The 237,678-nt window shown below is 61.4% G+C and overlaps 5 protein-coding genes across 8 annotated transcripts; 3 read left to right on the forward strand and 2 right to left on the reverse strand.

Annotated features, from left to right (window-relative positions):
- Positions 1-7,363: 7,363 nt before the first annotated feature.
- TTF1 (transcription termination factor 1) lies at positions 7,364-30,341 on the reverse strand. Of its 3 annotated transcripts, none has more exons than XM_045846296.1 (11): positions 30,276-30,341; positions 25,212-26,213; positions 23,383-23,627; positions 22,453-22,638; positions 21,528-21,606; positions 18,439-18,569; positions 16,674-16,908; positions 14,559-14,648; positions 13,477-13,542; positions 10,128-10,213; positions 7,364-9,277 (listed from the first exon to the last, which is right to left on the reverse strand). In XM_045846296.1, exons 2-11 carry the CDS (start codon positions 26,204-26,206, stop codon positions 9,096-9,098), a joined length of 2,295 nt encoding a protein of 764 aa, XP_045702252.1. In that variant the 5' UTR covers positions 26,207-26,213; positions 30,276-30,341; the 3' UTR covers positions 7,364-9,095. The 3 variants fall into 3 exon arrangements, 2 of the variants coding, with proteins under 2 accessions (XP_045702252.1, XP_045702253.1); XM_045846297.1 differs by lacking the exon at positions 30,276-30,341 and adding an exon at positions 28,985-29,060; XR_006786536.1 differs by lacking the exons at positions 7,364-9,277; positions 10,128-10,213 and having other exon boundaries at positions 16,681-16,908.
- Positions 30,342-33,624: 3,283 nt separating this feature from the next.
- CFAP77 (cilia and flagella associated protein 77) lies at positions 33,625-132,028 on the forward strand. Its single transcript, XM_045846298.1, has 6 exons — positions 33,625-33,819; positions 89,730-89,829; positions 90,354-90,582; positions 106,963-107,068; positions 109,519-109,620; positions 131,906-132,028. Exons 1-6 carry the CDS (start codon positions 33,625-33,627, stop codon positions 132,026-132,028), a joined length of 855 nt encoding a protein of 284 aa, XP_045702254.1.
- A 9,697-nt stretch (positions 132,029-141,725) lies between these two features.
- On the forward strand, positions 141,726-148,241 carry BARHL1 (BarH like homeobox 1). Its single transcript, XM_045846497.1, has 3 exons — positions 141,726-142,191; positions 145,962-146,184; positions 147,947-148,241. Exons 1-3 carry the CDS (start codon positions 141,726-141,728, stop codon positions 148,239-148,241), a joined length of 984 nt encoding a protein of 327 aa, XP_045702453.1.
- A 3,340-nt stretch (positions 148,242-151,581) lies between these two features.
- DDX31 (DEAD-box helicase 31) lies at positions 151,582-214,883 on the reverse strand. Of its 2 annotated transcripts, none has more exons than XM_045846536.1 (20): positions 214,664-214,883; positions 209,349-209,605; positions 209,146-209,221; positions 208,237-208,280; positions 207,208-207,278; positions 206,298-206,362; positions 200,654-200,698; positions 199,435-199,476; positions 198,624-198,688; positions 197,068-197,205; positions 196,834-196,940; positions 195,497-195,732; positions 194,606-194,782; positions 191,261-191,320; positions 183,107-183,157; positions 181,395-181,534; positions 176,839-176,920; positions 171,144-171,255; positions 165,239-165,407; positions 151,582-153,381 (listed from the first exon to the last, which is right to left on the reverse strand). In XM_045846536.1, exons 1-20 carry the CDS (start codon positions 214,745-214,747, stop codon positions 153,213-153,215), a joined length of 2,190 nt encoding a protein of 729 aa, XP_045702492.1. In that variant the 5' UTR covers positions 214,748-214,883; the 3' UTR covers positions 151,582-153,212. The 2 variants fall into 2 exon arrangements, with proteins under 2 accessions (XP_045702492.1, XP_045702493.1); XM_045846537.1 differs by having other exon boundaries at positions 197,068-197,187; positions 214,664-214,882.
- Positions 214,884-215,327: 444 nt separating this feature from the next.
- On the forward strand, positions 215,328-232,590 carry GTF3C4 (general transcription factor IIIC subunit 4). Its single transcript, XM_045846535.1, has 5 exons — positions 215,328-215,823; positions 223,265-225,091; positions 228,043-228,173; positions 230,031-230,119; positions 231,516-232,590. Exons 1-5 carry the CDS (start codon positions 215,479-215,481, stop codon positions 231,578-231,580), a joined length of 2,457 nt encoding a protein of 818 aa, XP_045702491.1. The 5' UTR covers positions 215,328-215,478; the 3' UTR covers positions 231,581-232,590.
- The last annotated feature ends 5,088 nt before the right edge of the window (positions 232,591-237,678 follow it).

Below are 237,678 nucleotides of genomic sequence, written 5' to 3' on the forward strand. Positions count from 1 at the left end.
GGTGGTACGGATTGCGAAGGAGTTTTTTTCCTTTTTAGATTCCCCTTTAAAGACCCCACACACATGTAATGAACACGGGATAGAGGGACAGACAGACTCGCATTCCAGAAGAGGGATACATTAAGTACTGACACTCGGGAGAACACACAACACTCTGCAAGCCGGGAAAACCACGGAGGCACCAAGTCCCATAGAGAGGAACCATACAGGCCGTCCCGGGAAAACCACCGCCGGAGAGCCTACCCCCCTTTTCTTAACACGTACTTGGAGGACGCGCCGCGGCCACCACCAGCTTTTACTCGGACAGACAGAAAAGGCGGAAAAACCAAACGGCTGCGAACGCCGACCACCGCCGTCCAGGGAGCAGGAGGCCGAGCCAGGCCCGACCCTGCGATCCGCCCGGTCGGCGACGGTCCCTCCGCGCACAGCCTTCGCGGGAGAATGAGGGGCGGCGAGCGCAGAACGCGGAGGGCGCTGGGGACCGAAGGTTCCAGCGAGGGGGCGTGGCCCCCGAGACCCCGGATGTGGCCGTTATGGTAATGAGCCGCCAACGTGGCCGTTGAAGCTGGAGCACGTGACCGGAACCGTTCCTTCTCCTGGCTTCTCGGGTTTTCTGCCGTGAAACAGTGTGGCCGCCTTCAGTTGACGCGTTCGAACGAGCAAGTTACGGAGCCGCCCCAGACCATGCCGCACTGTCGGTTGCACATGCATTCCTTTTTAAGGAACATTCCCGGGGGATGCTTTTGAACATGCGGACCCGGATGCCTATCGAAAATAAACTGGACAAGAAAGAGAGGCGGTGGCGAAAGTCACCTGGACGTCTACTTCTCCGAGATAACTGTTTCCATGCCTGTCTTGGCAGAATTCATTACATACGTTATTGAAGTGGACACGGGGAGGAGGGGCGCAAGGGGAACAGATGGTAATGAATGAAGACAATAAGAATACATTTTAAAATGTATACAGTAGATGTGAAAGAATGTTGTAAAATACTACGCCCCTCGCCACGGGGTGAGAGACCATCTCATCCCGAACACCGCGCGGAGGAGCTCCGCTAGACACTGTAGCTGGGGCTGGGGACACAAAAATCAGAAAAAAAAAAATAAAATTTTAGTTTGGAAATGTTTTAATAGTCCACCACGTATTTGTGTTTATAACAACATGGTCATAAACCACGTCCTGCGATATGTTTAAGGAGGAGCGTGCCCATGAAGGCAGAAAGGCGCTGAGGTCCCACTGAAGTCGTCATTGGATCTTGCCTCTGAGCCCTCCGTGGTCCTTACCATTTTACCGTATTTATTTTTAACCCGTAAGCAATATATTAAGTTTTGCATGCTTTTTAACCTTATCAAATAATACTGAGTGCATTTTTCTGCAAACTGCTTTTTACTCTCAACAGTATGTCCTAAGGTTGACCCGAGGTACAGCCGGGAGCTGTAAAGCCCAAAACTTCAACAACGTGAGGGTGTTCTTTAAAATACTGCAATAAGATTGACGATTGCTGAGTTGGGAATAAAATTAATATTCCTTTGGAATGAATGGCACGAATTACAATTTTAAAGGGAAAAAAATCTGCAAATATAAAAAAATCTAGAAAAAATATAAATGGCAAACACAATTCTAGAAAGTTACATATTTTGGCTTCATAAACTTTACCTGGACAATAAGGTTGAAGATCATTTTCCACAGAGAGCACAAAGATAACACAGGCCTTTCTCCAGCAAGGTTGATGACGTTTTATTAAGGATTTGTAAATGTTTCTTTCAAATTGATGATTTGGTTTGCTCATGTCATGTACATTTTTACATACAAGCTATAAAATTTTAGAGCACATAACACTTCTGGGGTTGTCACCGAGCCCAAACAGTCAGAACTGATGACACCTTATTAGCTGATGTTGCCCTTTGCAGACCCATGTTGTGAGTTTTATATGCTGGTATTTTATGTCGAAATGTTAGTACTTTTTCCAGCTCGATCCCTCCTCATCATCATTTGGATTATTGACAACCCAAAAGCCTATTACTCATTATCTCTCTTTGAAATGGATCTCTTCTAATGAATTATTGAATTTTTTTGTTGTATTTCCTCTTGATGACATCATCATTCACCCTCACTTTTGTTTCATATTCCATTGATTTTTGTCAACATTATATATTTATCTCAAGTACATACCATAAAATATACAGATTTTAAGTGTATAGTTTGAGGGGTTTTAACAACTTCATAATGTTGTGCAATCATCTTCAGTCAAGATGATGAAACCTTTTCTTCACCCCAGAACACGCCCTGAGGCCACCTTGCAGTAAACCACCTTCTCCACACTCGCCTGACGGGACTGCTGGTCTGACTTGTCACCACAGGTTCATGGAACTGGTACAGGACTTTCGATCAATGGAATTATACACCGTGTACTCTGTTGTCTTTTGTTCAGCGTGAAATGCATGAGGTTCACAGATGTTGCCTCTGTCAGTGATGCATTTTTTTAAGATTTTATTTATTTATTTTTTTAGAGAGGGAAGGGAGGGAGAAAGAGAGAGAGAGAGACATCAATGTGTGGTTGCTGGGGGCCATGGCCTGCAACCCAGGCATGTGCCCTGACTGGGAATCGAACCTGCAATGCTTTGGTTCGCAGCCCGCGCTCAATCCACTGAGCTACGACAGCCAGGGCAGCAATGCATATTTATCGCGGAGGAAGAGGTCACTACAATCGGCATACTGCAGTTTGTGTTTCTCACTCATCAGGTCGATTTTGGGTGGTTTCAGGTTTTCTGCCATCATGAAGAAAGCTGTTCTGAACATGACTGTACAAGTCTTTTAATGGATGCATGTTTTCATTGAACTTGGATAGAGATCCAGGGGTGGAATTTCTGGATTCCAGTAGGGGTGGATTTAACAATCCATTAGGAGGATTTACGATCCATTTTCCAAGGGGGATTTTTGCCATCTTATATTTCTATAAGCAACATACAAGACTTGCGTTTGCTGCACTACCTTGTCAACAATTTCCATTGTGAATCTTTGAAATTTCAGTCATCCCAGTGGGTTAAATTGGAGCTCTCTGTTGTCCTTGATAGCCAGCGCTGTAGAACATCTGGTCACGTACTTATTGGGAATTGGTATGTCTTCTTTAGGAATTGTCTGCACGAGTCCTTTGGCCGTTGTTTTTAAAAAAGGACTTTACAGGACTCCCGACCTACAGGACTGGCAGATAATAATTTTGTGTGGTTTTTAGGCCACTAAATTTGTGGCAATTCATTATATTGGCATAGAAATTGAATACAGATTTAGTTAAAATTTCAAATTTTCTGTTTGCCACCGAGATAGACGTGGAATTGATTTTTATATATTGATCTTGCCTCTAGCAACTCAACAGACATATTTACTCTAACACCTTCTCTGTAAGTTTTTTTTTTTTTTTATTTCCTACATTCACAATCAAATCACCTGAGGGGAAAGGGCAGTTTTAGAGCTTCATTTTAGTTCACGTGGGTTTCACTTCCTTCTCTTGCTTGACTGGGTTGGCTGGTTCTCGGCGGAAGTGTTCAGAGTAGGCACGCTTTCTCCGATCTCAAAGGGAAAAATTTCAACGTTTCACTTTTTGAAATAACGTTTGCTGAGGTTGTTGCAGATACCTTTGGAGAAAGTTGCCCTCTATTTTGATTGGATGGATTTGAAATTCATCAAATGCAAATCGTTTTTATTCTTTAGTACCATGGGGGACTGTACTGATGGGTTTTTTTCCCCCATTTTGGGAAGGAGGTATTGAAACAGACGCAGACACAGAGCGGGAGCTGGTGGTTGCTGGGGGTGGGGGTTGGAGGGACTGGGCGAAAAGGGTGAAGGGACTGAGAAGCGCAGCTTGGCAGTCACAGAGCAGTCCCAGGGAAGTAAGTAAAGCATAGAAAGCACAGTCAGTGACATTTGATGACCAGGTGGGGCCAGGTGGGCACAGGGATATCAGGGAGCATGGTCTGAAGTGTCTGACGGTCTGACTGCCGTGCTGTCCACCCGAAACCAACACAAAATAGACTGAAAGAAAATTTTTGTGTAGTGTGAGGGAAACAGGGGCCTCCGATAGGGTTGGAAAGATGAGCGATGGAAGGTTGTAATATTTGTGGACACTATGATGCAGAGTGAGTGCCGCCCCACAGTGCACCGGGAAACCATTTCAGGGGGTCTCAACAGGTGGGGAACGCAAGCAGTTCCGCAGCTGCGGGGAGTGCGGGTTGGAGAAGGGCCGGTGCAGACGGCGTCAGCCAGACCAGTGGCGTCCGGAGAGGACGGCGTCTGAGGTCCTGGGAGGGGATAGGGGAGCAGAGTCCAGGCGGGGGCGTGGGGGCAGAATGGGTGGGGGGCGGCTAACAGACTGGACGTGGCAGGACCAGGGGAGAGGACAGCAGCAAAGCTGGGTGACCCTAGGGGTTTCCGACTCAGCGAAGTGAAAGTGCCACCACTGGCAGAGGCGAGAAAGCCTGGGGGCAGGTGACAGGTTTTCAGTTGTGTGGGCGACTAAAATGTTCTTTGTAACATCTTAAATTTGACACATAGGACCCCTCAGTGGAGATGGCAAGTAGCAGATGGAGCTTTTAGCCTGGAGTTCAGGGGAGAATCTGACCCATAACCACATGTCAGGGAGCCGTCGGCAGACACGGTTATTTCCGAACACTGGGAGCGCCTGAAGAGCCCCAAATATCCCCGAGGAACAAGGACACTTAGAGGTTGGGAGGAGTGGGGCAGAAAGTGCTACCTAATTCTGTACGACTAGACACACTGAAGGGTGGGCAGCACTAGAGTTTGTTCACATGGTGGGAACGGTCCAGAACAGGAGAGACAGGCAATCCAGGGGGTCAAAGTCTCCACCATGACCTCGGGGGACAGGCACAGGGCTCAGGGGCAGGGGTCAGCGTGTAGCAGGGGGAGTGAGTGTCCCTGGAGGCCAGTTTGTCTGGCCGGGGGAGGAAGCAGGGTATCGGTGTCCACTGGCTTCACCTCTCTCGGTGACCCGTGCAAAGGGCAGAAAAGGGCGTGGAGAGGCTGGGTGTTCCAAGCAGCCGGCGTGGGAAACGGAAAAGCAAGCCTGGAGGAGAGATCAAAGCCGGCTTCTTCGGAGATGCGGTGTGTCCACTTGAGGGTTACAGTCACGGAAGTGAAACCAGCCAGCTGAGCAGGGAGACGCGGGTTGCGGAACATTCAGCTCTCCGGGTGCGGGGAGCAGGTGATGGGAGGAGGTGATGGGAGGAGGTGATGGGAGGGCTCCCGCAGATCCGGGGCCTCAAACAGAGAAGTACCACAAAGGGAGAGAGTGAATTGCCGTGGGTGTCCCAAGGCCGGGACCATAACAATGGACTCTGGCACCTTGGGCAGGCCGGGAGCGGGCCGTCGGCTTGTCGAATGCGGTCGAGGAACCGGGACGGTGGTGTGGATTTCAGGAAACGAGCTGGAAATGGCGTCCAGAAAGTGTCAGGTTGTATGCGGGCCAAATCTGCGCTGTCTGCTGCTGCGTCCTCAGCTCAGACCACATGTGGCTGATCCGGTGCGGCGGGCGCTTGCGGAACTGAAAGCATCGTGGTCAGAATCCAGGCCCTGGTCTGATGATGAGACTCTTTCTTCTTCTTTTTATTTTTACTTTGAGAGTACATTTATTTATTTATTTATTTTTAAAAAGACTTCATTTATTTATTTTTAGAGAGGGAAGGGAGGGAGAAAGAGAGAGAGAAACATCAATGTGCGGTTGCTGGGGGTCATGGCCTGCAACCCAGGCATGTGCCCTGACTGAGAATCGAACCTGCGATGCTTTGGTTCGCAGCCCGCGCTCAATCCACTGAGCTACGCCAGCCAGGGGAGAGTACATTTATTAAAGTCAGGGACAGTGAACAAGGAAGGGCTTAGGATGGAAGAAGCCACAGGAGAGAGCCCAGGCGGGGCTGCTGGGGCTCTCCAGAAACGTTGTTACAGGAAGGGAAAGAGCCGAGACGGGGCTGCTGTGAGCTCCCTGGAGGTCAGAGAGAAGGGGGCCCTGGAGACCGACTGGTTCAGGGGTTGGCCCGGAACGAGCTGCCGCTGCCCACTGCTCCCCTGGTGCATGTCTCGTGGGGACCCTTAGAGTTTAGGAGACGGGTGACTGTGGAGGGAGGAAGGGGGGAGGGGAAGGTGTGGTCAGGCCCCTGGGAGGGACGGCACACTTTAAGACCTCCGCTCTGCCACAGTGTCCTGGGCCCCTTTGTTGCGTAATTAAGTCCGTAAGTGAAAATAAACAGCTGAAAACATGCTTATTGAAAAGTGTAAAATAGGGGGAGGGGAGTGGGATGTGTTAGAGGGTATGGGGGGTGGATGGTAATTAAAAAAACACAATGAAAAAGAACAGTGTAAAATGACCAAGAACTGGGCCAAGAACTCCAGCAGGGCACCGTCAAGTCTGCTGGCAAACACCTGGGCTCGTCCTTGGTCTTGTTTCTTGAGACAGGCGTTCTCTCTCTCTGTCCTTGTTCACTTCCTGAGCCTCCGCTTCCTCCTCCTCCCGGGTGCCCCCTCTGCCCTTCCTGCTCCAGCTGGGACCCAGGGCTGTCCGTCCCCCGGCGCCACGCCCCTCCTCACGGAGCGAACCAATCGGTCTCTTCTGTCCGTCCTCTTCGAAGCACAGACTGGGGATGCACCTCGCAGTCTGCACGTCCCAACCCCCACCCACAGTTCCCTTCCCGCCCTCCCCCACAGGCATTCCACGTGCCAGCCCGCCCTTCCGAGTTCCTGCGTTTGTGTGCTGTACATCTCCCCACCCCCGGGGGCAGGCACACGGGAGAGAGAGGAGAAAGTGATACAAATCCAACTTCTACAAAGCGCGCACGTTTACTGGGTGAAGTTCACAGCATGGGTACATGCAGATGACTCACTGTCGTCCTCTACATTTGCGGTGTGCACGGGACCCCGATTTCCTCCCCGGGGAACGGACCCTCTCAGCCATTCGGGGGATGCTGGGCTACATCCTGGCTCCAGGCGCACGCCCAGTGTGGCTGCAGCCAGCCCTGTCTTCCTGGCTACAGTGAGAGGTCAGAGTTGGGCACAAGCTTCAATCTGGGCATGAGGAGCCAAACCCGGAGCTTAAGTCAGAACAACAGGAAGAGACCCTTTCCTTCCTCTGGGTGGGTATCGGGGCTGCAGAGACTGGGGCTGTGTGAAGGGGGCCCTGTGTGGCCCGGAGAGGAGGTGGGGTCCGGAGAAGGCCCTCCCCCGGGATGTTCAGTCGTGACCTTGCGGGCCCCTCAGATGTCGGTTGGAGTTTTTGGCCTTTGTAACGCACACACGCGCTCTAACCTGTAAACGCATAAGCCCACCGCCCAGAGAAATAAAACATCACCAACATCTCGGGTTCGATGCTTCCCACATATTTTAATATACCGATATACACACATTTCATTTTCTTATTTTACAAAATTGAGAAAATATATAAACTCTTCTGAAATATCTCAGTTGACAATACTGTTCACCTCTTTTTGTGTTAACCAAATCTGTCAGCATTTAACATTATTGCATAATATTCCATTCTAGGAATATACTGTTACTTAACAAGTTTCCTATTAAGAAACATTTACATTTTTTGTCTGTTTTTCACATGGTAAAGGTGCCATTCTCATATACTGGTTCTAGTACTTCATTAGGTTCTGGAGGTGAAACTCCTGGATCACAGAATACGTACATTCTCAAAGGTCCGCGGCATCTCACCAGACTGTTTGCCAAAGGAACACACAATTCACATCCCCATGCGCACGGAGGCTGGCGTGTTTGAGAGAGGAGTGACAGAAGGCAAAACGCTTTCTAAAAAGAAAACACTTTTGCTCACTGAGTATTTATTGAGTGCCTGCATTTGCACAGTGCTGTTTGGGGTTCTGGGGAGAGTCTGGGGACCCGGGACCCTGAGGCTGGTTTGTCTGTGTTCTCCCTTCCTCAGCCATGGCCGGTTTGGGAAAATGTCTAGCTTTGTAGAGAGTTAACCAACGTCACAGTGTGATGTAACTCAAGTGATGATGGGGAGAACACTTGGGGGACATTGGGGCTGCACCCTGGCGCAGACAGGGGCGTCACTGTGCACGGGACGTGGCTTACCCCCACTGTCCCTCCTGTACACTCGCTGCCTCGTGCCGCTGCGGCGAGGAGCCTGGAACGCGGCTTCCCTGCCCAGCTGGGTCCTGCTCAGGGGCTGCCCATGGGAGACACATGTTCTGGCTGAGGCGGCGTGGCGGAGAAGGACCGAGAAGGGACAGAGCGGCATGAACTCCAGGCAGCCCAGAGTTCCCGGGGGAGCACCCGCCGGCGCCCGGACCCCACAGGAGTCCCTCCCTGCCTGCAGCACCTGAAGTGTGTTGCTTTCCTGACCGACAGGGGAGCCCTTGCGACTCCCGGGGGCCCGAGGGTGCACGAGACCCGCACCGCAGCTTCCCCGTCTAAGAGCCAGTTTCTCTGGAAGAATGGAAGACGGTGCGGGCTTCTCCCCCGCGGGCGGCCTCCAGGCGGGTTCCAAGACTGGCTCGGAGAGGGCGTCCTGTGAGAAGAGCTCACCCACTTGCCCACCGGGAGGCTGCCCGGGCAGACGAGCTGCACGGGCGCCACTCGGGCAGGAACTGAAAGCAGCCGAGGAAACGCCGCGCCCACCACTTCCCGCTGACGCTCACCTACACGTGGTCGCCGAGAGCCAGAGCGCGGCCTCAGCAGCGGGGCGGGGCCGGAAGCGCAACGGGCGAGCCCCCGGAGCTGGGGCGCTCTCACCGTGCTGGGACGCGCACAGCGGCCCCCTGGCAAGGAAGTGTTTACAGGACGCGGCCACCCTCCGTTGCTAGGGGACTTGGGGTTCTGTGGTTCCAGAAGCAGCGTCAGCTGCCGTCGTTGTCAACGTGACCGGAGTGTGAAATCAACGCCCGTGCTCCTCTTCCTTTCCAGGCAAACTTGAACCTGGTGACGTCCGTTCCCAAAGCTCCACAACCCCCGCTGTCGCGTCTGCGCCCTCTGTGTCTTCTCAAACTGCCCACACTGGGAACAGCTTCGCTGGCACACGTAAGCAAACACGACCAAGCGCAGAGAGAGGGCGAGAAGCGCCCGGCACCCCCTTAGCTCCCCCCAGCTCCATCCTCCCCGTCGCTGTCCTCGTCACAGCGGAAGATGTCTTGGAACAGGAAGACCTGCTTCGGTGCCGCGGGGGTCTGCAGCTCCCGGCCTCTCTCCTCCATCTTCTTCTCCAGCTTCTCCTTGAGCAGGGGCAGGCTCGTCTCATACAGGTAGTCTATGATCTCTGAAGGAAAGAGTTAACTCTGAAGCGATTTGCACAAAGCCTCGCCCCAAGGTCAAGGGGCAGCGGGCAGGACGGATGGCCCTGCCCGGGGCTGGGAATTCACATGCAGGCCCTTGTTCTCACCGGCCGGCTTACAGCTGCTCACTGCGTCCGCTCCGGGGTCCTCTGAGGCAGGCACTGCAGCTCACCCACTTTCCAGAAGGGGAACCCGAGGCCCCCCGACACACTATGACACGCGCCCAAGTTACGGAGTGGTGGGGCAAGGCCGGGATTCACAGCCGGGCAGGGGTGTCTGCGGCACGCCGGCGGTGCTTGATCGCGCACCATGGGGCCGGGGGCCCGCACACTGGTGCTGGGCAGACACCGGAGACGCTCCCGCGAGCCCGTGAGAGGGAGCCGAGCCCCCGCAGCCGGCCTGCAGACGAGCACTGAGCGTCGGGCAGGAGGCCCGCTATGTATATTTTTAGCAGCTTCCCCACGTGGCTCGGGTGACCCGAGCTTGGGAGTCACCTATCTAAACCACCACACGTGGCCACAGAGAAGGAACCGGGCACCTGTTTTCCCTGGAAGTGTGTGTGCACATGCGCACAGGATGGCAACCTAGAAGCACTCGCGGTCGGACACGAGTGCCTGCTGTGCCCAAGCACCCGGCGACCAACTTTCACACGCACGTGACCTGGTGTGCTGCCTTGGGACGTCCTGTCGGGCAGGGACGACCATGTGCCAGCTGTCACGGTTTTACAACGGGGGAAGGGAGGCGCTCAGGAGGGAGGCCACTCGCCCAAGGCCACCACCAGCTCGGGGCACCACGCACTGTGCTCTAAACGTCTCAGACGCTGAGGATACTGACCTGGGAAGGTCTTCTTCTGCCAGAGGGGAACACAGGTGGCCTTCAGCTTGTAAAACTTACTTTGCACGTAAGACGGAGGAACGTCCCTTCAGGAAGGAAAAGGTGGAAACGGTGTCAGTTCCACGCCCGATCAGTACGGCACTGACAGGGACACTGATGACTGAGTGAGGTCTGCGGACCCAAGTAGCTTTCCTCACCCTGACCCGTGGCATTGCCACGGCCACAAGTGCAAAGAAATAACACACACACGGCAGCTGTTGGCCATGCAGCTAAAACACACAGGAGGAGGGGGAAGGCAGCACAACGAGGCGGGCGGGCGGGCTCCGCTCCCACAGGAGGGACCCAACCAGAGGCGAGGAAGAGGACGCCTAACACGGCCCACACGGCCCACACAGCCCGTGCGCGCTCCCACGCTCGTCCAGGGCGTGGCCCTGCCCGAAGCCCCTCCCGGGCGGCAGCAAAGTTGCCGCACGACCACTCTACCAGGGTCACTGTTCTTCGCCCCCACTGTAGAGATGGGGACACTGAGGCAGAGAGAAGTCGTCCCAGACCTCACAGCTAACGAGGGGCACAGCTGGGACAACAGGGCAATTCGGATCCAAATTCCACCCTCGTCCCCATCACACCCAGGACACACATGTCTTTGTTGCCATTCAGAGGCAGGTGTCCCCGATGTTTTATTTTGCAAAATCAAAAAGAAAAAAGCAGATGCTGATGATGTTTTGGTGACTCAAACACATTTTCACTTCACAGTAACTAAGACTGAAACAACCAATTCTTATCTTTTTTTAAAGTGAAAATCCCTAACTCCACTTCCTGGACACTTCTCAGTCACAGTCACAGTGACTGTTTGTCTCAGCGGTTAACTGGCAGCCAGAGGGACTAGTGCAGACGATTCTGTCTGTGACGTACGCGCAGAGGCAAACGGTGGCTGGGGCCCTTAGCCCCTGTGTCCCCACCGGCCTGCGTCACCTCCCCAGGTCCTCACTCGGTCCTAGTGAGCCATCGCGTGGGTGAGGAAACCGAGACAAGTTGGGGGACAGCCTGGCCGAGGGCAGCTACACAACGAGGGCCGGGACCCGGCACCAGGTCGCCTGACTGCACAGCCCAAGTTCCAGGCCACCGCGCCGCCCCACCTGCCGGGCGTGACGTTCTGCAGACCCAGGCCAGGCTTTGAGAAGTGACAATAACTGGTCTGCACATTGTTAAACCGAGTAGCTATCACCTCTCATTAGGCCAAGATGCCACCTTTAAACCCCACCTAACTAAGTCACAAGGGAGGTCTGAAGCAGCCGAAGACATGGGACTTTTAGTTTAATTACTTCTCCCTGTTTTGACTCATTATTAAAGCTTTGAGATTGTGCTGTTTCAAACAGTATTTGACTAGATGCCATAATCTCCATTTTACAGCTTCGAGATTTATAAGTCTCAAGTAAACCAATCCATTTTTAAAATATATGTACACCTCTTGCTTAAAATCATAAAAAATGCAATGTAAGGAATCACGTGATCAGAAGCAGTGTGACAAAATATACAGAAACTCACTGGAGAAATCAGAGTTTACACGGTGGTTTGTTAAGATAGAGGGAGGGCTCTGTGGACACCGCCCTCAGTCGGGAGCTGGCGGGGTGCGGAGCGGGCTCCCCTTCCTTCTGCGCACCCGACACCAGCACCTCTCAGGGACCCACCCGCGGGGAACGAGCAAAGGGCAGGGCCTGGAACGGCAGGCGCGTGTCTGTGACCCCCTGCAGGGCCTGTCCTGGACAGATTCCAGTTCTCCCAGTTAAATTAAAAAGACTCTCTCCTGGCCACACCCCAAGGTTAGGCCGCTGCCCCCCGAACTGGTCGCTCCCTTCCTGCGGGATCAGTGACAAGTTCACCCAGGGCCACGCTCCTGCAGGTCAGCCAGGCGGCTCCTGTCCACCTCCCAAACCCGAGGCCAAACACCCCTCCACACCCCCACCTCCCAAACCCAGCTGCACCCGCACCCCGCAATTTTCAACAGTCTGCCCTGCTCAGAGGGACTGTGCCTTGCAGGCCAGCCGTCCTTCTCGGGCCCAGCCGGCCAGCCCGACGGGGAGAGGGGCGGCCGCTGTCCTGGTCGCAGGACTGGCTGGAAACGCGGGGGCTGCAGCCGAGAAGGCGCCCCTCGAGGGCAAACGGAGAGGCTCCTAAGCACAGGGAGGCCCCTCACGCCCGAGACGCCTCGGACGCGATGCAAGGACTACCTGCCGAGGGGAGCGGGCCGCGCAGAGCCACAGGGCCCGCCTGTGCTCTCAAAACAGCCCCCCGCGGCCCTCTCGCCACCCGGAGGGAACTCACTGAGAGCAGCTGCGCAGAGGACACAGGTGCCAGCAGAGCCTGGGGCCAGAATCAGCGCCTCCCGGGGGGACGGGACGAGCGGCGGGCACCCGCCGTGTCCCTGCTGCAAGCACAAAGCCCCGCTTGAGTCGGGAGCAGCCCTGGAACACTCCACCCGCCCTGGGGGGGGCGGGCGGCGCCCGAGGGGGCTGTGCCACGGCACAGGCCGCCTGTGCTCCTCCAGCGCCCCCGTGCCAGCAGACACCACAGCGCACTCCGCAGACTGCAGGGCACGAGGAAAGGGCACCACGCCACGCGTGACCCTGGACTGCACCTCAGGTCAGGGGAAGTACTGTAAAGGGCATCCTGGGGACACTCGGCGACATCCCAGTGTGGGCTGGGCTTACAGAGTTGTGTCAGAACCGTCAAACTTCCTCAGGACGGCAACCGGGGAGTGACACCCTCGTTCAGGGCCGCCATGCACCGCCGGCTGTCAGACGGTGAAGGGGACACTTCCCTCCGGGGGGGGGGGGGGGGCGGGAGAGGGGCGGGGCGGGAACGTGGCGGCGTGGGCTTCTCCGTGCGAGTCTCATAACCCAGTAGCTCTCTGAGGCTCCCAGGGGCTTCGTGCACATTCCACTCCCTCCTGCTGGTGTCCGGGTGGGGGTCCCGCACACACACACACACACACACACACACACAGACACTCGCTCCTGCTGGTGTCCGCGGTGGGGTCCCGCACACACACACACGCACAGACACTCGCTCCTGCTGGTGTCCGGGGTGGGGGTCCCGCACACACACACACAGACATTCGCTCCTGCTGGTGTCCGGGGTGGGGTCCTGCACACACACACACACACACACACACACAGACACCCCCTCCTGCTGGTGTCCGCGGTGGGGTCCTGCACACACACAGACAGACACGAACGTGATTTCCAGACAAGGTCCGTGGGCAGCGAGGGCCCTCGAAACCTGAGAGGCAGTCGTTTCTTAACAGTCCTGTTACTTTTCCAGCAGCTTCACCACAAACAAATGGTCTTACCCGATGGCGCTGGCAAGATCTTCCCAGTCTATTTCATTAGCGTCTTCCACGTTTATTTCATACAGTCTACGAGAAAACATGAAAATTATGTCTTCCAGCAAAAGTCAGCACGCTGGACACCTTCAGGGACTTAGACAATTCAGAGCCAAAGGCACCACTGGGTCGCTGGTGCCAGCCCCCCGGTACACGGGCCCAGTGGCCAGGGTCACTGAGTCAGTGGGCTACAAGCCAAAAGGCCCCCCTCCCCGAGCCCTCCGCACCCCCGCCAAACCACGCTGCTGTCTCACGGTGAAAACACGACTTCACCACTCAGTGCAGACACGCGGGAACAGTGTGTGTGCTCAGCACCACGTCAGAGACGAGTGTTGTGGCCTTGACGTTCACTCACTCACTGACACCGCCCCGAGGAGGTCGGGGACTGTCCCCACTCCATAGATGAGGCGGCAGGGCTGGGGGCCCCCCGAGTCACTTGGGGAACGTTTTGTGACCAGCAGGTGGTGACGACCCTGGACTGGAGAGGCCCTGCCCAGCCCCACGTGTCCCTGCCGCCTCTCTGGGGGGGCAACGGGAGGCGCCCCAACACCATCAGGGCCGAGTTCAGGACAGAGCAAGGAGAAGGCGGGGTGGCCAGGCCCAGAGCACCCCCCGCTCTTTGCAGCCTCCCCTTTGCCGTGAGCCCAGGCCCCCCGGACCCATGGGCTTCCTGAACCAGACCCACGCCGCCCCCTCCTTCAGGACAGGGCCCCCAGGCGGACCCAGAGGCCACGCCCCAGCGGCCCCAATGAGCCGGAGCCGGCCGGGGAGCAGCGGGCTTGCCCGGACCGTCGCGGCGCGGTGCACTGTGCACATATCACTGCGTGCCCTCCCCGCAAACTCCACGAGGCAGCTGCTGTCACCGTCACGCTCGTCCCAGATGGACACACCAAGACCCAGAGAGGCAGCGACACGTCCAGGGTCACACGTGGAGAGGGTGCTGGAACAGGGGTCCGAACCGGGGCGACCCCGCCGCACGCTGTGCTGTGCGAGCCGCCGCGTGGCCCGAGGGAGACCCAGGGCAGCGGCGCCGCGCGGCGCGTCCGCACCTCTCGATCAGGTTGACCTTGGCCTGCAGCGCGTTGACTCCCCGGTAGACGTCCCGACCGTTGGTCATCCTCTTGGTCAGGATCTCCGTCCTGCGTGGGGACGAGGAAAGGCACAGCTGGAGTTCAGGGCCCACGTGCCCGGTGTCTTCCCTGTCTGCACCGCCCTCTCTCTCGGAACCGCTCTCTAGCGCCTGCGACTCAGCGCCGCTGGCGTTCCCCACCGCCCACCACGCCCCTCTTCCCAAATCCAGTGGGAACAACGGACAAGTGAAACGACAGAGAGGGTGTTGCCGAAACTGGGCGACGCGCACGAGGGCCCTCACGTGTGTGTCACAGAATCTCTGCAACGAGCCGTTTTAAAAAGGGGGGAGCAGCCGCCGCAGCCCGCGAGCAGGTGCTGAAGGAGGCTGTAAGCTCAGTTTAGTTCTCCCTGTTTGTAAGACACAGGGCCCTGGCTGGGGCGGCTCACTCGGCTGGAGTGTCATCCTGCGAACCAAAGGGTCGAGGGTTCGATGCCCAGACAGGGCACGTGCCTGGGTTGTGGGCTCAGCCCCCAGTTGGGGCGTGTACTTGGGGCTACTGATCGATGTTTCTCTCTCACATCGATGTGTTTCCCTATCTTCCTTCCTTCTCCTCTATAAAAAACCCCAAAAACCCTGAAACAAACGAAACAGACTGACGTTGCTCTTACTGCCGCGACCAGCTGCCGCAACACTGAGCCCGACAAATTCAGCAAAGCGACCTCTAAGCGGTTTGCTGGGTCCTCCAGCGCCCACCGCTACGGGCTGGAGGAAGGGGGGTGACTGAGTCTCCTGATGAGAGCAGCAGCCCCATGTAAAATAGTCCACAAGTCCTTGTCTGGCCCTGGCTGGCCAGGCTCCGTGGACTGAGCGCCAGTCTGTGAACTGAAAGGTCACAGGTTCCATTCGATTCCCAGTCAGGGCACACGCCTGGGCTGCGGGCCAGGTTCCCAGTAGGGGCGCTCGAGAGGCAACCCCACACTGATGTTTCTCTCCCTCCCTTCCCCTCTCTCTGAAAATATAACCCCTTAAAAAAAAGTCCTTGTCTTCACAGCAAAGCCTGCCACGACGTGACGAATGGGTCACTAGCCGACACAGCTTCCTCCTTTCCCGACAAGGGAGAGCCGTGACGCTCACGGGGCCCTGGCATTGCCGGTCTCGCCAACCGACAGCCGTCCATGCTCACTGGTTGGACACGCGTCACGTGAGGTCACTGCAATGTGACATGAAGTAAACACAGTGTTCTACCTTTCCTTCACAAGTGTCCTCCTTTTCTCTTCGAGTAAAAAGCAAGCCTTGAACCTTATTTAGTTACGTGGACTCTGAAGGTGACCTCCCCCCCTTAATGCTCCTTCCTTCAGTCTGAACTGCAGCGGTGGGCGGGGCCCTGGTTCCTCTGCCTCACACCCTCCCCCCAACCACTGTCTGCTCCCCGGAGTTCACTTCCCCGACCGAAGTCTTGGTGAAAACAAACGACTCTACGAAGGAATGCAAGGCACGTAAACAGCAAACAGTGTCATCCGGGGGTTCGCCCTCTGCGTGACACACGCCAACTCGGGACGTCATTCGCATGGATGGTCAAGGGGCCGGGCTTCCTGTGCGTGAGGCGGCCCCAAGCTGCAGGGCCCCCGCGTCCAGGACCAGCTCGTCCAGGAGCAGCCCGGAGACCCCCGGGCCGGGCGAGGCCGCGCGAGGCACAGGCCGCGCAGCGAGGCCGGCGGACAACACTGCCGGGTGGCGGGCGCACCTGCAGAGGGTCAGGGAGGATGTGTGGGGCCCTCACTGGGAAGGCCCCGGGGGCGGGGAGGCGGGCCTGGCACTGACCCTGCCTCTGTGACTTCTCTCCCGCACCCGGGCCTGTGGGGGGCCCTGCAGGCGTCGGCGCGGTCAGGGGCTGACTCCACTCAGGCACTGACACCGAGGGGGCTGAGGCGGCACGGAGGAAATGGCAGTCCTCGCCCGGACGTGGCCGGCTTCCCATGCCGCAGCCCCCGGACGTCACCAGCAACCTCACCCACCCGCACTCTGTGGAAACTGTGCAGAGGGAGGGGACAACAGCCCGTCAAAAATTTGCATAAGAAGCCTTAAAACTTACCACTTACTTTTACACTGCATCCAATTCCTGGTCTCTACTTTCGCCTCGACTTCCACCCAAGATATGCCCTTGTAGAGTTTCTCCCGGACAATCGACAGGCAGCCTTCGGGGTTTTCCTGCAGCTTAGAATCTACCTCTTTTAGGTCCTGGGGAGACATTTTCTTCAGAATCACTTCCTCCACAGCCTTGATTAGCTTCTGGGTTTCCGTCTTACTCCAGGCGCCGTGGTTCCTTTCTGTGGGTGTGAAAGGGCAGTCTCAGGGCTGCTAGTCTGTTCTCTTTCCAACACAATGCTGGAAAGGAAGTGATGATGACAGGTACACGCCATCACACATCTGCCCAAACCCACAGAGTGCACGCCACCAAGGTGACCCCGGTGGCCGCTGTGGGGTGGGGGGAGGGGGGCACATATCTGTGAAGCCTCACGGACTGTAACAGACATGCCCCCTGGGGGGCCAACAGCGGGGGCGGGCGGCTGCGCAAGGCACATGGGAAATCTTGGTACCTTCCTCTCAAGTACACAGTGAACCCACAACGGCTCTGAAAACAAGAAGTCTGAAAAAGGAAGAAAATCTGACCCTTTTCAGAGACAGCGGCAGCGGCCTGACACACAGACCGCGAAAGCACTCGGGGCTGCAGGTCCCCTTGAGAGCCAGCGCCAGGAGAGCCTGCTTAGCGCAGGGAGGGTCTTTTGTGTGATGCCAGAAAAGCTGCTCTTCCCGTGTCTGCGAGTAACGTCTCCTGCACGGGCTCTGAGGTTCCCCACGTTTAACGGGACAACTGTAACCAGATGAGTGTCCGTCACGTGCCGACCTCTCCCCGGGAGCCCCAGGGCCAGACGGATGGCTGGGGTGGCAACAGCACAAAGGCCCCCGAGAGCCTCCGGGGCCCGTCGCCCGGGCGGGGAGTCCAGCGGCCCTGCTCGCCGCCGTGTCCAGATATCGGTCACGCTGGGGAGGAGGCCGAGACCCGCCGCCCACAGACACCTTTGGTTCAGCCCACCAGTGCTGTTGTTACTTCTCCCTGATGGTAATCTGGATGGATATTTAAAAGTCCAGAGAGTTCCAAGGGGAAAAAAGACGCCTAGGTTTCACACGATATAAAAAACCCAGACTTTTACTTTACTTCTTGGAAACGAGACTGGGGCACACGGAGTCTCCTCCTGGCATCTGTGGCTGCATTCGGTGGCGCAAAAGGCCTGGTCCCCAGCTCAGGTCAGGGCTGACCACGCACTGGCCACACGGACGCCCGGGGCTCCACCTGCCCGTGTGGCGGGCGCATGGCAGCCCTCGCTTCCAGTGACCCTGACTGAAGTCTTCTTAAAGCAGCTGGGGGTTTTTTCACAAGCAGAATACGACCAAGGACGCTTTTGCCGAAGGCCGGGGAAGAGACAGGAGGCGACGACCACTGGTCCTGAGGACAACCCCTGCCCAGCAGGCCCGAACAGCCCCCCAACCCCCTTTGCCCCCTCAGGACGGGACCTCTCCCCGCCCAGCCTCCCCTGCCTGCCAGCTCCCTCGGAACCAGCCCGCGTGGTGGGTGCAGCTGCACTGAAAGCTGCCAAAGGGAGCAGCGGGAGCCATCCGTGAAGAAGGGGCGGGGCTCCGCGAACGCACGGAACGGAGCGCCACTGGAGGCCGGCTCACAGGCAACGGCCGCAACGAGTCCGCGCGCTGGGTCACAGCGGCCAACGGCCTGCCGGGCTCGCCCCTTCGCCCCTTCGCCCATGGGCTCCCCCAGGCAGGCGCTGGAGACCACCACTCACCGCTGCTGATCTGGGAGTACTTCAGGGCGACAGAGAGGCTGCTTCGGGACACCAGGTCCCCGATCTTCTTCCAGTCGTTGCCGTGCAGGGAGTGGTATATCTTTAGCTTCTTGGTGTCCTCTTTGCTGTACCTGCGAGGAAGGGAACCCGCGACAGTTTGTTTTCAGTTTTAATTTCTCTTGCAGTTAGGGAAAATTCACAGAACGCAGGTGGCCAGGTTTAAAGCGCACGACTCGGTGGCATTTAGCGCGCTCACGACGTTGTGCGACAGACACCTCCACCTGGTTCTTCAGCTTTGTTTCTTTTAAAGATTTTACTATTTGCAGAGAGAAGGAAAGGGAGAAAGAGGGAAACATCAGCTGGCTGCCTCTCACATCCCTCCAACCGGGGACCTGGCCCACAACCCAGGCACATGCCCTGACTGGGAATCGAACCAGCGACCATTTGGTTTGCAGGCCGGTGCTCAGCCCACTGAGCCACACCAGCCAGGGCAAGTTCTTAAGCTTCTTAATCACTGCCCCCCCATTACCAACGGGACATCTTGTTCTCATTAAGCAATCCTTCCCAATTAATGATCAGTTGTTAAAGGAGAAAAAATACCCTGACTGTGGCCTGCGAAGACACCCGCGGCCTGCCACAACGTGGAACGGACTACGAGATCAAACACCGCTGTCCCTGCAGAGTCCACTGCGGTCCTGGGAAGGCTGGGTGGGGCGGGCTGACCAACCGCCAGAGCTCGGGTCGCTTCCTGCCCTGGCATCTTGACTGTGGTCAGCCCGGAAACCAGGCCCCGCTGTACCAGGCCAGAGGCCCAGCTGGTGCACAGCACCCAAACACTGGGACCAGGGTATTCCCCATCCAAACCCTACAGGCCCCCCATTTCACACACCACACAACACAAACTTCTCGATGTGCCCCCAGAGCCCGCTGCTCCCTGCTGCTCAGCCCTGGGCCCCGCGAGGCCGCCCTCATCTGCCAGGGTGGCTCCCATGGAGTCTGATACAGAAACTCTCTGACCCCCTGACCCCCTGAGCCCGAGGCCCCGGCATCCTCCTCAGAGAGCCCGGCCTCTCCCTGCACCGGCCATGACCGGCGGCTCCGCACTGAGGGGCTCCCTGCTCACCCGCCTCTTCTCCAGGCCTCTGCTGGCTGACAGAGACCTGATGTGAGCTGTGTACGTTTAAAATTTCCTAACGGTCGTACAGAAATGAATTGTATCTCGTCTTAATGAATTATTTTTTAACTCAACCCAACATGTTAAAACCGCAGGCTTTCCAACATGCCATCGGCACCCACGAGGACTGAGCTGGTTCACACGCTCTTCCTCACCCCGAGCCTCCCACCCCCGGGTGCTCCTGCTCTCCCAGCACGTCCCCGCCCGGAGCAAGGACACCCCCGTGCTCCGCGGCTACGTGAGGCTGGTGGTCCCCGGGATGCTCCGCTCGCTCTGGAGGGCAAGGCCCACAGGGGCAGGAGCCCTGCGCCAGTTCCGCACGCAGACACGCTACTAAAGGAAGGGACAAAAACCAGTCCCCGTGGAAGAAGTGAAGGAGAAGCCTGGTTCTGACTGCTGCGGCCAGGGCCGGGGCCGGGTCTGTGTCATTACTACGGGTGCTCAGGAGAGGCCCTGGGAAAACCCTCGCCACCTCTGGTGACGGAGAGCAGCCAGCCTTCGGGCCAGAGGGCTCAGCACGCTCGGAAACCCCCCTCCCCTTGCAGAGGGCAGGGAGTGGAGGCCCGGGACCCTGCGCCTTTAAGAGCTGCGCTTTCCAGCAGTTTCCTTCTGGAGGCCAGCAGGGCGTCCCTGAGGCTGACCAGCTGAAAGGCACCCTGGCAGCAGCAGGAAAGGACGGCAGAGAGACACGAGGGCGCAGAAAGGAGGGGACAGAAAGGAGGGGACGGGGTGCTGCCTCCCGAGGCCCCGCAGAGCCTTCAAATAATCCTCGGATTCCGGACTTCCTGCCTTTTTCCCGTTAAGAATTCCTGAAGCTGGAAAAGTATTCTAAGAATGAATGGTGAACGCAACACACATACTACGGCACAAGCAAGCGAATGAACTTCGTTGTCAGAACGACAGCCTTTCACTCCCCCGAAAACCTCACTCCCACGCTGCTGCCGCCACAGGCGGAGAGACGTCCCCTCAGCTGCCACCGCTCACGCCCCAAAAGCGTGCGTCTGAGCCCCGTTCCCACTGTGCCCTCACAGTGGCTGCCCACAAGTCCGTCCTCACCCGCCTCCAACGGGGCTTGGGAGGACGGGTCGGGCAGGCACCGGTCTGCGTGGGCAGCCTTCCCTCCCCTGAAGATTTATTTCTTTTCGGTAAAAGCTTAATAAAAGAAACCAACGTCATGCCCACGTTGGAAGCTCTGCGGCTGCGCGTGCCCCGGTGCAGAGTCACGGGGCTGGGGGAACTCCTCGGTCCTGCGGGGACGGGTCCCTCGGCTGCCCAGAGACAGTCCCATTGCCGTGTGCTGGCCGCTGCTCTCCGGCTCGTCCCTTCATCCCCGAGCAGAGGGGGCACCCACAGCCCACTCCCCACCTGTGCCCGTTTTATTCGGAACGTTGGAAGCAAACTCCAGTTGGGTATTTGATTTGGGGAAAAAGCGCAGGAGAGAACGGGCATCAGCACCTAAGCGCTCAGGGGCACTGAACCGACCGCTGACTCCCACAGAAGGGACCCCGGCTGCCCCGCGCCTCCGCCTGCGCGGTCACGGAGAGCCAGGGAGCCGGCCCCAGGCCCCATGCAGCGTCACTGGGCGGGGACGTCCGGGCTCACAGGGAGTGCACAGGCTCAGTGAGGTGCACACTCGCCGAGCACAGTGACGGGGGCAGAGCGCACTGAGAGCTGAAAGGACAGTGTAAGGAAACAGCTGAGGACTGGGGGGGGGGGGGGCACAAAGGTCGGAGAGGAGGCACCAAAAGGGGCCTAGAAGACAGCGCCTGGTGACAGGCACGCCCCCGGCTCCACACACACACCGCTGCCACGGCCCTTTCACCCCCCATCCGTGTGGGCGACGCTCTGGTTCATGGGGTCCACGGGGCCCAACACGCAACGCAACGCCTGCCGAGCTGCGGGACGGAGTTCTCACCTGCCCTTGTAATTGTTGACGTCGAACATCTTCTTCGCCCGGTAGTACACGAGTTTCCAGGGCCGCGCGATGCCCTTACCTGCCGGAGGAAGGGGGGCGGTCAGCAGGGCGCACAGCGTGGCAGGGAGCGGCCGCCGCTGCGAAGGGGCCCAGCAGGGCCCTTTCCGCGACGCCACCCACCCCGGCCCCGGGCTCCTTGGAGGCCTGGGAGAACTGGGCGCTTTGTACGCAGAGGCCCCAGCTTCCGGTCGCCTCAGGTCACAGAGAAGACCCTTCCAAAGGCAGCGCATGCAGAGGAAGGACAGCTGAAGTGAGGGACCACGCAACAGCCCGCCGTGAGAGAAACCACCTTCCCAAACGGACAGGCTGGCCTCGCAACCCCCACCCCGCAGGCGACACACGCCCTCCGCAGGGCTGGTGCTGCCTTTCCTGGGTGCGTCCCCGGGAAAGCCTCTCGGATGAACTGCTGTTCATTCAAGAACGCTTTTCCCGGTCCAGTCCTGGGTTGCTTCGCACCCCTCACTTTCCGAGCGTCACCTCTAGGAGGGGCCCCAGCCGCCCGGCACGCACTGGGCCGCGCCTGAAACTCCCAGGAGCCCCTGCTGCACGGGAGGGCGTGCTTCGGGCAGCAAAGGGAAGACAGCCGCCCCGGGGAGCAGGGAGAGCGGCCTAAACCTCAGTTACTACCGAGGAGGAGAGCTGGGAGCTGGGGCCTCGTTCTTCCTGAAGTCGGTCAAGCACCACAGCTGGGAGGCACGAACACACGCCTAACCGTCCAACACAGGCTGCCGCCGAGAACCCTGTTCCCACGGCGTCATTAACACGCGCTGCCCGGGCCAGGCGCCGCGCCACACAGGCACCACGGGCGGTCATCCGTGGGGGAGGACAGTCGTGGTGGGTCGAAGAGGGGCGGTTGTGCACTCACCGATGTGCAGGCGGAAGGCGTGTTTTCTCTTCAAGTCGGTGATCACGGCTTTCTCCTCCGGGTACCTGTCCGTGTACAGCAGCTTGTCCGCACTCTCAATTCCCGACAGGGCCAGAAACTCCTGCACGTTTTTCTCTAACTGCTTGTTTTCCTTCACAGAAAACTTGCCGAACCTAATGGCGACACCTAGGAGTTGGGGCGGGAGGAAGAGGGTGTCGTCAGGAACGAGTAAGAGCCAGCCTGGCTGGTGTGTGTCAGCAGCGGCAGGCAGTGCAGGGCCCAGCTTGCGTCCACCTGGGAGCTGCCCGCCCGTGCGCTGGCCGCTCAGCGCCCCGTCCCCATCCCGCAGGAGGGCTCGGCTTCCCCTCCGAGTCCGAGCCTCGCTCCTCTCCCCAGCTCTTCCCTGCCCATCCCGTTCCACCAAGCGACCTTTCCTGGCTCACTCACCTGCCTTTAAAACAGTCCCGAGGCACACCGGCCAGGGCTAACCTGTCTATTTTTCAAAGGAAATCTCTTCGACATGATGAAGTCCCCAAGGCAAAAGCCTCCTTTTCCCTCCCGGTGATTGGTGATTGTGCGTATCCTTCCCAGGCCTCCGCCCACTAACCTCCCCCTCCCCCACGAGGCCCACCTGGCCCCTGTGGCCCCGGGCCGCCCGCCTCCACACCAGAGGCTGGGCAAAGAACAGGACACCAGCTCGGAGAGTAACTCTGGAGGGGTGATTATTACAGAAGTCTGCCCTTGGCACCTATGAAATTTGATTTACCAAGGTAACCCCAATAAATTCAATTAAGAGCCCCAATTCTGGCTGGAGGGAGAGCCGAAAGCAGTGAAAGGACAGATCGCGTGAGCCTGTAAATCCGAGCCGTTCACAAAAGAACGTCGGGCCTCCAGCAACGCCCCGCAGACCCCGCGGTCCCTCCGGCTCACCCTGCGCCTTGAACTCCTTAAACCGCCCCAGGTCGTCGCGGTACATGCGCTTAATCGTGGTGGCGGCCCTGTCCCCGATGCGGGGGATGAACTCGCGGAGCTGCCGCACGGCGGCGTCCAGGTCCACGTCCACGTCCACGTCCACGTCAGCTGCGTCCGAGTCTCTCGAGTCTTCAGACAAACACGGCGCCTCGGAGTCTTTCGCCGATGATTCCAAGCCGCTGTCTTTATCGGCAGGTCCTGACCTGGGGAGGGGGGGCGGGCGGGGAGCGGACCGATCAGCCCCGAGGGAACACGGCCCTCACAGCTGTGAATGTCTTCTCCCGGCACGACTCACTCCGGGGGGGTGGGGGGGGGGACGACACACGACCCAGGCTCGAGAGGGAACTGCTGCCCTGGGCACCCCTCCAGGGCCGCCCGCAGGGAGACCGGCAGCCCAGGCCCTGTCTCTTATTTGACCGTTTCTCAGCTGTCCCTGTTTCGGATGCGGACTTCCTGGTCGGCCACGCCCTCCTCTGCCTCCGCGGCGCCCCAGACACCTCGCCTGACCCTGCCAGCGAGGCAGGCCTTATAACGATCGCTAATCAGTTCAATCAGTATCCAGGGCTTCCGTGGTTACTGTTATTTTTTTAATAACAAGTAATTTTTTAATAACAAGTAAAAACTTACTTTTTTAATAAATAAGTAAGTAAAAGAGTTCACTTACTTATTTTTAGAGAGAGGGGAAGAGAGGGAGAAAAAGAGGAGACAAACATTGATGTCGGTGGCCTCTTGCACGCCCCCAACCGGGGACCTGGCCTGTAACCCGGGCACGTGCCCTGACTGGGAACTGAACCAGCGACCCCTGGGTTGGTCTGCGGTACGATGCCCATCCCACTGAGCCACATCAGTCACGGATGGTTACGGTTATTTTTGCTGTGGTCAGTAGTGGCCACATTTCCCCTTTGCCTGGTTGTCTGTGTATCTATCACCAACACACCCCCAACTCTCTGCCAGATGTTCACATCTCTCCATACGTTCACCTGTGTCAACGAACTGCTCAGACAGGAAACTGGGAAAAAAAAAAGAACTGTGTGCACCTGTCCAAGCAAAGGGTCCGTGGTTTTCAGAGCGCCCGCAGCGCAGTGTGAGTCAAGCGCCCCAGGCCTAGGGCATTCCCGCCTCACAGTCCGCGTTCTGGGGCCGCCCAGGCGGGACTGCAGGGAGGACGCCGTGGGCGGGGCCACCGTTACCACGGAGGCGGGGCGGGCGGGGCCCTCTCTCATTCAACTGCTAGACCGAGCTGTGTTAAGCCAGGACAATCTAACACAGGCGAGAAAGCCACTGAGTAAAAATGGGGGGGGATCTGTCTCAAGTCCCAGGAACTAAGAAAAAACAAACAAATAAAAAACCCTACCTCCCTGCATTTATGCAGCAGATGCTACACTTACATAATAATTACATATAAAATGCTGAAATTTCTTTCCTTAGTGAGAACCCCCATGCGAGCTTTGCCCTGGTGGGTAGCATTCTCAGGTGCCCACCCCTTTCTTCCACCCAGACGCACACGGACAGACAGGGTAATGCTGGGGGCACGGGGGGGTCTCAAAAAGCCTGCTGGATTTCGCCACAGAGCCCCAGGGCTGGGAGAGCGCTCCCGGCACACCTGAGGGGCTGCCCACGCGTGCACAGGGGAAGGACCCTGCCTGCCGAGGGCGGGCTTAAACGCGCACACTGCCCTGGCCTCCCTCCAGGGCCTCTGCCATCTGCTGCAGACGCGCCGATCAGAGGCCCGGGCACAACCCCCACAGAGGACGGACACCTCAGAGGGCAGGACGGTCCCGCGTTACCTCTGCGCCTCCCCCGAGCGCGCCTGCGTCTGCTCCTCTGGCGGCCGGGCTGCCGCGCCGTCCTCAGCCAAGGAGCCGCGACCTTCCGGTGGATCGGGGGGCACGTCCGGGCGCTCACAGCTCACGGGGCGGCCCGAACAACCGCCGCCCGGCGAGGGGGCACTGTCGCCAGCAGACCTTCGCCTCCTTTTCCTGGCCCTTTTCTTTAACTTTCGGGGTTCCCCCCTGCCTTCCGAAGCGCCTGCGTCGTGGGCCGCTTGCCGGCCCTCGGAGCCCCCGGTCTCAGGACGCTCGGACTCCTGGCTGTGGGAAGTCTCCCTCTTTCTTTTCTTGGACTTCCTTTCTCGGGCGGCCCCCAGCGGTGGCGCGCCCGGGCCTTCGCTGGGCACGGGAAGCAGGGGACGGGGCTGCGGCTGCGGCTGAGGCAGGCCGGCGCTGGCGCCACGGCCCCCTTGCCCAGCATCATCATCATCATCGCAGGACGCAGCTTCCTTCCGGCGCTTCTTTTCCTTCCTGACCTCATGATGTGCTTCTTCCGGCTCGTTTCCACGTCGCTTGGCAACTGCGTGCCGTGGCCGGGCTCCGGGCTCCTTGGCCGATGCCCGCTCCTTGCTCACGTCAATGTAGACGATGTCGACGTCCTTCCTAACACCCTTCGGCGTGTCCTCAATGTTTTCTTTATCCACCATGACGTACACGATGCCCGCGTCGCCCTGCGCCCCCGATGACCTCCCCTTTTTCCTCTTTTTGGCTGTGGGAGAGGCCTTTTCAGTCCCATCACTGGGTTCCGATTGTTCTCGAGGAGAAGCGGGAAACTGGCGATCTTTTCTCTTGTGCTTACTCTTCGTTCTGTGAGGCTGTTCACTCTCCAAGGCGGGGTCTCTGAAGTTCTCATGGACACGCATCCGACGTCTTTCCTTCTCCACAGAATACGTTTCCGTTTTCTTGTCAAAAACTGGAGTGCGGACTTCCAGTCTGCTCAACGTGCCTTCCATTTTATTCCTAGAGGGAAACCCGACAACAGTGGTTAATTTTGCAAAGCATTTTAAACATCAGCCTCCGGAGAAAAACAAATCACGGGAAACGAAACTGTATGACAAACGGCCAGCAGGAGTCACGAGTGTACAACTCACACCATTCTAAGTGTGCGGGGGGCTCCCGGTAACTGCTCTGCCCACTCCCACTGCCTGTCCGATGGAGAGACGGCGAGGACACAGGGAACCCCAGGGCCAGCTCGGCCAGCCCCCGCCCCCACAGCCTCTCCTTCACCTCTCCTCCCAACTCGGGGCTCCAGCCACACGTCCCCTTTTCTGGTCCCCTAGACGTGCCACAACCCTTTCCTTGGCTCAGGGTCTGACAGCATCCGACTCCCTGCGCCCAGGACACTCCCGGCCGCCTCCCGCCTCCCTGCCTCCATCCATCCTTCAGAGTGTGGCTGGAATGTCACTGCCTCAAGAAAGCTTCCCCTGGTTAAAAGAATGTATCCATTATGACACCGTGTATGTATTAAGTGTAAAGTCTGCAAACACTTTTATGGGTCTTTTCTCAGTGGATACATACCAGGAAAACTATGAACATGGGGATTATAACTGGCAAACTCAGGGATTAGGGACGCGTCTAGAGCCCGTTTCTTTCACATCTGTAATCTTTTATTTCTTAATCGGGACAACAAGGACAGGGGTGTTCTGTTTTTATCTACACTCATTTGAATACCCAAAATAAAAAGTGAGGGGCAGAACAAGGGTATAGATTGCTTTCATTTATGTTTAAAAACCAGTGATTCAAGGCTATAACTACCTAAGTATCTACCAAAAAAAAAAAAAAAGCAAAGGAAAGAAAGACTCCCCTGATTCCTTGGGCTTGGCCCATTCCCTAAACGCTTTGCTGATTTCATAGCAAACTGTACTTTACTTTTGTAGCACTTAGTCCAACTGTACCTTAAAAAATAGTTATTTCATTAGCCATTTAATGCTCCTCTGCTAAAAAAAAAAAAAAAGGAAATTCCAAGGAGGAGGGTGGTTTGCCCGTGTCTCCACCACCAAGAAGCCACGCCCCAAAACCCCGTCTCACGTCGGAGTGCGAGGACCTGCCAGCGCCTTCACAGAGGGGACGTCAGGGACTCGCTGACCTCAGTCCGAAGGTCACCTCTGCGAGACAGGGACTGGGCGGGCCCTGTTCGTGTCCAACAGAGAGTCAAAGCTCTGCAGTGAGTTGGGATGAAATTTAACAAGGCACCAATGTCAACACTCATGGAGAGCACGTGCATTTTGGAGTTGACGTACACTAACAGAAACGAACTTGACAAAAGAGATGGTTAATGGTATGCTTTTACAAACATGTCTCATAACTCTCCTTTCTCTGCGTTCCTTCTGTGTTTCAGCTTTTAGGATTCTATGTCTCTTTCGACTAGTTAATGCATTTATGTAGCTCAAACACCATCCCCTGGCCCTACCTCTCCCTTGCTCACACAGAAGGCAGCACTGACACATTCTGGTCTGCATCCCACTATTTTTCATGTAACCGTGGGTCCTGGAGATGCACCCCCACTCCTTCAAGTCCAAATGGCCAGCCCATTCTCCACAGAGGCACCTAACTTCTCCTGGGTAGTGAAGACGCCATGTGGCAGAGGGAGGGGGACCGTGCACCGACATGTGGACTTGCACCACCAGCCCAGACCCCCAGCCTCAGGGTCTCCCCCTCATGGAGACACCCAGAGCGCTGGGTGAGGCCTTCCTCCCTGCTGCCACACAGAGACGACGGAAACCCGCCTCTCTGAGGTCCCAGCTCGCGGCAGGGTGAGCGTCGCAGGCTGACTCCCTGCTCGGAGAGAGGGTTTACCTGCCTCACCCAGGGACAGGCAAAGGGAGCTTACAGTTGTGAGTCCGAGGGACACTTTATAACTCCCGTAGCATTATTCTCCGTATGAACAACTGTAACCCTGCTTTGGCCCGCCCTTCTAAGCTTCCATAGCCCAGCACCTAGCAGAGTGCCTGGCTCATAGCAGGAGCTCAAAAAATACCTATTTTGGAATGAATGAATGCTCCTCGTTTGGGTGCCCTGGAGAAAACTCACAACTGGGCAGACGGGCGCCATCTATCTGGGACCTGCACACTGCCCAGCCGTCCAACTGTGTCCGTCTGGATCCACGCTGCACGGATTCCGTGCAGGCTCGGGGCACCACTGGCCCCGAGAGGCTGCCGAGCACCGGAAGTGTGGCTGGGCCACACTGCGCTCGAAGTGTCACACACACGCCAGACCCCAAGACTTAGAACGAAGACACTAAAATGTCTCAGTCGTAATTCTTGCATGTTACTTTCCTGTTGAAATAGCAATTTGAATATTGTTTGTTAAAACATTCCTAACTCCACTTTTTCATGTTTTTCTTATTATTGCTACTAGTCATAACATTAAATTATGTACATAGCTTGCATGCTATTTTGGGGGGCAGCCCTGCTCGAGACAGCTCACTTGCCCACTCTTTTTGAAATAATTATTTAAAATCTCCTTGACTCTCAACAGACTTCTAAATTCCAGTCTTCCCTCCCACTTCCAGCCAACTGACTTGCCCATGACCTCCCTCACATGCACACACACGAGACAGGGAATTTCCCTCCAAGTGCAACATGCCTGCGTGCACCCATCCCCTCCTTTCTTTCCCTCTTGCTGCAACAAAGGAGGGGACTCTCCTCCTGCCAAAGGCCACTCCTGCCCATGCGTGCTGGAGACCAGCTTCCTCCTGCCTCTCAGAGACCCCGACCCATCAGGTGACCCACCTCTCTTTCGGGTCTCTAGCCTCTTCCTCTGCACAGGCTCCCTGCTAGCAGCACCCCCTCGACCTCTAGACTCTTCTGAATGAAACAAAACAAAACAAATAACAAGGATGCAGCCATCCTCAAACTCTAAAGTCCCATCCAGCTTTTCTTTCCTTCCCCGACACAGCAAACTTCCTTGAGAGAAACCGCCCTCTCCAGTCCATCCACTTCTCAGCCCGCAGGCAGCTTCCGCCCTCATTACTGCCCCGAGCCTGCTCCAGGTGCTCTGCTCCAGGTGCGGTGCCTGCGACCATCGGCACTTCATTCCCTTTCCCCGCCCACTTTTCAGGACCTCTTTGTAACATTTAACAGATGATCCCATCAAACATCTTACTTTCCATCTGTTTCTTTCTTTTTTTTAAATACCTAAGCTTCTCCTTCCGGTTTCTTGAGTTCGACACAAACTTTTAAATATGTGGTCACTTCCTACTATAAACATTTTACGGTTTCTCCATTACTCTCAAGATAACGTGTCCCCAAAACTGTGCAATTACCATGCCCTTCACGACCGGTCTGGTCCACGCCTGCCTCTGCAGGTCTCCTTTCCCTCCGGGTTCCAGACACCCTGCCTTCAGGTCCTAGAACACACCATGACCCTTTTCATCCTCAGGGGCTTTGCAAAAGCCGCTCACTCTCGCAGCAATGCGTTTCCTCCGTGCTACCTTTCTGAGCTGAGACTGGTCTAAGTTTGAAAGTCAAGTCAAGAAAGCCTCTCTGATCGCCTCCCTGGGTCCCTGCGGCGTTTCCCAACAATCCAGCTGCTTCCCTATTGCACGTGGCTCAGCTGTGCCACGATCGGTCCCCTGAGGGCTGAGATTTAGTCTGGCTCCCAGATAGCTCGATGCCTCTGGAATGAATGAATATGCATTTATCTCCACTTCTGAGGAACACGCCGCTTCCCGCCCGGCACGACCGCGCCAAGCCAGGCCCTGGACTCTGCACCACTTGCGGGGCGCCAAAGAGGCCCTGTGGCGCTCCGGGGTGGGCGTTCCGGGGCCGGCGTTCCGGGGCCGGGAGGGGAGGAACTACCCCGAGGGCCGCCTCTCCGTCCCCTTCCGCCCGTAGACCCGACCTCGGTCCCGGTGCGGAGGGGACTGGAGCGGCGGCCCAGCAAACGGCGCCACCCCCATCCCTGGAGACCTCAGGCCAGAGGCGCGTCTTCCGGAGAAAGAAGACCACAATTACCACCGCTCCATTTATATAAGCGCATCTAAAAAACACCCGGAACAACAAACCGGCGCTTTCGACCTACCGTCCGAAGGAGTCACTACCTTTCCTACACTTCGGAAGTCCTGCCGCGGCGGAAAGCGGAAGTAGCCATGCGTCACTTCTGGTCCGCCCTCAGCATTCCGCTGCCATGGTAACATGGCTGCAGCTGGGACTGGGACAGCTGCGTGAATTCCGCCCGTTTTGTTCCTGGGGTGGTTGCGGGTGGAGGGAGTTAGAGCGGAATCCTAATACTAAGAAAGTGGGACCGGATTCCACGGACTTGCTAATTCGTGCATGCACCCCATTTCTTCAACAGCTTCTGCTGAGCCCCATTCTTAGTCCAGGAGTAAGGGCCCTAACCTGAGGAAGACCGGCAAACAAATCCACCAAGACCTCGTCGGATTACGCTATAAGGAAAATGAAACAGAGTGACGTGGCGGACAGTGAGCGCTACTTGAGACGCAAGGGAAGGCTGGGTTCTAAACGGAAAGAGTGCGCCCACATCTGGACGGAAGAGTGTTCCAGGCTGGAAGTAAATACAAGCGCCCCGCCCTCGGCTGCTGCTGGAGCTGCGAGAAGGCCAGGGCAGCTGGGACACACAGAATCGAGGGCAGCGCGGCAGGCGATGACGTCAGCGGCAGGCGGGGAATAGCCCGCGCAGGGTCCGCAGGGTCCGATACGCAGGCAGCCGAGATGAGGCGGAAAGAGCCTCTGAGATCTTTCCAGTCCTCCCATTTAGACCTAGTCCTGAAGAAACTTAGCTGCGATTAAAAGTAAAACTTTAACCAGGCCTTCCTGTTGGGGAGGGGGGACCAAAACCCTGGAATTTTATTTATAAAAAATTGCATATTTATTCTTGCATGTTTAAACTTAAGTCACCTTCAAAGTACTCCCCATCTGACACGCCACAGCTGTTGAGATGTTTTTCCCACTGCTCAAAACAGCCTTTTAGTGCTTCTGCTGTTTTTTGTTTCACCTCTTTCACATCAGCAAAATGTTTCCCTTTGAGAACTTTTTCATCTAGGAAACAAAAAGAGTCATCCAGGAGGGTGGGGCACCAGGGTCATGCCGTTTTTGGTCAAAAACTGCTGACACTCAGTGCGGAGGTGTGGGCAGGTGCACTGGTAAATCACTCATGGAATGGGCAAACACATTGAGTCTTCAAAAAAATTCACTGAAGCCGAATGCAGCCTCTCACAACAACGCCAGCTGGTAATATACTGATACAGTTTGGGTTCCTAGAACACTCACCTCAAGCGGGGGAAGCTTGTACCACGAGGGGCTTAATGTGACTTGTCCGAGGGGAGTTACGTGGCCCAGCCAGGAGTCACTCCTGAGTGCCACGATTCCACTCGCCTGCCTATCACTGCACCACCTGACTTCCCATGGGAGCTGCCACGCAGCTTTGATTGAAAAGTGCACAACTTTCCTGGCTGGTGTGGCTCTGGGGATTGAGCACCGGCCTGAGAACCAATGGGTCTCAGGTTCGATTCCCAGTCAGAGCACATTCCTGGGTTGCAGGTCAGGTCCCCAGTAGGGGGTGTGCAAGAAGCAACCACATATTGATATTTCTTTCCCTCTCTTTCGCCCCCCTTCCCCTCTGTCTAAATAAATAAATACATACATAAATAAAAAGAAAAGTGCACAACCTGAGTTTCTGTGGAAGTTTGACAGCAGGCTGGAGAAACCATAAGCACACACTATACACACCCACTTGCCTTTGCCAGGGGCTCACTCAGGCCTTGGAGGGGCGGGTGGAAGTCTGCCTGGCCCACTCTGGAGCTGGTGCTGCTGGTGCTGTCCGCCGTCGGTAGGTAAGGCTGTGAAGTGCAGGTTTGTCCCCGGTGCGGCTTGCTCCGTGGTGAACTCCTTAGCCTGAGCCTTGGGGATGGGTATCTGAGCATTGAGTGATGACAACGGTGGATAAATAAGCCCATGGGAGGTTAGAACCAGAAGGCACACTGGAGATCCCTGAGGCCCGTGGCTCCAGAAACACCGCACCACTCACCTGGGACGAGTGACAAAGTGTGGATCCCCAAGTTTGTATGTGGACTGCGTATCAGGTACCATTACAGTGCCACGTTAAAAACCCACGGGCGTGACGATGGCACTATAGCTGTGTATGAGACTCCTTGCTCTCGGCAGATACCTACTGAAGCGTTTTGGGTCAAATGCGACACTGTCTGCAGACATTTTCAAAGTGATTCTCTGATGCACAGAAACTCGTGTGGTGAATACGGAGGACTAGCGAAGCCGGGTAAAACCTACACGGGTTTTCACCACACTTCTTTCAGCTTTTCTGCAGCTTTGAACGTTTTTCAAATAAGCTCCGCAGGGAGGGAAGAGATATTTTAAAATGCAGATCCCCAGATCCTGTTTCCAGATATTCTGACGCAGTGAATCCGTGCTTTTGAGCTTCCCCTCATCCTGCTGCTCGAAGTTGGGCACCATTGACCTCATTTAGCTCTAGACTTTCCTCCCTGCCTGTTTCATAGAGGAAAAAAACTGAGGATCCAAGAGGGTGAGTAATTTGAGACCAACCAGTGGATTGCAGGGAACATCAGGTCTAAAGGGGGGATTCTGCCTAGGCTGTTGTGGCTCAGTGGATTGAGTACGGGCCTGCGTACCAAAAGGTTGCCGGTTCGATCCTCAGCCAGGGTACATGCCTGGGTTGCAGGCCAGGTCCCCCAGTAGTGGGGAGTAAGAGAGGCAACCAACTGATGTTTCACTCTCCCTCTTTCTCTGTCCCTTCCCCTGTCTAAAAACCTTTTTTAAAAATAAATAAATAAAAACACAATAGAGGAGTCCTGGTTCATTGTGAAACATTTAGTGCTCTGTGCCGTGTGAATTCCGCGAGGATAAATGGGTAGGGGCGGGGAGTGGAGTGGGGGTGGCTGCTGGGACGGTACTTTTGACTTGGAAGTCTAAACGGCCCTCTAGGGCCCCGTAACTTTTTAACACAAATGATGATCCTCAGGTTTTCTCACATCTATTTAAGAAAACTCTGAACTCCTCCACTTCAGTGGCCGCCAGGAGTTTCCTCAAACAAACAAGGTCCACCTAGCACCGTTGGCGTCCCGTCGCCATGGAGACAGACCGTTCCATTTTTCCTCAAGGGGTGGTCTTAGTTTTCTCTCCTTTCCCCATCCGCATCATGGTGCCCAGAAGATGCTCGGAGCGAATGGAGGGACTTATATGGACCGATAACGTTTCCTGAAACAAGGGCGCGCCAGAGGTTGGCGCACCCCGTTCCCGAGCGAGACCGGGGTCTTGTGCCCACCCCGGGGTCCAAGTAGTGGGGTCCAAATAGTCGGCTCAGAGCTCGACTTGAGCCCCGCAGCCGGGAAGCGCGCTGCATCCAGACCCCAGGTCGACTCTCTGCGACCTCCAAGATGCCAGAAGCCAAGGGCTCCCGCCAGGACCTCACGTCATGCAAGAAGAAGCAGCAGCCGGTGCACCGTACAGTCAGTCAGATCTGCCCGCCCCCACGACGGCCGCTGACCGTGGCAGACATCCGGCCGGGCATGGAGAACGAGAGGTTGGGGGTCGTGCGCGATTCCATGTTTCAGAACCCGCTCATCCTCAAGGTGAGCCGCCCGCACGCCGCCACCCTTTCGCGCTCGCCCCCTCACTGACCACCCATACGGCCCGGGGTGTCCACGCATCCAGCCCTGGCCCACGGCTGGGTCCCAGCGCCACGCTGGCAGCTCCAGCTCTGGTCCAGAGAGACCTGCACCCCCATGCGGTCACCGGCAGGTGGCATCCTCTCTGAACCTCAGCTTTCTCACCCGCCGAGAGGGATGATAAAAACACTCATTAGAGGGAGTGATTGGGAAGATTGGTTGGGGTGGTCCCTGCGGGACCCCTGGGACGGCACCTGACACCCAGGGAGCCCGCAGTGTTGGCTGCCGCGGTTTCCGGGAGCCTGACGATGCGCCCACAGGGTGACAGGTCACACGCACCCGACTATATCCTCACCCACCCCCCGCCGGCCCTCCCAGGGCGCAGGCCGCCTCCCCCCTTCCCCCTGCATGCTGGGCTGCTACCACGCAGTGAGTGCACTCTCTCCTGGAAGTACAACTTTTCCGTTCGATCAAACCTCACCCAGAGGTGCCACAGGAAGGCACAAGGGCGAATCTGGGCCCTGGGAGGTCCGGCAGGTGCGACTGAGGGAGCCGAGGTTTCCAGCCAGATCGCGTCTCTGTTTACTGCACGTTCCCTCGTTTAATCTCGTTTCCGGAGCGGTGGTCACCCAGCATCCAACACTTTCCCAGGCCCCGGGAAAAGTCAAAAGTCAAACTGAGACTTGGCTGCTGGGGAGCGTGTCACGCCGCAATTTTGTCTCGCGCCACTGGAGGGCAGCGTGCTGTTAGAAATGCGCGCAGTCCCCAGCGGTCTGCGGTGCAGGACGCAGGCGGCCACCTGGACTCAGTACGCAAGGCGCCGGTTGGAGCCTACGGGTGTTTGTCTGTGGTTTGGTTTGGGGGGTACAGGGAACCTGGGTTTTCTTAACATCGTGCTAGAATTAGCTGAGTTACTGAGAGTCCTGTGAAAACATGGGCTCTTCCCTCTTGCCTTCCCCAAACCACGCCCCGGGGCCTGCGTCTGGGGAAGCGTCCTTCTCCCCCAGGGGGAACAAGGTCCTGCACTTATTTCCAGGTGAGAGGAGCCACTCCCCGCGGACAGATGGGACAGACAGATGGGGTTCACCGTTCTGGGGTCCCGGGGAGATCCGAGTCCCCCCTCTGATCAGCTGCTCTAGCGTCAAGTTGCTGCTTTCACTGAGACAGTCACCAGGGGGCCCCTTCTTTCTCCAGCAGAAACGAGGCCATTCCGGAGTCACTGTTCGCCAGGGCCAATTAATGGTGCGCAATGCCCACCTCAGGCTATGTCGTGTGCTCGCATACAACACATTAAGTATGTGCATATGCATGAATGTTAGACATACACATACATTTACATATATGGGTACACATTATATACACAGAAGGCCTGTCCCCCATAAGTCCAGCCATTGTTACCGTCATGAGAACGGTTGGCGTGACATCGATGTCGCCTGGAGCTGAGGCGTGTGGGCTGGAATGCACATACGTGAACGATGACAACCTCACTGTACTGGCCAGTGGGGGCGGTCGACGCCGTTGCGTGAACATGTGTGCCGTGTGGCCGTCACATTCCAAGTGACTGAGCGAGTGGAGCTTCACATCTGCATCGAATTTCGTGTTGAGCTTGAACATTCCTCCATGGAAACTACCCGGGTGACTCAGGGGGCTTCAGGGACCGTGCAGTGAGTGCAGCGCAAATGACAGTGCGGCCCCACCCTTCAAAGGTGGTGGAGAACCTGTGGGGAGTGAGCCACGGTCTGGGAGGCCTGCGACAAGCAGACACCCGAGGATGGTGAACGTGTACGGGCTGCAATCGGCAGAGATCGGCAACTGACAGGCAAGAACCGGAAGCTGATCCGGGGATTCCAAAAACTACTGGGTCCGAGATTTTGACTCGGGATCTTGGCATGAAATGCGTTGTGGTAAAATAACTTTCGCAGCTCCTGCTACCAGAGCAGAAGGGACATCGCGCTGCGGTTGCTAGTGGCCTGGTTCAAACCACTACCAGGGAACCAGAGCTCCCCGAGAAGCTCGTAACTGAAGTGGACGGAGTCATCACTGTCCTGTGTACAACGTTTCTTGTATCCTCTTCAGTAAGTGTCTTTGTTTCTCACAGCCCATGGCTGGATGCTGTCTGGACAGGCCTCGTGCATGTGTACATGTGTACGTGTGTACATGTGTACTGTACGTAGATACAATTTCTGGGTTTTAAGTAAAGTAAAATATGTAAGTAGAATTGCCATTTTCTCCTCTTGCTTCCCTGCTCCATTTCAAGGACAACATTTGGCCTCTGGATGGCACTAGCTGAACAGCTTCCAGGACAAATTCAGTCCCCGGTGTGTGGGCCTGAATTGAGGTTCGGAAAAGGTGCCGCTCTCTGACTGATGATGAGGGGTTTGTCCTCAGGGCAGGACACCAGCCCTGGTGTGGACGCCTGCGTGGCAGGGGCTGCATCCAGGCGCTTGCTGCAGCAGCCCCCGGCTCGTCCCCACGGGGCACCCAGGGGCCAGGGGCTCTTTCCTTCTCCCTCCCTCCCCCCAGTTCTTATGGGCCCTACGCACTTCCCGTAGCAGCTACAGTTGTGCCCACGTTTCCACAGTCACAGCTGCCACGGTACTTCCTACCAGAACCTGGCCTACGTGCAAGCTGCAGGGACACTGACAGGGGGAAGGACCTTCGACCGTCACACCTCCCAGACCCCCATTTCCAAACGGGCTCCCTGAGGCTACCTGCAGCGGGCTCTTTGCTCAGGTCCTGGCAGAGCAAACCCTGGCTAGAAGCGATAGTCCCTGCCCCCGCTCAGCATGATTTTTACCATTTCAGACAGCTTCCTATATTAAAAAAAATTTTTTTTAATTGTAAAGAAACTTCAGGCTTTTCAGTTTTTAAGAAAAGGGGAAGAACCCTGGCAGTTAGCTCAGTGGGTTAGAGCATCATCCAGATACGCCAAGGTTGAGAGTTTGATCCCCAATCAGGGCACATACCAGAATCGACCAATGAATGCACACATAAGTGGAACAACAAATCAATTTCTCTCTCTCTCTCTCTCAAATCACTAAGTAAAAATTTTTTAAAAGGAGAAGATTGAAAATATTCAAGATTGTGGAAGCTTTTTAAAAAAATCTTTAAAAAATTAATTTCACAGAGTGAGAGAGAGACATACAACTTGTTCTTCCACTTATTTGCACACTCATTGGTTGATTCTTATGTGTGCCCTGACCGGGGATCGGGCCCGCAACCTTGGGGTATCTGGACAATGCTCTAACCAACTGAGCTACCCGGCCAGGGCTAAAACATCTTTTAAAAAATAATGGGTTTCTTAAATTGTTTTGTGGCATGGCTTGTGGGTTTCTTCATTGTGCCACATCAGTTTTGAGTGTGTTTTGGTTCGGGCTAAGTCTGAACTTGAAGGTTGCATTTCTGTTGGAAGAATAAAACCCCTTAGGAAGTGGTCCTTCGTTCCACCATGCCGGGGGCTGCTGCCCGGGCTGCTCCCTCCGGCGAGCAGGACCAGGGTTTTTTTTCCCCATTTGCAATGCAGGCATGCTGCCTGAACAAACCCAGCACCGCTATTTCACAGCCGCGGGGTTTACCCGGACAAACACACGCCAGTTACTCAGGAACAGGTCTGCAAGATGCTACAGTAACCAGGCGAAAAGTGGAAAACTCGGACATGCAAGTGGGTGTTTCATCAGCAGATGCTCCACAAACATCCGCCTCGTTTAAACCCAAGCCAGCCGGTTATCAGTGAGACTCATCAAATCTGGTGGGTGTTTGTGCGGTCACAGAGAGATGGAAATGCGTTCCGTTAGAAAGAGCTTCTACCCGATTATATAAAGCGATGGGCTGTTAGCCCGTATTCCTTCAAATGTGACTCTCTGGGAAGAGTGAAATTAAGCAGAAAAAGAACCAAGCTTCCCCCGCCGGATGCTCAGTTCCCGGAATGCTGGGACTTGCCACAGGACCCCGCAGCCTGCCGGGTGCGCCCTGCTGCCAGCGCCGCTACAGGGACAGGCTGCGGGGTTTGCTGCACTGACGGCCTTGGATCCACCGCTGCCTGAGAGGCGGGCAGGCAGGCGTGTACCGGGGTGGAGTCGAGCCCCCCTGAGAAAGCAGAAACGACCGTGGCACCCGACTTTTTTATAATTTATTAATGATTTTGTTTTACCGTGGGGCTTGTGCCGCAAAGAAGAGGTGTGTGCATTTGGAAAACAGAGTCATAGCATCGCGTCACGGAGGGAGGGCTGCAGACACCTAGTCCAAGTCTTTCCCGAGGAGAGTGAGGCCCCGAGGGGTGGAGACTCATCCAAGGAGCCGCTGGGAACGGGTTGAAGAAGTGGGATGACCTTCGTGTCCCCCGACCTCCAGCCCCGTGCTTTCGGCCACGGTGAACTCACGCAGCCCGGAGGGGGCACGTGCACACAGCAGGCTGGCGACCGTGCTGACCGCAGAGTCTGACTCCCGGGTCCCCTCACTCAGCCTCCCTCCCTGAGCGTGCTCCCCTAATTTCTCAGGAACTTGTTGGCAGCTAAGAAATATGTATCGAGTGTTTACTAAGCGCCCTGCACCATCCTAAGCTTCCTTGGGGGCACAGAAACACGTCCAGAACTCAGCCTTTCCCCACAGGGGGTAACTATTTAGCTGGGGGTGGGGTGGGCAGAGTATGTATATGTCATACTGCGTGCACATGTATATTGCACATATATGTCGCTTATACCCTAAAGCAAGCTCTCAGAAAGGTTGTCTGATTTTTTTGTCTGATTTTTTTTAGAAAGGCTAGAAATGCCTTTTAGACATTCAAGTGGAAATGTGAACTTTTTAAAAAGATTTTATTTATTTATTTTTAGAGAGGGAAGGGAGGGAGAAAGAGAGAGAAACATCAATGTGCAGTTGCTGGGGGCCGTGGCCTGCAACCCAGGCATGTGCCGTGACTGGGAATCGAACCTGCGACACTTTGGTTCACAGCCCGCGCTCAATCCATTGAGCTGCGCCAGCCAGGGCAGGTTGTCTGATTTTTGTGTGCACACATGAGGCAGAGGAGCCGCACGACCCAGAAGGGCTGAGATCTTGGGGAGGACGCCCCCAGCAGGACATGGAGGCTCTGCCAGGACACGGGCCTGGGGCTGGACCTTGAAGGGCGAAGCGAGAGCAGCAGATGAGCGGGGGACTGAAGGAACCTCAGCCCTCTGGGCCACGTGGGTGCCGGTTCCTAGATCCCGGGTGCTCACAGGCGTCCACCCACGCCCGTTCGGTTCGTGAGACGCGGCACTGGGGTGGTTATGGTCGCCAACGCCGGGGAGCACTTACAGCCAGTGGGCCCCACCTGCGTGCGCTGCCAAATTAGGAACCGCACCACGCCGGCTAACAGCTGGACGTGTCTTGTGGACACCGTTGCCAGGCAGCATCGACACCGAGAGACACGCGCAAAGACGGCGGGCAGACGAACACGCAGTTGTGCAAGGAGCCTAGCATAGCTCAGGGTTTTTATTACGTTTGAGTGAACTGTGAAAATGTTACATTCAGCTTTCTCCACGGAAGAGCAGACACCGCGGACCGCGCGCCTCCTGCCACACCGAGTGGTGACGTCCCAGGAGGGCCGGAACGTTAGGGAGGGGGCGTAACCTCAAGTCGGGCCCCGCCCTGCGGCCCCCCACCCCCCACCCCCCACCCCCCGGCGCCCGGCCTGCGGGTCGGCTTCGCGTTTCCAGAGAACAGCCGTGGGTTCGTCTATCCTCGCAACCTTCTCTCTCGGCCCTCGTTTTCTTTTCCAGTCGAAGCCCCCCCTTTCCAGCGCCCATTCGTCCACACAGGCCGGTTCCGAAGGCCGGCCTGCGCCCTCCCTGGCCTTTCACCGCCTTCCTCTGCGTCTCTCTGGAAAGGGAGGCTTTACCCTGGCTGGGGTGGCTCAGTGGATTGGAACGGGTGGGGCGGGGGCTCTGCCAGTGACGATGAGGCTTGGGGGTCGGGCTTCCTCCCCTGGAACTCAGCCCCCCTCTGACTCGGGGGCTCTCAGGCCACAGCGGGGGCTGCGAAGGCCATTCCCTCGGGAAGAATTCTGAGTCTGGGGTGAACAAGTCAGCAGTCGCTTCCAGCACTTTCCAGAATCTTCCAGGCTCAATTATTGTTCACATCCGGCCGCTTTTCCTTTCCGTGAAAGAGACTTTGCAGGATTCGCACCTGGCCCCGCGGGTGAAATCCTCCGCCGGCTTTCCCTTGCAGTGGTTTTTGGCGGCTCCGGCCCCCCAGAAGCACCGGTGTTCTCCTGAAGTGTCTGCTGCTTGTTGCTCTTTAAGAATGTGCATCTCTAACTGCTTCAAAAGTGCAGCAAAAAGGGAACTCAACTCATTGCGTCCTAGAGAAAACGGTAGCACGGGGGACCCCGAGTCGTTGGCTATTATTTGGGTTGACTCGTTTTAGGGTGTTCGTTCTGTTTTTGCACGAAAACCACGGTGAAGGTGTCACCAGCAGGGAGGACTGTGACCAAGTGTGGGTCTCTCTGGACCTTCAGGCTGGGCGAGTCCCTTCGTGCAGGACAGTGTGTGTGGGCGGGCGCCCTGCTGCCTGCGGCCCTGGCCACCGGCTCCGTGAATCCTCAGCCCCAACTGCGGGCCCGGGGCTCCTGTTCCCGGACCCTCCAACTGATTGGGCAAAAACGAGCAAAGGCACAGAAGGTCACAACTGTGCCACGATCTGGTTGGTTTTAGTGTCTATTGCAAATGTGGGTGCTTCTTGCCAGACCTCTGTATTGTCGGGGGAAAGCAAGCTTTTGATGACCCTTGGGAGTCAGTGAAAACCCTCCCGGACTCTCCTCTCTAGCTCCTGAATCATGTAAATGAGGACCATTTGAGCGTGTGCAGGCCAGAGCTGTTGATTTCATACAACCACAAAAAACATAGCAATGAGCCCTGGCTGGTGTGGCTCAGTGGACTGAGTGCCGGCCTGTGAACTGAAAGGTTGCTGGTTCGATTCCCAGTCAGGGCACATGCCTGGGTTGTAGCAGGCCAGGTCCCCGGTGGGGGAGGCGCAAGAGGCAACCAGCTAATGTTTCTCTTGCATGTCGATCTTTTTCTCCCTCTCTTTGTCTCTCCCCTCTCCTCTCTCTAAAAAATAAATAAATTCTTTACAAAAATAATACATAGCAATGAGTTGGTGGCCCAGGCACATACAAAACTGCAGCCACCTGCCCGAGAGAGAGGCCAGCACAGCAGCACAGCGGTGCAGCTGGCAGGCTTTGGAGCCGCCGGGTCTCGGCCTCGCTGGGCTGCCTGTGAGGCTGCTTCCTTCGAAGCCTCCGTCCCGGCTCTGTAAAATGGGCCAATAGCAGCTGGCCCCTGGCCGTGGTGAGCCGTGAGGAGCCAATGAGACGGCAGGGCCGGGAGGGCCCTTCGCAGTGGGCGGGGTTGTCCTTTTCCATCGCCAGGACCCCGTTGTTCCTTTCTCGCTACTGACTCTGAGTACATGTTACCGGTCTGAACTTGTAACATAGGTTCCTGGTGAGACACACCCAGCCGGGTGCTCACTTTTCTCCCCTTCGTGTTCCCGTTGAAGAACGCCGTCACCCACCCAGCTCACGTTTCCCGCGACCGCGTGGCCCGGAGCAGAGGGGCGCACCCTGGCTCGGGCGGGGGCTGGGATGGCCCGCTCCCTGGCTCTCCTGGGGGTTCCTGCCTCCCCCAGAAGGATGTGACAGCGGCTGACTTAAACGAGGCACTAACGCTGGGCGGAGATTACGACAGAATCGTCACAGATAAAAGTAGGGTACATTATGCTAGAATTAGACCAGTGGTTTTTAGTCGAGGGGGTCATTTTGCTCCCCAGGGGGCATCTGGCCATGTCGGGAGATATTTATCACAACTCAGGACGGAGTGCCCCTGGCATCCAGTGGGTAGAAGCTGGGGATGCCGGTCAATGTCGTACAGTGCCCAGGGTGCCCCCCCAACCAGGGAGTCATCTGACCCCGAGTGTCCGTAGTGCCGAGTGGAGAAACCCGGACCCGGAAAACACAAACACGAGGAGAACTCACTTAGTTCACCCTGCTCCCGGGGCGCTGAAAACCTCATACAAGGATTGCAGAGATGGGCTGTTTCCTTTTTAATCGCTTCTGTATCTTCCTCCCCCAAACATTGCACTGCTATTTTACACCTACCCCCTTTCTGAATCCATTTCCTTCCCCTCAGCCGTAGCTTCCATAAGACTTCTGGCTTTGGTCTGGGGCTTGTCTGTCTCCAGCCTCACCCACCTTATAGTTTAAAAAGACAGAAAGCACCTCCAGCAATCCGCAGTGTGGCTCACGAATTCACCAGATACCAGTTAGCACGGGGCTGGCGTGTTGAATAACCTGACCGCCGTACAAGCTGGGTCTCCCCGGTCCGCCACCTTCCAAGGGCTGAGTATGGTTTCGTTTTCTTTTCCTCAGCATGACTTCGTCGGTGCCGGAAAGGGAAAGGGTTCGGTGCAGGAGGAGTTAAACTCACGGGGGGGGGGCCAGTGCCCCACCGCAGCCCTGACCCGGGGCACTGACCACAGCGTGTCAGGGAAGCGAGCGAGCGCCCTTCCTAAAGAAAACAGCCGTGTCTTTCCACCCAGTAATGTCAAGGCGCAACAGTGTCAAGGCACTTGGGTCAAGAAGCTGACCGCCACGGGTCAGCAAGCAGAAAGGGCGACATGGCCGCCCGCAGTGGGGAGCAGGGCCCGCCAAAGGCGTTGCAGGGAACCCAGGAGCCCCAAACAGGCGTTTCTGGCCTTTTGTAGAAACCAAACAACACACATTTGGAAGACGGATGAACCCAGAAGCCAAGGAGACAAACTTCTCTCTGTAGCTCAGAATCTTTTGTGTTTGTCCCGAACGGTGAAAGTGGAGACTCAGAAGCGCTTTGATTCCAAGGTCGGGCGTCATGGAAGGCTGCCCGCCCGCTCGCTGCCATTTGTAGCCAGTAGCATAGTGTCCAAGTGTCATCGTCGAGGTACCAGAGGAAGAGCCCCAGGCGCCGCAGCCTCCCTCGAAGACGGGGCGCCCGGCCCCACCGAGAGAGGGGGGCTCGTGGCCGTGACACTGCACTGGAGAGACCTAGAAAGTTTCCTGGCAGCTCTGTCGGTCAGTTGCACCGAACCGGAGTGTTTTTGGCCGCAAGGCCACGTTAGAATGCCGTCTTAATGATCCCATTACATAGAATTGCATCCACTCTTCGCTCTGTCTCCCAAGACGCTGTTAAGGACAGAGAAGCTGGCTATTTGTGTACTTATTTTCGGTACGCTTTGTGGACGGTTGGTGAGCCCGTCAGCCCGTGAACACGGATTAACTGGATACTTACAATGTGACACAAGGCACTGGTGGGGACATGAGAGGTTTCAGATTTTGTTTCTGAGGAGTCTGTGGGCCGGTCCAGGGAGAACCAGGCTGTGCACATGAAACCCAATAATAAAAGCGACTGCAGGCGGAAGGAGAGGGGATGAGAGGCAAGTGCCACGTTTAGGAGCGAAGGTGGGAGCTGGGCTGGGGCAGCTGGGCTGGGCTGCGGGAGGGCTGACCCCAGAGGGTGGACAGGGGAGGGGGGGATGCCCGGGAGAGGGGCTGGCCTGGGCAAAGGCGCAGCGGCCCACGTGGGTGAGAGGTTTCCAGCAGGAACGGACAGCGCTAGGATTCTGTGAGCCCCACGAAGGAGGGAGCGGGGCGTGCATCCGCGCTCTCCCCGCTGGAATTCACAGGCACCTCTGAGCGCCTGCTGTGTACCAGGCACCAAGAATACGGGGGATCAACATGGATGTAGGCCCCCAAGGCAAGGCGGGACCTGGGACTTTGGGGGTTGCAAGGATGCTTCAGGGAAGGCAAGTGTGGAGAAGAGGCAGGTCCGGGAGTGAGGCCGCCCCTGGTGGGGCCCCCGGTCCCCCGGAGAGAGACCTGCAGGGTCTGGGGCAAGGGGACTACACAAGGCCAAGAACAAAGGGCTGAGTGACCCCCGACATCAAGAGCAGGCGCACAGGGCCAGCGCCTCCCTCCCTGCACTGATGGGGACAGCGGGCCGAGGGGGACACGTGCCCGGTGCCCGACGGCAGGACGCTGCAGCGTGGTGGCCTTCTCTACTGGACGGGCTGCGTCAGACGCATCCTGGTTTCCTCCCGGGCAGCAAGTTCGAGTGCCAATTGGTGGGACACCTGTGACGGTTTAGGGTGAGTGGCTGTGATTTCTTTGCTCTTGGCAAGCAAAACGAGCCCCCGATCTGTCACACTCCGAATTCTCACCAAGTCCTTCATGTGGGAACCTGCTGGCATGCTTCCCGGGGGTCCCTCGGCCTCCCGAGCTCTGTGAGCTGGCACTGAAGACTGGTTGCTCTGCAGGCACCCAGTGGGCACACACTCGGAGGGTTAAGCCAGTCTTTCAAAAATTCCCCTTCCAAAAGCAAAGCGTGTGCCTGGCGTTTCGGGAGGCTCCGTCTTTTCTCAGGCAGCGGCTTGCTCTCTGGAGGCGGACCCTCCCGGGACCACCTGCATGGTGCTCCCCGGCCTGACTTCCGGGTGGGAGGAGGAGGCTGGGGCTGGACTCTGGGCTTTCGGGGAGCTCCTGGCTGAGCACCCCCGTCCCTGTGCCAGCGGACAGCCGCAGCCCTCCAGGAGCGCCTGTGTACCAGGCACTGTGCTGGCCCTCCTTCGTCACCAGGCCCCTTAAGTCTTTGCAACAGTCCTAGGAGACTGCCATTCCCATTTCACAGATGGGGAAGCTGAGGCTTATTAGAAGTTACCCAAGTGGCCCAGAGTCAGCTGGCTAATGTGCGAAGAGCCAGGCTTCTAGCCAGTTCTCCAGAGCCCGAGGTCACAGCCACTACACATGTCCAAAGATTCAAGCTCAGAAAGACTCAGTCACATGCTCAAAAAGTCACACAGGGGTTGGATGCAGAGTGCGGGGCCTGTGCGCACCCACAGGTTGCTGTGGTCCTAACATTTGTGCCACACTGTCCGTCACCCCAGAGACTGCTTGGTCCTGATGGGAGAGAGGGATCCAGGGCAGCTCCATCCCCTAAAGGCCCCACTGCACCAGAGGTGCACCCTCTGCTCCCACGGAGCCCGCAGTCCAGCCGGGCGCATGGGCTGCAGCATGCACACGCGCCTGGACGTCGGCCGCACAAGGCCGAGATGACAGGGCCGGGGCTGTGGGCCAGGCCTGCCGGAGCTCTGCAGGCTCAGGGGATGGCCGGTGGTCCGGGGGAGGGGTCAGGAAAAGCCCCAGTGGGGTTGCTGAGAGGCCTAGCAGGACTCAGCTAGGTGGAGAGGAGAGGGAAGGTCATTTTAGACAGAGAACCGGCCAGACGAGGCGAGACACCGGGCGCCGTGAGCTTGGGTGTGTCGGGAGGACCGGTCTGGAGGGAGCCTGGCGGGAAGAAGGCATCACGTGGGGCGGCTTATGGAGCCTGCACTTCAGTTTCAAGAAGAGACAAGACCCAAAGAGCGAGGGAGGGGGCACGGATGCTTGCTTTCCCACGGCCGCCCGGCGCTGAGGTTATTCAAGACGTGCGTGTCTGCATCCTGGCACCCAGGGTGGCTGGGGGCGAATGCTGGGGTGGGAGGGGGCGGGGGGGTGGGGGCTGTCCAGAATGGCCTCGCCCCTTCAAAGGGAAAGGGTCCCCCCCCTCCCCACCCCCCTAATCAGCAAGAGCAAATTGTTATCAGATTAGCGGCAGCAAAGAAAAGCACAGTCCGCACCCTCGCAGTTCGTTAGCATTTAGATAGCCTGGGATGGGGGCCCACACAACAGGCATCAAAGCCGGGCTCGGCGGCCGCGGGGATTAATTCCTTTAACCAACAGGCCCGATCTGGCCTCGCACATTACCCGGCCCCGCCGGCGTGGGTGTGGGAGGCGATTGAAGATTACGCCATTTAGGCCTTGCCCTGTTTTCCACCCAAGGCAGGGCTGTGGAGTTGCAAGGAGCCCCGTCAATACTCTGCGGCCTGAGGTTCTAATTCTGCTTCATTTAAACTTCATCAACTTTTCCAATCAAGTGGAAGGATTCGAAATAGGCTCTGTGAGCCGAAAGGCCCGCTTCCCTTTGTCAGATAATTTATTCTGTTTTCTCCCCCCCCCCCCACCCCGTGCTTTCTCTCTCCAGCCTCGCTCCGGAGCCCCCCCCCCACCCCGCCCCCTCCGCATCCCAGTGCCGAAAATGAGATTACAGTATTTAAATGACTATGATAATCAACCTGGGGACCGGGAGCTGGGATTGAGGTTAATTTTTCTTAGCAGAACAAAGGAGCGGGATGCCCTTGGGGACGGGAAGGTGCAGTCTGGGTTCCTTGCTTGTGTTTTCCTCCCCCTGAAACTGCAGTTTTAGGAGTCTTTTCTTGTTACTCACTAGGCGCCGGGTGTGTGATTTTTAACGGCGGCGGCCCCTAAGAGGGCAGAAATGTAATTTTGCACCGAATCAGCCAACGGCCTTCAATCAACAATTTTAATGGGGAAAAAATAAAAGCCGCGTATATGATAGGAGTACAGATCTAATGAAAGGGCGATCATTTACCTTATTTATTTTTAAACACACCGGGAGTCATGTCCCACTGTGTGCGAACGAGTAATTACAGCCACTCGGTGGCCCGTGCGCTTCCGAAGGAAGGGGCCTTGTCACGGAGCCGGCCTCCTCCCTGGCAGCTCTGCCGCCATAACAGTCGAGATTTTGTCATGTTCCGGCTAATTGGAAACAGGGTCATTATACCGCCGAACACTGACATGAAAGCAACTTGTTCGACTGGTACCTGTAGCCCGCGCCGGCGCGTCCCCGCCGGCCCCCTCCCACCCGCCCCCCCAGCCCCGCCTGGAAAACAGAGGGAATCAAAATACGTCTGTTTCTTTGTCTCCCCTCGCTATCTTGTCAGGGCTGTTTTACACGCCGCCACCCAAGGTCGTCTTTTATTTGTGTCGGGAGAGAGGATTTGACAAGTTCTGCGCATGGCGCTCATTGGGCAAGGCGGATTTCTCCTCCCGATTTGGAGCAGGGAGCGAAACCCCCCTTCGGCAGAGCCAGCCTCCTCATTTTTGGGCAGACTCGTTAGGAGAGAGGGGGTTGCAGGACTCTGCTTCCTCCCTCGAGCCTGCAAAGGGTAACGCTTTTTTTTTTTTTAATTTAAAAAAAAAGTAGGATTGGGTTTCCAGCCACAGCCTCGGTGGCAGGGAATGAGAGACACCCGAAGGCCTTCCAGCGAGGACGCCTCCTATCCTGCTCCCCGCCCTGCCCGCGCCGCCCGCCCCCAGTTATTAATAGGCTGGAATAAATTGTTCCTCTGCTATATTATAATGACTCTGTTTCCGACCCGCTTTAAACTGTGGGAGAGTCTCTGACAGTTATCTGCATTTGCAACGCAAAATATTTAATAACCGGCGTCTGAAGGAGCAGCAACACCCACGAGCAACCTTATTTGTGAAGCGCGAAGCCCTCCCCCCACGCCCCCCATCCACTTCCCATCACTGTTCTCCTGGAAAAGAAGACTCCGTCGCCCTCTGTGCCACCAAAATTCATTGGGGGCGTTGGTTTATGGTGACATTTTTCTTTCTTAAAGCAAATATTGACTCACCGTGGGGAAATTAAAACTCCATTAGGCATCGCTACATTGTACAGCAGGCCGCAGTACAAAGCGTCAAGCTACTATTAATTGGCTTCTTCCTCAGGAATAATGCGGGGAGGGCAGAGGGGAAGGGGAAGGAGACGACGGATTTAAACTCTGATTTCCTCAGACGACACCGGCTACCCCAGCCAAGGTGATCGTTACAGGGTGAGTCAGCGAAACATAAAGAGGAGGCTGCCTAACCACGGAAGGGATTTATCAATTACATGAAGCCCTCGGTGAGTCACTTCCAGGCTGGGGACCGTGTGTCCGGAGACGCGCCGGCCAGCCTTGACCTGAGCGCCGCCGTGGCAACTCAGGGCGGGCTCCTCCCTGGGGGCGAGGCGCTTTCTCCCCCGAGATGAGAGGAGGCGTCCCTTCCACCTGCTCCCTGCGCCCTGCCCACCTCCCAGGCTCTGCCTTCCCGCCTGCCGTTACCTCTGCCCCCAGCTCTGCCCTTGGTGCCCTGAGCCCCACCCGCTGCCCTGGGGCCGCTCTGGTCATTCTCAGGCCTAGCAGCTTTGCCTTTTGCTTCCTCGGCGAGGACTGCGGAAACGTGTGGCCGTGGCCTGGGTGGCCGGAGATGGAGGTGTCGGCGGGGCTGGCTTCTTCCAAGGCTGTGAGGGTGGGTCTGTTACAGAACAAACAAAGGGGGCCTGGGATGATATACTATTATTGAAAGAAGCCCCCAGGTCCGTTATGTCCGCCGCCCGAGGAAAGACGTCTCTCAATGCCAGAGATTTGTGAAAAGGAAAGGAAAACGTTTATTTAATGCTACACAAACTTAAAGTAGTGACCTAATGTCTTCTCCAAAAATCCTAACGTCCCTTAAAGCACCCACAAACAGACACAGTCCTTCCTTCCTTCGCCCTTTGCCCAGTCCAGAGTACTGTATCTCCTAAAGCTGCGGGGGTCCCCACTCTGGCAAAGGCACGTGGTCCTCTCTCCCCGGACCACAGGAGTCCCCACTCTGCCAGAGCCGTGTGGTTCTCTCCCTCAGGGTCGCGAGGGTCTCCACTCTGCTAAAGCTGTGTGGCTCTCTCTTGCAGGGCTGCGCATGATTCTCCCCCCTCCATGGCTGCCACGACTCGGTTTAAATCCCAGCGCCAATCTTCCTCTGCAGCCCCGTTTCCGGCTCCTCTCACAATCGGCCACAGCTGCCACGTTCTGGGCAGGTGTGGCCCTGTGGTGTGGAGCCAATTATCTCCAGGCTCTTCTGGATCTTATTACAGATCCCTGTTTGAGGCTCCCCTCTTGGCTGCGCCCTGTTACAGGTCTATTACAGGCCCGTCTCTTCGGCTTCAAGGCAGTTGCCTCTGTATTCGCATGGCGCTCTTCCTACGTATGTGTCTGTGTCCAAATGTCCCCTTTTTGTGAGGACATCTGTCGTACGGGATGAGGGGCCCACTCTATGATGACCTCATCCTAACAAACCACCATTGCCTTATGGCCAAACCAGCTCACATTCTGAGGTCCTTGGGGTTAGACTTCAATGTGTGACTGCTTGGGGCGCGGGTCATGGTCTGTGGCCCATGAGGTGAGGTGAGGATGACAGGCAGTCACCGGAGTGGCATCCAGCCCGTTGACCTTGAGGCCGCCATCTTGATGGGGACTGTGGACATGGCAAGCACTTAGAGCTCTGTGGCGTCCTCTCCAGCGTGGTGTGGCCCACCCACGGGTCAGCAGTCATACACAGCCCTGTGTTCTCTATGGGACTCTCGTCTTGTCATTGGTATTGAACCCTAACCCTTACCTGAGCAGCTTCACTAGCCGTCGTAAGGTGCTTCTGAGGGCAGACCTTACACGTCATACTTCTTTTTCTGTCCTACGGAGTTATTTATCCCTCCTCCCTTCCCTCCTTCCTTTCACCCATCCATCCTTCCGTCCCCCCACCCTCCCATCCCTCCTCTCATCCATCCACCCTTTAATCCATCCATCCTTCCTTCCATCCACCGTCCACCCATCCATTCATCCATCCATCCATCCAACCATCCAACCATCCATCCATCCATCCATCCATCCTTCCAAACAACCATCTATCCTTCCATCCATCCATCCATCCTTCCATCCACCGTCCACCCATCCATCCATCCATCCATCCTTCCTTCCATCCATCCTTCCAACCACCCCTCCATCCATCCTTCCTTCCACCCATCCCTCCAACCATTCTTCTACCCACCCACCCACCCATCCAACCATCCATCCACCCACCTACCCACCCATCCATCAATCCATCCAACCATCCAACCATCCATCCATCCATCCATCCTTCCAAACAACCATCTATCCTTCCATCCATCCATCCTTCCTTCCATCCACCATCCACCCATCCATCCATCCATCCATTCTTCCTTCCATCCATCCCTCCAACCACCCCTCCATCCATCCACCCATCCATCCATCCTTCCTTCCATCCATCCCTCCAACCATTCTTCTACCCACCCACCCACCCATCCAACCATCCACCCACCTACCCACCCATCCATCCATCCATCCACCCACCCATCCATCCATCCATCCATCCATCCATTCTTCCTTCCATCCATCCCTCCAACCACCCCTCCATCCATCCTTCCTTCCATCCACCCATCCATCCATCCTTCCTTCCATCCATCCCTCCAACCATTCTTCTACCCACCCACCCACCCATCCATCCACCCACCTACCCACCCATCCACCCATCCATCATCCCTCCAACCACCCCTCCACCCATCCTTCCTTCCTTCCATCCATCCATCCATCCATCCATCCCTCCTTCCTTCCATCCATCCAACCATCCATCCATCCATCCACCCATCCATCCATCCTTCCATCCAACCCTCCACCCATCCTTCCTTCCATCCCTCCACCTATCCATTTACCCATCCATTGTTTTAGCGAACAAATACTTCAGCACTGACCGAATCTCTGTGATTTGTGCCAGGCACGGACTAGGCATTGGAGAGACGCTGGTGAGCAAAATTCCACACGATCTCTATTCTTGTGGGACCTTGTAGTCTAACTGGGCAGATGAACATTAATCAAAGAGTCACACATAAGTGGAAGAGTGCCAATGTAATAAGAGTGAAGGAGAAGTTCAGGGTGCATCTAACTGGGAGATTTCACACGACTGGGGGAGTCAGTTTCTTGGAGAAAGTGAAAACCGAGCTGAGAATGGAATCCACGAGGAAAGGAAGTGGGTGGGGCTTGTGAAGGAGAAGTTCAAGGGCATTGTGGGCACCTAGGAGAGCCTGTGCAGAGAGCCCGGGGAGGGAGAGAATGTGGTGACCCGAGGCACTGAGGGGGCCTCGAGGGGCTGGCTGTGGTGCAGGAGAGAATGGTAGGGGGCCCAGGGCCGGGGCTGCTGGGGCAGGACCACGCCGGGCCTCGTGGAGGGCCAGTTAAGGAGACTGACCTCCAGCCCAAGAGTCGTGGGAGCCAGCAAGGGTCTTTGAGCAGAGGCTGGGACTGGAGGCCGAGGGACATGGTCAGACTGGTGTTACAAAGGCCCAGCGTGGAGTGTGGGTAGAGGGTCTTGGGGCAGCATCAGTCGTTTAGGGGCGAGAGAGAGATGAGCCCACGTGGGGTGGAGGGGCCGAGAACTGGAGGGCCGTGCAGAAGGCAGACCCATCGGGACCGGGCGGCGTGGGGGGTGCACGTGCCTATGGGGGTGCGGGAGAAGGAGGTGGGAAGGGTCTGGGCGAGGGTCCTGGGTTAGCTTTTGGATAGTTCTTGTGGCTTTTGGTAAGTGTCTGGAGGTCGGCGATCACCCACGCCCCTGCCTGCGGCTCCCCTCCTGTCCCTGCCAGCAGGAGCTCCGCCCTCCATCGCCTTCCACCCGCTCACAGCTTGCCTGACAGCCCCTGCGTGTTCTTTAAGGCTGACGCCGAGGAGTTTCTCCCCTCAGAAGGACCCCTTCACCTCTCGGGGCTCTGGGTGGGCCTCCACCACGTCCCATCACGTCAGAACTGTCCCTCCCCGGTCCCAACCCGCAGCGAGCCGCGCGAGTCTCGAGGGCGAGGGCCGCGTCTCTTGGCTTCTCCAGTCCAGTTCCAGCCAGCGCCCGGCACTCTGGGATGCCTCTCAAACAAATGCGTGCGTGGGTGGTTTGAGGTTCCTCCAGTGACCGGCGGCGGGGGGGCACCTCGAATGACACCTACAGGCACGTGGGCTCCGTTTTACCCTCAGGTGCCACATGGTGTTTTTTTAAATTAAGTTTTTGAGAGAGAAACATAGGTTTGTCGTCCACTTATTTATGCACTCACTGTTGATTCTTCTCTGCACCCTGACCAAGGATGGAACACACAACCTTAGTGTATTGGGACGACGCTCTAACCAGCTGAGCCACCCGGCCAGGGCCTGGCATCTTTACCGACCCCCTGCCACTGACAGGACAAAACCTAGATTCTCTGGTTTATCAAAACGTTCGTGATCTCCTTGCCTAACGCATCGGTTACTCCCCACCTTTCTGCTCCGATAATACTTAACCACGTGTCTCTTCCCACCTGCACCGCATCCCCTCACGCCGCACAGTGTGACTGTCACCTGCCTGTGGGCAGACGGCTCCCCCGCCCGAGATGCTGCTGCTCTGCGCCTCCTGGTCCCATGTGGCCACTCCTTCCCCACGGTTTCCATCTCAGCCGAGCGCCCGCCCTCGGCCGCTGTCCCTGACGCCCTTGGAGAGGGTTTCTGTGCCCCCTCTGCCTCCACGCTGTCCCGTGTGTGTTCCCGTCACCTCGGCTGGCACGTGGGCAGGAACCCAGCCTCGTGCCCCCTTCGTCCCCGGTGCCCACGGTGCTGGGCACGAAGTAGGTGCTCAGCAAGTGTTTACCGAACCGGCGAGGAAGTGAGCGGTCGGTCTAATGAGTTCCCAGGGGACGGTTTCCTAGCAGGTAGTCACCTTGGCATTTCTAGGAACGTCCAGATTTATTTTCCAGTTCAAACTGAAGAGGCTTTCATTCCGAGGTTTAAAGACGGGGCGTTCTCCGTGAAGGACGGCGGAGCCGTGTGCCCAGATGGGTGGAACTCACGGACCCGCTGTCTGGCCGCGAGGAGAACCCGCGTGGCTGAAAAACGTGCCTGAGAGCATCCCACAGGACACGGCCGGGGGGCCGGGGCAGCACTCTGGTCGGCCTTCCACTTGGAGCCTTCAACAAGTAAACCCAAGTGGGGACGTGGGTGGGGCGATCCCGGTGAGCCTGCAGGAGGAGGGGGCCCCACGGCCGGTCCCCAAGGAGAAAGAGCTTTTCTGCGAAAGGATATTGAACCGTTTGATCGAGGCCGATAAAGCGCATAAATTGCACTTGAATGTCTGGAGAAAGAACGCTGTTCAAAGACACTTAACACGGACTGGGGTGGGTCTCCTCTCTTCTGCCGCCTCCCGAGGGGCTGCCGAGGGCCGTGGTGATCTGTGCTGTGTATGCAAGCCGGCGGGGTAATCCCGGCGACAGCAGGAGGGGCGGCCGCCGGAGCAGACTTCCGCCCTGCTAATTAAAACCATCCTTCCTCTGCCCGCGAAGGCTAACGAGACAGAAAGGGAGCGGGCTAATGAAAATGTCACCGCAACGCTGCCTGCTTATTTTATTTATTTACTTAATGCTGCAACTTCCATTTTGGGGTTCTGAGGGAGAGAGAGATTTTTCAAAAAATTTCTAGAAGACCTTTTCTTTTTTTTTTAAAGATTTTATTTATTTATTTTTAGAGAGGGAAGGGAGGGAGGGAGGGAGAGAGAGAGAGAGAGAGAGAGAGAAACATCAATGTGTGGTTGCTGGGGGCCGTGGCCTGCAACCCAGGCATGTGCCCTGACTGGGAATCGAACCTGCGATGCTTTGGTGCGCAGCCCGAGCTCAATCCACTGAGCTACGCCAGCCAGGGCTTAGAAGACCTTTTCTTCATTCATCACCATGTGCGCTCGGCGAGGCTGGGGCATGTCTTCGGTCGGTCGTCTGAAATCCCGTCTCCACTCGTCAATAACGACAACATTCTAGGGAGAGGGGCCGGCTGGTGTCCACCTGGAACCACATAAAAATGGGAGGATCTGGACACACCCTCCAGAGTGTTTCCCCCCAAATCCGAGGGCCCAGCTCACTGATGAAAGCCTCAACCCCCCCACCCCCGGGGGTGGGCCGCCGTCACCGAAGGGCGTTTGGCGAGACAAGGTCGCTGTGCTCACACAGCCCTCGCGTTGATCCTGTCAGCATTCGGTTCCGCCAAGGCGGCAAGAATTCAGTCAATGTGGCGTTTAATGGAACCCAGCCATGACCTGACCCTTCAGTATCGGGTGGGCGCCCCAGGGACCCCCGTCTTCATTTCAACCCCTTCAATGCTTGATGACTTCGGCTAATGGCGTCCTCGGTACCACTGTCCACTAGGCTAGTGGGAGGAAGAAAGACGGGGCTCAGCCCGGTGTAGGTCTGGCCGAGAGGGCTTCTTCCTGCCGGCGAGCCTGCCTTCAGCAGGCAGGCTGCGAGGCGAGGCTCCCGCCCATCAGCAGCGGGTGCTCATTCCCCGGGGGGACCCGAGCAGCGAGGGGAGTCTGGCTGTGCAGCTGGTGGGTGGTTGGGCGCGTGCGTCCCCTGGGGCTGCCAGGACAGACGGCCGCAGGCGCAGGGCCTGAAACAGCAGACCCGTGTGAGCTCCGGGGGCCGGAGACGGAAGCCCAGACGCTGCCCTGGGAACACCTGAGAACCCGTCCTCGCACCTTCCCGCGTCTGGTACCTCCGGGCATCCTTGGCTTGTGACAGGATTGCTCCGGTCTCTGCTCCCGTGGTCACGTGGTCTCCTGCTCAGTGTCTGTGATCCCTTCCTTCTTTCTGGACACACTTATCTTTGGGCTTAGGGCCCGGGCGGGTAATCCAGGATGACTCCATCTCAAGACCCTTTCATGTAATTACATCTGCAAAGGCCATTTTCCAAACGAGATCGCATCCGTGGGTTCTGGGGACATATATTTTTGAGGGGGTCCCCAACCATCCTACCAAAAAGCTGGGCCAGATGAAGTCACGTTGGTCAGTTGGCCCCTGCCAACCGGACGAGCGTTTCCCCCTCTTGCTTCTGGAAGGGGTTCGTGCCCCCCCTGCTTTTCCACGGCGTGAAGATAGGCACCGAGGGGCTTTTATAGAGAGGATGCAGCTCTTCAAAGACGTCGGCCGTGGCCACTTCACCGTTCTGCGTTTGCAGTTGGAGGTTTAACGCCACAGCAACGGAAAGCGGCGAAGACGAGGACTCGCCCCGGCAACGGGGACAACGCGCGTGGGTGACGGCGATCAGTGGGTGGAGGCTGGAGCGGGACACGGGATTCTGCCTCTGGTTTGGTTACAGTTTTGCAAAAATTACGTTTGTCCATGAACAGAGCCTGGGGGGGAACTCTGAAGAATTAAAACTGGTGACAGTTACATACATAGGGGGGTGGATATTCTAGGTGATTTCCCTCACCCCTATTTTAAAATTCCTATTATGAGGATAATCAATATCGTCATCATGATCATATCATTACCACCACCATCACCACCATCACCATCATCGTCACCACCATCACCATCACCACCATCACCACCACCATCACCACCATCACTATTACCACCATCACCATCACCACCATCACCATCACCACCACCATCACCACCATCACTATTACCACCATCACCATCACCATCACCACCACCATCACCACCATCACTATTACCACCATCACCATCACCATCACCACCACCATCACCACCATCACTATTACCATCACCACCATCACCATCACCACCATCACCACCACCACCACCACCATCACCACCACCGCCACCATCACCACCACCATCATCACCACCGACAGTGCCATCACCGTCCACTTTCTCTGCGGAGTCTCACTACCAGTGGCGGCGGCGGCAGCAACGGTAACGACAGCGTACAGTCTCTGAGAGCTTCACGGCGAGGCGCTGCTGTGAACAGGCGTTCTCAAGTCGAGTGTTCACAGCGCCACCGCCACAGCACGGGCACTACTGTTACCCCCACTTTACAGACGAGGACACCGAGGCTCACGAGGTGCAGACACTCGCCGGAAGTCACCCTGCTAACAATGGGGGAACCGAGACCCAAACCTCAGCAGGGCTGATGCCGGAGCCCATGCCTAGACTTGCAGACTAGCGACTGGCAGTGAGGACTGGCGTCTAGATTGTACCTGCGGGTTGACAATGTGCCTTAGCACTTAGCATCTCATTTGCTGCCACCCTGTGAGGCTGTCATCACTACTGTCACTTGGGAGTCAAGGAGCTTGAGGCTCAGCGAGGGGAAGGGACCAACATCCCACAGAAGCTGCGTGCTGGAGTGGCTCCTGGACCTCGGCCTTGAACCCTGCAGGCTGCACGGGCTTCCCCGCTCCGCACAAACAGCTTCCGGAGTCTGGGCCGCGCTCCCCCGGCACGCAGCTCCTTCTCCGGCACTTCCCACCCCACCTGTGTGAGCTCCCAGAATAGCTGGTGAGCGGCAGCCCCGCCTCCTCGATCGGCAGCTTGCAGAGGTCACCGTGTTCATCACTGCCACCCTTCTCTCCTTTCCCTTACAGCCCCCACGACCCCTCTGCCTCCCAAACACCCAACAGCAGGGCTGGCAGGGCCCCCCCACCCACCTTTGTTTTCAAGGGGGAGTGCTGCAGCTCTCTCACCCCATACCCCTGTCATTTGCATACGAGGCTTTGGGAGTGGGGGGAAGGATGGGCCAGGCGTTGTCAGGCGATGCTACTCATTATTTACACAGACACGGAGATATTTCAGTAAAACTGCACTCGACTCTGAGTGACAAGGTATCTTTCGGCGGTGCAAGGTTCAGGGAGATTGTAGGGGAGTTGACAGCTTTTTAATGTATGGTTGCGATTCCACTGAAGCGCAGCGTGTTGTTATTTTGGAAGTACAAGACGGCCTGTTCATTAGCTGTGATTCAAACCGAGTTTACATGCTCGGAAACACAAAGACAGAAGGAACGGCATGTTTCTTTTTTTTTTTTTTGGGGGGGGGCCTCTGGCTCCCGCTCCCCCCGCCCCACGCTCTGCCACACACACAAGAAAACATTGAACACCGAGTGTTCTGAATTGGAGTGGACGTGTTTTTCTTGAAATGACAGCCTCCCTGGGAATCATGGGAAAGGGGGGCTGGTGGCCTTCATCATCCTCCCCACGGGAGCCAGCCAGTGCTCAGCCTCCTGGGTGCAGGGACGCCGAGTGAGCAGTGGGATCGGCGGGACGGACGGCCAGGCGTCGGACCCCCAGGCCCGCTGAAGCGGCGTGGCGTGGGCCTGGCCCGTCTGGAGTCCTGCTTCTCTGAGTGCGGCGGTGGGGAGGGGGGCGGGCGCGACCATGGCACCAGCGCCCCCAGGCGCCTGTTGGAAATGCAGAACCACGGCACCCACCTCAGACCTCCCACCTTGGACCCTCCAACAAGGTCCCGGGTACCTGTGTGCTCACTCCCGGTTGGGGAGGGACAGCCCGGAGTCCCCCCGATGCTGCTGCGTCCAGGCGAGGTGACACGTGGCAGCAGCTGTCATTCATGTATTCAGCACACGTGTGTTTGGCATTTGCTGTGTGCCAGGAGCCGACGAAGGGGCCAGGCGCACAGGGAATAAGACGGGAAGAGCCCCCGCTGCCCCCCGGGGAGCTCGTGGGCCGGCAGGGGAGCCGCCGTGGGACAATGAGCCAGAGGGGAGGGAAGCCACCTCACCTGGGCAGAGCGGTGCCTGCATCTCAGTGGGACAGTCACCGGCAAAACTCACGCACACGGGAAAACGCACACCCTGTCATCACCAGCGCGGCATCGTTTTGCCCAATCTCACAAACTGATGCGCAAAATCCACGCAACACGCCACTGACCGTGTCAAGCGTGCAGTTCAGGGGCATTCAGTACCTCCCCAGTGCCGTGCTGCCCCCTCTCCGGCTCTGAGACACCCCCGGCCCAGGAGAACACCTTGCACCCACCGAAGGACTCCTCTCCATCCCCCTCTCCCTGTCCCCTGCTCTGCCTTCTGTCCCCACGGGTCTGACTACTCTGGAAGAGGAGTGACAGAACACGGACTCGGCTGTGTCCAGCTTCTCTGGGTTGTGTTTTCCTCGCTGATGGGCGTTCATGCTCATTTAAAGAGATCCCGCCACTTAACGTTGGTCTGTGTCTGTCTCAGGGGAACCCGACCATCGTGGGGAGCTCCGCGAGGCAGCAACGACACCCCTTTTGGATTATTACAGTATCAAAGGGTCAGCTGTCGTCGCTTACATTGGTCTGCGTGCTCCGAATCAGGGGGCAACCTTGAAAAGAGGACTCCAGATTGCATGCAAGGAGCTCCCGGACACACTTGAATGGTAGACACAGGCACCAGAAAGTCACTCACAGCATGAATTTTGGGGTCCACAAAGCATGAATTTGGGGGTCCACAAAGCATGAATTTTGGGGCCTGCAACACTGTGGAATCAGTGGCAGTCCTGGGACGTTTTCCCATTTCACTCAATCAGCCACTGAGTTCACGCAACCGCCAATTACCATCAGCTCTGCGCTGGGCTCCGCAGAGATGACGGTGGCCACTGGTCAGCCGCCGGGGTGAAGGGCCCCACCTGGCCCGTCCCTGGGTTCTGAAGACGCCCCCGCCCCTTCCTATCCGGGAACAGGAGCCCCCGGGCCGCAGCAGCCGCGGCAGAAGAAGGCATTTGTGAGGATGAGGCGCTCAGATGGGGCTTTCCGGCAGGGTAAACCTCGAGCCACCTGCAGCAGCACTGCCAGGGAGACAAATGCCACATCTGGGAAGAGAGCTGCCTAATCCACAGCTTGTCATCTGGGCAGGAAGTATTCCCTCTCCTTGGAGAATCTGCCTAATTACGGGCTGGCTGTGTGCCAGGGACGAGGGACGAGAGAGAAATGAGGAGGAGGAGGCACAGGAGCACAGCACATCCCCGCATGGAGGGAGGGGCCGTGGTCCCACTCGGGAGCCACCAGGAGGCGACCTCCCGACAACACGCTGCGGGGCTGGGGTCATCGTGAAGGGTGACGCACGCCGATCACGCACTGCTCCTCCCGGAACTCAGACTTTCCCAGGCCATTGTCTTCTTGTCCTTCTTTTAAATTAAAAAAAAAAAACAAAATCGTGCCGAAGTACCTATGAAACTTGCCCTCTTCACCAGTTGTTTTAAGTGTACGGTTCCGTGCCACTAAGGACAGTGACACTGTTGGGCCACCATCACCACTGTCCACGTCCAGCTCTTTTTCGTCTTCCCAAATCAAAACTCTGTCCCCTCCCCCTGGTGCCCCATCCCACTTCCTGTTCCTGTGGGTCTGATTGCTCTCGGCATCAATGCCTCACATAAGCGGGAGCCCACAGGGTCCGTGTGCTTACGGCTGCCTTACTTCACTCAGCGCAGTGTCCTCGAAGTCGTAGCAAGTGTCGGAACCTCACTCCTCTCTACGGCCGAACCGCGTCCCGTCGTGTGGGCGGTCCATCGATGGATGGACGGACGCTTGGCCGTGTGAGCGTGAATGTGCAGGTGACTGGCTTTCAAACAGCAACACCAACAAGAGTGGCTGTGTCGTCTTGCTCCCCTCACCCCCGGGGTTCTCCTGGGGGAGGGGTCTTTGGGTTGGGCTGGGGGGCAGGGGGCCTGGGGCACACTCCACTGCCGGGTCACAGCCTGCAGGGAGAGGCAGACACAGCCGTGCTGAGTAGGAAGGACCGTTCTGATTTAACGGTCCTATAAACGACCCTGGCGGGGCCCTCCCTCCGGGTCTAGGTCTGCTCCCACGCACTGTAAACACGTGTGAACTTGACCGGCCGGATACGCACTGTGGGAAACAGGTGGGGAAGAGCTTCCTTGCAACCTAGGACGTCAGAGAGCCGGCTTGAGCAGGCCCCGAGAGGACTGGGCTCTGACCGCGAGCCTGAGGTCCTGCCCTCTGCCTCGGGTCCCCGAGTCTGCCGGGCATGGGTGGTCCTGCTTTCCATCTTTGCCACAGAACCGCCAGCTCCAAGGATGCTGGGACAGACATCCGACAGCGCGTCTCACGCGTCACCTGACCACCGGGCAGCCTGTTGCAGGGATGACTCCCCCGGCCCCATAACCCCCGGAGAGTCTGGCTCAGAAGGGGCCCGGGGATCTGCATTTTGGTGATTCTCACGCAGGCTGCCCCGGGGCCACCCCGACAGGTGCCACGTGGTACAGTCGTGCTGATGATGCCAGAGGCAGAACTCAGTAATGCCGGCTCTCCTCCCAGTGTCCTGGCTACTGTGGGGTCACGTGCCAGAGCGAGCATGAGGACAGAAAAGATACATCCTAAGTGGTCAATTCCTTACCAGAAAGTTTGGGAGGAGCAGGGGTGAGTGGGGTTGGGGGTGCTTACCTTGGTATCGGAATCCGTAGACACAGCTCCCCACCCGGCCGTGCATTCCCTGATTCATTCCTTTCTTCAGGGCCGTTTGCGCTGAAGGGTTGAATTCTAAGCAGGAGACGTGGTCAGAAACACCTGTAGGAGCCGGGCCCCCCACTACACACATCCGCCCCGTCGGCTCAGCCTCAGAAGCTCGTGTCGGACAGTCTCCACGCGCGGCGGTGGGTGGCCATGTGAGCATGGCTGCTGCGTTCTCCTCTGTCCCAATTAGAGGCGGGATCGCGATAAACAAAGGTTGCGCCGAGTTTTACCGAGGGCTCTGCTCCGGGTCAGGAAGCGTGCTAAGCAATGGACCCACAAGTCTCATTCGAGTTCATCCTCCCAGCAGCCCTCTGTGTGCGGAACAAGTTCTCCCATTTTACAGAGGAGACCGTGGAGGCCTGGGGAGGTGAGACGACCTGCCCCAGGGTCACAGCCAGTGCCGCGGGCCACCAGGGTTCGAGCCAGAGCCCGGCTCTCCGGAACCCACGCTCTGCCCCTGCTTCCGTACTTCCCGGTTTCCCCCTTAAAATCCGCTAATGAGTGAAACCTGGTGCAGGATGCCACGGAGGCGGCATGCGTCCACCGGCCAGTCGGCACCTGCCTCTTTGGGGGGGGGGTGCAGAGAGTGAGCTGGGTCAAGCTAATCAATCATTTTCTATTTCAGGGGACCCCTCCCAAGGAAAAAAAAACCCAGTATCATTCTAATTCCTACTCCACTTCGAGATTAGCGAGTAATGGGAAGCGCAGGCCCCCGAAGGTGCTGGCGTGGCTCCAACCCACGCAGATCAGAGCGCCCTCCCCCCGTGGCTCCGACCCCACCGCCCCCTCGATGCACCCTGAGCCGCCGACGGCGGGGAGCAGAGGGGCCTCGGCCACCCAGCACAGCCTGTGCTTTGAGAGGGTGGATGTCCAGAAGGCTGAAAGGCAGAGCACGCCAGAAAATCGGGCTGATCAGAGGATCCGCCTGCTACTTCCCTTCCGTCCCCAGCCCTCACGCACTTCTCACTAAGACCGCTCCACGTCCCAGGGCCAGCTGCGGGGGGGAGAGACCCATGTCGGGGTGCAGTCCCCTCGGCCGGCCGAGGGTTCTCCGTTGTACAGCCGCGCGGCCTCCTGCACAGCAGCGAGGGGCTGTGGGGCGGCAGCCATCGCCAAAGCGGTGACACTGTTATGTGCTTTGCTGGGGAGTGTGGCTTAATTAGATGACAACCTGGAGGTGCTAGCTGTTTGCAAGGTGATGCCGGTCTCCTGGGCGGAGGGCTCATTTAGCTTTTTGGTGTAATTCAGACATGAAGAGAGGGGAACAGCCCGGATTTCGGCGGGTCGAGGACTCACACGCACACGCGCGCACATATAAGTGTTATACGGACATCACAAAACTCGGGTGCAGGGCCCCGGGGAGGAGGAGCAGAGGCGGCACAGAATGGCTCCTCATTCCGACCGATTTGATACAACATCATTCCTTGTGGCTCTCTCTCTCTCTCTCTCTCTCTCGCATGCTGCGTGGGGCTCTGCGTGTAAGGCCTGACCTTGACTCGGACAGACTGACAGAGGCCAGGCAGGCAGACCCAGTTGTGCAGCCCAGCCCCCACGCTTCAAGCTGTCCGACGCTGGCAGGCACCCGTCCAGCCTCTCGGAGCCTCCGTTTGTCCTAAGAGCGGATGGCACACCCACCTCCGGGGTCACGGTGGGGGTCACCGGGAGGCTCAGATGAGGGCCTGCAAGTCGGCACCAGGCCAAGCTCTTGGGACAGTGTCCCATGCGCGATGTCTCCTGCTCACCAGGTGCAGGGGGCAGAGGTGAGTGGAGGAGGTGGGGCCTGGCCCGTGGCTGACCCGCGGTGGACCCGTCCGGCCTCCCGCCGAACTTGTGGGGAAAGTCCACCTGCCAGACCAGGACGAGGATGGGGTGGGCAGCTGGGGGAATGTGAGAGAAGGCCTCACAGAGGGGCCGGTGTGCAGGCCGGTCCACGGCTTCCCCTCCCGCCCCCGTTGGTCACGAAAGTGGTATTTCCATGCGGTGAGACCCGCCCGTTTCCGCGCACGGTTCGCTGAGCCCTGGCAATGGTGTGCAGCCGCGTGACCACCACGGCCGTGAGGCTCGGCGGCCCCCTCCGCTGGAACGCTCCTGCGCCCCTTGGATGTGACCTGCCTCCCTACCCCTGCCCCAGGCTGCCACGGTTGCTTCCTGTCCCCGCGGTTTGGCGTTTCCTGGAATTTCGTAGAAATGAAGTCATACGGTTCACAGTCTTTCATGTTTGACTTCTGTCCTCGACATGCACACGTGAGAGTCGCCCGCGGGGTCGATGCACCAGCTCTTCAAGGTCCTTTTTGCCCAGTTGTTCTCCACAGTGTGGCATACCACTGGGTACCGCAGCCATAACGAGGAGACCCCGCTACGCCTCGGGACCAGGGCCCTGGTGGCAGCGGCAGGGGGCACTCCGCTGGCTGTAAAGAAGAGACGCCCAAGCTGGCGACTGTCAAACATGGTGGGCGGGCTGCCCCCGGCCACAGGGGCGCCCCCTGCAGGAGGCACACGCCAGCCTGGAGGACCAGCACCTTCCCAGGGAACGCCCACTGAACCAGAGTGGCAGGCAGGCCAGAGGCCCTTGTGGCCCTTGCTGGCTCTCTTGGATTCTTTCATTCTTAGAGGTGGTTCCGTTCCTGATAAGAAAACCTCTGCAAGCACTCAGGGACGCCATGTCTGCTTCCGGGGTTTTTTTTTGGCCAAGTCTGCCGGCGGCGAGGCTGGGTGCACCCGGGCCGCTGGCGAGGCCCTCCGCCCAGAGTCTCTCCTGTGTACCCCGGGGGACCCCCAGTGCCCCCGTCTGTGAGAGGAAGGAGGAAGGGAGCACTCTGGCACCTCCTAAAATCCTTCCAAATCGAACCTTCGAGCTGTTTCAAAAGGCCAGTGTCCTTCGTATCTGTTGAAGGAGGAGCTGTATCTCAACGTGGGTTAGAAACCTAAGCTGAAAGATTTGTGTGTTTAGAAACAACAGAAACATTGTTGTAAAGAGGGCTTCGGTCTAGAGGTTGCAGCTGGAGCGGTGGGGGGGTGGGGTCCAGCCCCGTGCCTCGCTGCCCGACCTGCAGCGGCTCCTGGACGCAGGGTTGGGGGTCAGGGAGCCTGGGTCACAGGGTGTCCGCCCTGCCCTTACCTCCTGGTCTCGTCCTTCTGAGCTGTGAGAATGAGCTGCTTTTCTAATTCACAGGACCGCCTGTTGGGACGCTGTCCCTGCCCGATTCAGAGAAAGGGGGGCGTTCGCTGTAATAGATTTGAATTTTATCAGCCTGTGTATTTGCAACTGAAGCGTAATAATAATAAATTATGGTCCTAATAAGTAGGCTGCCCAGAAGGGGGATGGCAGCACCCCAATAATTGATGCACATTCTTTGGGATTTAGGAGCATCATAATTTATCGGGATTCATTTTTTTCCTCTCCAATTTGAGGAGAGGCAGCAGTGTTTTGTAAGCAATAAACCCTACCATTGTATTTCTTGGCTAAGCAGAGAAAAGCATTCTTATTATTTTCTGCCTATCTCCTCGTGATGGCTGCGGTACCCAGTGGCTTCTTTATGGGGAAGAGTTTATCAATATTTCAATTACAAACTCCGGTGTCCAGGAGGTTTGTAACACATCTATTTAAAAATCAGATCAGGCGGAAAAGACCTCCTGTCGTCCCAGGAACCAGAGCGCCCTCTAAAATATTAAACAACCGATGTGAGTCCGTTCGGTTTCTTGCAACTTTGGGGGCAAAACTTGGGTTTCACTTCCCCCCACGAATCAATGGAATGAAGCTTCTTTTTCCTTTGGAGGTGTTCAGATGTGCCCAGGTTTTCCACCTGCCGTGGGAGGGAAAAGATTCTGGAACCCGTCGACCTCGCCACCTGCGCTTGGTGGAGGGGTATTGTGGACAGGCCCCCGCACACCCCCTTTCACCAGTGGGGCGATGGTTCGGCGCCGCACCCCAGCGACTAGCACCCGGCGGCGTGTCCTTTCCGGCAGCGAAGACTCCTTCCAGAAAGCAACTGGCGCTCTTGACTGTATGACCAGCCTGCTGGCTTTTCCAACAGCGGACACTCTCTGGTGCTGCCCGTGCCACCAAGAGGACAATGTTGGGCAGCTGGCCAGCAGCCCGACCAGTGGTCCAGCCTGCAGGGCAGATGCGCCCAGTGCTTCAGGCGCCAAGGGCAGCCTGATGACCTCAGCCACCTGGACCTTGAGCTCACTTTCCCAGCCACGGTGCACGCCACGGCCCTGTTTTGAAACCCGCTGAGGTCATAGTTCATCCCCTAGTGCATCACCTAGAGCAGCCCAGGCCACCTGCAGCAAGGACACAAAACGTGACGACACTCCACCCAAGTTGTCCCCTGGTCACAACAGCCCCTACAGATGTCGTTTCATGGGGTTGGCTTTTGCCAGAGAAGCCAGCGGCAAGAACCCCCGTCGGAGGCCCAGCACGGTGACGTTGTGGGCGGGAGCAGGCGGCCTCTCCATTCTGCTGCAGACGGTGCGGGGACTTCCTTGGGCCGTGCTAGGGATGGGCGGGCCGAGCTGCTGGCAATGCCACCTGTCACTGCAGCTTTGCTAGGCACGGGGTTCTCACCTTCAGAGCAGAACACCCTCCCCCGTCTCTCTCCACTCAGCCCCAACAGCACCCAGCTGTTGGTGAGAAGCGGGAACTCCTATCTCCAGGGTTTGGGGAGGCCAGGGGACATGGTGGCCACCTACTTGCTGTGCGACCTGGAGCAAGTGACCCGACCTCTCTGGGCTTTCCCGCCTGCACAATGGGGAGAACTGCACGTACCGGGAACACTGCTGTGGGGCTTGAATGAGGAGGTGTGAGGGCCGCTGCTGGCATTCATTCATTCATTCACTTATTCATTCAGTCATTCACTCCACTGTCTTAGGAAGCACCCACTAGGTGTCAGGCACCGCCCTAGGCTCTGGGGAAACAGCAGGGGCGAGGCGAAGCGCCTACCCCGTGCTTACATTCTAAGGGGGAAAGAGAGAGAAGAGACGAGCACCTGAGAACTGGCGCTTCTGTGTGTGACGGACAGCGGGTGACTGGAGGGACCCCGTCCTCAGCAGTTCCTTCGAAACGCAGACAGCCCTGCCTGCCCCCACCCTGACGCCTCCTTCCAGGCCCCGGCCTCGGCTTCCGCATCCGACGTCCCTGGGCACCCCCGGGTGCCGCTCCTGAGCACCCAGTCAGGCTGCAGAGATGTGTTCAACCAGACTTCCCCCCAAAATTAGGGGCCGTGGCTTTTACCCTCTGGGCGCACAGGGCACTGGCTCTTAGCGGCCTCTACCTTCGCAATGATGGGCGGATTGATCTCAGGGACAAAGTCCAGTTAGGATTTCCGGGGGAGAGCGTCCTCCGCGGCGGCCGTGCTCCGCACCCTGGGCCTCGAGTCTGCTTCCCCTTCCCCCGGCCTTCTCGGAGAACAGCAGCTCGAAGGGGCGGTGTGGGGCAACAACTGACCCACCGGAGGACGTCGGGAGAGGGTTCTGACCCAGCTGGAGGTTTCAAAAGGTCACGCACAGCTGGACCCCGTCGCACCCCAGGTGGCTCCCATTGTCAAGGTGACTCAGGGCAGTCCCTGCTAGTTACTTATGAGCCCCCTGAGCCCCCAGAACAGTCACCCCCTGGAGACTGGAATGGTGAGGATGCGGCTGAGGGTCGCGCTCCCCCTCTGCAGAGCCCTGCGCTGGGCTGGGTAACCCCGCCCCTGCGCGCCTCCGCGAGCCCGCCCAGAGCCCCGGTATCCGGCAGGAGGCCGCGTCTTATAAAGGAGGGAAAGGATTAAAATCGAGATTTCACTATTATTTTTCTCTGATACTCGTGCAGCGAGGAATAGCTCAACGGTGTCACCGCCTAGTTCCTCACTGGCGTTTTTTGTTTCATGCTTCAATATCTTCCTCCAGCTGCTGGCGTCTCCTTTTCTTCCTCCGCGCTTTGATCTATTCGTTCTCGCCAGAAACGGGGTTTATAAATCACTGTAATGCGGCCTTGGGAACGCCGGTGCTTAGAGCAGGGAGAGATACATCGCCGCTAACAGCCCCGGCAGGGAGAAAAACTCTCGGCTCGTCGCCGGCTTCCGGCGACGGGTTACTGATGGTGTTTGCTTTTTATGTCTGCGCGTGCGCCACCGGGGCAGGGCCGCGGGGAGCATTCCGCACGCCGCCTGTGTCATATTTCAAGCCTCCTCCGGCAGCCGAAAACAAACTGCTCCTGCTCGCTCGCGGGGAAGCGGGGAAGCGGGGAAGCAGAGGCAGGGCGGAGCAGCAGGCACTGCGCCTGTTTCGCCCGGATCCCACCTGGATGACACTGGCTCCTAAACCCTCTTTTTTTTTTTCCTTCTTCCAACCCGGCTGCACGCCCCTCGCAATGACTCTGGCACCCCGGGGTCGTCGGCCCGGCTCTCCCGGCGCGGCGCGCGCGGGGTTAGGAGTCTGCCAGCCCGATCCCTCCAGTTCCACTGCCGGGGCCTCCCTCGTCACCTTTTATGGTCTCCTGTCCTGAGTAGCGCAGAGCATCAGAAGACTGGGCTAGAGGCACGGCCGCCTCACGGCTCACAGCGGCCTCGCTGCGCGTGCGAGAGCCAGGCTGAAGCAATGAAAGCCCTGCCAGGCCTTAAATCAGACCGTAAAGACGGGCCCGTTGCCCCAGAGCGAGGTGTGTGCGCGCCGACCCCGGCCCCTCTGCGGGCCTGCGTCTCGCAGAAGCGCCGTTTCCAGCTGCAGCGACGTTCCGGGGGACTTCGATTTCTTTCTTAACAACCGGCTTCTCGGCCTGGGCCCACCTGGCAGGGGGCGCGGAAGGCTCAGCGGATCCCCCCTCACCTGCGCCCCTTCCTCCGCCTGGGGCATCTCCGCTGGATCTTCCCGCCCCTGTGTTATCTGTCCATCTGTCGACTGCGCCTTGCCTGGGAAGGCAAAGGATTAATTCGAACGGCGACCTTGACTCAGCAGAAGAAAATGCTTATTTCTGTCTGTAGGCCAGGCCTGCCCAGGCCAGAGCAAAATGCAGACAGCAGCCCTGGGGAGGTGGCCTTGCGGGGACTCGGAGAGCATGGTGGGTGGTGGAGGTGTTCTGACCGTGCTCGGTCCCAAGTGGAGCGAGGTCGCCACCCACGTGAGGGCACTGAGCAGCACCTGGAGTCTGGCTGGTGGGAATGCAGACTAAGTGTTAAATTATTTTCTAATTCATTGAGACCTAGAGAGCAGGGGTGGCTGGCGGCGCTCGTCGTAGGCAGCGCCCATGAGGACAGACTCTCTGGAAAATTCAGAGAGGAGAAGCTCTCAGCCACGTCCCGCGTTACCCCTGGCAGCCGCTGTCAGAAGCAGACTGGCCGGCATGAAGAAGAGGGAGGTTCGCACCCGCAGATGAAAGTGTGCGTGTGTGGGAGGCAGGGGGGGGATCATGAGATGATCGGACACTTCTGAAGCCGTACCCTTCCCCGGGAGAACAGCCAGGGCTGAGGGCAGTCACAGGTTCGAAACCCACCCCGGGCCGTGGGTTACCGAATTTTCACTTCCCTTGGGGTGAGAACGAAAAGATAATCCTTGTAAAGTGTGACTTGCTTTCCCAGTAGCCGCTCGGTGTGTGAAGCTGGCATTGCCTCATTTCTCCCCGTGCATCTCGTCCAGCCGAGGTGGTTGGAGGAATGGACAGACAGACAGGACGGAAGGATGGAAGGACGGTGTGTGTGCGTTCTCATTGAAGGCCATCGAGAAGCGGCTCCTGATTGTCCTGCTGTGGAAACGTGGGTCGGCGCGGCCGTGCACTGCGCAGCCTCGTGAGCGGTGGGTTCGTGACCGGCCTCTTCCGAGCTCATGGAAGAGATTCCGGACGCCACTGGTGGGAGGCCACGGAGCAGCCACCACAAGCCACTTCCTGCCGCGCCGCCCCTGCGGTCACCCCCGCCCCAGACCCCGCCCTCGTTCCCCGGCCGCCCCTCCACGTTGGGGGTCCCGGGACTTTGTGTAAGCGACCCCACCTCCCAAAGCCTTGTCCTCTCCTCTGTGGAACAGAAATGACAGCAGCGCCCGCCTCGAAAAGGCACGTGCGTCCGCCAGCGGATGACGGAGACACAGAATGGGGTCTGTCCAGGCGGCGGAATGTGACACAGACTTAAAGACGGCCAGGCCGTGACACCTGCTGCACTGTGGGTGGGCCTCGAAACTCACGCTGAGTGGAAGAAGCCAGTCACTGAACGCCACGCACTGGGCGGTTCCGCTTATGTAACATCCAGAACAGGCACATCCAGGGAAACCGAAAATAGATCAGTGGTTGCCCCGGGGGCGGGGGGAGGGGCGGCAGTGATGGGGGGATGGGGCCTGGCTGCCACTCAGTAGGGCTGTCCTGGGGGCGGGGCTGATCCTACGCTTCGGCGGGAGACTGGGGCAGTGTTGGCGTGCAACGTCGTGACTGCCCTTGGTGCCGCTGAGCCTCACGCTCCAGAGATGTCCGTTTGGTGTGATTTCTACCTCAACAACAAAACATTTAATTTTAAACTTAAAAAAAAATCTCCTATTGATTTATTTTTAGAGAGAAGGGGAGGGAGGGAGAAAGAGAGGGAGAGAAACATCGATCGGCTGCCTCTCTTGCGCCCCCAATCGGGGACTTAGCTCACAACCCAGGCACGTGCCCTGACTGGGAATCGAACCGGCGACCTTTCGCCTGGCGGGAGGGTGGGAGACCCACTGAGCCGCACCAGTCGGGGCCACAAATGTAACCTGGCAAAAGGGGGAGCGTTCCCCGACAGAAGCTCTCAGCACAATGCCTGGCACATAGTGGGGCCGCAAGACCAACAGCATCGACAGCCCCACACACGTCCTCTGCTGTCCGTAGAAGTCTTCCCTTGCGACCGTCGGGACCTCTCGGGATGCACCGGCCACATACACACAAAAAAAAAGACACCGTGTGCAAGGGGGCTGCCTACAGAGAGCACACGTGAGCAGGGACACCAGCAAGGACCGGCAGATCCCGGGGGACCTGGGCCCCGCGCGTGGGTGAGGTGTGTGGCCAAGGCCCTGCCCGGGTCCCGGAGGGCACTTCTGCTGGTCTCTGTCCCCGGTAGCAGGAGGAGGTAGGGACCCCGTGGTCCTTCCCAGTGGCACCTGCTAACACATTCAGTGCCTTTGGGTCAGGAGCCCTCCCTGGGGCTCAGGGACCGCCCCCTTTCCCCGCCCCCTCGTCCCCAGCAGCCCCAGGGGCGGGCGGCAGCCGCTTGATTTCTCGAGCCCAAAGAAGCCATAAATCTAGAGCTTTAATCATGTCTTCATGATCATTCAGCAAAGAGCAGAGGAGGATTTATTCTGCCGGGACCACAATGGGAAGACCGCAGGGGGCTGTCGCGGGGGCGGTGGGCGGGGGGGATATTGGTTTAGCAAAGGTAGACGGCTCCCCGGGGCTCTTCCCGGGACCAGCGATGAACGATGACCCGATGGCCATAACAAGGCAATTACCGGTGTGTGCAGGCGACGCTTCGTTAAAGAGGCAGGCGTCCTGCACGGGCTGGTGCGGGGCCGCGCGGCGCCCGCGATTTCTCCCCATCTCTGCTCCGGAGCCCGCGTCCTTGAGACAACAGTAAGCATTTTTTAAAAGCCCCCAGGGTCCTTTCCAGTTCTCTCCACAAATGTTCCGGAGGAAAAATCAGGGAAGCCCAGAGAGGACTCTGTGGTCCCTGGCACACGGTGGGCCCCTCACATGCATTCACCCGACATCTCCCCGCCTCGGTTTCGTGGGCGAGAGGAAAGCGGCCCAGAGAAGGAGCGGTTAGTGTCTGCTGCACAGCTGCCCCCCAATTCCCAGCGCGAGCTGACGGCTGCGGGGCGCTGCTTGTTCACGAAGCTCTGCTCGGAGTGGAGAAAGGGGAGTGGGCTCCCCCGGGGCGAGGGAGGAGGCCCAGCCGGGAGCCGGGCAGGCGGGCGGGCTCTGCGGGGCGTTTCTCCTGAGTTGCTCCAGAAAACCTGTAAATGCGAGTGTTCCCGTCCCTTCTGTGCCGTGTCGCCGCCGATGGTTCCTTTCTCTGCTCCCGTAACCTCATCTGCGCCTGGACAGGGACAGGTCTCGAAGCAGCAGGTGTGAGAGCGCTCGCGGCCCGGCCCTAAGACAGGCAGCCCCCTGGCCCACGCAACCCCCCCCGGCCTGGTTTTTAACATGGTAACACTACACTGCAGGGGCGCGTCTGTATCAATGAGCCAGTGCTTCTGCGGTGAAACCTCAGTTGGGGTGTTGCCCGGCCTAAGGCTACGCCCATTTACTAATGTCAAAGGTGCTGAGAACTACCCCCAAAACGGCCATGCGCACGCAGCCCGAGAGACCGGCCCTGCCCCCCAGAGGTCGGCCACCTTCTGTGTGCACACGTGGCTTACACGCTTCCTTGTCCTCTGCCCCCGCCCCACACCTGCTCTCCAGACTCCGCCGCACCGCCGCACACAGAATAGGTGCTCAGCAATAAGAAGCGCATAGGAACTCCCGAGCCCCCTTGGGTGCCAGGCCAGGTGCTGGGAGAAGACCAGACCTGTCTGCATGGGGTCCAGTCCCCAGCGGGAAGGGAAAGAGGTTGGTTGCTGGATGGGGCAGGCCCCAGGCTTGGCCTCCGCAGACACGTTCCCACGAGCTTTCACCATGTCCCCACTTTACAGATGGGGAGGCTGAGGCTTGGTGAGGCCAAAGGACACAAACAGGATAAACGTGCGGGCGGCAGAGCTGGCGCTCCGGCTCGGGCGCCCCTGGCCGTGAAGCCGCCTTCTGGGTGCCGCGGGGCCGCGGAGCGGGAGGCTCAGCAGCAGCGCCGGCCCGTGGAGAAGCCGCACAGACTGCACATGCGGTTTCACGCGCTCTAGGACCTGCGCTGGGTCGGTTAAAAAGACAGGTGGAGTTAACTTTAATAATATACCATTGAGCCCAGCATGCTCAGCGCTGCGTCACTCAACACATAATTGATGTAGAAGTCACTGATGGGCCATTTTCCCTCCCTTTGCTGCACTAGGGCTTTGACGCCCGGGGTGTACTTTGCGCTCACCACACATCTTGGTTCCAGGGGCCACGCGAGGGCTGGCGGCCGTGGCTCTGAGCAGCCAGCTCAGGAGAAGCAGCGGCAGCCGCTGAGCTGACCTGAAAGTGCCGTTCCTGGGCTTAGGGAGGGAGCTGAGCTACTGCAGAGAGTGGTCTCCATTTTTATTTTATTTTATTTATTTTTTTAAAGGATTTTATTTATTTTTTTTTCAGAGAGAGGGGAAGGGAGGGAGAAAGAGAGAGAAGCATCAGTGTGTGGTTGCCTCTGGTGCGCCCCCTACTGGGGACCCAGCCCACAACCGAGGCATGTGCCTTGGACTGGGAATCGAACCAGCGACCTCTAAGTTTACAGGCCGGGGCTCAATCCACTGAGCCACACCAGCCAGGACAGTTGTCTCCATTTTTTTAAAAAATCAAATTCACATATGCTTTTGCCCAACTGTCAAATTTTGGGGAATCTCATCGACAGAAACTCATTGGGCACAGATATGTATTCAGGGATGTTGGCTGCAGCTTTATACGCTGTAGGAAAAAAAAACCCAAAACTAAAAAACGGAAACATCCTGACCAGTCACGGGTGATCACGAGGGGAACAGCAGGTGTACACGGTGGAATACTACACAGGCAGGAAAAGGCAGAGGTTTGGCCTAGCCCTGGGGCCTTGGTCTGCGGAGAGCCTCAGCCCCCGCTTGCACAGGGACAAGCCCTGGTACCCGCACGGCCATTGGTGCGGGCTCGCGTGTGTCGGGGAGAAGGCACAGAGGGGCGTGCCCAGGTGCCGGCGCCGGAGAAAAGGGGATGGTCTCCTTTGTCCTCATACTGCCTGATTGTCTGACTTACACCACAGGCAAGAATCACTTAAAAGGGAGTAACTATACACTTTTCTAAAAAGCACCCCCCCCCCAGCTCTGTCAGACTCTCCCCCTGGACCCCAGAGCAGAACAGGCAGCTTCCCTGCCCCCGGCGCCCAGCCCTTCCCGGGAGCCATCAGGCCTCGGAGAGCGAGGCCTTGGGCCCGAGGAGACGTCGGCACTGGACAGCGGCGGAATGAGCGGAGCGGAGGGCGGTTCGACGTGAGGTGTCTTGTGAACCGGCCAGGAGGACAGGCCCCCCCGGACCCCTGAACACTGCCGTCCGCCTGGGGCTGTGGCTCTGACTGCTCCCAGCCGAACTCGCAGAGCCGCAGTGAGGGGTTCTGACTTAGGGCGCAGAGGACAGTGCCCACAGCGTGTCCCCGGCGGGACCACTGGTGGGAGCACTTATTAAAAGCTCCCCAGTGATTCTAAAGGGAGGCTTGAACCACCCCAGACCCCCTTCAGATAACCACTCGACTTACACAAGTTCAAGGGGCCTGCAGGTCACCGCATCTCTGCTGTGAGGGGCCGGGCACACCCGTACCCCCTGTCCCTGGAGAAGGCAGGTCCTGGGACTCGTGGGCAGGTGACAGAACCACAGCGCAGAGCCCGAGGCCAGGTAACGCGTGCGAAATCGCCCCCCTGGCTGTACCGACACAGCTCTGCATGTCAGGTTCCCGGGAAAGAAAGGCTTTTTGGATTGGCTGGCAGACACCTGGCCGAGAGAGGCCCCTTTAAGAGAAGCATTAGCTCCTGCAGCCCCGGGACCTCTTCCAGAAGCCTGTCTGGTCCCTCCTGGTCACACCCCAAGGCCTTGCCCAGCAGGAAGGCCTGGGAGAGGCCCCGATTTCCCCTCTTTCTCCAATCACGCGTAAATATCTGAATAGTAACCGTCTTTGCTACTAGCAGCTCTGTAATCAAGCTAAGAAGCTTTCAAAAAAATGCTCCTTTATCAAAAAGGTGGGGGGGGGGGAGATGGACAGCTTGCCCAGATGGGGGCTCTCCGTGACAGGCCAGAGACACCAGCCACGAGAGGCTCGGGGGGTGGGGGGGGCCAGCGTGGGGACCACAGACACCGTCCCCCCAAGCGCCTCGCCGAAGAAGGCAAAGGCAAGATAAAAAACCCCTTCCCTTTCCCTCCCCGATCTGGAGTTTTCTGGTGTTAGCAAGGCTTTATAAGACACATGCTCCCAATTAGCTGCCCCTCTTAATTTAAATGCTCCATAAATTATCTCCTGCGCGTATGGATTATCACTTCATAATGCGCGTTAGCATTTAAATAAATAGCTGTGGTGTAGAAAATTAGAGAGGTTTACTTCTGAGGCGCCGGCGTAATGAAGGAAAATACCACGGCGGCCGATCGGGGGCAGGGGCGCGGGGCAAGAGGGGGACACCGGGGTGCCCCTCGGCGTCTCCCAGAAAAGGAGGGTTACTGGCGAAGTCCCCTCTACCCTCTATTGGCATCGGCGTCCTCTTTCAGGAGGTGTATCGCGTCGGCTCCATTTTTTTTTTAACTTTTGATTTTGAAATGCTCACAGACTCGTAAGAAGTGGCAAAAATAGCGCAGAGAGGTGCCTACTACCCTGGGAAATGACAGGGGTCAGGAGACCAGGCCCTGCGTCCTTCCCCTCAGCATCCCCCGTGCGAGCCCCGTGCCTGGCGCACAACCTGGTACACACCTGGTGTGGTCTGTCAGGTGCGCTGTCTGCTGAGCGGCAGCCCAGGAGGGTCTTCTGTGGCCAGAGGGCCGGGTCCTCGGGGAATTGTTGCCAAGGCCCCTCGCTGTGGAGTAAGCACACCCCACCGCCGCGTACAAGGGCTGTGGCCGGCTGTGCGGCACACTGAGACGCGGCACGTGGCCCTGGCGGACGTGAACGTGGCCGTCACGGTGGCTCCCTGTCACCGCGTGTTTGGTGCACACGGGCACTGGGCAACCGGCAGAGCCGAGCCATCTGAAGGCGCCGGCGTGGTCCCCATGGGACTCGTGACACCCCCATTCCGTGTGGTTCGGTCCAGTGCTCGACCGGCATTCATTCCCTCCTCTGACTCTCAGGGCGCCCCGCGGAGGCAGCCCCTGGTCGGCTTCCCCACTTACACCTGGGGAGACTGAGGCAAAGGCCGGTGAGGGCACTCGCCCGAGGGTGTTCAGCTGGTGAGTGACCTCTTGGCCTTCAGCCAGGCGGGCGGTCACGGCCCCCCACCCTGCACAGAGCGCCACCCGGGGGCCTCCCTGTGTCGGGGAGAGCCAGGCCAGGCCAGGCTGAACCAGACGTGCAGACAGAGGACGTCATGTGGACGTGGGCCGGGAGCCTTCCCCAGCGCCGGGGCTTGGCTCCCGTCCTGAGCAGGGTCGGCGCTGACCCTGGGGACGCAGAGTGCAGCGGCACCTCGCCCGGCAAACCCAAAGTCCGTCCGCCGCCGGCTCTGGAGCCACAGTCGGGCGCCCTGAGCCTGTCAAGCTCCCTCCCAGAGTCCCCAGCCCCTGCTCTGCGTGGCTCTCTGTGGGACGGCCCCGTGCACCCGCTCCCTCACTCGGCCCAGCCCCCGTGTGCTCCAACACGGCAGCGGCGAGCAGGCTGTGTCTCCGGCCCCACCTGCCCAGGAGGAGCGTGACCGCCACGCCTCGGGATGAACGCGAGCGTCGGGACACTGCTGGCTCGCACGGGCGGGTTCGCACGGGGCGGGTGGGAGGAGGCCGGGGGTCAGAGGCCACCCTCGGAATGCAATGAGCCCTTTGAAGTTCCCAACAAAGGGCTTTCTGAGAAGGTCGCAGATGGCGCTGCCCGGGTCGGGTCGGAGCATGGGGAGGGCTGCGACAGCCGATTCTTCTGCACCGAGCAGCCGCGGGGGTCACCGCCAAGTGGCGAGTGGGCACGCAGGGACGAGGGGCTAACCGACGGAGGCGGGGAAAGGGCACGCCGTCCCCGGGCAGGTTGGCCGGGGGGCGTCGGAAACGCCATGGGGAGTCTTCTCCGCCGGCGTCAAAATTGGATCTGACTGACGTACGTCCCTCCCACCGATCTGCTAATCAGGTTTCTTCAAATTTTATATCCCTGACCCTTGTAAAAGGATTGCATTGAAGGCGTATTTTAAGCTGCATTTTAATAAGTCAATAAGAAAGCCGAAAATTATTTAAAGCTTCTTAGAGAGGATTATATTTGATTTCTTTGGGGAATTCTGGGGTGTCGGATAGAAAGATGCTCCGTCCTTCTGGGATGGCTCCGTGTTAGGGAAGCGCATCCTCTCGGACAAAGAGCCTCAACTAGTTCATCGTTGGGGCGGGGACGACTGGGAGCACGAGGGCTTTGTGGCCCCGCCCCTCCGCTGGCGTTAAGGGAGCCTGGGGGCTTGGAGGGGGAAGGGATTGCATCTTAACCTTTCCAGCGAAGGCTCAGACCCTCCCTTGCAGGTTGTTCCTTGCCCTTTAGAATCCGGCTTTTCTGAGAGTCTGGAAAGGGCAGTCGGCCTCCCCCGGCACCGGGGAGGGCCCACCACTGGAGGCGGTGCCCGAGGGGAGCAGGCGAACCCGGGTGGGAGCGCAGGTTTAGATTTTGCGTTTATGCCCCGCCCCAACACTGGGCCCCCATTCGAAGGCTGGTCTTCAGTGGGGCGTCTCACAGGGACCCCAGGCGGGTTCCCTCGAACCCGCCCAGGGGACCCTAGGGCAGGGAGGAGGCCCACTTTGGGGCTGAGCTGCCTCAGCCCTGGGCAGTCTTCCACAGCCTGGCCAGGGGAGGAACCCAGGGGAGTCGGCGGGGAGAAGGAGAGAGACGGCTCAGCAGCAGCAGCAGGAACACAGGAGCCTGGTCAAATGGGGCTGGCGGCTTTCCCGACATTGCATCATCGCCTTTGAGCTGAACGGCTCAAATGCCTGGTGCCGCACTGAGCCAGGAGGGTCCTCGGTTCGTGCCCTCTTCCTGCCTTACCCACCGCCGGCTTCTCCCGAGTTCTCACACAGCAGGAAAGAAGGAGCCAGCTCTCCCGCTGCTCCTTCTCAGGGCGCTAATCCCACTCAGGAGGCCCCACCCTCGCAGCCTGAGCTCCTGTCCACAGCCCCGCCCCCAACACCGCCACAGGGAGGCCTGTGAATTTGGGGGGAACACGGACATCCAGCCCTAACAGCCCTCACGGGCAGCAGGAGGCCCTGCTCCCCTTTCTCCATGTCCCTCTGCCGGATGCTCTGTGTCTCTGTGGTCCTGTGCTCCGTTTAGGTCCCTCCGCACGGCTCCGTCTCCTGGGCCTCCTGAATGCCAAGTCAGGGCGAGGAGAAAACGGCGGAACTCCCACAGAAAAGTGAGGGGGCTGCCGGCTTCAGTGGGCGGCTGGGGGGCGGGCACTCTCAGACCAACCCAGGGGTCGCAGGGGCGCCTCGTGATGGCTGAGCTGAGAGGACCCACCCAGCTGCCGGCCCCCTCGCTCGTTCGCAGCAAAGGGCTGCCTCAGCGGGTCTGGGCTGTGCACACCACGCCCACTCTGCCCACTCCGCCCACGCCAAAGAAAGGACGAGCCCCGGCCCAGCTCCCGGGGGGGTAAACCTCCAAGGTCGAAGCCCTTGGAGTGCCCTGCCTGGCTAGTCTACCTGGGGACCTTGGGTCACACCAGCTGGTCCCTGCCAACAATGTGATCTGGGGGGGGGGGGCCGCACCCAGCATGACATTGGCTCAGCCTCTGGAGGGACTGGAGGCGAAGGTCAAGCCCATGAGTGGTCAGCCGTGTCCATGGGAGCCACTCTGGAGAAAACCCTGGACACCGAGCCTCGGGGAACTTCCCCGGTTGCCAGTATTTTGTGCGTCTCACCCCACATGGTTGACTCGGCGGGGGAGGGAACGCCATCCACCGGGAGGGGGCAGCGCCTGGATGCTGCCCCATGCGCCCCTTCCCTTTGCCGAGTCAAGCCAGGCTCCTTTCGCTGCGATGCAGCATAACCGTGAGTGAGGTGGCTCGTCTGAGTGCTGGGGTCCTAGGGGGTGACTGAAGTGGAAGGTGGTCTTGGGAGCCCCTGAATGGCAGCCGATCGTTTGCCCTCTGCTGCCCCTGAAGTAGCCACGGGGAGGCATTCCGGTCTGGGGCCGGGTGTGTGGGCGTCGTTACCCGCCGTGGGCTGGAGAGCACCCACAGAGAATGCACTGGTCAGACGATTCAGCCAGTGATCCGGCCGGAGAGATGGGCATTCCGGCCCCAGGCCTTCCCCGATGGACCGCCCGCAGGGGAGCTCAGGCCGGCACCTGGTCTACCCCACGGTGGGGGGGAGCCGTGAGGTGGGCTCCCCCACAGCGGCTCCGTCGGCGCCAGTGGCGTCGGGCCTGCGCGCGGTCCTCCGACTTCAGAAGGCACCCCCTCGGAGCACAGGAGCTGATTCCTTTAATAAGCAAAAACCCCACTGGCTTTTATTACTTTGGGCGAAGTAAAATTTGCTCCTGCATAAGCAAAAGCCTCCTGACAGCCCTGTCGACACGAGGTGTCCTGTCTGAAAAGATATGAGAGGCGAGGGACAGAAGTGCGAGGCTCCTCCAAGGCAGCTGGGCCCAGCCGAGGTGACAAGGAGAGTGCTCGCCCTCTAATGAAGAAGGGAGGCCCGCGCTGGAAGACACCCGTCTCCGCCCGGCCCTTTAGAACCCGCCTGACGGGGTTCATTTGCATTTAGATCTCCTCAGCTCCCTCTTTTCATCTGAAGACAAATCCTCACAAAAGGCTGCTTAATTAGACCAAATTAGATTTCCGCTCAGTAGCTTGTCACTCATTACAAAATGCTGTTCTTTTTCTATTTTGGTAATTACAGGCCGGTCTATACCAGTTTGTAAGCGCGCGCGCCGGCCCCGGAGTATGACTGGCATTCCTGATTTTTGTGCAGGGACGAGGAGAATTATTCCGTTGCACCCAATCTGTCTGTTTTATACGTTGGATCAAGACCGTCACCGGAGTCTTTTACAGTAATGAGTATTCTCACTCTTAAGTCTGTAATGATTAATTGTAGGAGAGCACAGAGGTTGGTAATTTCCGAGGCTAAAAGCTAAGTACAAACAGATTTCACATGTAGCAATTATATTATGTGTTTGAAATCTCTGCCTGAGCCACGCGGCCCTGTTCCGCCGGAGAAGCCACCCATTAAGTCATTAATAGAGCAGCCGCGTCCTCGGTTACTGTTGCTCAGGGTCTCGGGCACCGAACGTCTTTGGGGACGCGAGGCCTCCTCTTTCCTGGTTCCTTCCCTCCGCCAGGCCGTGCGTGGGGTCTGGGCGTGTCCAGGGCTCAGGTCTAGGTCCAGAGCAGGCAGGCGGGTGGGGCCCTGGGGAGGGCATGGAGGACGGGACTGGACCAGCCGCCCCACGGCCGTCCATCGTCATCCCGCTCCTCACACGCTGCCCGTTCGTCGTGACTGGCGTCGCTCCGCCCCTGGAGGACTTCCCACACGCCCAGGGCGGTCCACTGAGGGGCCAGCGGGTTGTGCTGAGAGGCCAGGGCTGGGGTTCCGTGGCAGCCCGGCCCAGCTGGCTGTGCGCTGGCGCTTCTGGTGGGGTGCGTGTGGGCAGGTGGGCACAGGCTGGTCACCGGGCCCAGGTGCTGCTGGCGGAGACGGGACAGGTAGCACCAACTCTAATAATGATCACCACCCACCCTATGTGGCGTGGCCTGCTATGGGAGGGGCACTAAAGGCCCCTCCTCGCACCAGACCCGTGGCCTGGGCGGTGCTAACACGTGGGAGAGCTGGCGGTGGAGCCCGGGGCCAGCTGGCCCTCCTGCTTCCCTGCCTCGCGCACCGCCCTCCTGCACGGCGGGAGAACTGGGTGGCGCAGATCCAGGGGTATAGGCGTGCTCCAGAAAGAGAGAGGCAGGGCCAGAGGGCACTCTGGACCAGCCAGCTCTGCTCCTCCTTCTACGGATGCAGCGCGGAGGCCAGAGCAGGGGAGGGAGCCCCCTCCAGGGGGCCCTCATGCATGGGCCCTCCCCTCAAGCCTGTCTCTGCCCCTCCTGGTTCCTGCCCGCCCGAGGCCCACAGTGGGGCAGGGCAAGGCTTTTCCACTTGGTGCCTCCCGGCTCAACTCCCTAGAGACTCTGGGGGTAGACTCCACCACGCCCTGTTCTAGAAGACCTGCCCGGGCGGCCCCGGCCTGGGAGGCGATGCTTCCGTGAGCTCTCAGAGCACCAGGCGCCTGCCCCTCTCACTGGCGCTCGGTCACGCGGCATTCCAGAAACGTGTGCTGAAGACCTACTGTGTGGCAGGCACTGGGATGCCGTGGTGAATGGGACGGACCTGCCCCTGCGCCCATGCAACTGACAGACAGCTGTGGCATGTGTGGCCAAAAGCACCCCCCAAGTGACCCACCAGCTGCTGTGAGATGGGCCCAGGGAGGGAAACACGTAGGAGACCAGGTTGCGGGGGTTTCTAACCGGGGCTGCAGACTCAAGGGGCCGTCCCAAGGAGGTGACACTTCTCGAGGAGTTGCGGGGGAGCCCAGGAGCAGGCGGGGGAGGGGCAGGCCTTCCATGGGCAGTGCAAGAAGCTGAGCTGGAAGAAGCCGATGGTTAGAAGTGGGAAGAGAGGGTGGAGATGAGGCCGGAGCCTGCACCGCCAGGGCCCCTCCCTCCGTAACTGGGCCGAAAACGGAGGCTCAGCACCACGCTCCTGGCTAGTTCCTTTCCCCACAGCGGGCGGAGCCGTGCCGGCTCAAAAGCCCACCAGACCACACTCAGATCTTTACACGTTCCAGTTGCTTCAGAAATGGCCCATAGAAGCAGGTTTTCAGCCACGTAGGGCCTGCCTGCTTTGCACACGCTCAAAACCACGCCAGTGTCTGCTGGCGTTGCTGCGCAGAGTCTCGGGGTCCTGAGACCCCAAGCCACAGACCCTCAGAGGCACACGCTCCGTGCCCGGTGCAGAGCAACACCATCGGGACACCTAAGCCCCCTCCCATCCCCCTCCCGGCCGCAGCTCCCTGCCCGCCTCCCTTCTGGACGCTGGCCCCTCGCCCATTAGCCCCCCGGACACTCTCATGCTGGGAGGGGCTTCCCTCTCCTGCCCGCTGTCCAAGCGCCACCAGTAAAGCTTGTGTGGGAATGCCTCTCGAGGTCACGTGTTTCCTCAATCGGTCCCGATCCTCGAACTCACGCCCTGCACTGCTGCCTCCGCAACTAGACTATTACCTGTGCCTTCGGCTCCCAGGCACCAAACGCAGGGCCCTGCGCGCCGAAAGCAGCTGCGACTCTGCCAAAAAAAAAGAGAGAGAGAGAGAGAGAGAGAGTACCTTTCTTAGGTCCTCACGTCACCTTCCCCACGAAGCGGCAGCACAGAACCAATCGGAAAACGGCCCCACAGGCGGCCGAGGGGGCCGCCCGCCCGCCGCCCGCCGGCTCCGCGCCGGAATCAATACGCGTCCTTATTAACAGGCTCCACCGCCCAGCCCCTTCCCGGCTCTCGCTGCCGCCGCGCCAACGGGTCAGCTGCCATTTTGTGTTAAACTCCTTCTCATTTATTACAATACCAGTTTTTTTTATTGACATGGAAATAAAACTTACAATCAATGAGAGGCTATGAAATATACATCAAAACAGGAGTCGCTGCAGCTGGCGTTTTCATCTGTTGCGGGGAAGGAACAAGGGTTTACCGGGGGTGGGGGGAGAACACGGAGCGTTTTCCTTCCCTCTTACATGATCCGGTTTTCAATGACTCTATAAAGACGACGGGAACACAAGCAGAGTAACCAAACAGAGTGATCCCTGCAGCTGTCAGAACTTAAAACAGTTCAGTTTGCCTTTGATTTCTGCTTTAAGTTTTGAAAAGTACACAGATCATTCTGTGCTTTTTCTTTTTCGTTCTTTTTTTTTTCCCCTCCTTTTCTTTCTTTCCGTTTTCATTTCTCTTTTTGGGAGAGAGCCCCTTTCTTCCATCTGCTCTCTCGGTGGTCCACTGGCTTTGGCACCCTGGCAGCTGGACAGACCGAAGGACCGAGTGAACGTGCCGGTTACGTCTGGTCTGGCCAGCCCCACCTTGGGGCTCAGGGGACCTCCTCTTCTGCTCGTTACTTCCTGGCGGTCCAGAAACGTCCTCCTTTCCTGCCGGACGCCACATCAAAGTGGGCTCCAAGGTGTTCCTTCCTTTTCTGAAGCGAGTGGCCCCCAGGAGAGGAAGGAGGGAGGAAGAGCCCGTCCCCTCCGGTGCACAGCACGCCGGCCACCCCGGGGCGCCTCACCTCGGTCTCGTCTGAACCTGCCTTTGCACCCTGAGGTGGGGGTGTGGGGGCGGGTAGCCCTGCTTCACCAACAGGGAGCAGCGGAGACTCAAAGAGGTCACGCAGTGCAGGAGGGTCAGAGTCTGGATTCAAACCCATCTGTCTACACGGTGGGGGCGGGGGGCGATGCTGGGAAGGACCCCTGAGGTGACCTAGTTGAGTGATTCTCTTTTTTTTCTTTTCTTTTTTTTTTTTTATAAACAACAATTATTTTTTTTAAGATTTTATTTGTTTATTTTTAGAGGGGAAGGGAGGGAGATAGACAGAGAGAGAGAGAAACATCAATGTGCGGTTGCTGGGGGTTATGGCCTGCAACCCAGGAATGTACCCTGGCTGGGAATCGAACCTGGGACACTTTGGTTCCCAGTCCGCGCTCAATCCACTGAGCTACGCCAGCCAGGGCTCTTTTTTTTCTTAAAGTCATAGAACCTGCTCCTCAAATGAAACCTGCCGTGGAAACCCCCAAGTACCGTAAACTCGCTGGGCTGGGTCAAGAGGGGGGACCCCCACTCCCAGAGCCTCTCCTCATTACCCCCTGAACTGCCCTGAGCTCAGAGGGAAGGCCACTGAATCTCCAGTGTCCCCAGCACAGGCAGGCGGGTGGGCACCCTACCTGGGTCTCAGGGCTCCCGGTCCACCCTCCTCTGCCCTCCCCACAGCAGCCTTCCGAAAGTAGGGCCCCAGGAGCCAAAGGGGGCATGACATGGAGCGGGACCCGCCAGGTCTCGCTGGGCCTCGGGCCTCCCTGGAAACAAATGTCTCAGGAAGACCTGAGAGGCCTCTGGCAAGCACGCCTGCACCGGCTGCCCCCATCCAGACCGTTACACCAGCGAGGTTCGGCGGGGACAGGACCTCCGCTACTGCGGTCCCAGCCTGGAGCCCCCACCCCCCTCCGCACTATCTCCCTTCCTTCAAGCGGAGCAATGTCGTCCCACCATGCGGTCCCCCGGTGAAACTTCACTCACACTTTTTCCCTTTCCCACACCAGAGAGAGAGAGAGGAGAGATTCCTAAGTTGCTCTGATGGGAGGGATGGCACATTCTTCTAAGGACACACGAATTTTTCTTTTTACTGAGGCGAAATTCCTGTGAAACTACCCGTCAACCGTTTTAAGCGTGACGTTCAGTGGCATTGAGCGCCTTCACAATGTGGCGCCGTCGCCGTCTCTGACTAGTTCCAAGACAGCTTGTCACCCCCAAAAGGAAGGCCCACGCTGTTAAGCAGTCACTCCGTCCCCCTCCCCCATTCCTGGGCAGTCACCTATCCACCATCTCTACGGATCTGCCCACTCTGGACATCTCCTGCCCCCGGGACCCCACCATACAGGGCCCTCTGCGTCCGGCTTCTTCCCCTTGGCACGTGTTTCCCGGGTTCGTGCAATCGGCAGCAGGCGTCAGTACTGCGTTCCTTTTCATGGCTGAGTAATATTCCCCCCGGGGCACAGGCGGACCACGTTTTTCTCCGCCCATCAGCTGACGGGCATTCAGGTGGCCTCCATCTTTCAGCTCTTGTGACTCACACTGAGAACAGACACACACACACACACTCGTATGCCTGTTCTCGGTTCCTTCAGGTCTACACCTAGGAGTGGGCTTGCTGGGTCACCCGGGGATCCTAGGTTTAACTTTTTAAGAACCATCAGGTGGATATATTAATTTTATAGCCAGTTTTCTGCTCACGCCACTGGAGACAACGTGGCTGACAATTCAAACCAGCGGGTGGCTCACGAGGACCACCGGTTCGTAAGACTACTTTTTATCCAGAACCTTCCGGGCCCGCTGCTCAGAACCCCCTCTGCATCGTGAGATGCCCCACCAGCCCTGTGAGCTGGGCCCTCCTGAGGTGCCTGTTTTAGAGGAAAGGGAGCTGAGGCTCACGGGTTAGGCAACTTGCTCAAGGTCACACACAGTTGGGAAGCCGTAGGTCCGACGCATAGCCCCAAGCCCGTGTTGTTAAGCGCTAAACGTTCAAGCCCCGCCCGGTGATTTCTGTTTGGCTCTGGGATGTGACGGGGTGCGGGCTCAGCTCCTAACTACACGCGGATGAGACTAGGGGAAGGCGCATGCCTGCTGAGCACGCCCAGCTGCGTGCGAGCCCCCGGAGCACCGCCAGGGCTGGGGCTGACCCGCACTGGGGCTGACCGGCCAGGCACAGGGGACCTGGGCTGCACAATCCTATACCCAGTGGTTCCTGTCTGTCAGGGGGGTTCGAGTTACCGCCCCCACATCAGGAAAGAGTCACTCGTTTACTTCCTGCGCACCCACCCACCCACCCGTGTCCTGAGTGGAACTGAGACCGCCTCCTTCACTCGTCTCGGCCTTGAACCGAAGGGATGGTTGTTGTCCGCATTTTATCAGTGAGGCACTGGGGGTGCACACAGGTCGAGTAAGTAGGTCAAGGCCACGCAGGTGGAACTGGAGAGCCGGGGTCCACCCAGATGTTCAGATTCAAGAGCCACATGGGAAATCGGGAGTCGACCCTCATTGCCTCCCTGTATCCGAGGCGCCACCTCTTTCAGGGGCTTCCGATTTTGCCAAGAAGTGTCTGGGAGGTCGTCCCCCCTGGACAATGCGTTTCCTCCTCAGAGTGACGGACAGGTCAGGTCACAGCAGCAGATGGCACCTCGCTGGTCTTCAGTGCTTTCATCTTTATTTTTGTTTTTAAATCCAAACCGCGGTGATCATTCCTGCCAACCCCTCGCGCTTGCCTTTTTGCAAACACTGCGCGTCCCCCCCCCCCCATCCACCTAAACCTGCTGTTGAGTTACCGGCCCCCAGAGGCCGCGGGCTCCCGGCGACGCATCCGCACGCTCTGCCGCTGCTCGCTGCCTTCTCGGAGTGTAATCAAACATCAAGCTAAGTAGCAAATAAATCTCTCGATCTCATAAGCTGCACAGCGAGATCATGTAAATGCAAATGAAGGACCTGGCTTCAAGCTGTCGAGGGGGAGGGGAGGGAGCGCCAGGGCCCTGTCACAGTGACCGCCTCCCACGGCAGGGGCCATACATCAGCGACGACCACGGGCCAGGCGGCACCCAGGGCGCCAGGGCTGCTCAGGAGGACGGGCGGGGGCCGAGGGCGGCAGCCGGGCGGGCGCAGAGGGGCACCGAGCATGCTGTCCCCACGGCCTGGAGGCTCTAGTCTCGCCGACCGTGACAACAGCGGGAGCAAGAAGACCCCTGTTCACGGAGCAGCACCAGGCCAGACGCCGCCCAGGGCTCTCTGTGGCCTGCGGGTGTCGCACAGGGCCAGAAACAGGGACAAATTGAGTGACTTGCCCAAGGCTGAGGGGCAAGGGGCAGAGCTGGGACTCAGTCCAATGGGACACTCACATGCTGGGGCCTCCCCCTCCCTACCTCTCGCCACCCAGGGCACCCAGCGGCAGCAGCCTCGGCCCCACGGTAAATGCGCAGCGGGGTTACAATGAGGTAGAGGAAGACCTTGAGCTCTGACCCCTGGCGGGTATGTAGATACACCTCAGAAGCTTACGCTGGGAGTCTGCCTGTGGACTGTTTTAATTGTAAGATTAAAATCCTACCCCCTGCCGCCAGGCCCCCACCTCTAACCACAGGCCCCCACGCTCGGAGAGCTCCCGCGTCTCCTCCCAGGATTTTTTCTATGAATTTTTTTCACCTGGTCGTAACAATAGTCTACGTAAAATTGAAATCCTGCTGTGCTTTTTTTTTTTCACTTGACATTATTTTAGATGCCTTTGATCACAGGTGGGTGTAGGTGGTGGTCTCGCGTGCGCCATGGGCATCACCGCGGGCGCTCAGCTGCCGCTCACACGAGCCCCGCGGTTCGCAGAACCCGGCTTCCGGGACGCGGCCCCGAGCCCTTGGATGCCTCCCCCGCCTCCTCCCACGTGGTTGTTTATCTGAGGCTCTCATCACGGAAATAAATAAATGCGCTGCATGCTAATCATGATCATCACAATTTGCATTTATATTGCGCCCCTCGTAGGAGGATCTGAAGTCACTTCCCAGTAATGAACTGCCCCTGCGTGCGCGCGGCGCTGTGTGCGCGCCGACGCACGCGCGGTGTCGCCGCGCCCAGATATTTATTTAATAACTACCGGGCCGAAACTGTGGGGTTTCACGTAACTGCGCTTTAACGGGATGCGGGAAAGTGAGCGGAGGCTTTTCAACTGCTGAACAAAACGTTCATTTGCCGGAGATGCTGGGCTGGGGGGGCGGTCCTAGCGCCGCGAACCATCGAGGTGGCTGCCGGGCGGTGGGAGTGTCCCGGCCGGGAAGGCGGGCCTACAGCGCAGGCGCCGCGTCTCCTGGACAGAAAGCCCACCGCGTGGAGACGCCCAGCGGCCTGTTTGTCCAGCGGGAGATCCCGTTCAGGCCGCCCACGGGTTTCACCCAGGCCCGCCTCTGCGGTGGCAAGCGGGGTCTGGTTCCAACTTTTTACAGTCTGTGGAGTAGAAAGTGACTAGCTTTGCGCTGCCAGGCCGGGTCACTTGCTTTGAAGCTGTCTCAGGACAACGGACCTTGGCGAGTTTCCAGGGCCAGGGGCCTTGCTTTCTGGGCCTCCGCTGACCTCAGCGCAGCCCGCAGAAGCACCACCACCTGTGCTTGCCTCTGGAAAGCGCCGGGGGTCCCCGGGGTGGTGACGGGCTGCTCCCAGGGTTCTCAGCGCGGTTTCCGGGGCCTGGTCCTTCGCATCCCGGCGGGGAGGGAGGAGCTCCGTGCAGAAGGAGCCTGGAGAATCCCAGGACCTCTGGGACCGGGGATGGAGATGGTTTTAATTAGAGCTGAGAGATGGGAAATAAGGCAGAGAGGGATGACGTCTTAATGAGGTTTAATGAAGCTGTCTGCCGATGAGGACAGCTGCCACCCAGAGCTGTGTTCCCGCCAAGCCCTGTGTGACAGGCAGGCTCAGAAAAAAAGGCACAGTTGGAAGGCTGCGGGGGAGGGCGGGCAGGTCGGACCCGAAGCTGGGGCTCCCCTCCACATCCACCTCCTGCTTCTAACACCTCCGTGACCAGGGGCTCGGCCAGTGGGTCCCCTCTGAGCAGCTTCGACATTTCACCATCCCCACCATGCTAAGGTGTGTGCCTCTCAAAAGACCTTGAGGATTTTGCATCCAGTGTCTTAGAATCCAGCCATAAATACGAGGCACGCAAGGAGGGCTTGTATTCGAGGGCTCAAAGGGGTTCACCCGCCTGTTCCGTTTCTGAGCCTCATTTCCCCCTCTGTACGGCGGTGACAACGTGGCTCCTCCTGGAGAGCTGTTGAGGGGTGCTGCGGGGTCAGCACAGGGCGGCGATGTCCAAGAGCTGCCCTGAACCCCAGCTCTTCCCCCGACTCCCCAGGTGGCACTTGGCCAGTGTGAACCTCTTCAAGGTTCAGACGTCCCAGCTGGAAAACGGGACGCCTGCCTCCCGCAGGGGTTGGCAGAGTTCAAGGAGAAGCACAGAGAGGTCTCAGGGCCTAGTGGGCGCGCTCAGTTAGGGGACTTGCTAGCCGAAGTCCCAGGAAGAGATGCTCGGTAGACGTGAAGTGTCACGAGGAGCAGTGCTCCTCGTTTCTTCGCTTCTGCAGTAAAGGGGGGCGTTCTAGGGGGTCCCTTGCAGGGAGGAGTCTCCAGGCCTCGTGTGACCCAACAGCCCACCCGTGCCAGCTGCCCCGGGACCTCTGCGTGTCCCAGCCTGAGGGCTGAGGCCCCTTCTGTTCTGATGAGGCCCCCCACCCTGTTCTGGGCGGGTGGGCAGGCTGCTTGGGAACGTGGGCGGCCGATCAAAGCTGGGCCTTGTGACCACATCTGGTCAGTTTCGTGGAGACCAGGGTGGGGCTGCCACGGAGAGGCAGGCGACCCGCACCATCAGGCCTCGAGTCCCTGGCGTTTTAGTGGCCACCGATCTCAGACGCCTGCCGCAACCAGCTTGCCTCTATCTAGTTCAGGGCCGGCAGCTCCCCCGAGGTGCCCAGAGGACTGCAGACCCTCTGTCCGCCGGGTTTTCTCCGAGGGCTTCTGGAAGGCCTTTCGGGTTGTTTCCAGCACATGGCCATCCCACCCTGGGGTGCTACGAGCGTTCTCAGACACGCCTTTGGGAAGACACGGCCCTCGTTTCGGTGGCGGTCCAAGGGGGGGTGCCATCAGGTCGGCCTGCGTCCAGCTTTAGTCGATGCTGCTCGACCATTTCCCAGAGTGGCCACACCGGCTCAGACCCACCCCCCCCTGCCCCCGCCCCAGTGCATGAGTCTTCCCGTGGCTCCACGCCTGCACGAGGAACGCTGAGTTCTTACTCCGTGTTTCCCGGAGGCTGCACGCTTTAACGCACAGGTCTTGGCTACTGGGACATCCTTCTAATGATGCGCCCATTCAAGTCTTTTGCTCATTTTTCTGTAGGATAATCTGCCCCTTTCTTGTTGATTTATAGCAGCTCTTTCTATATGATGGGTGAGAGCCTCCTGTCCGGTACATGTACTGCAAATATCTCGCTTCAGTCTGTGGACGCACAGGTTTTTAGAGCTGGTGGCGTCCTGTTCAGGCGTCCTCCTTGCAGGAAGGTGAACTCACAAGGGCAGGGGCTCTGCGTCGTCTCCGTCCAGCTTCAAACCCTGGGGACAGGGCGTGGTGCGCAGAATAGGTAGAATATGAAGATGAGGGGAGTGGGAAAAGGAGGGAACTCCCCCCCGCCCGCCCCGGGATGATCTTTGCGGCCTAAGGCTCCATGTGCGCCGGCGGCTGTCGGCTCCCAGGCGCGCAGAGGGCGGGCGAGGCGCCCGCCCCGTCCCCTCCCCTCTGCCCGCCCAGAGAGGCAGCCAGCTCCTCAGTCTGCCTGTCATGCCTCTGCCAGCTGGAAGTGTGCCCACCTGCACCTGCCCTGGGGGGGCTCTCCCAGAGAAGTCACATTTTAATTAACTTCCCCAGCAGTCATCCGAGAGGCCAGATCATTTTCATAAGCAGAGGAGAAGCCAGAGCTTTGTCTGCGGCTCCGAGCGCGCCGAAGGAAGGCGGTGGAACAGAGCGCCCGGCGAGGCTGCGGGCGCCCGCCTGGAACGCGGGACTCCGGGGCTCCCGAGGGAGGTCGGGCCTGGGGTCCGAGGAGGGAAGGAGGCGGGAGAAGACCGACCGACCGGGCTCTGTGGAGGAAGGAATGGGCGGAGCCTCCGAGCGGGCATTGCGCTGATCCATTCACCACCGCCCCCACCGTTGACCAGCGTCTGTTCTCCGCCAGGCCCTGGGCGAGGAGAGGGAGAAAATAAGGACCCACGGCGGGCCGAGGGGGACCCTCCATCTCTTCTGCTCCGTTCTGCTGTGAGCCTAAAACTGCTCGGAAAGAGAAACTCTGTTTGTAAGAACATTTTCAACGAACCTTAAAATAAGTGAGTGGAGACTGAGCCCAGTGTCCGGGGCAGACAGGTCTCTAGCGGGTCGTCACACGGTCACTGGCTGGACTGCGCTGCTCTGTGATTTCAGTGGCTCCGCCGTGACGTGATTCAGACGCCAGCCCAGGCGCTCCCGTGAAGTGCACAGCCCAGTGGACTTTGGGGTGGTCACACATCTGTGCCACCAGCACCACAGGCAATTCTAGGACATTTCCATCACCCCCGAGAGGAGCCCCACTCCCCTTAGCCACCCCGTCCCAGTCGCCCCATTCCCCGCCCCTCCCAGCCACAGGCAACCACTGATCCACCCTCTGCCCCTACGGACTTGCCTGCCTGAGACGTCTCATGGCAATGAAATCATACGACAGGTGGTCCTTTGTGACCAGCTTCTTCCACGAGTACCAGGGCGTCAAGACCCAACCAGGCTGTAGCAGGTACTACTGTGTCATTCTGAAAGCGCCCCAGGGGGGCGTTCAGGGCCCTATGATGTCACATGCAAGGAAGCTTGTTTGGACTGGGGGCAACCTGAGAGGGCTTCCCAGAGGAAGAGGTTTTCACCCCAGGCGTTTATGGAGCACCTGCTGCGTACCATGAGCAAAAGGAAGACAGTAGAAGTCATGGGCTGGGCTATGTAGGAATGCACCCTCCAGGCAGGCTGGCCTGTGCGTTCACGGACACCCAGGTCACTTCGGTTCTAGGTCCCAAGTGAGCGTCACCAGGCGGTAAACATCACCAGAGCCAGGTGGGGGAGCAGCTGCTGTGAACTCAGGGGGTCAGAGAGCTTGAAGAATGAGGTCCAGTGGGGAAGGAGGGCCAGGGGCTAAGGGCCTTCCAGGAGGCTGGGCTGCCTGCGGACCCTTCAGGGAGAGGGCCGCGTGGGGGAGTCTGGGAGGTGGAGCTGCCAGGAGGGGCGGGGCTGGAGGGCACAGGCCCAGATGGCCAGCCCCGGGGAGGGGTTCGCAGAGGGTCCCTGATCCCTTTCCGGTGTGCGCGCGGGTCCCTGGGAGCCGGGGGATGGGACGTCGATGAGATAGGAGGAGGAGGAGGAAGGGGAGGACTACGTGAGAGGAGCGTGTGAAAAGCCGAATATCGTACCTGGAATGTGGAACCCAGCCCGTGCCCATTGATGGTGAAGAAGGTGATGGCCACGCAGCCCCGTGCGTGCGGGAGAGGGCCCTGAGCCCGGGGGCCTCCCGGAGCAGCCAGGGTGCCGTGTGAGCTCTCCTGCCCCCCAAATCCTGCCCCATCGCCTCAGAGCCCCGGACGATGGCTCTGCCGCTCTAGGTCTCAGTTTCCCTGTTTGTAAAACAGGGGATTTAACGTGATTGAGAATCCACAGAGCGATGTCCTTCCACACCCCAGTGGCCCCAAAGGTCGCCTGCAGGGCCTGGGCAGGGCGGGCATCCGGGGCCTCCCTGCGGCTGAATCTGCCGAGCAACGGCCGGCCGGAGGTTCCACCCCTCACCTTGCTCTCTGTGCTTCCCCCGACAGGCTGAGCTCGGGAAGACCCGGGAAAGAAGCTGCAGCCTTCCTGGCATCGACTTTAATTACGGACTCTACACCCGTGGGCTGGATGGAGGGGTCCCCGAAGGTGAGCATGTGGGTGGGGCTTGAGCTCTTGACCTTGGCTGGCCACGAGGCAGCTGGCCCCGCCCCGGGAAAGAGCCCAGGGGCTTGTCCTGCAGCACAGGGCGGAGACCACAGCCTGGCCTGGGCTGAGACAGGGAGGGCCAAGCAGGGCCCTGGTCGAACGTGTCGGGGGAATGGGAGGGAACTCGGCCCGTGTGGAACCCTGTCCCCAGGCCAGAGAGAGCCTGAGCTCCGCGCCGTTTCAGCTGTGAGCCCAGAGAGGGCTCAGGACCAGCCCTCTGGTTACCCACAAGAGGCCAAGGCCAGGTGTGCCCAGCTGCAAGCAGCTGCCCTCTGAAACCTCTGGAGCCCTGACCCCTCCCTGTCCCGGGAGCCAGGCAGGGCTGCCCCACGGCAGGCTCCAGGTTGCCGGGAAGGCACAGGTCCCTCGGCCCCGCCTCCCCCCCATCTTCCTGGTCAGACGGCGGGGGCGGCTGTGCTTCCCAGAACGACCCCACACCGTGACCCGTCTCTCCCTGTCCTCAGCCATCGGACACTGGAACGCGTTCAAGCCGCAGCCCATCCGCTCCCAAGAGCTGGCTCCGAATTACATCGCCATGAATCGCGGGGCGGTGAAAGCCGGCCTGGTAACTGCCCGGGAGAATTTCCTCTACCGTCAGCTCAACTTTGTCCGCGTCAGTGACAAGGACGAGCGGCGCGTCAAGAAGGAGCCGCCCTTCATCCCTCCGAATATGACGTTCGGGGTCCGGGCACGGTATGGTGGCTGACACCGTAGGTCCACCCCTCCCCCTGTAGGCTGGGGAGGGGCGCCCAGCAGTGACTGAATTAGTGACTGACGTGGGAGCAGGGAGGGGCAAGTGATGGGGCCTGGCCAATCAGTGTCCTTCACAAACCTTGGCCACAGTGATTGGTCCAGAGGCCGTCCTGTGGCCCAGGTCCCAAGCCTGGCATGCACGGCGTCCTATAAAAGTAGAGTGTGGCTGCACACCATCAGTCTCAACTCAAACAGCCTTGGCTTATTTTTTTTAAGGGCAGTTTGGTGGCTCACATGCTTGAAAAGCCTAGGGTGGAGCTTCAGGCACAGCTGGATCCAGGCGATCGGGCAGTGTCATCAGCATATGGGTGTCTCCTGGGTCTTGGCCATGCTTCGCAGTTTTGGCTCCATTCTCTGACAGGCTTCTTCTTCCGGTGACAAAAGAGGTGGGATCAGTTCTGTCCTGTTCTCTTCAGGACCCCGGAGGTAAGGGTGTGGGGAGCACAAAAGCCTGGAGATTGAGATGCTTCGGGCCAGCTTCCTGCCATGCCTGTCCCTCAACCAACCACTGCGAGTAGGCTTTGTGGAATACACGGATTGGTCAGCCCTGGGTCCCATGTCTGCCTCTGAGCCAATCGTTGAGGCCAGCAGATTCTGGTGCCCGGATCAGCCAGGCCTGCTCCCTTGCCCCTCCTTGACCTAGAACGTTTATCCTTTAAAGTATAAAATATTAAAGTGTACAGACATTGGCGGTCACCTCTTTAAAACAGGAAAATAGAAGCTCAGAGAGGTGGGGAGACTGTCCCGAGGCCACAGGACGAGCTGTGGCCAGACAGGAGCCAGACCTGCAGTCAGGCTGGCGGACTCCCCGGCCAGTGCTCCCCGCCCTTCCCTCCACGGCCTGCCTCCTCGGGTCAGCGGTGCAGCCCGAACACCCGCTGTGTTCTGGTCCTGGGGCTCCGTTCTTCCACACACAATGGAAAAGCTTCAGTCAGCTGGGTTCAGAAGGGCTATCCATTATCATCAAGCTTTCAATATAGAAGTCTTAAATTGCCATAAACCCGAGCGGCTACCGTTCTGGGGAAAGCACGTGATGAAGTGCCGGCTGTATCTTCCGTGATGGTAAATGGGCTTTGCATATGCAAATTGAATGGATTTTAAAATGGTCTTTAATGACAATTTCCGTAGCAGACGTTAACATTAATTGCACGGAAATGAAAATGCTGCATTAGGTTGCTGTTAGCCGCAAATACCGCGGCCATAAAGCTTTATCTTTATCAGCAGCGGCGGTTGCTGGTGTGACAGGGCAGCTCAGCAAATGGCAAGCCGAAGGGCTTTTATGGAACGGAACTATCCCCCAAAGCGGGCCCCAATCAGCATCAATTTCGCTTTATTTCTCCGTAAATGGAGGTTAAATGGCCGCTGCAGAAGCTTTTACTGAGAGGCCCAACCCGCCCGCACAGCCCCTCCACCTCGCGACACGCACGCGAGGAGCAGTTAAAAAACCATCGCCCCTCCGTAATGGGGCTATTACTTTACGGTTATGGGGCCGAGCCCCATTCCGCCGCGATCACCTTTTACAGGCCGCGGGCGTATTTATTTCTCTGCTTTAAAAGCATGTTTAAAACCAAGTCCGATCCTGCCCAGCGACCCCAGGGGCTGTTGGGGTGATGACCTGGTCCCACGGAGAAAGAGAGAGACCAGTGAGCCCCGCCTACTCGCAACCCCACCTGTGTCAAAAAATGAAAGCGAAGCCCCGCCCTAGACTACGTGCAGGGACAACTCCCCGGAAGCTGGGGGAGCGAACGGGCTCCGAGGTGGTCGGAGCCGTGGCGCGGGATCCATTCTGACCGCGGCCCCGCCCCCTGCCCCCAGCGCCACGCCCTCTCGCCCCCTGTGTGTTTTACAACGGCCGGAGCAGACAGATGGCGCAGGCACCGCGCACCTCAGCCCGCCCTCTGCCCCCCCCATCAGTGCCAGATGGGACGCAAGCCTGTACCGACAATGGATGATCAGTCACCTCCTTCCCAGTTAGCCGGCCCGGCCCCCCCATCCACCCCACGGCTTACAGATCGTCACCCCATCCGCAAGGCACACGGCGGTCCACGCAGCTCTGCGGCCGAGAGGAGGTGGGGGCGAGGCTCCCGTCTGGGAGAGGGGCCCCGTGCGCACAGATGTGTTTGTTTGGACAGGCAGTCATTTAAAAAAAAAAAAATTTAACGAGTTACCACATTTTATAAGTCGGGAGATTTCACGTAAACACTCAGATTTCCCGGTTCTCTTAAGAGGTCTGAGCCGGGCCACCCTGCGTGGGTGCTCCCGCCTGGTGCCCCCTTTGGACAGAATCCACACACGCTTTTGCGTCTCTCCCAGCCACCGGCCCCCAGCCTGACCCTCCTGTCCACCGTCTGCCTGGTCCAGCCCGGCGCCGAGTTTGTGGCCACCGGTAACCACTGGTCGTCGGGATCCCTCAGCTAACTGCCGCCTTTCTGTCCTCCGATCTCGGTGGGGGCTGCCCGACCGGAAGCTGCCGCGATGTGAGCTCCGGTGCCGCAGGCACTTTGACACATAATCGCCGGCCCTAACATCATCCTCTCGGGCAGGTAGCGTTCTGCGTGAGTCACAGGGCAGGACAGAGAGGGTGCAGCACGTGGCAGAACCTGGGTCTGCACCCTGCCCGCCGGCTGCTTTGAGGACCGCACCCCCAGGGCCAGGCGGCAGGGCCAGCCCCTACGCTCTTGGATCTCAGAATTCGAATCAGGGGAGAGTTTTAAATTGCCGCTGCTGGAGGGGAGGGGCGCAACAAGGATCCCAAAGCATGCCGCCACCCAAGGTTCATCAGCAGACGTGTCCAGAGGTCAGAAGTGTCGCTATTAGAGAGGCACTTAATTATTGATGCATTTTAATAAGTGTTTGCAAATGTGCACATTCCCTCAGCACATCTTAATTGTTACTGCTCCTAATTGGTCCAGCCATGTCCATTAGGACGCGTCAGGGATGATGGGGGGCGGGGGAGGGGCAGCAGGACCTGGGCAGCAGCTGGGGCTTCTGGCAGATTCTGGCCACCCAGGGCTCGGCCACCACCCTGCCCTGGAGCCTGATGCCACACGCAAGGCAAGGATGCTACCAGGAGGACCCATCACTCTGTCCACGAGCAAACAGCCCCCTGCGTGTCAGGGCCTGACAGGAGCCGGATGGGAGGTGGTAGACCCTGCTTTGAACTAATAATGGCAACTATGTATTATTGCTCCTTGTACATGTCAGACCTCGGGTGCCTCCTCTCCTTAACTAACTCCGAACCCCGTCGGCGAGAGTGAGCTGGGGACCGGTCATCCCCCCGCCCCCCGACAGAAGAAGAGGCAGAGAGTCACACAGGGGAAGTCCTTTGTCCCTGGCCGCTTTGCATCGGGATGGGGACTGGCCTGGCCTAAACACCTGTGGCCGTGACAGTGGCGCTGATCTGCCTGCCCGACACGCACAAGGAAGGAGGTGACACGGGTACAGTCGCTACCCTCGTTTTCCCAGCTCCAGAGGGGGACTCAGATGGGCTGCCTCGGCACTGTGTAAGGCCACCCCGCGTGGGTTTTTCCGAAAGCTTTCGGCTGAACCTGAACACGTCAAACGAGCCCCATGTGCTTCCCTTTCGGTGTGTGCTTCCCGTCACCTTCACCTTCGGTGGCTTCCACGTCCCAAATAAACTCCTCGATGGGGCGCCCAGCCCCTACCCTGCACTGGACGCTCACCCCAGCGTCCCGGCGCTGGCCACGGTGCCCTTGCGGAAGAGGCCTCGGTGAATATTTGCCGAATGGACAATGACCGCATTGCAATCTGAGTACGAAGTCAGTAGGAACGTGCGGCCTGGGCAGAACACCCGGTTCAGCCACCGATTCGCCCGGTCCAGGCCCCTCCAGTCCTGGGGTGAAAGTGCCCAGACCACAGGAGAAGGACACGCAGGAGGAAGGCAGGAGACGCCGCCCGCCCAGCCGTCAGCCGTGTCCTGCAGCCTGACACTGACAAATGCGAAGGATGGAGGAAATGCTACAGGCTGTTAAAAAATGTTTGCTGCCTGACAGGTTTTTTGAATCTCCCTGCCAAGCTGATTTACTGTACAAATTTACAATGGGCCCATCCATCACTCTGGGTTATTTTGTTTCTCCTGCAGCCGATGGCCAAAATCCCAGCCACCCACCCCAGCGCCTCTGAAATAGGAATAACGAGCCTCTTCCCAGGCAACTGTCCCGGGGATCCGTGGCTGTTTCTGAAAGGGCCGGCCGGACGGACTGGCAGTTAGTTGACTGGCGGCCCGAAGCCCGGCTGAGTGAAACGGGGCTGGCCACAAGGGGGAGCAGGTGGGCCTCGCAAAGACGCCCTGAAAGGCCCCGCCCGCCCCGCAGAGAAGGCCCTGCCCCCCAGCCTGCTCCGCAGCACTGACAGCAACTGCGGTTCAATAAGACAACCGGCTGGACTTGTTTTGTTGCTGTTGCTGTGGTTTGACGTTACAATGATGCAAAAGTGATACGCGTTCAGTATCTTCTTTCCTCGAAACACTGAGCAGGGCGGGGACCACGAGGGCAAACAGGCGGTACTCCGCAGGGCAGCGTTACACCCATTTCCCACTTAAGATATTTTCCACTGACCAGGGCTCCATCCTGAGTCCAGGGGCGTCTGTGGGGAGTCCCGGTGACGGCCGGCCGGCGTGGACGAGCACGGGAGGGGGCCTGGCGTAAGCCTCGCTGCAACCCAGCATCTCCGTTTACCCACGGGGAAACCGAGGCACGGCCGGCTCATATTCCCTTAGCAAGGGGTCACAGGTGACAAGTGGAAGCGTGGGGACTCAGGTCCAGGCGGTTCACACCAGGACCTTTGCACTCAGTGGCTGGAACAGATTCTTACAGGAGGTGGAGGTGTTGGTTGGCACCTCAGACCCACCCATCACTGCCCGGCGGGGGCCTGGGACAGCCCACACTGGGTCCACCGGGGCATCCATCCTCCTCACAGCCAGCTGCCTCCGTGGGCCAGATCCAGGGGGGTGGGGGACGCTGTTAAAACAAGCCCAGGCAGGGACACGGGGCTGGGGGGAGGTGTGCCCTGAGGGCCCCACCCTCTCCCCCTTCCCTGCCTGGCAGCCCAGCCTCCCGGGGACCCCTCCCGTCTCCCCAGACTCCCGCCGGCTCCGTCCTCTGCTGCAGCTTTGTCGCCAGGGCCAGGAAGCAGACATTTTCCACGCTTTGCCTTTCCTCCCTCTCGGCTCTCCTGCGGCCCGGGCAGAGATTTATTCTCGGCCCAGGGCTCGTGGCGCAGGGAGCAGGCAGGGCCCGTAATGGATGGGCCGCGGCTCCCCCAGGGCCTGTCCCGCTGGAACCCCGTCATCCATCAGGAGCTGCAGGTGCTGGGGTCAGCGCTAACGAGGCCCCGCCGCTCCCCCTCGGGGCCTCCCCAGCCGCTTCTCGCGGCTCCGCTCCTGCGTCTGCGGTTTCCAGAGCTGGGCCTCGCCAGCCGGGCAGTGGGCTCCGTGCCTGGCCCGGCCGCCCCTCTCCTCGCCTCCACGGCCTTCACCCTTGACAGACGAGGGGTTGCTGGGGTGCGGCCGGCCCTGCCCCTCCAGGGACACGTTGCCCCCCGACCCCGAGACACAGGGCACGGAGGCGCTGAGCCTGCTGGTGACTTGTCGGACCCCTCGGCCTCACAAGGAGGGCTAGGCCTCTAGCCGACACGCGGCCCTGGCCCCACCGCCACACCCACTGCCCAGAGAGCCAAAGAGACTCGGCGGAGTGAGCGCGTCCTGCGAGAACCGGCGCCGACGGGCCGTGTGTCCGTCCAGCCTGGAGCCCCCGGGCCCGCGCTGGTTCCGAGGAATAACAACACCGGCTTCTGTTCGCTCAGCTCCTGCGCGGCCCGGCGCGGCTCTCCACTCGCGGGTCCTCGGAACCACATTTTGGCAGCAACCCTCTCGTCCCCATTTCACACACGGGGAAACTGAGGCCAGAGACATCATCCGGGATCGCACGGCCACATTTCTTACCTCCATCTATGCTGCGTGCTCACTGAATGCCCGGTCCTGTGCTGGGCGTCACGCCGGGGGTTCAGGACCCAGAGAGAGAGCCAGACGGGAAACGCGGCGGCCGCGGAGGGGCAGACGGCGGCGCGGGGCGTGCGGTTTCCGGGTGGGCCGGGCGCGGGCAGGAGAGCAGGCGCGGAGGGACTTGGGGTCACGTCTGACTGTGCTCCCTGCCGCATCCCAGGGTCTGGAACACAGTAGGTGCTCAATAAATGCTTGTCGACCGACTGCACGAGCAAGAGTCAACAGCGTGGCTGCGACCCACCCCTGGTGCTGGAAACGGCCAATAGTCTGCAGCCGGACTCGAGAGACAGCCCCTCTCTCTCCAGGCGCCCAGCCTCAGCGGCTCAATTCCTGGGGTCTCCCTAACGAGCCGGCGCCATCGCGGCAGGTTTAAAACGCCAGAAAGTCAAGCTCTCGTTATGGGGGCCCCAGACGTCCAAATTCAAGGTGTCACAGGCCGCACCCCACCCGAAGGCTCTCGTGGGGGACACCCCTCCTTCCCAGTTTCTGGCAGCTCCTGGCACCCCTGGGCTCGCAGCCACACCACTCTGGCCTCTGTCCAGCGGTCACGTGGCCTCTCCTCTGTGCGACAGTATCTTCTTTCTCTCACCGGGACACCTCTCACTGGATTTAGGGCTCACCCAGATAATCGAGGGGCGTCTGGCCCCAGGGTTCCTAAGTCAGTCACATCAGAGATGACCCCTTTGCTGAATAAGGTCCCACTCACAGGTTCTGGGGGTCAGAAAGAGGACCTGTGTTTTGGGGGCCACCCACCATGCACCCTGCCACAACCCACAAAGCATCCTAACACGAGGTCAGAAAGCCCTGCGTTTTAGAAACCGTTCCGTTTACACCTGTCTTTGGAATGATCATTTTGCAGCGGCCGCCCTCGGGGTCTGGTTACATGGTTGCCCGTCATAGCCCGAATGCTTTCCTGGGGCGCAGACTGGGGTGCCAGGCCTTCCTTCCGTGTTTGTGAGGAAACTCCCCGAACAAGGAGAAGTTCGAAGCTCCGTGAACCCGCCACACGGACTCCACGTGCTACCCTCTGGCCTCGTTTGCTTCCGACCCTTTTTTAGTTGTTAAACAAATAAAAGATAACAAATACAGCTTGAAGCCCCTCCTCACCCTTGGCTAGCCCCACGCCGCCCCGCCCCACCCCGCCCCATCCGGGAAGGGCGTCATCCTGAGGTCGGAGCAGGCATGCCCACCCTCCAGGGTTTCCTGTTTCTGCTGTCCCGTTAGAGGTCCGTAAATAATAATGTGTCCGAGTCAGTGTGATTTCATACTATCAGCCACTTTGCACGGGGACTTGCTTTTTTTACTCCCCACGCTCGCCGGCAGATGTCGCCCTGGTCAGCACTGCGTCTCCCACGGTGGGTGTCCGCGTCTCCTGTCCGTCCCTGGGTGCTCCCCGTTTGCCCCATGACCTTCCGGTGGGGTGCGGGGTCCCTAGGGCCCCACCCCCGGCAGACACAGCGGGGCTGCACTGGCGCTGACATTCTCCTCCCTGCGCTCAGCACCTCCCAGTGGGGCTGCCGGACCTGCTGCTGCTGCTCACCTCCTCCCCAGGTGCCGGCATCCCCCGGCCCGGGCCATTCCCGGGCGGCCTGGAGGTCACTGGGTTCCCAGCCGTGTCCACTCGTCCACTCAGCTCGGTCAAGCCTCCCCTCCCCAGAGGGGCTCGGGCCTCTGTGGCTCTCTGACAGCCAGCTGCCCCAGGAGAAGATGGGGGGTGCGCAGAGAGGGCCCCCAAGGTTTGGGCACGGGCGTTCCGTTTGGGAGAAGCTTCCGGAAAGCGCTCCAGCTCCGCCGCCCGTCCTTCGTCCACCGCTGGGCGCCTGTGCGGGGGAGCTGCTAATTGAATTCACCCTTGTGAAAAATGTTAACAAATTGCCAGTGACCTCTTAGACAAATTTAGAAGTCAGGAGAGTGCTGCTCACCAAGCCTCCCTCCCCTGTCATTAGCTTTTATGTTGGATCCGCAAACAATTAAAAACTAACCGCAGCCCAGAGGTCCTCCTCTCTAATTAGCTCTAAGAGTCCTGCCAGGGAGAGAGCCTCAATTACCACCCCTTCCTGCAGGCTAGTTAGGCGAGACAGGCCCTGGGGCCGAGGAGGGACAATTAAGAGGAAGGTGCCAGCGCAGGAGGGTGATGGAGGAGCTGCAGCCTCCCTTGGGGCCAGAGGTGGCCGGCCGGCCCGCCCCCGACGGAGGTAACGGTGGTGGCCAGGTTGGAGGGTCCTCCACAGGAAAGGCTCAGGGCTGTCACTGCCTGGGGGTGTCAGGACCCCGTGGGCCGGACTCTCCTCGTGGGTGGGGGTGTGCACCCTTGGTAAAATGCAGGGGCTGGGGCCCTGGCCCAGGGGGCGGTTCTCCTCCACCCACTGAAGACTGAGCATCTCCAGCCTCGGCCTGAGGAGGAGGAGGAGGAGGAGGAGGGGAGAGTGACTAAGGGCCCCCCCGGTCCAGGCGGGCCCCCGAGTCTCTCGTCTGTCGGGCAACTGGCTGCCGCCGGACTCCTGGGAGCCCTGGGCACTCCTCCTTCCATCAGCCCTTGCTCTATAAAAATATATATATATATATTAAAAATTAAAATTATGTAATGGATGCACTGGTATAAAGATGACTCTAATCCAGGCTGGATTGTTACCTTTTCTTCTGATTTAAAAAATATGAAAACGTTTCCATGGGTCCCTAACGGTGTCTCCTGGCCTCAGGCCTCGCCACCCTTTGCCCTCCCTTTAGGGGGGTTTCTCTCTCCCCCTGCCCTGCCCCGTGCCTCCACCCCTCCACCCCCCTTTCCGGAGGGGCACAGGTGAAGCCCGAAGACCCCAGACTCAGCAAAATGCTCTTGCACTCCCGCCTTGAGGGGCCACACACACACACCACTTCCGTCTCTATGGCCCCTTTCCTCCACCTGTGAGCGGGGGTACTGTCACCTCCCGTGTCGGAATAAATGGCGTAAGCTCATCAGCAAAGAGTCCCTTGAGCTCTTGGGAAGAAGGAGAGAACCAAGTATTTCTGCGCTTTAAGAGGCATGAAGCCGGGGCTACAATTTCGCACACCCTGCGAGGCCTGGCAGGTTACAGGGCAAAGCCCGCCCTGGGCGAGACAATAGGGGGTGGTGGGGACTGCGTCGGACTCGAGCGCCCCCTGCCAGGGCTAAGGGGCAGCACAGCCCGCTATTGACATGCGAGTGTGTAGGCCCAGTGTCACCAGATCGCGTAACACCTCACGCAGGGAAGCCAGGTATTCGGACTTTCATGCGCATTCCCGTTAAAAAAAACAAAAAACAAAAAACGGTAACACGAGTTTTTAAAATGCTGCAGGCCCAACTACGCCTGTCGGCAGGCCGGCTAGGTCCCAGAGCCTCTGTACGGTCACACACGGACCCCGGGCACGCCGTTCCGTCTGCTGGACTGTCTCTCCGTGGTGCACGTTCCATGGCTCTGTGGTTCTTGATCAGCCAGCTTCTTTGTCCGTGAAGTGGGGGGCGTCATCGTAGTGGTTCCTACCCAGCAGGGCTCCCGTAAGGGTGGCTGGAGGGGTCCCTGGCCTGTGTGTGCAGCGAGGGAGGGCGGTGGGCGTGGTTAGGACGGGCTGGGGCAGCGGCGGGGCAGGGGGATGGGCGGTGCTGTGAGGATGGGCCGCTGCGTCTCCTGTCGGCCGCGGTGGGTGCACCACTGCGCCGGGATGAGACTGCAAAGGAGTCCATGCACGCACAAATGAGCACCCGCACGTCTGGGGACACGTGCTTACAGGGGCTGGGTGGTCTCAGTGCCAGTGTCCTGGGCACCATCTTGTCCTTTCCTTTCCCAAGACGTCACCACGGGGCGGACGCTGAGCGTGGCTGTGGGTAGGGAGTCATGGGGCCTCGGTCGCATTTCTTACAACTGCGAGTGGCATCTGCAATGATCTCAATGAAAACTGCAATGTGAAAAAAAAAACAAAAAAAAAACGATTCGACAGTGGCTCTGGCGCCACGTGGGCGGCGTCAGGCGGAACCGCTCGTTAGAAAGAACAGCCGTGTGACGGTAGGCGCAAGTGACGCGCTCAGCCCGCGGCCTCTGAAGTCACTTAGCTCTCCGACAGACGGGTCTCTTCGGGAGGCCTCGGGTCATGAGCCCAGGGAGGCAGCCCGGCCCTGAAGGGCACCTCGGGGTGCTATCCAAGAACACAGGGGCACCCTCCCGCAGCCCCCCCCCTCATGAGAAGGACGGAGGAGAGGTTGGGTGTCCCTAGATCATGCCACTGTGGGGTGTCCGTCGTGGGTTCAGCTCTGATGTAGAACCACGGAGAGAAGCCCAGCCCTCCAGCCGCCTCTGAAACCAGACCGTCTGTGGCCCGCGGCCCGCGGCCCGCGGCCCGCGGTGGGCTCCGAATGTCACACCAACTGCCGAGGTGCGGCCCAACCCGGAGGCCGCTGTCCACTCCGCCCGTCAGCCCGGAGGCTGCGTGGGTGCCCGAGCCTCTCCCGTCCCCCCCCCCCGGGGACCGCTGACATATTAGAGATGGATTTTAATTTTATTCTAACAAAATAGCTGTCTCCAGTGGAAGAAGCAAGCGTCAAGCGAGGACCCGTCTGGAGAGGAATCACGGGGGTGCAAACCTCCGTGGCTGTCATTGATTTTCCGGGAAGAAAAAAATCGCCTCCGGCTATGCAGCCGAATTAGTAGTCACTGATGACCAATTATTTCAGCCGCTGTGAACGGGCCGCGGCACTGAAACGCGGTTTGTCAGACCCAAGGCCGCACGCTCAGGCACCTTTCCACGGCTGTGTACCTGCGCCGCTCAGAAGGTCCCCGCCGCCGCCGCCGCCCCCGCCCCGCCCAGCTCTCGGCTGCGCCAGGTTTTAATGAGCAGCCGAGATGAAGAGGGGCGGCCACTGCCGGGCCCTGTAATCCGCGGGCACTCCTCGGCGGTGGCGGCGGCGGCAGCAGCGAGGGGCTGCCTGGGCAAATCAGAGCTGTCAGCCCTCCCCGCCTCCCCACCGCCCCGCGCGCCCGGTGTCAGCCTAACGTTTGCAAACGATCCTCTCTGGTCCCCTCGCCCAGCCGGCCGCGCGCCTTTGTCGGAGATCGACCCGGGTCCCGGGGATCCATCGCCGGGCAGCAGCAGGGCTGGGTCTGACCGAACTCATTTGGAGTTTCTCACAGGCCTGGGCCGAGCCGGAGCCGACTTCTCCGTGGCGTGGTCCCCCCTTCTTCCCGCTGTACTAGGCCGGGTTTTAACACGGTTTTGTTGTCCGCGGGGGTGTCGGGCCGGCGAGGGGCTTTCCCCGGCAGGTCCTGCCCGGTTATCGGCAAATACCTCGTGGAAGCCCTCGGCGGCAGCCCCGCCATCCCCGACGGGGGCCGCTCAGAAACGGAGGAAACCCTAGTGTGGGAGGGTGAGACCCCCGGGACGGGACGGGATGGGATGGGATGGGGGGCCCAGGGCGAATCGGCGTCTTGTGTGGAGGGAGCACGGTCGGAGCGGTCCGGAGAAGCACGTTGTGGAAAGGTGCAGTTTCACCCACCTGCCAGGCACAGAGCAGCACCAGCGGCCAGGCCACCCGGCCAGGCCACCTGGACGGGGCGGGGCAGGACCGTGCAGACCCTCTTTGGGGTCCTGACCCACAGCCGACAGGGTCAGGGAGCAGGGGACCCTGGGTTTGCAGCCTGGCTCTGTCCCCCCGGGGCTGCTCACGGCCTGTGAGCAAACCTCCGGCCAGTGGCTGAGTGTCTCTGAGCACCAGTGTCCCCGTCTGAAAGCGGGTATGTCCATCCTCACCTTCAGGGTCACGAGGGGTCGCCGGGACAGTCGCTGAAGCTCAGTCTGGGCTCGGTGTAGTAAGTGCTCATTAAAACAGGGCGCCTGTTTGACTCGCCGCCGCTCCCCAGCGCCCAGCGGGCCGGTCTGGGGCCAGGAGGGACGGTGCTCGCCCGGCCTGGTCCCCTCCTCTGTTCATGCTGATGCCCGTCCTGCGAGCCCCGGTTCCTTCCCCTCCGGACCACCTCCTGCTCATCCCCAGCGACCCGGCAAAAGGCTCTGGAGCGGGCACTTGGGCGGCTCCAGACCTCGGCCATTGTGGCTAACACTGCTGTGAGCACAGGGGTGCGTGGATTCCTTCGATTCATGTCTCAGGATTCTTAGGATATATCCCCAGCAGTGGGATCGCTGGGCACGCGGATAAGAAGTGCCGTGGTACATTTACACAGTGGAATACTACACAGCTGTGAAAAAGGACCACGGGGATTCTCAAGCTAAGGGAAAGAAGCCAGTCGGAGGAAGACGAATGCCACGTGATCTCACTTCTATGTGGCGTCTAATGACAAAAAAAGCCGGACAGAACAAAGAGACACAGGCGTGGACACAGGGAAGAGACTGGCAGTGGTCAGAGGGGAGGGGCGGGGCCTGGATGAGAGAAGGGGAAGGGCTCAGCCAAAGAACCTGCATGCATCACCCTGGACACAGACAGCAGTGTGGGGACAGCCTGAAGGAGGGGGGGGGCTGTGTGGAGGTGGGCAGATGGGGGTGCGGGGAATGAGGACCTCTGTTATAGCGTCAACAATAAAAATAAAGGAAAAAAAGGCTGAGAGAGGACTTGGCTCACCCCACACCTGTGCTCAGGACCCGTCCCCCCTCTGGGTCCCAGCGGTCACCCCTGCAGCGGCACCCAGCCCTCAGAACTGCTGGGTGGGGCGGGGAGACAGGCTGCAGGGCGGACAGCAAGCCCACAGGCTCCCCGTGAAAACGCAACATGTCTCTCGCCGGCTGTGTGGTCTCGGGCAAGACACCACACTTCTCTGGGCCTCCGACTTCTCATCCATGAAACAGGGATGTAGATTCTGGCTCTAGACGTCTCATCCCAAGGACAGGGGAGGCAGGCAGGAGTGGTGAGTCACGACCTTCCCCGTCCCCACCCCACCACTCTCTAGCTGAACCGCGTTCGTCTCTGCTGAGACGTGAGAGCCCTCACACCTTCTCCACGGAGTCCTTTGCCAGATGCGGGCTGGCAGATGTTCTCTCCCGGTCCGTGGTCTGCGTGTTCACCCTGAGACCCTCTTTCACGGAGCGAAAGCCCTCAGTTTTGAGGAAGTCCAATTTGTTTTTTTTTTCTCTTTGTGGATCGTGCTTTTGGTGTCAAGGCCCAGCACTTGTCTGCTGGCCCACCCCCAGGTCCCAAGGACTTTCTCCTTCGTTTGGTTTAAGGTTTCTCAGTTCCACGTGTCACCCCGTAACCCATGATCCGTTGTGAGCTCCTCCTTGTATGACGCGTGGGACCGGGGCCGCGAGTTGGCTGGCCCGTTCCGGCACCACCTCCTGGACGACCGTCCTTCCTCCGCTGAGATGCCGTCTGTTTGTCCATCCACTAACATCCTCTAACTCATTAGAACCCACGTCTGGCTGGTCAGCTACCCGCCGGCTCGGAGCGCCACCCGGCCTCTTCCCAGGCGAGCAGCAGCGCTGGCCGGAGCAGGACCACGGCCCCTGGCAGGGCTGCGGGGGTGGGGAGGGTCGGCGGGGGAGGTGGGCCCTGACGCGTGCCGTGGGGGCTGCCGGGAAGACAGCCCCTCTGTCGCCACGGCCTCTGGGGGTGAACGTGGCCAGGTGACGCATCCGGCGTCATTGGGAAGCGCGGCTGTGAATCAGGCTGCTCAGAGGCACGGGGTGCGCAATAATTCAGTAATAAAAGTCACCACGGAGTGGAGGGGCGGGTGAGCAGGGAGCCCCGTTGTGACCTGCCGCGGGCTGCTCGGTGGGGAGACCTCTGAGCACAGGGGCAAGTCGGAGCCGCCGAACCTGCCCCCCAGACAGAGGCCCGGGTCCCCCGGTCCCCACGAGGGTCCCCCGGTCCCCACGAGGGTCTGCACCGTGCAGACTCTGAAGGCCACCGTGTGTGAGGCCCAGGGCTTGATCTCCGGTCCCAGCGGCACGGCCTTGGGGTCACACCTCTTCTCAGCACCCTATCTCCTCGTCCCCTGTCTGTGAAATAAGGTCATGGGGGACGGTCAGAGGCTCGCAACTTCTCCTGGGGCCCACACACCCCTGAAAGGGTGGACCCTCCCCCCAGACAAAATGCCTGTGCCCACCTGCTGAGACATGCCGTCTGCACCTTCCTGTTACCTCCGGGGGGGAGGTGGGGAGCGGGTGCCTAAGGGTGTCGGGGCGGACGACCTCTGAGGCCTGGAGGGTGGTTCCTGGACCCGGCGCCCCTGGACGCGGGGACACAGAACGTGACTCTAGCAAGGTTCCCCCTCCCACTGCACACCCCCCCCAGGCCTGTGCACACAGGAGAGCTTGCCAAACGCCGCCCTGTGGCGCCGGCAGCTGCAAAGGGCCCTGTGATTGCCAGGCCCGGCCCCTCTCTGAGAGGCACCCATCTGCACAGCGGTGTCTCCCAGTGTTTCCCAAAGTGTGGGCCGAGGAACCCCTGCATGTTCACTTCCTGGGTCTGCCGTAACAACCCGCCAACGCTGGGCGGCTGGAAACAGCAGGAAGGTGTTCTCTCCCAGTTCCGGAGGCCGGAAGTTCAAAATCCAGGTGCCGGCAGGGCCACGCTCCCGCTGGAGGAGGCTCGAGGGGACACTCTTCCTGACTCTTCCCTTCCGGCGCCCGGGGCCCAGGCACGCCGCCGCCACGGTGACAGCCCCACTCGGACCTCTGCCCCGACTTCCCCGCACCCTCTTCCCGTGGTGTCCCTTGCCAGAACACCTGTCGGCGGACTTAGGGCCTACCCTAAGGGCGTTTACATAGTTACCTACCCCATCCCGAGGTCCTTTTCGTGGATCCTTTACCGGAGTGCCCCACACTCCGGACTTGGCCCGCAGCGTCCTTGGGCGGCCCTCCCCCACCGCCCGCCTCCTTCCCCCACCCCGGGTCCCCTGCGGCAGCGCTGGCCACCGGCGGCTCCCCCATGCGTCGGGAATGGGGGTCGTGCCACCGAGGAGCTGGCAACTCCATCTCATGCATTTACTTTGAACCAATGCAAACTCCGATGTAAAAGCTGGATGGCTTGAATGTCGTCATATTTTAAAGGGACTCCGTGTTGACGTGACAGTCTGGGAGGTACATCAGTGAAGTTAATTTCGCTTGTTTCTTTCGCTCTTCTGAACCCGGCTCCTGAGATGCTTGGGCGGCGCGTTGGCCCGCGGGCCCACTCGGGGTATCCCCCCCGCCCCCCCAGGTATTTATCTGGTGGGCGGCGCTGTGTGCCTCCCATCGCGTCACTTCCGCGGTCCGTTTGTCACCCTCAGTGACGCTGATCATGAGTACATTGTGTGTTACGTGTATTTTACCACAGTAAGAAACACTGACGACCTGGCCCAGCTGCGGCAGCCTGGCCCACCCCCCATTGCAGTTCCGCATCCACCTCCCGCCCCGCGTGACCACCCTAGCCGCCGTGGACGGTGGTTACCCACGCCCACGGTTCCCTGCGGGGCTGTGAGAGCGTGGGTCCCCTCCCCCACTCCTGTCCCTCCGCCTGCACGCATGAGCTCCGGTTCTTCCGTGAGAACTCGCCCTGGTCACCCGCCCCGAGCAGGTCTCAGTCACAGCGCCGTCCCCGCTGCTCTGGGGTCTCACCCTTGGTCCCCGGGAGGGGGCGGTGGCAGTGCCCGCTGTGCAGTGTTGGTGGCGGGGGTGGGGGAGGGGATGTCCATGGAGCTCTGCGCAGGGCCAGTGCTCCTCAGCTGGAGCCTCCGGTCGGAGAGACCCGGAGCGGACACCGGAGGAGCAGACACCGGAGGCGGTGCAGACAGATTTTGCTCTGAGCCTCTGCGGCCGGGGAGAGCGACCCCAGGACAGGAGCCACCTCAGTCCGAATGCAGCACTGTCGGGGTGGGGGGGGGGCGGCGTGTAGCCCAGGGGCAGAGCACAGGGTCGGGGGGCGGACAGTGACTACGAGGGGACACCGAGGGGGGAGGGGCACCTGCTAACCTGCCTTACAGGGCTCTTGGTAGAGGCGGGCCTGCTCCACCCGCGTGCAGGGACAGGGGGCAGACGTCTCGGGTGCTTCGCTAAGACTGGCTTCTGGGGCCCAAGGATGAGCCCTAGTCAAAAAGAGGGCTCCGAGGAGCCCACCTCGAACCTGGTCAAGGGGACCATCTTTGCCACCTTCTCGGGCCCAGCCCTGGGCTGGCTGCCGTCAGCATTTGTGGATGCCTCCCACAAGGCACCCCCTGCCTCCCCCGCTTTTGAGCCTGGGGGTGCCTCTGGCGGCCCTGGGAGACGGGGCATGCCTGCAGCCCCGGGGGGTGGGGGGTGGGGGGCAGCCTGGGGAGGCGCCAGGGCCCTCCCAAGACCTCCGGGCCGTCTGGGCTCCCTCCCCGCAGGCCTTCCACGCCCCTCTTCGACCTGCTGCAGCACCGCTATCAGCAGCTGTGGGTGCAGGAGCAGAAGGCCGCCCAGAAAGCCATCAAGCTGGAGAAGAAGCACAAGGTAAAGGCGGCCTCCCTCCCTCCCGAGCGGCGAGCGGCCGACCACCGGGGCGGCGCAGGCGGGAAGGGCCGGCCCGGGCTGCGTCTGGGGACCGAGCTGCGCTCACGCTTGCCCCGGGGGGTGGCCGGGCATCGGGCTGCCCGCGGCTGTGCCGACCGGGCATGGCAGACGGTTGGAGCCGGACAGAGTCTTGGTGGGGGTCAGATTCAACAACCCCTGCCTAAGCCCCAGGAGGGGACGACTCCGGCCGGGGTCCCCGGGGCACCGGCCTGGGAAGGAAAGGCTGAGAAGGCAGAGGGTGCGGAGAAAACCGCCCTCCGGGGAGGCGCGCTGGAGCACACGGGTGCTGCACTCCAGGGGCGCCCTTCGTTTCGAGGGAACGGCTCGGCCCCCGGCCAGCGCACTGGGTGGGGGAGGGCATCATCTCCTCCTCGCCTCGTGAAAGCCCTGGAGGCGGATGGGAGGGACCCCTGCTCCCCTGTCACAGAAATCGAGCTCGGAGAGGCAGGCGGTGCCCACGCAGGGGACGTGGGGCTCGGGACCGACCATGCCCAGGCACTGCCCGTCTCAGTGGCACGGGAGGCCGGAGAGGGAGCCCCGTCGCCCCGAGACCAGCGAGGCCCTGTGCTCACGCAGAGCCCGAGAGCTTCGCGCGGAAGCACGGCCCCGGCGGTGTCTCTGGTTGTCATGACCATCACGACCACCGTCCCTCCACTCTGCACCCTGCTGAGAAAGGGGCTGCACACGCACCATCGTCCCGCCCGCCATCCCCCCCACCCCGAGCGCCCCACGAGGTGACGCCTTGTCGGGTCGTCTCGGGGAAACCGAGGCTCCGAGAGAGTGAGCTCGCGGCCAAAGCGTCAGAGCAGGCCCGGACCCGGGTGGCTCCCGCCCCAGAGCCTGGGCTTTTCCCCGATGGCGAGGCCCCACTCCTGCTGATCACAGGGGAGCTCGGGGTCCAGAGGCAGTGCCCTGGGGGAGTCTGACCTGGGACCCTGGTGCCCCCGGGCCGGGCCAGGAGAGGCCCCGAGGCCAGAGGGCACAACTGATTAATGAAACAAATCAAAAGGCCTTCGATGGGGTGGTGGTATCCCTGGTGAAACTCGGTCCAGCTCTCCCCTGCCCACGGCGCTGCCCGCGTGCCCGGGCTCAGGAGGAGCTGCTGTGGGAGACGCCAGAAGCTCGGGCTTTGCCCGCAGAGGAAGCCGCCTTGGCGGGCGGACGAAACCCCAGTGAAAGCCCGGGCAGACCCAGGTTTCGGGGGCCAGGAACTTCTATGCTTCGGACGGAGGTCCCGCCTGTTTAAGACTCTAGGTAGAGTCCCTGTTTGCCTGCTACCTCCCCGGAGGAATCTTGAACTTGGCGAGGATCACAGCCGTGGGCCCAGGTTTGCCTACACGGCTACCGCTCCCCCGGGGCACCCCACAAACGCAGAGTGCGGGGCCCGGCTCCTGCCGATTCGGGGTCGGAGGCCTGGGACCTGGGTCAGTGGGCCAGGGCTGCCGTGACAGGTCCTGCAGGCCGGTGGCTCCCGCAACAGAAATCCCTCGTCTTGCAGTTCAAGAGGCTAGAAGTCCAAGGTCGAGGCAGGGGCAGGACCGGCTTCTCCCGAGCACTCCCTCCATGGCCTGCGGACGGCGGGCTTGCCGGCGTGCCCCTGCCCAGCCCTTCCTCTGTGTGACACGACCGGTGTGTCTCCCTGTCACAAACACACCAGTTCTGTCCCGTTGGGGCCCCACTCCCTCGGCCCCGTTCACCCCGAGTAACCCGCCTGCGTGAATGCTCTGCCTGCAAACACAGCCACCTGTGGGGCCAGGGCTCCTCCGTGGGACTTTGGAAGGGGTGCCATTCCAGCCACAGCGCCCCCGTGAGCTCCAGGACCCTGTCGCGGGCTGGCCGGCACCTGCTATCGGCGAGGGGCCTGCAGGTCGGGAGGACACCCCACCCTCAGAGACGTCGCTGGCTCTGAGCTGAGCCCCTCAGCCGCTCCCCAAAGGAGCCCCCCTCCCTCGTCCCAGAGCGGGCCCTGGTGGCACCTGCTCCCGGGAGGTGCCCACAGTCCCTCGGGCCTTGCCCCTCCGTCTGAGCTCCGTGGAGCCCCCCGCTAACTGCCAGGGCTGTGCACGCCGCCGGGGAAAGTGACCTGTGTGCCTGGATGCGCCCCTGACCTCAAGGCAGCTGTGCGCATGTTCCAGGGACGACGCACCAGACACCCACCCCGTGTCCCCCCCCCCCCACCCGCCAAGTCCACTGGGCCACAGCTGAGGCACGGCAAGGGTGCAGGCGCCTCGGAATCGGGCCCGCGGGAGAGTTGGGTGGGGAGCAAGAGCCAGCCCCGGGGCTGCTGCCCCAGGAGCCCCGGCCCTCTACCCTCGTCGAGGCCCGGGCCGCAGCGCGGGCTTGTCCGGCAGCCAGGCGGCCACCTGGCCCCCGCACCTCCCTGCCCACAGGTGATCCTGGGGAAGCTCTACGAGACCCGGAGCAGCCAGCTGAGGAAGTACAAGCCGCCCGTGAGGCTGGACGCCCTCTGGCACATGCCCCACTTCCAGAAGGTCAGTCCCCGCCCCCGGCCCCCGGCCCCGCCCCCGGCAGCTGGCGCTCCCCTGGCCTGGTGTCTGCCTGCCCTCTGAGCGGGGAGGGGGGGCGGTTCTGGGGGCTGCTGACCCCCCGGGGGCCTGATGGCCACAGCGACGGCTCCCACCCAGGCAGCTCTCCTTCGTCCCTGAGTGCCTGGTGCCCAGCTCCAGGCCACTGACCCTCCACACTCACCGTCCCCTGGTCACGGACAGGACACAGCAAAGGCTGCCGAGGGGCAGCTTTGGGCCGAAGCCGGCTTCTGACTGCTGGAGCCCGGGTGCCCGTCCACAGGGGGACAGTGTCTGGGCCGAGCCCCTCCTCGGATGGGGCTGCGTGGGGAAGCACCACCTTCCGCCGCCCTGGGGCCTTGGGGACACAAGGTGGCTCTATGTTAACCGCCCACAGGGTGGCGCCCTCGGGAGACGGGAGCAAATGTCTCCTGGGGCGGCCGTGTGGGTGCGACAGGCACCCAAGACACCCAGCAGCCATGACGCTCCGGAACTGAGTGGGGTTCACTCGGCCGTTAGCCCTGCAGTGGGCCCCCAGACGGGGCCCCCCGTAAGAGCCGGGGCGCTGTGCAGAGGAGGGAACCTGGGGGGTCTGCAACAGCAACTTCAGGATGGGGCTCGGGCTGGGCGTGCCCAGCTGCGGCCACGGAGCCTCTCCAGGGGCCACGGCGGGCACTCGCAGCCCCGGGAGGACGGTCGCACGAAGCAGGCCCCCTGGCCGGCCAGACCCAGCCGCCACCTGGAGTTAAACTGCAATTTAGACAATGAAGGGCCGGTGGCTTCCTGAGCCTAATGCGACCGAACAGGCCGCCGATCCTCGCCACAGACGCCCGCGCGGCCTCTCGCGTCCTGCCCAGTGGCTCCTGTCAGCGCACGTCAGTGGCCGTTTGCCCGCGCCCGTCAGCCGCGCCGCCCCCGCGCGCAGGAGCGTGACTGGCCGATCTCGGGGGTGGGGTGGGGGGGCACCGGGAGCCAGGGGGCGCCGCCGTGCCGCCCGCTTGCCCTGACCCTCGCCGCGCTCGGCTCCGGTTCCTCGTCTCTCCGGTCTCCTGCCGGCGTGGCCACGGCCCTCCGCCCCTTTCCCGCCCTCTCCGAGGTTCCCGTTCACCTTCTCCTCCCCGGCCTCTCCTCCTGCGGCCTTTCCTCCTGGCTCTGGGCGCTCCGATTCCCCGCACACCTGTGGGTGGGGGTCCTGACGTCAGAGGGCGGGTGCTGCCCGGGGACGGGGCTCCCGGCTCCTCGGACGAGGGGCGCCCCGCTCAGCTCTCTGCTGCACGGCATCGGCCCCCAGCCTCTCAGCTGCGTCTCTGACTCCGGACCTGCCTGGTCTCTCCAGGGCGATGGACAGAGGGGCGCGCGGGCGGGGGTCTCCCGCAGCGGCACCCGGACAAGGCCCCCACCCCAGGTCATGGAGCCTCCCCGGTGGTGGGAACGCCTGTCTTGCCCACCGCACCCCCACGGGCCCGGCCCCCAACGCAGAAAGAAGCCGATGAGCTTCTGTCTTCCAAGGAGGAGCCGTGACGGAGCCGTGCCCGGCCTCTCCCAGTCCTCGCCCTGCTGTTTCAAAATCCCGCCACGAGCCACGGCAGCCACCCGGCGTGCGCCAGCCCCTAACGCTGCACCGGGCATTTCACCCGTCCCCGCCCCGCCGGGGGCTGGGCCCGGAGCCCGAGGCCCCATGACGGCAGGGCCCAGGCCGGACACGCCACCCATTGTGCCGCAGAAACCACGAGGAAGAGACTAGGAACGCCAACACAGGGGTCAGAGGGGGTTTTTCACCGTTTCGGGGACGCTCACGGGACTCTGGGAGCTCCACGCAGGACCCTCGGAGACTGGCACGTGCCTGGGTGCCGCCGGCTGCAGCCCAGCGCGGACCGGAGACCCACAGAGCGCTGCGGCCACGACCCTCACGACGCTCAGTCCCCCCACTGACGGGAAATTACCGAGCGCCACGTGCTGGCGGGCAGGCTCTCAGAGACACGGTGTCCCCGTCCTACCGACAAGGAGAGGGAGGCTCCGCGAGGGGAGGGCCTAGCCCTGGGGGGAGGGGACCCGGGTTCGGCCCAGGGCTGCCTAAGCCTCTTCTCCTGGCTGCGTGGGGAGGCCTCCTGGGGACCCCTTCCCCAGGGTGCCCCTTCTTCCCCCTGACAGGCTCCTTTCTCCCCCTGCACAGCACCATCCCTGCTTTAACTAAGCGCCTGATTGAGCCATTGGTCATTCCACGTCCCTCTTTCCTAGTAAAACGTGACCCCCGTCAGAACCATGCCCGCCACGTCCCCTGCCACGTCCCCTGCCAGATGCCCCGCCACGTCCCCAGAGCCCAGCACAGAGCCGGGCACCGAGCGGGCGGTCAGCAGGTGCCTGTGGGATGAATGAAGAGGCGGGTGAATGAATGAGTGACAGGAACATTTCACAGCCTCCACGCCGAGCGCACCACTGCCCGGCCCCGCCCCGGGGACCGCTGCCCGGGTCTGCACCCAGAGGCCGGCGGGGGTTGGCGGCCTCCGCCCACAGAGGCCTCAGGGGCTCCCCCCCCCGCCCCCGGAGGGCCTTTGTCTGCCTCCACTCGGGTCCTGCCGCCGCAGATCCCCCGCCCACCCCTCCCCGCCCTGGCCCCATTATGAAAGGGAAAAGCACTTCCAAAAAAGTGGAACCTGTCACAGTGATGGATAACCTAAATGAACTCTCCCCGCTCGCGAACAGATGTCGAGGCTGAACTCTGTCAGAAATAATTAAACACCTTTCACACGGAAAAGCTGCGGGCAGGCGCGGGCGCTCCTCGGGCTGGGTCATCGCCACCGAGCAAGCTGGCTTCCACACGGCTCGGCCAGCTCCCCCAGAGCGCCGCCCCAGCCCCCCCGGGCAGCCCGGCCAACCGCTGGGCCCTCACGGGGTCGTGAGCCCCGGAGGGACCCAGAAATGACCCCCCCCCACAGGGCAGTGCGCCCTGATCCCCGGAGACTCAGGCTGCCGCCTCCCCCAGCGCCCCACTCCTGGTCTCTGTGACCAGCAGGCGCCACAGGTGGCCGGTGCCCAGAGGGGAGGGCCAGCTGACAGCTGGCGAGTGGCCTTTCTGCCAGGACGTTTATGCTGGGCCACCAGCCAGCTCGGAGGGCCAGGCCGGCCACCGGACCTCCCTGGGCCTCAGTTTCCCATGAAACTGAAAATGGAGTTCTTGAGGGTCGCAGCCTACGTCAGGTTCCACGGCCCCAAGTTCACCGGTCCAGGAGCCATGGGGCAGGGGGCCTGGGGGCTCGTGGAGGGGGCAGACCCCAAAACGAGAGAGAACTGTCGGGGAGCAGCCCCAATTCCCGCTGGGGGACGAGACGTGGACTCCTGGCTTCCCGGCCCTGGGAGGACGGATCTCTGGGGGGCAGGGGGCAGCGCCTTCTGTGCCTGGCAGCGTTGGGCTCACGCGCCACCCCCCAGGGGTGCTGGGGTCTCCCAGGGGAGCGAGCGGCCGGTGGGGAGGGAAGGGTGTGCCCTGTCCGTGTGCACTCGTGACTCGAGGGTCGGCCAGACCTGGGTCACGGGGCGACCCCGCCACTCCCCACCTGTCAGGGGGCTTTACCTGTCCGAGACCCGGTTTCCTTTTCCTCGTGGTGGGATGGGACTGCCGTGAGGGTCGGCGGGAACACCTGTGCACCAGGGCCAGCGGGTGCCTGGCCCAGGAAGTCCAGCCGCCGAGAGGGCGGTCCTGGCCACCCCTCCCTCCCTCATCCGCTCGCTGGCTCACTGGCTCACTCCCTCGCTCGCTCCCAAATCTGGGCGGACACCTTCGCACCGGGCCCCCGTTCTCGGCGCCAACGCGTGCTTCTGCTCTGGGGCCGCCGGCAACGGGCGGGGAGCGCGGTGCACGGTCGGACAGACGGACGGACGGACGGGTCACCGCACAGGAACACGGCTGGATGGGGAAGATCGGGGAAGCCCGGTGTTCGCCGCCTCCAACGGTGGAGAAACGCCAGCGTGGCTGGCGACTCAGGCTTGGGGGTGGGGACCAGGGACGGCCGTAACCATCACCCCACCCCCACGACCCTGGCTCGGGCCTGCCCACCTGCTCACGGGCCTTTCACAGAAGCCCCCTCACGCTCCCCCCAGGTGGGCCAGACCCCTGGCGCGCCCGCCCGGGCCGCCCCTCCCTTCGGCCTGTTGGGCGGCAGAATTACTGCCGGCTCCGCCTTCTGGTCTCGAAAGCAACCTGGTCGGAAGCACACACCCTACGGCCCCTGATCGTAAGCCAAGAAGGAGAGACGTTTCATCCTTCCTCACAGAGGGCCGCTGGCGCTGCCGGCCCAGACAAAGGGGCGGGCGCTGCCCACACTTCGGGCCGTGCCAACGAGCTGCGGCGGAAGGCGGGGTGCCGCCCGGGAGGCTTACACACCTGACATCACTCGGAGAGAGGGTCCCCCGTGTTGTGACATGTCGCGCAGCCACGGGAAACGGGGGCTGCGCTTGCTGACGCGCCACTAGCGTAGCGTGGACGGAAAGAGCCGGCGCCGTCGGGAGAGAGGCGGCCGCCTGCGGTCGCAGGTGTGCGGGCTCCGGGGCGGGTGTCGGGAGAAGGGGCCCGAGCAGCAGCAGCAGCAGCGGCAGCAGCAGTGGCAGCAGCAGCGGGGGGGACTTGGGGTGAGGTGGGGCCCGAGTCTCCCCTCCTCTGGTGCTCTTTTCTGCACTGGGTTTTCACAGGGAGTTCGTGTAGCTTCTGCAAGATAAGGAAGGCCTTATCTTGTTTTTTTCTCTTTAATTTATTTATTTGTAGAGAGAGGGGAAGGGAGGGAGAAAGAGAAGGAGAGAAACATCCATGTGTGGTTGCCTCTCAGGCGGCCCCCACTGGGACCTGGCCTGCAACCCAGGCCTGTGCCCTGGCTGGGAATCGAACTGGTGACCCTTTGGTTTGCAGCCCGCGCTCAGTCCACTGAGCTACGCCAGCCAGGGCCTTTTACATGTTTTTAAAGGATGGGGACTCCGCATCCCTCCCAGGGGCTTGTCCAGCGCTCGAGCCCGTCCAGCCCAGTTCCCCTGACGGCTCCCCAGCGCTGCCAGGCTGCCGGCCGCCCCTGGTTACTTATGTTCAGTGTCCAGCAGGTGTGACGGCCGGAGACCGGTGCCCTGCCGTGGCAGTGACCGCGGCCGACTTGCCCAGTCCCGACCTCTATGACCCAAGCACCCCTTATAACTTACAAAATCCATGGCCAGGGGGTGCTGCCCAAGCATCCGGAGGTCTCCCCTCCCACCCGACCACTCCGCCTGCCCCCCACGGGCCGCTACCCCGACATTACATAGTCATTCAGTCACCAAAGTATGAGCAAATCGACTCCTTTCGCTCGGCTCTCCGTTTCAGCCCCACTGCTTTAGAATAATGGCCCGAGCCATTAAGCTAACGGTCTGATTTACAAGCCCTCGCGCCCCGGCTCCCACACCCGTCTTCGTGGACCACTAACCCTGCCTCGCTCTCCCGGGCCCCCGGCTCCCTGACCGCGCGGGGTTCAGGCGGCGACGGGGAAATCAGCAGCCAGCCAAGCGGCCGCCCGGGCCGCAGCTGATTAGCGAAAGCCGCTGAATCTCAGAAAAGGATTTTCTTCCCCGCCTTGGAGCTCTCTTGCAAATCATAGCTGGCTGAGGCGTTAGCTCTGCCAAACCCCAGGACGGGCTCAGGGCCTGTCCGCCCGCCCGCCCTGGGGCGGTCACCTCACCCAAGGACTCCCTCTGTTCCAGTAGAGAGGGGCCCTTCTGGCCCGGGTGTGTCCAGCCCCCAGGTCACTCCTGGCAGACCTGGGAACGTGACAGTGGAAAGTCGGAACGGCGGGAAACTGTCACCCGCCCCACTGTTCTTTCCACGCTGTTTCTGTAAGTGCTGACTCAGACTCATGTGCAGCTTCCCGACGAACAGCACGTTCACACGAGAACCTGAGCCTCAAAAGGTGCCGGCTCCGACCTTCCGGCGTCCCAGCTCCAGAGATTGGCTGGCCTTCGACCGGGCAGCCAGAATGACATGAAGTCAGGGTGACGCGAAGCCGAGACGACGCGGACCAGGATGACAAGGACCAGGATGACGCAGGCTGGGCCGTCACTTGCCCTGTCGGAGTGGACTGTGCTCGTCGGCGGCACCTGGAGAACTGTTCCACCCCTTCCCTTGACCTCTTTGTTCTGGTCCACCCCCTCCCTCATGCAAACCTCTGCCGGCCCTGAGACACGAGTCCCCCGTCTTCCGGGAGACGGGCCCTGAGACGCGAGTCCCCCAGGTGGCCAGCATCTGCAAACCAACCACGTCCCTTTCCCCAGCACCTGCCCCTCAAGCGCTGGCCCCCGCGGCAGCAGGCAGCCGGACCTGCGTTCGGCCGCAGGAAGGGCAGCTTCCAGACCTGCTGCCTCTCCCGGAGTCCCCTCCCCGGCGATGCATTTCAAAAACCCCATCTCTCCGTGCGTCGGAATGAGGACTCCGTGTTGCCGTGTGGGGTGCGGAGCGCAGGCGGGCAGCGTGTCACACACGGACACGGGGCGACGGGAAGAAGGACTCGGAGGTCCCCACGCAGATGACACTCCTTCCCCGCGGGCAGGTCCCCGGTTATCTTTCAGACGGGCACGCAGAGCGGGGGAAGGCAGGGGCTTCGTCGGCTTCGCGCTGTCTGGCCCCGTGGACGTACTGGGTTTTCAGGCACCTGCTCACGGGCGGGCATTACTGCTCACACTCTGGCAAGTCACACATCGCCAGCGCCGAGGCCCTGGGGGCAGGGACAAAGCCGCAAAGTTCCTGGAGCAGCCAGAGAAGTCCTCAGGAGAAATCCGGGGAACCGGGTCGTGCAGCGAGAGGTCAGGCGTCGGCGCTGGGGCCGGGAGAGGCCGGCGTCCCAGCAGATGTGGGAGCTGGCGCTTCTGACAGGATGGGTCCCCCGAATCCTTCCAGCGCCTGGGGACTTTCCGTTTAATCCAGAAAGCTCTTCGCCCCCACCGGGTGCGAGAATGTTCCACGTTCTGTTGTGAACATCAACCAGAAAATAGAGAAAGTCCTCCTGTTTTGGCATTTGCTATATATTTTTAGTCTCCAGAGACAGCGATTTCGAATCCCCAGAGAGAGAGCGAGAATCTCATGCTGAATTCTGGGAGCCAGCGGGACTGTGGGTCTCAGGGCCTTCCTCCAGCTGCTCCCCGAGGGAGTAAGCCCCCGGCGATCTAACCCGAATCTCCTGGCCTTGCAGAGGGGTTCGGGCTCTCTCTCCTCTCCGGGTGAGTTGTGCTGTGTCACCCACGCATCCCTCATTCCCACGGGTCCTGGCGTGTGAGCCTCCCTCCCCAGGCGCCGCCACTGCCGCCACCGCTGCTGGCGGGGTCTGAGCAGCCCAGCACACGGCCGGCTGCGGGGTCCAGCAGATGCACAGCCTCTGGTGCTTCGCTCGGATTAACTCAAGGTTCGTTTGCGCTGAGATCTGTCCCGAGTGTGGGTGGGACGAACCGAGAGGCCTCCTCCTTTCCTCAAAGAGGTCTTGGGACCTGCTGCCTTGGACGGGTGCGGAAAAAACAGAAGCGGGGAGTTTGCCCCAGGAGGCCTGGCCGGAGGTGTCGAGGGAGGAGCCTCCAAGAGGCTGCTCTGAGCCGGAGCTCCCAGCCGACGAGGGCTCAGGGCCGAGCGCCTCCTCCATGCCAGGCTGGGCGCTGTGACGGCCGATCCCCTCCGTGTCTACACTCGAGTAACCCTGTCTACACTCGCTAACTCGATGCAGCAGAGGCAAGTCACGCTGTTGGGAGAGGAGGGAGCGTGCCCCAGGCTCACAGTTAACCAGCCTTGCAGAGTAGGCGGAGGCCTGCACCCTCTGGGGGCCGCCTCCAGGCCTCAGGCCCTGGAAGGGCCGATAAATACCAAGGACCTGAGGTCAGGGGCTGGCGGCGGCGGGGGGGTCGGGGAGCTAAATGCAGGGCCCGAGAGGGAAAGTGGACGGCGGTCAGGACCACGGGCTTTTATAGGTGTCCGGAGGGTCGTGGCCAGCCCTGCTCCGGCTGATTTAAACCCTTGCAATAAACTCACCTTTCCCCTGCCCTGAAAACCTTCGGACCTGGCGAAAACCCAGGAGCATCTTCCGAAGTGTAGTTTGGCCCGAAGGCTAAAGAGGAAAGAACGCATTGATCCGGGTCCAGGCTGGCTGCGTCCAAAGGCGTCCGGCAGAGGCGGCCGGGCGGGAGGGCGCCACCTGTGGGCTCGGAAGCCTCACAGCTGCAGGATTGGGGCCCGAACTGCCTCCCAGCACTGCCGACCTCGAAACGTGGGGGTGAGGGGAAGGTCAAGGAGCGATCGCTTCCCGGGCTGGACGAGCTTTGGCTCTCGGCTCCTGCCGTTGGTTCTCAGACGCAGCTGTGCGTGGGGGTCCTCTGGGCAGAGATGTGAGTAGCAGACTCAGGGGCCCCACCCGGAACCCCGATCCGGGGGGTCTGAGGTGGCCGCCAAGCCCGTATTCTCGGGGAGCAGCTCCCCTCAGCCCCCCTCACACAGTCACAGTGAAAGCACCGATTTCCCAGGGCAGGAGAGTGCAGTTTCATGTTTGCTGGGAAGCTCGCTGGGGCTTCGAAGGCAGCGAGGGCTGTGCTCTTCCGTCTTAACCTGCTCCGGCTGCCTTAGCACAACTCCACGCGGGGCCTCAACCACAGGCCTTTCCTTCTCCCGGTTCCCGAGGCTGGGGGTCCAAGACCAGGGTGCTGGCCGGGGTGGGTGCTGGTGAGGGGGTACGGCATTGCTCCTGGCTTTCAGATGGCCATCTTCTCGTGGGATGGGGGGAGGGGGGAGAGAGGGGGATCTCAGCGTCTCTTCTGATCAGGGCACGGATCCCATCACGGGCCCCACCCTCACAGGCTCCTCTGACCCTAATCACCTCCCAGGGCGCCGCCTCCACATACCACCCCATTGGCCGTGTGACTTTCAGGAGAACACTGTTCGGTCCGTGGCAGCCCCTTCCCAAGTTCAGTCCGAATCTGCCCCCTCTCCTCCTCCTCCTCCTCCTGGTCGTGCTTCTCCTCTGGAGCTGCGTGGAGCCCCTGCTCCGCCTTCGGCGTGAGAGCCCGAGGCACCCGGAGGCTGGCACTGAGTCCTCACGGGTGTCCAGACGCTCGCTTGTTCCTCGGGGCGCAGAGTTCTGAGCGTCGCAGTGACCTCGGGCCACCCGGAGGCCGGGACCTCTGCCCCTCAGCGCTGCGTCCTCTGCTTGTGCCCACAGTCACAGAAACCCTAACCCTAACCCTAACCTTCCTCTGCCTTTCCACACACGTCTGAAGACCACTGTGCTTGAAGACGCCCACCAGTGCCGCTTGCATCATTTAACACAAGCATCTGTGTGAGCATTCCCTTCCTGGGGGCAACTGCAGGGAAACCTCGCAGGCAGACCCCCAGGCTGCTCCTGACAGAGACGGCAGCAGCCGTCAGGTCCTCCACACCCTGGGCACCTGCCTCGGGGCCAGGGGTCGGGCTGCGACCCCTGGGTGGGCGGTGCAACTCCGCGTAGGCGGTGTAACTCCGCGTGGTCGGCAGAAAGTCTCTGCTTACGCAACCTCGGATATCTCATTTCACGTTACGTAAAATTCCCCAGGCCCCTCCCAGTCGCTTGCAAAGAGATAAGGCACAAACACTGAAAACACCTCCTCTGCCTAGAAGCCGAACTGAACCAATCAGACAGAGAGGAGCCTTAAGATGCATGAGTCTTGGGTGTGTTTCTAAGGGCTCTGCTACCTTATCCCAGGCTCCTAACCCACCCACCCATCCATCAGTCCATCCATCCATCAGTCCATCCATCCATCCATCAGTCCATCAGTCCATCCATCCATCTACCTGTTCATCCACCATCCATCCATCCATCAGTCCATCCATCAGTCCATCAGTCCATCCATCCATCTACCTGTTCACCCATCCATCAGTCCACCCATCCATCCATCAGTCCATCAGTCCATCCATCCATCTACCTGTTCATCCATTCATCCATCCATCCATCAGTCCATCCATCAGTCCATCAGTCCATCCATCCATCTACCTGTTCACCCATCCATCAGTCCACCCATCCATCCATCAGTCCATCCATCCATCCATCTACCTGTTCATCCACCATCCATCCATCCATCAGTCCATCCATCCATCCAGTCCATCAGTCCATCCATCCATCCACCTGTTCATCCATCCATCCATCCATCCATCCGTCCATCCATCCGTCCATCCATCAGTCCATCAGTCCATGCATCCATCCATCCATCCACCTGTTCATCCACCATCCATCCATCCATCCATCCATCTATCAGTCCATCCATCCATCCATCTGCTCATCCACCCATCCATCCATCAGCCCGTCCACCATCCACCCATCCGTCTGTCTGCTCCTCCATCCAGCCAAGATTTGTTGAGTGTCTACAGAGTGTCCCTAACAGTAGAGTCACCCCAAGACCTTTGAAGGCCCTGTCTCCCGTCGACGTTTCCCGTCCAGAATACGGCCCGAACACGCTCGCCGCCCAGCTGAGGACCGTTCACTCCAACACTCCAATCTGTGACTCGGCAGCGTCAGCCCCGTCAGTTACAGACAGGTTCTGTTTCTTCGCGAAACACACCCGAGAAAATTCTTCCTGCTCATCATTCCGACCAGAGAACAGGGGAAAGACAACACCGAACCCCAGCAGGTGCGTGCCGCCCCACTGGGCCACGGACACCCGACCTCTGCGTGTGTCCCCCGCCTCCGCGGCAGTGAGCCTGGGCCGTTCAAAGCCCAGGTGAATAAGTGATAAGGCACTGATGGGCGCCGCGCGGTCGACTCGGCAAAGGACTTAATTTGCAGCCGAGCACAAAATCAAAGACGCTGTCAACCGCGGGACCGCGGGCCCACCGCGGGACCTAGCGCTCCCTGAGAAAGCACTGTCAGGTAAATTTCCAGAGAAGGTAATTAAGGAGTCCCCATTGTCTAAATTCGGCAGCCAAATTTGGAGCGCTGGGACTGGAGGCGCACTGGGGGTCTGGGGCCTCCCCCCGGCCTGGCCCTTCATCAGGCTGAGCAGCGGAAGTTTTCGGGGGACCGGCCGCCGCGTCCCCCTCCCCCTTGGTCTCCGACAACGTCCCTCTGGCCCCGCGCGCTCCCGCAGGTGTCTTCTTGTCGCCGAAGCGGCAGGCAGCAAATGAGATCGCCGCTTGTGGGACAGGGGTGAGATTAATAGACAAATGCATAGACCTCTCTGAGAGCTGGCAAGCGCCGATTAATATGTATCAGGTGCCCACGGTGTTCCTGATACCGAGGAGCAACATGCACCACACACACACACACACGCACACGCACACGCACACACGGCCCTGCGTCGGGGAGCCCGTGTCGACTGAAGAGCCCCACGCAGCCCGAGCGCCGTGGGCTCGGAGGCCCCCCCCGGAGGCAGAGCCCGGTGGGGCTCAGGTTAATGTCAGAGCAAGTGGCCTCCACTCGCTGAGAAGATGCAGCCAGGTGGCGGCGTCGGCCCTCGGCCCGCCCCGGGAAGAAGGGCTGAGCCTCCAGCCCAGGTCTCCAGGCGGGGGGGGGGGGGGCTGTCCCGTCCACAGAGTCCCCTCCGAGGGTCTCATCAACACACGCCCTTCACAAACCCCTCCTCAGCTCTCAGCTGTGCCGAAAATAAAATAAACCCCCCCACCTCCCACTCTTGGGGACGAGTTTACCACGACCCTGCGAATCCTGCTGTTTCTAAGTGGGGTGGGCGGGGGAAGCACCCAGCCGGACCCTCCCTGGCCCCCCCACCCCCCAAGAACAGCACCGAGCACAGCGCCCTCATCTGGGCCGTGACAAGCAACGGGGCCCGCTCCCGGCAGGCAGCTCGGCTTGTCACGGCGTTTGCTGACAGCCCCCTCGAAAACAGCCCTCGCTGCCCCTGTGAAGTCCCGTCCCCGCTCCCCTTCCGTCCTGGCTCAGACGGGTTCTGAAAGGCGAAGAGTCTGGGAGAACACGGGCGCTCGCCCGCCCCCGGCCCCGCCACAGAGGGAGAGCGGCCGCCGCCGCCGGGCGTGCGCGGGGCTGACGGGTCTGCTCACCTGGCCCTGCGGTGCACCGCCTCCAGTTAAATCAAAACGGTTTGTTTTTAATGGTCTTTTACACTGACAAGTGGGCGATCATTTTGGGCCCACGAGCTGTCAGGGAGCCGAGGCAAATCCTCCGTTGATAATGCCCAATGCTTCCAATTAGGAGCTGAGGCCGCTCCTGGCGCGCTAACGATTCCCCAGCCGCCCCCCGGGCCCCTTCGGCGCTGGCTGCGGCTTCTCGCCCGCGCCGCAAATCACTGACACCAAACGGAAGGGCCCGTCTCCTCGCCACGCCAGGCCCGGGCCCTGTTGGGCTTAATGAGCCGATGGAAGTTTCGCGGCTCCGGCGCTAAATTCTTTTCTTGTTTGACAGCTGCTCTGCTAAGGCGAGTGTTGACCTTATAAAAGATTTAGTGTTTCTCATTATTTTCTGTCAAGCTTCACAAGTGATGGCTCCGCGGTTATCATTTGCATCCCGGGGTGCGGGCGCGTGTGAGTGAGTGTGCGGGCGCCTGTGTGTGTGTGCAGGCGTGTGTGTGTGAGTTGCGTGCCTTGGCCGGGGCTCCGAGGTGGAGAGGGGGAAGCCGGACCACGGCAAGGGGTCTTTCTCGCCCCTCTCGCCATTTGGCTCCTGCCGGACGGCCTCCCGTGCGACCCACACCTTGGGCTGAGAGGTTTCAAAGAGAAGGCAGCCGAGAGGCAAAGCCCAGATGAAGGAGGGGATCGGAGGGAGGGATGGCTTCCAGGCACCCCCAGCGGGGGGGTCTCGGTGGCGGAGGCCCAGCCGAGCCGGGCCCGGCACCCGGCAGTGCTGGGGCCACACCCCCGGTCATCGGGGTCCACGGTGAGCCCTCGCCAGCCAGCCTCCTCCCTCTGCTCGGCCTCCTGCACGAGGATCCAATGGTTTTCCAAAGCAGAGCTGCTTATTACAGCGTGGCCCGTGTTGCTGTCCCCCGAGACGACTTGGGCCCCATACCCACGCGAAACCGGGCCGTTCTCTGAGGGGCAAGACTCCAGGGAGTCCGCAAGGGCTCCCGGGCCCGCCTCCAGAGTGCCCCTGGGCTCACGGGCTTCGGCCCCCACGTCCTCGCCTCCTGCTCACCTCCCCTCGCCCCCCCCAGGGCCATTCCAGCCGCGGTGGCCTGAGCAGGAGGGAGAGCCAAGGGCAGATGAACGCGGGGATGTCTTCTCCTGGGGGCTCCGTCTTCCTCCATCCTTGTTGCCGGGGAGATTCTATTTTGATCTCTTAGAGCGCACACGCGGCACCTGTTCCCACCTGCGCCCAGGGCAGACCTTGCTAATCAACCTCTGCACGCTTTCTCACGAGCCTCCGTTCAGCCTGAGCACTTTTGGAGCAGCCACGGCGTCGGCCATCCGTCAGTGCTGACGGGGAGACCAGGCGGCCGCCGCCCCGCCTTAGAGGTACCGCCAGGTATCCAGAAGCCCCTCGTCTCTCTGTGCCGCCTTAAGATGACTTTTACGTAAAAGGAAATAAAGCCCTGGCTGGCGTAGCTCAGTGGATTGAGCGCGGGCTGCGAACCAAAGCGTCGCAGGTTTGATTCCCAGTCAGGGCACATGCCTGGGTTGCAGGCCACGGCCCCCAGCAACCACACATTGATGTTTCTCTCTCTCTCTTTCTCCCTCCCTTTCCTCTCTAAACATAAATAAATAAAATCTTTTTAAAAAAAGGAAATACAATAGAACCCACTCAGGGGGAAACAGAGCGATCGAACGTCATCAGAATTAAAAACTTGGGTGCTCCAAGGGGTAACATTGGGGCAGCCGCGGAAAAGGAGAAAATGTTTGTAAATCAGGAAGCTGGCAGGGGGCTGTGTCCGCATCCTGCTCTCGCGGCTCGGGAATGAAATGTCAATAACCCCCGGCTTCAAAGTGGGCCGCGGGCACGCACAGACACCCTCCCGAGAAGGCACCCAGGCCGCCGCTGCGGTGTGCGGCATCGTTAGCCCTCGGGCGCGTGTGAGTCAGAGCCGGTGAACTGCTTCCCGCCCACGAGGGCGGCTGTACCCGTGACTCTGAAAAGACAGGCGGCAGCCCCTGCCGGCCAGGATGGGGCGAGATGAGCAGCCTCGCCAGTGGCTGGTGAGGGCGCTGCAGCAGGTTCCCCGAAAGGCTCCCCACAGGGCTCCGGTCTGACCCAGCGGCTCCGCTCCCCAGAGAAATGGCCCACACACGTCCACGCAAAACCGTGTCCATGAGGGTGCCTAGCAGCATTACTCACCACAGCCAAAAAGTGGCACCAACCCAAATGTCCGTCTTTTTAAAAGATCTTATTTATTTATTTATTTTTAGAGAGAGGGGAAGGGAGGGAGAAAGACAGGGAGAGAAACATCAATGTGTGGCTGCCTCTCGAGCGCCCCCTACTGGGGACCTGTCCCGCAACCCAGGCAAATGCTCTGACTGGGGATTCAAACCAGTGACCCTTTGATTCAGAGGCTGGCACTCAATCCACTGAGCCACACCAGCCAGGGCCCAAAATGTCCACCTTCCAATGGGTAGATTTTATGAATTACAGCTCAAAAAAGCTGTCAAAAAAAAAAAAGGTCCAGGCCCCTTGAATAAAAGCAGCCCACCGGAATCAGATCAGCGCTCAGCGCCTGATTCCGTCTTTGGAGCTGGCGGAGGGTGATCGCTGGCCACTGGGAAACGGCCTCACGTGACGAGGGAGGGTCTGATTTGTCCTCAGTCTCCCCTATTGTCCACTGTGACTCTCACTCACCTGAAGCCCGTGACACCTGGAAGCTGGAGAAGAAGGGACGGGTTCTCGGGACACTCGGAAAAGCGCCCCACCTGGGTGTGACCCTGCGGTTCACCCGCCAGCATCTGGCGCACAGACCCGCCCTCCCCAGCCGCTGCCGGCCAGCCCTCGCTCATCCGTGGACGTGACCAGGGGACACAGGTACAGCTTCTGGAAACAGCAGCTGGACTCTCGTTTCCAGAGACGGGCCCGGGGGCGGGGGGGCGCCTTTGTCTCCGCTCTACGGTCAGCCGGGCTCAGGCCTGGACCCTAGGGCGGGCTTCCTGCCTAGAGCTGGGCGTCCTCGGGCCAGCGTCTGAACCGTCCTGAGCATCAGCACCCCCTTCTCGTAAGGCGAGGATGGCCCCCCTTGCCCTCGGGGGCCCGTGGATCTGCACCCCCTCCCCTGGATGGTCCCCCAGCTCTCACGGCAGACCAGCACGGAGGCAGGCGGGAAGTTTGTTTTCCCAGCCAAGTTCGGATGCACTTGGCGACGCAGCGCGTGTCAGCAGGGAGGGCCCGGGCCCGTGTCCTTGCTCTGTCTATTTTTGGACCACAGAGAAATGAGAGCCGGCAGCAGAATAACAATTTAGGGGACCAGATGTCCCGGGAGAGCCTGTCGCCCTCGTTAATTAGTTCAAGTCCTGAACCTGCAACATCAGAGCTCAGGGGCCAGCCCGCCGGCCAGCGGCGCCCCGCGTGGGTCCGTGTTGTGCCGGCGCCTCTGACCCCCAGCTGCTCCCAGCTTGACAGGAACCGCTGACCTGGGACTGATCCATAATCGCCAGCCACCCTCATTAGAGGAGACAGCCCCTCAATCTTTTAAAGCAAAATCTCTCCCAGTCACCTGAGCGCTTGTCACTTAGGGAAAAAAAAACCTAAACTAAAATCTCTATAGCTGTCATTTTTTTCCCTAGCTGTTTGGCAGGTTATTTTTTTTAATCTGGCTATTTTTTTTTTTCCTGACTCCTGCCTATTGCTTCCTCGGCCCCCAGATATGGCCGAGACTTGGTGTCCTTTTGGGGGACCGTCCTGTGACTCATGAGAGGGGACCGGGCAGCCGGCTGGCCCCACTGGCCCTTTTAGTAGGACGCATCGGGCACACGGGAAGCTGCTTGCCTGGCGGAGGGTCGGCCCTCCGTGGCCGGTGCACACACACAGCCTGCCACCGGGCGTGGGGAGAAGGCGCCAAGGAAACCCAGCGCCCTCCTGCCGTACGGCGCCCGGCGTCGTGGCTGCCCCATGTCCCCACCCAGCCGAGGCCTCCCACCGAGGGAAGGAGGCAGCAAGGACAGAGGAGAGAGAGGGCAGGATGCCACTCGTCGTTTAGCGCGTGGACCAAGCAGTTCCACCAGCCAAGGCCACGGCCACCAGGCAGGGGAACTCAGCCCCCGGGAGGCAGGAGAAGCCGACCGGGCAAAGCCGTGGGGACGTCGGCAGCAGCCAGAGCCACCGAGCACCGGGCGTGAGGTTTCCTCCTTCGAGGGCGCCGCTCTGCTCAGGATGGAGCCGCCCACAACTCAGCACCGACGACAGTGACTCTCCCCGAACCGTGTGCGTGGAGGAGGGGCCCTGCACCCCCTCTCCTGCCCCCGAATGGAGTGGAAACCCGGCTGTCTCTGTCCCCACCCCTGCCCCGGGCGAGGCCAGGCTCGGCCTTCCAGCACTTTCCTTCCTCCAGGTCGGTCTTCCCTGGAGGGGACTCGTGCTCGAACAGAGCAGGGGATTGATTGCCGTGTGTGTCTCGTGCTCTTCGGAGAAACAGCGCCGCGCTCGGGGCCCCTCTGCACAGCAAACTGGCTTCACGCGCCCCTGTTTCGGAGACGTGTCCGCGCTGACTCACGGAGCCCTGCAGCAGCGCCGGCCCATCCTGGGGGGGGGGGGAGCACTGTCCCCGTCCGCCCCATCCAATAAATACCACCGGGTGCTGGGCACTTGGAATGCGGTTAGGGCGACCCACCTTTAATTTTAGTCACTCGACATTGAAATGGCCACACGTGGCTGGTGGCTGCCCCTCGGGATGGTGCCTCTGTAGGGTGCTCATTTCTGCGGCCGCCGCGTATTCCCCTGCACGAATCGGCCACCTACGGACGTGCAGACGGACCACCGTGTCAGGGCGAGGACTCCCGTGCACGCCCCTCCGCAGAGTTCTGTGAAAGCGTCTCCAGGGTACACATCTATCTAAGCTCTGGCTGGCTGGTTCACAGGGCGTAGAAGTCATGGAAGTCAAATCCCGCTGCGAGGGGCTGTCCCCGGGAACCAGCAGAGGGTGAGGCTCCCACTGCTGAGTCAGACATCCCCACGCACCAGCCGGACGGGCATGACGCTTCCCTGCTCCCGTGCGCTACCCGCGGCCTGCACGCCGGGCCGAGCCTCTTTTCTGGCGCGGGGTGCCTGCGATTCCTCTCCGCCAACAGCTCGGCCGTTTCCTCTGCCCGCTTTTCGGTGGCCGTGGGACCCAAGGCCACCTTCGCCTCCCTGTCTCTGCCTTGTCCCTCCAGCCTCTGTTTGTGCGTCACCTCCCCCAGGGAGCCTTCTCTGGCCCCAGAGGGTGAGTGTGACGCCTGCGTGTGATAAGGTCCCACCGAATCTGCTCCTTCTTTCAATACTCCACTGCGCCAGTGGACTTGAATGGTTGGTTGTGGAATTGTATGTTTTATTACTGGTTTCTTGGCTCCGGGGGAGTGGAGGCTTTCTCAGTTCTCCCTGTGTCCCAGCGCCTGGCCCAGACCCCGGCCCAGACCACGGGGTACCTTCTCTCCCCCAGTGCCGGTTCACTCCACACACGTGTTCCCCGTGCAAAGTGGGTCAGACCTCCCCAACAAGCGTCAAAAGCGAAAACTCAGCCAGTACCTAACAAAACAGCTGATCCCCACGGATGACTTGGGCGCCAGAGAAACCACATGAGAACTCAGTCACAGAAACGTAACTAACAAAAGTGCCTGGAAATTTCAAAGCACATTTATAAGCACCTTGAGGACCAAAGACGAAACCCAAACAAAATCCGAGAGGGATCAGACGCAATGAGAACCGAAGAAATAAATATACTCAAGCCGTGTGGGGTGAGATAAAAGAACGTTTAGAAGGCACGCGGTGGCTAATGCCATGCTCTGTAAACGCTAGGGTCAGGAAAAAGAAAGATGAAAAGGCAGTTAGCCGAGCAGACAGCTCTCGACGTTGGAAAAGAAGGGACAGAGTAAACTCGAAGAAGGAAAGGACGACGTGCACAGCGAAACTGGACAACTAAGGGGTGTCGATCAGACGAGAAGTTGGCTCATTGAAAGTGGATCCGAAAAGTGTGGGTGCTTTGGAATGAATTGGGAAGGGAAACCCAAGGATCTAGGTCCGGGGTGAAGTGGGGGCCACGGCGGCCAGGGAGTGGACCAGAGGGCCGGTGGCGAGCTGGCTGCGGGACCCGGCTCTGCCTCAGACCCCCGGGGACCCTGGGAGGCCGATTCCCGCCCCCGGGCCTTGGACTTCCCATCTGTAGAATGGGAGCGCAGGGTTCCATGGCCTGCGGGGTCCTTCCCGACCCTGGCCGCCTGGGAGTCTTGCATTGCAGTCGGGTACCCGGGAGGGGACTGCGGTTCCTGCGGGCAGCGCTGACCACACATCTCTCGTACGAGCTGACGCTGCTCACCTTGCCTGCCTCCTCTCCATGTCGGCCCCCCTGACCCCCACCCCCCCACCTCCATGCTGGCATGTCTTCTCCCTCTTCCCACGGCCGGCCGGCCTTCAGCCCGTCCCGGTCACCTAGGACACTCTGCCCGTCCTGTCCCCTTGGCCGGGCAGCTCATCGCCTCCAGAGAGACCTCCCCGCCCCCAGGTGGAGGTTCAGCTCCCACGGTGCTACTGAACTGTCACGAAACCATTCATTGCACCTGGAGCACGTGGCAGCCTCCCACGCCCCCCCGTGCGCCGTCCACGTGGGCGAGCGCCCCGGCCTGTCTCTCTCACTCACCCCGGGGGTGGACACACCCCGTCCTCATCTCAGGGGCCCATCGGAACGGGCCCCGCGCCATGGCCGACCTGGGTAGCCCCCGCCCCTCACGCCGCCGCCCCCCACCCCCCCCCCACCCCCCCCCCCCCGGCGCCCAGGGCTGCCGGCAGCCCCAGCGTTCGCCTCTTGTTTACCTGCATGGACCTCCGAGCGACTCGGCTCCGTTCAGCCGAGCTGTCTCCCGCCAGAGCCGTGACAATTTCTTAGCTCCAGGCGGAGACAGACTGCAGACGGCTTAATTTAGAAGCGTCTCCGAAGGAATCCCTTGCTCCGCGCAGCCCTCCTCCTTTGGCTCCGGGGGTCCGCAGGGTCGTGACCACGCACAGCTTGAGGCCTGACTTGTAATCAGGATCCTCCTCTCCGGCTGCGCTGCTGGTTTTCGGAGGAGAGAGCCGGCGCGTGGGATCGCGGAGCCGCACACGGTCCCCGGCCACGGCTCTCACCGGCCGCGTCTCCTAAGCGTATGCTACCAGGCGGTGGTGGTGGTGGAGCCCCGCCGCTCCGGGTTCTCCGTGAGAGACCTGGGGCCCCTGTCCCCCTGCCTCTATAAAATGGGGACAAAACTGGGCGCTCTAACTAAGGCTTGTGCGAAATGCACCCAGCAAATCCTGAGCCCGCTGTGGCGACACGGCCGTCGGCGGGAGCTGCCAGGGGGGTGGGGACCCCGGCCGCGACAGCAGGACGGACCCGCCCGGGGCACGCTCTGAGCCCGCTCTCCGTGGGCTCCCGTGTCCCGCTGGGGCATCAGGGGTGTCGTGGGTCCAGAGCAGACCCCTCCCACATGGGGGCGAGCTGGTGCTTGAGTCTGCACCAAGCCAGCACCACTCAGCTTCAGCAGCACCCACCACCCCCCCACATCTTGCGGCTCCTGGTGGCTGCCGGCGGCTCCCGGGCTGTGGCCACGCGGCTCCAGACTCTGCCTCCGTCCTCACGCAGCCGCCCCTCTGCCTCTGGGTCCTCCGTCTCTTATGGGGAAGCTCATCAGGGGGTCCTTCTGGATAGTTCACGATGTTCTCGTTTCTACACCCTTAAATACCTCTTTGAAGACCAAAGAAGGCCACAGCCACAGGTCCTAGGGGCTCAGACGCTGGGTCTACGAGGGCCGACATGTGTGAGGACAGCAGACACGTGGACCGCATGGCTACGCTCCCCCGCTGGGGGCCACTGGTGACCGCGCACCCCACCAGGGACAGAACCGTTGCCACTGCAAATGCTACAAAAGACCGTGGCAACCGGGGAGTCCCAGCCGGCTGGGCGTTCGAGGCAGGCGGGGCGCCCACGAGGCCCCCAGGGACTGGCGCGCCAGCCGCGCCGACAACGCAGCTGCCTTCTGGGAGCCACGGGTGTCAGGAACATCATGCCCCGGTGCAGAAATCAAGCCATCCTTGCCAGGGACACGGAGGTGTTCCCTGCGAGTGTTTCTGTTTTCTGGTTCTTTTCCTGTCTTCTCCACAACATCCGTGAGGCCGCTGGGCACTTTCCTGGAGCTGAGGACGAGCTCCCCGCTGCCAGAGCCCGGGAGACCCCGACGCATGCATGCCCAGGAAACCTGGAACCCGCAGCGGGGGCTCCGAGGGCCCCCGACAAGGGCCCCGACGCGGGTCCCGGGGCCTGCAGAGCTGGCCCGCACTGTTCCCCGCATTAGCGCTTGCTGAGTGCGTTTCTTCCCAGAGGAGATGGTCGGGGGCTTCCCACCGAGTCTCGAGAGTGTCTGCATCCCACAGAGATGAAGACGCAGGTTCACGTCCCGGAATAACTAACAAGCCTCAGCAGGGGCAGCCACTGCAGGAGAATATTCTAGAAAGAAGCCAGAACTTCACGCCTAGAGGCTGGGGGGGCAGAACTCAAACAGAGTCTGTCTGCCGCAGACCCCCCACTGGGGGGCCGTCCCCGGACCGAGGCATCTCGGGGCCTCGGCTTCTCATCGGCCACGTGGTGAACGGTCAAGCTGGACTCCACCGGGCCCTCCTGCCCCCGGTGTTCCTGCTGCCCCCCTGCGCTGAGCCCAGCTCCCGGGACCCGGGGTCAGAACCTGAGGCATGGGTCTCCTTGACCCTTTGCAGTGGCCCGGACCTGGGAGTGGGGGTGGGGGGCAGGGTCCCAGAGCAGGGCAGCGGAGGCAGGCCTCAAGGAACCAGGAGGTCCCATCATGGGCTCTGCCCCTGGCCCCAGGTGGCACGTGACCAGGCCTCCACCTTCGGGAAGCCACCACTGGCCTGCGGGCTCTGGTTCAGGGTCACTGCCTGCCCCCCCCGGGGGGAGGCACCCATGTGTCCCAGCTCCATGCTGGGCCCGGTTTCGGGCTCTGAGCACAGACGTTGTCCTTGCGAGCTGCCCCGTGCCTTTCCTCCACTCCCGCTCCGTATTCCCCTCCTCCACCCGCCCTTCCCTCACCCGCCCTCACCCAGAGCTGCCTGCAGCCCCCTGGGCCTCGCTAGCCCCCCACCCCAGGGCTGACCCCCCTGGGTTCTTGATAAGGGGCTGCGGCCGTCCGGGAACACGGGTCCCGCTTTATCCCAAAGACACAGCAGGGCAAACCCAAAAGGAACCCACCCGCCAGCCCTCCCCCGGGCCCCCTGGCCCCCTGGCCGACGGCTCCGACTGCCCCCAGCCAACACCCGCTGCCCCCTTTGGCCCGTGCTTGTCCCTCAAGCCAGGAGTGCCCCCTGAAGGGCCTGCCCCAGAATGGACTCCCGCTCCGGGAGGTGGGGCCGATGCCACCGGTTCACTCACTGCACCGCCACCCCTGCCACTCTGACAATGGCGACCCAGCGGCTGCGGAACCAGTCAGTATGGCTCTGCCGGGGGAGGCGCTCCCATGCGCTGCTGTGTCCCCAGTGCCAGAGGGGAGAGGGAAGGAGGTGGGGCGGAGGAAGGGGTACATAAACAAGGGGCCCAAGCCCCTCCTCCCCCTGCCCCCTCCTGCAGGTCACCCTGAAGGAGTGAGTCGGCCTGTCAGGGGGCTGTTCTCAGCCCCGGAGGTGATGGAAAAGATCCAGGACAGGGAGGGGCTTCCCCAGAAGGAGGCTCAGCTGAAACAGCGACTCCACAAACCGTCACCCGGGTCTGCTCCCTCACCGGCCTCTGCCCGGGGCTCCTGGGCAGCTGCCCCCCAAGAGGAGGGCAGCAGGGTCACCCTCGCTGAAGCAGCATGAGGGACAGCGCCTTGAGGGACAGGCCCTGGGTGGGGGCGGCTCGTTGGGGGTTTCAATGGCGGGACGTCAGCGCATGCAGGTGAGGCTGGCTGTCTCCTGCCATCACCATGTGAGGCCCACTACACACTCACTGTCCCCTGCAGGGAGCTGGACAGGGGACAACACCCTGCCAGCCCTCTGTCCTCGCTCCTCTCCCTCTTCCAGCTCTCTCATCACAGCTGCAAGGGGCAGGCTGGGCGGGCAGGCAGGCAAGAGAGGGGGAGGGGACCCCAGGGTGCAGGGCCCCGGAGCACCCGTGCCCACCGACTTGCTGTTCCCCCCACCCACAGGTGGGCCCCCACCTCGACACCTTCCCCACCGAGGCCGATCGCCAGAACGCTATGAAAGCCCACCGGCAGGAGCGGGCCGTGCGCCAGGGAACCCTGCGGATGGGCAACTACACCCACCCCTGAAGTCTCCGTCCGGGCTGCCGTAGAAAATTCCAGAAGGACTCCACTTCCTCGCCCTGACTCACAGAAGACGCCCTCCTACTTTCACGTGGGTTCCGCTTCCACAAGGACCTCAGATCCCCGTCTCGGGTTGACTACTCTTGCCAAGAGCACCCCCGTTAGGATAGCCGGCGCTAGTTTAGCGGTGCCCAGCACCCCTCTGCCCAGGCCACACACCCCCTGTTCTCCAGCCCCCACCCAGTAGGACACCACCAAGGTACAAGGCAGGATTTAGACTCCCGGCTGAGGGCTGTCCCCCAGGCCCCGCCCACGAAGCATTGAGAACGCCCGTGTGTGCTGCCGGCACTGTGCTCTGAAAGCCCTCCGTTCGCACCGCAAACGGCAGCTTCAGTCGCTGTCCTGGGGACGCCTGGCGTCTCCCCGGGCAGTGTCACCTCCCCGGGACCCCGCTCCGAGGGCCACCCCACCGATCAGGCAGGCCAGCGAGGGCTTCGCCACCAGCGCTGACCGTGCAGGCCAACCCTTAGCGAGAGAGCTGCGGGCTGGAGGCCCCCCCCACCCCACCCCCCGGCCGGGGAACGCGCCCGCCAGACTCCCGGGGGGGGGGGGGGCGGCGGTTCTCACCTCAACCTCTCTGCGTGTTCTTTGGCTTCCTCCCACAGATCACCTACCGACCTACTTTAGATTAAAATGCGGTTTGTCACCCTCCTCTTGTGTCTTTATCTGAGAACCGGCAGAGTCACGACGGCTGTGAGGAGGACGCCGCATCCATGCAGAGGCTCTGAGGTGCGTGGTCTCCTCCCGGGCGCCCGACAGCGCCGCCCAGAGCCCCACGCACTGCGGCGTCTCCAAACCCATTTCTGGTCCGAGGATCCCTCCCCAAGCCCCAGCCAGACGCGCCGGCCCGCTGCCTACTGGGCCCTGCCGCGCCAGCCCCTGCCTCGCACCCGCCCGGGACAGACGCCCGACTTTCCCCACCAAACCTGCTTCTCCCTCTGTGTTCCCCGCCTCGTAAGTGAGACCACCGAGGACCCGGCTGCTGAAGCCAAACACCTCCACTCACTCCTCCCTGTCCCTCGCCTCTGACCTCTGACCCACCGGCCAGCCGGCGGCCCCACCCCCTCTCTGGGGGTCCCTGTCTTGTCTCTGGGGAACTGCAGTTGGTCCGGTAACCAGCTCCCAGCCTCACCCTCACGCCCATCTCCACGGAGCGGCCCCTCTCCGCGCTCCAGTGGCCGCCCTCTGTCCTGAAGTGAGACCCGCACTCCTGGCCAGGCCGGGACCCCAGGTGGGACCACTGGGGCTGCCCATCTGGCTTCACGCCCCGCCTCTGCTGCCTGCCCCCACTGCCCACGGCCCCTCACTCCTGCCCTGGGCTTTCTGCCAGCTTTTCCCTCTGCCTGGGGCACCTGGGCCCCAGACTGTCCCCTGCCTGCCCCTTCGTGCCTTAGCTTCAGATCTTCGCTTAAAAGTCAAGTCCCCCAACTCAAAAGGCCGTCCCTGAAACAGCTTCCCCTTAAATTCCTACCGACCCGTTTTGGTCTCTGCAACGATCTCCTGGTCCCCGCCCGCCTTCTCCAGAAGGGAAGTGCATGGGATCAGGAGTCTCAGCTCCAAGGGCCCAGCCTGCCGGAAGTGCCCAGTGACCTCTGTGGGGTGACGCCCCCCGCCAGCCCCTCATGCATGTCGGCTATGGGTCACGCCCCCTACAGACCCAGAGGCTGGCGATCAGAGACCTGAGTTCCCCCAGCAGCCGCAGCCCTTACACACACGCCCGCCCGCTGCCTCAGAGGCCTGCTTTGGAAATGGCACGCACACTAACCCCCTCAGACCCCAACCCACCCCTCCTTCCAGCCCGGGAGCCAGAGGGAAACCAGCGCCCCTGTCCCCACCTCAGCCGAGGCCACCTGACCCACAGCGGGCAGGGGGCCTCGAGTGACAGCAGGGAGCGCAGCGCCGCAGGGGCCTGGCCCCTGAGCCGGCCCAGCAGCCGTTCCACGGGTCAAGAGCGTGAAGCCCGGCTCCACCTTGTAATTTCTGTGTGGCCTCCAGCCAGTGTCCTGACCTCTCTGAGCCTCATCTGAGGGATGGGGCACAGCCCAGGGCCCCGCTGCAGCGGAAGGAGGTGACGGCCGCGGCCGAGAATGAGGGCGCACAGCGTGACCGGTGCAGGCCTGGCGCTTTGGAGCAGCAGATGCGTGAGAATTATCATTTTCTGTCAGTAAAGCGCGCCGAAAGGGCGACCAGACCCCACGCGTGATCGAGGGCGAGGGCAGGACGTCCAAAGGAACGAAGGCGTCTGTGTCCGGGCGTGTCACGGGGATCAAGATATTTTGCTCTGACCGACGTGGTTCCGTGGGTCGGGTCTCATCCCACAGAGCAAAGGTCGCCGGTTCAATTCCCAGTCAGGGCACGTGCCTGGGGTGCGGGCCAGGTCCCTGGACAAGGCAACCGATCAGCATTTCTGCCTTCTCTTTCTCCCTCCCTTCCCCTCTCTCTACAAAGAAATAAATAAAGGCTTTATTTAAAAAAGAAAAGAAGGTAAAGATATGTTTAACTCATCACACTCTTTGGCTCTGAGCTCCCACTGGATGGGGGCGGGGGAGCTTTGGGACACAGAATTTCCTGGAGCGCCTGGCGTTAGGGTCGGCCCGCCCAAGGGCGGAGGGCTGTGTTACGGCCACGAGAGAGACGCGCCTCCAGGCTTGCTTTTCCAAGGGCCTGGGCCCAGGAGACGGGGTGGGTGGACTTGACCGGAAACAGCCAGGGGAGACCTCTCGTGTCTGAGTAGACCCCAACTGGCGCTTCCTGCCAGGTGACCGCAGGCTGTGGGACCTGCTGGGCTGTGATGGGTGTCCTGGGGGCCGCGCCCCCTTCCTCTCCTGGAGATCCAGGCCTCTGGGTGCTCCCTGAGCAGCCACTGGCCACCCAGGGTCCCTCGGCTCCTTGTCCTACAGCGCCACCCGCTGGCAAGTCCGAGTGCAAGGCTGAGGAGGCTCCCGGCCTTTCCCTCCCCCAGCCTGGCCCGCCCCTCCTCGTTAATTATTTGTGCCCTGCACACAGCCCCAGGTCGGATTCCAGTCTCAGTCCACCTTCTTAGGTGTCCTGTCCCGTCGGCCAACTGCGAATGCCTGTCCTCATTTGTGCTGACCCTGGCGGAGAGGTCCCCCCGCACCACTGGGGCCCCTCGGATGTCCCTCGTGACCCAGGGTAGTGCCCCGGAAGGTTCCAGCCTGGAGGGGCCTTGGGGACCCTCTGCTAGCCTCCCTGCGCCGCCGTCCCCTTCACAGACGGAGGAGAGCTGCCCAGGGAGGCCGGAGCCCAGCCGGCGCGTCAGGCCACGGAGCCGCCCCAGGCCAGGCGCACGTGCCGGCAGGTGGGCGGCCGGGGAGAGCGGAGCCCTCCAGCCCCAGCGCCCCGACCACACCCCAGAGGTGGGGCATGCGCCCGGGTCTGCTGGTCTCCCCGCTGCTGGGCATTCCCCCACACCCTGCCCCTGGGTGGGTGTCCTGGAACCCGCTCCTCCCCCACCCCCCCCGCAGAGATTTCACTGAACAAAGGGGACCAGGCGTGCTGTCCTCGTGAGCTGGGGGCAGGGGCAGCGGGGCTGCACCTCCACCTGGTCAGCTTGAAATTCTTGGAAGTCCCCTCCGAGGCAGGGGAGGGAGGTGGCACCCCTGCTGTGTGCACTGGGGGGGGCGGGGGGGGAGTAGGGGGGAGTGAGTGCTGGCCTGGGAGCAGGAGCATGGCAGGAACCTCTGGAGACAGTGCTCTTGAAGCCGGGTGGGGGGCGTGAGGGGCAGGCAGCCCTGCCAGAGGAGACGGAGGAGGCCGTGGGGTCACTCAGCGGCCCGCGGGGGCTGCAGTGGGCCGCCTCCTCCGGCTGGCAGGGCGGGCTTCCGGTCAGGCTGCGTCCCAGCTGAAGTCCGCCTGTTTCCAGATCTTTCGACCAAAACCCCAAGCCTCATTCATTCTTTTACTCCCTCTCCCCCAACGGCTCTCTCTCTCTTTCTTTCTCCCTTCCTTTCCCTCTCTGGGTCTCTCCCATAGAACCACATACTTAGTAATTTCCTGCTAAGAAGAAAAGGGGGGCGAGTCTGGAGTCCAGCTGCTGTCCAGGATTTTCGGCAGCAGCCATGGTTGCCACGGACCAGACTCAGGCTGCCTGCCAGGCCAGGGCTCCGGGAAGCCGGCGGAGAAAGCCCTCCGCACACAGGCCGCCGTCCAGTCCCCGCGGGCGGTCCCTGGGTCCAGATGGAGGTGGTTTGGCCTGTCGGTCCGCCCATCGCAGCTCCTCGGCCAGTGCTGGCGCAGGAGCAAGCACAGGTTTTGGGGTTCAGGGAGAGCACACCCCAGGCAGCCCGCAGACCCGCAGCTCAGGCCCGACAGCCCGAGAGGCCGGTGCCTCCGATCACACGCCGCCCCCTCCTCACGCAGTGTGGTCCTTGGGGACCCCGCCCGCCTTCATGCTTCGTTTCTTTTCACTCGGGAAATCTCTGATGCTTGAAATCATTAAAAGAATTTAAAAAAAAAAAAAAAAACCCCACCACGTTGGCTTTTTCTCCAGGTTTTGAGAACCGAATGCAGGTAAATTAGAAACTCGAACCTGCAGATGGGAGATGATTTACGAAGGGGATTTATGCCGACGGGCCCCCCGGGCCCCCTGTGAGCGCTGCTCTGTCCTCCTTGCCTCCCCGTCGCCGCCAGCGCCCGGGCGGCGCACCGTGCGTGCGTGGGACCGGCGGCCTGCCTGGGAGCAGCGGGCGGGCGGGCGAGAGCGGGAGGCGTGGGAGGGAAGGACCGCGCATGCTCTCTCGCCGGCGGCGGGAGCTCCACGGGGCTTGGGGCCAAACCAAGCAAAGCGGCTGAGAACAGCGTGACCTTGAAGCTCGCAGACCGTCCAGATCCTCGCTCCAGCCCATCTGCTCGCAGAGCCGGGGAGCGAGCACCCAGGCCTGGCCGGGTTCAGCCACAGCCCTTTCCCTCTCCGCACGAACAGCCGTTCCTGGGTGGAAGGCCGTGGGCAAAGGGGGGAGCCGACCCCTCCCCGGGGTGGGGGGGTGGCCAGGGAGAAAAGCAGGGGTGCTCTCACCTGCCTGAGAAGCCACTCTGGCCGTGACTATCAGGCGTCATTGCCCGTCGTCCACGTGACGCACACCACCGCTGCCTGGCTGAGCGCGGGGTCCTCGCGGTGGCCGCGTGCAGTGGGCAACACGACCGCGTGGATGGCTGAGAAACGCTCGCTCGAGGTCACAGAGCAGGGCAGGGCTGGCAGCGGAGACGCAAAGGCCCAGGCCTGAGGCGCTGTTTGCGGGGCTGCCCCCGACTCAGTGACCAAGACGAACAATGTATCCCGCCAATCAAAACTTTAGAAGCCCCGGGGGACAACACAGCAACTCGAGGTTTCCATAAAAACCTGGGGGGCTCGCCTGTGTCTGGGCCCTGGATTCCGAGGCGGGGCACCACCCCCAGCCTCCGATGCCAGAGCCTGCACCTCAGCCGCCCCGCCCTGCCACCCTGGGCGTCCGCCTCCCCGCACGCAGCTGCTTGGAACTGGGAAGGGGGGCACACAAGTCATGGGTCACCTGTGAGCAGAGGGGACCTCGGGGTCATTCTCGGAAACCTCGGAGCACATCTTCCCACTGGCTCTGCCTGCTCGTCCAGGGACCCCCACCCCCCACCCTGTGGGGAGGGAGGCGGGGCTGGAAGGAAGCAGGGCTGGGCCGGAGGCGCAGGCCCACTCCGGACCCGGAGCCAGGCCCCAGCCAGGAAAGAGCCCCGGGTGCGGGTGCGGAGGGTGTGACTCCACAGCTGGGCTGCTTCTTCCCAGTCCACGGGCCGCTCCCGCCCTGGCCCCCGGCCACCAACCTCGGACGTGAACATCTTGGGCCTAAAGGGAAAGCTGAGGTCTCCGCGAGAGACTCCGGCTGTGGAGGGTGGGACAGGGCTGGGCCTCCCCAGGGACCCTCAGTGCGGCCGCCCCCCGGGGGCCCTGGGGAGGGGTCTCTGCTGTGCATCCACCCTGAGGGTGTGTCTGGGGGTGGGGCCTTCCGGGGCCTTCAGTCCCCGAGAAGCCGAAGGTTGAGAAGAGCAATTGCAAAGGATGATGGGCAGGGGCCGGGCTGCGGGGGGCTAGCGTGCGGAGAGGAAGTCAGAGGCTGGGGAGAAGGGGCGAGCATCCTGGAAAGGGGCCTGGGCACTGGTCCTGGCGGCCTGGTCACACAGATTCCCTTTCCTTCCCCTGAGGACCCCACCAGGCCCGGCGTCCTCCCCAGGGAGGGGCCAAGAAGGCCAAGGGCAGGGGCCCGAGGCTGGGGAGGAGGAGAGAGGTCCTCCTCCTGCTGCCTATACGGAGCCCTTAGAGGCTGGGTGACCAACCTACCAGCCTTCGGGGCCAGCTGTGAGGGCCTCACAGCCCTTCTGCCCCTCCAGGACCCGCCGGCCTCCTCTCCCAAAGGGAGGGACGGATCCCCCACCCCATCCCCTGGGTGCCTAGTAAAATGCCGATTCCTGGGCTGCTCTCAGCCGCACCGGAGCCCAGGTGAGCCCACACAAAACCGTCAGGCTGTGGACCAGCCGAGAGGCGAGAACCAGCCAGGTGGTGAAGGGAAGAGGAAGGCGGAGGTGCATGGTGGAGCTGGAAATCCCCAAACTGGAATAAAACGTGAGACAGGGCGGGATCCGCCAGTAAATTCCGAGAGGAACAAGTCGCCTGGAATGTTTTATATTCTAATAGAGGCGATCATTCAGGACTAACGATGGCGCTCCAGCAACCTGCTAAATACGTGGGGCCCAAAGATGCTCAGAGAAGACGGCTAGGGCGGCCGGGGCTGCGGGCCCCGGACTGTGCTTTTCAACCGCGAGAGGAGAGGTTCGCTTCCTCCCGCCGTTCCTCGCCGGCGGTGCGCACTCGCCAGCCAGCCGCGCTGGGGTCCCCGCAGCGCCCCGCAGGCCGCAGGACGCAGCCGGCCCCGCGGATCCTGGCCTGGGAGCCGCAGGGCCCTGAACAGGCCCAGGAGGAGAGTCATGTTGACCCGAGTTGGGACCTCGGGTGCTCCGGCGGAGATGGGGTTCCTCTGGAGATGCGGGTGCAGGCCGGAGAAGCAGGGGTGGGGTGAGAGAGTGGAGGGGGGCGCGGGGTCTCTAAGAGGCGCCCAGAGCTGGGAACTCGACCCAAGCTGCAGCCTGGCCGGGAAGGGTCCCATGACTGATGACCCCTCCCTTTCCACCGCACAAGAAAGAATGACCAGAATGACCGCGCGGCTCAGCCCCACCTCGGGCGGCGCCCACGGCGGCGGCGGCGGCCACCGAGTCAGGGCGGGGGTCTGTCCGCTCCTGGCCCCTCCACGCCCGCCCTCCCACCTCCTCGACAGCTTGCAGCCGAGCGGGGACCGCCGTCCCCCGGGGACTCACCCGTCCTCGCCCCCAGCTCGGCCGGCGGCAGGCCGCCTCCAATCTGCCGGCGGCCGCAGGGGGAGAAGGCGGGGAGCGGCGGGAGGCCACCGCCGACCTCAGCCGAGGGAGAACAAAGTTTCTGCTCAGCCGGTTGCGCCGGACTTCCCCAGGCGAGGTCTCGGGTTTGGGGGGCTGTGGGCGCCTCACTCTTCCGCTGCGGCCTCGCACGCTGAGCCCCACGCGGGCCGGGGTGGGTTTCCGAGGGCCGGTGGGGAGGGGACAGCGCTCCGGCCCGCTGTGGAAGGCCTGGGCCCTGGGCCTGGGGCGGCGGAGGACGCCTCGGGCGCACGGGCCGCGCTGCCGGCCCGCGGGCTCCTCACCTTCGGTCCTTGAACCTCAGACCCGATCTCCACCCCAGGGCCCGGGGCGCGCCCCAGATCGGCCGCCGCGCCGGGGCCGCGAACCCGAGGCCGACCCTGAAAGGCGCGGAACCGGACCGCGGAGGGGTCGGGCGGGCACGGGGGCGGGTTACTCGCCAGGAAAAGCCTGTATTTCCAGCGCTGCCTTGACAATGCACCCCGGGGCAGGCGGGCTCCGGCTCCGCGCGGAAGCAGAGGCGGTTCGCACAGGTCTCCGCCCGCCCTCCGCCCTCGGAAGCCGGGGCGCGCCCGCTCAGAGGCACAGAAACGCCGCCGCCGCGAGCCACCCGAGCGCCGTCGGCTGGGCGGGGGGCCCTGCCGCCTTCCCTCGGGCCGCTCGGACGTCTCAGGGTCCCCCCAACGCCCGAGACACGACCCGCCCAATCTCTGCACCCTCGCCCCACAGGGAAGCCGCCGCCCGGTCCCTTCTCGGGGTGGACGCCAGGCCTCCCCGCCTGCTGCCCAGGCCGCGGGCCCTGAGACAGCGGAGAGGGCTGCGGCTCGCCCAGCTCGGGAAACATCTAGAACCCAAGGGAAAGGCCGGAAAACAGTGCGACTTAAATTAAAATCTCGTCCCCACGCAGGACAGGGCTTCAACACCCACTCACACACACACACACACACACACACACACACACACTTCTGTCTGCACGGAGCTGAGCCCCTTTCTTGTTGCTGGAGGAGGAAAAACCGGGAGGGGTCGGGGCGGCGAGAACACGGATCTGTGACGGCCCCGCGGACGAATAACCCGAATAATTGTGGGAGCGGGTCGGGGAAACTTTGAAAACCTCGCACGCCGAGCCGCCGGCAGCGGCAGCCGGCGCCGGACCCCTCCCTGCCAGCCCGTCCCTCCCCCGCCCCCCCTCTCGGCTAATCACCCTCATTAGGAGCCTCATCACCGGCCTAATGAAAGCAAACCGTGTGGAAATCGCCGGTAAACAGTTGGGTCTGTGCTGTAATTAATTCAGTGTCTCTTTTAATCACACTGAAAGGGAATCGGGCAGCGGCTTGCGGGGCTGTGACATCACCCCCAAAATCGTCCAGAGCCAATCAGCGCCATCACTCCGGGGACACGTGGGCGAGTCCCCTTAAAAAAAAAAAAACGCACACACACACACAACATAACAAAAAAAAAAGAAACAAACAAAAAAAAAACCCAGCCCCAAAGTAAAAGTGACACAAGTTCATTTTTTCAAGGAAGGGGGGGAGGCGAAGGCGCGCGCGGAGCACCGGCCGCAGCCGCCGAGCCGGGAGGCGCTGTCCGCGGTGCTGACGGGCCCCCGGAGCGCGGGGAGCGCGGGGAGCGCGGGGAGAGGACCTCCCCGGCCAGGTGAGGCGTCATGCGCCGCGGGCCGCCGCCGCCGCCGCCGCCGCTCTCCGCGGTGCTGACGCCACCAGGTGCGCTTCGTTCCGTCCGCGGGTAGCCCGCTGCCATCCGCGGGGCTGACCCCTCCGCCTTCGGCCACCGCTTGCCTGGAGGAAGCGTGCGGTTTGGATTTCTAGAAGCCGTTCTGCGTTTAGATTCCAACGTCCTCGCGTCTCTTCGGTGCCAAAGGAGCGCGCGCTCGGGCCGCCCGTCTCCCCCTTTGCTCTCCCCAACTTGGCGCACCCTCCCTCCCGTCCCTCCCTGACACTCCCACCACCCCCCCTCGGCTCGGCGGCTCGGCGCGGTGCTGCAGAAGACGCGCTGAGCCCTTTTGGATCTAATGCGCAGAGGAGGTTGGCCCAGAGCTGCCGGGCTCCCCCAAGGCTGAACTCTATCCAAGGTGCCCGCAGGCTCCCTGCCCGCCTTCCCCATGCCAGCCCGCAGCTAGGGGCAGGGGCAGCGGCGGCTGGGGCTGGGGGTGGGTGGGGAGCTGTTGGAGAGCACAGGTCGCAGCTTGGCTATGGAAGGCTCCAATGGCTTTGGGATCGACTCCATCCTCTCCCACCGAGCGGGCAGCCCCGCCCTTCCCAAGGGGGACCCCTTGCTTGGGGACTGCCGATCGCCCCTGGAGCTGAGTCCGCGCTCCGAAAGCAGCAGCGGCTGCTCTTCGCCAGCCTCACCCGGAAGGGACTGTCTGGAGACGGGCGCCCCGCGGCCTGGCGGGGCGCCGGGCCCCGCTTTGGACTCCCACCTGCAGCCCGGGCAGCTCTCGGCCCCGGCCCAGTCGCGCACGGTGACCTCCTCCTTCCTGATCAGGGACATCCTCGCTGACTGCAAGCCCCTGGCAGCCTGTGCGCCCTATTCCAGCAGCGGGCAGCCCGCAGCCCCTGAGCCGGGGGGCCGTCTGGCGGCCAAGGCCGGGGAGGACTTCAGAGACAAGCTGGACAAAAGTGGCAGCAACGCCTCGTCAGACTCCGAGTATAAAGGTAAGGAAAGGGGAGATGGAAACTTGGGGGACACCGTGTTTCCACAAACTGGCAGTGACACTCAAGGGCACACACACGGGGACACGCACACGCGGCCTCGGAGCTCCCCCCGGGCCCAGCTGGGCCGCCGGTCTGGTCTGAGCCGACCGCCCGTGGCGGTGCCTTGCAGCAACAAAGAGTCCGGCGGAGACAGTGGGGAGAGGGTTGCTCTGTGCGCCCGGAGAGAGTCCCCAGAATGCACGAAGCAAACTTTCCAAACTTCCGCAGGGTCTCCCCTTCCAGGGCTGCCGGGGGGCAGGAGCAGGCTCCTGTCTGGCTGAGCCTGTGACTGAGCAAAGACCTCCAGGAAGCAACGGAGGACCCAAAGGGCTCTGCTGGAAGGCTCCCCCCACCCCCGTTTTTTTTTTTATAAGAGTGAAAACCTAGCAGAAAATTTCAGCAGGGGCGCTGAGAACAGTCAGAATGTTCCAGCCTTTAATCTGAATATCCAGAGGGGAAGAGGGCCTGGGCTTCGCACCCTGTTGGACCCAGGGCGCCCGGGCCCGGGAGTCCCGCGGAAGGAGCGCTCGCTCCGAAGCAGTCGGGTCGGGAGGGGACCCTGCGCCCGCCCAAGAGCTCTCACTGAATTTGGTTTTAAAAAGGATTGAGCAATCGATTTCCGGTATTGTGGGACCCGAGGGGGCAGCCCTACTCCCCTACGTGGGGGTCATTGGCCCTTCACCTGCCTGTCACCTCCGTGAGCCGTCTCCTTGCTGCTCCCCGTTTCGTCCGTGTTAACCAGGGAGCCGAGGGCTAGACTGAGGGGACGGCGTGGGGTGGAGGGGAGAAAGGAGGAGGAAAACGAAGAAGGCAGGCGGGGGAAGGAAGGAGCGCCCCGATTTTATTTCTGGCCCCCGGGAACCGCCTGGACTTGAGCTCACTGGTGAGGCCGCAGGGGCTGAGCTCTTTCTAGGAAGAAGCTGGAGTCAGGGCCGTGTCTGGGCTCCGGTGGAGGGAGCCGGCGTCCCCGTCCAGCCGAAAACAGGGCCGCCAGAGGCTCTTCGGAGCTCTTCCCGTCTCGTGACTCATCCCCGAGCCCCGTGCGTGCATCAGACGGAACTTCCCTGCGAGGCTCCGGCTTTCCCGTCTCGGAGCCCCTCACCTCCCGGCCCCTGTCTGCGCCCAGTCTTCCTGGAAACGCAGGGAGGCGCGTTCAATCCTCTCCTTGCAACCGCGAGTGCACGTGCGGGCGTGCCCTGACCTCACACCGAAATCCTTCTGGGGCTCCTCTGCGTACCTCTCGCTGCCCGCGCGCCCCCAGCCGCCCCGGCCCCGCCGGGCCGGCAGCACCTAGAACACGGGCAGGTCGAGCTCGGGAAGCGCCCGGGAAGGAGGGCCGGCGGCACTCGGCCTTGGAAACGCCTGCTTCTCTCCGGGGGCCGTTTACAGAGGCAAAGGAAGGCCGCCCTGGAGGAAGCTGGGTGCAGGGGAAGGGCGGAGAAGCGGCACCGGCGTGTGTGTGTGTATAGCACGGCTCTATTGCGCGTGACTCTCCACACGCCCCAGCTTTGTGGCTCCAGTGGGGCGCAAGAGTCCCCCGCGTCGCACGCTGGTGGTGGTGCCGCTCGCGGTGAGAGAAGCTGGCCTTCGTCTCCTTTTATTTGGGGTCCTGAGGAGAGGTTTCGTTTAAGATCATTGGAATATCCATTTCCCTCTCCCGTCCCCGATGATATCCGATCGGGGAGGTAAGGAGGGCTGGCTGTCCACATATCGCTTAGATAGGTTTGGAGTGGCGGAGGGTGGAAGGTCCCCCCCACACCCACCCGCAGGCGGTGCCGACTCTGCTATCAGAGCCGCGGGCGAAAAGGCAGTGGGGACATCCGACATGGACTCTGGGGCGCCCCTCAAACGTGGAGGCGACCTGTTCAGGGCCGAGTTAGGAGGGCCGGTGGGGAGACGGACACACCAAGCCGGCCAGGGCGGGGGGCATCTCCCCATCCACCAGCTGTGCTGAGTCATTTCCTCCGAGGGAGGCCGGGAGGGACGGTCAGTCCACCCTGAGCCCCTGGTGTCAGAGGCTCCCGCAGAGGACGTTTGGAGACGCTAGAGCCAGAGCAGCAGTACGGTGCCTGCCCTGGCCGCCCTGGCTTCGGAGAGGCTCCAGCCGACGCCGGTCCGCTGAGAAGCCGAACCGGCCCTTTGCTCCAAGCAGGCGGGTCAGGGCGTCTCTGCCTGCGGGGCCTTGCTCTGGACCAGGGGCAGTGGCCCTGAGGGCGCCTGGGAGGCTCCAGCCGGCGCCAGAGAGGGATTAGAGAAAAGCCCCCCGTCTTCCCGACACCTCCACTCCACCCCCCCCCCACCTCTGGCCTCAGCCCCGAGAAGTGGGGATTTTCACAGCCCGCGGAACCGGTAGGTCACAGTGTGAGGTCTCCATGACATCAAGGCTGGGGTTCGGCTCCTCGTTTCCTCGCACTCGATTAAACTTTCCCTGCCGGCACAGGCAGGACCGGTCCTCTCCACCCCAGCACACCTGCCGAGGTGGCCCGAGCCCGGCAGGCAGGGCGCCCGCCGGGCGCCGGGGTGGAGGAGGCGGCCTCTCCCCAGAGGTGCCCTGCCGGCTAGCCTGCCTCGGTGCACACGGAGCCCACGCCCTCCCGGCTGCAAACCGCTGCCTTTCCGGTTGAAAAGTCTCACTCCCTAGTGGCTCAATTAACCGGATTATTGTTTCCTACAGAGAGAAATCAACTCACGTTCAGCTGAACCCTGTCAGCTGCAAACGCCACGGACAATGAAACTCACCAGAAAGGAAAACACCCAGAGAATAGGAGTGGGGGAGGCCCCAGCCAGGCACCAATTTGGGGGAAGGGGTCTCTTTGGTTCTGTCATCATTTTCGGGGGGAGGGAGAGAGAGGGGAGATCACCGAGCGCGTTTGATCATGTCTGGGCTCCCGGGCCGTCAACCCCAATCCAAAGTGTTGGGTAAGAAGCAACCGCCCTGTCGGGTCCGACCCCTGCCTGAGCAGTGGGGACCCAGGGGGACCTCAGGGCTGCAGCGCGGCGTTAGCGGGAGCCACCGTGGGCGTCGTGGCGACAAGGACGCAGACCTCGGCGGTGCGCGCACCGAGGGGCAAAGGCGTTGCTCGTTTCTCCGAGCACTGAGCGCCACTCCCAGGTCCCCCGGCCTCCCGGTGCCGGGCTCTGTGGCGGTTTCGGGACTGGGGCCCACCGTCCTCCCAGAGCTGCGTCCACAGGGGGGCCAGGAGAGGTGTGGGCGCATTATTCTTCCGGACAACGGCTCGCCCTGGGGTGCCCAGCTTTTCGTCCCTCCACGCGGGTTTTTGTCCCTGGATTCCGGCGCTCGGCTGCCTCCTTTCCCAGCCCAGGCGCGGCCGGAGGAGCCGGGCGCAGATGCAGAGCACAGGTCAGCACCCCTGAGCACGCACCGGCGCAGCCCAGCCGGCTGGGACCCCTGGGTCCCCTCCCCCTTTGAGTTCAGCCGGGTGCTCGGTGTATTCCTCCGGGGAGCGCGGCGGCATAGGGAAGGTGGGCTGAGGTCTCTCGGCGTCAGGTTATTTCTCCCGGAGGTGGTGTCAGTCCTTTTCGGCCTGGGGCCCCTGTGGTCCGTGCTCCTGGCGGCTTTCCTGCAGCCCCTGAGTGTGGTGGGGCCGCCGCCGCCGCCGGAGCCGTGCTTGTCCGGAGCCGAGTTCACCCGGCCTTGGCGGGCGAGCAGCCGCTGGGACGGGCGGGCGGGCGGCGAGGCCGGGAGCTGACGGGCCACTGTGTCTCCGCAGTGAAGGAGGAAGGCGACCGCGAGATCTCCAGCTCGCGGGACAGCCCCCCGGTGCGCCTGAAGAAGCCACGCAAGGCGCGCACCGCCTTCACCGACCATCAGCTGGCGCAGCTGGAGCGCAGCTTCGAGCGGCAGAAGTACCTGAGTGTGCAGGACCGGATGGAGCTCGCCGCCTCGCTCAACCTCACCGACACGCAGGTCAAGACCTGGTACCAGAACCGCAGGTGAGGCCCCGCTGTGGGGTGGGGGGGGAGGGCGGAAGGAAAGGGCCACCTCTCCTTTCCCGTCCGCTCTGCGTGGAAACCCGTCTACGGTGCTTGGGGAGGGCCCCTGAGCTTTCTCCAACCTGTAAAAGTGGGGAAACTGAGGCCCCAGGACAGAAGGCTTTGCCCCAAGATCACGATGAGGGAGAAAGACAGACCTGGACTGTCTCTAGTAACCCAGTTATTCCCGCTCCCGGACTGGTGGACAGACGGACGCGTGGGCCATGGGCGGTCCGCCCCAGGCCTGCCCTATCCCAGCCAGGTCCTCCCACCCCCACCCCCCCACCCCCAGCCGGACCAGCCCCAGCTCCAGTCTGGGGCCGCCCAGTTCTCCCAGTGGAAGCCCCAGGCCAGGGGAGGGGTGGGGCCTGTGTCTTTGGGGGAGGACAGCAGGGGTGTGAGGGGAGTGTAGCAGTAGTAGCCCAGCGCGCCTAGCTGCTGGGGCGGGGGAGGGCTCTGAGCGCTACCTGGTCCTTCCTGGCCCCATCGGCCTTTCTAGTGCTGAGACGGAGGAGGACAGGGGCCCGCCCCGGCGCTCTGGGGACTGCGGGACCAGAGGCCTGGGAGTTGGTGCTGAGCACTGGTCTGGAACCCACTGTTTTCCCATCTCCCTCCCCGACACACTCACGGGATGAAGATGCCCATGCAAACACACAGACACAAACACACCCACACACTCCACCCACAGTCACACACACACACACACACACACACTCACACCGGCACAACTCGCACCCACAGACACACTTGCGCCCACGGTCTCTCCCGTGTTCTTCGTGGAGGCCGGACTGGTGCCTCCCATAAACAAGCCTCAGAACACGGCGGCCCATTAATAATAAATATCGATTACTGCTCCGGGCATCAATAATTAAGGCCCGTTACAGTAATTACACAATTATGATGACGATGAATAATTCAGACAGGGAAACGGGGCTGGTGTGGCTGAGCCCGGCTCGGTGGGACGGGCCCAGCCGCCCGGGCCAGTTACACCGAGGGGTCCAGGCCGCAGCTCTGACAAGGAGCGGGTCCCGACTTCCTTGCCCTCTCCAACTCCCGCGGGCACCCTGCCTGAGCCTCCGGGCCTCGGTGCCGGACGGGCTGCAGGGCTTGCCCCCAGCCTCGGGCCTGGGTGCTGCGGAGCGGGTTTGCTCGCGTGTGCCTTCTCTATCTGCCATCTCCCGGGAGCGCCTCCGCCCAAGGGCCACTGACTGGGAACCTGGACGGTGCAGCACCGCTCCCAGGGTGCCGCTGGGAGAAGCAGCAGCGTCGCTTTCTGGGACTAGCTCACTGACTCCCCTCCCCCCAGCCACTGTCCTCTCCAGGGCATCTCGCCCCCCCTCCCCCGGGGACAGACAGGTGGGCGGAGCTCCAACAGCAGCTCCAAGGGCCCTGCCTGCGGCCCCACCCCCACAGCAGAGTGTTCCGGGTTAGGGTCAGGGTATCGGGGTCAGGAAGCCTGGCTTAGAACCCCGGCTCGACCACTTTCGAGAGAACACCTGGAAAAATGGCCCACGCCTCAGTTTCCTTATCTGTCAAATGGGGATGAACGGCTGTGGAAGGCGGGGGAAAGTTTGAACGAGGCAATGACTGCGCCCTGTTATCAACGCACTGGCGCGGTCCGCTGGGCCTCCCGCAGGTGCCCCGGGCCTAGCACTCTGAGGGGCCGGGGTCCCTGGGCACCACAGCCCTGACCCCGGCGCGCGCATGTATTTCGGTTCCCCAGGACCAAATGGAAGCGACAGACGGCCGTCGGGCTGGAGCTGCTGGCGGAGGCAGGCAATTACTCGGCGCTCCAGCGGATGTTCCCGTCGCCTTATTTCTACCCGCAGAGTCTCGTTTCCAACCTGGATCCCGGCGCCGCGCTGTATCTGTACCGCGGGCCCAGCGCGCCGCCGCCCGCCCTGCAGAGACCCCTGGTGCCCCGCATCCTCATCCACGGACTCCAGGGCGCCAGCGAGCCGCCCCCGCCGCTGCCCCCGCTGGCCGGCGTCCTGCCGCGCGCCGCGCAGCCCCGGTGAAGCGCCCGCCGCCCCGCGGGGCTGCGCGCCCGCCCCGGCCGCCTGCTTCCCGGAGGGCACGGGGTGAACGCCCAGCCCCGGGGCCTCCGTCCGGCTCTCCAGCCGGCGTCCGCACGAGGGCCAGATGCCAAGTCTACTGAGGCCCCGCCCCCGGACCGAGTCTCCCTAACGGCCCTCCGCGTCCTCCCTCCCGGCCAGTCCAGCCGGAGCCACTTCCAACCACGGATGTACATACGGGACACCCCACTGCCGGCCCCCAAGGCACCCCCTCGCCCCTCCCGGAAGCAGGCGGGGCGACCCCAGGCTGCGCTCGCTCCCCCCCCTTCCACGCCCCAGCTGTGCACCGAACCCCTCCCCGCACCCCTGGCCGGGGAGGGGGAGCGTGGCGCCCCAGTCCCGGCGCCCCCCGGCCGGCGCGGAGCTGTACATACGGTGTGCAAAGTGTACATGAAGTTATTTATTCGTGACCCATGAGCCCGTGACTGTGTCCGTGAATCAGTGAGTCTGTGGCCTGTGCCCGCCCCCCTCCCAGGCAGGGCAGGAAGGGGCCCAGGGGGCCTGACCCCCACCCCGACCCCAGGCCTCTGTCGGGAGGCAGCCAGGCCCCTCGGGTTCTCTCTCTCTCTTTTTTAAATGTCGAAATAAACTTCTTACAAATGACCAGGCGCCTGTCCGCGCTCAGCCCTTCTTTGCCATCTCTGTGAGCCCCACTTTCCCTCTTGGGACTCAGTGTCCTTCCGCCGCGGCGGGGGACTCAGTCTCCTTCCGCCGCAGCGAGGACACTTTGTGCGCCCCTCTCCCCTTCGGCGCTGCGGCCGTGCGCAGGGGCCCCCACCGGGCGGCTGGCCGCCGCCTTCCTCTCTCCACAATGAGGCCAGCCCGCCGCTCCCCGCCTGCCCCCACCCCCGCCCCCGGCCTCTCCAGCTGGGCCCCTGCCGCTCGCAGCCGGTCCCGGGGGCCGGGGTGGGGGTCAGCGGCCGGGCCCGCTCGGCTGCGGGCCGGGCTGCGATGCCCTCGCTGAGCCGGCTCATCTGGCCGCGACAAGGGCGCCGGCAGCTGGTGACCGGCCGGCCGCGCGCGGGGCCGACAGATGGGCTCCGAGGCTACTCCCCCGTCGGCCCCTCCGCCCGCGCCCCGGCCGCTCGCCGGCGCCGGCGTGGCTCCGGGCCCGCGCTCCGCGGACCCGAGGAGACTTCTCTGGGAACCGGATGCCGCACTGGGTCCCCCTACTCCCGTGTCTCCAGCCTCGGAGCCCGTTCCCTTGGAGTATGTAGGAGACCAGACGCAGAGAAGGCCGAACCCCGTCGTCGGCCCCAGGCCCCGGGCCCAGCCGGGGGCTCCAGGATCCCAGGGGTTGAACTCCGGAGGCAGACTCCAGGCTTCCCGTTCACCGTCCTGGCCCAGGTGGCCCCCAGAGGCCGCTCCCCCTGTGGGGGTGTGGTGCAGGTGCCCCGGCTCCCCCGCTGCACCACCTGCAGCTCAAAGGCCTCGGACTGAAGACACGCCCAGGGCGGGCAAGTCTGGGGGCTCAACAGGCCAGCCCCCCCCGCCCCCCGCTTGGTGGCAGGATGGCTCTGGGAGAGCAGGGGGTGGTGGCCCGTTTGACCTGCACCCCGCACCAGCCCCCCTCCGTCTCCTCCCCACCCCCACCCCACCCCTCCACCCACCCCGGCCTTTTCTTTCTGGGACAGCGAGGGCATTATCCTGATTTTGCAAAGTGCACAGCAGCTAATTAAGTCAAGGAGCCCTTCGGCTTTCGGGGTCTTTTGCATGTGAATGGGGGCTGGTAAATCCCCGGCTCTGGCTGTGGTGGGGGCCGGGGGGGACTGTCCCCAACTCAGGGTTAATGAAGTGGGAACGGAGTCTCGCAGAGCCTCCTGCAAACAAAACCCCCCGCACAACAAACCCTGCCCCAATCCTACACGGATTGACTTAAACCCAGGGGATAAGTGCTTTAAATTAATCTCATTGAATAAGAATGAGACCAAACAAAACTCTTTAAAATCATATTAAAAACCTATCAAAGGACAACTTGCACCGGTGTGCTTCTCATTCTGTGGAAGTGCAGGAGGCGGCCGCGGCGGCGCCGCTCCCGCGTTTACACAGCGCAGTGCAAACCGCAGACACCTCCCCGACGATGTCGCCGTCCTTGTACCGCGGCGGCGGCTCCGTCTCGTACACTAATGAAGAACAAGGCTTCCCGACAAGCCTCTAATTACGATATTTCCAACTGCCCCGCACTCCCCGTCTGTGATAATAACCTGACAACCGTTACGGGGAGGTGGGTTCTGCTTCCCCGCAGCAGCAGGTGAAATTAGTTTCCGTTCCCGCCCCTGGCGCGGGGTGGACCCTCCTTTAAAATAGAAAAGACCCTCCACCCCCCCCAAAGTCAGACCCCCCAGCGAGAACAATAGGAGAGGCACTGAGCCGGCTTTCTCCGGTTCCTGCTTTGCTCCGTGGCCCCCGCCTCCCCCGCCTCCCCGCCTCTGGACTCCACAGGGGAGCACGACCGAGTTCAAAAGTTTAGGTTCCCCTTCGAGCCTGGAAGCAAGGCTGGGGGCGCTTTCTGGGAAGTGGGCTGATTTTAAGGGGGCCCCGGGGCCCCGTCTCTGAGTGCCCCAGGGTGGGGCGGATCGGGAGGAGGGGTGGCGGCCGAGCGGACCCTTTAACAAGATCACGTAAGGGCTCTTTTCGCGTGGGGCGGCCTCAGCGGGAACAGCCTCACTACGCGTCTTTCTCCTGGAAGCCACGGCTGGGTTCCGACGGCCGGCTCTGCTGACTTCCGGCTGAGGGCCGGCGTGCCAGACGGCAAGGCCGCTGGCGGTCTGTGCGGGGGGGGGGGGGGGGGACGGTGTGCACCCTCCCATTGACTCGCCCCCCCCCCCACTAGGGCAAGAAAGAAATCTAAAGGAACCCAGCGGACTGCATCAACATGCCCTTCCCCTCTCCCCTGCCGAGAACCGCTTGGGTCTTTCTTCCGGAGGGGAAGGGGCCGGTCCACCTGCTTCAGGGCTGACCGACTCCCTCTTCACCCTTCAGCGCTGGAGAACCAGGCCCCCCCCCCCCGCCCCACGGGAACCCTCGAAGGGCACTCCCAGGAGGCATCCCACCCTTCTCCCACGGGCCCACGAGGGAAAGGTTTGGGCCTGCAACACCGCGGGATGTCCACACTCTCTGGGACTTGAAGTACGAGGGTCAGGTAAGTTTGGGGGAATGGAGGGGGGGAAGCACGACGCACACACACACACACACACACACAAAACCAGGATGTGTGCCGTGGGATTAGGCGGAAGCTTCGCCTGACCGGTGCCTGAAACATATAATCTGTCGAGAGCCATAATAAGAGAGAAAGAGATTTATTTTAAGGTTATTTAAACTTCGATAATACGAACCCTAAACCTGCTAAATCCGTGTTTCTTTATTAACTGGGGGTAACAGACTGATTCTACGACGACGAGAAACCCTCACTCCGGGTCAGCAAATGCAGCGGAAGTTGCGATCTCCGAGTTATAGCCGCACACTCGGCCCGGCTCTAGCCCTCCCACAGGCATGCCCGGCTCTCCCCGCTCACCCTGGGCGGTGGGGGGGGGGGAGCAGGCCCCTCTCTAGCCCTCCCCGACCATGGGCACCAATCCTGTCCCTCACACAGCTGGGTTCTGTCTGCAGCCTGACCCTCCTGGTCTCGTCCAAACCGTGTGAACCACCGTACGTCAGAATGAAAGGGCAGGTCTGCCCAGAGTCAGCGTGGCGTGTGCTACAGGTTTTATTATTATTGTTACAAACTCACCAATTGGCCCTATTAATTTGCGACAGCCAACCCTGCAAAATTGCCGTTTCTCCTCCTGCACAGGCTCAGTGCCTACGTGGCCCAGAGTGACCAGACGGGCGGAGGTGAGGACACTACCGCTCCCAGGGCCCACAGAGCCCCCTGCTGCACCACCCGACCCCTGACCAAGCTGTTCTGTCCGGGGGGGGGCCCCCTGGAGGGGGCGGCTGCCCTCCCACGGGGAACTCAGGGAGAGAGGCGGGAGGGGACAGCGGGAGAAAAGGGACGGAGCAGGGCAGGACAGCGTGGGCACTGCGGCCTGGCCCCTCCTGAGCTGCCGTGTCCAAATCTTACGTTTATTGAGAAATCAATACGCCCTGGGGGTCCTTTCAAGCCTCCCAGGAAACACGCCGGGGGAGGGGCGGCTGTGGCCTGGGCCGAGACACAAAGACCCCAGACGCCTGGAGAGGAGCCGGAACCCCACTGGAGAGCGCTCAGGGCCCTGGTGCCTGGTGAATTCAAAGGCAGATAGCAGAAAGGCACCAGTAAATCAATTAGCCTGAGAGAGTCGGTTTCCCGAGGGCACGGAGGGGCAGTGAGAACGCGGCACGGGGCAGGGGCAGCCTGGGGACGGGGACAGAGTCGCTCTGACCCACACCAGGCCCCCTCTGGTCTTGCTCGTGAAGCATCTGGACATCAGCAAAGTGATCTGATGTTCTTTCTGTTCCTTTACAAATTTAAATCTAGATTTCAACTCCTTATTTTGCAAAAACCCATGCCAGCGTAGGCGTGAAACTGAAACTCCCTCAGGCTGGGCCCGGCTGGTGCCGAGGGCGGGCACCCCGGTGAGTGTGGGCACCCCGGTGAGCGGTGAGCACGGCCCCGGCGGCTACTACGGGTGCCACTACGTCTGCGGTGAGGCTAAGTGCGGGCAGCGGTGGGGTGGATACAAAGGGTCAGACGCGGTATATGAGATACAGGTTAACTGGCTAATAATAATAATCATCTATGCTCCCTGCCCCTCGGACTCCGCACCCCGGAGGGAGGGGCTGTGCTCCTCAGCCCCGGGGACTGACAAGCACAGGACGGCCACCCGGTGCCCCCAGGCCCCCAGGCCCCGGCCGGCGGAGGCAGAGTCAGAAAGGCAGAGTCTGAAGAAACTGCGTGGGGAGTCCTCGGGGCGCCTTCCCGGGCTTGTCTCCGCTTCACGGGGAGCCTTCTCCCTCTCCCTCGGGGCCCGGGCTGGCGGCCGGCCCGGCGCGCTTGCTCCGCGCTCCGCCCAGGGCCACGTCGGCCTCCGCCCCGCTGGAGTACTCGGAGCGCAGCATTTCGGCGAGGCAGCGCTTCCTCTGGGTCCTCCGGCGGAGGTCGGGCCTGCGGGGGGGACAGCAGAGGGAGAGACTCGGTTAGTTCTCTTGCGCGCCCGGAGAGGGGCTGCGAGCAGCCGGCGCGGAGACGGCGGCGCTGACATTTCTGTGCGAGCAGAAGCGCGATCCCTTCAACGAACGGTGCTCGTTTTGATATTCTGTGCGCCGGAAGATTAGACGCGGCAATGACAGATTTTCATAATGGTGGCAAAACACCGTGGCGTTTTTAAAAGGGAGGCTTTGTTCTGTGTTGTTTTCCCCGGAAGAGGAGCGACTCGCACACTGCTGACGGCAGACGCGGTGCGCGAGGCAGCCGTGCGCCGAGGGACGGGGCCACCGGGAAGCCCAGGCGCGTCCCACCCGCGGGGAAGCGGCCGGCGGCTCCCCCACCTCGTGCAGTTCAGAGCGCCAGCTGCGCCCAGGGACGGAGCCGGGCCGCCCGACAGGGGCCACGGAGCACGGGCCGGGGGACCGCCCCGGCCCAGACACCTCTGACCGGCTGAGGACTCTCGGAAACAGTTCCGCCCCGGAACGCCCGGACCCGGGGTGTGCGCCCAGGCCAGGCCGCAGCGCCCGGGGCCGCAGGCCGGGGTGCTCCGGGTGCAGCTCCAGGTCACCGCGACGAAGCGGGTCGCAGTTGGCTGCCGACGGAGGGTCTCGCCTTCAACGTGGAGACACACACGTCCGAGGAGCCCCCTGAGGCCCGGCCCCGTCATGCCAGGTGTGCCTGCAGCCGTCTTCAAGAGACCTGGCCACTTGATCGGAAGGTCAGAGGGCACATTTCTAGTTCAGCCGGACTCAGGAAGCATTATTATGCAAACTAAAGAGCCGCATTTCAGAGACAGGTTTTACCCAAAGCGGCCACCGCGCCGTGACCGCTGAACCCACACTGGGACATTGGCGATTCCTCAGCAACAAGGCGGCAGTGCCTTCGGGGGACAGTTTCTCGGGGTTCTTGCAAGAGGCAAATGTTTGCCTTTGCCCAGCTACACCTGCACCGTTTTCTTCACCGTAATCATCGGAAGACAAGTCAGACTCCACTGTGGTCAACACAAATGTAACAGAATTCCCTTAAAACCTCCAAATTACAAGCAGGTCCACTGACCGCTGGGACTCCACGGAGGCTGCACCACGCCGCGACGGTGCCGACGCCGGGCTGGACAGCCCCCCGCCCCGGTCACAGCCACACCGCACACGAGACCTGCGACAGCCGGACAACGGCTCCCACTGCCACCCGTGGGGAGGCCTGCGCAGCCTGCCTGCGCCAGGGAAGAGGCGGCCGGACGCAGCGGGACGATGAGGACCCGACGAGGAAGGTCCGGGAGCCTGGGACACGGGAGTGCGTGTGGGGCGGGGCGGGGCTCGGCGGGGCTGGCAGTGCCCCCGCAGCAGGCGGGACGACCACCCGCACTTTGCGGAGGAGCTGGGGCTTGAGCAGGGTGCGGAGAGTGCGAGGGCCGCGGTGCCAACAGGCCGGAGGGGCTCTGGGACCACAGTCCCGCCGGCGGCCGGGCCGGGGCGGCTCGAATGGCCAGGCCCAGCACCACTGTGCCGACATGGAGGGGCGTCCGTGGTCACACGGAACTGCTCCAGCAGGACGACGGGGGGACGGATGATGGGGGACAGGCGACGGGGAGGGAGGTGACGCGGGTGCAGGGATCGGAACCCGGCTCCGTCGCTCACGAGCTCAGGGACACCAAACACGCGCCCCAGCCTTTCCAGCGGCCCCGCGGAAGACCGGGGCGGTGCGCACAACACAGCTCGCGGGGCCTCGGAAGGACTGAGGAAGACACGGGGGCGGGCTGGCAGCTGGACGGCGGTCCATCTCGGTTAGAAACAAGGGAAGGGAGGTCCAGAGACGCCAAGCGACTCTCCCGAGGCCACACGGGGACCAGGGCTGGCTCTGAGGCCCGTGCTGACCCGCCACCTGTTCGCACCAGGGTCCCAGGACCTGCCCCTGCCCCTCAGGGCTGTGCCTGTGTCCCTGGCGGAGGCCCGGTCTCCAGGGGTGGCCAGGTGGCTCAGCGGCGGCGGCAGCGGCAGCAGCAGGAGACGGGCCGCCCGTGGAGCCCGCTGAACCCGCCCCGCTCCGCACCGCACTGCACCGCAGGCTGCCGGCGCTGCCTGGCGGTTTATTTTTAGCCGGGCTGCATGACAGACGGAGTGGAGGGGTTGTGACAGGAAGGAACACTCTTCTCCCCCTCGTCTGAACCCGCTACTCACAATGCATATAATTTTACATGGAACCACCAGTTTCAAAATATGCAAAATTTCAGTCAAAATAGCCTCCCCGGCACGAGCTCCCCCACTCACATCAGCGACTGCTCCTGTCACAGCTAAACCGGAGTCGGGACCCGGAGTCTTGGGGGGGACTGAACCCGCACCCAGAGTCTTATGGGGGGTGGGGGGGGACTGAATCGGCACCCAGAGTCTTAAGGGGAGACTGACTGGCACCCGGAGTCTCGGGGGGGGGGACTGAACTGGCACCAAGAGTCTTAGGGCGGGACTGAACCAGCACCCGGAGTCTCGCAGGGGGTGGTGTGGGCGGGGTGGGGGGGGACTGAACTGGCACCTGGAGTCTTACGGGGGTGGGGGGGGGCACACGACTGAAACAGAGACGATGCAGAGCAGGCAGAGGCCGGCTCAGCCCGGGCTCCAGCAGACAGATTGCCACCCCCCCCCCACCACGCGCCCACTTCTGAGGAGTGGGACGGTGGTCGGAGGTGGACCGGCCAGCGCACAGGGGTGGCCAGTGAGGACCTTCCGGGCCACACTGGCAGCAGATGCGTTAGACCGCAGGTCCTGGAGATGGGCCTGCTTGCCTTGAGGTCGCGATCTCAAAGTCCCCGGCAGTTTATCACTTTCTTCTAGTCAACGTGCAGTCGACCCTTCAGGAGCGGGGGGCTCAGGCCGCCGGCCGCCCGCCCAAGGCGAAAACCTGTGAGACTGCAGCTGGCCCCCGAGTTCGCCCGTTCCCAGCCGTGGACAGAAAACACAGCCCCGCCGCGAACACCGGGGGTCTGAACTCACACAAGGAGTCACGTCCAAGTGGGCCCCGCCACCCCAGCCCGAGGTGTCCACGGTCAGCAGTGCTTTCAGTGTGGGCCCCAGACCCAGGCCCTGCGGGGGCAGGCCTCGGGGTCAGCCCTGCTGGCATGGCAGCCACCCCAACGGGACCCGCCTCCCCTGGCCGGCGCACCGTCCCCTCTCCTCCTTTGTTCTCAGGCCCAGTGCCGAGGAGGCCGAGTGCAGACGGAAGAGGAAACGCTCTCGACCCAAGCCCACGACGGGCGTGTGTGGGCTCCGCGCCTCTGCCAGGCTGTGGTCTGTCTCCCGGGGACCTGCCAGCTTCCTGCCCTCCTCCCCCTCCAGACACCCGGACCCTCTCCCACGGGCTCCCCGAGTGCGCACCCCCGCCCGGAGTCACCAGGCACCGGCTCCGCCGATCCAGCCACAGGGAGCCCCTGGCGGCACGGCTGCACCCCTCAGCTCCCGCGCCGGGTCGCGGGGCCGGACGGGCAGGTGGCCCTCACCGCCGGGGACGCGGGCTCGCAGCCCGTCAGCACGTGCTCGGCGCGCCCACCCCGGCGGCTGCTGGAGGCGGAGCTCGCAGGGCCGCCCCCAGCGTCGTCGGTAGATTGGGGTGTCCGGCAGAAAGGCATTCCGGCACGGGCTTGGGTTCATGGCATGCTTTGGCAGGACGAAATGCTTTCTTTTATTTTGCTGCTCCCGCACCGTTAGTTCAGGGAGAGCTCGGCGCCGCCGCTGCCGGGGAGAAACAAGGTGGAGGGCCGGACCCAGCCCGTGGGCCTTGTGCTGGCCACCTGTATCCTAGAGCACTTAGAAAGTGATCGAGGATGCTTTCTGAGTCTGCTATTGCTTTAATTTCACCTACGTTCTATTTCGGTTTACAGCAGGGTGCGGGGAATTGAACTATTTCTCCCCCAAAGTAACCCCGGTCACTGAACAGCAGGCCTCCCCCAAGGACCTGATGCGCGCCTCTGGACGGCCCCCGCACACCCCCAGCGCCCCCTGCGGGCAGAGGCTGGGAGGGCGGCCGGTGGCCGACGTGGGGGTGGGGCCCACCAGAGACACCAACACAGCACTGCAGCCGACGCTGTGGGCCGACCACGGATGGAAAACAGGTTGGACCACAGCCAATGCAGCTGGCTGCGCGACCTCAGGGACTTGGTGTGCGCCGGGACCTGCTGTGAGGACCCCCCACAAGCCCGGGACAGGCGCCACCTGTGCCCCCACCCCACTGCGGAAAGGGCTGAGGCTCAGAGGGGTCAGCTGCACGCCGAGGGTCGTGCAGCGGTCACGGGAGAGCAGGGACGTGAGCCCACGGCTTGCCCACTTCGCCGCTGCGCTGCAAGTTTTCACCACAGCGAGGAGCGAGCTCCGTGCACGAAGTATTTTTAACACAAAAACCATGTCCACGTTACCTTAAACCTCAGACTTCTGGAGCCCCCAAGAAAGTGCGTCCTCACTGTAATAGCTGTATAAGCCAAGTGGGAAAAAAACAGCGTAGAAGATCACGACCCGTCCGCTCTCCACACACACACACACACACACACACACACACACACACCCGTGTGCGCACACACAGTGCCCAAGGGCGCAGAGTGTGCGCGCCAGGGTCAGCTCCGACTGTGGGCTTATGGGTGGCCTTTAAGCTGTTTCTCTAGTTCCTGAGTTTTGCTATGGACGTGTTACTTTCATAATCAGGAAAAATGGTATTCACTTAGGAAAATAAAACAAAATGCTAGAATTTTGCCTTACGCTGAAGTAATCAAGCATTTTAGTATTTACTTATCTAAACCTCCTCGCCTTTGCCTTCTGGTTTATGCGATCTTGTGAGGGATTATTTTCTGTGGGGTGTGCGGACGGCAGACGAACAGACGGGCTGGGAAGGGCACTCGCCTCTGCAGCCGGGGACACTCTGCCCTGGGGAGGCCCCGAGGCCCGGCACTCCTGCTCGCTCTTGCAGGTGAAGAGCAGGCAGCGAGGTCCGTGCGGGGCTCCGGTGGCCCTCCGAGTGGCAGATGACCCAGAAAGGGAACCTACGAGCAGGCCCTCTGGTGCGACCGCGACCATGCGGCCGAGGTCCGGAACCAGCCCGCGCGGGGCGGCGACTCAGCCACCAAAGGCAACGGCTGCAGCGCCTTCCGCGGTCACCGAAGGGAAGCGACTGGATGGAGACCGAGCCACAGCCTCCGGACTCTGTTTTGGCAGAGATGCAGCAGGCCGGCCAGCTGCTCTAGGGACACCTTCTGGTGACTTCTGAGGACCCAACCAAGTCCGGCTTCTGAAAAGCCGCCAGGGCCCCAGGACCACGGTGCCCGCCGCGAGGGCGCCCACGCAGTGCCAGCCACCCGCAACGGCGTGGCGCGGGAACGGCAGGAGGGACAGGCGGTCGTGGCAGAGCTGACATGCTGTCACGTGGACCGGGACCGCTTTCCCCAGCGGCAGCAGCACCTCATCCTGCTGCCTGCACGCCCCCAGCCCGCGAGTCTCAGACACCAGCACGAAGACCGAGCGTGGAGCGTGCAGGTGGCCGGTCACCCGGGGCTCGGGTTCGGCCGGCAGAGAGAGGGTCCGTCCAGGGAGCAGCGGCCCCTGCCCCCCCGCCCGTGCTGCTGGGAGGTCTGAAACAGAGGACAACGGAGGACCCACCAGGGGGCAGCGCAGCCAGTGGGACGAGGGTCAGGCAGGGGAGCGTTCAGGGGGTCCCCACGAAGCTTTCCCTTATCTCCAGACCCTGAGGGGGGGAGTGGGGCCGGGCGGAGGCAGCGGCACCCACTGACCCACCGCGGTGCCCGGTGCCCGCGGTCACCGTCTCCCGCCCCTCCCCGCCCGGGGCCCGGAAAGCAGCAGACGAGAGCGAGGGGAGCGGCCCCGGGTCTCCGAGGCCGTCTCGTCGGTGGTTACTGGGGACCCTCCCTGGTCACAGGGCCCTCGTGAGGTCTCAGTGAGATAACCCACGTGAACTCAGCACAGCTGAGGGCACACGCCAGCCCCCACGAGAGACGCCGCTGCCACCACTGCCGCCGCCGCCACCGCCAAAGACCCTAAGACAGGCAGTCACTGCTGCCACTCGGGACACGGGGTCTCAAACAGCACCCCTCGTCCTGACTTCCAAGTAGTTGTGACATTGCTCTGCATCTCGGACACCTGGACCTCGGCGGGGAGGCGGCGTGGGAAGGCCTGGAGTCCCTCTGCGCAGGCCCCAACCAGGTGGACAGGCTCCGGCATCGCCAAAGCAGGGTGCAGAGGGGCTGGGGACGTCGCCCTCAGGGAGGAGCCCGAGGAACGTGGGGGAGGGGGAGGGAGGGGCAGCCTGCCCTGGGGCGGGCACGTGGGGCAGAATGAAACCGAGCAGCGAGGGCACAGCTGGGGGGCCGTCACGGTCGCCGGTTTCTGGATCGGCACCAACTGCGGGCGCACGCAGGACCCGCTGCGGAAGGCGGCACACCACCTGGTGCACGCGGCCGCCCAGTGCGCGCGGCCCTGGAGCCCGCGGTGCGTCCGGGCCGGCCTGCCTTCCAGTCCCTGGGCCCCTGAGGCGCCGGCGGCCAATATGCCGTCTCCAGCGCTGTCCCCCCACCCCGGGAGCCGGCTGGGTCCTGGTCTTTGTGGTTGGCCGACTGCCAGACAGAAGGTGTGCCCTGGGCTCCCGCTGTCTGCAGGTGACCCAGGTGCACAGGAAGCGCAGGGTCCCTTGAGGCCCTCCGACCGCCTCCTTAGCGGGGTTAGGCCGAGGGTGTCTGCTGGGGGAGGCGGAGAGCTGGTGCCGCGCGGCGTCAGAGGGGAAAGAGCGTGGCGGCGGCAAACGGCTGGAGGCGCAGAGCTGCGTGCGCACAGCTGTGCGGGAACCAGCGCCCTGCAGGGCGGGGCCCACAGTCCAGACCCCGGAGCAGGGAACCGGGATCGGCCGGCACCCGTGGGCCACGGGAACACACAGTCGGCAGGGACTCCCTGACGAAAAGCCCGGAGTGGCTCCTCCGCGCCAGGGGTTCATGCCAGAAAGACCCAGACGCCGCCCGGGGCACTCCACCTGCCCCTCGTCTTGCCCGGACACTTCGAAGGCCAAACGCCCTGCAGAGATCACCCCAGTGTGTCCTCTGGACCGAAAGCCCAGCAGAACGCGCTCTTCTCGCAGCCCGTGCGGCTCCCCCAGGCCCCCCCTCCCCCTCAGACTCACCGACCCTGGCCCACCGCAACGAGGCGCACGTGGCCAGCGCCCACCAGCCACCGGGGCTGAGGAGGACGCCCTGTCGCTGGCTGCTCCAAGGACCACGCTGCTGAGGCTCCCGGGGTGGCGCCCGGGTCTGGGCTTTTGAGATCTGGCAGTCGAGTTCAGGATCACGTCCGCTGTGCACTCGGTGACTTCAGACCGGATGGGGCAAGGCCTCCTGGGCCGAGACTGCGAGTAGAGCCTGCCCCGCTCGCGGCCGCCGCCCGGCCCCCACTCTGCTCGTCTCCATGTTCTGTGGGCTGCTCCCTCTTGGGGACTCTGCTGGGATGCCAAGAGCTGACGTCCCTGCAGCAGTGACCGTGGCCTGTGGCTCGCCCGGACGAGGGCCTCAAGGGCAGCAGGGCCAGGCCGTGCGGGGCACGGACAGGGGCCGTCGCCGTGGGTCTCGGTCCCAGAGCCATCGAGGGGGCAGGGTGGAGGCCCAGCGGCAGGCCACACTCAAGTCCAGGTGCCGCTGCGGGCGGAGCGCTGCCAGTCACGAGGCCGGGACGTGCGACGGCGGTGACCGGGCCCTGGGACCACACGGCGGGTCTGCGCCAGCGGTCTCCTCGTGGGTGCCCCGGCAGGGCCCCTTCCAGCCCCTGACCCCACGTTCACAGAGTAACTGGTCCCACAAACTGAGGGAGCTTTCTCCGTGGGCCGGACTCCAGCCGGGCCTTCAGCTGAGTGAGTGGCAGCAGGGAGGTGGTCAAGGCCACGAGGGAACGGGGCAGCGGGGGCCCGGGGACCAGTCGACACAGTCGTCACTGCCGCGGCCGCCGCCAACACGTGCCCCCGACACCCCGCGCAGCCCACTTCTCGGCCCCGGCCCCGGCGCCTCGTCTGAGAGGCACCGAGTCCTCAGACTGGAATGGGCACCACACCAACTCCCACCAGTTCCTTCACGCGCATCCCACAAGGGGCAGCTCTGCAGATCACAGACACCCCGACGACGGCGCTCCGCGAAACCTGCCGTCGGGAGTCCAGTGACAAGCAGCTGCCCTCACTCAGACAGGCAGCGTCCGGCGGGGGAGGCCCCGAGAGGACGTCACTTCCTCCGGAGGCCGCGGGGGTGGGGGTGGGGCTCTGCCCCCACCGCGGCCGCCACTCCTGCATCGGGGAGGGGGACCGGGGGACAGAGGAGAGCCCTGATTTCAGGCTGTTTGCCTGTCCGACGAAATCAGGAACCACCAGGTAACACGTTAGCTAGGCTGGCTTGAGGAAACCCATAAAAATAAAACCATTTCTTTTAAGAACAGCCAACAATTCAGACTTTGCTTCTGCTAGTTTTGAAAGGAGGGGCTGGGGACGGGAGCGGAAGGGCTGAGTGTCCGGGAAGGAAGACGCCCGGGGTTCCTAGGCACCAAGGTCATCCCCAAGGACACGGGCAAGTTCAGGTGGCTACGAGCCGAGTCACCTGGGGGGAAAGGTGTTTTTCGTGACTGTCACAGGTAACTCACTTGCTACAGGGCAGCAAACAGGAGACGCGCTCTCCCATGTTGTCACGGTAACGCGGAGACCCCCAGGCCCGCCAGTCCCTCCCCGTGTCCCCGAACCACCCCCCAGGGTGTCGGACAGCCGAGGGGCCAGACTGCTCGCTGGTCCTGAACAGGATCTGCTCCCGCGTGCGCTGGCGGGACAGACAGACGGACTCCTGGCAAACCACCCGCTCTGCCGCGCACGGCAGACGGTGCTCAGCGTCCTGGGGCAGCCAGGGGTTCCAGAAGGTGCATGAGCTGTGCTTCTCAGGACCTGCCGGACCCACACAGGCTCCAGTCCGAACCCCCTCCCACGGGAGGACAGCGCCATGTCCGGGACGGCGGCACCAAGGGCCGCCCACTAGTGCACGGGCGTGCGCGGGAGTCCGGGGGGTCGGGGGGCGGTTCTAACAGGTGTGCATGTCAGGGTCGGAAGAGGTTCCGTGATGACTCATCTCCGTGTGCAGGGGAAGACTCAGTGTCCCCTTGCAGACCTGGGGCCCAGCGAAGCAGACAGAGACCTGGTCGTTCAGGTCTAATCCGGGGATGTTAACGACTGGAATGTCTTTTCCTGGAAACCGGCCCATGAAGCTGTGAAGGTTCGGAGCGGGATAAAACCCCCGCCGTCAGTGCATGGAGATGCCGGACGGCCCCACCTCACCCGCCAGCCCGGCCCACAGAGGCCCCGGCCGGACCCCGCGTTTGCTGTGGGGCCGGTGGGTTGGGCTGGCAGGTTCCAGAGGTTCGCAGAAAACACGTGTCATTCCAGGCAGCGCACACCGTAACACGGACCACGCAGTAGCTGAGAGGACGGAGCCCCGTTATTGTACCCCCACAGCACACAGAGGGAACCCGTCCTCCTCCCGGACGGACGGAGCTCGGAGGGGACGGGCGCCCTGGCTCAGAACAGGCTCTGTGGCCCCAGCACCAGACGCCACACTTTGGGGTTGAACGGACTGGTCTCGCCGGCGCTCGGAGAGCAGCAAGTGCCCTTGCTGGCGCTCCGCCGAGGCACGGGGAACCTGTCAGGTCCTCTGTGGTGAACCCTGACCGCAATTACACGGTCCGCGTGCAGATCAGCCGCGAGTCCTCCTCCCGCCGGGAGTGCCGAGGTTTCCCCAAACGCACGGCGGTGCCTGCTGTACCCGAGAGGCCGTCTCCGCTGGCAGGGCAGGGCTGGGGCAGGAGGGCAGGCGGAGGGAGGGGGATGCCTCCAAAAGGAGGGCATGAGGGCGGCGAACGTGGCAGGGACAGTGGTGACACGGCAGGAACAGAGCGCGGCATTGTCGCGGGCGGAGTAATCCTGTGACACGCTGCCGTCAGTCACCGCCGGCTCCCTGCCGCGCCAGCCAGACATCAAAGGCCCCGCCAGGCCATCTCGCACGCCCTTTCCCGGCGGATCGGCCCATTCTTCCCCGAAGAAAGCCCCGCTCAGCCCCTGCTCGCAGGGGCACCACCGTCCCGGTGCCCATCTGCCGGCGCCGGCCGCAGAGGCAGGCGGCGCTCGCTCTCTCCCTGGTGGCCTCTCGCGGTGAGGACAATGCTGGCTCGAGGCGCCCCACCCCCCCACCGCCCCCTGCCTGAGCTCGGCTCTCAGATCTGGGGGGGGGGCTGCTGTCCGGATTAACGTTCGCTAATGAGACCCCAGCCGGAGAGGCAGGTCGCCTGCGACAAGGGCCGGTTGCTTGGATGTACAGGGAGAGCGACCCACAAACCAGGCTCCTGACCGGCATTCGCCGGGCGGGTCCCTGGCCGCCTTCTCCGAGCGTCGGCACGTGAGGGATGGCGGCAGGACAGTCACCTCGGACCCGATGGCTGGCCCCGTGGTCCGTCACGTACTCAAAGCCCAAGTTTGCAGGTGCAGGTGTCAGCCGGCCGGGACCCAAGGACAGGGGCTGCCTCTGGCGCACGGCACCCGAGTGCCGCAGAGCCAACGCCTGGGCGCAGAGCCGCCGGGGCTGGGGAGGGGTGGTGCTCTGCAGGCCTGGCGGGAGCCAGGGCGGTGTCCCAGCCCCCCCACCCCAGCGGTGGGGAGCAGTGGCACGGGAGAGGTGCCCGCCTCGAAGAGTGGGGCTCCAGCTCCTCGAGCCAGGGGTCCCTGCACGGCCCACCCTGGCCCACAGCAGGGGATCACGGACACCCCACGCTGGCGGGCAGAGCGGCCTCGGGGAGCCGCCGCCGCTCATGGACGCCCCACTCTGTCGCTGAGGCTCCGGGGGGCTGGGTGGACACACGGCCCCGGAGCTGAAGGCTACAGCAGACGGGGCAGGAAGTGAAGGCCACAGCCTCGCCCCCCAGACCAGCAGTCGCGCCCCACGCCGGCAGTCCTCCCACACCAGGGACACGGGCCCTGGCCAGGCTGAGGATGCGCCCCGCCCTCCTCGGGGCCTCGCAGGACAGACCTGGCGCCAGAGCCCGCGGGCAGGGTGCTGCCTCGGGCCGTCCTCAGATTCGAAGGGTGCACGCTCGGGCGCTCAACATGGAGGTGCACGAGGAGGGCAGGCCGCCCGGTGCTGCAGGACCCCAGGGCCCCGCCCGTCCGCTCCACGTGTCCTCTCCGCCCACCAGCCCCGCTCCCTGCCCCGTGGCTCTCGCGCACCCGCGGTCTGCGGGGCCGGGCCACTGCCCAACGGGACGCTGTCTCTGGGAGAGGAGGGACTCTCACGACCGCTCTTCGCAGACAGGAGCCCAGTCACAGCCGCCTGGGGTCTGAGGACGGGCGCAGAGCCAGCGGCCGTCCCTCTGACCGTGCTCTCTGGGCCCGCCCGAGCGTGCGCAGCACTGCAGCCAGTGCCAGCGCCCCGGACGCGAGTCGGACAGGGTGCACCGCCTGCCGGCTCCAGGGTGCCCACGAGCAGTCTTTCCCCAGGTCCCGGCGGCTCTCAGGCAGGAGGGCGGGCGGTGGCGGTGAAGACAGCCCGCCATATCCAGTCCGACGGGGCACCACCAGCGCCCGTGCTGGCAGCCCAGACACATGCCGACCAGGCCCCCCTCCCGCCCCGAGCACTCACCGTGCGGGGAGAAGGGCGGGTCCCGGAGACGGCCACAGAACCTGGGGGAGGACGGCTGACGCGGGGCAGCCGCCGGCCGGACCGAGCCCCCCACGCCCACCGGACTCGGCCGCCCGTCTCGGGACAAGCCTGGCTCACCTCCTCACGGCCGCTTTCCTCTTCTTCGCCGCCGGGCCGCCCAGCTTCCGGGGGGCGTCTCTCAGCCCGAAGCTCTTGGCCACGTGGCCGAGGTGCAGGGCGCGGACGTGGAAGATGTGCTTCAGCTCCTGCGGGTAGGTGGTGTAGGCGCGGATGAAGGACTGCAGGGCTGCGGGGAGACGGGGCGGGCCGTCAGCACAGCCCACGCCGCCGGCTGCGCCCTGTGTCTCCAGCTCCTCGAGGGAAAGCAACCAACCCCGAGCCCTACGGGCCCCAGTTAACGGTCACTGAGCCCAGCATCACTCAGACTGGACCGCGCGGCTTCTAGTGACCCAGGGGCGGGGCCGCCCCGCCAGAGGGAAGGGGGGAGGGAGGGAGGCGGTGAGGGAAGCAGGAGTGACCGACGCAGGCCATCTCCTTCCTACGGACGATGGGACCAGGAGACCTCCGTGTCAGGGAAAAACCTCCTCGGCGGGCTTTATTTCCTCTCCAGCAGCCGGTGGGGGCACGTGCTACGGGATTCAGGAGGTTCACGGGCTCGGGGACCGTGCCCGTGTTTATCGAGAATGAGTGACGTCACCGCAAACGGCGGCCTGCCGCCAGCCCCACCCACAGCCCCCCCCCCCTTACAGGGGAGTCCTGGGGCCCCTTCACTGAGCACTCACGGGGTTCTCAAACCCAACTCATGCTCAAGGGTCCTGACTGGCACAGGCTTCTTACCATCCAAAGAACGTGAAAAAGGAAACAAAACAGGGTTTTTAAAAGAGAAAGAAAACGATCAAATTTCCAGAACAGTTCACAGAACGGAACGCCCCTGGAGGACTGCTAAGAGTTCTGCGTGGTCCGCGGGGCGCCGGACGCTGAGAGCTGCGGGCCTGTCCTCAGGTCGAGGAAACGGCCCCCTTCTGGGCACTGGGGGACGGCCAGAGAGAAGCCAGACTCGGTCCCCGGAGGGTGGAGCCCTGGCCACACCCACTCGCGTGCCTCCGAGGAGAGGTCTCCCTGCAGCTGGTTCCCCGTCTTGCAGCAGCACCGATGAAAGCCAAGTGCCTGCCCCTCCTCGCCCAGCGGCAGGGCAGAGGGGTTTGCTCTGAACAGCGCCCTCACCCCGTCACTGGGCGCTGCCCCCCAGCCCCGCCCGTGGCCCGCCCGGCAGAGCCCAGCGCCACCGCGTCCGACGGAGGCAGGCGGGCACTAAACACCAGCCTCTCTCGCCCTCGGGTTGTTGAGCCACTGGACTGGCAAGTTTGCCCACAGCTTAGATGTAATATCCCGGCAGCACCTGGAGATTGGCGTTTATGAACAGTAATAAAAAGTGTCATTTTAGCAGATCAGCCCCGAGAAGGACCCTGGGAACCCACCAAAGCTCTGTTTACTGAGCAAAGTGAACTCCTTTTCCCAGTCGATGAGAAATGATAACCCAGGCAACCCCCCTGCACCCCTCTCTGAAACCTGGGCGTCCTCCCCTCTTTAATAACTGGGGACCAGCCAGCCACTTCCTTTCAAGGAAGTCTGGAACGCTGCAGACGCCCATGCTGCTCCGCGGGTCCTGGCGCCGGGGTCCAGGCACGGCGCTCCGCGTGCCAGCCCTCGGGGAGCGGGGCCTGGGCCTCCCCTCCGCCCCCGGCTTTCTCCAGCCCGGACACCTCCTCCTCCGGGCAAGCAGGCCGAAACCGTCCAAACCAGGCCAGCCCACCCAAGACTTGGCGCTTCCCAGGTCTGCTGCCCAAACGCTGGCCCCCGCCCGCCTCTCCGTCCACCCGTCCTCTCCTTGTCGCCGCCCCCCCCCCGCCCCCCGCCCCGTCCTCGTCTCCACACCAGCCCCGAGAGCCGAGTCTGGAGAACCTGTCCCAGGAGGCGGGGGAGGAGGGGCCCGGTCCACAGCTGCACTGAGACGACAACAGCCCTTCCACGGCGCGGCAGGAAGTGCCCTCTCCCCGGACCGCCGCCCGCTCTCACGGAGCCTCCCCCCCACCCCCGCAGACTCCTGCCTCGCTGGGCACAGCGGCAGCCGGCCACGCTCACACCCTCGCGCAGACCCCCACGCGTGGCAGGTCCGGAGAGGCGGGGGTTCGGGACGAGGCAGCGGCCGCACGCAGGGCCTTCCGAGGGGCGGGAAGTGGCTCACGCCGGCCGGCCGGCGGCGCGCACACAGAACGGGCCGCGGGGCCCAGGCTGGCGGGAAGCGGCAGGCATGTCTCCGGGAGGAGGGCCGGAGCTGCCGCCGCGGCGTGAGCGCTCCGCGGTCACCGACTCCTAGTGCAGAGCCAGACGGCTGACGAGTTGAGGGAGGCCTACTTCAAAACACCCTACACAGGCGTCCTCACGGAGCTGAGTTTGCTCCTGGGCGCTGGTCAGGGGCGGTGGGGCCCCACGAAGACGCGCAGGGTCAAGGCGGGCGGGCAGAGCCTCCGGCAGCCCGCGGGTGCGGAGGACTCGCTCCTCCCGGCCCCACCCGGCCCGAGGGGTGCACACCCTCCCCACCCCGGGCTGGGACATGCGCATCTTCGACCGGAACCCACAGGGACCACTGCCCACAGGAAGGGGGACAGGTGCCATTCCGTGAGAGACAAGGACTCAGGCCCGGGACCCAGCCCTCCTGACACACGGAGGGGAGCTGGCTGGCTGGTCCTGGGGGCCTGGACTGTCTCGACTCTGAGAAGAGGTGGGCGGGGTGAGCCACAGGAGCGGGGTGACCTGCAGGGAAAGGCTCTCCCCAGGAGCCCGAAAAGCGGGCTTTCATCACCACAAGTTTCATCACTTGAATCTCTAGCTAAAGACGCAGGAAAGCTGGGGGGGGTAGGGGGTTGGGGGGGCAGGGACTGACAACAGTGAATGCCGGTCGTGGACAAGGACAGGGTCAGAAACGCAGGCGGAAGGCACGTGTGCACGTGACCCCACCTCCAGCCAGTTCTCTGCCAAGAAGGCACCACCGGCTGCCGCCTTGCCTTGTGGGTGATTCCCGAGGCGGCTCTGGGATGGCACCGCCGGGAGGCGGGGCGGGAGGGCAGAATTTGCATATGCAGAAGCCTGAGATGCGAGAGCCGGCACCACTTACGGGGTGTGGGGCTGTCCCGGGCTGTTCCAGTGCGGTCACGTGCACCCCCCCGATCCCCTCCCCCCCCCCGCAAGAACGGAGTCCGAAGTCACGGAGAGGAGAGCAAAGAGCTCCCGGTCTGAGGGGGGCACCGAGACAGTGCGCCCCAGGAACCAGCAGAAGAGAGCAAGGACACCTTCGCTCCCTCCTGGTAGGAGACCGAGGGGTGGCCCCACTCCAACAGCCCCCCAAAGGCAGACAAGCACCTCTGTCTGGTCGTGGGGGTAAAAAACCCCACGGTAACGAAGAGAAACCACAAAACCTGTCTCTCAGGGTCATTACCCTGGCTTTTCCTCTGGTGATCCAGACGCCCGCGCACAGCCGCCGTCTCCCCAGAATATGGGAAGTACGGCTGGCACCCACGTCGGAGGTGCTGGTGGGGGTTTCATTTCTTCTTGTTGCGGCGTCGTTATTAAACCCGAAATTCTGCAGAGCAAGCTGAGTCGCCATTACTTTCTGCAAATGACCCCACTCTGCAAAGTGGCACCGTGACAAACACTGTACTCCCCTCGGACAAGCCCCAGCCCGTCTCAACAAGGGCAGGCTCTCAGGAAAACAGGCTCGGTGGCATCGAGACTGTGGTCAGACCCCGGGTGGGAAGGGGGCGCCGGTCACACACAGATCCGCGGTCCCGGGCCAGCCCCAGGCCTCCGCCCAGTGCAGCCCCGACCGGTCCAGGGGGCAGGCCCCCCCGAGGCCTGCCCCCACCGAGTGCCGAGGTAGGCAAGAGGCGACATTAGCTCGCTAACCCACGTTCACCGTCTACTTCCTGAAGGTCACGGTCGCCCCCCGACAGCTCCCAGCTCCCACAGGGCGACCTCAGGCCCTCAGACAGCCTCCAAGCCAGAGGTGACCCGGGTGACGCACCTCTGCCCACTCTGCCCGCCCTCCCCGCCCCCCGCTCCGCCTTCCTGAGTGCCTGGCACCTCTGTTCCCACCTGCCGTCCAAGCCATGGGCCTGACCCCTTGGGGGTTTTGCTCGAGTGTGACCTTCACAACAGGGCTCACTCTGATCCTGTGTTTAAAATGCACTGTCGAGCCCCGGCTGGCGTGGCTCAGTGGATTAAGTGCCGGCCTGCGAACCAAAGTGTCGCCTGTTCGAGTCCCGGTCAGGGCACATGCCTGGGTTGCAGGCCAGGTCCCCAATTTGGGGCCTGTGAAGGCAACTACACATGCATGGATGTTTCTCTCCCTCTCTTTCTCTTCCTCAAAAAGTAAATAAATAAGATCTGTAAAATGCACTGTCGCCCTGACCAGTGGGGCTTGGCTGGTCGAGCAGTGTCCACAAATCAAAAGATCACTGGTTCAGTTCCCGGTCCTGCCCCTGGTTGGGGTGTGTATGAGGCCACCGATCGATGTTTCTCTCCTCCTTTTTCTCCCTCCCTTCCCCTCTCTAATAAAACACATAAATAAAACATTTTTAAAAAGTGCTCTCTGCTCTGTCACCCTCTTCATGGCCCCATTTTTCCATAGTTCTGATATTTTAAGCTTTTTAGATTTTTAAATTAAAAAAATATATATATTTATTTTTAGAGAGGGGAAATGAGAGAGAGAGAGAGAGAGAGAGAGAGAGAGAGAGAGGGAGAGGGAGAGGGAGAGGGAGAGGGAGAGGGAGAGAGGGAAAGAAAGAGCAAAGTGTGGTTGCCTCTCATGCATCCCTAACTAGGGACCTGGCCTCCAACCCAGGCATGTGCCCTGACTGGGAATCGAACCAGCAACCCCTTGGTTCACAGGCTGGCACTCAATCCACTGAGCCACACCAGTCAGGGCCATAGTTCTGATCTTTTGGTAGAGTAATTTATGTGTAATTTGTTATATTTACTGTGCTCACTGTCCACCCACCAGTGGAGCGTTACGAAGGCGAGGACTGTTGTCCGCTTTGATCCCTGACATACCCCACGCACCTTGGACAGTGCCCAACTCAACACGCATGTGTTAAACGCGCTTTAAAAAACTGACTCGTGAAGGCAGAAAAGGACGCTCGGGTGTTCGCCCACAGAAGCCCTCCCTTCCTGGCCCTGCCACAGCCTCACCGACACAAACAAGTCCCGCCCCTGCGGCACCTCGCCGACGCGGTGACAGAGCGACGCTGGGCCGGACGCCGCTGTCCGAGGACTGCTGCACCGGAGAGCCAGCGGGCACCAGCCCCGAAACCGCGGGCCCCTGCCCGGAAGGACTGCGGCCTCCCCAGCACGGAGGGGTCTCACGCGTGCCTGCGTCGCCAGCCAAGGCTCCCGAGGCTCCGCCGCCAGACCGTCGGCCCTGCACACGCTGCCCCGTGCGACGACCGGACACTGCATCCATGCCTGAGGCCTGGTGACCCCGGGAGACGGTGTGGTGCCCCCTGCCGGGCCGAGCAGGGAAGCGAAGCCCCACTCTCCCGTCGCATCCTGGGGGCCGGTCCCTGGGCTGCGGCCCCCCCTCGGCACCGCCCTTTCCCGGTTCCTTTGTGCTCTCCAGCAGGAGCTGCTCGGTGCGACCCTGCCGGCCCCCCGCGTCTCCGGTTTCTGTCTCACAACCACCGCTGCTGACACCTCGCCTCTCTTCTACGAGTTCTCAAAGGAGAGGATAAGTGGACCCCTGGGACCCACGCGGCCGGGGCAGTGTGCCGACCGTGGGGAAGGATGGAATCGGCACGGAGGATCCCTTCAGACCTGCCCCCGCCTGCTTCCGACCCTGCAGCCTCCCGGGAGGGGAGGCTCTGTCTGCCGGGGAGCAGGGACACCGGCTGGGGGGGTGTGGGTGGAGGCCCAGGCGGGCGCGGCTCTGCTGGGCCAGCTGTCGCCTGTCACCCACGACACGACCCACCTCTCTTTGCCCAGGAGACTGTCTTCTCGCTGGAGTGCACGTAATCTTCAAACACCGTCTGCAGGGCCGTGGCGCGCTCCTGGATCTCCTGGGGGCCAGCAGCCTGGGGTTTCTGGGGGGGGCGGGGCGGGGTACGGAAGGATTAAAGGAGAGGCAGATCAGAGTCGGGAATAATGAAGCAGTTTACGATAGATTTAATAACAGTAAAATCGCACAGTAACCACCTAGGGGCCAACGAGGGTAATCCCTTCAATATTGCGCGAGGAAGAAAGGCAGCTATAGAGACGGGCGAGCCGGCGAGGACCGGGCGGCCGCGTGACGCAGCAGCAGGCCGGGCCTGCCTGCGTGTTTGCTTGTTGACCTGCTTCTCCCCCAGCCTCCCGTCGCCCCCGTGCGCAGCGACAGTCCGCTGGAGGCACCGGGAACCCGCCAGGTCCGATCCAGCCATCTGAAACCTCCCCGAGCCCAAGTCACTTTCAGAGGACCCTGGCACCTCCTCCTCGGGCCTCAGTTCCCTCCCCTCCCCTCCCTCACACTGGCCACGGAGCCTAGGACCCAGGTCCCCCCCCCCCCACCGGTTCCCCCGAAGTTCGGCCCACACATCCTCCTTCCAGGGGCTGCGTGGCCTTTCAGGGTTCCAGACTCATCCCCGGGGCCACCGCGCCGGGTCCCCGGGAACCTAGGGAGGCGCGGGCCGTCCCAGCCAACCGTCTCTCTGCAGGAAGTCACAGCTGGGTGCGGCTGGATGTAAGTAAAACCTTTCCTTTTCACCCTTGAACAACCTCACAGAAAAGATTCCCTTTGTTTGTAGCCCCCGAAAAACGAGTGGTCTTTGTTTCTCTCTTGAACGTGGACGTTGAAAGGGAAACTGAGATGTGAAGGAACACGTCCTCAACCCCGTCTGGCCCACAGGCTGACTCTCTGAACGCTGCTGCCCCCCCTCCCCCGCCCCGCCACGGGGGTCAGCAGCAGGGCAGGCCGCCCTCGCCCTCACCCCTGCCCAGGACCAGCGTGCGCGCTGCCCAGACCCTGAGTCCCCTTCGCTCTGAGAGCCGCCCGAGGGGAACAAAGGGAGGGAAGGAAGGGCCTCCTTCTTAGGAGCCGACACTCGTCTCTGGGCTGAGAGAGACTCTGAACCACCCGGAGGCGTTTCCGGTTCTGGTTCGGTCAGACCATGCCTGCCCCCCGTTTGCGGACGGCTGTCTGGCTGCTCCCACGCTCGCGGCCCCCTCGAGGGTCTTCTCCACACAAGCGTCGGGAGGAAAGCCACTTAGGAGCGCATCACGAAAGTGGACATTTGCTGCTGTCATCAGCGAGGGTTTTCTCGCCCTTTTAACGGACGGGAGACGCAAAGTTTCCCGGGCCGCCCTCCTCTCGTTAAGCCACCTCCGTGGCGCAACTGTCACCTCCTCGCGGGGGTTTTTTTTTTTTTTTAAATGAATGTGAAATTAGCGAGGATGCCCTTTCCCCCGGCGGACAGAATCCTCTGTTATTAAAAAGTAAAGCACTTTAATAATGAAAACTTTTGCCTCTTTTTCCTGTGTTTTAACTGTTTAAAATTAATGAGAAGGGCAGAACGGCTGTCAAAGCGATATTGAAAGCCGGGCGGCCAGGACCGAATGAGCACAAAAATCCCTCTGGAGTGTTAAATAAACAGAGCTCCAGCCCTCTCGGATCCCTCTGTTGGTTATTGTATACACTCTGTAACAGCTCTCAGAATAGATCTGAGAGCCAGGGAGGCAGAGAGGTTTCAGAATTCCAATAAAGGCCTCAAATTAAAGACAGCCTGGTGCGAATTCCAGGAGAAAATTAAAGAGACCTCAAGCTTAAGTGACAGGTGACTTGCTTCTGTGACACAACTGTCAGGGGATTTAGTGATAATGTGGCAATATATTACAAAGGGCTTTTCTTATTCCCCCCTTTAGGTTTCAAAATGAGGCATCTTTTCTTTTCCAACCCCCCAAAAATTACATATACACACACATAAAAAACGTGAGCGTGTGTGCAAGTGGAAAATGAGGAGATGGCGTTAAAACGAGGCTCACGCGTTTGAAATGATGAGGTCAGTTTTAGTAAATTTGAGAAAAAGTTAATGGCAGAAAACACAGTATACTTCTGAAAAAGCCGTGTCTTTCTTAACCCCCCCCCAACGCCCGCTTCCAGAAATACTTTATTTCAAACTCGCCCCCTTGAGAACGAAGGAGGCACTTTCCAGCTGTCTTCTGGGGAGGACAGTCTAAATTTAAACGGAAGTCAGAGGGGCAGCGCCGCGCCACACCAGCTCAGCCCCAGACAGGCGCGCTCCCGTAATGAGAGGGGGTCGGGTCCCCCAGGGCACGGAGCCCCCGCGGGCCCGGTCCAGCTCGCACACCCTCAGAGGGGCGCGGGTGCGGTGCCGGCTAATGAAGCCCACTGGCGACGAGCAGCCCACGGGCGGTCTGGGGGAACGCCCCCCTACCCCCCGTCTGTCCATGCTCCGCACCCTTTCTTCGGAGACCTGCAGACCCGGGGAGAACAGACGCTCAGGAAGAGCTGAGCAAGGGCTGGCGACCTCCTTTTCATTTCAATTCCAGCGTCTCCCGAAGCCGGGGACGGTTCTCATCAGGATAACCAACCGTGCAGACACGTCTCACAGGACAAAAGAACGTGCAGGAAGAGCGTGCGTGCGCACTTGGAGGACAGCCACCCCGCACCGTCGAGAAGCAGCAGCGGAGGCCCAGACAACGCTGCCCAGTTACCTCTGCTGTGCACACCTGCGGGTGGGAGCGGCGTGGGGGAGGGGCTTTCCTGCAGGAAGCGCCTGTCTCGATGTCATCAACTTCCAAAGTATTCCAAAAGTGAACGGAAGGATTTTGTTTTAATCAGCTTATTGCCAAGCTGAGCTTTACACCCGAAGTCCCTAGAAACTTCTGAGTGCCTCCCAGGCCAGTTGGAAGATCAGATGTATTCTCTTTGTAGCGGGTGAGCACGCACACACCCAGGCACAGCTGTGTATATTTCATACGCCTAAACATGAAATATACATTTCACAGGCGCGCCCCGCGCCCGCCTCCTCTTCGCAGGCGCCCGAACACGTCCACGCCGAGGGGACATCGCAGCGGGCTCCGAACGAGCGGCCAGCTGGGGGAGGGGCACTGTATTGCAACAAGCCGCCGGCCGCGTGCGGGAGAGGCCTGACCGCCGGGCCCACCCCCACCTGCCTGCCCCGCTCGGGCGCTGGAGAGCTGCCCGGTCAGAACAGCCCACGGACGCGCTGCACTCGTACAGGGACCGCACCAGGGTGCCGTCGGGCTGCGAGCCCACAGGATGACTGGCAGTGTGGTCCTTGTCCTCTGCGTTCAAGCTGCACCGGGTCGAACACGTCAGCTTCCCCGAGCACGGCCTCTAAAACCCAGTGTGGTCTCTGAGGGAGCCGGCGTTTCGGTGTCGGCGAGAGCCCGCCCTGCTCAGCCCTTTCCTTTCTACAAGCAAAGGTCACCGAACTTTAAGAACATCACAACACTCTACTCATGGCCCTGGCTGGTGTGGCTCAGTGGCCCGAGCGTGGGGTGTGAACCAAAGGGTCACAGGTTCAATTCCCAGTGAGGGCACATGCGTGGGTTGCAGGCCAGGTTCCCAGTAGGGGCCACGTAAGAGGCAACCACACACTGACGTTTCCCTTCTCCTCTAAAATTAAACAGATAAAACCTTAAAAACCCCACGAACGCCCTACTTACTACAATCCGCCGAGGCAGGAGCCTGGGGCCCGGGTGGACTCCCACGGCCCGGTGTGCAGAGCACGTCACGCCTCATCCCACGTACGCCCGCCCACCACCCTATGAGAGGGGAACGCTGGTTCTCCCCACTTCACAGATGGGGAAACTGAGGCCCGGAGAGGCGAGCCGGCCCATGGGGCAGCACTACCAGCCGTGAAGCAAGGACTCAAACCCAAGTGTGTGTGTGACCCTGGGCCTACCCTCCAGGCCCAGCAAGGCCGCAGGGCTGGCCAAGGCCAAGGCTCCGAGAGGAAAGCAAGCCTGCCCGGCCACAGCTGCTCTGCTGCTCCTCCAGGGACCGTCCTCCGGAGGGGCTCCGTGCCCTGCCCGCCCCCAGACTCGCGGTGCACGCTACGCTCCGGGGTGAACACCCGCCCCAAGGCCAGGCCCGCGGTCTCTGAGTGCAGACCGGACGCAGCCGGCTTCCCCGTCCCGGCCGCAGTGCACCGCTTGGTCCCACCTCCGGGGAGCGGGCAGGTGCTAACGCTCCCTCTCGGCGCCACAGCGAGAGGCTCCGTGCCCCTGAGCGGTCCCCAACTCCACACCTGCCACCGACCGACCTGACAGTGACGCCAACGACCAGCAGCGACAACAGGCAAACACACGCCCTCGGGTGCCTGTGCTCAGCGCCTGGGCTCTTTCTCACCCTACCCTCCCGGGCCGTGTGAAGAGAGGGCTGCGGTCCTCACAACCTCACACACGGAGACGCGGAGGCCCAGGAGGCCCCGAGCGCCCAGGCACGCGCCGGGAAGCGGGGTCGGGGTGCCCCGAGGCCACGCGCTCTGCTGCTCCGCACGCCGGCTCACGAGGTGCCGGAGCCGCCCTGGGACCCCGGGGAGGACCTGCAGGACGGGAAACCCCGACCGGGACCGGCAGTCGGCGCAGAAGAGACAGCCCTCGCAGGGAGTGGCTGCAGGCCAGTGGAGGTTTTGGTTGCGTGTGTCACTCCTGGGGGCCCGCACTGTGACCCACCCACCCCCTGGCCGAACCTCACTCCCGCAGCAGCAGCAGCAGCCAACGCAGCCCAACTCTAACGGGGACCGAGCTCCGCGCCCGCGCCCCGTCACACCGCCCGGGAGGCGCACTGGTGAGCAGCAGCACACACCCCGGGGCTCAACGGCGTGCCCTCCGTCCCGGCAGGACGGACCACGGCCAGCGTGCCCTGCCCCCGCTCCGTCACCCTGTGGCCTCGGTGTGCCCCTCTGCGAAGTGGGACGACAGCCTCTGAGGGCCGCAGGGGGGTGGAGGGGGGCACATGGCCCCGAGCGCAGCGCAGCGCGCCCGAGCTGGGGGAGAGCGTCAGTCTGAACAGAGACACGCGCCGGTGGGGAGAAGGAACTCTGAAGCTCGATCTGCTGGGCTCCGACCCTCCAGTCTGTTCTCGGGCGCTAAACAAGGAACGCCAAGTGTCCACATAACGAACACTTCACAGACGACACCCCCCCCACGCGTGTGCACACACGCACGTGCGGGGTGCTGAGGGCAGAGCTGGGGTGGGGGTGGGGGAGGGGGATGACCGCCGCGCAGGAAGGGTGCCCGGGGCCGGGCCGGCAGGGCCGGCAGACCCGTTCTCCCGCAGGCCTGCGCCCACGCCCTCCTGCGCGCACAGCACGCGCCGAGAAAAGGGGCGGACGCAGGGGGTCTGGGGAGAGACGCTGTCCTGAGCGGACAATCCTGCAGAGGGGCCGGCAGGCCAGAGCGCGTGCCCGGCCTGGTCCTGGAAACGGCCGCGGCCGCCCGGCAGACCCTGGGGACGGGCCGCGGCCCGCGCACTGGGTGAGATCAGGAAACACACCCGGGAGCGGCGGAGAAACAACCGTCGGATCTGGCCCCGTTTGATGTCCCCGATCCTCAAACAGGCGCTTGCTGGGACGGGGGCAACGGCAGCCCTCTCACACGACCTCCGCGACCGACCGCAAACCAAGAAGTAGCTCACTCACCTGGCCGCCCCGGCGCCCCCCTTTAAAGCAGTCCTGGCTCGTCAGCGCAGACAGGATGGCTTCCATCTTCATCTCGGAGACGCTGCGGAGGGGAGGGCAGAGCGGAATGGACTTCTCGTTCTCCCGAGAACACCCGGGCCCCTGACGCACGGAACCGGCCGACCCGCACGCAGACGCGCAGCGGAAGCCCCACGTCACGGAAGGGGGCTCCTCGCCCGGCCCGTTGGGGCGCGGGAGGAAGAGGACCTCAGTGGTCCTCCGGGGACGGGGGGGGGGACGGGCAGCACTCCCGACAAGTGCCTGCCCCCCTCTCCCAGGTGAGTGAATGCCACCTGGGCTGCCTTCATCCTTTCCTTCACGGGACCGTGTCGTTATTTCTCAGTGAACCTTCAATCTGAACAAGCGGGCCTGGTTATCACTGATCTGTTACACGGACTGGAGCAGGAGACGCTGAACCGTCACTGAAAACGTTTCAGGTAGTCCCCTTTGCTTTTTGGCTTGAACAGGCTGGGGGCACTCAAGACCCCGAACTGCGGGGATGCAGGGCCAGCGAAGGCCCCCCCCAGGACTCGCCCCACCGTGCACGCGCCAGAACCCTCTCCCAGCGACCCCCGAGGGCTGTCCTTGACCCGTCTCTTCGCTCCTAAGGCCGCGGAATGGTGTTCCCTACCGGAGCCAGAGCCGCATGCCAGTGGCTGAGAGCAGAGTCCAGGCCGGGAGTGGCCGGAGCCAGCAGGGGCCAGCAGAGCCGCTGCCCCACCTATAGCGGCGGCACCCGGGAGCCCGCCCTTCGGCCCCTTCAGCGGCCACAGCCTGTGACAGCCGGAGTGCACACAGTTGTGTGTCAGAGACCACGGGGACGGGAGTGGCGGGAAACACTTCCCAGGGAGGAGGGGCAGGGGAGAGTCGGGGGGTGCAGGGGCAGGGGGCGACGGCAGACCGTAGGGAGACAGATAAACGGTCTTCTCGCGTGCTGCCTGCTAGAGCGCGACGGCAGGTCAAGGCAGGAGCGGCCGTCTCTCACGTGGGACGAGGCAGCTCCCCCTGTCCCCCTGCTCCCCGGAAGGTCACCATGCTGCAGCCCTGAACGAGCACGTCACGTCTGTAACAGCCACTCATCCACCGAGATGTGTCACCAGGCCCTGCAGGCCCCCAGCCCCTCTGCCTGCAGCGCCGGCCCGCAGGGACCGGAAACCTTTGTGCGGCGGCGAGAGCCGCAGGGGAAGGCGGAGTTCGCGCTGGGGGCCGCTCAGGGTTCCTGGGGGAAGTGTTTTCCCTCCCAGAGAGGAGGGTGGCGGCACTGAACCCGCCTGGCCCTCCTGACGCCTGCGTGCCCCAACGAGGAGAACACACAGCCCAGCCCCATCCTTCCCTTCTCCCCCCGACTTGCCTCCATCCACCCCCTTTTCTCTTGAGGAAAAACACAGGGGAAACGTGAAAGTACAAGGAACCAGAACTCGGGGTCGGATCTGGGGCAGGGAGGAGGGAAGGGAAGGATGCGACTCGCAGTTGGGGGCCCGGAGGACCACACGCGTCAGGGAGGCCGGTTCCCTCGGGGGCGGGTGTCCCCGAGGGGAGGCCGGGACCACCCACCCTGCGTGGACGGGCCGAGGGGGGGCTCCCGCGACTCGGGGCGGCAGAGGGCCCGCCCCCGCCCTGAGCGAGCCTGGCTTCGGGGGACAACAAAGTGAGCCCCCTCCACCCGGCCGCGGCCCCACCCAGACAGGAACCGCCCAGCGCACCAAGAGATGAAGGAAGAGCGGAACTCGGGGAGCTGTCTCGTGCCGGATCTAAGAAACACGCTCCGATGAGGCATTTACATTTTAATAAACCAGTGATGGCTTTCATCAGGAAGACACTCAAACGCGGGGAGGGTGGAGGGGGTGGCGAGTACCCAGGAGTCAGAGGGACGCGGAAGCAAAGTTCTGAGTCTTCACGTGGAGGCGGCGGCGGCCCGACTCCGTCTCCTGCCCTGGCCGCGGGGCTGAGCCCGCGGGGCGAGGCGCACGGCGCGGGTGCGAGGCGGGCGGTGCTGCGCTGCCCAGGGCCCCAGCTGCCGCTGGACCTTCCCTGCGACTCGTCAGCCGCCCCCGCACCCTGCCGCCCGCTCCCAGGGGTGCGTCCGGGCACCACACACACACACACACACGCTCTGCCTTTTTCCCCCCTAAATATTCAGGGGTGCCTTCCAGATCCCAGACGTTCACGTCTTACTCTGCCGTTAGTTCTCACGAGATGCACTTTCTGGGCCTTAAGTCACGACGAACAGTCTGTGCTTTCACACGTCCTCGAAGGGACACCGGCAGCCCACGCCTGCACCTTGAGCGGACTCGGCCCCGGCGCCTGCTGGGGTCGGGCACCCGAGCCGGGCAGCGGGCGGCAGTCCAGGGCGGACCCTGGGGGCAGAAGGCAGCGAGGCTGGGCTCCCACAGGACGCCCCCCCCCCGCCCCCGTCGCCTCCTCCCACAGAGCACACTCGCCCTGTCAGGGCACCGTCTCCCCCCTTCTGGGCGCCCCCTCCAAGCCCGAGGAGTCCCTGGCGCCACCGAGTGGTCCTCGGAACGCGCACGAGGAGCTGCATCCCCGTGAATGCTGCCGGCCTGCTGTTTTCCAGGTGAGACCGTCGCACGGGGCGACCGTACTTCTGTGTCTTTAAAATACGCTCGGCTCACTGACGAATCACGCTGGAGCTAAGCGTTACTTTCCCTCGTCGGGTCTGGGGGCGCAGGTGGCCTGTCAGAGCCATCAGCCCGAGCCTGCCTCGGAAAATCCGCAGGAGCAGAGAGAGGCAGGTGCCGATGCTGCTGACTGGCACTGGGTAGTCGTCGCCCTCCGCCCCCTGCTGCCACGCGCCGTTCTGGGCGCGCGTGGAGCCAGTCAGCACGGGAGGACGCCCCGAGCGCTGGGACGGGACGGAGGGAGAACGTGAACTTGCCGGCAGGTTCATGCCGGCAGGTTCAGGACGCCGGCAGGGAAGGGCACGGGGTGAGCGCCAGGCTGCTCAGTGCGGCGGTTGAGTTTCCTGCCGGAAGGCAGCAACGCACACCGCTGAGGACGCCCCCCGCAGGCACGCGGTTCCCGGACAGACCGCCCCCCGCCTGTGTGGGTGCAGGGAACGGGCTCTGTCCCTGGGTCTCCACGCCAACCCCCCGGACTTCTGGGGACCGGACTGGCGGGGCGCCGGCCCAGACACGCACAGGGCTGCAGCGAGGCCGGCCAGAGGAGCAGCTGTCGGTGACAAGCGACTGGTCGACATGCGGTTGCTCTCGGAACTAAGATGAAACATGCATGCCTTCCCGAAACAAGAAGAACCACCCTTCCACGGAAAAACTGTGTTAAGCGGAGGCACATGAAACAACAGGAAGCCGCAGACCACCCTGAATTTAGTGCATTTGAAACTGACCAGGCTCAGGAGAGGGTCCCTGCCACCCCTCCCTGCCACACGAGGAGGTCAGGCCCGTTTCCTGAGTAAGCCGCGGTCCCTGGAAGTTCCCGCCAGCAGCCCCGGGAGTGTCGGGCGGGGTGAGAGAAAGCCCTGCAGGTGCTGGTGGGGCGGCCCCGTGCACCCACCCCCGCCAGCGGGCGGCCTGCCCTGGGTCCTGGGGCCCCCGCGCAGGCTCAGGGGTGGAATGCAACAGTTTCCCCGTGAGCCGGGGGACGCCACCGGGTGCTTTACCTAGGGCACGGCCCGGGCGAGGGGAGCCCGGGGAGGTGACTCCCCGAGTCCAGCCGCAGAGCAGGGTCCCGTGCTGGTGTCGCGGCGCAGGTCCTAGGGGCACCTGAGCGGCCCTCGGGGCAGACGCGGCCCCCCAGTGGCTCCCAGAACTTGACGCACCGCTGTGCTGCGTCTGAGCACAAGTTCTCCAGCCCGCACCAGTGTGAACCACCACTGCCCTCACAAGCCCACCGCTAGAGCTTGTTACACCAGGTGCCAGAGCGTCTGTGGAAAACGCGACACAACACGTTCATTTCCTGGGGCCCCTGCGGCTCCTCTCTGCTCGCACTGTAACCCGAGGCGCTGCCCTGTCTGCTTTCTCTGTCTTTCCCAAGCGAGGCCAGGGCTGGGACCGGGGCTCTGTGCGGGGGGCCAGGAGGCGCTGCCACCTGGGCGTGCGGGGGCGCACTCCAGCAGGTCCCCGCGGCTTCCCCGGGGGTGCTCTCCTGCGGGAAGGGGGGCTGCGTGAGGAGTAAGGAAGCATTACTTTTCCAAAGGCAAAACAACTCCCAAGGGACGAAGCAATAATGGCAAGAAAGAGCAACCACGAACAGAAGAGCCCTTCAAGCAGCCGGCTGTGCACGAGAGGCCACGCGGGCCCGTCGGCCAGGAGCGGGCGCGGCGACAGGCCACCCCGCGCCTTGGTCTCGCCCGCAGTGAGGCCTGTCAGTGCGGGCGGCACCGAGGGCTTGCGCTTCTGCCACCGGCTATTCCGGGACTCATCTGGGGATCACAAGGGTTAATGGCTCTCCGTCAGCTTACAAGGCCCCGCCGGCACAAGAAGCGACAGAAAGTTAATTAGGCGAGATCAGCCGCGGCCCCGCTCGGGTTTCTGACTCACTTGATTTTGTGAGCAGCCAGCGAGCTGACATACTCCGCCTCCGAAGGCGCCAGGACGAGCAGGCTGCTCCCGCGGCAGCCGATGCGGGCGGTCCTCCCGACGCGGTGGATGTACTCCGCCGGCGAAGACGGGGCGTTGTACTAGAAAGGGCAACAGAAATGAGGGCGTTCGCTGATCAGGGGACCGCCGTTAATTGGAAGTGCGATCCCCTCACCTGCCTCCAGGTATCCCGGCGCGAGATCCTGGCGCCATGGTTACCCCGGCGCAGTCGCAAGGGGAAGGCACTCAGCCCTCAGCCCCGGCGGCCGCACTGGAGGGAGACAGCAGGGCCCCGGCGCGCCGGTCGGGGCGGCGGCCAGTTTCAGACAGACGAGGCGCCTGCCCGGCCCGATACCCCCCTTTTAATTTTACTTCTCCACAGGTCTCTTCCTCTTCCATCGGCAGCTTCTCGCCGCGGTGACTGCGCGGGGTGGAAACGCAGGCGGGCAGGGGTGAGCCTCTGCAGATGACCACACGCCCTGGGCCCACTTCCCCGGCAGGCAAGCAGTGAGGATGAGGCCACCGAGGACGCTGGACGGGGTCCGGAGCGAGGGGCCGAAAGCTCTGACCAGAGGTCGGCTCCGAGGCTGGGCCCCCAGGAGCTGGCGCCCACCGCCCAGCTGCAGCTCCGCCAGCCCCCCGGGAGCGGGGCTGCCCCCACACAGGGACATGCCCCTGCCCCCATGGGCAGCATCCTGACTCAGGGCAGAGGTCGACTCAAGGACTCCGCAGAATGCGCCCCACACAGGACTAGAGCATGTCTACGGTGACGACTCTGTCATCGTGGAAACTGACTGACCGTGTGGTCCTTCCTCCTTTGTCCCCCCTCTGCTGCTACACGAACCAACACCCAGGGGGCCCCGAAGAACGCAGTGTGTGGGGGGCCCGAGTCCGTGTGTCCAGCCTCCCACACACTGAACCACCCCTGCCTCCTGGTCTTTCGCTGGCTCCGTGGCCGGCAGGAAAGGGGACACGACGCCTCCGGCTGCAAAGCGCCCGTCTGCGGGAGCAGGCCGGCGTCCCCAGCCACCGGCAGGCATGTGGTCGCGCTAAGACGTGAATAAACCGTGACTCACGCAAACAGGGCACGTGTCCCCCCCCGCCCACAAGGCCTCAAAAACACCCCTCTGCAGACTAACCAGAACAACAGGACGGAGAGCAGTTGGCTCGGGCGCTGACACCTGTGCCCTCTGGCAAAGCGTCCGAGGCTGGAGGGGAGCGTAAGACGCTGCCAGGGACTGAACCGCACCCCCTGCAGGTCCATGGGCAGGACCCGGCTCTCGGGGCAGCTGGGCCGCCTCCTCCCGGACACAACGAGGCCCCCTGGGGGCCCCGGGCGCCTCCTGTTATTTTCAGATTGCTGCAACTTCGCGTGTGACGGGCCCTGGTCCGGGAGCCTGGGGCCCGCCCCCCACCCACCGCCCCGCCCCGACTGCAGCCTGGTTGCTTGGCTGCAGCAGCTGGGGGGCGTGCAGCAGCTGGGGGGGCTCAGCAGTTGGGGGGCTGGGTTAAGGAAAGATGTTGGGAGAACTGTGCAGATAAGGCTGGTTGCTGCCTGGTTACCAGGGCAACACCCAGGAGGGTAATGATAATTATTCCACTTAAGGCCAACACACCCACGCGCGCCCACGAGCTCCTGTCTCGAGCTCACACCGTAACCACTAAAGAGTTACCTGAACGATCCACGTGACTTGAGGGAGGTCCAGGCCCCGAGCCGCAACGTCCTTCAAAACAGAAGAAACATGGCTTAGGACCGCGTCTCTGAACCATCTGGGGTCACGGACCCACTGGTAATCTGAGGCAAACACCGAGGGCCCGCCCGCACCCATGTGCACGCTCTCGCACGCACACGTCTGCACACGACCCCGGGAGGCCGCCCACGTGTTTGCGGTTTGAAGTCCTGCCTCCGGACTCGGGGGGCTACGTGCTAGGAACCCGCTGGTGAGGCACAACCACTTCCCCAAGAGAGCGCCACCTGCAGGGAGCCCAGGACCTCGCATGCTCATCCTCCGTCGCGCCTGGGAAGAACTCTCTCAGGACTTCAGCGAGCCCTGCTACTTTTACGCGTCACTTGAAACCCCCCCGATGGCGCACGCACTTGTGGGTCACCACCCCCATCCCGCACCTGTGCGCAAACTCACGAAGACCGGGCTTTGGGGTGGGCTTCTGCGAGACCGCCCCAGGCACTCCCTCTCGGAGGTGAGCTGCAGGCTGTTTCCCGGGGCCTCTGCTGACCAGCCTCGGAGAGGAGCAGGGGTCAGAGGGGTCAGGCAACGCCCCGCCCCTCCAACGGCTAACTCAGGGCGCGGCCAAAGACCTGGCCGGCGAGGTCCCGGCTCGGGCAGGCGAGACTGCAAAGGCAGCGGAGACTCGGTTTCCCTTCTCAGGGCCGCCCACCACCTGTGGAGCGGAGCCCTCCTGCTCTCCGGTCACCCCGGCGGAGGGCAGAGAGCGGGGGTCTCCTGGTCTCGGGGGCAAGCGCACACATGCCACTCACCGTCACGCGCACAGCCGTAACACGAGCGCCCCCGGCCGACAGGTGCCGGGCACTTCCGCACACCGACCCCGGTGGGGCGCCCCGCCTGCACCTCCCCCCGACGGGCCTTCGGAGCGACGACCGGGCGCCAGCGCACCGTCCTGGCGGCAGAGGGACGCCGTGCCCTCGTGCTCTGCGGTGGGGGTGTGGCACAGCACAGCCCCCGTGCTGGGGGCCGGGGGCACCCGGCGAGACTGTGCGTGCGCCTGCCCTCTGACCCAGAGCACCCCGAGGACGCACGGGCAAAAACACAGAACGACACACGTGCAGGGCTGTTCACGTCGGCGGTCTGGCGCAAACCCCGGCGTCTGGCGGGACACAGCGCAGGCGACGGTAGGGACGCCCTCCCCACATCCCAGGGCGCCGCGCAGCCGGGAGGGAACAAGGACTCAGATGGAACGGCGTGGAGGCTCCCCAGCAAAACTCCTGGGCGTGTGCAGTGCATTTCGGTGCAACAAATGAGGGAAATAAGGTACGCTTGCCCGTATTTCTTAGAGAAATAATACAAGGAAAACCCAAAAGTTTTTAAAATGGGTTACCCTGGAGGAGAAGGAAGAGAAAGGGGGGAGGGGATGGAAGTCAGACTTCCTGCAATGGACCCGTGTGACCTTGACGGAGTCTGCGTAAACGCCTGCAGATGGTGGGCAGCAGGGAGCACAGGCCGCCCATTCTGGCCCGCACAACCCCGGAGCCGGGGCTCACTGAGGGTCTCCGCCCATCGACTGGGGCACAGGAAATGGGGGGGGGAGGGCCAGGTTACACGCCCCCTGGAGGACCCAACTAGGGAAACGCAGAGAGTGGACAAAAGGTCTGGTTTCTCCCACCGGAAAAGCCAAGGGGAAAAAAGGAGACCCAAAGGGCAAACTCGAAGGGAAGGACGCCAGCCCGAGGGGGGCGGGAGGCGCCCCCACCTGGAGGCGGGGTCCCAGGACTCCACGGAGCTCTCCAGGCAGAGGGGCCTGGGCGGGCCTCGCCGCTCGCTTTGCATTCCTCTAGCTGTTCTGTCTGTTTCCCTTTAACAATGAATACACGTTTCCCCTCCAGTTCCTATCCAGGAAAACGTAAACCCACAGGAAAGCTGGGAGAGTCGCAGGAGCACCTGCCCGCCTTCACCTGGACTCGCCGACAGCTGCGGGGGACACCCACTCCCCCCTCCCTCCACGCACCCGTCCTGCCAGACCCCGGAGCGCGCAGGTCAGAAGCACCGTGACGCCTGTCCCTAAACACCGCGGCACGCGCCCCTCAGTCGGAGGGCACTCCTCCACGGGGCCACAGCACCGCTGCCACCCCTGAAAGAGCCGGCGCCGGGGAGCCCCGCTTCCGGACCGCCGGCCGTGCCCCAGCCTCTCCCGGGACCCTGCCGCCCCTCCCCACCCAGGGCTGAACCGCAGACCGCGCGCTGGGCTCGCCGCAGCGCTCGGACCCCCCCATCTACGACGACACCCCTGCCCTGCGCCTGTTCTTCTTTAGTTAATGACCCACTTCGGAGGCTCCCGGTGTCCGGAACATCCAGAACCTGCATTTCTCTGCTTCCTCCCGGTAGGTTCCGCGGGAAGCGTTCCGGCGGTCGACACGGCGGCAGGGCGGTGTGTGCTTCCCGCACGTGACTCGGGGAGACACGCCAGAGCGGTCTGTGCTGCGCTGAGGACACCGTGTGCGGTGGTCGCCTGCGAGAGCGCCCCACCCGCTCTCCTCACCTGCGGGCGCCTCTCGCCTTCTGTCCTGAGTAAGCAGATGGGGGCAGGAGACTTCGAGGCTGCTCCCGAAACCGTCTGCCTCACAGCTTCGGCGTTTGCGGGCACTGCCTCCCTGCCTCTGCTTCATCTGGGTGCCCGCAGAGTAGGGCTCCCCACCCGGCGCGGTTTCCCTCCACTGGAGAGCGGGCAGGCAGTCAGTCCTCTCTCAGAACGGCCCGCCCCTCCCCCACTCTGCAGTACCACGGGGGAGTCCTAAGGGGAACCAGTGTTTTTAAAACCAGTACCCCCATGCAGCTCCTGCAGGAAGCACGTTGAAACAGTCGCCCCGAAGACCCCGGGCTCTGAGGCAGCACCGAGCCGGCCCAGGGCCGCTGCGGCAGGGCAGGCTTCGCCGGCCGTCACTGGCCACGCTGAACGGCCTGCTCGCCGTCCCCCAGTGCCTGGGCTGCCGTCACGGAGTGTCAGGCACGCGGTTTACGTCCTGCGGTGCCGGGCACCCACGAGGTGTTTTCGGATGAGGCTGCCGCCCCACGCTGTGCCTCTGCGGACACTCCTGGAGTTTTCTACCGGAGGGGGCACGGGAACTGCTTTCCACACTGACCACAGCCGGCGTCAGAGGCCCCACAGGCTCTCCGAGCTGCTACGTTCCCGTCAGGGAACGACCTGCTTTGCAGGCGTGCTCCGCAGTGGGAGACGCAGGCCCAGGACGGCTGCCTGAGCTCCCCAGACGAGCAGGCTCTGCGGAAAACGGGGCGCTCGCGGGCTCAGTGAGCTCGACCCCGGGCTCTGGGACCAAGCACGGCGCTCGCGAGGCCCACCCAGCGCCGACCCGCTGCGACGGGGGGTCAGGGCGACGCCCGCCGCCTCTCCCGGGGCCGGTCAAGGTTCTCCCTCCCACCCGGTCCTCCCTGTCTCCCACTCTCGTGCTGGCGGGGGTGGGGGGACCTCACCGCGGGCCAGCCGGTGCTCAGACTCGAGCCAGCTATCTCTTTAAGCGCGTCTTTCTACCCTGAGCCCAGGCCGCCGCAGAGAGCGGGAGAGAGACGCCCTTGCGGGTCTCGGAGCAGAGCGCGCTGGACTTCAGTGTCTCTTCACAGCCACGGGACCCGGGCACGTCAGCTCGGCGCTCCGAGCCCCGGTTTACCCCCAACGCTGGCTCTGACACCCACCGGTCGACCTCCTGAGGTCACCACGAAGACCAGGGGGGACAGCGTACAGGGGCACTGAGAATCGTAAAGCCGAACCCTCCGTTTCCCGACGGCGGAGACCGGGCGGTGCTATAGAAGCCCCGTCGCTCTCCTCCCCGCTCACCTCGGGCTCCCAGCAACAGAGGCCGCGGGCAGAGCGCCGGCCCGACCTGCCGAGCAGTCCGCACGGACCTCGGTCCCGCCCGCTCCCAGAACCCAGACCCGCCGCGCCCCGGCCCTTGAACCTAGCAATCAGGGCAGAAGAGCCGCTGGAGTCGGCTCTGAGAGACGCGGCGGCGGGGCCGCGAGGCCCGGCCTGGCGACGGGCCGCCCCGCCAGCCCGAGCAGTGCAGATGGAAGGCAGCCTGCTCAGGTGCCAGCCTGTCAGTTGGATTAAAATGACTCATTTATTTACCCGAGAACCTCACAAAGTGCTTTCGCGAACGGGGAGAGGGGCCCTGCCGGCGCCCCGAGGAAGGGACGCAGCACACTCGCCGGCGCCGCCGCCGCCCCCGCCTGCCAGAAGTCATTACCGCCGCGCGTGGAGAGCCATCAGCGGGGTGCGGGCCCCTGTCGTCCGGGTGACAGATTGGGCTGCGCACGCGGAGGAGGAAGGAGCGAGTGCAGGAGCTGTCAGCGGCGAGAGCTCTTGGCTGGAGCCGCCAAAAAACTGGCAACATGAGTTAGCGCAACGGAGTAAACAGCCAACAGCCTCCCAGTGATCTTGCCATTAACACGACGAGCTAAAGCGGGAGAGGCAAACTTTTCCGGAACAACAGGCCGCGGAGAAGACCGAGAAAGCCTCCGCCGGCTCTGGGGGCGGACGGACGCCCTCGTGGCCCCTGCGGCTGCCGCCTCTGCCTCCGGCCGCCCGGCGTGGCGGGGACTGCCCAGGAGGGGGAGATGAGGGGCTGCAGGCACAGCAGCACACGTCAAAGGGGGGGAACGGACGGTGGGGGCTGGCAGCACACGTGACCTAGGTGGCTTCTGCAAGAGAACACGAGGGCCGGGCGGGCACGCTGTTCCAGGACAGCCAGCCCCGGGGGGGGGGGGGGGAGTCCCCTGCTCCGGGCACCCGGGGGCACCAGGGAGCGGCACGCACACCAGCAGAACGGCCGACCCGAGGCCGGAGGCGGCTTGGCAACGCCCCTCTCCCGGCTGCCGGCGGCCGCCCTCTGTGTCAGCTCCGCGACGGGACCGTGTGCCTGACCGCCACGTCCCCTCCCTCCGGCGCGGGGCGAGCCCTTCACCATCGACAAGAGAGAGTAACGTCGACAACTCGGCGTCTCCTGTCGGACTCCTCAATTCCACCGGGAAAGTGGACGTGCAACTTCCCAACGACTCCTTCCTGCTCATCACTAACTCCCTCCTCCGCGTGGCTGCGTCTTAGGTCTATTTTCTGGAGGACACCAACTACGTTTTAGATGGGCGGGTCCCTCCTGTCCTCCTCCCGGTGGTGAGACTGCTGAGTGACCGCGGTCACGTGCTCACTGAGAACCCACAGCCCACACAGCCAGGGACCAGATCCCGAACGATTTCGGTGCAATTAAAAGATCCTTGTTCTCACGCTTCTAATCAAAACGAACGAACACACACACACATACACTCTTCCCTGTTCCTAGTAACAAGGGAGCAGGGAGGAGGCTGGGGTGCAGAGAGGAAGGTGGGGGGCAGAGGGATTTTTCTAGCAGCAAAGCGACCGGCGTAGCTGTGGGCTCGTGTGTGGTGACACGGTAATGCTCAGCATGTCCCAAGTCCCACCTCCTGGCCTCGTTCAAGGGCCGGGGGACGGTGAGTCACAACGGCAAAGCGATGGGGACCGGAAGGAGAAATCGCCGGGCGACGACTGACAACGTGACCCCCCCTTCCCCGAAGACGCCAGTTCCCCATCTGCCGTGTCCTGACCTGGCCCGCGTTCCTCATTAACACTAAGGAGGCTCCTGGAGCACGCTCAGAGGAGCTGGCAAGCAACAGGGTGCTCAGAAGAACACAGCCTGGCGACACCCCCCCACCCAGGCCTGGCCCAAGCAGACCGACATGGCCGCAGCCGAAGGGACGGGGCGGGGGGTGAGGAGCCTCTCCCACGCCGGGAGCCTGTGCTGGTGTCCGGCCTGGGAAACGAGAGGAGCGAGCCCCACCAGGCACCCATCCAGCAGCCCGCACCCCGGAGGAAGGACAAGAAGGCACCGGAGAGGGCCGTCCCATGGGCGTGGCCTTGGCAAACGCTCAGGCACCCAGGGGTTTCGCAGAAAACAGCCTGCTGGCGAGGGAGGGTCTGCGTTCCACAGGGCGCCCGGGACGGCGGGCCGGAGGGCAGCGCGGCCATGCTTTGCCCGGGCGCTTCGTCCAGCAGGAGCCGCTTGCCCGCACAGCCAGACAGAATCAGGAAAGTCGTGCTGTGTTTTGCCTAGAATTACACTTCAGAAAGAAGGGTCTTTTCTTCCTTGAAGAACTGCAAAAAACCCCAAAGCAAACCCAAACCACGGCACCTCAAAGGCCTGGAGCCTTCCTGGGGACCTGCAGCGCACCGTGTCTGGAGCACAGGGTGGCACCTGCACACCGAGAAGCGTGACAACATCTCACCAGGCACGACGAGTCCAGCGTCCTGAGTGTCAAAGGTGGGACGCTCTGTCCCGACCCCAACCCAAACCCCAGCACCGAGGTTCCCGTCGCCTTCCGTCTCGCAGAGACCACACGCTCCCCAGAACCCCCTCTCCTCAGACAGCCCACCACACTCACGAGAAGGTGACCCTCAGCTCCCTCTCTCTCTAGAAAAGGGTGCGCACGGGTCGGCCTCCACACTGAGTTCTCGGGCCCTGCCTGCCCACGCGTGCCATCCACAACACAGAGTGCCTGCTGCACGCCTGCCCTGCGCCAGACACAGGATGGAACAGCCAACGAGATGCAGTCCCTGTCTTCGTGAGCTCAGGGCCTGGGGGAAGGCACTGGGCCCAGGTGTGACGGGCGTAGTGGGAACTGCAGGGGCCCCGGGGAGCACCTGATGGGGGTGGGGGGGTGGGGAGGGGCGAGGAGGGGGTGGCTGGGCTCCAAGGCTCTATCTCCCAAACAAACGAGCTTCCAGCTGAGACCTACGCAGGGGTGCGTCAGAGTCAGGGTGCAGCGCCCCACGCAGAGGAGCTCCACGCACCGAGGCCCCGAGACCAGAAAAAGGAAGAACGACAGACACATTCAAGGAGCTGGGAGAGGCGCTGCCTGGCCGCAGGAGCAGGAAGACGGGGGAAGCAGGGACAGTGGAGGCAGGAGGGGGTCTGGTTCCGCGACGAGGAGTTCCGACAAATTTCTCTGTCGAACAGACCACGTGGGCTCACCTTCACGAGACGGTTCTAGAACAGACGCGAGCCCCTGCCTCAGGGGCAGGCCTCACGGAGGGAAGGGCCCCTGGGCGGACGCGGGGCCCACAGACGGCCAGCGTCCCAGCGGCGCCCGGTCTCCGCTCCAAGCACGCACGGCCGGCACGGCCCCTGTTCGCTGCGCGCGCACGGGAGCACCAGCACCCGGCGACAAACGGGGCCGGCAGGCCGCCTCACGTGCGACTGTACACAAGCAAGCAGCAGCACTCGCCCACACACACTCTAACTGGAGGGAGAAGACACCCTCGACGGCCTTTAACACTGGACACAGAGCCAGAGCTCCCTGGGCAGCGGCTGCACTGAAGAGGCCGCGCCAGGGGTCCCAGGAGCTGGCCCTCCGTCTCCACCCGGCACCGGACCGCCCAGTGCACAGCGCCACCGCGTCACCGCACCGACAGGGCTTTCTCCAGCCCCCAGTCAGGACGAAGCTGCACAGACCCACAAGGCATTTCATCTGGGGAGTGAGCGGCAGCGGCAGCGAAGGGGGCCCCAGAGAAGGGGCCACCAAAGGCGCGGTGCTGGCGTCTCGACAGAGCGCACGAGACTCGCACAGGGGGAGGCAGCCCTCCAGACAGCCGGGGCCGAGTACGTGGCCGGGGAACTGGAGGGCCTGTGACGGCGTCAGACGCCAGCGGACACACCGGCCAAGCGCACCCGCCCCGCTCACGGACGGGGGGGGGGGGGCGGAGGGAGGAGAGCGGCTTCACCACGGAAGGGCTTTCTCAGCTCTAACCACTCCCGATAGCTGTAATTTACAGGTTCCGGGCGGCTGGGAATCACCGAGAGTCACACGTTCTCAGGCCGACAGCTGCCACGATTAGAGAGCAAATTGCCGAGTCGCTGAGCCTTCTACAGGGTGGCAGCCGGCCGCCTGGGACCAAGGCAGGTGACAGAGCAGACGTGCAGAGGGGCCAGCCAGGCCGAGAGGTGACCCCGCTCTCTCTCCGTGGGGCTGGCCCCGAGGCAAACTGTCAGGGGAAGAACCGCAGCCACCAATCACAGGAACGCTTATGCTTCAGGTCAGCACACTACGTACCGTGCAGAACAGGACGCCCGTGCCGGAATGTGCGAACTCCTGAAACACCTCCGTTCTTTCCTGGAAAACAAGGAGACGCCTTACAACTCCCAGGTCGGCGGCAGCGGGGCGGGCGCCCATTCCCGTGACTGCCCCCCTCCCTCCGGCTGGGGCTGTGCGTCGGGGCGCAGAGCAGAGCAGCTTCGCCGAGAAGGAGGGAGCCGTGCGCACGCACGTCTGGCGTGCGTCCAGGACCGGGCTTCCGGACGGCGGTGAGGCGGCAGAGCGCCGGGCCGGGCGCACCCTTCAGACACAGCCACCCGGGAGGAGCCGGGGGACCCTCGGGGACCGACGGAAGAACCGCCTTTCCCGCGGGGCAGTTTTGTTCAAGACCGATTTTGTAAAAAGATCTAAAAGTTATAAACCCCGTGTATTTTACCTGTAGAAAAACTGCATTTAAGTTGAAGGAAGGAAACGCAACATCCCACGGCCCAAAGCGCATCACCACCACCGGGAGCCCCCGTCTCCGGGCCCCTCCTGCGCCAAATCACCAGGAGCGGCGCTTGAAAACTGGCCCCCTCTGCTTACACCACCAACACACTCTTGTCACTTTATTGGTGTGTACGTGCACACGCACACACACAGACGTAGGTAAGTGTCTCAGCAGAACTCGGACACCTCTCCACGTCCTCCAGGACAACACGAAACCCCCAGACCACGCCCCGCTCGTGACGTCAGTGTCCAGCTGGACGGTGCGCTGCCGTCTCCGCAGCCGGTGCCCCAGCGCTGGCAGCCGCGGCCGCCGCCCAGGGTTAACCGCCACCAGCAGTGCTGCGACGGACCCCCCTGCAGGGGACTCACGTGGGCGGAATGGTTCCCTTTGGGAAAATCCCTGAGGGCAGCCTCACTGGACTGCAAGGTGTGCACGCTGAACGGCTTTCTGTGTAAACTCACAAAGTGCACCCACGAGTGTGTTTGCGTCCCAGTGTTGCAAGCAGCTCAGGCTCGGCCACGTCCATCGGTCAGCAGCGACAGAAAATCAAATTATCACAAATTCGGAGGAAAAAACAAATCAGTCTCTCCCTCCGTTCTGGCACAGCCAGCAGGTCACTGCAGTGAACCTCACCTCGGTTCTCCACACGCATGTGCTGTCACACACCTGGGGCTCCAGGGACACCTGAGGACAGCGGACAACGACAGCCAACGTGCACCGAGCACTGCCACACGCCGACCAGACACTGGCCTCCACGCCACACGCTGCACCCACCTGACGCCCAGCCACCCTCCGAGCCGCTGACAAAGCCGAGCAACCGGCCAAGGGAGGGGCGCGCCCAGCAAAGGGCCGGACCGGCGTCCGAGCCTGGGGGCCATGTCCCGGAGTCGGCGCTCTGGCCCGCACAAGGGCACCGCCCTCGTCCCGTCTGCTGCACGACGGCTTCGTAAGGGCCATTCCTAATGGCTGCATCATAACGTCAGAAAAGTTCCGGAGAGCCGGGACACACCCTACAGCCTGTCTGTGACGTCTCCGGGTCCGGGTGAGGACAAAACCCAACTCTTTCACCGCGACTGCCGCGCAGCAACCGGAGCTTCTCTCTGATCACGTGCCCGGGGCCCCAGCCAGCACGCAGGGAGACCAGAGGTCCCACCCCAGCCAGCACGCAGGGAGACCACAGGTCCCGCCCCAGCGAGCGCGCAGGCAGACCACAGGTCCCGCCCCAGCCAGCACGCAGGCAGACCACAGGTCCCGCCCCAGCCAGCACGCAGGCAGACCACAGGTCCCGCCCCAGCTAGCACGCAGGCAGACCACAGGTCCTGCCCCAGCAAGCACGCAGACCACAGGTCCCCTGGGCCAGTGGCCAGGGTGAGAGGCCGGGAACAGGGGATGGGACTGCCCCGGCTCGCTCTGGGACACCACACCACCTCAGCGTTGGCCAGACGGAACGCAGACACGCCCTCCCGCCTTCCCCTCAGCTCAGGGGGGGCCGTGAAGGCTACTTAGTAAATGAAACAACAGCGTAAGCAAGAGGTGACAACGACTAGACTAAATAGCCTGAACTGCCCTGGGGGAGAACTCACAACGACAACGGCCCTAACACGCTCACCGAGGACGTCCGTGGGCCACCCGCTCCCCAGCACGTCGTCTGCGTCAGCTCGGTGAGTCGTCACAGCCACGACACGAAGCCCCACGGTCGGCTCCACTTGGGAGACACAGACGCCGAGGCGCAGAGGGGTCAAATGCTCTCCAGCGGCCACACAGCCAGGCCTAGAACACGGCAGCCCGCCCCACCCCCCGCCCCGCGGCGCACAGCGGTGAACCCCCAGAAGAGGGTCCCACGGTGACGAGAGCTGAACTAATTCACTACGGACTCTCCTCCACACTCGGTTCGAACCCCCAGACCCTGCAGAGTGCACGCCCAGCTCCTCCGTGCCCCCAGACTACCCCGCAGAACGCCTCTGGTGAGAACAGACCCAGAGGATTAGGGAACTGATTTTAAAAGAAAAAGAGGAAGAAGAAACACCATAAATGGCATTGCCTTATGTGAAATGAACAAGTCAATTGAATCAGGGACACAGAAGGTAAAAACCAAGAGCTCATAAAAATTCACCAAGGCTGGAATGTTCAGGAAATCCTACATATTCTTGTGGCAAATAAGCAGCTGTGTCCTTGAATGGCCTTGAGCAAATTCCGAGTCTCCCTTTTCCTGAGGTATTCAAACAAAAGCGCAGAACCAGAAGGGGCCCGGCGTGGACAACCTCTGCCCTCTCTTCTCAGCGGGCTCCCGCTGGCTCTCGCCCCACGGCTGCCTCTCCGTCCTCCAGGACGCGCTGGCCGCCCGCAGCCCGCTGCTCCTACACTGCCTGCGTAGTCGGAGCCTTCTGCCGCCCGCCTCCCTCGGCGGTGGTCCCTACCCTAGGCGGCCGCGAACCTAAAATGAGGAGCCCACGCTCCATCCCCGCGGACGAACGCACACTCGGAGGGGGGCAGAGCGGGGAGCGGGGCACGCGGCCTCGCGGCCGAGCGCGGAGCGGGCGCTGCGTCTTGCTGACAGCAACAGCAGTCGGCGCAGCGGCGCCATATGGGAGCCACAGTTTAGCTCCATTAATGCTCTTAATTTGAAGACATCAAGCCCTAATTACACACTGGGCACCGAAAAGGCAGAACCCTTCCCTGGTGCCAGCTACTTAGCGGCGCTCTGCTGCCTCAACAGCTGGCTGGGGCAGAGGCGGCCGAGCGGGCCCGGGAGCGGCGGGCGGACCAGCCCGGACGGCTCCAGGGGCAGGCGGCTCCAGGGGCAGGCGGGTGCAGCAGGCTCCTGGGGGGGCCGCCCACCCCGGTGACGCCGGGCTGGCCCCGAGGGCGCTCACCTCCTGGTCCATGCTGCCGTGAAGACGCAGGAACCTGAACCGCGTGCAGGCAGATGGCACCTGCCCTGGAACGGGGGCCCCGACGCCGCTCAGCAGGGTCTGCAGGAAGAGGTGGTAGTGGAACTCCACCAGCTCGCAGCTCGAGAAGAAGACGATCACCTTCTGGTCCGTTTCAAACTGCACCGGCACAAGGAGGGGAGACCACCGCACATTTTCAGGAGGTGACGCCACAGCGAGCCTCCCTCTGAAACACCCAGGCACGCCGGCCCCAGCTCGGAAACGGGTGGCAGGCAGCTGTGAATCCTCTTCAGAAGCAACACCGACGCCCCACGCCACAAAGGCTGCAGGCGAGGGCAAGGACAGCTGTGACCTTGACCAGGGTCCCACGGTGAGCGCGGAGGGCAGGCTTCAGCTTCACAAGAGGCCGTCTGCCGGCGCTGCTCCTCGCCTGCCGCGGCCTCGCACACGCATGGCCCGGCTCGGACCCGGCCCAGTGCCGGTGGGAGCCCCGCTCTCCGGCCCTTCCGCCCCCCCGCCCCCGCCCGCGTACCAGAGACAGTAACACGGAACTGGCAACCGGGTGCACAAGCACCAGGCCCCTCTCAGAGCCGTGAACGCAGGCCTCTAGCCCCATCTGGCTTCCGGCGCGTTCCCACCACCCGCCACACTCGCGACGCCGGCCCCGGGAGAGGCACTTCGGGCTGGCTCCAAGGTGAATACAGCGGCTGCCGGCGACCCCGATCTCCCCCGCAACCCCAGGACCGCCGACGCACAGGGACCACCGCCCGCGCTCACGAGCGGCTGGAAGACCGCGTGCACATGCTTCTCCACCCAACGCGGCCCCCCCCCCGCCCGCCCCCGCGAGGGGGCCGGCGCGAGCCCCCGGCCTACCTTGCACTTCTGCAGGAGGAAGGCCGCCAGGCAGACCAGCCTCAGTTTGCTGGGGACCAACGTCACGTACTGGTCCAGACCCTCCGGGATGGCAAAGCCGTCCAGCTCGTCACCGGGCTGTGGGGCGCACATTCCCAGGACCGCGTGGTCCTCTGGGCTGGACGGACGGTGGCCCTCATCCAGGACGGAAATACTGACAGGGTTGTGCAAACTGATGTCGGCGAGCCGTGTCACGCCTTGGGAACAGTGGAGGTGGCAAATGGGTGACAGGCACACACCGTGGCACGGGTCCCACAGCACACCTGGACACACCGGGACACACCCCACGCCCCGGCACCCTAGGGAAGCCCCCCCCCGGGATCTCCGAGAGGCAGAACCTGCCCGGCGGCCCGGTGGGGCAGCCCCACTGGTCGCACCCAACAGCCCGACAACCTGCTGGCACCCGTGGGAGACCCTCAGAAGGGACGCCAACAGACGTGTGCCCGTCACCCCCAGAAAGGGTTCTGGGGTCCAGGAAGACCCTGATAAAGAGGCTTCACGAGCCTCTCGCAGGGCTGGCCAGGCCCACCCCGGACCTCTGCCGTGTGGGTGCACTGCGGACCTCCAGGAGGAGGCAAAGTGTGGCGTGTTCCAAACTTTGGGGGCCCAGAACCCCTTTAACATGTATTACGTCTTAAAATTAACGCTCTCTGGGGACACTCGAAACTGCCCATCCGTTGCACGAACGGCACCCAGCCCGTGCGAGTGACGACAGAGACGGCACTGTGAACCAGACTCGGGCACGGAAGCCGTGCCGTCACTGAGACAGGCCCTGCCACTCGGGCGACGGGGGCGGGCGGTGCCGCCACTTCCCCGAGCCCTGGCGTTCCCGTCTGCGTCCGTCTCTGGAGGAGGAAAAACAGCAGCAAGGAGCTTAAAGGACACTCTGTGTTTAGGTCCGACACCACCAGGGGAGGAACGGGCGGTCGATCGCACTAAACCCGGCACTTGGGTGAGGCGTCGCCGTCGTCAGGACGCAGGCCCTGCTCTGCGCGGGTCACACTGGCAGCAGGAACCCCACCAAAGCACCGGTGAGCGGCAGGCGGCCTCTCTCCTCCTCCCGGCCCGGCACGAGCGCCAGCAGCACCGTCCTGACTGGCGGCTCTGGATCTGGGGCCCACTCTTGCCCGGGGGCCACAGCAGAGTCTAAGATGCCGAGGGGGGCGGGGGCGGGGCTGCTGCAGGACGGGACACCAGCCCCCGAGACGCCTCCCCCCGCCCAGGTGAGGACGCGGCCCCTGCAGCGGTGCCCACCGCCCTCCTCCCTCGGAGCCAAGAGGACTTGCCCGCCCGCTCACCGTCGGTGAGAGTCGCCGACAACAGGACGTTCTGCCGCTTCTGGCTCTCGGCGTTCACGGCGTTGAGTATCACAGCGACATCCTTCTCAAAGCCCAGGTCCAGGATCCTGCGGTGCCCAGAGCAGCAGTGTCAGTCCACGCAAAGGCCGAAGGCGGCCCTCGGGGGCTTCAGGCGTCAGCGGGGGCACAGGCGGCCCTCTCCTCTGGACTCTGGCGGCCCCAGACCCGCCTCACCTGTCGGCCTCGTCCAGAACCAGCCACTGGACCCGACTGAAGTGAATGTTCTTCGTGGACTTTATGTGGTCCACCAGGCGTCCAGGAGTGGAGATAAGGATGTTTATCCCCTTGCGGAGTCTGTTTGAAAATGACACACTGTGAAGGGAAGCAGATCGAACTGGGCGGCGGCGGTGGGAAGCGCGGGAGAGGGCCGGGGGGCTGATCCTGCCCAGCCCCCACACGCCACGGCTGGAAATCAGGGCAGACGCAACGACAAGTGGATACAGAAGTACAAAGTTTTCATGTTTCTCTGGAGTTCCCCTCTTCCACAGAACAGACCTGCCGAGGCCTGCGATGGCGCTAAAACCATGAGGGCACTCTGAAGAGCACCTCTACCGTGTGGCCGATGCCCGTGCTGGGCCCACAGACCCTCCCCAGCGTCTCCAGCTCCATAGCCGCCCAGCCCGGTTCTGGGGGCTCCCAGGACAGGGCACCTCTCGCCTGCACAGGCTGCCCCGGGATGTTTCCCCTCGTGCCGGATCCTTGTCGTAACTTCCATGCGTAGGCCTGGTTTTGCCCCGCAGGCTGGCAGAACTAAGTCTAATCTATGGCCCCCAGTACCCTTTATCTCATCGTTCCGGGGTAATAAAAGCCTCCCGTTTTTAGCTGAGCACATTTTCTAGCTGCCCTTGCAGTTCAGTGTGATCACAAGCCTGTGACCTAGAGAAGGACAGAGAGACTTGGAAACCCTGCAAGCCCTTCTGGGGGGAGGGCACACGATTGTCTTTGCTCCCGTCGCGGGAGACTGGGTGTCTCGGCGGGACCTGTAGAACACGGTGACCTTGACAACGGAAGAAGCCTCGCTGAGCGGCCCAAAGAGACGCATGCTGGCCCTGGGTGGGCTGCCGCCAGGCTTCGTGAACCGGGAAGAAAAGAAAACCCCCCCGTCGTCGGGAGGACCACTGTTCGCCGCCCTTGCTACTCACGGCTGGATCTGGGGTCCAGCTCCAGGATCTACTCCCTATTGAGGAACCGCGCACACGGCCGCGGGTCCCTCCCAGGCACGGCTCTGCGGTGCGACACACAACGCTTCCAGGGAGAACGCAGGCGACGGGGAACCGACTCGTCGCCAGCATGTCCTCCCGACCCCCCTCGCCAGCTGCGTCACAGACACGGGGGGCCTCGTCCTGCGGTGTGAGGAGCAAGGGGCGAAGCATCGCGTAACCTCACGCCCTTGTTTCTATGAAAACCCAACCAACCCCCAAACTGCGAACGTTCCCAGCAGGAAGTCGTCAAGGGGGACACTCACCACACAAGGGGGGCTGCGGGGGCGGGGATGCAGTGAAGGAGGTCATGAGCACGTCAGAAGGGAGCCCCCCTGTAGGCTCACCCGCATTTTAAAAGCAGCTCTGGCCAGCGGGTCCGCTCCCCGCTGCCCGCTCCGCCCTGCCCACGGGGCCGGGGAGCCCAGGCGGAGGCAGGGCCGTCTCCGGGTCTAGCGGGACCGCGTCGTATCGCACAGGAAGGCAGGGCAGACAGCGTCAGCGGGGGTGGATGGACAGACCGCCCCGTACCTGGCCTTTTCGGACTTCCTCTTCTCTCCGCCCATGAGTACTCCAGGCACGATCCAGGTAAATGGCTAGAGAGACACGAGACCAGCATCAGCGCGAGCCCGCGCCGTGCGCGGACGGCCCCACACCCTGTCCTCCGCTGCACGAGGGCCTCTGTGCGGTGGGAGTCCCCGGGCACGGCCGCGCCCAGGCCACTAGCAGCAAGAACCTGCAGTGGGGCCGTGGGACCACCTCCCGCCACGGAGGCCGACGTGAAAGCTTCTGGAACTATTCAGGCGGCTTCCCCACTCTTGCCCGTGGAGCCCGAGTCAAACACACGTTTCAGTAAGTCGCTGCCCTTCTTGTTCTGTTCTTGGTCAGAACGCAGGAGCACCACCCTCCCTGCTCCCCGCCCCGACGATGACGGAGGGGAGAGACGGCGTCTCGAGCCCGCTTGGTGGCCGCCGGCTCCGGCTCCGCCCCGCAGCCTCTCCCCTTCCTCAGACGCTACCTGCAGCGCATGCCGGCGGCTATACCCTCGACCCCCCGACGGTGAACACCTGTGTGTGACTCGCTAGTGCCCGTGACGCGCCGATAAAACGTTAAGCACCAGAAAGCACCAGCAATGTTGGTGAGCTCCAAACAGGTAGTTACTAAGGTCTGTATCAGTAAAAGCCCACACGCTATCCCTGGGAAGAGCATCCGAGGAGAAAAGGGAAATTAGAGTAACCCCTAGCTCCTTGAAAATAGAGGAAAAGCTACAGTGTATTTTTCTTTCCTCAAAGAGGAAAGAGCCAGGAAAAAAAGGTGCAGCTCCACTCCTGGCGTGCCTTACCTTGAGCAGTTTCTGGAACGTGTCGAAGCTTTGCAGAGCCAGCTGCGAACATTAGAAAGTCAGAGTGAGCGAGACCTCGTCTTCCTGTTCTGTTCAACCGGACCTCAGGTTAAGACTCGAGAAAAAAAACCCGTCACGGAACCAACGCGACACACGCCCCTGCGTGAGGCCCGTCGGCGTGTGCGGAATGTGCGCAGACCAGCCGTATCCCTCTCTCGGACGGACCCCAAAATCGAGCGCGGTGCTCCCCCTGCTGGCCCAGGCGCCCACGAGCGCCAGCGAGCAGCACCGAGGCGCAGGGAGCGGGAGCGTGGACCTGACCCCGGCGCCCCGCGGCAGGAGGGTACGAGCTGCGGGTGAACCGGGACACCCCAGGACGACGTGGGAGCGGGCCGGGTCCGCCCTCGGAAACGAGAAAGGCGGCACGGACAATGACAACACCCAGGGGCGTGCCTGCCGGGAGCAGCGGCTGCCGGCCGAGTGGCTGCCGGCCGAGAGGCGGCCGTCCCTCCACTCACGGGAGGGAGGAAGCCAGCAAGCCCAGAGGAGACGAGAGGAATGTGGGTTCCACCGTTAACCACCGTCAAACGCCCCCTCCACGACACCTTCACCCACGGACCCGCGCACGCAGCCCCCACGTGCTCAGCATGCACGAAGCGCCCACGGGAGCGCCCGCTGTGCAAGTCTGCACAGCTTTGCTGGCCTCTGCACTGGGGCGGGGGGCGGGGGTGCTGCTGCAGGGAAGCGGTGGGCGTCTGAGGGAGGAAGACAGAGACTCGGGCCTGAAACTGCCTCTGCAGGCAGGTAAAATACACCCGATAAAAGGTTCCTACCGAGAAAGGAGAAAAATACCAAGGAGCTTAACTTTTAGGAACACTTTTCGATACAGTAGCTTCTTTAAAAAAAAATAAGTTCATTTTCAGAGTCAACTGCCTTTATTTTTGAATTAAGTTGGGGGGGAAAGTACAAAAATGTGGTTATTTAAGTTTTCCCTAAAAGGACAGACGCCTGCAGTGTGGCTCATTTTCAGGTGACAGGGAGCCTGCCCTGCGACTCTGGGCGAGCGCCGGCCGTCTTCTCGTCAGGACCCAGACGGGCGGCTCCCGGGCAAAGGCAAGGGCACTGCGGTGGGTGCCGTGCAGGGGACACCGGCGACGCCCCTCAGCAGTTCCACGGGATGTCCCCGAGAACCCCGCCCCCCAGGAGCACAGCCGCTTACCTCTCTCGTGGGCACGAGCACCAGCGCGTAGGGGCCGTCGCTGCGCTGCGGGCAGAGAAGGGAAGCGGCACCGTGAGTGAAGGCCCCGAGAGTCCCGGCGGCAGGACCGGCGGGCAGCCCCGGGGGGGGGGGGGGTCACATGTGGTGTCATTGAAGGAAAGGGGCAAGAACCCCGTTCAGAGGTTTGGGCCCGGGCAATTGGACAAGAGAAAGGAATGTAAGTCTGAAAATTAGGAGGTCAAACTGTCATTGTTAGCAGATATTTTATCCTAAAAAAAATTCTTTAAAGAATCACTTGAAGGTCTATGACAAAAAAGACAACCAACTAACCGAATACAAAATTAACATATAAAACTCAACTGCTTTCCGTAACACAGAAAGTGAGAAAATACAAAGGAAAAAATCACACTTATTAACAGTAACAAAAAGGGTAAGAACAGCGTTGGCTGGTGTGGCTCAGTGGATTGAGCCCTGGTCTGTGAACCCAAGGGTCGCTGGTTTGATTCCCGGCCAGGGCACATGCCTGGGTTGTGGGCCAGGTCCCCGGAAGGGGGTTTGCAAAAGGCGACCAATTGATGTTTCTCTCCCTCCCTTACCTTCTCTCTAAAGATACATAAATAAATAAGTCTTTTAAAAAAATAGGTAAGAATAAACTTAAAAAATGTATAAAACCTAAAAATACCAAATGTACACAATCCACATAATGAGAATTTTAAAGTAACTCTGAGCAGCATACAATAAAACTTAAGTAAGTGGACAGATGTTTCCTGTTCTCGGGTCGTGTTACATACAAGCTAATCCTCCCTAACCAATCCAAACGCAGTGCAACTTTCCTGTAATGCAACTTTAACACAGTATGTGCGCGCATATAAAATAACATGTGCACAGTACACGTGCATATAAAATAAGATGTAGTTACACGAGATGACTTCAAAGTTCACGTGGAAAAATAAATGTGCTGGAGTAAGACACTCCTGAAAAACATCAGATGCTAAAACAATTTAAGGTGGCGGTAATTTTTAAAAACTGATACTGGCACGCAGAGATGGCAATAGCAAACAGAGTCTAGAACAGGATCAAATTCAGAGAAGAGTTTAGGAAATGAGATAAGGAAGGGGCATTTTATATCAGGGAATAATGGTTTATTGAGAGGTCGTTTTAGAAAAAAACTAAGCTGGAATTAGGTTGGTCTTTTTATATACAGATGACAGAAAACTCAGAAACAATGAAGCACCAACGCATTGTACTACATAAAAGTTTTAGACTGCAGAACGAAACAAAACCAAGAGCTGGATGACAACGGGGGAAAACCGTGCCGCACACGGAGGGGAGGGGCGGCGTCCCTGCCTTGTGCAGAGCGCCCGCGTTCCACTGGGAATGGGGAGCGGGACGCCGACGGCCCGGGGGTGGGGGAGGGGCGGGAGCAGCTGGTCCACGGAGGAACGAGCTCAAACTGCGGCTTCTGCACGCGGGAAGGATGGCCGCCCTCCGCCGAGAGAGGGTCACGCTGGCACTGCGGTTCAGCGGGTCCCTGTCGGAGGACAAGCGGGACCCGACGGCGAGCAGGACGGACGGCTGAGCGCCGACAGCGGCAGGAGCGAGCGGGAACTCCTGCGCACTGCGGCGGGGACGCAACCCGCTCTAACTCCTCAGAAGGCCAACGTGGCCGTTATCTGTCAAATAAGGATGCAGATTCCGCTCACGGGACTTTAACAGACGCACTCGTGCGTGTGCATCGAGTTGTCTTTTCCAAGATGCAGAACGTCCAGAACAGCCTTGGTTTGCAGCAAAACACGGAACCAACCGTGACCCCCACCCACGCGGGGGAGGCTCAGTAACTTCCTGCAGCTGCACGCGGTGGGGTACGAGGCAGCCCTCCGCTCGCTTTTTAAAAAGATGTGGCTTATTTACCCTTAGAGAGAGGAGGAGGGAGGGAGGAGAGGGACGGAAACATCGAAACATCGACGTGAGGGGAAAACATCCGTGGGCTGCTTCCTGACCGTGCCCTGACCGGGATCGAACCCGGAACCCTGACGCGTGCCTGACCAGGGATGACGCCCAACCCACTGGACCACCGCCGTCGGGGCCAGGCAGCCCCCGAAACACAGGGGAGCACAACGAGGCGCTGACGACCAGCGACTGGCCTCGGAGCACGTCAGGTGGACAAAAGCGGGCCCGTGGCACCACGCGTAGCAGGGGCGTTTGTGCATCAAAGGAATAAAAACTCCAACCGAAGGGGCAGGAGGACCTACACACGTTCATACTTGCTTCCTAGGAACAGAGTACCCCTGGGGGGACAGGCAAGAGGACTGGTGACAAGGACCACTGCATCTCGACAGAAATGTCGTGTCGCACTCGGGGCAGGTGGCGGGGGAGGGCGTGCTCTTCACGATGGGTTTTTGGGTGCTGTTTAAATTTTTGCCCCGTGCACTGCACCTGAAAGTAACAGCAGTGGGACAGCAGTAACAGTACAGGACGGAAGCACCCGGTAAGGGCCCTGAAATCATCGCCCCCCCCCCCCACAAGTGCTTGCAGACAGGGGGCGGACCGCAGCGCCGTGGGCGGGGAGGCGAGGGACAGACCCAGCAGCAGGCTCCACCACGACCATGGCTCTCATGCCCTGCATCAGAGACATCTGCCCATGAGGAGAAAAGGACCTGGGATCCCAACCAGAGCCGCCCGTGCGCAGCACCAGCGTGGGGAGGCCGCGCCGAGGCCCCGGCGAGGAGCGGCAAACAGGCCGGCGCGCTGGTGCGCCACAGTGCGGCGTCACGAGACCCTGGCGCTTCAGGGTCTCTGAAACGGCGCTGCCGCCCAGGCGGGAAGGAAGAAGAAACAGTTCCTCGCAGGGCAGCAGTGAGTGGAGGGGACGGACGTGACGTTAAAAAAATCAGAGCCCAAGTCACCGGCAGAGCGGAAACACCGCAGAGCGGCCCGGCCCTCCCACCCACGGGGACTGCAGGCGCCGCTGGGTGCCGTGGGTCTGCCGCCGCCGCCGCCGCCTCCATGCGCGGCTCGTACAGGCCAAACCGCCTCACCGTGCGCTCCACGGGCCTCTGCCGACGACTGCTTGAACAAGGGAGTTAATTAGGCTGAAGAGTTAAACTCCTTCTACAGAGAATTTCACCCCCGAATGGAACGAGCGGTTACATACAGATGGTAAAAGGCACTCGAGCCCATGAAAACGACAACCTGGCTCGTTAATGGCTCTATCAGTGAATCAAATTGCTGTCCTTCACCCCGGCCACAAGAGCGTGTCGCGGACGGTGACAGCTGACACCGAGCAGGCCGGTCAGTCGCTAGGCGACCTTCGAGAGCCTACTCAGGCGCTGGCTGGCTGGCTCCCTCCTCCCCCGCGGGAGAAAGGCGCAGAGGGGGAGAGGGTTTGCCTCTCATCACACCCGGCTCCCTGCGGAGCTTGACCGCATCCCTCCCACCCTCGGGCGGCCAGCCCCGCCCCGGGACAGGCGGGCTAGGACTGCAGGGCCCACTGCGGCTCACACGCTCCCCAGCTCTCCCACCCGGAACCAACTGGAACCTACTAGCAACTTCTCCTGCAGTCTCTAAGTGGGTGAGGCCCCCCCCACCCCCCCGCACTGTTGGGATACTCGGTTTCTCCCCCTGTTCCAAGTACGTGGCTGAGGAAGCCCCGTTGAGGGTGTTCTGTCCCCGAGAGGGCCCTGCGGGGAGGAAAAGTTGGTCCCCCGCAGGAAATAAAATCCCCACAGGTCCACTTCAGAGAACCCAGCACCAGTGGTTTGACAAGAGTCTTCCTCACCTTTCCACGTACAGGTACGCACACCGATTACCGCCACTACCGGAGCTGGCGCCCCGCTGCACGTGCTGGTTCCTCCCCTGCCTGTCTCGGTGGACAGGGCGAGAACACGGGTCCACAAGTGACCGAGAAGGGTACCTCTGCAGTACGGCTCTCAAAGGTTCTGCCGTTGGCATCATTGTGCAGGATTGCTGTTTTATCGAATTAAAATTACTTATACAAAGCTTAAGTAAAATGTGAACTTACTCTCAAATAATTCAGACTCACAAACAGAACTTCACAAACAGCACAAAGAACCGCCCTCAGTGCTCCCCCAGCCTCCTTACACGGCACTGACTCTCGGGACCACAGGACGGGACGCCGGCCCCGCCCGGACACTGGCCCTGCCCGGACACTGGCCACCAGCCCCCAGCCCCCGGGCCTCAGGCACAGCCCCCGGCCGGCCCCGGCCCCGCCCCGGGCCCCGGCGCAGGACCGTGCACTGCCCTGCGGCCGCGTCTCCTCTGCCTCTTCTTCACCTGGGGGGGCGCTCGGCATCTCCGTGCCTTTGCGACCTTGACAGCTTTGAAGAGCACTGGCCAGTGGCCCCGCAGAGTGTCCCTTGGTCTGGTGTGTCCGCTGTCTGCTGGGGACCAACTTGGGCTGCGTGCCTTGGAGCTGCGTCCTCATGAGACTCGTGGGGGCACGGGAGGACACCTGCTCCAGGGGCGCTGGCCCTGACCGCCCAGGTAGGACGGGACGGCCCGGCTTCCCGCTGCTTCCCCGCGTGACGAGGAAGCGCCCCGTGGGGAGACGCTCTGGAGCCACGCCGACACCCCACGCCTCCGCACGGTGGCGCCCTCGGCCCGGCCTGTGACGGCCGTGTCTGTGGCACCCGCAGCACCCCGCCCCCCCCCGCCGCGTGTTCGTGTCGGTCCAGCTCCACGGTTCTCCTCCCATCACGCACGCCACGTCCGTCCTTTGGAATTCTGCCGCGAGACAGGGCTCTCCCTTCCCCCTGCATTTATCCAGTCATTTCCACTTATCAGTTTGGACTCGCGGATATTTGTTTTAGTTTATGGGCTCTAATCCAACACTCGAGTTATTTATTTTGGCACTCACGTATCAGGCAGGCTCGGTGCATGCCTGACGGTGTCTGTCCAGACCGAGACAAAGGGAGCCAGCGGGCTCTTCTCACCTGTTCGGGGGCCGCCTCACCCCCGTTCTGACCTCGCCGTCGCCTCCCGAGACCGACCGGGACGTCCCTGGGGACTCCAGGCCAGGCTCAGAGATGACACCTATGCTGTGGAGCGTGGCGGGCAACCGGCCCCCCGGACACAAAGAACCCAGGGCCAACTGCTCGTTCCACACCTGAAGGAAGTTCTGGGAACGCTCACACCGGGTGGCCCTGCTGCCAAACTCGCTCCCTGGCCGCTGAGTCCCACGCCTGTGCTTCACGAGGGGCCACCGTCCCCAGAGGGCGGAGCGGGGACGCAGCTGCCCCGTGCTCGCCACTGGGTCTGGCTAGGCTACTGCACTTCCCCACCCCCCACTTTTCGGGAAAGCTCAGGGTAACAGTGGCGCCACCAACTGGGAGGCACCGAGGTGGTTGCAGATTCAAGAGGAGCGCACAGGTGAAGCATCCGGCACCAAGGTGGACACCTGGGGCGCACCCAACAGATGCCCCCGATCGACCCGCCGTGACGGCGGAGAAATGCGCTCCAGGCCCGCTGCAGAGGCAGCGCGCCCGCGGGACGAATGGGTTAAACAGAGGAGCGGGAACCACTCCGGGGCAATGGCCTCCTTCGGGCCCAGGGTCACAGCAGGGCTCCAGGTGGACGGGCTCGCACGCGCCTTGAACTGCAGTGGAAACCCACGTCCGACACTCACCTGTATTTTTGTCTGCATCGCCTGAAGGGACTGGACCACCGGGATGCAATAGGCGAGAGTTTTACCTTTTAAAAAAGGAAAAGAGTAAGTAAAAGCGGGGCCCCAGTGGGTGACCGGGAGAGACAGCGGCCCCGCCCCCTGCGGGTGGCACTCGGTCTGGGGAAGGGCAGAGCAGGGGGACGGGCAGAGCAGGCGCACGGCCCAGGACGGGCGGAAACGGAGCTCACCGTCTGCCACGTTCCTCGTCACCCAGCCCCCTCCACCCACGAGCCCAGCAGCCTCAGCCCCTCCTCCCTCCAACGGGCACACAGCCCCTGCGCTGCACCACAGGGCCACGGGGGGGGCTGTCTCCAGAGCAACAGGTCCTCCTCCGAAGGGCCCTGACCTCTCAGAGGAGCTCGGGGGTCAAGTTGATGACGTCCTCTGTGGAGCTGCTGCAGGAGGAGCTGTTTGAACCCCAGCCCCAGCCCCGCCCACCTGAGTGGAGGCTGGCGGGGCGGGGCGCACTGCAAGACTGGGCGGGTGTACAAGGGCCAGAAGAGCATGGCAGGTTGTTCAGGGTCCCATGTTGGAGCAAGTGACGGGCGTCCGAGCGGTGTGTGCTCGTGTCAGAGCTGGGGTTAGCGCCCAGAAAACATTCATCACCCAGAAAACATTCATGGCTGACGGGACTCGGCAAAGCCCAGAGACGGGTTCCGAGGAGGAGAACAGAACCTGACCTCTTCAGATGGTTCCTGCCTGTGGCTCCCCCCACGGCCCCCTCACTGTCCCCGTGTGAACTAGGTCAGGGCTCGCAGCAAAAGCAAGCGTGGCCTCTCCTCCCCCGCACAGCCACCTGACCACACGGCGTGCCGCACGGCCGTGGCCCGGGCCCCGTGGGCGGGGACGCAGAAACTCGGCAACGACTGACCTGAGCCCGTCTGGGATCTCACGAGGGCATCTCTGCCTTCCAGCAACACGGGGATGCTTTGCTTCTGCACGCTGGGACCACGCACGAGAGAGAAGACACACACACATGGTTATCTTGACACGGCACGCACTCGCATGTGCGGGCAGACACACGGCACACGGAGGGCAGTGGCCCCACACTTTGGTCTACCAACCGCCCCCTTAGAAGTTGCCTAAGCGCGCAAGTGAAGACGCCGAGGAACCTCTGACGAGCAGAAGGACAAAGCCTCCGTCAGAGTCCGGGCACTCCGCTGGTGGTGTGGAGGCGAGCCCCAGACTGGCCACCCCACCCGCTGTGCCGACTGTAAGCAGAGTTGGGACGGGCGTGGCGACGACCTGGAGCTACGGCGAGAGCATGTGCCACTCTCTCTTGCCTCCTGTAGGAGGGGACGGGAAACGCTGCGGAAACATTCCCGGGGGGGCGGTTCCCGAGCAGAAGAGCAAGAGGAAGCCGGGAGCCCCCGGGAGAGCCAGGAACTGATGCTCTCTCTCCAGAGGACCGAGAGGTCACTGCAGGGTCACGCTCAGGCGTGCGTCTGCATGTGCGTGCGAAAACTAGCAACAAAGGAGGGACAGGCATCGCTGAGGTTTGGGAAACTAAACTGAACAAAAAACACGGTGGGGGGCTTACTCTGCTCTTCGACATTCTTATTTTCACTTCCCAGTATTCACCGTCCTACCGCTGGTCCTCACCATTAAGACACGGCACGGTGAGTCCCGTGTCTGTGACGGAGCCTTCTCAGGAAGGACGGCAGAGAGATCCCAGGAGGACCAGCCCCCGCGCGGCCGGCCGCGAGGGCAGAGCTGCGCGGGACCGGTCTCCCCACTGGGGGGTGGGGGGTGCGCAGTGAAGCCCTCGACGGGCGGGGTCTGGCACTGCTCTCTGCCACTGACACACAGCTGGGCCCAGCCCGCCCGCCACAGGCCAGATCCCCCACGCCTTTGCCCACTTCTGTCCCAGAAAGAGCTGGGACTGGCCTGCACCTCTTACCTGGTCATCTGGGACATGTTCAAGACCGCGTGGATCGTGGAGATCTGAAAGAGAAGACGAGGAACGTAAACGCTGTTCTGCGTCCTTCTCCGGAATAAATGTATTTGGCGCCCACAACCCCCACGGCAGAGAGCCGACCACCCAGACCCGACAGCTCTCCATTGGGGTGGCTCGGCCCCGGCGCAGCAGCCCGGGGACAAGTCTGGCTGTCACGGTGCAGGAGGGCAAGCTTCTGGCACCAGGAGCATCGGGGCTTGGGACACTGCTCGCCGTCCCACACTGAGTGACCGCCCCGAAACGTCCTCGGCCCCGAGGCCGAGAAGCCCTGCTCAGCTCGAGGCTGGTGCAGCCCGCCCCGAAGGGGAGGGCAAAGGAACCCCCTCAGGGAGCACGCACTTTCCTCTGCCCACTCGCGAACAGGCCCAGAACCTCACTCGTGGTCAAAGAGAAGCGTTCATCTGTTTGCAGAAAACACACGCTAAAAGAGTCTTTTTCCCTCAATTCTTTGTCGCTACAGACATCCCTTTGCAGCAAGAAGCAGCTCAGTTCCCTCCTGCCGTCACTACGACACCTGCCTCCAGAAGGCCCCCCCCCCCCGTCACACCTGCCGGCAAGGGCACGGCTGACTGACAGCCTCTAAGGGGGGCCCGGTCCTGAAGGGAACGGGGTGAGGAGGGGCTCGAGTTCCTCCCGCAGAGGGGCGGGGGCGGGGCGGGACCACGGTGAACAGCGCCGGGAGCTCAGTGGACTCGTCCCAGGGGCATGTCTTACAGACCGAGCTCGGGCAGGCACGCGGGGCAGAAACCCCCACCCACACTGGGGTTTCCCCCCTAGAACTGCCTTGCAGACCCCCGCACGGGCGGGCGCGCGGGGCCCCGGACGGCGGGAACCGCAGGCAGGTCTACTCACTAAATGCGGGTGGAGGTCCAGCTCGTGAAAAGCTTCTGAAGAAAACACGCTTTCTTGCACCTGCTTCACCAGGGGCCTGCAAGCGACGAACAAAACCCAGCATCAGGTCCAACGCACCGGGAAGAAGGCGGCGGAGCGCACTCCGCTGCTCCTCCCGCCCCTGGAGTGCGCCCGCGCCTGGGCCCGCCTGCGCCTGGGCCTACCTGCGGAGCTGGGGAATCTCGGGGTTGTTTCTGAACAGCGACGAAGTCTTAACGCCCGGCTTCTGCTCCTGGTCTCTGCCGCTCGCGCTGGCTGGAGACCTCTTTGGAGGAAACACCTTCCTCGCCTTCCCCTTCAAAGCCCTTGGCGTTTCTTTGGCAGCGGTCTTCTTGGCTGGGAGAGAGGCCGTCGCACTCCTCCGTTTCGCCGGCGGGGCCTGCCTGGATGCCGGGCGTTTCCTCTTGGCGGCCTGGGTTTGCTGCGTCGGTCCCCGGGGGAAAGAGCGGCGAGAGACGCGTCAGTCCATGCAGACGGCCCCCGGAGGGAGGCCCGGCTGCCCGCGAACCGCCCTCCCCGCCGAGACCGGCGCGCGCCCCACAGGCCACGCCCCACAGGTCACGCAACAGTCTACGGTTGGTCTGCAAGCAGACTCCTTGGCTCAGCCTTCCTTCCGCCGACAGCCAAAAACAGAAAACCAGAACACCCACAGAAGCTCAGCTCCCTCATCCGCTAGACCTTCGCCATCCATCTCCACTGCAACTCGGCCGAGATGAGGGCGGGGGTCACACAGGGAGAAACACTGGGGGGCTGAGTATTCACAAACGAGTCTCCTTTAACAGCAGCAGAGAGGCCCACCTGTGACCTGCGCGTGCGAAGTCTGTGTGCACAGCCAGGAACATTTACATGAGAATGGGGGCGGGACAAAGAATCTGTCCCCGCCCCTTAACAAAGCCAGTGGGTGACCACGTGTGGGACAGGACGAGGGACGCCCAGTCCCCGCTCACGCCCGGAAGCAGAGACCTTCAGCACTGCCCCGCCCCAGAGTGCGGGGATCTGTCACCCGCCCCTCAAGCAGCTCCCCCGGATCCCCCAGGTTCAGACGGCGAGGAGACAATCCCTGCCCGCTGTTTCCACTCCAAATGAGAACCCCGCTCCCTCCCTCCCTTCCTCCCTCCCACCACCACCATCTCCAACCCGGCTGGCCTTCCGATCCCACCTGAGAGCCGCCCGCGGGCTGCGCCGCCAGAGGCTCTCCTGCCCGCTGTTTCTATCTCCACAGCGTGAACCGTGCCCGTGACCGTGGCTGAGCCCACGCCGTCGGAGCTCCCCCCAGGAGAAGAGACACCCGATTCCTCTGTTTTCTTTGGCCTTTGCTCCCAATTTACACGGGAAATAGAAACATCCTGCGAGCAGCCAGTGCCTGTTATTCCAGAGTTTGGGTTTCTCTGGGGATGTGTTCTTTCCCTCTTGGCCCGGAACGGTAACTTTCCCTCCCGCACCGGCCTGCCCCAGCCCCGACGGCCGGCCTCGGACTGACCCACCGGGAACAGCCGTTGTGGGTCCCCGGCAGCCACAGGTCTTCCGTGTCTGAGGAACCCAATAAGCACAGCCTCCAGTATTTAACATGAATCCTAAGTGCTGACCTCCTTCTTTTTACCAGTATATTTTTGCAAAGTTCCACGTTCATGAATTTTCAGATTAGAGCAAGAGACGAGGTCAAATTTCAAGTCTGTGGCCTCATCTGCAGGCGGAGTGAACGGTGCAGATTTCGCCCGCGGAGCCAGGGAGGCCCCAGCAGACAGCACGGGAGGCCCTGCCCACCCTGCACAGGCTTCCTGCCCGGGCGGCCTCGCCGTGGCTGCCCACACTCCTCCTCCGCCTCCAGCTCTGTCCCCCAAGGCTGACCACACTCTAGAGGCGCAGAAACCATTTCAGACGCTCAGGCAGGACCTGCCACCTCGAACACCCGCCTGCGAGCCTGAGGTTTGCTTTCTGCAGCCACGCAGAACAAGCCTCCCCCTCCACGCGTAACTTTCCTTCGCACTTCATTCAGGACCGCTCTCCTCCTTCCTCTGGGGGCCCAACCCTCCACCCGGGACACAGGCCGCAGACCTGCCCGGCCCACCCTTCACTCTGTGTCAACGTCTCTCCAAAAGCGGCTGTTCCGGGTCGAGCACGGCATGAAATAGGCTTCGTGTGGCCACCAGACTAAACTCGAAAATCTGAAATTTGGCCTACGAAGCCCCCTAGAATCTGGCTCTTCCCACCTCACCGGTCTCAGCCAGACCCTCTGCTGTCCCAGTCGTCCCTAGACTGTACACACCCCCTCCTTCCTCAGGGCCCCCCCGCACACGCCACTCCCACACCGCATCTCCTACCCTCCTCCGGCTGGCTGCCTCGCCCTGGTCCTCCAGATCCAGGCTGCCTGGGCCCTCGGGAAAGCCTGCCCTGACCCCCTCTCCCCGCCGGCCATCCCCGCATTGGCCCGCGTCTGGCACAAAGCCAGCGCGCAGTAAGTGCTTGTCGGGCGAACTATCACGCACAACGGGGCTGTCCCTTCCACGGCCTGGACCCTCTCCTCCTGCTCGCCAGCCCCCCCACCCCCACATACAGCCCACCCTCGGCTCTCAACGTCTCCCGTCTCCAACAAGTCGGTCCTCCCCCACGTGGCTCACAGTGCAAACATCCCGCTGTCGAACAAACTTCGAATCTCGACCCAGCAACCCGTTTGTGCCGATACCTGCAAGATCAGCCACGGGTCTCTCAGGCAACAAACAAAGGAGATGGGGTCTTCAAACAAATCGCTGCGTGAACAGCCTTCCAGAATGAATTAAGTTGGAGAACCAAGGTTCCACTGTGCAGTGATTTAAAACACTGACCACTCAGCAGCTGCCGGGCGGCCGGGTCCTGAAGGTACAAGCTGGAAGGTCAGCAGAGCCCTTGAGGGAGCCACGGGCTCGCGGCAGAGGGAAAGGGTAAACCAGAGGCCCAAGCCAACGCCTACCCTGCAGCCTGCAGAAGAGGTGCGGGCAAGGGGCCACGAGAGCACACAACAAGGAAGGCCACCACGGCCGACGGCAAGGGGACAGGAAGGCTTTATGAGGTGGCATCGGAGCAGAGAGGAACAAGGACAGGTCTAGATCTACTGACGAATGGCCGCACATCAGGCAAGTCACTTCTGAGTCTCCGTGTCCGCCCTGTAAAATGAGGGGTCACGGCAGTGACCTCTGGGACCCAGCTAGCCCCAGAAGTCCAGATGCTGTGTCTTTGATGTCAGTAAACACACTGAGTAGTTCTTAGGCTCAGTACGCGTAAGTGGCATGCTACGTGCTTGCGTGAATGGTCTCATTTATCAGTACAGGGGCCGGTGTCACCTCACTTTCAGAGGACGCCCCTGGTGGGACGAGGGCGCGCCACCCCCAGATCCCCGTGGGGCCCAGGCTCTGCCCAAGGCATCGATGCCACAGCCCCAACAACAATGCTGTAATACCTTTTATTAACTGTATCCCGTTTGGTTAGAAAACAGCGTGACTAGTCGGGTCCCTATTTTGTTTTGAGTTGTTTTCTAAAAGGACATGCACCAAAATGTTACCCAGAGTTAAGGGAGTATTTTTTTTAAATCTACTTCCCAAATTCTCTACAATTTGTTATTAACTTAATAATAAGAACATACTCTGCACAGGGTCAGCATAACTCAGGCCATCGAAGTCTTTCGACATCCGGGACACTGGCTATCCACCCAAGCTCAGCACAGCCACAACCCTCATTGGTGACCCAAACAGAAATGCGGATGCAGGCGAGGCCACTGCAGACACTCGTCCTCACCTCGTTAATTAACACCCTTCCACACAGGGCAGTTCAAACAAACCCGACACCCTGTGTTTACACTCAGCTCACTCAAAGGTCCAGCGGAGACTTTCCCTCTGTGTCGGCCACCAGGTCATGCAGCGGCCCAGGCAGCCCACCGAACTCCCGATGCAGCGAAGATTCTGTTCCACAAAATGCAGCCAAGAGGAACGCACCATATTTTGCCATGGATAACGCGCACTTTTTTTTTGCCCAAAATTTTGAGAGAAAAATAAGGGTGCGCGCTATACACGTGTAGTGCTAATTCTGTATATTCTAATAAGTGTTTTAAATTATGTTCAAAAACAAATGCTGACATGTTCGTAATATTTTCAAAGTAAATGCTAAAATTCTTTTATAATACTACAACCAAATATCTAAATATAAATAAAAATTGAATTAAAAAATTAAAAACAAAGATTTTTTTTTTTCCTGAAAGTTTGGGCCAAAACCGTGGGTGCACATTCCACATTGGAGCGCATTACACACGACAAAATACGGTACTTATTTTTTTTATTAGCGTTTAGTGAGTGCCTCTGTAAGTCAGAAAATATGTAGTCTTTATGTTCATCAGCTCTTTTAATCGTCACAATAAACGCATGCGAAGTAGAAAGAACCGTTCTCACGTTAGGGCCCGTGTAAGGGTCAGAAGGGAGGCAACCTCCTCCAGGTCGCAGAGCTGGCCTGGCGCCACGCCGGCGTCCAGCCCCAGGCCCGTCCTGTGCAAACCCCAGGCGCGCAGACGCTCTTCCGCACTTTCCCTCCCCCTCCTCCCACAGGGATGGGGCCCCGCGGCTGGCTGGCTCAAAGCTTCCGCCCAAGCCTCTAAATCCTAAAGCTTGTCAAGATACATAACTAAATAAGCAAACAAAATAAAATACAAATACGAATCACCAAAAAGGCTCCAGACACTGGGTGATAGTTTGTAAGGACTCAAGGGAATTTCAGCTTTAACAAACTGGATGCATGAACCTTGGCAATTAACTTTTCAGTGGAATTATCCGTTGCTTTTTCAAGAAAACACACACACACTTCCTCGGCAAGAGATTGCACCCTTTCTTGGTGTTTAAAATAACAGTGATTTTACAACAGATTTTCTGCTCTATAGCCCTCCCCTTTTCCAGGAGATAAGTCTATCATCCCGGAAACCAGTTTTCAGCTCCGGCTTGTGCCAAGTTTAAGGCTTCTTCCCCCTCCCTAGTAAGAGAATTGCATTGTTGAGTCTTACTTTCTTTTGCTCCTCCATTGCGCGTGGATGAAATCTGTGCGTTTTTAAAGCACTCAGAATTAACTCCTATAGTCTAGTCCTCGTTCCTCAAACAATCGACCCTCGAAGTCGAGAAAACGGAGGCTGAGATGTGGGTGGTGACAGCGCTAAGACTCCGGCCTACGCGTCACTTCCAACTTCTATGGGCGCCAGCCCCCAATCCCTTCCTTCCAATTCCTCCAACTAGCAGCCCCAGCTAACTCTCGCCCTTCCAAGATCATCCCCGCGGAGTGGGGTTCTGGTCTTCGACACGTGTTGCTCAGCGACATCTCCACAAGCAGCGGGAAGTCTGACCCCACCCCCACCCCCCAAACTCCGTAGATAATTCCAAACCCCTGAGGCAAAGCGGCAGCGATCGGCTTGCCGCGCGCGCGGGCCGAGCCCCGCCCGGTGCCGATGGACCTGCAGGCGCCCAGAACTCACCCGCCTGGCCTGGGCCGTGCGGGTTCTGGAGGACGTCCCGGGGGCGGCGGAAAGCTGCAGGAGCACTCCGTCGGTGGCTGCCATGGCCGGCGAGGAGGCGCGGCCACACGCTGGCAAGCGGGGCGCGTCTGCAGCTCGCGAACCTCGACCAAAGCTCCGCTCGGGCCACGTGGGACGCGCGCGAGGACCCCGCGTAGCTGCCCCGCCGGGTCCTGCCGCCCTGCCCCTTCCGCGTCTCGCAGGACGCGTGAGCACCGCCTACCCCACCGTTGATTGGAGCCACGGGGGGCGGGAGGGGTGACTGTCCCGTTTGGCATCCCTCGTGGCGTGGCCTGTGGCAGCGGAGGCCAAGTGACACGCAACACTAGAGTTCATGCTTGTGAAGTTCTTTGGATTTCTTTGAGCAACAACAGGCCATGCGCCAGCTAACCGACATGTCCGTCGTTTGTCCGCGGGGTACCATTTTCTCAGCAGTTTAGTGCCCCCCCCGAGAAGTCACTAAAAGGACCTGGGGCTCGGTCACCCGGAGGGGTCCTCGAGGCTCCCCGCCCCTCCCCCGCGACCGAACCCCGGCGTTTCAACCCCGCCCGCCGAGGTGGCGTGTTTTTTTAGACAGGCAGTGCCTTGGCCACCTGGCAGGTCTGGGTCGCCTAGCAACGGCGGGGTCCTTCCTGGCTCGGCGGCGCTTTGGGCCTGAGGGGAGAAAACTGCCGCGGAGGGCGCTGGGGGCCGGTGGCGGCGGCGCGGGAGGCGGCAACCGGACGGCGACGCGGTATTGGCGCGCCCGGGGGTCCGGCCGCAGCACCTAACGGGAGATGAACGCGGCCGACAAGGCCCGGCTGGGGCCCGCGGCCGACGGGCCGGCGCCGCCCGAGGGGCAGGGAGGCGAGGCCGGCAGGAAGGAGCAGGCGTCGGACGCGACCCCCGGGCCCAGCGACGCGTTCCGCCTCCTGGTGACTCGGCGGGAGCCGGCCGTGAGGCTGCAGTACGCGGTGAGCGGCCTGGAGCCGCTGACCTGGTCGGAAGACCACCGCGTATCCGTGTCCACGGCCCGCAGCATCGCTGTCCTGGAGCTCATCTGCGACGTGCACAACCCGGGCCAGGACCTGGTTATCCACCGCACCTCAGTGCCCGCCCCTCTCAACAGCTGCCTCCTCAAAGTAAGCCATCCCGGGTCCTCCCTCGGCTGCGTCCCCGGTCCCCGGGGAGTCCCGGCCCGCGCCTCGTCCGGGGGGTTCCCCCTCGCACCCAGCGCTTAGAGCGAAGCGGCTAGGGTCGCCGTAGCTGACCAAATGAGCACAGAACCTTGCGGCCACTTGTACCCGGCGTTCCGGGTCGCGCACCCCCCTCCCGGCACACTCGCGTCCCGGGAGGTCCCCTCGGAGCCACGGCTCCCTCTCGAATGCGTCTGGCGCAGATTTACTCTCCGCGGGTGTTTTTCCCGAGACTCCGCCCCCTGTGACCCAGCCCCCGACTCGCCTCCGCCGCGGTTCCCATTGTCTGGGCGGACTCCCCGGGGCCCCGGCCGGCTTTGTTCGCGGTGAGGTGCCTTCCTCTTGCTCCTCTTTTGCTTTGGAGAGGAGAAGTGGGTCCTTCCCGCCGTCGTGACTGTGCCAGCGACTTTATTATGCGTGGCTCTCGCCCTGGGCACAAATACTGGGCCTTGGAGTTTGTACTCCAGTTTTTCTTTAACAACTAAAAATCTTCGGGCTTTGGAATGAACAAAAATAAAGCCTCTGGCAGTAAATGCAGTTCTTAAACTTCGAGTCCAGAGTTCTTTAGACTTAGTGTTTTAAGCCTCGTGTAAACTAAGTTTGCCTTCAGAGCTCTGGGGTTTCTATGCTTTATTTTAATACTTTAAAATTCACTTTTTAAAAAGATTTTGTATATTTATTTTTTAGAGGGGCAGGAAGGAGAAAGAGATACATCGATGTGTGATTGCTTTTCAGACACCCCCTACTGTGGCCGTGGCCCGCAACCCAGGCACGTGCCCTGACTGGGAATCGAACCAGCCACCTTTGGGCTTGCAGTCAGGCCTGCGGTCAGTCCCCTGAGCCACATCAGTCAGGGCCGAATTCATTTCTTTGAAGTAGTAAGTCATATCATTCATTTTCGTGGTTTAGAAGTGCGGTATGAAAAGGGCCTTTGCTGTTTCCTCTAGGGGTCTATGTACCTGTGTAATCCGTCACAGTGTCTGCTCACTCACTCAGCAGAGCTGAACACTGTGTCTCAGCCAGGCGACGGTCTGGGTCCTGGAGACAAAGCAGCGTGAGGAACGAAGTCCCTGCCCTCGTGGGGCTCACGGTCTGTACCAAGTCGTGAGCACAGACAGATGTCTTACCAGGTAGTGATGAGCGCCGTGACGTTACGTGTCAGTGCACAGAGGACGTGTTTGTGTGGACGTGAACCTAGAAAAAGCCCCTCGCTCTGCACGGCCGTGTTAAGTGCGGGGAGCCCACGCCACCTTTCAGCACCCGCAATGCAAGTGTTAAAGGGACAGCTCGGCGCTGGAGTAGATCGCCGGGGAACTGGCGCGACGGAGCCCTCTGCGGCTGCTTGGAGAACGTGTGAGCGGATTGGTCCGGATGAAACAAGGCAGGTGGACAGGTGCCGCTGCTGCTCAGGAATGGAGAGACACTGAGGGGGTGGGCAGAGCCAGGCTTTAAAAGGTGTGTCCTCTGTTGAGAAGGGACTCACTGTTTCTAAGGGTGCGTACGCGCACATCAGCTAGAGAGCGTTTAAGAGTGTGTGAGTGTGAGTGCAGCAGAGATTTTGCACCTTGGCAGAGAGACTAAAGAAGCAATAGTGGGGGGAGCGGCGGGACCAGATCAAGGAAGCGCGTCTGCCAGAGAACCTACAGCGGTCCTGCAGGTAGAGGAGTGAGGTGCCCGTCTCAGGTGTGCACGTATGGAAGATACAGTGTACATCATGCATGAGCCCTTCTGGGGACTCAGAGAAAGGGGGGCGAGGTCTACTCGGTGACCCTGAAGGCCAGTCTGAGGAGGCTGGTTCCGATCTAGGAAGCCCTGAGGTGCTGCTGTTCCACTTTCACAAGCACGGCTCAGCCCAGAAAAGTGCACCTGGCTGGGCCACAGGCGAGGAGGTGGGTGTTGGGGTCCGTGTGAACCAGAGGTTGAGAGGTGGGGCTTTGGGGCAAGGTGGGCCTGTCTGTAAGAGGGGATGACGAAGCCTGCCTCATTTAGACGTTTTGGGAGGTTAAACTAAACGCACAGGTGGATATCTGTGTATGTGCCCACGTAAACACGCACGAATCCGCACCATCCCTGGCGCACTCTAAACGCAAAGGTAAAAAGCGTGGCCATGCAGGTATGAAGGGATGAGAGTTTGGATCAGAGGCATGGTTGTGGGCATTTGGCTTCATCATCGATCCCAACACCGTAACCAGTGTCAGGAGACCTTTATATCCCGCTGGTAATTAGCAGGTAGCTCACCTGGCGTCGGGTCCTTTTCCCCTTCTGCACTCGTCCTTGGGATTCAGTGAGCAGTCTGGGCAGCCAGGGACTGCCTGCTGCGTGCAGCTGAATCAGCCCTGCAGCTCCAAGAGAGACCCCTGGGGCAGAGCCAGAGGGGGGACTGTGAGAAAGTCCAGGCCAGTGCTCTGACGGCCTCGCCCGTGCGACTCCCCCGGGCTTTAAACACTCGGCACTGTCCAGCTTGCCTCGGTCCGAACGCAGAGGTGGGCACCCTGCCCCCGGGTCTCGGTGTTCGTGTGTGTGACATGGCTAGGAGGCCAGCTGCAGCGTCCCTGAAGCTATTGCCCTGTGACTGTGTTACTTAGACTATGAGTTTCTTTCAGAAAAATATGCGGTTGTATGATGGCTCACATTATCCACCATTTCCAAGTTAGCTATCCTCGGCAGTAGGATGTGGTGTAAACCTGAGAAGCAATAAAATAGTGGTTTAAGAGTGTTGCAGTCTTTCCCATTGGACTGCTGGTTAGAGAACCCTGGAGTCGTACACAGTACAAGACTCTAGTGCCGTGTACGTATGACTACTTTCCCTGAGACCCATTGGAGGGGCGTTTGGGGGTGTTAACTCCGTCTGCTACGTTAAGTTCGTAGCTGGTGCCTGCCTTTGGAATCATGTTCCTGCCCTCAAAAAGCTTACTGTCTAGTAGCTTCTTGGAAGTTTTTATTTGTTAGGTGCTTAAAAGTGTGTAGGGATTAGTAGTGATGGCGGCCAACTGGGAAAGGGATGTTATTTAATTAAATGGTTGCCTGGGGGCAGGCCTTTGGGAGCTGGACTCCTAAGTGGTATGTTCCTTGGACATCTGAGTACTTGTTTTAATTTTTTTAACCAGTTTTGTGGTGGGGAGAGTTGGGAGAGGTGTAGTAGGGTCGTTCAAGCTAATGTGCGGAAAATTACTACACAAAACTGAGGGATTCCCCTGCTGGTCTGGATTCACGCTGCTCTCCCCGTCAAGAGTTCTTTCTACCTGGTGATTGCTGGGGGTGGGGGGTAAAAGGGGACTAAATGTTAATGGGGAAAATATAATAAAGATTAAACAACCCTGGCTGGTGTGGCTCAGTGGGTTGAGAGCCAGCCTGCGAACCAAAGGGTCTCCTGTTCGAGTCCCAGTCAGGGCGCAGGCCTGGGCTGCAGCCTGGTCTCTGGTGGCAGGTGCACAAGAGGCAACCACATGTTGTGTTTCTCTCCCTCTCTTCCTTCCTCCCTTCCCCTTCTCTAAAAGTAAATAAATAAGTAATCTTTTAAAAAGATTGAGTTTAAAAAGGGGGGGGGACTTCTTTCTACCGTGAGAGGGACCAAGGCGGCGTGAGCTTCCTCCGTTTCACCCTGTGCAGCCGCTTCGGGTTGCAGGCCCTGAGAGTCCACTCTTCGTTCTGTGGGGGCTTTTACTGACGCCAGCTCTCCCTGTGCGGCTCACGGTGTTGCGGGGCTGGTGAGCAGTTCTGTGTCTGCCCTCCCTGTGCTCGCTTTCCGAGGTCTCCCTGACGTTCACTCACTCCTCCTCGTCGTCGTCGTCATCGTCGTCGTGGTGGCTGGCACCCACCGAGCCCGTGTTCACGGACGCTCTGCATGTACTGACTCGTTCCCTCTCCCAGCGCTGTGCGGTGTGCAGCGTACGGTGCTGGGCTTCCTCTGTGAACCAGGAAACTGCGGCCAGAGGTCAGACAGTTCGCGCAGGAGCGCAGGGCTGTTGGGAGAGAGAGCCGGGATGAGAACCCAGACAGTCGGGCGCCAGACTTTGGATGATGCTGGGCTTCCTTGTGTCCTTTTAGTGTTGCCTGCCCATGCAAAGCTCTGGGCTTCTACTGGCATTGTCCTATGAACAGGCTAAAAAGATGCACACCTGTAATTGAAATTTCCAGTTTATGCTATTTCTCCAGCACGTCCATAAGTGTATCTAAAAGATTAAGTGCCGCAAAAGACTTCATTTTTGAAATCAGGATACATTAAGACACCATTTCCAGACCACGCCCTCCCCCATAAAGGTCCTTCATTTTTCTTTTTTCGGTTTGGATAAGTGGTGACTGTTAAGCCTCTGCCGTGGCTCCCCGGCCGAGACCTGTGATGTGCCCCCGAACTCTTCAAGGGGGCGCAGTGCAGGGCCGCAGGCCTCCCTCTCAGAGGGCAGCGGAGGGAGTGGTATCCTGCGTAACACGCTTGAGGGAAACTTAGTTAGCTGATTCATTTCTTGGACAACTCTGTATCTACCTTTCACTTTACATGATTATCTATTAGGTCATCTAGCAGTTTCAGCAGAAAAAAGATTACATTTTCCCGGTTATCCTGTGCTGGTTCCTACTGGTCACTGCTGAGTGCACACACCATTCATTTCTTAGTGCATTGAGGAATTTTGCTTCCTATTAGGCTAAATGGTCTGTAGTTTTTTGTTTCCTCTCTACCTTTTCTCTCCCTTCTGCACTCTGGTTTGAACACATTCCCAGTTGTCTAAGCTTTATCAAGGAATGCAGTTAGCGGTTCTGAGTTCGACGTCTTCCAAGTCCTTTCTGTGTCCTGGAGTGTAATTCCTCTGGGCTTAGGGCCTTAAACTCATTTGAAGTGACTCTTACCATATCTATATATGTCTCAGGCTTGAATTTCTTTTTAATCACGTCTTTCTGCCCTGTCTCGTTTGAAAACCAGCCTCTGTGTAAAAGAAAATTGGCACTAATAGAACGGAAATATTCCACTTTCTCTCTTAGCCATTTCTCTAACACAGTGAGTCAAGTCCTTTCTTCATGCTTCTGACATGACAGAAACCGTATTTTATTGACCCTCAGCCACCGCCCCCCGCCCCCGCTGTAGTCTTCCTGGCTGTTTCTGACGACTGTGGACCACTTCCTTTTGCACATCCGGCTCTTCCTCCATCTTTAACGTCCCTTTAAAGTCTTTTTAAAGAGATGCCATCATGTCTCTAGGCGCTGCTAGCGCACTGACTGGGAGGAGGGAGCGGTGAAGGCAAGGCAGAACGGCCTGGGAAGGCCTGGCAGGACGGGTGGGGTTTCTCGAGGGAGAAAGAGCATTCTCGGCCCGGGAGCCGGCGAAGGCCGGGGCGGGAGTGTTCAGGGAGCAGCCAGTGAGGAGGGGACGTCGTTCCATGTGAATGGTGGAGAGCCGTGGGGGTTGGCTTTCAGCATCATTTATAAGTGAAATTTCAGCAAGAAAATTAGAAGTTTCCATTTATATTGCAAAGATATTGTAAAAATCCAAATATCTAATTGTATCAAAGATATATGTGAGTATTTTCATGGATTTTAACATCTTCATTGCTTTGCGAGTAGTTCAGCTAAGTGCTCTGTTGACCACACACAGTGCCACAGCTCAGTGACATGGGTTATCCCTCCCTGGTGAACACCTAAGGCTCCGCCCCGCACTGCATAACAGGTGCGCTGTGACCAAAAAATATGGCCCAAATGAAAAAGATCAAAGCTCCAGAAAAAATACAACTAAGCAATGAAGAGAGAGCTAGCCTATCAGATGCAGAGTTCCAAACACTAGTAATCAGGATGCTCACAGAAATGGTTGAGTATGGTCACAAAATAGAAGAAAAAATGAAGGCTATGAAAAGTGAAGTAAAGGAAAAGGTACAGGGAACCAACAGTGATGAGAAGGAAACCAGGGCTCAAATCAATGGTGTGGACCAGAAGGAAGAAATAAATATTTGACCAGAACAGAATGCAGAAACAAGAATCCAAAACAATGAGGAGAGGCTTAGGAACCTCCAGGGCAACTTGAAACGTTCCAACATCCAAATCATAGGCATGTCAGAAGGGGAAGAGGAAGAGCAACAAGTGGAAAAGTTATTTGAAAACATAACGAAGGTGAACTTCTCCAATCTGTCAAAGGAAACAGACTTCCAGGAAGCTCAGAGAGTCCCAAAGAAGTTGGACCCAAGGAGGAACACACCAAGGCACATCATAATCATATTTCCCAAGATTAAAGATATGGAGAGAATCTTAAAAGCAGCAAAACAAAAGGAGACAGTTACCTACAAAGGAGTTCCCATCAGACTGTCAGCTGATTTCTCAAAAGAAATCTTATAGGCAAGAAGGGGCTGGAAGAAAGTATTCCAAGTCATGAAAGGCAAGGACCTACATCCAATATTGCTCTATCCAGCAAAGCTTTCATTTAGAATGGAAGGGCAGATAAAGTGCTTTCCCGATAAGGTCAAGTTAAAGGAGTTCATCATCACCAAGGCCTTGTATGAAATGTTAAAGGAACTTATCTAAGAAAAAGAAGATAAAAAACACGAACAGTAAAATGACAACAAACTCATAACTATCAACAACCAAACCTAAAAAATGAACTAAGCAAACAACTAGAACAAGAACAGAGTCACAGAAATAGAGATCACATGGAGGGTTATCAGCAGAGAGGGGAGAGAAGTGGGGAGAAGGTACAGAGAATAAGAAGCATAGATGGTAGGTAGAAAATAGACGGGCAGGCTACGAACAGTATGTAGGAAATGCAGAAGCCAAAGAACTCACATGTATAATCCATGGACGTGAACTAAGAAGGGGGGCAGTGCTGGGGGGGGTGCAGGGTGGAGGGGAATAATGGGGAGGAAAAAATGGGGCAGCTGTAATAACATAATCAATAAAATACATTAGAATCAAGTAGGCCCTGGCTGGCGTAGCTCAGTAGATTGAGCTCAGGCTGCGAACCAAAGTGTTGCAGGTTCGATTCCCAGTCAGGGCACATGCCTGGGTTGCAGGCCATGACCCCCCAGCAACCGCACATTGATGTTTCTCTCTATCTCCCTCCCTTCCCTCTATAAAAATAACTAAATAAAATCTTTAAAAAAAAATATTAAAAAAAGAATCAAGTACATCTCTCTCATCCTTATTGCTTATGTCAATTCTAAGAAGAAGGTGGGAACCGGGCTTTAACTAACAGTGACGTTTATTTCGATCCTTTTTAAACATCACCATTTTCTGAATATGTGCTTATTTAGTTTTATACATGTACTCGATCTTTTAAATGCATGTCATACCCAAGTTAACAGAATAGATACAGAATTACTGTATATGTTAATGTGACTCAGTTAATACGCCCCGAGTAGTGTATTTTTAGAGTGAGATGCTTACCTGATAGTTTTTATCTCTCTTATTCCAGGTCGGCTCAAAAGCAGAAGTTGCTGAGTGCAAGCAGAGGTTTGCCACCTCCACGGACCCCACCATCAGCCAGACTTTCATGTTGGACCGGGTGTTCAACCCCGAGGCGAAGGCCTTGCCACCACTGAGAGGGTTCAAGTACACCAGCTGGTCCCCCGTGGGCTGCGATGCTAACGGCAGGTGCCTTTTGGCAGCGCTGACCATGGACAACCGCCTGACCGTCCAGGCGAACCTCAACAGACTGCAGTGGGTGCAGCTGGTGGACCTGACCGAGCTCTACGGGGAGCGCCTCTGTGAGGCCGGTTACAGGCTCTCGAAGAACGAGGCCCCGGCGGGGAGCCTGGCGGACTTTGCGGAGTTCCAGCGGAGGCACAGCATGCAGACGCCGGTCAGGATGGAGTGGTCGGGCATCTGCACCACCCAGCAGGTCAAGCACAACAACGAGTGCCGGGACGTGGGCAGCGTGCTGCTGGCGGTCCTCTTCGAGAACGGCAACATCGCCGTGTGGCAGTTCCAGCTCCCGTTCGTGGGGAAGGAGTCCATCTCCTCCTGCAGCACGATCGAGTCCGGCATCAGCTCGCCCAGCGTCTTGTTCTGGTGGGAGTACGAGCACAGCAACCGGAAGATGAGCGGCCTCATCGTGGGGAGCGCCTTCGGGCCCGTGAAGATCCTCCCCGTCAACCTGAAAGCCGTGAAAGGCTACTTCACGCTGCGGCAGCCCGTCGTCCTGTGGAAGGAGATGGACCAGCTGCCGGTGCACAGCATCAAGTGTGTCCCGCTCTACCACCCGTACCAGAAGTGCAGCTGCAGCCTGGTGGTGGCTGCCCGGGGGCCCTACGTGTTCTGGTGTCTCCTGCTGATCTCCAAAGCAGGCCTGAACGTCCACAACTCCCACGTCACGGGCCTGCACTCCCTGCCCATCGTCTCCATGGCCGCGGACAAGCAGAACGGCACGGTGTACACCTGCTCCAGCGACGGCGGGGTGCGGCAGCTCATTCCCATCTTCACGGACGTCGCCCTGAAGTTCGAGCACCAGCTGATCCGGCTCTCCGACGTGTTCGGCTCGGTGAGGACGCACGGGATAGCCGTGAGCCCCTGCGGCGCCTACCTGGCCATCATCACCACCGAGGGCATGGTCAACGGCCTCCATCCCGTGACCAAAAACTACCAGGTCCAGTTCGTCACCCTCAAAACCTTCGAGGAGGCGGCTGCTCAGCTCCTGGAGTCCTCAGTTCAGAACCTCTTCAAGCAGGTCGATTTAATAGACATAGTACGCTGGAAGATTCTGAAGGATAAGCATATCCCGCAGTTTTTACAAGAAGCTTTGGAGAAGAAGATCGAAAGCAGCGGGGCCACCTACTTTTGGCGCTTCAAACTCTTCCTCCTGAGGATTTTGTACCAGTCGATGCAGAAAACCCCTTCGGAGGCCTTGTGGAAGCCCAGCCACGAGGACTCCAAGGTGTCACTGGGCGACTCGCCTGCGACGGGCAACGCCGAGGACGAACAGCAGGAGGAAGGCACGTCCTCCAAACCGGCGGCGAAGCAAGGCCTTCAGGAGAGGATCAAGGAAGGGGACCCCGAGGACGCCGCGGACGACCCCCTCGCCCAGTCGGGGGAGGGCGGCGGCCGTGAGCCCATGGAGGAGAAGCTCCTTGAGATCCAAGGGAAGATCGAGGCTGTGGAGATGCACCTGACCAGGGAGCACATGAAGCGGGTGCTGGGGGAGGTGTACCTGCACACCTGGATCACGGAGAACACCAGCATCCCCACCCGGGGCCTCTGCAACTTCTTGATGTCCGACGGGGAGTACGACGACCGGACCGCACGGGTAGGTGCTGAGGCCGGACGCTGAGGCCGAGCAGTCCGCCGTCCCCGCGGCCTGCGTTGGGTTTCCGAAGCTCGGTTTTTGCTTCGGAGTGCTTCGGGTGGTGATTGGGACAAGTGCTGGGGGTAAATAGGCACATGTCCGTGTCACACAGAATGCTAGTTTGGTTCCTCCCCTCCGTGGCGGTGTGTGATATGCACAGTTTGCAGATGAGGTTTTCAGGCTGTCCCTGGGGAAGTCGTAGGTGACTGGGCAGTCGCAGACGCAGGAGTGTGGCACCCGTGTGCCTGTCCCTTGCTGTTGGCGAAAGGTTTTTGTTTTGGGGGTTTTTTTGGAGGGGGGATGTTTCCATTTGAAAGAACTTGAGGATGTCCTGGTTTAGTTAAGGAGGGCGTATAAACAAACAGGTCACTCGTGTTGTTTTTACAAAAACTGGGAGTCGTCTTTATTTTGGTGTTGTAACAATCGTACGGTGTTAGCAAAGCGTATCCCACAGAATTCAAGTTCCCTGGCAGCATCAGGGCTCCCAGCACGGGGCAGCACTGTGTGCTCCTCTCGCTCTTCTTGAAGGTTCCCGGCGCGTGGGTCCTCCAGCGGGTCTGAGGGCAGAGCACCCCTCCCATCCCTGCCTCGACAGAGCTCTGCGCGGTCCAGGCGGGAGGGCTCGTGGCACCAGGAACGCGCCGCCTGCTAGACGGTGGGAGCCGCCGCAGCACTGCTGCTTGCGCTCACGGCCGCCGCCCACTCCCACGGCCTGGAGCCTCACTGAAAGTTCTCCCTGACGGCGATCAGTTCAGGTGTCCTCACCCCTGGTGTGGAACCGGGCACAGCCGCTTGTGCTGTGTGTGCCCCCGACGTTACTCCTCGTAGGGTGTGTGCAGCCGTCTCGGGGGTAGTTAAGAGGCACTGTTCACGAAACTGACTTTTTATTTTTGCAAGTCGGCTTTTAAGCATTGTTTCATTGGAGTCTGATTGTGTGGAGGAGCACTCTGGTTGGCACTGTTTCTGGAGGACCTAGCAGGAATCTTATAACCGGTGAAATAGTACAACCCATTTTAGAAACTGCGCAATGGCAGTGGGTCGGTGCCGATTTAGAGCGGTGGTTTCAGCCATAGTGGGGCAGCTGGCGCCCTGGGGCGCCGCGAGGGTCTTTGCAACTCGCACTACCCGCCCGTTCACCGGGATGGTGGCCTCTTTTCCCCGAGACTGTCAAATGAGAAATGACGGCGGCCAGCACGACGATAGCTGCTCAGTGGGAGTGAGTCACGGTTACACCTTTTCGTCACATCAGCAAAAGACACACTTTGTGGTGTGCCACCGACCTCTGGTGACGGGTGCAGGTGTGCCGCGAGTGACAGGGCAGGGCCTGCTGGCCCAGAGCGATTGTCCAGCTGCCACGTGAGCACGGCGGCCGCTCTCAGCCTGGAGACGTGGCTGCAGCGGCCGGCTGAAAGGAGAGGCTGTTGTCTCTGCCACCGACAGCAACTGAGTTTTGACTGTACACGAGCGTTTCACGTCTTAGAATCCCCACTCTGTGCATACGTGAACCTTCCCAGAACACGCGTGTTGACGCAGCAGCAGGTGGGGGTCCTGAGCGTCCCGGCCTGGTGCGCTGGCACAGCGGGGCCCGCGCTTCTCGGCCTGGTTTCTGCGTCGGCGCCACCCCCAGCATTTTCAGACGTGTTTGCTGGCAGTTGTTGCCCATGGAATGTCGTGCCTTAGACACACCGTGTGTCCGTTCGAGTGCTGCGTGGATGTCTGTAGCTCACACAGGAGAAGGGTGGGAACCTCTCTCTGCCCGGTCACCCCGTCGAGCAGGCGGGCCTTAAGCTAGCGGACGGTGGGGCTGTGCGAGGCTCTCGAGAGCAAGCAGGAGCCGTGCCCCCTGGTGTGAACTCGGAGCGCGCACCACACCGGCACCGGAGGGATGCCGAGCTGGTTTCGTCACTGCCGGGTGTCTGGCCTGTCCAGAAGTGGGGGCTGGGGGGTGGTCCTTGCTGTAAGGGACCGTGATGAGAACTCTGACGGTCAAAAAAGGCCAGAAGTTAACGGGCTTTCCATCTGTAACTCATACACAGGGTAGGTAGGTGAGACACCTCCTGAGCTGTGAAGACCCTCTTCGGCCCTTCGGTGAGCTAGCACCAGTGAGTGGTGGGTCCAGAGGGCCCTCCCCCAGAGCTCTGGTGTGAATGGATTAGACAGTCCTCAGGACGCCGTCTGCTGGTGAGCCAGCCAAGGCGGTTCTGGGGGCGGGTTTGTCCCGTACCGGTGATGAGAGCCCCCGAAGGCTTTTCCCACAGAGCGGGCTGTTCAAGTAGCGTAACCCGGAGACCAGAGCGGGCAAAGGGGAGGCTGAACCTGGGACACAGCCCTGGGCCAGGCCTGCAGACCTCTCCCCGCTCCCACTCCCACAGTGGGTCCCGCCTGCCCCACTCCGCTCGGCTGGACTGCCAGGGGGGCTTGGGGCTGTCAGAGGGGGACATCGCTGTTCTTTAATACTGGTTATGTTTTTTCCTTGTAAGCCTTTCTTGAAGAATAGACATGCGTACAATTCTGCCAAGTCAGTATTTCGTATAATACAGTTTTTGGCCCTTAGAGATTATGCTTTTCCTTCCTAGAATTAGAACATTGTAAGTAATGGCTGAATACTTTGTCTGCTAACAGAACTCTGTAGTCCCTGTTTCAGAAGCAGTGAGAACAGGGCGAGGAACCAGACCGCGGGTTCGAGCACAGCCTCCCTCCCTTCCGCGGCTGTAGCTCGCCCTGCGGCCCCAGGCTGCTGAGCGGGTCGGTCTCACGCAGCCGCTGACGGGGCCGAGAGCCTGGCCTTCCCGCCGCCCGGACAGTGGATGGGCGTGCAGACGCCCGTCTCGTGCACGGAGCCGCGGAGTTCTCGCTCACCCGAGTCCGCACGCCCTGCGCTCTAACCACCGCCGGCTGCTCTGTCTCGCCAGGTGCTGATCGGCCACATCTCAAAGAAGATGAACAAGCAGACCTTCCCCGAGCACTGCAGTCTGTGCAAAGAGATCCTGCCCTTCACGGACCGCAAGCAGGCGGTCTGCTCCAACGGCCACATTTGGCTCCGGTAAGCGTTTGCAGCCCGGTCCTGCTCTCACGACGACGTTTCCCGTTCCTCGCAGCTCAGAGCACGCAAGTGTTCTTCCCAGACGGGTGCGCCCGGGCTGAGGCTGAGTGAGGGACAGCTGCTGTTACCAGAGCTGGCTAAAGCGACAGGACCCTTGAGCGACAGTTTTTTACTGCTTGACAGAGAGGAATTGCTTTATTTGGGGAATACTATGTTCTTTTGAAGTAGCATTACATTTTTTTTTAAAGTACTGTTACAGCCTTGGCTGGTGTGGCTCAGTGGATTGAGCGCCAACAGATCACAAGTTCGATTCCCAGTCAGGGCACATGCCCGGGTTGCGGGTCAGGTCCCCAGCTGGGGGCACATGAAAGGCCACCACACATTTTTGTTTCTCTCCCTCTCTTTTTTTCCCTCCCTTCCCCTCTCTAAAAATAAATTTAAAAATCTCTTTAAAAATGAAGTTACTACAAAAGTAATTAACACCTCCTGAACTTGGTGGAATATAGGAGGGCTCCTGTACTTCCTGTGAACCTTCCAGTGAAAGGGGGAAGTTCTCCCTCTCTGCCCTCAGTCGCACTCCAAGGGGGGGCCTTCGTGTGTCCTCATTTTGGGGCACAGCCAGTCACTGCCGCCGCCTCCTCTTTCACGCGCTTCCCTCCCCTGGTGTCCCCCCCAACCCCCCACCCCTGGCCCTGCGTCCTCAGTCGTCCGCATCATCTCCTTGGTGTCCGCCTCCGGGCCCGGTTTTCTGTGCGGGCCTGAGCAGCACTTGGCTTGTAGCGTCGCCCCCGGCCCCCTGCTGACGCCTCTCGAGCGCCGTCACGGTGGCAGGCACTCCTCACGGCAACGCGCTGGTCCTCACCACGACCCTGCCCCGGGGGCCAGCGGTTAGCCCCGCGGTTGAGATGGAGAAACTGGCACCTGGGGACGTTCAGCTGCGTGCTCAGAGTCGCCCGGGTGCTGGGTGGCAGGCAGAGCCCGGCGCTCCGCCACCCCCCCCCCCCCAGAGTTCGCGGGTGCGACCACCACACGTCATGGTCTCTCACCGTTGCTGACGGAGGCGAGCGCCAGCACGCCTCCACGTCCTTTCTCCGCGTGGATGTGGGTGCGCCCACTCGGGTGGAGCCGTCCTTCCCGTGCACCCAAGTCTGTACGTCAGGGACCTCCGAGGAACCTCTCCCTCCAGCCCCTGTCCTCTCGGTACGCTCCTGCTCCTGGGCTGCGGGGAGCACCCCCCCGCAGACCCGAATGCACCCTTTCCCGTCTCCCTGCCTCCCGCCTTCCCGGACTCGCCCGGCCCTGGGAGCTGCCCGGTGAGCAGCCACTGGGTGGGGACGCAGCCTATGGACACCCGCTCCCGTCCCTTCTCTGTTCGCACGGTCAGTTCTGCCTCCGGCACCCCCGGGCCTCCCCTGCTGCGCTGGCAGATTCGAGAGTGCAGTGCGGGGACCTAATCTTAAAAATCACCAACAAGAATACTTTTCAATATAGTGTGGGGTCGGTTTTTTAAACACACTGAACATTTCAAATGCAATGAAGTAGGAACAGACTGAACTCTCCCCGGCACTGCAACAGGCAGAACAGAGGCCGAGAGACCGCGCATCACTCGCTGTCGGCACTAGAGACTTTGTCCTCTCCCTCCCGGGGACCTGTCACAGGCCCCTCCCCTTTACTCAGCGCGGCCCATGCGGTGCAGCCGGCTCCAGGGAGGCAGTGCTGTCACGAGTGTGCGGGCAGTTTTCGCCCTGCGCTTGGTTAACATCTGCTCTCAGGGAGACTGTGGGGCCTTACCTTCAGCACGGTGCGCTCTCCGGGTGCTGGTGGGACCGGCGGGACCAGCTGTCCTCTCTCTTGCAGGTGCTTTTTAACCTACCAGTCCTGCCAGAGCTTGATCTACAGAAGGTGTTTGCTCCACGACAGCATCGCCCGCCACCCGGCTCCCGAAGGTGAGTGAGGCTCCGCGGCCCGGGGAGGGCGAGGCGCCACGGGCCCCGGCGGCCGCACTCAGCTCGCGCCGCTCTCCACAGCGGCGTCGGGAAGGCACAGCCGATTAAAAGGGTGATTGGGATGTGTCACGGGCAAGTCTGTATCGCACTTCAGTGTGTCCGTTTGTTGTTCTGTCGCTGCAGTTCATCTGTTCTAAAACGCCCTGGGTGCTTCCACCTGACACGCCCAGATTACGTTGGGGTGGAAACCCACCGGGGTCACGTGCACAAAGACGGCGCTGCCAGACGGCCGCGGGACGTGTGTGCGTCGGGTCCGTCTCGCAGCCGCGCTGGGCTTCATTCGGGGTGGTCTGTGTTCCTTTCTGACGGCCCCGGTGACGAAGCTGCTGGCGTCCCGAGATAACTGCTTGGGAATGAGACTGTAGGTGTGGGCAAGGACTCGGTGGTGTAAATAGCCGCGGGAGTGCCAAGTCCGGGACCCGAGGCTCACTGACGTCACACTCTAACCGGATGAGCTCACCAGGCACAATCACACACACGTTCTGGGGGCGGGCAGTCTGTGGTCCTGAAGTAACACGGAAAACGGCACCCTTGGTCTGGCCTCTCTCCGAGCTGGCTGGAGCTCTCCGCTTGCGAGGGGTCGGCGTGTGGGCAGCTGGGTTCTGTTCCGCCTTGGTGCCGGGGCAGAGACCGGCACGTACAGCACGGGAGGAGCACGCGTGACCTCACGCGCCCGTCACTCGGCTGCAGAAAGCGCGGCTCGAGGCCTTGCACGTTTCAGCTGCGGGCCCCGTCCTCCCCCTCCTGCTGGGCTATTTTGAAACAGATTTGGGGGATTCGTAAACATTCACTGAAAATTAGTATACTGTTTAGGCAGAAAACCAGGAAAAGGCTGAAGCGAGTTTGAAGAACAAGCACCCTGCCAGCTGACGGAGCTGAGCCCACACTGCTTCGGGGCAGGAGGGGACGCCACGGCTCGGGGGTGGGGGTGGGGGGCGCGGTTCACAGCCCCGGTGCTGCCACGCTCTTCCCTCTGCACGGGACGTGTTTTTAAGTCACCCTTACTGTGAGTTTCGAGTATTTTAACACTAACAACGCATGAGGGAGATGTTCTCGGAAGAAAGGTAGCCCTTCCACTTGAGTAAGTTCCGCTCTGTGAAACACTCCTTCACCGCCCTGTGTCCCTGTTTCCTGACGGAGGCATGGACATGTCGCCACAGACAGCTCTGGAGACCGCAGGGTAGCTCGGCCTCGCTTTTAGGGTGTCCAGTGGGGCGCTTTGTCCGCAGACACGGAGCGGGGCCGGAGGCACGTCTCCCGGCGTCATGGCCTCCTCTCCGCCCGCCCCGCCTGCCCGTCCCGAGCCCACACTCAGCCCCTCCTCTTGCTTCCGCAGACCCCGACTGGATTAAGAGGCTGCTGCAAAGCCCCTGCCCTTTCTGCGACTCGCCTGTCTTCTGAGTGTCGGCAGTGGGGAGCGGACAGAGCATGTGCCCTGCTGGACAGCGCCCCCGGGCCCGTGCACAGCGCCCCCTCCGGCTCCAGGACTGGCGGCCGTCTGCGTGTGACTGGGTGCGGAGTGCCGCGCCGTTCCCGGATGGACGCCAGCGCCCTGCGCCCTGCCCGGCGAAGACACTCACTCTTCAAGTGTCTTGACTGAGCCTGTCTGACAAAGGCCCCCTTGTTTCTGGGCACAGAATGGCCTCGAGAGATCTGGGGTACGGGCCTCGGGGGCTGAGTTAGGGGTCGGCCCCGCCGCGGTCTGGGGCTGCCCCAGTGCTCCGGGAGCTCACGTCGCCGGGCACGAGGGGCCGTGCACCAGCAGATGTTCGAGTGTCCGAGCCTGTGTGCCCGCCCTTCTGTCTTCTGTGAGCGGCTGCGGAGCTCACCCTGCCAGTTCTCATTTGGAAGTGTTTTCCTAAAACTTTGTGTTTTTAGGGGGTGAAGCCAAGACTAAAACTGGTTTTCATGTGTCAAAAGGCCAGGTGACTCTCGTACGTTAATCTTGTGACTGTCCGTGATCTCCTGTGTCGTCCGGCTGCCTGCCTCAGCTCCTCGGTGCGCGGGCGGGCGGCCAGGGCCCGTGTCCCCGGGCCGAGGCCTGCTTCAGGCTGGACGGGGAGGACCTGCGGGGGACACTTGTGCACAGACGTGAAAGAGCATTTTCTCCTTTCAGTGTTAAAACTGGGAGTGGTTTTCGTGTTGACTCTTGCAGGCGTTCCGTTCACGTCCCGTGCAGGAGCGCGTGGAGTCCACCTAGAGACGTCCACACAGACGGCCGCTCGGACGCGCGGGTGCCTGTGCTCCGGTGCTACACGTGCGCACAGCCCGGCCGGCAGGGCCAGGGGTCTCATCTCCCCACGGGGGCCCTCGACGGCTGCAGCGCAGGCTTCTGTCTGCCTGCGGGCTGTTCCGAGACATTCAGTGTTAATCGGTCTTAAAGCTTAAAATAAAACATAGCCATTCTGGAATTAACGGTGTTCTTGGGTCTTCGCAGACAGCAGCCAGGGGCCCGGCACTGGTCAGGACCGGCTCGCCCGCAGCTGGGAAAGGGGGGCGGGGCGTGCACCCTGCCATCCGTTGTGCCGGGACTGGGACTCGAGTTCCTGCCCTTGTGACGGACGCATCCCGGGTGAGTGTGACGGACCGCCACACGCCTGCTGCTCCTCCCGTGGGTGCAGCAGAGACCACAGCCCCGGGAGGCCCTTCCAGACGCTCTGCTCTGAAACGTCTTGTGTCCAGAGTCTTGCTTTGTCTCTAACCCCTGACTACGTGTGTGCTGGAGTCTGCATCTCCATCACGTGGGTGGTGGTTTCAGGAACAGCATCCGTCCGGACTGCAGGGTCGGGCGGGTTGGGTGGGTTCTGAGAAGCAGCGCCGGGCAGTCCTGCAGCATTGGCGGCGCGAGTCAGACGCCGCGTGGTTGCCGTCGTGTTTCCGCCTGCAGCCGCGTCACTCACCCCCACCCACGGGCCAGGAGCGGCTGGACCATGTCAGGCGGCCTGTGCCGTTCCCGTCGCCCCGGAATGCTTCGTCCCCCCGGCTGTTCTGCCCGGAGTCGGCAGCTGCCTTGTTCCGTCGGGGGTGTGGGGCCGCTGCCCTCGGAACGTAATGCCGGGTCTTCACTTCCAGAGACTCTGGGCCCGAGCAGCCGTTTTCGGCCTTTCGTTTCGTGTCTCGTGGCACACGAACTCGTCACAGAGTTGTGCAGCACGCCAAAAACGTTTTTTGTTGATGAGACAAAAAGAAGTAGGTATAACTTTGACTCAGTCACAACCGAAGGCTCTTGTTACATTTACGGCTGCGTTGCGTTGCCCTGGTGGGACAATCTAAGGGGAAAGAGGTCAGTGCCCCTGACGGAACAGCCAGGTTCTGCGTGTTCTATAGTTTTTTGCAGCGCGCCGGTTGGAAACCACTGGGCCGGAGGATGCTGGACTTTGAGCTCCCTTTGGCGCCGAGCAGGGGCTGTGTTTGGGTTTGGTGCGAGCGCAGACGTGGACGCAGACACCGTTCCGTCTGTGTCAGGACTTGCAGTCAGAGGCGTACTTCAACGTGAGAAAGGACAGCGGGTATCCAGGCCGTTTGTGCAAAAGCAAGTCTGTGTAGAAAGCACGCCTGTTGTGTACGCCGATGTGCATTCGTGTTTCCCGGTGCCTGTGCCAACTCCGTGCTCGGCGTCGAGTTTTTGTGTGTTTACAGATGACGTTTTTCGAAATAAAAGGAACAGGCATCAAGAAGCTTAAGGTTACAAGAGTGAGGTGGTGGTTAAATGTTTGCCCTCTGACGTGGTGGTGTATTAAGTTTTTGTGTTTCAATGATGCATTTAAGAATAACAACCAGTTTCTCTTAGAAGCCCCACCCGGAGAAGCCGGCTGCTCCCCGCTCGCGCAGGCGCACTCGGTGCTGGCCGCTGGACTGTAAGCTCCCCGAGGGCAGGGCCGTCTGTCCCACTAGGTGCTGCCCACGGCGCCCGGTGCCAGGTGCCGCGCATGGAGCAGGTGCCCGCGGTGTGCGGAACCAGCAACTTCCCGCCGCCTCCGATGACGCCCTGCTCGGCGTCCCGTGCGTTCGAAGGGCGAGGACCCTGAGACCAGAAGAGGGTCGTCTGGGGGTGAACCGAGGTGTGAACCGAGCTGCTGGGGTCGAGCCAGACCACGCCGTATCCTCAGCGCAGTTTACCCTCCTCCTCCCGCAGACAAGACGCCAGGGTCCCGAGCTTGTGGCTCACGTCAGGGCAGAGGCTTCTGGGAACGTCCAAAGTGGGGAGAGGGCAGAGGAAAGGAAACGCCTGGAGGGTGTTCGTCAGGGTGTGGCCAGCCTGCGCGGCAGCCTCACTGTAGTTACGGCTAAGGAAGGGGTCACGGCCCTCCGCTTCCTCATCCGTTAGCGGGGGCCGCTCCCCCGAGAATGAGAGACTGTCGGTTTGCGCTGCTCCCCGCTCTGGGTCCCCCGCGGCCGCTCGCCTGACCCCGGTCCCTGGGGTCTAAGGAAGCTGCCGGGCCCTGCCTGGTGCCCCAAGTCCCAAGGTTTCGTGGATGCCGGCGACCTCGGACAGACTGCGTTGCGTGGGCAGAGCCACTGGTGCTGTTATCCTGGCCAGTTTTTTATCCAAAATAAATATAAATAACAGCCTCGCTTGCGTGTCGTGTGCATCTCTTACCGGTTCACGTGGGTGGCGGGGAAGCGGCAGGGGTGAGTCCTGCCCAGGTGAGGGCGGAGGAGGGGCTGTGTGCCTGGGTGGGGGGGTGCCAGCAGCTGCCTTGGGGTCGGTTCAGTGTCTGGTGCATTCCAGAAAGCGTGTGAGGCGGCAGAGCCCCAGTGGGGTGAGTCCCCGAGTCACCCACGTCAGCTCAGTGGCGCCTGGTCAGCCGTGAGGCCGAGCTCTAGCCTCAGGCCGGCACCCCCACTGGGAACAGCCAGAAAAGCCGCACGGACCCCACACGGGGCGAAAAATGCACCCGAACGCGTCCTGGTCAGACTGCCGAAGTCAGGGCCAGAAAACTGCGAGCCGAGGGAAATGTCGAGTTCCCTTAAAAGCAGCGTCTGCGAGACTCGCGCTGACTCTCATGGGGGCGGTGGGGGGCGCCCCGCAGGCTCTGCAGGAACGTGCCGGCCCAGGGCCCTGACCCCAGCGAGGCGCCCCGTGAGGGTGGGGGAGACACTTTCAGGCCGGTGGAAACGGAGAGCGGGGCCTCCCCAGCGGACCGGCACCAAGGGCGTGGTGGTGAAGGACGGGCGCTGCCGGGTGGGGGGCGGTTCACAGGAGCCGTGGGGATGAGCCCCGAAAAGGCGGGGCCGTGGGAAAGGCCCAGCCCAGGCAGATGGGCGCACTGGCGCACTCGGCCCTCAGCAGGGGCGCCTTCTGCCCCTGCGTCGTCTGCAGCAGGGACACGGGCAGCCCGGCTAACCCGGACAGGGGCAGGGTGGTGTTCTCCGGAACGACCACGCACGGCACAGCGGGAGTCCGCACGCTGAGGGGGCGGCGGGGGGACTGGGACACGTAAAAAACAACCCCAAAGGGGAAGGAAGAAAGGAGGAAAGTGAACATGGAGGAGGATGGGAAGACAAAACACAGTAAGAAGATCACGGCTTCACACCCAAGTGGAAAAGCCACTACACCGAGCATGGGCAAATGGGCCCAGCTGGAGCCGAGACCATCGGGCCGGTCCGGAGACTGCCCGCGTGCGCCCGGTGGGCACAGGAGACGCGGGGTCCGGGAGAGTTAAAGGTGCTGCGGACGCCGATGGAAGGCAGTCGGGCCACCTCGTGCGCGACAGCCACCCGCCCCGCCACCCGCTCACAGGCGGGCCCCGCTTCTGGGGACCCCGAGTCACTGAGCCCACGACACACCACGACCCGAGTGACCGACCGGGAGCAAGCCTGTAGCAAACAGCACTGCGCTGTACACCACGCGGGGTTCTCACCGCAGCGAAACTCGGGGGTCACAGGGCAGCCGCCACATGGTCGCTCCTGGCCACCGGCCCGCCCCCCCACCCATCCGTGCACCCACCCCACCCCACACGTGTAACTCTGGGTGTTCCCAGTAAAGGACTGCGGTGGGTTCTACTGGGGCCGGGGTGAGAGTGTCGTTCCTATGAGAACGGTTGCTGTTGTACGGTTGGGTTTTTAAATGAGTCACATTTTAATAAAGTGTTTCTACTGCAACATTTCTGTGTTTTAAATGGAAGCACGTCCCTCGCCTCCAAACTCCACTGTGTGCCTCGAAACGCAGCTCCCTGGTCGCCTTCACCTCCGGGGCATGCACGGGGGCAGAGAGGGGCTCTCCCCTGAGTCCCGGCCTCATTGAAGTCCCCGCCCGCCCCTTGGGTGGGGGGGCTGTGTGGACGGTGTGGGCCGTGGCCGGCAGGACCTTCAGAGCAACAGGGAACTGGCGGAGGCAGCCCCAGGCCCAGCCGCTGCCCTGGGCGAAGAGGTGCATGCTGGGAGGACAGAGGGCTGTTCCCGAGACCCAGGGCCCTGACCTTCAGGGAAGGTCGGAAACCAGACCGCCTCTCCTAGCCTCCCATTCCTGTCACTGTGTACGTGTCAGCCGGCCTCGGGGGGCGGGCAGCGGCTCTGTCCCGTTTTCCCCCGTGGTGTCCCGGCACGGCCCGGAGCGGGCACTCCAGAAGGACTTGAACGGAGGGGGTGGGCGTCGCTGCCCCAGGTCCACCCCTTCCCGCGGGCGGCCAGCAGCGGGCAGCCAGCTGCCCCCAGTTCTCTTCCCGAATCCCCGGCTGAGCGCGCCGATTGGGCAGCTGGGGTCCTCGGCAGGTGCAGCCCGCTCCCCTCCGCGGCGGGCGGGTCCCCCAGGAGAAACGCCTTCGGAGGCTGCCGTGCGGGTGGGGGGCCCCCGAAGGGGCTCCCGCTCCGCTGCCCGGGCTTCCCGCCGCCAGGGAGGAGGCGGGGAGGGACCCCCTAAAGCAGACGGGGGCCTAGGCAGCGGCGCGCTGCACCCCCGCGTGAGGGGAGTTTGTGCGGACCGGACCACACGAGACCGAGGGGGTTGGGAGGAACCGAGGACTTACTTGCACGACCACACGGAACGTGTTGTCCTCCTGCAAGTGAGTCCGACCTCGGTGAACTTCAAGCTCAGCTGCCGACCTGGACGCGAACAAGACCTTGACACCCCCCCCCACCCCGGCCACCAGACTGGGCTGTGAGGGCCGCAAGCCCCAGGCCGCAGGCGCATGCCCGGAACTGGAGGGTGATGACGCCACCCGCCGCCCAATTAGGCCGCCGCCCAATTACGCCGGGAGCCGCCACGGCGCCCGTGAGAAGGGCCTGGCGCCCACCTGTGTGCGCAAAGCCGTCGAGAGACCAGTGCCATTGGCTCGTGACACATCCGCGTGTCCGGGCCGCGACCCACATGAGCTGGAGCCTGTCAGACCCGTCCCAACGAGGCTCACGCCGTCCCAGCGCCGCAGCCGACACCTGGCCCGAGGGACCCGGATGCCAGGGCCCGCAGAGGCTGCGGTGACGAGCCCACCCCGACCCGGACTGCGGGAGGGCAGGCGTCACACTGTCGTCACGTGGCGTCGTCTGAGAGCGGGGCCCTG

This window comes from Phyllostomus hastatus, unplaced genomic scaffold (assembly GCF_019186645.2).
Source record: "Phyllostomus hastatus isolate PE091 unplaced genomic scaffold, TTU_PhHast_1.1 phas_contig_495, whole genome shotgun sequence".
Classification (NCBI taxonomy): Eukaryota; Metazoa; Chordata; class Mammalia; order Chiroptera; family Phyllostomidae; genus Phyllostomus; species Phyllostomus hastatus.

Coding starts and splice junctions, on each gene's coding strand:
- TTF1 (XM_045846296.1), bottom strand. CDS start 26,206: ATGGAAGGCACGTTGAGCAGACTGGAAGTCCGCACTCCAGTTTTTGAC. Junction 21,607..22,452: donor CGCCTTCCGCCTGCACATCG/GTGAGTGCACAA, acceptor TTCCTCCGGCAG/GTAAGGGCATCGCGCGGCCC. Junction 18,570..21,527: donor GTCAACAATTACAAGGGCAG/GTGAGAACTCCG, acceptor CCTTCCTCGCAG/GTACAGCAAAGAGGACACCA.
- CFAP77 (XM_045846298.1), top strand. CDS start 33,625: ATGCCAGAAGCCAAGGGCTCCCGCCAGGACCTCACGTCATGCAAGAAG. Junction 33,820..89,729: donor AGAACCCGCTCATCCTCAAG/GTGAGCCGCCCG, acceptor TTCCCCCGACAG/GCTGAGCTCGGGAAGACCCG. Junction 109,621..131,905: donor ACATGCCCCACTTCCAGAAG/GTCAGTCCCCGC, acceptor CCCCACCCACAG/GTGGGCCCCCACCTCGACAC.
- BARHL1 (XM_045846497.1), top strand. CDS start 141,726: ATGGAAGGCTCCAATGGCTTTGGGATCGACTCCATCCTCTCCCACCGA. Junction 142,192..145,961: donor GTCAGACTCCGAGTATAAAG/GTAAGGAAAGGG, acceptor GTGTCTCCGCAG/TGAAGGAGGAAGGCGACCGC. Junction 146,185..147,946: donor ACCTGGTACCAGAACCGCAG/GTGAGGCCCCGC, acceptor TCGGTTCCCCAG/GACCAAATGGAAGCGACAGA.
- DDX31 (XM_045846536.1), bottom strand. CDS start 214,747: ATGGCAGCCACCGACGGAGTGCTCCTGCAGCTTTCCGCCGCCCCCGGG. Junction 209,606..214,663: donor GCACGGCCCAGGCCAGGCGG/GTGAGTTCTGGG, acceptor GGACCGACGCAG/CAAACCCAGGCCGCCAAGAG. Junction 206,363..207,207: donor GAGATCCCAGACGGGCTCAG/GTCAGTCGTTGC, acceptor CTTTTTTAAAAG/GTAAAACTCTCGCCTATTGC.
- GTF3C4 (XM_045846535.1), top strand. CDS start 215,479: ATGAACGCGGCCGACAAGGCCCGGCTGGGGCCCGCGGCCGACGGGCCG. Junction 215,824..223,264: donor TCAACAGCTGCCTCCTCAAA/GTAAGCCATCCC, acceptor CTCTTATTCCAG/GTCGGCTCAAAAGCAGAAGT. Junction 225,092..228,042: donor ACGACGACCGGACCGCACGG/GTAGGTGCTGAG, acceptor CTGTCTCGCCAG/GTGCTGATCGGCCACATCTC.